Source organism: Pogoniulus pusillus, chromosome 22, assembly GCF_015220805.1.
Source record: "Pogoniulus pusillus isolate bPogPus1 chromosome 22, bPogPus1.pri, whole genome shotgun sequence".
Lineage (NCBI taxonomy): Eukaryota > Metazoa > Chordata > Aves > Piciformes > Lybiidae > Pogoniulus > Pogoniulus pusillus.
Genome location: NC_087285.1, coordinates 19,220,117 through 19,480,595, shown reverse-complemented (window position 1 = coordinate 19,480,595; position 260,479 = coordinate 19,220,117). Strand labels below are relative to the sequence as shown.

Here is a 260,479-nt window from a genome sequence, read left to right as displayed (position 1 = left end):
GATCCGCGGCCCCCAGGGAAGGCTGCTCGGGGCGAGCCGCGCTCCGCCGGCCCTTTCAGAGCGCCACGCTCATGCCGCCCGTCCCGACCGACCGCCGTTGCCCGTCCCGGGCGAAGGGAGGAGAAGAGGTGGGGGCGGCGCCGCAGCCCCCTCCTCGCACAACTCCGCGCCAAGCTTCAAGGGTTCCGCCGGGAGGAACAACCGCTGATGCCGCCGCCTCAGTCACGCTTACACACGGCTGCGGGGCTCGTCTCGGGCTTGCCTCGTCGCACCGCTCCGGTGTTCGCTGCCGCCTTAGTGCGGCGGGTGGCGCATCCCGCTGCCCTGGCCGGTGGCTGCAACCGATGACTGCCACTCCATGCTCGGCTTAGTCCCGGGGGAAATCAGAAGGGCCCCCGGCAGCCGCACCGCACTCACCCAGCGGCTACGCGCCCGGCGCCTCGACTGCAGCCCGGCGCTGCCTGCACTGCGCAGGCGCACCCCGCCCCGCGCCACGAGGGCGAGAGGCGGGGCTGAAACGAAGTCCCGCCCACGGGAGGCGGTGCCAAGCGGCAGGGCGTGTCCCTGCGCTATGACGTCACCAGGGGCGTGGCGGTGAGGAGGAGCAGGTGCTGTGGCGCACTGGTCGCGCTGCATCACCGCGGGCTGCAAGGAAGATTTGGTTCCAGGGACCCTCAGTTCTTCAAGCAACTGGATGTGGGCACACATACCGGCTGCCACAGCGCCTCTGTGTCCTTCACCTAGAGATGGTTTAAAAGCTTGTCTTAAATTCGGGGGGGGGATGTCTGAAAACCATGCATGTCTGAATGTCTGAAAAAGAGGTGGGCTGTGCCCAGTCAATGCCAAAAGGGCTGCTGGGGCAGGACCAGTGCAGCCACCGCGGGATTTTGTCACCTCTATCTAATCTGGAGTTACCTTGAGTGTGCTAGAATGGGAAGTCTTACAAACACTCAAATGCTGTTAATAAATACTAATCCTATCAAATACTGTAACCAGGACTTGGTGAATGACTTTAACATCAGAGTTTTAAGATGTCAGCCTCTCTGTGACCATAATAATAGAAAAATACTGTAATGGCCTTCTGGGGTGTTGAAGGGCAAACTACCTGACGATTATCGATGGCAAAGAAAACAAATACTGCAGGGCTGTGAGTTGGGGCACCTTCTAAATTTGTGAACAAACAGCTGTGCTGCTGTTCTTCTGAGACATAGACTCCCTGAGGACTTCCCCAGCTGCTTGGGAAAACCCTCCATAAACCCTGGTGTTTAACCTAAGCATCTTATTAAACACTTCCCTTTTGGAAAGTTTCATAGTTTGTCTGTTTGTGATGCACCTGGTCACATAATGCATGGAAGGTAACCCCACTGGAGCACAGCCTGGTTGTTGAGATGTTGTGATGGGTCTAATCCTGCCCTTGGGAGAGACCTGTACCATTCTCATGGAAAGCAGCAGGTTTGTAAACCTGCCTCTTGGAGCAGAATGGACCTATGGCCTCTGCTAAAGGCATGGAGTGTGTGGCTCTCTAATATCCTCTGAGAAGCTGTTTATGAAAACCTCTTTAGCTAATACGAGCCAGGAAATGTTAACAAAGCAGCAGGTGAATGTTCTGCTTCCTTTTTTTTTTTTTTAAATTTAATTTTAATTTTCTCAGTAAATGCTGGGTGAGAAGCCAGATGCCATTAACAGTTTCTCAACATTTCTGAACATGAGCCAGCAGTGTGCCCAGGTGGCCAGGAGAGCCAACGGCATCCAGGCCTGGATCAGAAACAGTGTGGCCAGCAGGACAAGGGAGGTTATTCTGCCCCTGTACTCAGCACTGCTCAGGCCACACCTGGAGTGCTGTGTCCAGTTCTGGGCTCCTCAATTCAAGAGAGATGTTGAGGTGCTGGAAGGTGTCCACAGGAGGGCGCCAAAGCTGGTGAGGGGCCTGGAGCACAGCCTGTGAGGAGAGGCTGAGGGAGCTGGGGGTGTGCAGCCTGCAGCAGAGGAGGCTCAGGGCAGAGCTCATTGCTGTCTGCAGCTACCTGAAGGGAGGCTGTAGCCAGGTGGGGTTGGGCTCTTCTCCCAGGCAAGCAGCAAGAGAACAAGGGGCCACAGTCTCAAGCTGTGCCAGGGCAGGTCTAGGCTGGATGTTAGGAGGAAGTTGTTGGCAGAGAGAATGATTGGCATTGGAATGGGCTGCCCAGGGAGGTGGTGGAGTTGCTATGCCTGGAGGTGTTGAAGCAAAGCCTGGCTGAGGCACTTAGTGCCATGGTCTGGTTGACTGGCTAGGGCTGGGTGCTAGGTTGGACTGGATGAGCTTGGAGGTCTCTTCCAACCCGTCTGGTTCTGTGATTCTATGATACTATGTTTCACCCCAGATGGTGGGCAAGAGTCATGGCCGGCACACTGATCCTGCGCCCTGCAGAAGGTTTTGGAGCCGTTACTCCTGCAGTGCAGACAGCAGTTGGAGTTCACAGCACTTACAGCTCTGCATGACTTTGATGCACTTTATTGCTGAAATGTCCTCAGAAAGGACCAAGATGTCCTAGAAGCCTGAAAGATTCTTTGATGTTACTGCATTGACCTTCAGAGGAGAATCTGTTTTGAAGAGCACTGAGAAAATATTTTCTGCCCGCGTCGGGAGCAAAACAAGGCACAGGGCTCAGGCAACGACCTCCCGGCTCCCTTTTCTAACCACGATAAAAAGCTGCTTGTCGTTTTGCCCTGCCTCCTTTCCTGTGGGCTGTGTTTCTGCCAGAGATAGGTGGTTTGCTGTGCTCGGCTCCCTCTGTGAGGGCTGCCAGCTCGGTCACAGGGCTCCTCACACGGCGAGAGCTGGGAGGCTTCCCTGCCACATGCATGGCCATGAGGCAGAAGAGGCTACCTGAGGTCTCGCAGCCTCAGGAGAGAGGCAGCCAAAGCTGCTCCAGCAAGCAGAGCGCCGTCTACCTCCTCCTTCCCCAAGCGGACAGGTCCCTGGATGGGGGGAGGAGAGTTAAAAGGCCTCTTTGCCTGCCTTCATCCGGTGGTGGAGACGAATAAATGGACAGCGGTAGGGAAGCTAGAGCTGAGGGCATGTCTCCAGGTGTCTCCACACTCAGGGCAGCCATGCCCCTGCCCGTGGCGGCTCCTCAGAGGAGCAGCGTTTTGGTAGCCAAATGGCACTGAGGTCTTCCCAGGTCACCACCGTGTGAGGGAGCCGCGCCTCAGGCTTCACCCTGGCTCCTACCGGTTCTTTTGGTGAAACGGTCAGGATTCCGTTTACGTTCCACCTCCAGCGCTCTCCGGGAGCTCAGCCCCGATCCTCGCTACGGTTCGCACCCGCCCTTCGCTTTCCTGTCGGCTTCCAACCGCCAGAGGCCAGCGGCGACACCCACCGCAATGCTCCGGCCCCGGGCCCTGCCCCGGGCCCGCCGACGCCGGGGTGAGGGCGCCACCTGCGGGCGGCGTCGTGCCTCTCGCAGAGGGGTCGCCATGGCGCCTGGAAGGGGGGCTCCGATCGCTGAAGAGAAGGGGGAGTCCGAGGGTCCTCCGTCGCCTTTGGCCCCTCCTGGCGCCCGTCACCACCGTGGTGAAGGAGGACAGAGGGGCCGCGGGTCCCAGGCCCCCGGGCCGAGGCAGGGTGAGGGTCCGGGAGAGATGGCGGCTGTGGAAAGCTGGGTGCTGAACAGCAGGCGCCTGTCAGCAAGCCATGAGCAGCGAGACACTGGCACAGGTTGTCCAGAGAGGTGGCAGAAACCTCATCCTTGGAAATATTCCAGGTCAGGTTGGACGGGGCGCTGAGCAACCTGCTCCAGCTGAAGATGCCCCTGCTCACTGCAGGTGCTTTGAACAAGACGACCTTTAAATATCCCTTCCAACCCAAACCAGTTTACGATTCTAAGCTTAACCAAAGTGTGTATCCGGCTTCATCATGAGAAAAGACCACGTTTCATCCTGGATGGAAATGCCACAAAGACCAGCTGTTTCCTAGAGGATGCAGAGAAATGCAAAGGGACATGAAAGCAAAAAGAATCAAACCAAAACGTGGTAACTGCCTGGGGCAGAGGTGGGCTCGGGAGGTACTGTACGAGGAGCCGGGAGCAGGATGCTGCAGCACCGACCTCCAGGAACCAGAGAGCAGCTGCCAGTTATGACTTTATTCATTTTTGTTTTCACATTTAGATATTACAACAAAACTCTTAATGACAAAAGGATAACAAGTACTATAGGAGGAGAGGAAAGAAAGCAGTGTTCTAAATGGTTTGATATATAACCGTGAACTTCCAGAGACAAGACTCGACGTGAGCTCTAAACACTCACTGGTAGGAAAACTCACGTGCAAACACCCCACACACTCACCCACGAAACACTCACACACACACACACACACACCACCCTTTTGTACTCACACATAACCCATGTTGTAACCTACTTGCGTGGAAGGCAGCCCACCGAAACATTGAGTGCTGCTGTAGCAACAACAGGTACCAGGTTAAAATACTGCAATATAGATGAAGTGTTACTTGATACACAGGGTTTGGTTGTTTGGGGTTGGTGTTTTTTTTCTTCAGAGATACGTGTGTGTTTGCAAGTAGGGGACCCAACACTTAGTTTTCACGAGGGAGGAATGTCCTCTCAACACCCAATGCTCTGTGAGGGGAAATGAGACTGCAGGTAGACTGGGAACAGTTGTTTGGAAGGAGGATGATAAATAGCTTAGCTTCAGTGCTCAGTTCCAGTAAAAGCCCAAACAAAACAAAACAGAGAGTGCATTGTGAATGGAGCAGGGCACAATTCTCCAACCCTGGGCTTTAAGCTGAAACACTCCTTTGTCACTGTGGACAGACAGACAACGCTGCTGCCTCGCATCTTCAATGCAAACCGGAGCAGGTTCATTTTATGCTCACACTTATCTGGAGACTCTAAACCAGAGTGCCAGAAATGACACAAGAGTGTGGGGAAGGGTATCAGCTTTGTACTTTCAAGAGAGCAGAAGTGCAATTGCCTCAACATTTCTTCACTAACCCACACTACAAGAGTTCTTCAGTAACAGGAGTGTCTGAAGAGGAGCCAGAGCTTGCTCGTATCGTGGCTGCATTGTCTTTGTGATGCTGCTGGTGCAGATACAATAGGATCTGATTCCACTTCGCCATCAAGGTGATGTGAAAGAGAGAGAAAATAAACTTCCAGAGGGTAAAATGATTTCTGTGTTCAAAAATCAGATGTCACACCACTGCCTTCCCCAGAGTGAAGGAGTGGATCATTAACAATGGCTCTAATGAAGTAACTCTTCTCCACAAGGATGCTTGTGAACAATTTACAGCTGAACCTAGAGTCAACGTGCAGCTGTCCTGGCTGGCTGGGAGTGCTGACAGCCAGCCAGGGTGCTCAGATGCCTCAGTCCTCTTTCTACTGAGAAACCCTGCCAGTGTCCTGCAAGTGTTGGGCTTTGCTAGTACATTTCTGTCCCTCAGATATAGACAAGGACTTGCAGCTACTTTGGAATTCTGGTTTTAAACTATTATTTTATTTATAGGCCTCTTTCTTGAGCTCTGTCTCTGAAGGGGCTGTGTTTCCAGGCAGACAACTGTCAAGCACTAGAAACAAGAGCCTGGGTCCTGCAGATGGACGTCACCCAGCAAGCAGCCTAAATTTATCACAGCTGTCTGTCATCTTTCACTCATGTGAATGCTGGTGGGGGGACCCCCAGCAGTACAGGGCACATGCAGCCTTCATTTGGTCAAGAGAACAACCAGTGCAAAAACCAGGACAAGGTGAGGGCAGTAGAATTTGGTCTGGCCTGCACCCCATTGGCTGTACTGCTTCCTTGGCCTGGCTCTCCAGCGTCTCCTGCCAGAGGATTCTTACTGACTCACAACAATTACTTAAAGATGCTTAAATTCCTGGCAACTCCAGGGGACACCAGTAGAAATCAGGGAATTCTTTGTCACAGGCAGTATCCAGTTCCTCATTCTGAGCCATTTTGGCTCAAGCTGGTCCAGTTTTGTGCCCCTTTTTTTGCCATGGAAATCCTGCTGACACAAAGAGTGAGTGGAGCATTCAGCACTCTGCACGGGCTTAGAGAATCTGAATGACAGGCATGCTTTTCCCATGTGCTAGATAAATCTCCCCATGACACTTGTGCAGAGAACTATAATTAAGACTTGGGAAAATCATTGGTAAGGAGTCACAGGCTCACATCAGGAAACACATAAAACCCTGTTGGAAAAGGAACTCTGTTTGGGAAAGCAGCACATCTGACAGGAAACACAAGTTAAAACGTCCAAACCAAACCCTTGGCTCTGTGCACAGAGGTGTGGCCAGCAAGCAGAAACTCCCTGCAGCTGAGATGTCCTGGTGCAAGGAGCTCTGCCATCCACAGGTATGTAGGAGAGGAGAGGATGACGAGCTGTTTAGATGAGCCTCTTCACCCAGACCCTTCTGGCAGTGATGTCACCGTGCTCTGTGGCTGAGCTCTTGGATTGTGAGCAGCATGGAAAGAAGTAGGTGGGGGAAGCAGTGAGGCAGCTGCACTGAAATCTGTAAAGAGGGGCTGTGAAGGTTCCCCAGAGCTCTGAATCCACATGTTATCTTTTAGAAACAAAAAGCCCAAGTGATGAGATGTTTTCTCAGCAAATAACTGCTCCTGAGTCTCCAGAGGCAGGTACACTGTTCGAGGCTCTGCAACAGACACTTGAAAGATGCCCACTGGGCAGAGAATGCCTCCTTAGAGCTAGAGACCTAGGGCAACAGGAAAGGTCACAGTGCAGAACTGTCCATCCAGGAGAACTGAGGCTTGAGCCCCGGTCAGGTGCTGTCCTCTATGTGCTCAACGATGCTGAGATACAAGAGGACACAACCCAGGGCACCTCGTGGCTGGAGCTCTGTTCCTTCCATTGTTTCCAAAACCCTTGCAGCAACTTGAACATAAACATTTCACTCCCTACTGCTTTGATCCTTTTCCTCCCAGCAAACAACCCATTTTCACTCTGTGTATAGAAGCCAGCTGAAATTAACACAGCTTTGCTTTAATTTCTCACTCAGGCAACACATGATCTCAGTGCTACCCTGGGAGAAAGGGAAAGCAAGAGCAGCAGACCTGTGAGTAACCTGCTCCCAGCACAGATTGTATAAAGCCCTGTTTTGCACAGGGTCTGCAAAAAGAGTGACTATTTATCTCACTGGGAGGACTCCAGCCATCCGCTGATGACCTGCTCAGCACTAGCTGCGTTGTGATGGCTGAAACAATGCTGGTATAAGGCAGACTGACAGTTCCCCCACCACCACCAGAGATGAGAAGGGTGTGGGTGTTGCTCACGGAGGATATGGAGAGGCTGGTGCCTGCCCAGACTGAGCAACGTGGACGAACGTTTACCAAGATCCCTCAGGAGCTCTCTCTACACCTCTTTAAAATGTCCTGCTCTTGCTGCTAGTCCCACTGGGGATTTCTTCCCTTTGATTCTGCTCCACGGCTCTGCAGCTGACATCATGAGGAGAGGAGGAGGAAGCAATCCAAGGAAAAACATTTGGGCTGCACACCAGGAAGAAACTCGAGACTAAGAGGGATCTATTTATATCTGACCTGAAATGGGCTTTCTGAATGGGAAGCTGCTCTGAGCGGAGGCTGGATGCTAGGCAGAAGGTGCTGTAGTGCTGAACGCAGGCACCCCCTCGCCGGCAGAACGCACCAGGCTGGGCCGCAGGAAGAGAGGAAATGCAAAGGCATCAGTGAGCTGCTTTCTGCAGTCCTGGCACGGGGAAGCTGCAGCTGGAGGCGCTGTCTGGGCCATCGTGCTGCCCTTCCAAGGACATCCACCTTCCCCATCCTCTTGGGGTGGGTTCCCTGCTGGGGCTGCGCATAGGTTGAAGGAGAAGCTCTGAGTGACCCTGATGATGTGCCTGGAGGGTGAGCGGAGATGCTCTGGCAGGCACCTCCAGGGCCTGATGCCGTTAGTACTGCTCGGAGAAGAAGGAAGCGTGGAGAGTGGGGGGAGTGCTCCCCTCTCCTGGCGGGGTGCAGCTGCCGTCCTCTGAGTGTTCTGACAGCTCCCCGTATTCACTGTTGTAAAAAGTCTGCCCCCCGACCTGAGAGCCGTACAGCAGCCGACACCTGCTCCGCAGCTCCGAATGCTCCCCTGGCAGCTCTGCACTTCGGCTGGGCCCTTTACTGCTGTGAGGGAGACACACACAGAGGATCAGTCTGAGCACTCCTGGAAAGTCTCTGTCCTGCTTAGAGAGATCCCAGCTTCGGGAAACATCATCTGCCACATGCACTAGCAGAAGCAGGGGCAGGAATGGACCTACACCTCCATCTGAAGGCACAGCACCAGGTCTTGCTCTAAACGTAAGCACAGCTTGCACATTGCGTGAACAATCTGCACATAACCCAGTGACAGAGTTATTTCAGCTCTTCTAGATACCTTTGGGAAGCCCAGGGAAGGTTTGGGACCTGAAACAGCAGGAAGAGACGAGAAACATTGCCTCGATTGCTCCTGGGGCTGGCAAGGATGACAGCAACTGAGAGAAACCAACAGTCAGGATGAGGGAAAGGAAACAAAGGAAGATGAAGATGTGGGAGGATATCAGCAGCCCCATCTCAGTGCCTGCCAATACCAGGTGACTGGCAAGAATCACAAGAGTGAGGGCAGGGACAGGTTCAAGGAGAGGTTTAAGGTCAGAGTTTCTGGGAGATGGGACACCAGGAAGTCCATGGTGTAGGAGACAACAGGTACATGGCTTAGAGTAAAGAGAAGAAGCAGCAGAAGACAGTTTGATACAACAGCAGAGAGGCCACAGGGCTATGGTGAAGGAAAAAGACAACAATCATTTTGATCTAATGTTGGGAAGCAAAGGAGGTGAGAAAGGGGCGTGGGACTGGCCTTGTTTACACATAATCTGATGTGGCTTGCTCAACACAGAGGCATGGTCCCAGCCTGCTCTGGCACCAAGCAGAGATAAGCTGGACAGATTCTCACCCAGTTTCCAAGCCTGGGGCAAAGGCATAACCATCCATAATGTCCTCAGCCTCAAGAGTGGCAGCTCAACCTGCTGGGTCAGTACTGGCATTTGGAAAGACCTAAGGCCTGCTCCACCCCTGCAATGCCACATCAAGGCCCTGTGCCACATGGTTGGTCTGTCCATCCATCCATCCCATCCCTCCCATCTGTAACTGCTTGAACAAGGCCTAATGCATTTGAGCAGAAAGCTAAGCATTAAGACTCTCACTGACATCATCACTGCACTGTGCCTCATTATCTTTTCAGACATGTTCTCACAGAATGGGCACAGTTTGTGTTCTTACACCCTAGGAAGCAGCAGGCAGGTCTGTTCTACTGTGTTTTGCCTGTCACTAGTGTGTGCATGAACTTAGGTGGCTGAGGGTCAGTAGCCTTGCTGCTGCTGAGAGCCCCAAGAGGGACATAGCCTAAGGGGGGACACCAAGAGCTGCCTCCTGCTCTCACTGCATCTGGTAGCAGGGAGGTCTGACTTAAGGAGTACCTGAATCCACCTTCTTTTCTGTGTCGATTTTCTATCCTCTCAAATTCCTCTGATGCCAGAACCATCCCACTGTCTGTCTGATTGTCCTGGAAGGAAGCAACAGGAGTTATCAGTAACATCCCTGTCGACTGATCAGAGTGGCAAGGGAGGAGGAATCATTCAGAAGATGAGATCATGTGTATCTGTGATGGAAAAAAGGGAGTAGGGGCACTTTACCAGCATGCTCTATTGTTTTGCTGGAACTGATTTTCTTAGGTGCCTTCTTAAAAGCAGCATATACAAAGGCAGGATTTGTGTGTGCAGTGCAGTTGGGGGGAAAAAAGAGTGCTCCCTGCTTTAAGAATTACCATTAAATCTGTGAGAGGTGAGGTTTTCCTCTGAGGCTAAGGCCATGACTTGAGTTTTGCCACTAGAGGAGTCTAGGAGAGGCCAGGAGGATCCCTACTGCACACTGCCATGTGGGTCAAGGTAGGGGAGGTGCAGACAAGCACTGCATGATTTAACTAGTCCTGGCTGGATTTCAGAGTCCTTCACCAGGCCATGTTCACAGATTTGAAAGGAGTGAAGAACAGACTCTTCTCTGAGGTCTTTCATAGTCCTTGCTTGCAGATCTACCCTTGCTATTTCATACTCATGCTGTAAAGAAATCCTTATGTGCCAGGTGGAGAAATGAGTGTGCATAGGACTGGATGGACCAAACAGGAGTGACACAGACAGACTAACATCAGGTAGGAGTGATCTTCATTCCATGATCTTAACAGCAAAGGTGCCAAGAAACAGCTGAACATTTCTTTGCCCCCTGCTCAACCCCACTCAGATGCCACTCACCGGGTGTGCCTTGTACATTGTGTGTGTCATGGGAAACTCTTCGAATGTCTTTATCCTGGATGGACACCTGATCTGATTTCCTCCCGTCAGACAGCCAGGGAACGAGACACAGTTGTAGTATCTGCTGGCAGAAGTGACTGCCTTCAGTAAGAACAACAGAGTCGATGTCCTGACTAAACAAGACCTGAACCCAACCTGCTCTCCATGCAAACAGAGTATGCAGAGAGGCAGATGACCCAAACAGGGGGTGTGGGGAGGGGAACAGCCTCTCACTTTGGGATTCTTAACTCCATACCCCATCTGCAGCAGGGAGCACCCAGACTTCCTGATCACATCAGGCCCTTATTACCTCTCCACTTTGGATAAGTGGAATAAAGTGATATAGATTACAGGTATCATCACACTGTCACAGCTCCCCAGTTGTCTGAGCTAGCTAGGAACAGACAAGATGAAGCTCCTCACTATCAGAGCAGAATCCCAGCTGACACCTTCCTTCCTCATCTACCTGGTGGGTCATGATGCCTTTAGTGGGATGTGACTCAGCTGGAGGCAGGAGAAGGGATGTGACAGACTTCCATGCCAAAGAACTCTTCCTCATAAGCAGAGTAATTGGATTTTGTTAGTGAGATGCTATGGTCTATATGCTTGGATTGTGCCTGATCGCATGGGATTTCTCCAAACTCTTGCTACTGGATTCACCCCATATTTCTCAGGCTCCCTTGCAGCAGGCTCCTGGCTGCCTACTAGGATCTCTCTGCCCTTTTCAGAGGGGATTCACCTTGCTGCTAGGCTGTGGCACCGTATCCTCATGTCAAAGTCCTCTTCATCTGAGTTTTGCTGGGCAGAAGAAGGCACTTGGGAGAAACCATCATCTTCTGAGCTGTGAGAGTCGTTCAGTGGGATGTAATCCTTCCCTTCCTGGTAGGAGGAACAGTGAGTGGCCTTAGAAGAAAGGGAAGGCTTTCCTACAAGAAAAGGCTCTGCAGGTAGAAGCTGTCAAGGCTGGGGAGGAAACTTTGTGGTTTGTCTTTCATTTCTCTGGGACAAACATCTGGCTGGAGATTTTTGTGGCTCCTGTGTTAAGTATCTGCAAGTGTTGCAGGTGCATGGAGGTGCATTTGAGAAGGGAACCAGCAGGAAAACAACCCAGTCCTGCAGCACCTACAGTTCTCCAGCCTACATGGACAGAAGAACACAGTGCTCTGGGGGCACATTATTGTGGTTTAGTCATGCCTGTGCTGGGAAGGTTGCTGAAAGGTTAAAAGCAAAGACGTCAGGATGAGACACTCCTCGTGTTTACGCATTTAGCTGGCATCTCAGCAAATGGAACAGCAAGGAAACGTTAAAATCAGAGCTGGGCACTCATTGCAGCTAGAGGTCCTGGTGAGCTGCTGCGTGGCAGTGATTCCTAAGGCTTTCATGGCAATTTGTGTATCTGACTGCTGCAGTTGTTTACTTCACATGACCCTGACATTTAGTTCTGAGGGTAGAGTTTCAGAAGCCCTGGTGAAGTGCTGGTTTTCATTATGCAGGCTTGTGGGAAGGCAGGAGTGCCAGGGCCTTGACTCAGCTGAAAAACTTCCAATGACCAGCAGGGGATTAGGATGGAAACACTGGAATGACGACTGAGAGGGCACCCACCATGCGAGGAGCAGAGCTATATTAGGATGCAGTGAGAGGACTGCCACAGAAGTGAGCTCTCCAGTAGCCCTGGGAAACAGACCTCTGATCCAGGAAACCCTGTGTTATCCCTTGGCCTACGCAAGAGTGTTGCATTGGCCAGGGAGTCAGAGAAGAGCACAGCAAAGGAGCTAGTGGTGGGAGAAGAAAGAGCTGAGCAGGAAGACAGAGAGGTTTTCACCTGTTGGACATTTTCCTGAAGAAGGTTGCCCAATATCTCCACCAGGTCAGAGAAAGTTGGTCTCTCCTTGGGATCGCCGTGCCAGCAGCTCAGCATTATGCGGTAACTGCCGAGGAGAGATGAGGCTTTCATGCCACAGAAACAGAATCACAGAACACAGAATCACAGAACCTTAGAGGTTGGAAGGGATCTCCACAGATCATCGAGTCCAACCTCCGTGCCAAAGCAGAATCCCTTGCTTTGTGATCCTAGTTCACACAGGAATGCATCCAGGAGGGTTCTGAAAGTCTCCTGAGAGGGAGACTCCACAACCTCTCTGGGCAGCCTGTGCCAGTGCTTGTCACCCTCACTGTAAAGAAGTTTCTCCTCATGTTGAGGTGAAGCCTTCTATGTTCCAGTTTGTAGCTGTTGCTCCTGTCCACAAGATACTCCTGCCCTGTGGGTCCCCTTGCTCATCAGTCAGCCCAGCTTAGTGCTCACTGCAAACAAGCAGCACTTGCACACTTGTCACACAGGCATTCCACAGTTACAGGACCCCCTGAATACTATGGGCCCTCTGCCTCTGGCCTCCTAGCTGATTCTGCAGCTCCCACCCACCTGCTGCCTGCTGGACAGCATGTACCTGCTCAGCACCACCCAGCACGTTGGCCATATGGACCAACTGGAAAGGGGCTGGTTCACTGTGCACTGACTGTAACAGTGCAGAAGGACAATTGGACACCTCTGACACCTTTCAGAATGGGAAAGCACATTGCCCATTTACAGACCCAGCCCAGACTGAAAGTGCAGGGTACATAGGTGGTTTTGTCGGGGGAGGTCCTGGCTGGATGTTAGGAGGAAGTTGTTGGCAGAGAGAATGATTGGCATTGGAATGGGATGCCCAGGGAGGTGGTGGAATCACCGTCCCTGAAGGTGTTCAAGAAAAGACTGGATGAGGCACTTAGTGCCATGGTCTGGTTGACTGAATAGGGTTTGGTGCTAGGTTAGACTGGATGAGCTTGGAAGTCTCTTCCAACCTGGTTGATTCTATGATTCTTATGTGAACTCATCTGGCTTGCCCTCCAGGCAGCTGTCTGGAGTGAAGGATGTGTTGGCTCATCCCCCACCCAGCTGAAAGTTCTTTGCATCCCACAGAGGAGCCTGTCCTGCCCTGTGCTGGGATCTAGGAGGTTTCAACTGTCCCACAGAAAGCACTGCTCTGCCCAGTGCTGGGATCTGTAGGGTTTCTCACTCACATTTCTGCTGTGGCATACTCAGGGGCTCTCATCCTGGTACCATCTTTGAGTCTCTGGCAGAACTCCTCGTTGATCTGGACTCCAGGATATGGAGATGCCCCTAAGGGATGTTCAAAGCGGGGTGAGAACAAGAAATGTGCCATCAGAAACCAGTCCTTCTGAGACTGCTCTTCCTACCAAAACACTTGGAGATGTGATCTGATGCACAGCTCAAGTCCTTGGTGCTGCCTGAGACAGGCCCCAGTCTTTAAGTGAGCTGGTGGCCATCTCTGCATGCCTGTCTCTCCATCACCCTGTTTGTGAGCATCCATATTTTTTTGCCTACACTGATGCCTCTTCACATCGTTCCTTAGACGTGTCAGAACCTCCTGCACAGGCTCACCCACCAAGCTGCTGCATGGGAAGAGAGAAGTCCTGCCTCCCTCAGCAGCATGTGACCCTCATAAGCACTCACCTAGTGAGAAGATTTCCCAGAGGAGCACCCCAAAGGACCAGACATCACTCTGGGTAGTGTAGACCTTGTCAAAGATGCTTTCTGGAGCCATCCACTTCAGCGGGAGTCGGGCCTGCAGGAGAGGGGCAAGGCACAAGTGGTCTGTCAGGGACATGACCCAGGACAGCCCTTCTTGTAGCAACAGCATGAAAGGAAACCAGAGACAATAGCCCTGCTCCTCTCTCCATGGAGGCATGAAAATATGGCCTGAGGAAAGGATGGAGACACTCAAAGGAGGAGGAAAGAGAATAAAGAAAGAAGGCTGAGGAACAGAAGAAAGGAGAGATGGTGGAGGAGAGCCCTTGTATCATCGGGCTGGTGGTTCCTGGTCCCAGCCACACAAGTGGTTCCACTCCTTCTTTTCAATCTTTGCCTCAGTGTATGAACACCTCAGGGGGCCTAATCTGCATAGAGTGTGAGGAGCTGGTACTTACACTGCCTTTCCTGACGTAGTCAGGGTCCTTGTAGATGTCTCGGGCCAGGCCAAAGTCACAGATCTTGACCACGTTGTTCTCTGACAGCAGGATATTGCGAGCTGCCAGGTCTCTGTGGATGCACTGAGGGCACACAAAGAGGAAGGGCAAAATCAGAGTGATAGGAACCAGAGCACCCTCCCCAGTCTTTACCCTGCAAACCTGAGCTGTAATGGGGAAATGGTGGAGGTGAGGAGGAGATAAACATTTCAAAGGGAGGTGGTTAAGGAGAGGACAAAATGCAAGACAACCAAGTTCCCATCTTTGTATCCACAGAGCAGCTTCAGACTTCCTGAGAAGTGTGAGGCAGATCACTGAATCTCTCTGTATGCCACAATTAAAGTGGCTGTAGGGAGGACTTCTCTGGTCAAGCATGGACAAAAGAAGAGAGGAGCAAAAGAAAGGGTGAACTCACCTTTCTGGATGCCAGGAACTCCATGCCACGTGCCACCTGGAAGCTATAGCAGATCAGGTCTTCCATTGTCAAGGGACTTTGCCACAAGTCATCCACTGTCCAGGAGTTCAAGTAAAAGGTGAGACAGTGAGTGGTCTCCTGTCATCCTTGCCCCTCTCCAGGACAGCTGGTCCTCAGTGCCAACCGGAGTAACCAGTTCCCCTCTAGGATTTTCTGCTCAGGTGGTGGATAGTACAAGGCAGGAATGTGCTCAGGTCTGACAATGAGTCCAGCCTTCAGCACATGGTAGTCAGAGTTGTGGGGAACAGGGCTGAAGGGACTTTGAAGTTCAGCTCATTGTTTCTGTCCTAGGGAGGACCCACTGAGATCCCCTTCAATTCTCCTTTATTTAGGCTTAGCATTTCCAAAGTAATTTAATTCTCCCTTTTGGGTTTCAAGAGTCTATTATGAGAGACAGCAGATGACAGTACCAAGCCCTTCCAGGGAACTAACACATGATAGTAGAGGGACCAGCTCCAAGGCTGGGTCCCAGCTTCCCATTGTTATGCCCTACCCCAATCCTCAGGTTAGACAAGTCTGGCAGGTGAGGAGCTGCTGCCAGGACTGGAGTTTTACCTTCCTGGATGGGCTGTGCTGGGTGGCTCTTGTGCAGCAGCAGGCGGTTGAAGATGGCACTGTCACTAATCCCAGAGCGACTCCTCCTGTCTGCTCTCGCTGCCTCCACGATGGACTGGACCTGGATGCGCAGCCTGGGAGACTTCTCCTGGCAAGGAGACCAGAACAAAGCCTCAGTGAGCAGCACATATTGTACCCTCTGCACCCATGAGCTGCACAGACTTGCTCTGTTCTTAGACTGTTGCTCTGGCCTAGAAGCACCTATCTTGCCCTGCAGAAATAAATGACTTCTCTGACATGCACATGAACCAAGCTCACTGTGTAAAGTTGACCTGCTGCTGGCAGAGGGTGTTTGTCCCATTGCCACACACCTTCCTGCCCTAGCTATGGGACAAGTCCCTAGGGGCAAAGGAAGCTACTTACCCTGTAAGGACTGAATCCTTCCCGTTTGGCCCGCAGATAGTTGGAGAGGTTTCCATACTTGCAAAACTCAACAATAACCATAAGTGGACCTGGTGAGAAGACACCAAAAATCAGGGGAGGAAGTAAGATTGGCATGGTCAGAATTTTACCTGGCTCATGTGCAGCCCTGCTGAGCTGTGGCACATACCCTGGGTGCACAGACTCACCAATAACATCCCCACACCCACAAAATCACAGAATTAATCAGCTTGGAAAAGACCTTTAAGATCCTAGAGTCCAAACCATCACCTAGCACCTTCTAATTAACTAAACCATGGCACAAAGTGCCTCATCCAGCCTCATTTTAAACACCCTCCAGGGATGGTGACTCCACCACCTCCTCGGGCAGCCCATTCCAAAGCCAATCACTCTTTCTGTGAGGAACTTCTTCCTACCATCCTGCCTAAACCTGCCCTGGCACAGCTTGAGGCTGTGTCCCTCTAGTCACACATGTGGCCAGCAGAAGTGGTGCAGGGGATGAGCACTGATCTCTGGGAGCAGGACCAGCCTGTTGCCCTGGGATATTTACCGTTGGGTTTGGTGCAGGCACCCAGCAGATTCACCACGTTGAGATGGTTCCCGATGTGAATGAGGATCTTCAGCTCCGACATCAGTGCCTTGTGCTCACTTGCAGTAGCTCCCTCTGGAAACACACACACCATGTAATGATGCCTTCTGGCAGCTTTTCACTCCCCCTCAGCACCTTTCTCCTAGCAGGGTGTTAATGTGAGTCTTGCTGAGGAGGCTGTGACCCCCAAGCCTTTGTATGTTTTGCTGTTGCATGTTTCCATAGGAAATGTCAGAGCCTTGTCTAGAGCTCCCTGGATCCCTTCTACATTGTGTGGAGTGCTCCCTACAGATGCAGGGATGCAGAGCAAAGGACAACACAACCTGTGTTCAACAGCTTTTTCCTTGTGATAGTTATGCAGGGCAAAAGATCACTCGAGGCTTACTTACAGATGCACAGATTTGAATCTCTGCCCTTTTGGCCTCCAGACACAATGAACCACAAAACAATTTGAAAGAAAATCAGAAACAAAAAGTCTCTGAGTCTTTTGATCATGTCTGTCCCAGCTCAAATCCAGAGCATCTTTTGATGATTGCAGACCGACAGCAAACACAGTGTTGTGCCCCTGCCAGCTCCCTGCACTGCATCTTCTCTCCAAATGTCTAATTTACCTCAGCTCCTGTCCCTCTTACCCTCAGGGTTTGTTCTCTGGGTTTGTGTGCCCTTTTCATACTTCTTGGCTTCCCCATACACGTTTTGCTTTACTTGAGAGTTTGCAAATTTAGTCTGAGAGACAGAAATATCCTCCTGAGGTGCAGCTGATGGTCCTCACGAGAGCCATGCCTCAGAAGGACTGTAAAGCAACTGTAAAGCCAGGATTCCCTCTGCAGCTGCCATGCAGATCAAGACATTTGCAGGGCTAAGTACTGCTGAGATGAGTCATGACTTGGTACCTACATTCAGGCCACTGCTGGCCAGATGCTGCCTTGGGTATTTTGTTAGGTGCCGAACTGCGGAATAATGTTTTGGATGCCTGTTTGATAACATGGCTATAAAAGCCTGAAGTCTTAATCTGGATTAACCAGGTTTTGTGTGCAAAGCCAGTTTAGCCCTCAGAGCTGTGTGAGAGCTACAGCCTGCTTCTTTACCCAGCTCTGAACCAGGCCCATAACCACAAAATGCAGGCACATTTGGAAGAAGGCAACTAGGAACAACACTTTCCTTCAGTGACCTACCAAAGATGGGCTCTGGATTCTTGTTTGTCCTTTGAGACAAATCTTGTTCTTTCCTTTTGCAAATAGCTAAAATTCCTTGAAAGCCAAGTTCCCCAAGTCCCAGAACCACAGAATGGTTTGGGTTGTAAGGGACCTTTAAAGGTCATTGCAGGGACAAGTCCTTACTGTTGGTTCAGTCACTTGCCTCCCAGTGTAGATGAATAGGGCTAAAACATCCAAGAGGGAAGCCCAAGAGGATCAACCATTTGAGGCCAAGAAGCCATAAATTCAAAGGTTGTCTCCAGATCCTCTGCCCTAGTTCAGGGCTGGCTGAAGCAGAAGCATCCAGGAGTGCTTGTGGGAGACAAAAACATTTTCCAGTGCCTTAACTGCCTGATGCAAAAGGCAGGCATTTACAGGGGCACATTGCCTGGCAGGTGCCTTGTTCTTTGCTGCTACTGCCCCCATATTTTGCTTCACTGTCCACTTACCTTTCAGCATTTTGACTGCCACAGTCTCACAGCTGTTACTTTTATTGATCCCAAACGCTGATGCTTCCACTACCTTCCCAAAGGCACCATGACCAAGGACTTTACCTATAGACAAGGAGAGAGGCAGTGTGAAGGAAGGCAGGTGTAGCACAGGCAGAATAGAATGGGAAAATAAAAATCCCATCAGGAAACCATAGAAAGAAAGAAAGAAAGAAAGAAAGAAAGAAAGAAAGAAAGAAAGAAAGAAAGAAAGAAAGAAAGAAAGAAAGAAAGAAAGAAAGAAAGAAAGAAAGAAAGAAAGAGAGAAAGAGAGAAAGAGAGGAAGAGAGGAAGAGAGGAAGAGAGGAAGAGAGGAAGAAAGGAAGGAAGGAAGGAAGGAAGGAAGGAAGGAAGGAAGGAAGGAAGGAAGGAAGGAAGGAAGGAAGGAAGGAAGGAAGGAAGGAAGGAAGGAAGGAAGGAAGGAAGGAAGGAAGGAAGGAAGGAAGGAAGGAAGGAAGGAAAGAAACATCATAAAGGAAAAGGAAGGAGTGGAAAGTGTGCCCTTGCCAGGTGGCTGTTTGCTCTGGTGGTGAGAACAAGAGAAAGGGTGGTGGGAGGAATTGAGACAGAGCTGGCATGGACAAAGCAGAGGAAGGAAACAGCCCTGCAGAAGTGAGAGGCTGTTTGTTGCCCTCGACCACAGGGAAGGGTAAATGTGATGCCTTGCAGCAGAGTAGCCCGAGCTAATGTCACTGCTCTGTGCCTCAAAGGTAATCTGCAGCCCTTTTAACCCTCCCAGACAGAGGGAGGAGGCTGCATGTGGGTGTCTCAACATAAGGAGGATAATGGATGCAGTCTTGGTCCTGAACTTGGGGTCCCTGCTGTAGGCTGGGCTGCTCTGTCCAGATTGCCAGTTGGAGAATATGGGGATGTGTTTTAAAGCGTGCCCAGAGGTCTTCTGGTCTCTGTGTGGGTACACTAGGAGAGTCTGGGCTTACAGCTGGCTCAGACCTGTCCACAGTCAGACCTACAGAGATTTCCTAGGCACAGCTGGGATTTAGGACAAACTAGAGAACACGGTTGTAAGCCTGAGGCAGAGAGGAAGCATTAAACACAGAAATGTGTGTAAGAAACCCAGAGAATGAGTTTGAAGGGCTGGGAGGAAGCCCTGGCTGCAGCGCGCAGTGGCAGGGAGGGGCTCTGGCTCACCTAGGCGCAAGCGGTCGCGTGGGAATTCCCACTTGCTGGAATCATAGGGCAGGTACTCGCACTGCTCCTCCAAGGGCACCTCGCCAGGGTCCATGATGATGGAGAGGTAGCCTGTCTTGATGTCTGCGTGGGCAGGCTGCAGGAATCAGCCAACACAAAGGGTGAGGAGATGCCCTCCCTGCACTGGGTGCTGACTCCCAGAGGAGATATGGTTCCTTTGCCTGCTTTGACCTGCTTCCCCCTGGCAAAGGCTGTTCACTGTCACCTCCTTTAGCACAGCCTTTGTGCACCCTGTCCTTGGCAGCGAGAGCACTTGAAGCAATACTCAACGACATCCTTTTCACAGCCCCACATCAGGCTGGGAGGTGATCTGCTGGGGAGCAGCCCTGTGGAGAGGGACCTGGGCGTGCTGGTGGATAACATCTATGGGACAGCAATGTGCCCTTGTGGCCAAGAAGGCCAATGGGATCCCAGGGTGTATTAGGAAGAGTGTGCCCAGCAGATCAAGGGAAGTTCTCCTCCCTCTATACTCTGCCCTGGTGAGACCTCATCTGGAGTACTGCCTTCAGTTTTGGGCTCCCCAGGTTAAGAGGGACCTGCTGGAGAAGGTCTAGCGGAGGGCCACAAAGATGATTAGGGGACTGGAACACTGCCTTATGAGGAGAGTCTGAGAGACCTGGGGCTGTTTAGTTTGGAGAAGGGAAGCCTGAGAGGGGATTCAATAAATGTTTATAAATATCTGAGTGCTGGGGTTCAGGAGTGGGGGGACAGGCTCTGCTCACTGCTCCCTGGGATAGGACAAGGAGCAATGGTGGAAGCTGCAGCACAGGAGGTTCCACCTCAACACAAGGGGGAACTTCTTTACTGTAAGGGTCATAGAGCACTGGCACAGGCTGCCCAGAGAGGTTGTGGAGTCTCCTTCTGTGGGGCCTTTCAAGGCCTGTCTGGATGTGTTCCTGTGTGACCTGAGCTAGATTGTATGTCCCTGCTCTGGCAGAGGGGTTGGACTCGATGATCTCTTTGGGTCCCTTCCAACCCCTGACATCCTGTGAGCCTGTGATCACGGCAATGGTGTTGCCCCAGGCCCTGCTGCACCATCTCCCCTGCCCTGGGACAGACAGTCACATACCCTTTTGATGTTACAGAAGATGAGGATAAGGAGGATCCAGAAGAAAACAGCAATAACCCCAGTCCCAATCAGGATGACAATCTCCACATTGGTCCTGTCATCAGAGCCTGTGGGACAGGAGGGAAATTGAAGTGTCAGAGATTCCCATTCTGTGCCCCTGTTCAGCCATCCCTTGTGACCTGCTGGGCAGGTGCTTGCCTGAGCTAAACATGCTCTGGACTATAGATCCTCCTGTGAAAGACTTAGAGGCTTTCCCTTCCTCCCACTGCCATGAGGGCTTGGCCACTCTCCTACTCCTTGCTTTTATCCCTGGGGATGTCACAGCTCCTGGTACCTTCCACAGAGACACTGGCTGAGGAGTTCACACAGCCCTTAGCGTTGCAGACGCTGCACAGGTAGAGCCCAGCGTCCTCTTCTCTCACCCTCTGAATGCTCAGCCTCTGGTTGAAGTCTGCCAGGTCAATCCCTGTAAGGCACAGAGGGTTGCAGTGATCACCCACATGGAGAGGGGGTTAGCACATTGGACTAGCTCAGGCTCAAAGTAAGGCTTCTAATTTTTGACTGGTTCATTTTAGGTGGCAGAATGAAACCACACCAGGTGCCTGAGACTCTCTTCTGTGGCCTGATGGCCCCAGAAATACTGTGGAAATGTCCTCCCCAGGCAGTGTATAGAGGGGACTAAAACCCTGCAGACAGCACTGGATGGGGAGGGTGCCAAGCAGTCCAGCTGATGCATCAAGCTCTGCTTCATCTCCAGGACCTGTTCCTTCTCCTCTGCAAGGTGCCTCAATCATTCCCATGTCCCTTCATGGGATCTGGGTTGGTCCCTGTATGAGCAGAGATGCCAGGCACTGGGCTGGGAGTAAGATGAATGATTTATCTCTCTGCACACCAGCTGAATGAGCACATGCACAGACAGTGCTGAGCCAGGCCCTAGGGCATAGATTTGGCTGCTGAGGCTGCATCAAACTGGGACAGAACATGACTCAAAGCCCAGATGAGCCAGTGCAGACAGCAGGTGCCTTTGCCTGGGCACAGCAACTCCCAGAACCCAGCAGCTCCAGCTCTCCAGCTGCTGGCTATGGTGCCTTGCCTTTGATCCACCCCCAGCCCACTGTACCTGACACTTCTTCCACCAGTTTCTCATCTTTGTACCAGCTGATTTCAGGGACGTGGCTGCCATCCACCTTGCAGCGCATCTCGATGGAGTCGCTGACGTTCACCCAAATGTCTGTCAGGTTCTGCTTCAGCCGGGGGATCTCCAGGGCTGGAGGGCAGCACAGAGAGGAGGAGGGGGAAATGGGAAACTGATTGATCAAAAGAATAGCTGTGTTTCTGGAGGGCTTTGGGTCTCTGACCCCTGCTGAATGGTGCCTTGAGAACCCAGGTGCCCAGCCTTTGCCACCCTGACTTTAGGCATGGACTGGGAAGCTGATGGCAGCAAGAACACCGGTTCTCCTCTGTTACTCCCACATGCCCTGTAGACCCTCACCCTGCACAGAGATGTATTTCTTGTGGCAGTGCTTCTCCCGGGTCTTCCTGTTCTGCACCTCACAGACATAGTCTCCCTCCTCGCCCAGGGAGATGTTTGGGATGGTGAGCAGCAAGGTCGCATCATTAGAGTCAGGCTTGAAGCGCAGCTCCCCTTGCATCTTGGTGGCATAGTGGTGGACATTCTTGCAGTCCAGCACCAGGGGGTTGCCCTCCTCATCGTGGAGCTTGGAGAGGTTCAGCCGATACCACTGCAGGTTCTCGTAGGTGTAGTTGTCTGCATTGCAGCTCAGCTGTAGGTCCTGCCCTTCTATGGGCTCTTCCGAGGGCTGGGACTCAATCTCAAACCCATCTGGAATGGCTTTCAGGAAGGAAATGAACATGTGAATGAGTTTCCACAGCTGAGCTGCCAGACACAATGAAACTGTCTGCTTGGGCTTAGCTCTCCGAGACTCTGCTGTCCTCAGCCAGGGTAAAGGAAGCCAATCTAGAGCAGACTGTGGCATGTCTACTTCTAGTGATCCACAGCCTAAGTTGTACCCAGTGAAGGGCTAAGGGGTGTGCCAAAGCCCCACAGAGTCGAGTTAAGGTAGAGTCATAAATTAAACAAGCCTGAGAGGTCTGCATTAGGCTGTTCCTGTTCTCAGCTCAGCTGCAGGGTTCTGGATTGCACACACAGCTGCTTTTACACATGCAGGCAGCTACACAGCCAGGCTGGACAATTGCACACACACAGTGTTACTGGGGCAGCAGGTGAAGATGTTCATCTGCCTCCACAGAAGCTGGTGGATCTGATAGCAGAGGTGCTATCTGTAAGGGCCAAAAGCCCAGGCTTCCATCTGTTTAGAGGGGCATGAAGATATCCCTCTCCTGTGCCCTTGCCACCTGGATCCCAACCATCAGTACAGGATGCCGCTGGCAGGAAACTTACGCAGCCCCCCATGGGCCATGACTCCAGCCGACACTACGACTGGGCTCTCAGCTTTCTCCCACCACAAAAATCCCGTGGGGACCCTGCAGGGAGCTCTGGCCAGCAGGATCCTGGCAGGGAGCGGGTCGGGCAGTGCCACTAGAGGATGCTCTTGGACCAGGCACATCCCTAGCCTCGGGAGCTGCCTGGGCTTGAGCCAGCAGGACATCCCCAGCCCGGGACCTGACAGCGCTGCTCCAGGATCTAGGCACATGTCTGTCTGCCAACGTCTGCCTGCGCTGTCTGCTACCAGGGCTCCAGGCTTCTGCCACTCAGCAGAGCTCTCCGGTAGCACTGCTTTCCTGCGGGCTTTCTGGTCGCTGTTTAAGGTGTTAACAGCGAATGACAAGACCCAGCAGGTCTGGGGATCTGCCTGTGTCAAGCAGAGAGCTCTGGTGACGCAGATGGAGGGGCTGCCTGCAGTACTCACTGGTCACGTAGAAGTAGATCAGTCGCTCATCTCGACCCACTTTATTGGAGGCGATGCACTTGTACATGACTGAGACATTGGCCTCCTGGATGGCCAATTTGCTGACTGTCTGATGGGAGCAGAGAGCATAAGGAATTAGAAAGAGCAAGAGGGAAGAGAAGCAGGATCAGTGCTGTTCTCTTGCAGACAGCAAAGCTCACAGCAAGCCTGGCCTGAGGTGGCAGCTGTACCTGGGAAAGGCTTATACAAAGATGTCCTCATTCAGTACCCCTTAGTACATTTCAAGCCTCACCTGCTGGCTGTAGCAAGAGCAACATAGTTTAATTCCTGATCTCTCCTCCTTTTTGCAGAGCCCAGCCAGCACCGTGGAAGCAAACTTAATACTAAGCTCCTTGGATCACTAAGAGGACAGGCCTGTGCCCGGCAAGGGGGACAAACATGATGTACAGCTGAGGGGGGGGGCAAACTCCTGTCAAGCTTTACAAGTCTGTGTCCAGCAAGGGGGACAAACACGATGTAGAGCTGAGAGAGTGGCTAAACTCCTGTGGAGCTTTTCAAAAGTGGGGAGAAAGGGAAGGACATGAAGGCTTTGATTCTCTGAGCCCCCTGCAGTTAAGTGACTACTTAGTGTCCCACAGAGTTCACAGCTGCTTACAGACCTGCTAGCACTCCTTTTGTCCATAAGGGAATATCAAACCTGTGAAGGCATCCCAGCTCTCACCACTTCAGGGAGAGCTGTCATCTTCTCCCTTTAAATTCCAAGTGTACATAGACATGATTCTAAAAGCTTCCTCCTCCCTCCTTCTAGCAAGACATGACTAGGGCTGGGCGAAGAGCCAGGTTGGTGCCCTGGGAGCACAGGCCCAGGAGATGCTGCCTCTGAATAAGCCAGGGGAGGCAGCTGGGGAGTAAGGCTGCTCTCTTCCTCTGGCTCACACTGCACACGTGTGAGCTGCCAAGTGTGTTACAAGCACTCCCCTTAGAGGAGATCTGCAGTGTGAAGCACAGGTTTCTCCTTCCTCCCAGTTTAAACGACAAGGCAATCACATCCCAGAGACCCTCCAGTGAGACAGTGTTTAAAATACAAAACAAATGTGTTCTTTTGCCTTTGCTATTCACCCCACAGACTTTGGGAACCGTGTTGGTTCTAAGTGGCAGTGTGTTAGCTTCTGCTCCTCAGGAGGAGCAGCCATTCCTGCAGTGCCAGCTCAGCACAGCCCAAGTGACCTTATTTCCAGTACTTTCATGCATTGCCTTTTCCGATTCTTGGGGCTATTGAATGCAGCTGCAGTGTCCCCACTGCTGCCACTTCTGTGTGCTGCCTTTCCTGTTTCTTGGGGATTTGCCTTCTAAACACTGCTGTTACGTTTGAGTTGGGCTTTCTGGGTCTGACATCACGCTGCTGCCTGCACATCCTGAGGCTCATTATGGCCTTTCCAGAGAGAATAAAAAACTGTGGAGGTTGTTAAGAGAAGGCAGACAGAAAGGAGAAGGAGAGGGAGAGAAAGCACTTTTGGAAGACGTAGCATCCCACCACAAGTGAAGAGCTCTTTTCTCCCAGAGCTCTTTGCACATCCCAACCTAAGTTGGGCCTCCAGGACATTTACAGCCAAAGAGATGGAATGAGCAGGACACAGCTGAGGAATGGAAGGGAGAAAATGAGGAAAAAAAAGGGGAGATCAAAAAAATACCAAAATGAGAGTCACATCTGGAGGGATGCACAAGGGCTTTGACCCCAGGAGCTCCCACCACCCCTGCTCGCTTCCCTGGAGGGCACCGATCCCTGCCTCTCCTCTCATCTGCTCCGGGAGAGGCAGGATCTGTCCCTGCCACCCTTTTGGCAGAATGACGAACTCCTGGCCAGGCCAAGGGACGGGAAGTGGCTTTGGAGGTGTGTAGGAAAACAGGAAGTGACTTTCGGAAACAGGGGCCCATTTGTTTGTTCTGCATCCCTCTGTGAGCAGCTGATGCCCGACACCAGCGGGAACAGGAACCCCGTCATGGCACAGGCCTGACACTTGTGGCTACCAGAGGGGCAGAAAGAAACAAGCAGCCAGCAGCATCTGTCTGCTTGCAGGTCACAGATCACAGAATCATAGAATCAACCAGGTTGGAAGAGACCTCCAAGATCATCTCCTTCCAGAGAGGAAACACTGTGAGGCAGTGGGCTCTGTGGGGCACATGTGCCCTCACTCACTCACAAACCTGCAGTGGATAGATGCCAGCATCTCCATGCCACCCTCACCTGCATCCCACAGGGATGGGGACAGCTGGGTGAAATGCCATGCCACACACACCTTCTTGAGGGCAGAGATTTCTTGGTCAGCCTGACTCCCTGCTCTCCATTCCCCAGCAGCCCAGGCTGCTCTGTGAGATTTGGCTCTCCCAGGACAGCTGATGCAGGAGTGCTCAGAAAGGGCCGTGGGAGCCTCCAGAGAACACATCCCCCTCATGCTCTCCCTGTTTAGGTGCTCTGTGCTCGCTGGTGGTGGGTGTGATCCCTCCAGAGCCTCTCCAGAGGCAGGGCCATTTCTCAGAGGTGACAGTTCACCCTCACCCTGGGGTCACCTGCAACTGCACAGCCCCACTGGAAATGGCCATTGATGGCTTACTCCAGATGCAGAGGTGTGAAGCCCTTCCCAGATCTGTCTCTGCCAGGCACTTGTGCTGGCTGATCCCAAAGGACCCCTCTGAGAGTGCCTGTCTCCAGCTCCTCGCCCTGGGACGGGTGTGGGGCTACAGCCTCACCTTGTTCCGCCCCTCCACAAACTCCACCCAGGTGTCGATGCTCTCGATGGGGTTGACAGCGTCCTGCTGTGACACATCTTTCCAGTCCTTGCACTCGGGCATCCGGTCCCGCTGGTGGCGCCTCGCTGCCCGGTGCCTGCTGTTGCTAACCCAGCGGCCAGGGAGGAGCAGGAGAGAAAGGAGAGAGATGGAGAGAGGCTCAGCTGGGAAAAAGGCAGCGAAAATAGCACTGTGTTGGAGAAGTGATGCCCTTGTCCTCTGACTATGCAAAATGTCCTGAGTCTCTTGGTTACACAATTCCAGTGTGTTTTACAAGGGTGCTCTGCAATCTCTAGTGAGGCAAACATTATCTCTTGGGGCAGGGAATGGATGCTGGTGTCCCAGGCAGTGTCTTCACACCCAGGCCTGTGGTTTCATCCTTCCCTGCTAGGACTGGAGAAAGGCAGGGGTGAAATCTATTTGTATGTGCCTGGTGCAGTTCTTGATGCCACTTTGCTCAGTGGCAAGGCCTTAAAACCCCTGCTGGGACTGAGAGTCAGAGATTTCAGAGACTGGATGGATGCTGACTGGTTGAGCACCCAAAGGTGCTCCTGTTGCTTTTGATTCAACAGATAGCAGAAAGGAAACATCCTAAGCAGAGATGCTCCTGGTATCTCAGTGGCATGGTGGTACCTCTTTGGGATAAGACAGGTGAACAGGAGAGGAGTGCTCAAATCTGTCATGGACCTGAGGAGCTGCAGGGAGCTTCTGAAATAGAGGTGAGGCAGGGAGATGGGAAGGTCTGCCCAAAATCCAGGGTGGGAGTTGCAGAGGGAGAAGGCTTCTGGCACTATGGAAGCAGTGGGGAGCTGAGCACCTAAGAGCAGTGGCAAGGGTGTGTGCTGGCAGCACAGGTCAGAGCACTCAGCGGGCTGAGCACATTGGTGAGCTGTGTAAACAACAGGAAGCTCAAAAGAAGCCTCCTGCATCCTCCGGAGCTCTGCTAGGCAGAAATATGGTGGCCTTGGGAGACAGTGCTCATAATTCATGGGCCCCTCTGCTTCCTGACAGGGCCACAGAGCACTTGCATGCGATGAAGAGCTCTCTGGTGTCCCTGGCTCAACAACAGCTTTGCATAGGGCTGCAGGATCTGGCTTCCTCCAGGCACCCTGATGTCCTCCACCCTGACATGCTCTGGCTACCACTCCCCAGCATCCCTTTTCCTTCTTCCTGCGAGGCTGCCACTAAAAAAAATGTCATTGCAGCCCTGCCTGGTGCTGTCCCAGCTTCCCAGGGCACAGGCAGTGGGGGCATGCACCCTTCCTGCCTGTCTACTGGTGCTGCCTGCCCAAATGCCCTCCTGGCAAACCACCCTGGCAGCTGGCAGAGATCTGGTGCTTCCCCTGGATCAGCAACTCTCCCCCACATGCAGCAGCTCTGCTCACCTGCCTGTGAGCATTTTTGCTACTATTATTACCTAGCAGCAGAAGAAAACCCAAAGAACCAATCAGCCTGGAGCAGGAATGGGGTGAACCCTCAGGGTCTCACCAAGGGACTGTGATCACTGTTTCCCCATAAGCAGTGTTTTTATTGCAGGTTCTGTGAGATGTGGCCCGGCCAGGGCCATCCTCTGCCAGATGCAGATGGTTGAGGACATAGGAGAAGCTGTAGAAGCCCTTAATGTCTGGGACTAGTGGGCTCCACTCTGCCTCTTATAGGGCAAGTGGGTATACAGTACTTAGAGCTATCAGCTGGTGCTGTCCTTCTCTTGCCATGGTCGGGACATCAAAAGCAAGATGCGGGTGGGAACACATCCACAGTGCCCAGGGAGCCCATAATGCCACACTGGTGGCCTGGTAAGTCACTGGGGTTGGAAGAAATGGCACTTACAGGCTGCGTCGGGAGAACATCCGGCAGGGCATCCAAGGCCTCCACTGCCACTGGATCACCTCGGGTGCTGGGATGCCATAGACCGTGCAGGTGAGGGCCTGGGGGCTCCTCCGGGAGTAGATGCTTGGGGAAGAGGCTTCCTTCTCATGGATGTGTGGAGGAACTGCAAGGATCAGTGATATGAGTGGCCACAGGCTCAGCTGCTGCATCCCCAGTCCAGGCACAGCTGTCTCCAGACCCATCTACAGAGAGCCTGGGCACTGAAGCACAGGGCTCTCTGGGCAGCTCCTGGGGAGCTCAGGCCCACAGGGCAGAGCAGGTCTTACGTGTGCAGGTTCAAGTGACATAATTTCTTCTTCCTCTGCAAACTGTGACTGGATGCTGCAGGGCTCAGAGCTTGCTGGAGGCAAATCTCCAAGCAACAGTGCCCTCCCAGCACTTTTTGTGCTGGCATCTGGTTCCTGCACTACAGGGACCAGGTTCTGCCTGGGAAACTCCCTAGGAGCTTCTCACTCAGAGGAATTGCTTCAGCTCCAGGCTCCACGCATGTTGTAGCTGCCCTGCCCTTAAGTCTGCATCAGTCAGGGTCATCCTCAGCAGCATCTCCAACTGCAGTTGAGATACTGCCCTTGAGCAAGGATGTATTCTGCTCAGAGTGATGAAACCAGGAACAAACCCGTGCTGTATAACCCAGGCCACAAGGAGCCAGAGCATCCCTCAGCAACAGAGGAGAAGATAATGGCGTAGGTACCAATCGCTTTAGGGCAGCACTGGGGACTTAGTCTCTGAGCAGCCCCGAGGCTGGGGCCATGGGCTCAGCACTCCCCTCCCAGCCCTGTCCCTGTCCCTTACCGTTGACAATTAGCTGGAGGCTGATGTGCTTCTCCAGCCCTGCCAGCCTGTTCCGCAGCACCAGTGTGTAAGTCCCGGCGTGCTGCTCCGACACATCCTTGATCTGCATTGAAGATTGAGATTGCTTGGAAATTAGCTTCCCATCCTTGTACCTGCGGGGAGGCAGAGAGAAAATACAGCCATGGGGAGGAAGTGTCCCACTGGCAGCTGGGCAGAGGTTTGCTGGTCCCCACTAAAGCACAGTCAGGGCACACCTTGCTAGCACTGGGGACCTCTCTGGAGAAACTCCTGGGCTTCCCCAGACCTGAGTTGTGGGTCTGTGCATTGCCTTGAGTGGATGTGTGTGAGGCTGGGGATGTTGTAGCTCTGCCCTGAGAAGTGTGCAAGTGCAAAGCCCCCAGCTCCCAGCCAACTCCAGTGGAGGTGCAGCACGATATGGTGCACAATCTGGTCCACTCTCTTGTGCCTCTGTGCAGTCAGCATCCCCACTGCAGATGGACGAGAGGGGCAGCTCCTGTGGGAGCTCCACTTGGCTCATCCAGACAGCACAGACCTGCCAAGTCCTGTGCTGTTTCTCACACGGATCTCACCTCCTCCTGTCCCAGGCTCTACAGCTGAGAGCCAGGGCAGGTGGGAGAAAGAAACCCCCATGGCTGGAAGAAAAGTGACATTTGGGCCACTCTTGCTCAGAGAAGGACCTAGTGAGGAGGTTGGGCTAGGCTTCCTTACTTGGCAAAGGGAAGGGAGAGAGGAGAAGGTGGCTCAGGCTAAGAAAGGTGAGTTACCACTGGAAGTCTGGTGGGGGGTAAGCCATGACTTTCACCGGCAGCTTCACAGCTTCATCTCCTGCCGTAGCTTCTATCACTGGGCCTTTCCTCCACTCCACATTGATGAAGGGCTTTTCTGAAAGGGAAAAGGTGAGCATGGAGGAGAGGACAGCAGAAAGGGACAGGCTGTCACCAAGCTCTGCTGCTTGCCACACAGCAAGGGCCAAGGACAGGCAGGGTCTTGTGGCAGTGCGTTTGAAAATGTCTGCAGCAGAGAAATCAAAATCAGCAAAGTCCACTCTTGTGTCATCTGCCATACAACCCCCAACTCCTCTTCCACATCCCTGTTCCCAGCAGGGCTCCCTCCCTGGAGCAGAGGCTGTAGATGTCAGGCAGGGTTGGGCAGGCCAGCACAGAGATGTGACTCTGCCTTGCTGCTGGCATGCCAGGAGGCTCTGCTGTCCTGTGAATTTCTGCTGTCAGTGGTGCCCTGTGCTCTCACTACTGGGCTCCTCTGAGGCCACGTGTGCCATAGGGGCACCATATGTGCCACAGGGGCATGAGACATGTCCTGCCATCCCACTGCCAATGTAGTGTTTGTGTCTCTCTCTCATTATCTTGGCACCTTGCTGAGTGTGGTTGTGCTCCCAGTGTGGCGCTGGGGTGCAGAAGGGCTGAGGGGCTGGGGGCAGGTTGGGTCTCACTTAAGCAGAGTGGGATGGAGGTGCAGGATGCCCTCAGCTGAGCCTTGGGCCAAGCACTGTCTGAGCTGGGCCCTGCCTGTGGCTCTAGGAGGGAGCGGAAGGTGCCTACCATGCACGATGACGTCAGTGCTCTCCTCCAGCATCTGGGCACCGTTGGTGGCCATGCAGGTGTACTTGCCCAGGTCCTGCTGGCTGACGTTGTGGAGGGTCAGGATGCTGGAGAGCTCCGTGTGTGTCTGCAGGGACCTGCGCTCAGACTCCATCACTGCCCGCTGCGTCTGTCGGAGGTGACAGGGAGAAGGGGATGAAAAACATCGACGGAATGGAACTGTGCAGATGGCATCCTCACACCCAGCCTCTCCCTGGACAGCCATCTCCACTACTGATCATCATCCTCAGCAGTGGAAAGGCTACAAGCCCTCCATGACTGAGCATCTGAGGCTGGGCTTAGGGTTTAGCACATGTTTTGCTCTGATCTGCAGCCCAGAGGCCAGCCTGGGAGCCCTGCAGGTAGGTGAACAGCGATAGCCTCAGGTGACTCATGTGTCTCACTGTTCACAAGAGCCAGAGGCTACAACTGCAGGAGAAAACAGCAGGGAAGGGACTCCCTCAGAGGCTTTTGGTGACCAGGGCTGTGTTACTACAGTATCTCCTTTTTAAACCAAAGATATTTGCTCTGGTGGAAATGAAGCCAGTGTTTGCCCAGGAGAGCCCCAAAGCAATAACCTCTCAGCAAGGACAATGCTTCCAGCCAGGAAAAGAGGTCTTCCCTCTGTCTGCCTTCTGCTGTAGGAGAGAAAAATGGCTAAGTGCTCTGGCCAAGATGTCCAGGGCACAGCATGGTTAGGATCATGAGGTAGAGCCCTGCCAGTGACATGTGGAGAGGAACAATGAGTGGGCAGGAGGGGATGACTCGGAGTGAAGTGGTGCAGCGCGCTGGGAGCAGCTCTGTTTGCTGGTACCTGTTTGCCAGGGTAAGTCCACTGGAAGCGAACCCCAGAGTTGAACTCAGCCCACACTGTGCAGTTCAAGACCAGCTTCTCTCCCACTAGCAGCTCCATGGCTTTCTTGGGATACAGCTGGATGTCGTACAGCTCACTCCCTGGTGCAAAGAGGCAACAAAAAGACTTCTTTGATTTATTCACTCTTTGACTCTGAGTAAGCAGTCACAGGGGGCTTGGGTATGGCCCCCTGCTGCTTGTTGAATCTATCTGGCACAGCACAGAGGAGATAGAAGTGCCTTGCAGAGCCAACATAAAGAGGACCACAACAACCCCGAGAATCACAGTGATGGCCTTCAAAGTCATCCAACCCGCACCCCTGCACCTTCCCAGGTATTCACCTGCTATATGGATGATGAAGAAATTGGATTTGAAGACCTTCTTGTCAATGACAGTCTCACACTGGACAAACAAGGAGTCCCTGATCAAGTGTGTGGGTACCTGCATCCCCTTCTTGTTGTCCCAGAAAGTGCTTTTCCCATCAGGGTGGATGAGGGAATTTTGCTGGAAAAGTCAACATTTTGCCTACTGAAATAAGAGGGAACAACATTCCCACCCCACCCCTTCCAGGCTTTACTCTGCCTAATTCATCTCTTTTGTGGGAATAAGTGCTGCAGCATCACACTGTGCTGGCCTCCCACCGAGGGTTTGCCATCTAGGAATCACAGCCTCCCCTATCCCCTGCATCCTGCACCACGAGCCTCTGTGTCTGCAGAGTGGGCCAGAGACTTCCAGGAATGGAAACATCTAGTGATAGCTAAGGAAACTGATGCTGATGTCCCAAACATCAGTCCCTCTGGGATGAGTGCTGACCTTGAGTAGTGTCCTTCCAGGCAAGGGAAGGCCCCTGGCCCCCAGTGTGTCCCTGGAGGCCTTTGTACAATAGTAACACTCATCTTGGAAGGATGTATTTGCGTTGTAAAAAAGGAAAAAAAGGTTAAAAAAAAAAGAGGGGGAGAAAAAAGGGCAGAAGCAAACTGATAACAGAGTTGTTTTTAGTCACCAGCCCCAGGGCTCCAGCCTCCTCCCTTGTGGGGATGGAGACCACCTAGAGGGTTGGTAGATCACAGAGACCAGAGGAAAACAGGGGATGCTGTGGGGAAATGGGATTGAAACATACTCTTGTTTTGTTTCACAGAGCTCCAGGGAAGAGAAGTGAGGTTGGCAGGAAACCTGTGGGGTCTGCCCAAGGGAACTGGCCAGCGTGGCTTTGACGGGCAAATAAAACAAGGAAGCCAGTGGCTTGTACTTTCCATGGAAAAAGTATCCCCTGCACTTTCCATTCCTGGCAGGGCCTGTCCTGCTTCCACTCAGGCAATTACAAATGCAGAAGAAATGCACTGCCTCTGTGTTCAGAGCGTCCCACTGGCGGAGCTCTTACCGAGATCAGTGTGACGTTAAGATCCGGGATGGACACCAGGCATGGTACCCAAGTGCTCTCCTTCTTGCTAATGAGCAGGGTCTCTGGCTTGTTGATGAATGGCTGTTCAAAATCTGAAGGAGACATAAAGAGAACAACTGAACAGAGGCAAGAATCACAGAATCACAGAATTAACCAGGTTGGAAAAGACCTCTAAGATCATCGAGTCCAACCTATCACCTAACACTTTCTAACTAACTAAACCATGGCACTAAGTGCCTCATCCAGCCTCCTTTTAAACACCTCCAGGGATGGTGACTCCACCACCTCTCCAGGCAGCCCATTCCAATGGACAATCACTCTTTCTATGAAGAACTGGGAAGTGGAAGCAGCAGAAGAAGAGGCTTTCTAGCTCTCTTTTACACAGCACAAGCTTGCCAGAGGGAGTAATGTTGAGCTGCATGGCTCGGTCTGCAAGGTGACAGAGAAGACACCTGGAGCTTGGGAATGCAAAGAGAGCAGCCAAGGGTAGTGCCTGGGCCAGCTGGCTCCTTCACACCAAACACCCAACTGGTGGAGCAGTGCTGGAATGACCTCTGCTTTCCTGGCCCACTCAAGGTCTGCCTGGGTTTAACCTTTGATGAAGGTGGCAGGTCTTGACCTGGGCTCAGTGCCTGCCCAGCTGGTGACTGTGCGTGGCCCTGTGGCAAGGGTTGGTGCAGGCTTGTGCTGCCCTGGTGCAGCAGCAGCAGCGAGACCTTCCAGGGCCAGGAAGTGATCCACAGCAGAATGGTATGCAGATGTCATCCTGCAGCCACCCTGGCTGGCAGATAAACAGATGAGCTGAGCTTTCCAGGGCTGCCACCCCACTGCCTCCAACTGCTGCAAGCACAAATATTGACAGGAAGAGCAAAACCACTCAAAATTAATCAGTGAAATGACTTAGCAAGGCCACAGACATTAGACTGAACTCCACGTGGAGATAGCACTGAGGAACAGAGTATCTGCCCCATCCTGCTCAGCGAAACGACTGAAGCCCAAGTGGGGCATCTATATGCTGATGGCAGCATATAGAGGAGACATGCCATAGCCCTGGCACATCATGACAGGCATCAACCAGTCAGAGTAAAAAGACCAACCTGACCCCAAAGAGATGGCAAGCTAACAACGTCCTTGTCAGGTGATGGTCATGCTGCAAAGACCTCCTCTGGGTGAAGAGCTATTTTCTACACCTTAGGTGAAACAAGTCATGCACAGGAAGCCTTTTGGTCAGCTCTTATGGAAATGCAGAATGCCCAGAAAATCCTTCTCTTGATTTCCTGGGGGTTTGTGCTGCCACAGGACTGCTGTCTTCTGAAATCACAGCTTTGTTTCCGAGCTGTGTTCCTCATTCTTCTCTTGAGCCCTGGGCATGTGAGAAGGAGGAGTTGACAACTGCCAGAGGTGAGAGATTATGAGGCCTCCTCCAATCTCAGATGGCAGCCAAGAACTAACTGATTTACTGGGCTGGTCCTGCTGCCAGTGAGCTCGTGATTCATGCACTAACTCCCCTCTCTGACCACATGACATATTTTCTGTAGGGCTGTCTTAATGGGCCGGATGGGAATAATTTAGCATCTTCCTCATCAGTATATGCTCAGGTTTGTGAGATGGGGGCTGCACATATCCTGTTGTACCTCGCTAAGGCATTCTGTGTGTTGACAGTGCTCTCTGTGGCTATAATCAAATGCACACCTAACCAGACGCATGGGAAATGAGACAGATGGGTGGAGAGTTCATTTGACAACTGAGCTGCAGGTAAAATACAGAAGAAGCCACTTTTGCAGCCAAGCACAGATATTTTCTTCTTGGCAATTCCACCAAGCTCTCAACGTGAGAAATTAGGTTGATGGATAAACCTGTGGTCTGATCGCGCTGTCTCCAAACATCCCCAACACTTACATCAGCCCTTCCATGCTCTCAAGGGACAGTTTCACATTGCAGTCCCATTCAGCAGAAACAGACAGGGCTTTATCTGAATGTTCTGCAATGACTATGATTACTCCATGTCTGAGTTTCTCTGACATGTTGCTTCTCCTGCCTGAAAGCCTGTCTTGCCTGGAAAGGCAGATTCTGAGGTTTCCTGGATGCTTGATAGCCATAACAGGGCACAGCCTGACAAGAGTGAGTATGGATGTGTGCACAGCAACGCTGTGAGGTGTTGCCTGGATCTGCTGCACACACACTGTCCAGAGGCAGGGTGAGACCCCTGGGCCCCAACAGTGTGGGATTTATTGCCCCTAAGCTACACCACACGTGCACACTTGCTGCCGTCTGGTAAAGAGGAAAGGCATTACTGAGCTGCTGCTGAGGCTGAGGTGAGAGAAGGTGGACAAGGGGGCAAAGCAGCATTTTCCGGGTCACAAAAGAAACAGAGGCTCTTGCAAAAGCACTCCCAGCACGGAGCCTTGTGAGGTTGTACTTATTTTCACTGCTAGAAGCTCTCTGCCTCCACTCTGATACAACACTCAGGAGTGTCTGAACATCCCTGTCCATCTCCCAGACAGGTCCATCTCCCGACAGCATGCCTGGGATGCGGAGAAGCTCTGTCCTGTTTTAAGATGGACAGAAGAGCCCACGGGAAGAGGAGGCAATTGCCCAAACAGACCTCAGTTCCTCTCCAGCAGCTGCCCAGTTTTTCTGATTTGCCCCTGCATTTTTCCCTGCATAGCTGCAGAGGCAAATCTGGCTTTGCCCTGGGACTTAACTGAAAAATGCATCTTGTATGTCATGACCTGCCTGGCTTATGACAACTGCACCAACTAATAAATGGGGGCGGAAAGAGAAATAGCTCAGCCAACTGTTTCCAGGGGACAGGGCTCATTTATCTTGCTGGAGCATGTTGCAAGCAGTGGGGGAGATGGGAAAGAAGGAGCCCCTGGAGCATGGAGGAGCCGAGTATTGACCCTGCAGCTACTTGCTGAGCTGAGGTCCTAGCTCGAAGCCTGGTGGACAGCCCTCCTCCCCCAGAACACATCTCATGACCCCGCTCTCTGTGGGCAGTGTGGAGGGGAGTATCTGTGTCTGCCACTGCAGAGCAGCTCCAGCAGCTCAACCCCGGGGAAAGGAGAACAGGAGAAGGTTGCACATGGTGCACTTGTACCGACTCCTTCTCTCCCCCGCTCAGTCCCAGCTTAACGGAACGTTATCGTCCCCAGCCCCTGCGCCGAGGAGAGTCCCCAGCTGCCCAGAAGCGAGCTCTTGTGCTTTTTTTAGCCGCGGAGCATCCTTGAGGCCGGGCTCTCACTCCTTAAATTCCTACATTCCAGCCTGGCTGGAGCGATGCCCCCGGGCCAGGACGTAATTGAATCCCAGGCGCTGCCCAGAAACGGAGGGATATTGATTCCTGCAGGGAGCCAGCCCCAGGTCCCCTCCCCGAGCCGGCAGGAGCCACGCTCTGCCCAGGGAGGCAAGGAGCACGCCGAGGCTTTTCACCTCCGCAATGTTAGACTGGTGCCCAGGCTGCCCCCGAGCTCCCCCAGCCCGGAGGTGCAGCTCTTACCTCTCACGAACACGTAGGTGCTGACTGCTGTGGTGCCCTCGATTTTGGCATCAATGTACTTGTAGTAGCAGCGGTAGTAACCTGTGTGGTTGGCCTGGGTGTCGGTCAGCACCAGGACTTTGCAGTACGGCTTCGTGCCTGTCCCCTCACAGTCTTCTTCTCGAATTGCCTGGCCACTGCTGGGGGTTGCTGAGGCCACCAACTCAGTCTCCTTCTCCTTCCCAGCAGGGTCCACCTTGCCCCCAGGCCACGACCACTCCAAGGGGTGCTGGCCTCTAGACATTGGGCAAAGAGGAGAGTTAGTTGTGAGGATTTAACCTCTCTGCGTGAGTGACTCCACGCACATCTGCAGGTGGGTCAGCTGTGGCACGGAGGAACAGCCACCCTTCAAGGGGCAAAACAGGCCTGAGGAAGTGGTTTCAATCACCAGACATTCGTCCCCTTCCCCAGGGCATCTCTGTGGCCATGCTAAGCTCTAAGTTATCAGCCTACTCACAATCAGGTCTCCCCCTCCCGTGACTTTGTTCTGCTGGTATTGATGCCAGGTCAGGGAACCACACAGGGCCTTGAGGGAAAGGCTCCATCTATTCTCTATTCCCTCTCTTTATTAAAAGGGTCCAAAGCTATTAAGAAAACACAGAGATGTGATGAGTTCCCATGGCTCCGTGTAGCTGCCGGCTGGGGCTTGCAGTGTGATGAATGGAGTGGGAAGCAAAATGAAGGAAGGAAAACAGACTGGAAAGAAAATGAGAAAGAGAAAAGCAAGAGGCAAGCAGAGATAAACGACAGCAAGCAGAAAACAAGAAGAGACTCAGCTCATCAGTTGCCAGCTGTTTCCTTTCTGCTGCCATGAGAGGGGGCTCCCTTGCTCTGCACAGCACTCTGCAGCCCCTCCAAAACCCCCTGGCTGGCCTGAAGCTGCTGTCCCTTTCCACCTCTGCTACAGACACCTCTCCAAAGAGCACAGTCTCAGCGCCTGCTCAACAGCAGCCCAAAGACAAACAGAGAAGTCCAGGAAGAGCAAGACCCCCACAGACAGAGCGTGCAGGTGTGTATTTATGCAGAGCTAAGGATCTCCGGAGCAGGAGGCTTGCATGCCAGATGCACGCACACATGCGTGCCGCCACCGCTTGCTGACATTGCCCTTGTTTACTACGAACAGCACAAGCTTTTATGCCACGCTGGAAGTTTCCTTCTGTGAACTCAGAGCCCCTTTCAGAGGAAGGCCCAGTTCCCACTTGAAACGTTGCCAATGTGGCTGGAAGTCCTTTAAGAATGTGCAGGGAAAAAAAAAAGAAGGGAAAAGACATAGCAAGAGACAGCTGTGGGGGGAGAAATGCCCCTTTGTCAGCACTATTTGCTCTGTCGAGGGAAACTGGGGTCATCTAGGATACAAGTTGGGAATAAGCACGTTGGCAGACACAGCTCCTCTGCCAGGACCCTGCCAGGGCAGCTCTGCGGGCAAAGCAGCCGAACCGTGGCCACCACCAACAGCTGGATGCAGCCAGGCACATCAGGGAGGAGGTGAGATAAGTGCCATTGGAGGGCACAATGGCTCGGGCACAATGAGGAAAGGATTTCTGTGCAAGCGTGGGGGAAAGACCTGCTCCTTTGTGTTTGTCTTCAGCAGCTGATTTATCTTCCTGATGACTTTGCTCTCTTCCAGCTCCCGCTGCCTGGCTTGCTGGGGATGAGTCTGGGGACAGTGTGCTGCCCTGTGTCACCAGGCACGAGGGCTCTGGAGGCAGCATCATGCCCTTAAGGACAGCCACACTCTGACCCAGCCTAAATTGCCTTCACTAAAAATGCCTTCAGTGCCTGAGGTAGGACTGGAAGTGCAGCTCCAGAAGCTTGTGTCCAGGAGTCACAGGCAGTTTTGTCCCAAAGTCTCAGAGGCTCACAAACACTTCCATAAAATAAGGCTTGAATGTTGAGGCTTTCCCGTTCTGTTCATGCAGAGGGAAATCACCAAACAAGCAGCACTCAGGGGCCACTGCCATGCCCTGCTGCACTGGGTGCAAACCTGGGACCGGCCCTACTTTGAACCCACAGCTGAGAGCATCAGGCCCTGCGTGCACAAAGGAGCCCCAGAGTGCTTTGCCTTTGCTGGGGCCTTTTTGGCTGCCCACGGGGAGCAGGGCAGCTGTACAAGGCTCCGGCGTTTCCGCTCTCTGTTTGTTGACCCACTGGGATTTTCACACGTTATCAGATCCCCTTGTTTTATCAGCCAGCGAGGCCAGCAGCAGCTGAGTGACACCTGTTTGTATAAACATGGATGGGCAGAATAAACAGCCAGACCAGCCTGCGGGCAGCTCTCAGCTAAGGCACCCCTTGCATCACGTCTTGCTCCACCAGATTCCGTGGGGATGCAGTAGGTGTAGACATCAGTGTGAGCCTATGTCAGGCAGGCCAGGCTGATTTGGACTTACTTCTTGATCTGCCCTCAGCATCTGTGTCCAGTTCTGGGCCACTCAATTCCAGAGAGATGTTGAGGTGCTGGAAGGTGTCCAGAGAAGGGAGACAAAGCTGGTGAAAGGCCTGGAACACAAACCCTATGAGGAGAGACTGAGGGAGCTGGGATTGTTCAGCCTGGAGAAGAGGAGGCTCAGGAGTGACCTCATTGCTGTCTACAACTACCTGAAGGGACATTGTAGCCAGGTGGGGTTGGTCTCTTCTCCCAGGCAAGCAGCAATAGAACAAGGGGACACAGTCTCAAGTTGTGCCAGGGTAGGTATAGGCTGGATGTTAGGAAGAAGTTCTTCACAGAGAGAGTGATTTGGCATTGGAATGGGCTGGCTGGGGAGGTGGTGGAGGCACTGTCCCTGGAGGTGTTCACGAAAAGGCTGGATGAGGCACTTGGTGCCATGGTCTAGTTGACTGGCTAGGGCTGGGGGATAGGTTGGGCTGGATGATCTTGGAGGTCTCTTCCAGCCTGGTTGATTCTATGATTCTATGATCTGGGGAAAGGACCAAGCATCAGCTTTTGGTTCTCTCCCTCCTACCTACCACCTTTGAAGATTTGTTCCCAAGTTGTTTTCTTCCAGCTCTGTGATAATGTGCCTCTGGGTGATGGAGCCCGCTGGTGCCAGCTGAAAACAAATGCACTGTAGGCTTCTCCACAGCAGCTTTCCTAAATCTGTTCAGGATAGATGCTTGCCAAGGGAGATGTTGCAAGTGGCACCACTTTTCTTCAGTCCTCTTTGAAGCTCCAAGGCGTGATGTGATGGACAAAGCTGGCTGTGGCTTTGTGGCTTAGCTAGGATCAGACAGATCCTCCCTTAGCACCACGGAGGATGTTCACAGCAGTTGCACACATGTAGGAAAGAGGCAGCAGGTGTTGTGTGTCCCTGCATGCTGCTCCAGAGCAGTCATGGTGGGGCACTGCTGTATCCTCAGGTTCCTCAAGTTCTGCCACAGTGCTCATTTCCTCCATAGCAGCCAACAGGGCGCAGAGGTCAAATACTTCCTCTCTGCTAGAGCAGGGTTTGTGCATCTGCCAGTCAGCTCTGTTAACAAGTCACTAGGCAGCAAGGGACAGCCTTGCCCTTCTTTTTCTAAATACCACATCAGGGTGATGTTCCCTCTCCATCAGAGTGGCCAGCACCTGTGGAGTGGAATGGATGTAGCTGGAGGGGCACGACCAGGACCAAGTTGGTCGCTCCGGAGGTTTCTGCTGTTGTGCAGCTGGCTGCTGTGGGCTCTGCTCCAATATTCATGAGCCAGAACAGCACAAGCTCTCTGCTTTCTCCCAGCACAGGCTGCCAGGGGCATGAATGCAGAGATTCACAATATTTCTTCCTTCCTTCTTGGGATGGGAGCTAATAAAGGATGCACTGTCCATGTGGTCATCAGCCCCTTTGCCCTACTCTGCCACATGCTTAGATCAAAACACCACTGGGGCTCTCAGTCAGCCTTAGCATCATCTGTATTTTGGGGAATGCTCCTACACTGGTCCCGTGCTCTGTCTGGACCTCTCAAGGGGGCACTGTGCTGGGTGACCAAGGATCATGCTTGTATGCAATGCCATTTGCAAAAGCACTTGGTGGCTCCTTGTGTGTGTGCTGTGGCTTTGGGTTTCTGTTAAACACACCCAGCTGCAGGGGCAACACTTCACCTACGCTCTGGCACAGACTTTGGTCACCAATGAGGCTAGGCAGGTTGGGGAGCAGGAGGTGGGCTGCAGAGCTGTGAGTGTGTGAGTTCCAGGCTGCTGCAAGGGAGTCTGAGAGCGCGGTTGGCTGCAGGACTCCCACGCTCAGTGGGTGAAGCTTGAAAGTCCTCCAGGGAGTCTCATGTGGGGGGTTTTGAGCTCAGCTTTCTTCTGCAGCACTGCTTCAAGCAGGCCCATACTTCTGGCTCCAGGGCAGCTCGAAGAGCAGCCAGAGGACATTGTTCTCAAGGGAAGACCAGGGTCAAACTGAAGCCACCTCCAGCACGATGCTCAGCAGGAAAACTCTGGATCCTGGATTTGATTTGGCTTTTATTTCTGCCCTACCCTGCCCCACCACCCTCTCCTTTGCCTGTTCTCTTGGTGGTCTGCATGTTTTTCCCTTCAGCTCTCATTAACACAGGCCAGGTCTTCATAGGGTGGGCCATGGTCCAGGGAAGAGGTTGGAGGAGCAGCTGGGTGTAATTAGAGATCCAAGGACCAGAAAAGACTTGCTTTTCATTCAAGTTAAGTAATAGTGTCCCACAGTCGAAATCCTCTCCTCAAGACATTAGATAAACAGAGTTTTGAGAGCTCAGAGGGAGAAGGTGAACCTCTGAGCCACACAGGAGATGCTGAGGCTTATCTACCTGTGAATGGTGTGAAGCAGGACACTGCACAGCCCCCGAGGGGCACATCTGAGACAATAGGATGCAGAGGTTGGAGGCAGCAAGGGATCAATGTGGGCACAGGGTGCATGGGGTTTAGTACTGTTTGCAGATGGCCCTGCTGCTTTTTGGCTGGCCAGCTCAGTCCTGCGCAGCACCTGGGAGCCAGGAGCAGGAATGTTCCTTATCTCAGCTGTGCTACACATCCACAAAAAGTAAGGGGCTGGAAGTGACCTCAAAAGATCATCCAGTCTAACCCCCCTGCCAGAGCAGGATCACCCAGAGTAGGCAGCACATGAACACATCCAGACAGATTTTGGCTGTCTCTAGGGAAGGATACTCCACAACTTCTCTGGGCAGTCCACTCCAGTGTTTTGTCACCTTCACAGTGAAAAAGTTTTTCCTTATGTTCACATGGAACCTCCTCTGCTCCAGCTTGCACCCATTGCCCCTTGTCCTATCCATGCCAGCATGCTGTATGGATGCTGCCCAGCAAATCTAAAAGATGTGCCTTGGCACTGCTGCAGAAAACAAGGAGCTTGTTGCCACATGGAAGGACTCTGTAGCTTGTAAGAATGCTCCCTGCAAGGCCAGGCCTTGCAGAGCCTGCACTGGAAATATGTTTGTCTTTTCCACTCCATGTGCTTTTCCCTTCCCATTAATCAATACCTAGCAAGTGCACAAGGAAAGGGCAATCTTGTCTGCAGTGCAGGAGGGTTACCTGGAAAGAAAAGCTTTCCGCTTCATGGTGCTAAGCAGATATGTTCATGCTTGACTGCAGAAGACACTTTCTTTACCACACCTCTGTGTGTCCTTCAGCCTTGGCTAAATCTGCAAGCAACACAGCCTTGAAATCACTTTCTGTGTCCCTTCCTGGGCCATTGCTGGGAAAGGGTTTGGCCTGATTATAAGGTTGTTCAGGGTAATCTCAATCTTCCTTCTCACAGAGTTTTAACAGAGACTGTCAACTCCCACATCCCTTCGTGGAGAGAATCATAGAATCATAGAATCAACCAGGTTGGAAGAGGCCTCCAAGCTCATCCAGTCCAACCTATCACCCTGCCCCATCCAATCAACTAGACCATGGCACTAAGTGCCTCATCCAGTCTCCTCTTGAAGACCCCCAGGGACGGTGCCTCCACCACCTCCCTGGGCAGCCCATTCCAATGGGAAATCACTCTCTCTGTGAAGAACTTCTTCCTAACATCCAGCCTATACCTACCCTGGCACAACTTGAGACTGTGTCCCCTTGTTCTATTGCTGCTTGCCTGGGAGAAGAGGCCACCCCCCACCTGGCTACAATGCCCTTTCAGGTAGTTGTAGACAGTAATAAGATCACCCCTGAGCCTCCTCTTCTCCAGGCTAAACAGGCCCAGCTCCCTCAACCTCTCCTCATAGGATTTGTGCTCCAGGCCCCTCACCAGCTTCATTGCCCTTCTCTGGACATGTTCCAGCACCTCAACATCCTTCTTGAATTGAGGAGCCCAGAACTACCCATGGCAGAGCACTGGAGTGCCCAGACTCCCTCCTCTTCCTCTCTGCTCCCAACAGCAGCTATATGACTGACCACTGTCTTCCAACTCATGCATTTCCTACAAGCCAGCGCATTCCATGGCTCTTCAGGTGACAGCATGACCAAGCCTACTGCTGCCCACCTTCCCAGACCAAGCAAAGACAGTTCAAGATGCCCATCAAGAACTTTTCCTCTGTCCCTCTCCCCAGCTGGGAGCTCATTTGCGAGGTGAAAGCAATGCCATCTGTTCCAGGAAAAGTTAAACATGTTTGTGACAAGACACGAACACGATGCCAGCCAAGTGCTTGCGGTAATTGCTCCCTGGTTATATATAACACTGAGAAACACCCATCTGAGGCCCAGGCTCAATTTATACCCCCACTGGGCCCTAGCACTCGGATCTCAAGCATGGCTCTGCTTTCAGCTGCTGAAGGGAAACTCCAGCCTTGTGAGGAAAATTGACCTTGGTCAATTGTCCCACTTGTGGTGTGGGGTTTTTTTTTTACCCTTTCCAAGATAGGGGTAGTGCTGAAAACATGTACAGCCAAGTGTCTCAGCACCAGATAAACCAGCTCTGGCACACTGCCCCCTCAGAGCCACAGCCTCCAAAACACCCAGGGGTTCTCCAGCTCCTCGCTCAGTTATTCACCTGGTCTGGATGGGGCTTCTCTTCACTCCCATGTTTACAAAGCAGAGCATTAAATTCCAGCTTCCTAGAGAAGCTGGAAGCCTCTCACAGCTATTACTAAGTGCAGCCTCGGTTTCTCCCGTTGATAGATCTTAACACCCCCCCAAACTGAACTGCCAGATCTAGACACCCAAACTACAGCCCTGCTGTGATGAAGTGAGAATAAGGAATAGCAGTGAAAGAGAAGGAGAGTTAGGAAGGCCAGATTCCCTGAAGATCTTACAAAGGAAGCTATTAGTGCATGCCAACCTTTATCTTCCTTTTGCCTGCAAGACTGCAGCAGAGGTTATCACCTTCCTCTCTGAGACCTCTTCAGCCTTTTTTTTTCATTTCAATTAATTAATTAGGTGGATTTATACTTGGTGAGAGTGGAAGATTTCTAGTCAGTGGTGCAATGGTGTACTGCAGCCAAGGTGTCCCTGAGGGGGTCTCCTTGCCTGGTCTTCCAACACTTACGAGGTAAGCGTGTTCCAGGCAGAGCCATGTTTGCTTGCAGCTTACCTGCAGGTGATGGTCAGCGTGTCCTTGGTGTTGATGATGTGTTCTTCCTCGGTGATGCTAAGGGTAGGGGGGGTCATAGAATAGCTGCTCACCAGATCTGTGGAGAGAGAGAGAGAGAGAGAGAGAGAGAGGGGGAATGATGCAGACATCTGCTAGTCTGGAGCCACTGCTGTGGGCAGCAGCTAGCTCGGCATTATAAACCCAGAGAGGGGCAAAGCTTCTTGAAGGAAAGTTCTCACAGGAGTCTGCCGGCTCACTGGGTCACATGTGAGTCGCTTGCAGCCCTCCTGGCTCCAGAAGCACTTAGTCAACAGCCCTAGGGCCAGGGCCAGACGGCCTCTGGGCACAGACAGACAGACTAGCGCAGCTGGGGGCCAGAAAAAGAATGGAAGACCAGAAACCAGGGAATCCAGGTGTGGTCACTCCTCACCAGGTGACTGAGATTGAGCTCCCTTGGATTAGGGCTCTGACATGATCTTATCTGCTAAGTGGAGGGAGTCTGGCAAGAGATTTTTCTATAGGTGTGTAGCTCTCTCCAATCAGAGGGATAAATCAGGGCTGCCTAGATATCACAAACGCAGAACTCCTGCCTTTGTACACTGAAGCCCTCAGGAGCCAGCAGGCATTCACAGAACGCCTGTCTCCGGCTGGCCACTCTCAGATACAAGCGGTCAGGACCGAACCTTTGGGGAGTACAGCAGCCCCCTTCCCTGCACCACAGCTGGACAGGCATTCCAGCAGTGAAATTACCCAGGCTCGAGGACGGGCAGTTAAACATTACCACTGCTTCTCCCAGCCTTTTTTGGGTTTTTTCGGGGGGAGGCTGGGGTGTGGAGAGTCCCAATTCTTGGGTGCCTGCACCTCTGGCACGCCAGACACGCACCCTAAGCAAGCTCCTCATGGACAAAGCATCTCGAAGTACCGGTTACCTTCAGAGACACAGCCCCCTCGCTTTTCGTTAGCGCGGCGTTGCTGACTGTCATTACTTTGTGATCTTTATCTCACAGCCTCAGCTTCTGGAGACTGCGAGGTAATTCAAAAGAACAGCCTTGGTGACTGCAAAAACAAGCAAGCAAACTAACCAGAAATAGAAGGGAAAAGAAAAAAGAAAAAGGGAAAGAAAAGGTAAAACAAAACAAAACAAAAAAGAAGTTGTGAAATGTGAAGCTGTGAGTCAGGTAGATGCAAAACACCAAGGAAGAGAAGAATGAAAAAAATATGTTGCTAGCTCCACTTTCTGCACAAACGGGAGGGGTTTGCAACACTCTTCTTGTGCCCTTCTCCTTCCCTCCTAACAGCCAAACCCATGCGTCAGAGAGATGGGGCAGGGAGGGAGAGGTCTCAAGGATGTTGTGTTTCCATGGGTCTCACCAGATGCAGGAATGCCATGCGGTGTCTCTCCTCCAAAACTGTGGCCTGAGGACCACTTGTCCTGAAAGCCCTGTGGCAGAGCCACATGACAAATGCTTCTGGAGTACTGCATCCAGTTCTGGAGCCCCTATTGCAAGAGGGATGTGGAGATGCTGGAGCGTGTCCAGAGCAGGACTATGAGGATGATCAGAGGGCTGGAACATCTCTCCTATGAGCACAGACTGAAAGAGTTGAGGCTGTGCAGTCTGGAGCAGAGGAGGCTCTGAGGTGACCTTCTTGTGGCCTTTCAGTATCTGAAGGGGATCTACAAAAAAGCTGGGGAAGAACTTTATAGGCTCTCAGGGAGTGACAGGACTGGGGGGAATGGAGCAAAGCTGGAGGTGGGGAGAGTCAGAGTGGGCGTGAGGAGGAAGTTATTGAGCCTGAGAGTGGTGAAAGCCTGGAATGGGTTGCCCAGGGAGGTGGTTGAGGCCACATCCCTGGAGGTGTTTAAGGCCAGGCTGGATGAGGCTGTGGTCAGCCTGCTCTAGGGTAGGGTGTCCCTGCCCATGGCAGGGGAGTTGGAACTGGATGGTCCTTCCAATTCTGGCTGATTCTATGATTCTCTATGGGCTGCAGCAAGAGCAGTGTGGGCAGCAGGGCAAGGGAGGGGATTCTGCCCCTTGGCTCTGCTCTCCTTAGACCCCACCTGGGGTCCTGTGTGCAGTTCTGGAGCCCCCAGCACAAGAAGGACATGGAACTGTTGGAGCCAGTCCAGAGGAGGCCACCAAGATGCTCAGAGGGCTGCAGCAGCTCTGCTCTGAGGACAGGCTGAGAGAGTTGGGGCTGTGCAGCCTGGAGAAGAGAAGGCTTTGAGGAGACCTTGGAGTGGCCTTCCAGTATCTGAAGGAGGCTACAGGAAGGCTGGAGAGGGACTACTGACAAGGTCTTGTAGTGACAGGATGAGGAGGAGTGGGTTTGAACTGGCAGAGGGGAGATTCAAACTGGATGTTAGGAAGAAGTTCTTTACAGTGAGGATAGTGAGACACTGGCACAGGTTGCCCAGGGAGGCTGTGGAGCACAGAATCACCCAATGTGATCACATTGGGTGATTCTGTGCTCCACAACCTCCCTGGAGGTGCTCGAGGCGACCTGTTCTAGTGGGAGGGTTGGAACTGGATGATCTTTGAGGTCCCTTCCAACCTACACCACTCTATGATTCCATGAAACCTGCCCCATGAGACACCGCATAGCCACCGCCACCTCTGGCACACGTTCTCCGAGGCACGGCATGAGGAGCCAGCGCCGTGCAAGAGCTGGGGCGGTGCCCAGGGTCTGCCCGGGGCAGCAGGAGAGGCAGCCGAGTGGGTACGGTGGCGGAGGGACGTGCTGCGCGGCAGCGGCAGCCCGGGGCCGCCGGCCTTGTTCTCCCTGATTGTTCTCCGCTTCCTTCCCGCCGCTGCCCCCATAGCAACAGCGGGCGCCGGCCATGGCCCCCCGCCGCCTCCCCGCGGCTCTGCCCCTGCCTGCGCGGCCGGCGTCAACCCCGGGGCTGCCCGGGGGCTGCCCCGCAGCAGCAGCCGCAGCAGCAGCCACCCTCCGTCATTCAACGCGTGGGTTGGGTTGGCGTCACCGCGGCCCCCGGGACCGGGTGGTGCTCGGCCCCCATCGAGGACACCCTGCCTCATGCCTTGCCTCCAGCCTTCCCTTCCCCGAGGGAGGGGGACCTTAGATGTCAAACGCAAAAATGTGCCCCGGGGCTGTGAAAATAAATGAGCGCATTTTTGGTGAAATCCCTTCAAAATGTAACGAGGATTATTAAAAAAAAAAAAAAAAAGGGGGGGGGGGGGGGGTTGGGGGAGGGGGGAAGGAATCTCTCCGCTAAGCTGCATTTCCTATTAACGCCGGACACACTTATCCCAGTGCAAACAGTGCTCTCCAGATGGCCACAGCCTGCCAGCCCATCGCCCCAGCAAGCGGCTGGGGGTGCCTGCCACCCCCATGGCACTCAGCCCCAGATCCAAAAGCTGTGGCTTCCACGGGCCAGCTAAGGACAGCAGACCCTCGCAATCACTGCTCCGGGGCAGCCAGCAGAAAGCTCCTGCCAGGGCAATCCCCAGGGCTGGCTGCGCCAGGTGCCAGGCTGGGTCTCAAAAACAGAGTGGTCCTCTTTGCTTGCACCACTAAATAGGCGGACCAAGGTGGCAGGAACCTCTCACCCAATGCCGTGCACTGCACCTGCCCCACTCCAGTGCTCTGAGGGAGCAGGATGGATGCAGAAATACTTCTCTGCCTCCCTTCATGTGCTGCCCAGTGACCTGCTAGCAAACAACACCGGGGGTGGAGGGGAAGAAAGAAGAAGAACGATCTGTGCAGGTTGAGGCTGTGGGATTCCTGCAGATGCATCCTGTCCATGGCCCTCCATGAGTACAACAGGAAAAGGAATCACTGCTCCCTCCGAAAGCGCCATGGCGTAGGGCTGGGGACGCTTGTGCTGGTAGGCCAGCTTTTGCCCATCCATCCCCCCTGCTGGCCCTCAACTGCTTCAGGGGGCTTCAGGGACTCCCCACATCAGGCAAAGGCTCACATGACTCACCTTGACACTGGGGCTGGCATCTTGGGATGCCAATGCCCACAGTCACCTGTGGCATCTAGGACAGGTGAAAAAGGAATGTGCAGAGAGCCATTCTCAGCCTGCCAAAAGCATCTTCAAGACCATCAGCTTTGCCTAAACCAATTCTTCATTCCTCACAGTACTTGCCAGACAGACCCACTCCATCGCTGCCCTTGCCTTGGGCGAACACGCCCTGCCATGGCTCTGCCCTGCCTCTCACTCTCCCCAGTACTGAACTCGGTGCTAAGTTTGACCATGAAACCTCTGCTAACCGACGTACAGATGGTTTGCGTCTCCAGCAGCTCCCAGGGTACGAGGGAGATGTCTCCAGCGCATGGAGCGTGTCCTCTCCCCTCGAGTCCCTCCTTCCCCACCTCCAGCCCCGGCGATGCTTTATCTGCTCAGCCCTGGGCGCCCAGCCGGGTTCTCCCGCGCGCCGGATCGCGCCCTCGCGCAGCAGCGCGCTCGTGTAATTAAAAAGGCATGTGGCAGCCCCGGCCAGCTCTGTTTTTTCAAGATGGTTTCCAAGCAAGTTGGCAGTGGGATGTTAAAATAAACAGAGAGGGATTGATGGGATGCGGGGAGAGGAAGCAGGAGCCTACAGCCACTCACACCTTGTCTATTTTCAGAGAGCTGCGTTTCCCAGCGGTTTTCCTACCCTTGATCTCTCAGCGCTTGGCTCTGAAAGGGGCCAGGCTGCACTGAGGGCCTTCTCCTTATCACTGGCGGCTCCTTCGTTTTTATTCCAGCCCTCTCTGCCTCTTTCTGCACCCTGAAACCACTGCTGCTCTCAGCACAGCAGCAGGGCTGCATCCCAGAGCTCTCGCTGCCTGTCGAAGAAGCCATGCTCACCCAGGAAACCCCTGCTCACCCTAAGGAGGTCTTGCAGAGACCAAGCAGCCCATAGGCTCCAGCCTTGTGCCTGATCTCATCTCTCCACTCCGGAGCACACTGCAGGAAAGCTTTGCATGGGCCTGGTTTACTCCCATGATGGCTGAAGACACCCAGATCACAGAAGCAGTCAGGTTGGAACAGACCTTCAAGATCAGCAAGTCCAACCTATCACCCAGCATTATTTAATCAACTAATCCATGGCACCAAGCGCCACATCCAGTCCCAGGGAAGGTGACACCACCACCTCCCCTGGCAGCCCATTCCAATGCCAATCACTCTTTCTGTGAAGAACTTCTTAACATCCAGCCTGACCCTGCCTTGGCACAGCTTGAGGCTGTGTCCCCTTGTTCTTTCTGTGGGTGCCTGAGAGGAGAGATCAACTTTCACCTGGCCACAACCTCCTTTCAGGTAGTTGTAGACAGCAATGAGGTCTGCCCTGGGCCTCCTCTTCTCCAGGCTGAGCACCCCCAGCTCCCTCAGCCACTCCTCACAGGACTGTGCTCCAGCCCCCTTACCAGAGGGGGCTGTGCCAGAGCCAGCAGCAAGCAAAGGCTTCATAAGCCCACACAAAGGCCATGCATAGTTGAAGGTGCAGGGACAGCATGGCATGGCATGGCATGGCATGATGCAGCTCCTGTGCTCTCTCTGCTTCCACTCACAGGAAGCCCTGCACCAGGTCCTCCCTATGAGCCCATGCTTACCACCTCAGCCCCTCTCCATTTCCCCTTCCCTCCCTCTGTGCTGAGTTGGCCCTGCTGACTGATTAACAGAGTGCCTTTCCGGAGAGGGATTTTGTTCACACTCTGTCCTTCTCGCTGACTTCCTTCCCTGGCACTGGACTGGGTCCACTGCGTGTCCCCAGCTAACCGGCACAGCTCTTGCTCCTGTCACCAGACTTACTGCTTCAGGGTTTTGTGACCAGAGCTGCAAAATGACCTGCACGAAGCAAAGCTGGTCCAGACAAGGCTGTGTGCTCATGCTTGTCTCCCTGCACCTCACCTGGCCACACATGGGCTGTAGCCAGGTGGGGTTGGTCTCTTCTCCCAGGCAACCAGCAACAGAACAAGGGGACAGAGTCCAAAGTTGTGCCAGGGGAGGTCTAGGCTGGATGTTAGGAGGAAGTTGTTGGCAGAAAGAGTGATTGGCATTGGAATGGGCTGCCCAGGGAGGTGGTGGAGTCGCCATCCCTGGAGGTGTTCAAGAAAAGACTGGATGAGGCACTTAGTGCCATGGTCTGGTTGACCAGACAGGGCTTGGTGCTAGGTTGGCCTGGATGAGCTTGGAGGTGTCTTCCAAGCTGGTTGATTCTATGATTCTAAGATAGCCTCTAAGGGAAATAAAGAATGTCCTTTTGCCCAATAAGCTACTGTGAGCCTGCTACTGCCCCATCTCAGCTACATTCAAGCCAAAAGCTCCCAGTCAATGAGCATCCCAACAGAGCAAGGCAGGGAGTTGAGATCTGGATGCTTTCTACCAAAGGGACTTCTGGCAGATTTTTACCAGGTAACTGAATCCCCAGACTGAAGGTCCAGGATGTAACTCCTGAATTTACCCACATTCCCAGTATGCAATACAAATCACCATGGATGATCCTCCTCTGACTCACTGGGCTTGGGCAGCTGTCTCTAACTGAAGCTCAGCAGCACTCTGAACATCCTGGAATTGCTCAAGGTCCAGTGATATCACGAAGCCCAAAGTGGCTCAGCTTGCAAAGCATCTCCTGCTTCCCTTAGCCTGGACATTTGGCTGCCCCAAGCTGGCCCTGCAGGCAGAAAAGCCAGTTATGGGGCTCTGACCTTGCAAGCAGGGCCAGACATGCAGTTAGATGTGCAATCACACACCACAGCTACTATGTGAGCAAAGACCAGCTCCTGTGAAGCTAGCAGTAACATTCAGTACTGCTAACTGGGATAACAGGGACTAAATGACCCTTATTGATGCAGAAGAGCAGCAAGAGAGCTGGGGGAGAGGGAGGAGAATTTTCACAGAATTATAGAATATCAGGTTGGAAGACATCTCAAGGTCCAACCATTCTTGGGAAGAGCATAGCTTAGACAACACGGCCCAGAAATCTGTCCAGGTGAATCTTAAAAGTGTTTGATGCTGGAGGCTCCACCATGGGGGGACTATTCCTACAGCTGACTGTCTAATTGGAATCTCCCTGGGAGTATCTTACACCCATTACCCCTCATCTTTTACACGTGACTCCTTGCTAAAAAAGGACTCTGAAACCTTGCTTTGCAGCCCTCTCATCCAGCTTTCCAGGCTGGGTTTGTCCGAAGCAGCAGCATTTGCTGGTAAGACTGCATGTGCACCATCTCCCCTTGCCCCACAGGCACAGCCTTCCTCCCTCTGCTCCAGTCACCTCTTCCCCACCTGCTCTGGTAGAACTGACTGTCCAGGTGCTGGAGAGCCCATGCCCAACCACAGACACATGTGAAGCCCACGTGCTAGAGGCAGAGTCAGGCCAACTTCCACTCCCATGGAGTGACTCCTCCTTCTACATGGGGCAAGCATCCAGCTGGGAGTTGGAGCAGTAATGCGTGAGTAACACAAGGAGCAGGCAGCTGGCAGAGCAGAAGGGGGAATTTGGACGTAGGGCTGTCAGCTACTCCTCTTCCTCCTTCTGGTGCTCACCAGCACGGAGCAAGGCTTATTTTGCAGAGAGGTGAGATATCACACGAGGCTGAGAAATGAGTGGCAGGCCCCAGCCAATGTGGGGATGAAACAGAAGGCGTTTTGTGTCCAACCTCACAGTGCTCAGAGTGAGCCCCAAACTGTGCTGGGAATTCACACCAAAATGGAGCAGGCTCTGCCCAACAGTCTGTGCCCAGGGACATTGAGGACAGGATGACAGCCACTCAAGCCCATTGTGAGGCTGGGAAACAAACAGGGATGGTGTGCTGAAGGGCTGTGTGGGCAAGATGGAAATGGGCTGAGGTGCAAGCAATGAATAAACTAGAATCAATAGTGATAGAAAAAAGGATGATGCCTCCAAACTGCCTTTGCACAATGGGCAGGTTCCTTATTTCATAGGGTTCATAAAAGCTGTTCCTTTTTCTGCAGCCCAGGGTTGGCTGCTGTCCCTAAAGGGGTTAAATAGAGGGGCTGTGCTCCTCTGTGCACGATCAGCCTCTCTGCAGCCTTCCTTGTGCTACAGCAGCATCACTGTCCCAGCCACACCACTGACCCCTGTGCACCAAGAGCTCATTCAGGCCAGGGCAACAGCTTTTCCCTTCTCACAGTGAGCAATACCAGTGGTGAGACAACACTCTTCTGCTCTAGAGACTTTCATCCATGGACCACAAAGCCCTGAAATGTCAGCAAATCAAAGCGTGGTGGATCTGTGCCCTCATCATTTTGTGAGGCTATTCAGAAAGCATCAGATGTTCCTTTGCTCCAACCAGGGCAGGCTGTCCTCTTTCAAGGGATAAAAAAGGACTGGTAATTACAGAGCTCAGTCAATACTCACACACAGAGGTGATCATCATTACTGAGTTTCTGATCCCTCCTGTCCAACACCAAAAGCATAATGAGACATTAAGCTTGCCCCAAGACACCTGTGGGTAAGTTGGTGTAGGGAGGCAGGAGCCCCCCAAGCAGGATCTGAGGGCTGGTGGAAATGCTTTATTCTTTGTGCCATCCTCAGAGATGCCCCAAGCACAATGGGTCTGTAGCAATGCCAAGTGAGGAGGAAGGATGTATGACCAAACTGACAGGGCATCCAATGCCTCTGGGTCCAGCCAAACAGACCCCCAGTTTCAGCCCAAAAGGCTGCTCTGGCCTCAGCGTACCTACCCCAGTGGGCCCATTTAATGCTTCATCACTCATAAACTTTAGCTCTTTTCTGGCAAGGCACACACACAAAAAAATCTCATAACCACCTGCACTGATGGGGAATGAGACAAAGAAAGCCACAAGCTCCCTGTGATCCTTCAGCTTTTGGACTTCCAAGCTGGCAGTCTCACCAGGGGAAAGAAATAGAGGAGCTTGAAAGCTGAAGCCACTTTCAAGAGAGCTGGGCTCTCCTGAGCAGCAAAGTTACCCTTGTAACCCTCAGTCCTGATCCCTTGGTGCCTCTAGGCAAGGATTTAAATCAGAGTATTTCACAAGCCAGCTACCCCGAGGCAGCAGAGCACAGCTACATCCAACGCCCGACCATGCTGCCACCTGCTTTTGGGACTGGTCTGCAGGGGCACAGCCACCCACGCTCCAGGGACCGGCCACCACATCATCCCAAAGGAGGGTCAAGGAGCGCCTGTCTGGGAGTGTTTATCTGTCTGCCTTTCTCCTCCGCAGGAAGCACTATCTCACCATCGCCCTGCCTCACTCCAGCCCGGTTTCCTGCTCCATCCTGCCAGGTTTACCCTGCTTTTTCCTCCTCCCCTCCTCCCGCCCCATGGCTGTCAGGCCATGTTTGCATTTCTGTCTCCTGCTGTCTTTCCTCTCCCTATCCACCCCCCGCACTCGCTCCCTACTCCATCCTCCCCGGGAGGCTACGTCCTGAGCCAAAGTTAGCCTCTGTCAGGTAGCCACATGTCCGGCCTGGGGCAGTGGGTCAGCCGGGGCCACCCTGCAGACCTCCTCCAGGATCTCTGCTGTCAGCAGCCTGCCCAGGTCCCTGGGGAGCCGGCTGTTTGCTGCTGGCCGGGCTGAGGGATGCTCCGGCACATCAGAGAGCTGCCTTCCCCTGGGCGGGCTGCCCGCCCACCCTTTCTGCTGCTGGCCAGCGGCGGGCCAGACGCCGCTTTGTTTGGGCCCCCCCCCGCCCCCCATTCCCTGAACCTCTCTGGCTTTGTTGGCCGCCTGCTTCTGCCCGGAGAATCCTTTTCCTGCCTTTGAGATAGAGGATGCTTGAGCCATCTGTGCGGTTTATTTCCTTGTAGAAACTAACAAGCCCAGGATTGCTTCCTCTCCCTGACATTTCGGAGGGCAGCTCCGGCTCGGCGGGATGCGCGGGGAGGGGCAGCACAGCACCTTCAGACAGGAACAGGACCTATTCTGTCTACAGGATTCACTCCCCAAGGGACAGACATCCTCAGACCTGCCCATGGCAGCTCCTACTCTGCCACTGCTGCGGCTCTGCAGCAGCCCAAGGCGAGCTGCCTGCTTAGCATACACAGCCAGCCCTCTACCAGCGGCCCCTATTAACTGCATGGCTAAACCCTTGCAAAACTCAATTAAAATTATCCTCCTACATCTTAAGGACTGTCAGGTTGCTTCTCTTCCCGGTTTAATTTACTTCTTTCAAGATCTTGCCCTGCTCACATTCTCTGCCCCCGCAGGATGTGATTAACACTGTGCAGAAAGAGCAGAGGGATCAGATGGCTGTAGGGGACCAGGAACAGAAATTAACATTGTTCATTACATCTCTAACCTGCAGGGATGCAATGGATGGTCCACAGGTCACGTAAAATGAGTGTGGGTCCAAATCTAGTACGTGGCAGACAGGCGTTGCCGGCACAAAGAGATGGCCAGGATGAGCCAGAGGTATTCCCCTGTGGGCTCTGGGATCTTTGGGCAAGTGGCTTGGACAAAGCTTCCACTGTTGCTACTTCCAGTTAACTTCTCTGGGATGACTCAGAAGTTGCCTGACCATTGCAGAATCTAGAGTTTAATGCTACCCCATGTCTATACAGGTGTAATCCCAGGGGCTTTACTGGGCTCAAGTACTTCTGGCAGCAGTGGGTACAAACCCATGGGATCTGAAGAGACATCTTCAGCCACTTAGATGAAGCAACAGACTATAGAGTGACAAAGGGTAAATGACAACAGGAAATTGTTAGCCACTGCCTCTTGTGCCGTACCTGATGGTGTCAGGAGACAGAAGACAAAGCACCTTTTCAGGCAACTCAGCTGAACTGTAGATTTTGCCCCTGTGGGATATCCATAGAGATTCCCCAACAGAGGGCTAAGATCCTGGAGAGAAAGTCATGACCGTCTCTTACACCCAGTACTCTGGGTGAGACACACAGGTCTAGGAGTCTCCAAATTGCCCAGTGCCAAGACAGGGCAGGTGTATCAAGGCAGGATACCCCTGCCCATGTGAGGGCATCATCACCCTTCCTGGAACCCCTGCTGCCCACACTTAATCTGATGGCAGCTCGGGCAGAGCCAGGACCAGCTCCAGTGCCTGGGCAGGGGAGTACACCAACAGCTCCAGGCCTTTGCCGCATGGACACAGAGGAAGGGAAAAGCCTGAGAGGCATTGGAGAGGAGACCCTCAGAGCATTACTGACTACAGCTCCATCTTGAGCCATCTCCAGAGGCTCAGGTGGAGCTCTTGTTGAAGCATGCTACAGATATGCCACTCGGGGAAGATAGAGTTCAAGACCTCAGAATCTGATTCTCAGTGGGAGATGAAGAGGCAGAAGCAGCTGATCTGGAAGTCAGACAGAGCCTGAGGGTTGGCACTGAGCACAGCGAGAAAAGGGCAGCAGCATTTGGAAAGGAAAAAGCAAGTTGCAGGATTGCTTTTTCCTCGATGAGTGAGCACAAGAGTTGGCCTTTTAAAGTTCAGCTCTTCCCAAGACTGTTGGCTTACGGACAGATGAAGCAGGACACAGAAGAAGCTCCTGCAGTCCATTCAGGGCAGGTTTCTCCCCTGTGAGCAAAGCCTCTGGATCCTGCCTGCCTCCTGCCCAGGCTACTGCATCCATGCTGACTGCACTGGGATTTTTCAGGGGTCTGCAAGCCATGCAGCTGAACTGGGAGGCACTGTGCCAGCAGGAAAAGACCTGTTCCTCTGTCTTGATGTCCCTGGTGTTTGCATCCAGATATTTGCTACTTAGCTGTGAATTGAAATCCACTCAGAACCCTCAAATCAAACAGCTGCCTGGAGCAGGCAGTGCCTGTTCTCCTTTGCAGAACAACCCATCCTCAAGTTGATCTCCAGCTGCTGGGTGCAAGAGAAGCAGATGAGCAGGGTAAGTGGGGAAAAAACAGCTTTGCAATTAGATGATTATCTTGGCCTTGGAAAACCTGGAATCAATTCTCCATCTGCTCCAGGCTCTCTGCAAGCCTGCCATGCAGTCTCCTACCTCCATCCATGCCTGAGCCACAGAGCGTAGGGCAGCAGGAACCAGGCTGCTTTGGCCTGGAAAAAAAAAAGATACTGGAGCAAGGAAGGAGGAATTTTTATTCCCCCTAATGAAAGATAACAGGGAAGAAAGAAAAGGGATTTATCCCAGAGCCAGTGCAGCACGAGAAAGCTCCATTAGATGTAGATGAGCCCAGAAAGTAGGAAGCATGAGCAAAGTGCAGGAGGAATTTAAACTTCCTGATTATCAAAGCAGGGTTTCCAAGCATCAAGTATAACCTAAAAATAATAATAATGCAGCAGCAAAGGGAAGAGTGGTCACAGGCATGCCAGAGAGCTGCTGCCTGGGGAGCAGGAGAGCCAAACCCTCCTCCCTGGTGCAGCTTCTCGCATGCACAGCGGCACGTGCACACCCGCGCATCTGCACGGCCCCTTCTGCTGCCTCCGACGGGGTGGGCACCAGAGGAGGCAGGGAGGTCGCAGGCACACGCTCTTCCAAGCAGAGTTACTCATCAGAGGCAGTGGCAGAGGAAGTAAGCCACAGGTAGGAGTCAGACACACACGCAAGCGGAGAAGGCTGCTGGAAGAGCTCCGAGTGCTTGCTGCAGACCTAAGAGGACAGGAGATGCGATTCCCTGAGGTAACTGCTCCTACTGCAACGTAGGAGATAAAAAACCTCAGCTCTCCTGGACAGCACTGCACAACTTGGCTTTCTGCCATCCTTGAGAGCAGCCAGAGCTGGCCAAACCCAGAGCCTTCCCTGATGTGGTTAATAAAAACCTTTCTCTGCTCTCTGCAGGATCCCCAAGAGGGACAGGCTCTAAAAAGCGCAGTAAAGCTCTGCCCTCACACAGGGCTTTGCCGAGTTGCTCCTCACCCCCAGGTCAGTGATCCCATCTGCTCCCCGCTGGGCAAGGAGAAGTGAAGATGACGAAACTCAGGGCTGGGAAGAAAGGCAGCCCCACGGGGCCTGTCCGGGGCACCGATGGCAAGCTGCAGGCGCACGCGCGCTCGGTTTCTCTTGGCATGGAGCTGCGACCGCAAGCCAGGACCCGCTGCAGCAGGAGATGATAATCAGCATCTCCGGGAGCCAAAGTGGATCGGGGCACTCACGTCACTTGAGATCAGCTGGCTGTTTAAACATCTGCACAGATTTCTCTCTCCACCTCCACATAACACCCCTCATGCAGCCACGAAGCTCGTTGGGTTCCCTTCCAAGGAAGGCTGAGCTGGCACTGTCACACTTGGTATATCACAGCGCGGTTCCTCCAGCCAAACGCCCAGCCTAAATGGCACCGTGGGGCCCTGCTGCTATGCGAAGGCAAATAAGCTAAAAAACACCTTCTGCTTACTTTTCAGAGACAACTCAAGAGAAGGTTCCCAAGTTCCCTAAACACCCAGTTACTCTCTTGTTGATACTCAAGAGGCTGCCTGTTGTTTTCCCGTTCAAAGGTGCTTCCCTTGCCACGCAGCTCAGCGGGGAGAGCACGCAAGCGGACGCCACGGGAAGGAAGAGTTTACACATGCTAATGACTTCCACCCAAGCAGCACAAGCACTAAGGGGGAAATTGTGCTAAACAGACAACACGCCGCTTCCTTGGACGTCCCTGTTTGGTCACTGCAAGGTACTTGGTGCTCAGAGCCATGGCAGGAGGCTGAAGTGGCCTTCCCAGCCCTGTGGGAGAGCCGAGGTGTGAGTGAATCATAGAATGGTAGTGTTTGGAAGGGACCTCTGGAGATTATCTAGTCCAAACCCCTGTCCAAGCAGGATCTTCTAGGGCATGCCACACAGGAATGAACCCAGACAGGTCTTAAAAGTCTTTAGAGAAGGAGACTGCACAACCTCTCTGTTCCAGTGCTCCATCACCCTTACAATCATGAATGAAGGGAAGACACATTGGCACGGCCCACAAAGGCAGGAGAAGCTGTTTGGCAGTGGGGCCACGTTGGCACCACGCTGATCACAAGGTGCTGAGAATAGACACGGGCCCCTTCCCATTCCCAGCAACATGGTTCTGGAGACCAAAGCCTTTCCAGGTGCTGCTCAGCCCATTTCACCATGCACACCTCTCTTCATGCCAGCACAGGTTTCCTAAGTTCACGTGGGGCCCTGTTTATTTTCCTTCTCTTATTTAACCTTACCATTGTACTAAGAAGTGTTTTTCTTCTGGCAAAGGTTACTGTGGGGCCAACGCCACGCAGAGTCTCCTGCCTTCCATCACCACTATAACCTCTGAGCAGCAGCTCAGCCTGGCCAACATCTCTTATCTCCACCAAAGGCAGGCTTGTGTTTCCACCACCGTGTAAAAGCAAGCCCAGCGCTCCCCCTCTCCCCCAGTGCATTCTTTAAAATGCCACCCAGGCCTTGTTATTGCTGGGAGGCTGGAGAGCCAGAGATTAACTGCCTCAGGCTGCATTAGGCTTTATTTGTCTAAGCAGCCCAGGGTGAGGAGTGGCCATAAATATTGTGAAATGCCGAGGGTTGTGGAGGGGCAAGGCTGGGCAGCGCAGGCACCGTGGCAGTGAGCATCACTGATGTCATTGGAAAGGCTCCTACCTCCCTGCAGCACAGGTTTGAGGGACACCAAATCCCATCCTCACCTGTTTGAACTGGGGACAAGAAGCTGCTACCCATGCTTTCTGGTTGCTTTGCAAGGAAATGGGGTGGATCTACCTGACCAAGTGGGGAAATTGCACCACAACACTGTCACCCAAGAGGACCCACAGAGTCATAGAATGAATAGGTTGGAAGGGACCTCAAAGCTCATCCAGTTCCAACCTCCCGCCATAGGCACGGAGACCTCTTGCCATAGGCAAGGACACCTCTTGCCATAGGCAAGGACACCTCCCACTAGCAAGGTTGCTCAAGACCTTGTCCAACCTGGCCTTGAATACCTCCAGGGAGGAAGCATCCACAACCTCCCTGGGCAGCCTGTGCCAGTGTTTCACCACCCTTACTGTAAAGAACTTCTTTCTAATGTCCAGTTTCAGTCTTCCCTCTGCCAGTTTAAGCCCATTACCTCTAGTCCTGTCACTGCGAGACCTTGTAAACAGTTCCTCCCCAGCCCTCCTGTAGGTCCCCTTCAGATGTTGGATAGCTACTACAAAGTCTCCTCGAAGCCTTTTCTTCTCCAGGCTGAAGAGCCCCAACTCTCATAGCCTGTCCTCATGGGAGAGGTGCTCCAGCCTCTGATCATCTTACTGATCATCATACTGGCTTGGAGCCTGTCTGCCTAGAATGCAGTACAGGTGTGCTCTGGCTCCTCTTCTCAGTGCTGTGACATCCCAGAGTGCACATGAGGAGATGAAGACCAGGGCATGCCCAGCACCAGCAGTACTGCCAGAGCCAGCACTTAGGGAGAGCAGCTGCGTCTGAGAGCTTGGCACAGCCAGCACCCAGATGAGCAGTCACCAGGCCCAGGTGCACACTACATTAGCTAGATTGCTGCACAGAGGCCTCGCTGGGTAATTCTGCTTGCAGGTGAGGTGGTTGCTTCCCCTGAGCTTCATACCAGCACAAAGACCACACACTGCCTGCCCAGCGGTGTAGGGATTTTCTTGGGGAGAATCTTCAGTGGGAACATCTCACACCGCAAACGTGGGACATAGAATCATAGAACCAACCAGGTTGGAAGAGACCTCCAAGATCATCCAGTCCAACCTAGCACCCAGCCCCATCCAGTCAACCAGACCATGGCACTAAGTGCCTCATCCAGGCTTTGCTTCAAAACCTCCAGGGATGGTGACTCCACCACCTCCCTGGGCAGCCCATTCCAATGCCAATCACTCTCTCTGCCAACAACTTCCTCCTAACATCCAGCCTAGACCTCCCCTGGCACAGCTTGAGACTGTGTCCCCTTGTTCTATTGCTGTTGAACTTCTACCCTTTGCTTCCCAAGGGCCAAGCACTGCAGGATGATGGCCACTTAGACCAAAGCACACCTCACTGGGGACTCTGCTCAGGCTAGGACAACTCACTGCATTACTGATGGGCTTCTGTGGGTGCTGGATGCCACCACCACCCCTGCTGGATTCCTTGCTGCCCTCATTCTGAGCTGGCAGTTTCCAAATCCGAGCACACACCATAATTCATGCCTTGGTAGGTATCAAGCTCTACTGTCATCAATGGAAGTACTGACTTGACCCTCCCTTTCTGCAGTATTCATGTTTTAGGTCATTGTACCTCACACCCCACCTCAGCAGACATCAGCATTTCAGACACAGGGAAAACAAGTCACTGAAGGAGAGCCAAACCTGGAGCTGAACCTCACTGTCAGCCCACCTATGTGTGCCTGCAGACATGTAGATGCTTCTCCCAGCCAACATGGGACCTTCCACACACGTGGAATAAAACTGGAGGCTTTTCCAGGCTCTGCTACACAGCCCTGCACTCTCTGCAGCTCTCCTGTGGGCAGTAAACGTTTTACAGGCTGCCCTGCTGCCTGAAGAGCTCATGTGCCTCTGTAATTTAGAAAGTTGATGGAGGACCCCAAAACCCTTTGTGGGTTTCCTGGACTTGCTGACAGACCTTCACAAACCTGTAAAGCCACTACCAAACTTGGGGCACCTGGCCTGGCCTTGGGGTCTGCTGAACCCCGCTAAGCCTTGCCAATGGCTGGAATGGTGAACCCACTGCAGGATGGGAGCTTTGTGTGCCCCCAGAGGAAGGGCATGATGACCTAGGAGGGAGGCCTGGCTGCCCATGGCTACTTGCTGGCTGCTCAGGAAAGCCATCATGAGCTTGCAAATTCCTTATAAAAGCTTCCCTTGTGACACAATTACCCAGGGGCCAGATCCTGAAGCCATTTCTTCTCTCTTTACTCAGACCAGCCTCCACTGAAGTCATTGAGCCATTGGCCTAAGTACAACAGGAGGACTTCAGGATTTGGCCTAGTAATAAAAACTTCCTTCCTTTGTCTACTGCTCACTCCACATGATCCCCACTACCTCCCAGCCTCCTCCTGACCACGTCTCCTGAGGCTGGGGCCATCAGTTGTTTTGGTTGATGCTGCCCTTTCGTTTTACCCTCTGCTGGACCCATGCCTGCAAGCTGCTGAGGTGGAGGGAGCCAGGGTGGGTGGCAGTGAAGAGGGCAGATCGTGGAGTGAAATGCAACCTGTCAGAGGGGCAATGCCAGACCTGGGGACACACATTTGTGCAGACACCACACAGGTTGGGAGCTCAGCCATCACATCTCCAAAGGCAATTCCTTCCACAGCCCCTTGAGGATAGAGTGTCACCAAAAGGCCTTTCTCCATGCCACTGACTGTAGAGCAAGCTCCTTAGGCTATAAACCAAAGTTTTTGTGTGATGGAGACTGGGTGAGAGGCTCCTGCCCAGGAAGGTGTCACAGGAAGTTAACTCATCTCGACACAGTGGCAACTATGCATCATGCTAGGAAGTGACACCATAAGAAACACAAAACTCTAACCAAGGAACTTGCAGTGTGAGGTTTGGTGCTTTTTCTGCCTCAGGGTAGCCAGCAGGATGCAAAGCCCTGCTATCCCCCTACAGCTCTCTCATCCCCAGCATGGCCATCCAAAATGTGCACTGGGGGTTGAGGCAGGAGCTCCTGCTTCCTTCTCATATTTACCAGCCTTGCCCACACCTGTGGCACTGGCAGAGCAATATGCAAACACAAACGGACTGACACAGCAATTCCCTTCACACCAAGCCCTCTGCCTCTGCTCCTTGATGACAGAAAGCAAACAGAAAAGGAATTTGCACTTAGCTGAAGTGAGAAGCAGTTGAGGTACCAGCATAATTTGAGGACCTAAATCCCAACCTTACAACTCACAGATGCTGAGGTATGTGACCCGGCCACACCAGGGAGAGCAGAGAAACAACTCCTGTTGTCAGTTCCTGCTGAGCTCTTGCAGGGTGGGGTTTAACATTGCACAGCTCAAGCTGAAATGGTAATGGTCAGACATGCACCTCGGAGCACGCAGCTCTAACCACCCCAGGGCACACACAACTCTCTGAGCAGCACGGGCTCGGTAACCTCAGCGTGTGAGGCCAAAACGTGGCTTTGCACAGGCCTGTGTGAGCCCTGTGCGAGCCCTGTGCCACCCCAGCTCACCACATGCCACAGCACAGCGATGCCAATCTGCGTTGCACAGCAGAAGGGCCAACAGCCAGTCCAGCAAGGGCTGTCCTGCTAGGGCTTGCTCTCTCAAAAGCACACTCGCTGTACGTTGTGCCCTTTTAAAAGACATTAATTGCCATGGAAACAATGCTCTTACTGGGATGGGAGCAGGCTGGAGGCCTCCACAGATGCAAGAAAAAAAAATCAATGGATACACTGAAACACAGGCTGCAGTTCTGGACCTTTTGTGGTTTGAGGACTGGTCACAATGGGCACATAGGAGAGAATGGCTCAGACACCAGCAAGATGCCATTTCCTATGGAAAGCAAGCTGGGGACAATAAAACATGCAGTGTTTTTCTGCTCAAAGCTCTCTCATACGGCACCTGGTCCCAATACTGATGCCTGTGCTCAGCTCCCAGAGCTGGACATCACTCCCAGCTCCTCACCAAGCATCCTTTCATGTCCCAGTTACTGGTGAGTGGAAAGACTCACCTGGTCTCAGACCTTGGCAGGGTGGCTTTGCTGCATGCCTCCCCTCTCTCTACCCCTGGTGCTTTCCACCAGCGCAGATGCCTCATCGAAGTGCATCGAGGGATGCCAGTGGATAGCTGTGTGTCAGTGCCATCACTCTGTGGTGTTGAGAGCCGTTTCAATAGCTCTGAGAGGGGTTCTGCACAAAGCAGCACAAAGGGAAGGGCTGCGAGAGCCCTTCCCTCCCTGCCCGCAGCTGCCCCTGCAAACCCAGTGCAAAGGGCAGCCCCGGTGCCCGGCTCTCCCCTCCCGGCGAGGAGGAGCGCTGCCCTGCTCCCTGCCGTGCCGCCCATCATAAAGGGGTCCCTGAGCTGTTATCAGGCAGTGACAGTTTCCGCCATCAGATTCCTCCTGTCCGTCAGGAAAGCTAAATAAGGAACGTGGTTCAGGCGGCTGCAGGAAGAGGGGAAATGCAGGCACATCCGGCCCAGCTGCCAATTTTTCCTTTCCCATGAACCACCGCTGACCTTCGCCAAGGGAGAACCTGGACACCCAGCCTGGCATCGGCACCGCTCGTCTTCGCTTAACCCTTCCCCGGGGGATGCCCTGGCCCCCAGGCCCGCCTGGCTGAGCGGCCTCGCCGTGCCATGCAGCATGGCCCTGGCGGGATGGTGCACGGGTGCTGCGTCACAGCCGCTGGCACAGCAGGCCAAGGCTCGGTGCACCAGCTGGCACTTGCCCAGGCAACTGGAGTCATGGTCAGGAGAAGGCTTAACCCCTCCACATCTGCATAGGGGTGGGTGGTGGCACCTTGTATGGAAGGAAGGGATCCTGAAAGCATCATTGAGCTACTCTGATTGCCTCCTTTAAAGCAAGACCTGGAGCAGGGCTGAGCTTATTCTCTTGCTTGTCCCTGTGCAACTGATCTGGGCTTTTGCAGGCTCTGCTGAGAGCTATAACCAGCTCTGGACTCTCTGCCACAGACAGGTAAAACCTCATCTTCTTTTTCTCTCCACTCATTCCAGGGCTTCTCCCACCATTAACAAGGGATAAAGACCAGGAGGGTCTACAACCTACTCAGTCCTTTCTCGTGGTCTTCCCTGGTAAGGCCCTGGGGTCCTTGCTGCCTTTCACTGCACAGAAGCAGAGCAGGGAAGCAGCAGCCATCTGCTTACTGCATGCTCAGGGAAAGGGAGACCACAGCCCTCGCTTAGAGCATATCCTGCCTTTCCCCACCGCCCCATCCTCAGTGTTTCCCCAGTTTGCAGTCTTTCCCTGACCCCCTACACCCACCCTCCCTCATTAGCACATGACGTCCGTCCCACGGCACCTCCGGGTTTGGCCCACAAAGTGTGTGCTGGAGCTCCTTGCCCTGGAAGGAGGGGGCAGAAACGCAGCAAGGAAAACAATTCGCACGTGGGAGAAGTTGTAAGGTGAAATACAAGTCACTCGCTGAAACCTGGTTCTGCTACCTCAGCAGGGAAACGACTCCAGGAGAGACTCCCTGCTTAATATCCTCAGCTTATAAAACTTAGTGGGAGTTTCAGCAGCGGCTGCGGCGGGGCCAGGTCTTCACCCTCCTTCTGCTGAACTTGCACCTAGAGGCAGGCAGCGATTTGCCCGCAGCTGCTCCCCACCGGCGGTGGTGCTGGGCTGCCAGGCTCCTGCCTCCTGGCCCACTTGACCAGAGGCCACCTCTGCTTCCACCGCTGTGTGCTAACAAAGAGGCACCGCAGATGGGCAATAATGTGTGTGCAGAAAACATCACAACTATTCTGACCAGAGAGAAAAAGCCCCCTCGGGACCCAGCTAACCCTCTCTTTTAACAACGTGAAACAAGAAACAAAGGTCTGGGATAGCCAGAGGCAATAAAAGCCCTGGAATTAATTTAACCAGTCACTAGATGCCAGTGCAGCTGCAGCAGTATTTCTTTTCTTAATGAAGGACAAAAAATAACTTCGGCTCTGGCCCAGGGCAAGGCTTAGCTCTGGTCTCCCCAGAAGACAGTGGCACACACCAGGCATTCCCAGTCTGTCCCATGGCATCCAGCTGGAGAGGGACCGTCTAGGTGCTACATGCCCAGCTCTCTGCTGCTCCTCACCCAGGTGGAAATTGCAGGAACTGCCAACACAGGGGTAGCTGGAGCAGATCAAGGCAAAACACAGCACTGGGCACCTCTGACTCTCAGTTTGGGGTAGGAAAGGAGGCTTTCAATTTTAACTAACCCCCTTGCATGGATTTTCCTATGCACAACTGCCTGTGGACTCAGGCAAACGTTTGCAACACCCACGAGGCCGCATGGTGATGAGCTCCACCGCTGCACAGTGCCATGCAGCAAGCCACCGGCCTACCACCACACTGCATCCTCCCAGCACAGGAACCCACCAGCAACGGCTCTCTTCAGGCAAGCTGTGATTTTGCAGCCCTTAGCTGCAATGCCCCAGCCACTCTTTTCCCAAAGGCAGAGCTCAGTCATGTTTTGCCATTCCTCACAAGGAAACCACCATGACTCCTGCTCCTGCACCAGCAGCACAGCCTATGGGCTCCAGCCATCACAGGGCTTTCTGCCTCTCCCTACACATGTAGGACCCCCCAGGATCCTCATCACTCCTGGCTTATTGGAGCTTTCTCCTACTACTCTATGCAAATACAAAATCCCTCCACAATGAGGGCAAGGAAACATCCCCACCTTGTCCCTGCTGCTTGAGGCTGTTTCACTCCAACAGGCTGAGTGCAAAGGTGCCAGAAAGATGGGGACAGTCTTTTTGGCAGGGCCTGTTGCAGCAGGACTGGGGGGGGGGGGATGGTATTAAACTAAAAGGAGATTTAGACTAGAAAAAAGGAAGGCATTTTTTATACTGAGGGTGGTGAAACACTGACATAGGTTGCCCAGAAAAGTGGTAGATGCTCCATACCTGGAAACATTCAAGGGCAGGTTGGACAGGGCTTTGAGCAACCTGAACTAGTTGAGGATGTCCCTACTCACTGCAGCAGGGTTGAACCCAAACCATTCTATGACTCTGTGATTTAGGAGCATCTCTGCTGTGCCAGCTTGAGTGGCTGGGAAGAAGGTGGGTGAGATGGGTACAGTCTCTAGGGCTCACACTCCTCCCCAGTGCTGCTGAGGGATGGGCAGACCTGGGGACATAGGGAGAGTCCTCTCCTGTTCAACAGCCACACGAAGCAACCTCCTGAGTGCTGCAGATGCTCCGTATGGTAGTGGAGAAAGTGCTGCCTGGCTACGGCTCCCTCCGGCTGCCGTTCCCGTGGGATCTCGCTCTCCCTTTCCCTCCCCAGGAACTGCTCCGGGACGCCGAGAACAGCCTGTTCCCTCCTGGCTGGCTGGGAGCACCTGACCTTCCCACGCCTGCCCTGGAAAACACCACACCAACGTGGGGCCAAGAGACATCCCAGGACGACGATTACATGTGGAGCACACTCACAGGAGAGAGGCAACGGAGTGGGAAACACCAGAGACAGCCCTCTGCTGTCCTGCCAGCACTGACAGGGGACACAGTGCTGCTGGAGAAGTGTCCCTCTGACCAGATGTCAAACTGAGCTCAGCAACAACCACCCCTGGCTGTTTACACAGGCAGCGAGCTGCGTGCTGGGGTGCCCAACCCCAGGGGGGTAGTTGCAGCCCAGTCATCTGGAACTGGAGCGGGGCACAAAGGCTATGGGCTGCCCTCTCCCCAGCAACACCTCAGGGACCATGGGCTGCATACCCCTCATCATCCATCTCCTCCTCCTCCTCGGCCCTGGCTCTGGTTCATCACTAACAAGCGATGGGGTTAAGCCAGAGCAGGGTTTGCTGTGCACTCACAGGCTTTCCACGGAGGAGTGTTGCTGAGATGAGCCATGTTTATTGCCTGCAATAAAAGAAGTGCTTCAGACCCCAGCAGAGAAGGTAAATGTTGCTGCTGGCACTGTCAGCGCGGGGCTGTCCGAGCACCCGGCCAGGGAGGTCCCTGTGATCTTGGAGGGCAGGCAGTGGCAGCCAACGTAATCGGCTCGGGTCCTACACAAGCACAGGCCCTTCCCTCATGCAAAGAGCAGATACTCTTCAAAGCCGCATGCTGGAGTCTCCAGCGGAATGAGCTGGCCATGGGGTGGTCAGCACAGCTCTGTGCCCAGGGCACGGCGACTCAGGGAGTGCGTGTGCTCATTGCCACCCACAGAGGGTTACCCCAAGATACCCTGGGGTGCTGGGGTGGAACCTCAGCTTGCTTCTCCATCTCACTGCCTGCAAAAGGCAGCTCCCCAGCTCCGCTCCATCCTGGAAGCACTGCAGAAGCGGGGTGTAGGGAGAGTCTGTGCTCTTACCCACAACATCCTTTCCTAGTGCTGGCCCATTTCATCAGGTACCAAGGTGAGGAGCAAGTAGGACAGAGCCAGAAGAGACCTTTCAAGACCTTGAGATGAATGTTACACTCTGTTTCTCTTTCACTGGAATAGTATCACACCCTCATTCCTGCTTCCAAGGGGAGCAAGCACTTGCACCCAGCTGGAATTACAGTTAATGAGGAATTTGTGGGTCCTTTACACACTGACAAATTGGTCTCGGGTAGAAAAGAAGAAGAGAAAGCAAAGCCCCAGGGTACAGCCCCGAGTTGAGCCCCACATGGCCCTTCATTGCTGCGCTAATCAGGCAGCACTGGGGAGCTTCAAAGCTCTGTGCAGCTCTGCGCTGACGAGGCCCACACATCACAACCACGCTGGCCACGGCCTCTGGAGCACTGCTCCCTGCACCTCCAGGAGATGAAAGAACCCGAGACAGCTACACGATGCTTTACAAATTGCTAACAAGAGACCTTTGAACAGCTGCGGCTCTCACCGCTACGCCACCAGCAGCAGGTCTCTTTCTGCCTTGCCTCCCAGAGCTCCTGCTGAGCTCCAGCAGCCCGGTAGGTCCTTTGGCCCTCTAACATCATTGTGGGCAGGGCAGGTTGACAGTGCCCCTGATGGTGACCATACCTCTGTGGCTAGACCTGCAGCCTCCCGCGAGCTCACTTCGATGATGGCAGCAAACGCCGTCAGCGACAGTGAGTCACTGGGCTGAGGCTACAGAAAATTCTATTTATGCTCCCAAAATTCATCTCCCTACGTTCAGGCTTCCAGCATTACTAACTTGCTGTCAGTCTTGCTCCAATCTGGGCTGTCAAACCGTGCAGGCAGGAGCTTTCCTGGGTGAAAGATGTTGGGACTGGTGCCCCATCCCCACTGCCCTGGCAACTTCTTTCCACCCAGCTCTGCTCTGCCCCACAGTCTCCGCCCTCTGGAAGGGTGCTGCAGCCGTATCTCTGCTGCGGTCCCACATCCACCTGACTCAAGCCATGGCCAGGGGTTTGCTTCACTGGATGTCCAACAGCCTTCTGCCCCAGAAACACTAGGGCAAGGGAAAATACTCCACCAGGATCTCTACCTTTGGGTGACTTCCCATGCAGACCAGTGACCTCTGGGAGAGGGAGGCTGGGTGACATCGCGTGGACCACCGCCTTGGGGCACTTAGCCTGGCGCTAACAAATTAATGACTCCCAGCGTGAAAACATCAACAATCGAAGCAGGGAGCCGGCCCCGGCGCTGCCCTCCCGGCCGGGAGAAACCGCTCCTGCCAGGCGCCAGGGTCCCATGCAGACTGTTCCTGCTTCCATGCGGGTGCGGAGTGGGGTTGCCCCGTCTCGTCCTCCCGTTGTCTCAGCCGTCCGAGGCACCCGGGAGGGCGCGTCCCCATCAGGGACGGAGACTCCGGGGCGGGCTGTGACGGGCACCGTCCGGGATGAGGACATTGGGACAAATTGTGCCGGGGATAGAAGACTTCGGGTCGGGCTCTGTTGGTCCCTGTTGGGGCTAGGTACAGCAGGGCGAGCTGTACCGGTCCCGGTCAGGGCCGGGGACACCGGGGCAGGCTGTAGCGGTCTCCGTCGGTGATAGGGAACCTCATGATGGGCTGTGTGGGTCCGCTTCGAGGATGGGGACCCCGAGGCAGACTGTGTCGGTGCCCACCGGGGTTGTGTGACTTCGAGGCGGGCAGCGACGGAGCACGGCACATCCCCACCCGCAATCAGGAAGGCGGCAGCAGGCAGTACTGGTCCTTGCGGGGTCCGGGGAACACGCGGGCGGCTGCGCCGAGTCCCGTCCCATCCCACCCCGTCGCACTGAGGCGGCAGCCCCCCATCCCCTCCGCTCACCTGCCTCCGAGACAATGCCGAGCCAGAGCCAGAGGGACAGCGTGCAAACTCTCTTCATCTCCGGGGCTGCGGGCAGGTCCGTGCGGTGCGGGGCGGCGCGGAGCGATGCGGTGCGGAGCGCCCCGCGCCTGAGCTCTGCTCCCGCCGCGCCCCAGCTGCGGCGGCAACGCACGGCGGCGGAGGGGAGAGCACCGAGGCCGTTTCCTTTTCCTCCGCCTGCCCGGGCCGCCCGCCGCCCTCCGCCGAGCTCCGCGGGGCGCCGGGCGGGCGGCGGGGCGGGCCGGGGCGGGGCGGGAGGCAAAGTGGGGGTGGGGGGCGGGGGGGGAGAGGGCACCTGCGGGTCCGGTCACCGGCGGGAGTCTACACTTTCCGCACCTGTGTGCATCATCCCTGCAGCGGAGTCCACGGGTGTCCCACACCTGTGCGCACCATCCCTGCCCCATGTGCACACGAACACCTTCACACCTGTGTGTGTGTATCCATGCGACCACCTACTCTGCAGTCCTGTGCGCACCCCACCCGCACCGGTGCGTGCCTGCATCACCCTGCAAATGCCCGCACGCCTCCCTTGTTGCCGTGTGCCACCTCTCAGAGGTGCACACAAACACCCTCTCACACCGCTGTGCACACACCTCACGTTGGCAGACGCATCGCACATCTGCTTGCACGACCCCCTCCGCGCCTGCAGGCACCCCTCCAAACCCTCGCACCTGTATGCATACCCCACACTCCTTCCTGAGCTCCCACTCTTCCCTGCAGCCTCCAGGGCTCACAGAGACACACATGTGCTTTCTCACACCTGTCTGCACATACCTGAGGCCCTCATTCCCACCAGCCATCCGTGCCAGCAGTGTGGGACAGCAGTGTTGCTCCCAGCACAGTCACATGTGGCACATGAACCCCTCTCTGGCAGGTCTCCATGCACACGACTGTGGCTTTGGCAGCAGAACGGCGCTACCCCCCACACCAGTGCCAGCGTCTCTGGCTCAGTGCAAGTCGACGGCGAATGCAGGTGATGGCAGAGCTTTGGGAGTAGAGTGGCACAGCTGGCACAGCCCTGCCAGCTGCCTGTGCACCCAACAAGTGCTGAATAGATAAAGTAACGCGGCCCCACGCCGCACCCCAGGGGGTTATTAATTATGCACTCTTGCGGGCAGCGAAGAAAGAGGCTGAATGAGAACCATGTGCTCGTGGCACAAAAAGGCATGAACACTTCTGGTGCGCTCAGTTGCTCTCATTGCCAAAGCTATGGAAGAAATCACCTTGTCCCTCTACCCAAGCCCTCGGCGGGACTTCAAGCCACAGGGTTTTACTCAACCCATATAATGAGTTTTTAACCCTGAGAGTGCTGACTGCGATGCTTTTCAGCACACTCATCTTGGACCACCTCCCTCCCTCATCCCAAGGGGGCAGGAAGCAGTGGTGTCCCTCCCTCCCAGGTAGGTGCCCAAGCCTCTGCAAGCTTCTGGAGAGAGATTTTAAAACCTTGCCGTGACGATGGGGTGAAGAGCCAGAGATGGGGACTGCACCAAGGGCTGGCGCTGCCCATCACCGTGGTGTGAAGAGCAGAGACTGTGGGATCAGACCCCTCCCCCGTGCAGCTCTTTGCCATGACAGCCAACCCACGGTGGGGACCACTGCGGGCATGGGGGTCATTGGTCAGAGAGACAAGCGGCGAAGTGGTGAAGTGCGGAAAGTGATGGAGGTATGAATCACGTCACACTGCTGAGATGCTGCATGGAATGCACGGTCCAAGGGCTGCCCGGACAAGCTAAGTGTGAGAAGAAAAGAGACTCTGACCTGGCACCTCAGAAATCAAGGAGTTTTGGCATTCTCCATCCCTCGTAGTCCAAATGCGGCACCGTGCAGGCGGCGGTGGCCGGGACCGGCCCGTCCATGCTGCCATCTAATGGCGGGACACCGGAGAGGGCTCGCCCCGCCAGAACGGGGAATTTTCCATCACAAACACAGGGTGACTGTGGGACCGAAGGGACCTTTCCCTTGTTGGCGCCCTGGGAAACAAAAGGATTTTAAAATCTCGCCCCGCTGCCAGCACGTGGATGGGACCCACGGAAGCGAAGGCTGCCCCAAAGCTCGGGATGAAAACACAGACACGGCACAGAGAGAGGACCGGGGCGGGAGCTGCCAGACACTGCTCAGCTCCAGGTGCAGAGACTGGATGCTGGAGCAGAAGGGTGCAGCCACAGTGCCCACTGCCTCAGGCTCTCCTGTCTGAACCAGGGCCAGGTCCAGCTGCATTAACCCCTGCCTGTTGTTTCCACTCCACGGTGCTCTGTTTTAGCAGGGCAATGTGTTTTTCAGGCACCACCTCAGTATTCTGTCACCAGGCTAATGCTGCACCAGGCTGATGTTGTTCAGTGCAGCAACTTCCCTTCACATAGGAACTGCCGTAGGTGCTGTGGGCAGGGCAGGGGCTCTGCCTGCCCAGACATTCCTGCCAGGGCTATTCGCTGCTGGCAGGGCCAGGTGAAGATACTACACCCCAAAATGCCACCATACACTGCCCAGCAGCAGCAGGAGGAGGAGGAAGCACATGCTTCCTCAAGAGCCTGCTCAACCCAGGGATTTGGGACAGGCAGGTTCCACTTCTCTGCAGCTCTGCCTTTGGCAACGGGAAGGTGTGGGAGGTGGCAGCGATGGCACTGGCACATGTTGCAGCGCACTGCTGGCAGCCTGTGCCACCACGGGGGCCCACGCGGCACACGCCGAAGCCTGGCTGCTCCCTGCCTGCCAGCTCTGCTGCCCCTCACACTTCGGGGATGGCTGCCTGCTGCTGCCTGCTGCTGCCCACCGCTGCCCGGCCTCACTTGCCCCCCAGGTTCAGAGGGATAGGTTTCAGCCCCCCAGCTACAGCTCCCTGCTACCATCAACCCAGCCTCGCCTTCCCACAGAGGCTCACACCCCTTGGCAGGGGGTGACAGCCCTGCACAGAGCAGTATTTCCAAGCCAACAGCTCTTTCTTCTCCATTCTTTTTTCAGCTGAGGCTTTGATAAGGCAGGGCAGGAGCTGGGAAAGGAGGGAGTCCAGCCCAGGGACTCGGCTGAGAAGACGCAGAGTTCAGTCACCAGCTAAAACCCAACTGGGGATGAGGAGGGAGCAGAAACCTCTGGCAGTCCCTCCAAGCACACCTGAGCCCCTAGAAAGGCTGTACAAAAGCAGTGGCTTCCTAATAACCAGGTCCCTTCTGCAACTAGCCTCATCCCCCAAAGCCTGCAGAGCTCCTGCACAGGAGGGCACATCTACCTCTATCTGGCATGGGTCATCCTCCCCTCCTGCCCTGGCACAGAGACACCTCAATCCCAGGCATTACAGCAGAGCCCAGCCATGGCACAATGTAGTGGCAGAGCACAGAAAGGGGGGAACATCCTTCATGGCGCCATGGGAGGAAGGCCCCCTTGTACTGCCCCCTCCTGCCACGGGAATGACCACTGAAGGGCTTGCTCTGATGAGTGTCCCTATGCCCAACTGTGGGAGCGGAAAAGCCCTCAGGCTTGGCCCTTCTCACAGCAAGGCATGCCAAGTGTCTGCAAGGAGACAACAGCAGGGGCTAAGCAGGGTAGCTCTCGCCTCAGCTTTCACCCTGGAGTGGACTTGAGTGCAATAAACATGACAATTCCACCCATCTCAGGTGCTGCCAACCTCCCTCCTACCCATCACTCTCACCAGCCAGACTCACCCATTCCAGCACCTTCTGCCTTGTCAACTCCACAGACTCATGAGAGAGGCAGCACCTCTCATGCATAAACCACATCAGCCAAATCCAGCTTTAACCCACAGGAGCAGAAGGCCACTCTCCTGCAGGACTGGTCCTGCCAGTGAGGCCATGTGGGGCTGAGAAGCTCCCAGCCCCAAAGGCTGCCCAGGCTTTCCTGAAGTTGGCCTGACACAAGACTTTGTAATTTTCATGCATACAAACACTTGAGACAGCCAGGCCACAGGAGGCCAAATCTTAAACTCCAGAAGCCTAAGGTCAGGGCTGGGCTGCCCCACTTTTGTCTCCAGCAGCCTGACACAGGAGGGTGAGCAAAAGACCAAGAGCTGCTGCAGGCTGTGCTGGAAGCAGTCCAAGGGAAGGGCTGAGTGTGAGCAGCGGCTCCTCCATGCCTCCTCTGCTGCAGGCAGAGGGTAGGAGACTGCTGCAGTGGCTGTTCTGTGGCCTCAGGGTGTGCAACACATCCCCCCAGCGTGCAACAAAGAGCAGGTGCAGCAGCCAGAGGTCTTTCTAATGTGCTTTAATAGTGATAGAGTAGAAGGGCGAGAGCAGCAGTCACCAGGCTGTGATGGGTCCCACACTCGTGCACCGAGCTCCCTCTGCCGCCGGCCCTGAGCCCTTCCCCACAGAGCTTTTCAAGCAGAAGAAGGAAGCTCACCCGTGGAAAGCAGCGTCAGGAGGCACCTGAGAGTGCTCCAGAACTGCCACCTGGGTCCACAGGGCTCATAGGTGGGAACATGTAAGAACAGAAGTGCAAGAGCCTGCAGCCACCTTCACTGTGGGCCTATGGCTATTGAACTGTGTTATGCTCTAGCATGGAAGGTCATCTTCAGGGGGTGTGGGGAAGAGAGGGCAGAAAGGAGCTGGGAAGACTCATTCCAATCTTTTCTCTCAGGACCAAAACATCCTCTCCAACACCCACAACACTCTTCCACCATGTCCCCAGGCAAGCAGCCAGCAGTGACATGGAGCCAGGCTGGCATCCCCAGAGCACCCTGCTCCTCCTCGCCCCTCACAGGTTCAGGTGGCAGAGGCGCATGGGCTCCACGTTGTCCCTCCCATCGCTGAAGCAGGTGCTGAAGAAGGGGCAGTATCTCTCTGCAGAGACTTGGTGGAAGGTGAAGAGGTGGGACATGTCCTCAGCATCAAAGAAGCCAACTGTGCCCTTCTGGCAATCCAGAAAGACCCCCACTTTCCGGAGGGGCTGGCAGAGATCCAGGCGCACCCAGGGGGTGGCGGTGGCCCAGTACTCAGTCCTGTTGCGCAGGCGCAGGGTCCAGTAGCCGTTCTCCGGGCACAGCTTGACCTTTGCTGCCCGGTCCACAGCCTCGGCGGCCACCCCCAGATCCCATTTGGTTTTGCTGCCCACCCAGACCTCCCAGTAGTGCTGCCCACTGGTAAAGGTCTGCGAGCTCAGGACGTTGACGCACTGTCGGAAGCGCCGGGGGCTGCTGGGGACAGGCTGGGCTCGATTCCTCTCTGTCACAGCTGTCAAGTGTCTGGAGAAGACCAGGTTGGGGTGGGCTGACTCAGGGTCAAAGGTGAGTGGGGCAGGAGCTGTGGGGACATCAAGCATGGCATTTTACCAGTGGCCCATACCCCATGCAGAGCATCTGCAGGCCTGCCACCACCCAGCATGCCCACCCCTCAGACCAGGCAGCTCACCGGGGCAGAGGGACCGCAGCATCCGCCTCCAGAAGATGTACTGCAAGGGGGCGTTGCAGCTGTCCCTGTAGTGCTCCAGGTCAAAGGCAGTCTGGGTCTTAACACGCACCGAGGGCCTGGGGCAGAGAGAGTGGCACTCAGCCCCTCTGCTGTGCCACTAGCAAGGGGCAGATCTGCAGCAGGCTACCACACACAATGGGTGCATGAGACGAGACATGAACCTCCCTAACAGCTTCTTGCTCCACCTGATGTGGTGCCACCTGCAGCATGGCAAGTGGCTCAGGGCAGAAGCACTGTGGACAAGGTAGGTCTTTAGGGTTCCTTCCAACCCAAACCGATCTATGAATCCTTTCTGGCCTTAAACATGTAGAATTTAAGATGCTGAGGTGCTTGAACGTGTCCAGAGAAGGGCACCAAGTTAGAGGAGGGGGCTGGAGCACAGCCCTGTGCAGAGAGGCTGAGGGAGCTGAGGGTGTTCAGCCTGAAGAGGCTCAGGGCAGACCTCACTGATGTCTACAGCTACCTGAAAGGAGGTTGTAGTCAGGTGGGCTTGGTCTCTTCTCTCAGGCAACCAGTGACAGAACAAGAGGACAAGGCCTCAAGCTGTGCCAAGGCTGTGTCAGGCTGGATGTTAGGAAGAAGTTCTTCACAGCAAGAGTGATTGGCATTGGAATGGGCTGCCCGGGGAGGTGGTGGAGTCACCATTCCTGGAGGTGTTTAAAAGCAGGCTGGATGAGGCACTTATTGCTGTGGTTTAATTAGAAGGGTCAGGTGATAGGTTGGACTCAATGATCCTAGAGTTACCCAGTTTCCAACCTGGTTAATTCTGTGATTCTGTGACTGTTCTGGGAGCAGTGACTCCTGGCAGACCACCACCCAGACACCAAAGCAGGACTCCTGCATGGATGAACAGGCCAGGCCTGTGCAACCAGACTGCAGTGACTGCAGCCCTCAGGGAATGAGGTAGGGAACAGGAACATGCTCACTTATGGCAGTTCTGGCCCTCAGCTGCTCACAGCCTCAGCCCAATCTGCTCCTCTGTTCTGCAGCTACATGAGTTGCAAGAAACTAAGAAAGGAGACGTAAAAGTCAAAGCACCCAAAGTCTGTGGCATAAACCTTACTCGTGCAGCACACATAGCTCTTGCACCCATTCCCAACCAACACATCTCCTTCACCCACTCTTCCAGCCCAGCTCCCTAGGGAGAGCGTCCAACACCTGCTGGGGACCAGCCCCCACCTAGCACAACATCAGCAGCTCACTGAGCAATTCATGATGCTTTTAAAACTTGAGATAAGATGCCTCCCCTGTATGGTTCCAGCCAGGGGTAGAGATAAGCTCCCAGAAAAGCAATCAGCTTCTTTCATGCCAGACACATACCTGATATCCAGACTCTCCACCTGCAGCCAGGAGCAGAAAGAATTAGCAATTACCATCTGTAGTTCACATAGCTGCACAAATAACCTCCCTGTCCTGCCTGCTCTAGGACAGAGAGAAGAAACCAACCTGCCAGGACCCCTGCCCCGAGGGAAAGTGCCTGGGCACCGCAGCCAAGGCAATTTTATAAGGGTGACAGCAGGGAAGGCTTCTGAGAGCCCCCACATCTGAGAGATCACCATACCCATTGTGGCTACAGCCTTCAGACTCCATGATGACCTAGAGAGGTAGCAGCGAGAACAGCTTCCAGGTACAGCCTAGTGCTACCACTTAGGACTCCAACCATGCCAAATTCAGATGCTGAAGCATCCCTCAGCCTCCAACCAGGGTCAGCCAGGCATGCTCACCTCCAGCAATGACACTTCTTCCACCTTGCTCAGGGTCCGCTCTATGTGCTCTATGTCCTTCTGCAGCACCAACATTCCCTCCTCCAGCTGGCACATTTCCTCATGCAGTTGTGCCAGCACCTCCTCCTCCTTTTCACCCAGCTCTGCCAGCACAGCTCTCTCCTCTTCCTCCAGGATCTGATGAAGGCGTGCAAATTCTGCCCGAATCTTGAAGTCCAGCTCCTCAGACAGCTTCTGAGCAGAGAGAAAGGCAGAACATTAGCCTGGCAGCTACAGCACATGAAGAGGCGCCCAGGACGGCTGAGCCTGTTACTTTGCTTACAAGCTCTGGAAATTTCAGTGTCCCAGACATAACCCACGACCTTTTGGATAGAGAACAGGACACAGGGACAAGTCTCAATGTGGCAGAGCCAAGGGGTGGAAAAAACCCTCCAAAACCAACCAGTCAAAAAAAACCCCAAGCTCCACTGGTCACTCTGTCACCCTAACTCGAAATCCTTGCACGCAGCCACAGTGGGAGCCCACAGCCCTCTCCTACACCACCAGGATTTTGCTTGTGTGCAGAACTGGAGCTCTTCTGCTTTTTTGGAGCTGCAGACTCAGCTGTCCAGCTTAGAGAGGATTTATTTCACATCATGCCAGGCCCTGGGCAGGGCTGTCTGACACTGGTACCTTGCTCTTTTTCTCCAATGCTTCCACCTCACAGGGCTCCTCTCTGTATGGGAGAGGTAGGGGAGCTACATAGACTAACCTCTGCAATTAAGGCTGATAAAACCATATTCAACTCCTATCAGAGGGCACTTTTTTTCCAGTTGTTCAGTCTGCCAGCTTCTTGTGCTCTCATTGCCTCCCTGCTTGTTTACAAGAGGCAGCCAATGCCTTTTTGTTTTCCCAGTCTTTAAGCTTTTCACTGCTAAGTGCAACCTTAGCCCTCATTATTCTCTTGAGGAGTGCCTCCTGAAATGTATATACCCTTCCACCAGCAGGAAATTCATCTGCCCCAGGGTACATCTGAGGGTTCACCAGCAGGAACAGCACCCCAGCCTCTCTCTGCTCTAGCAGGTGCTTCTGCTGACACACCAGAACCAGAGGATGTGCTGAACAGGGAGGCCAAGCAGTTTGCTCCTTTACTCTTTAAACAGCTCTTAGCTCTTCCACTGCAAAGGGACATCAGCAGCATGCACTTATTTCCTATCACTTCTCCATTAACCTCAAAGGTCTGTTCCACCCTGGCAGTGGGATGGAGGCATGAAACAGCACAGAGAGGGGATCAGAGACTGGTCAGAAGACAGTCTCCTATCAGTTTTATCTCACTTCCCAGATATTTCTGTTTTCCTACTTCCTTGGCTTTTAATACTTCTATGCCACTCAAGAAGAAAGCACAGTCAGCTTGTTGCTTTTGCTCCACTGATCAGTGACAATTAGGCAGCCTGGTGCAACTTCAGCTCATGGGCTTCCCACATCATCTCAGAGCTTCACATAGCCCCTGTGACAAGGCCACAGCTCTCTGTAGCACCAACACTGCTGCTGACCCAGCTCCTTCAGTTTTGCTGCCACCCCTTCAGACACAACAGAATGTTACTGCTTCCAAGAATTAAGGCCCTCCCAAAATGGAAGGGGTATGGGGCCCAGAACAGGCTGCTCAGCTGACAGCTCCCATCACTCACCATGGTTTGGCTCTGCTGCACTAACACAACCTCTAAACACCACACTAAGTGACCAAAGCCTCTGCTGAACATTCAGTGGCAATGGGCTTTGGTCTACATGCTGGGGGATTTGTACAGTCCCCCACTGTGCTGGTTTGAGGCTAACTGGAATATTTTAACGAGAGAAATTAGATTATAGGATGCGAAAAGGAAATAAATGGCAATGTCTATGTCACTCATAGGTTCACTGAGATGTATAAAAGCAAGGACACAGATAAGACGAGTCTCCATCTGTCAGAGTTGGTGTATGTATTTTCTCCCTGAGCTTTTGCTACTCTGCCTGGGTCTGTGGAACTCAACTCATCATTCTGCTTCTAACTCCCCTTGCAGATCCTCACAGCTTATCTTGCACATAGAGCAGACTCTGGGATAAGGTAGAGGGTTGGAAAGAAGGTGGAAGGGTGGTTGGGAGCCCCTCCTGGGGACTCTGATCTCTGGGAGGGCTGTTATGACTCTGTATGACTCATAACTTGTCTATTTCTGTCTGTAGCTGTATTTGTAATACATTGTAAAGATCTGCTTGCATACTGTGCTGAGCTGTGAATATGAAACTTCACTCCCTAACTTCCTGCCAGCTGAGCCTAGTCTGGGTGCTTTCACTGTGCGTGAGGGGGCAGGTAATTCCCAAACCATCACACCCACATAGCTCCTCATCTAGATTTTTCACAAGAAGCTGAGCCAGATCCTCTGCAGACCCCATTCAGAGGCTGTACAAAGGGCAGGTCCTGCAGGGCATTACCGTCAGCCCGCAGACGACCTCCTGCGCCGCATGCTTCTTCTGCAGGAACTTCTCCAGCTCCTTCTGCCGAGCCTGCAAAGCATTTTCCAGGTGCTTCTGCAGGAATGAGGGAAAGAAGGTGGAAAGACCATGTCAGTACTGTGATTCGGGATCAATCCCAGTTCCCTGAGGCCAGCACCAGAGGAAGGTGCAACAGAACTTCCTACAGAGGCAGTAAGGGGAAGCAAGTACCTGCTGTACAGTCTTAAGAACCATTCACGTGTGCACATAATGAAGCAAACTGATTTTTAAGAGTGGGAGCTCCAGCTTGGGATATTTGCAGAAGTTTTAAACTTAGTGTGCTGTGACCTGACTCACACAGAGATTGACTCTTCAAGCAGCACACCCAGTCCTTAACCCCAGCTGCACGGTCCTTTGCAAGAAACAAGGAGGCTGTGATGGACAGCAAGCACGGCAGTGAGGGAAACAATGATGAAAGCGTCCACCAAACCAGAAAGGGAATGAATCAGAAAGACAGATTAAACTTGGGTCAGGTGGGGCACACACAGGGCTCCCCAGTGGGAGAACCGACTGCAGGAGGGCGGGTGGTGGGCTTGTGGGGGCTGCACAAGGCTCACATGGGGCACCTGCCCCCTGCTCCCCAAACCGGGCAGCAGCCACTCACCTGCATCTTGCGCCGGTGCTCCGCAGAGCCGCAGCGCCGCACCTTCTCCACCAGCCCTGCCAGCAGGTAGTGGGTGCGGAAAGCCCGGCTGGGGAACTCTCGGCGGCACTGCGGGCAGGAGGGGACGCGGCTGCAGCTGTCCCAGTAGCCCTGGATGCAGGCCTTGCAGAAGTGGTGCATGCAGTCCAGCATGACAGGCTCCTGGAAGAGCTCGTAGCAGATGGCACATGTCAGCTCCTCCCGCAGGCTCTGCTCCGGGCTCCTGCCGGCCATCCCTGCTGGCACACAGATCCCACTTTGAGTTTCCTGTCACCAGCCCAAATCTCCCTTCCCTCTGGGCTCGGGCAACCTCCAGCTCCTCTGAGTGCTCTGGGGCAGGGTTTGGTTACCAGGCCTTGGGCAGGAAGCAGAGGAACTGCCCAGGTGCCACACTGGATGTGTCCGGGGCTGAAAAACCCCAAACAGTGGGAATTACAGGGGTCTTGGTAAAGAGCAAACTCTCCCCAAAGTCACAAGTTTTCACCTACCGTTACTTCAGCAGGACGACACACGGGTCCAACAGGCCTGACCCTGCGTGCCTGAGAAGGCCCTGGGAGGCGGCCACCTGGCCCAAGGGCAGCACCCTACCGCCTGACCAACCTCAGACCCCGCCAACAAGAGGGCCCGGGCTCAGCCTAGCAGCAGCGTGCTGCGCACCCCGACCCGTACCGGGCACTCCCGAGCACCCACCGTCCTCGGGTCCGGCCCTGCTGCGCCGCTCCCAACTCGGAGCCTCGAACCCGCCCCGCCCGTGGACCGACCTCCGACTTCACCAATCGCCGTGCGGACCAGCCGCCCCGCCCTTCCCCGCCCGGCTGCTCATTGGATGGAAGCCGGGGAGGGGCGGGGATTAGGCAAGTGACGTAGGTGGGCTGGGGCAGTGGCGGGGCCTCGCGCGCCGCCCGCGGGAGGGAAGGTGAGGCGCAGCTGGGTCCGAGCCGCTCCGCTCGGCTCCATTCGGCTCGGCTCGGCTCGGCTCGGCTCGGCTCGGCTCGGCTCGGCTCCATTCGGCTCGGCTCGGCTCGGCTCCGCTCGGCGCTGTGTGGTGTGCTGCCGCTGTCCCTGCGCTGCCCCGCTGCTGCCTTGAGCAACGAGACCCTAGAAATGGGCCCCGTGGAATACTATTCCCCTCTCTTCCCCAGTTTCTCTTCGCCAGAAGTCTGAAGCTTGCTGGAATTGAACAAACTCTCCTGGTCACAGGAGCCTCAGACAGAACCCCGAGCGATGCTCTGGGACGATGCTAAGGGCTGTGGGCTCGCTAGCAAGAGCAAGGGTTTTCGTTCTTGTGGGGTCACACGGTGGTGGGTCCTGGGATGTTGTGGGAAATGGCAAAGCTGCTGGACACGGGAGAAGAATCACAAAAGCTTACAGCAAATAAAACCGAAAGGAGGGAGGACACAAGAAAAGTAACAGCTGCACGGAGCTTCTGCCTCCTAACTGCTGTTCGAACATCCCTCAGTGAAGCGCAGTGCGCTGGGCACTGTCTGCCTCCTGCCCTCCTCCTGCTGCTCTGTGTTTTCTCACCATTAGAGAAGTGCAACTCAGAAAATGCTTCACCCACCCTCGCTTGCCTGTCTGAGGGATTTTCCCAGGCTTTCTCCTGCGCTGTACTTGCTCACTGGCACATGGCTGCAGCTGCCCTGATTGCAGGTGTTGGCATTCCCCTTGTCTCCCAGCCCCTTGGAATCACACGCTCAACCACACCCCCATGCTGAGATTGGGACTTTGAGCATTGCTGACTACATGAGGAGCAATGGGTCCTGGGGGATGCTGGCTGTGGGCAGGTGGGATATGCCCCAGCCAGCCTCCTGCAGCCACCTGTGCACGAAGCAGTGATGAGCTAAGAGCCCTTTGCTGTCCTCCACTGCCCTTAGTCATATTTAGGCTATACCTAAGTATGCGGCCAGCCGCAGCACAGGACCTGGGGCTGGGGGCTCAGGAGCTGCTCCAGCTCACTGAGTGAGGTAAGGGTTGGTTGGCTGGATCCTCCTGCTCCAGCCCCTGTAGTGGTTGGGTGTTGTGGGACAAGAAGCACTCGCTGGGCAGGAATCATTTCCGACAGACTGAACCTGCTCCCACTGCTGCCCTTTTCCCTTCTCCACTGCACAACTCAGTGGGGTCCGCCTGAGAATGTCTCTATCATGGTGACACTGGGATCTAAGAATGACACAGGGATGTAGGGATGTCCAAGCAATCTCTGCCTAGCTGTGAGTTAGCTGTGACAAGACCTCACTCCTCACATCTATGGAGGTTTGTGTATTCTGTAGGCTGGTTCTCACTGAGTGCACAGGCTGAGACTCACTGGGGGCAGTGCCAGCCCAGTGTGCTGCAGCTGCCGTGTGAGGGGACAGTGTCCACGCAGCAGGAGAGAGGTTGGCATTAGGGGTCATCCTCCTGCCATGCACCAGCAATCTCCAGAAACAGCTGGCTTTGAACTGGTGGGGTTTGGATGGGAGCTGAGTCATCTGCTTCGATGCAACCCCCTGCGAGGGACATGACTTCGTCATCTCTGTCCAGCCTCTGATCTGCTGCCTTTGCCACCGTATCTCCGGGAGACATTACAGCCTCTGCACAGGAACACACACACACAAACCAGCAGACAAGGCAACCAGCCCAGGACACACAGCTTGGGGTGAGCCAGGGTGCTGCTCCCTGACCTCTCACAGATTGCAGCACCATGGTCCATTATTTGTGTGGCTCTGCACAGAGGTAAAAGCATCAGTAATTGCTTCTCAGCGGAGATCTGGAATGTGCTGTGAAAGGTTATGTTTCCCCAGCAGCCTGAGCCATCAGTGCTGGGAGACGTCCCTGTGAATCAGCGTCTGTGCTGCGTTCAGAGAGCTCATCCCTCCCCGCAGGGCTGGTTATAGAGCCCAGCGAGGTGACAACCCCTACCTCGCACCACCACACACGCTGGGGCAGCTGCAGGTCTGTTGCTGGGGGATGAGTCCTTCTGTAGCCCCATAACTGAAAATTCACCCTTAGCAGCAAGTAGCATATTTAAAAGCCATAAAGAGAACCTTTAGGATCAGACTGGACCACAACACCTCAGTAATGGAATAATAGAGACTGGGGTCATTTAGCCTGGCAGAAAGGGTGCTGAGGGGAGACCTTGCTCTCTACAAAGGTCTACACCACCTGAAAGGAGGTACAGGTTGATCTCTTTTCCCAATCAGCAAGTGGTAGAGACAAGAGCAAATGCTCTCAAGTTGTACCAGGGGAGATTTTGTCTGGATATTAGGAAAGATGTCTTCACCAAGAGGGTTGTCAAGCTCTGGAACAGGTTGCCCAGGGCAGTGGCTGACTCACCATCCCTGCAGGGATTTAAAATACGTGCAGACGTGGTGCTTAAGGACATGGTTTGGTTTAGTGGTGGCCTGGCAGTGTTAATTTTACAGGTGGACTTGATGATGTTAAAGGTCTTGCCCAACCTAAACAATCTATGATTCTGCTCAGTGGATTTGGGATAGGTCAGCTGATGATGAGCTTCCCCAGCAGCTTCCCTGTTATCCCCAGAGCTGAAGCCTGGTCCTGCGACACTGTGCAGTGAGCAGCAGCAGCATCCCTTCACTACAGCACTGGGCTGGGACTGTACCCTGCCTCTGGGTTTGGCACGGGGCTGTTGGGTGCTCCTCTCATGGGAGTGATGCTCTGCACCAGGGCATGGCACTGACACCCTGCAGCACCCAAAGAAGTCCTGGACCTCCCAGCCTCTTGACTTGATTTTCCCAAGGAACTCCCATTGCTGCTGACAGGACCAACAGCCCATGTAAAATTGCTCATCTCCATTCTTGCAGGTTCCAGCTGCAAGCACAGGCGTTGGAGCCAGAGGAGGAGTGGCATCATTGTACTATGCACTGAACTACTCCATCAATCCCAGAAGGAAGTTCTAATAAAGGCAGAGATGTTCTCGTCACAGCCATTGCACTTTCTGGGACATCAGCTACGAGGTCTAAAGCTAACAGCGAGTGGCAGTCATTTCCCAGTGAGCACATCTCCCTTCTGGGGATTGAAAACACACACCCAAGCGCCCCCCTGTCTCCAGCAATTCTTTCAGTGCTCCTGGCATCTTCTTCCTTTCAGCACTCGCTTCAGCTGGCACTGTAATGCTTTCTTTTCTTTTTTTAGCATGTTCCTCTTGGGAGGCTTCAAGCTCTGGGCTGGGACCTGAGAATGCTGTGTTTGGAGAGCCTGATTATGCACTGGGGAGATGAAGGATAACATGGACCAGGAGGGATCTGGCTGAAAGCCAAACCTCTTTGTGGATCTCCACTGCGTGCAGTAATCCTGTATTCTTGGAGCTGGTTTCCAGAGGCACTGGCTGGCCTTGCAGAAGGAGGGGATGATGTGGGAAGTGCAGTGGGTCCATATGCCACAGGTCCTCACCAGGCTCCCTGCAATGCCCAAGTGGAAGAAGCTGCTGATCTGCAGTGTCAGTCCCTTGTGTCAGCCTTCCAAACGTGGGCAGGAAAGCTCAACAGGAGTTGAGAAGCTTTGCTTTTTGATTTCCCTGCTGCACTTTGGTTTGAGAACAAATACACACTGAGGGCTTCAGTCCTTCTGGATCCTGCTCTCTGCCTGAGGGGTATCTAGCTGCAGGGTAGAGGAGGGGCAGAGGAGTAAATTGGTCCGACAAAGGTGACTCCTGCCCTCAGGGGGTAACTTCTCTCCTTGCTAGTCTGTGCCCTCTTGCACCCACCAGCCTGCCCTCTGTGGAACAGAAACATGGAGACAGGAGGTTCTCCAGCCAGAGGCACCAGGGTGAGATGGTGCATTTGGTGTGACTGCAGGGAAACAAAGAACAGCAGCACTTGGCACTTCGCAGCTTAGCTGCCTACCGGGATTTGAGAGCCCGCATGTGGGAGTTTGCTGTAAACACAGTCAAAAAACTATCAGCCCTTACCCTAAGATCCTCAACAATTCTGATTTCCACATTTCAGAGGCTGAGCTGAATTGAATCTGTGGTTTTTCCACATATTGATGTGGACAAGTGCCAAGGGAAGGCCTCTATGGGGATAAGGTGAGGCGAGCCAGAGCCAGCCCTTCCTGCTGCCCACAGCATCCCTGTTGAGGAGGATGTGCAGTGCTGCCAATCCCAAAGAAATGCCCAGACTCCTGACATCCCCAAAACCAGGCTGTACCCCAGGACACTCCACTTTGGTGGTCTCTCTCCTGTGCTGACATGAGAAGGGAAGAAGAAATGGAAAGCGGAAGCAACAAACAAAAGGACACAAGTGAAAGGAGAGCTGGGGTGAGCCAAGGTAACAGCTACACTGCTGTTAATGGATATTATGCATCCCACCATGACCTCAGTGTCAGGGATATGATTTAAAGGCCCCAGTTAGAAAAGCAAGCAGGAAATGAAGCAATGGTATCTCTGGAGACATAGCTGGAGGAGGAGGGTGACCAAAGAGGAGGTCATACTTGCCCACATTTTCTTCCCAGGCCCAAGTGACACTGCTGTCTTACCAAGGCCAGAGCCCCATGTTCTGAAGGTGTTTGACTGGCCACAAATACCCCCTTGAGCCAGCCACTGTGGTCCAGATAAAGGCCAGATGGAGATGGTGAGAAGTGTTGAGCAGGTTCAGACCATCCCAAACATGTCACAAAAAGATGCAGGTCAAGTAAGACCAGTGGGATAAAAGTTTGTGCCATTTTGTCCTTCATATGTCCAGGAGCTCATGAAGAAGGGTTGAGGATCAGCTTGGACAAACCATCTCCTACTATATATGGAAGGAGGAAGTTTGCACCACAGGTCTGGGACATTTCTGAATCCTTGGATGCTGCATGGCTCTGGGAGCACTGTGAGGCTTTAACCCACAGACCACTGGTCATAGCATGGAGGAAACAAGTTGTGGAATAGGCACAGGAGGATGAACATTGCTTAATCATGATGGGTTTTTCTGGGGATGCTCAGTTCCTAGGGAGCAAATTCATATGGCTGCTGAAGCTTCAAGTCCACTTTTCTTCCCCAGGCCTTCTCATGTACACCATTACAGCTGGCCTGTGTGATCTGACACACTGGGACGTGAGATTCCACATGCCATGCCTCTGGGCAGCCAGGAATCCACATTCGCATTCCACCACCGTCCTCCAGCTCCCCACACCCAGGTGCCAAACCCAGGAGGTTTCTGTAAATATTAACATTTTTGCCTGCTGCTTGTTTGCCTGTTTATTGTGAGCTATGCATGAAACTCTTCTGACATTCCAAGCACCGCACAGGGCTTGGCCAAAACAGCTTTGTCCTCTCAGTCTTCCTGCAGTGGGTCTCTGGTCTCTAGCTGAAGGATGCTCTGTAACACTCTCCTGCATTTGGTTCATGGGGAGGCTGCTGAGCATTCACAGACCTGCTGAGCTGCCTCTGCAGGGCCTGAAGCATTTGCAATTTTTCATTTTCCTTCTATGTTTCAGCATGGTCCTGGCAACACTGCACACATTTTCTGCCCCATTTATGGTGTCTGAACTGAATCACAGAATCACAGAATGTTAAGAGGTTGGAAGGGACCTCCAGAGATCATTGAGCCCAACCCCTCTGCCAGAGCAGCATCACCTAGGGTAGCCCACACAGGAATGCATCCAGGTGGGGTTTGAAAGTCTCCAGAGAAGGAGACTCCACAACCCCTCTAGGCAGCCTGCTCCAGGGCTCCTACACCTGCTTGGGTGAGATTTGTTAGATCTCAGCAACAAAACTCAGACCTGACTCTGGGAGAGGCAGGGTCAGCTTCACTGGAGTTATTCCACTTGTGTCAGGTTCAAACTTGGGTTCTGTAGTATCTGCCCTAGATACTGGTGAGCTGAGCCAGTGCTTGGTTGGCAGCTCACTGCCATCCTAAGCCATGTGCTGAAGCTGTCCTGAACAGCCCCGGGGCCAGCACAGGAGGCAGCCAGGCTGAAGCTGAGTGGCAAGGAGGCTGCATCATCTGCCTCCAGTATTGACAGCACAGTTAACATTGAAAGCAACAATCCTTCCATGGGGATGAATGGATCTTTTTCAGAGCTCTTTGCTCCCCATTCAGAGTTCACAGAATGATTTATTTGTAATAGGAGCTAGGCAGGCTCCTTACCCCTCCTTTTCGAGGGGAGTAAGCCCAGGACAGCTGTCAAAACAGGGAGTTATCCACCTCGGAGACGTGGCACCAAGGCCTCTGCCATGTCCCTCCTTCCTCTGGCTACTACGACTGCACGCACTCCTCTGCTCTGCTCTGCAAACTGATGATGAAGCACAATGCTCTGCTCCTCAAATGAGGGTGTCATGGGAGGCCACACATCTTCTGCCCAGAGTCAATGTCACCCTGCAGGAACGTGGAGCTGAGCACCACACTTGGAAGGCACTGGCAGAGGTCTTGCTGCGCAAAGCCGTATCGCCTCTGGCACCTTAAATACCTTTCAGGCCCAGGGAGAAATAAGCCTCTCCTCCCTCCAGCAGGAAAAGGCTTTTGAAGAGGCTTTGTAGGCTCCAGATTGTCCTCCCTGGTGTGTCTGGGCTGAGCTCTGTAGCGGAGGCAGGGAGGAAACGCAGCTCATGGAATAATAAATTGCAGGCACGCGCTGCCCTGAGCAGTTGTTTGGAAAGGGTCCCACACGTCTCGTGCCAGATTTGCTGGCCAGGAAAGCTCTCTGGTATTAGCATGTTCCAGTTAATTAGGGTTGTAAGCCCTCCTTTTCATCGCCTGGGAGAGCTGAAGGGAGGACAAACTCAGAGCACTGCCTTTATAAGGCTGTGTGCTTTCCATCACGGTCCCTGCTTGGCTTGGGCTTGCTCTGCTCATACTCTGGGGGTGCTGCTCTCTCTCCCAGGGGACTCGGTGTCAGATCTATCTCTCTGTGTCAGATGGTGGCTTTTGAGTCATATTTCTGGGGAACATGGAGCCAAATGGATTCCCAGCCAAATCCCTGGGTCACTATCAGGAGTGGGCACAGTCTCAAGTTGTGCCAGGGGAGGTCTAGGCTGGATGATAGGAGGAAGTTCTTGTCAGAGAAAGTGATTGGCATTGGAATGGGCTGTCCAGGGAGGTGGTGGAGGCACCCTGGAGGTGTTCCAGCAAAGCCTGGATGAGGCATTTAGTGCCATGGTCTAGATTACTAGATAGGACTAGGTGCTAGGTTGGACTGGATGATCTTTGAGGTCTCTTCCAACCTGGTTGATTCTGTGACCTCCTGTCCTGACATGATGAGCTGCCAGCAGCACCTCTGTGCACCAGATGGCACAGCTGCTGGCCTGGCACTGCAGAGCTGAGCATGGCAGGGATGAGCTGCCCTTGCTGGCAGCTAAAGTGGGTCCCCCTGGGACTGGAAAAGACGGAGCAAGGTTGTGAAGTAGCAAATGTGATCCAGCAGATGTGATCCTGCTGCCTCTACAATAGTGCTGAGCAACCTGATGGCTTTCAGCAGTGCCAACACTGCACTTTTGACCTCAATTTCCCCCCAGGCACTCACATCTCCTTCAGTCTTGACACTTGGTTATAGTTTAGGCTGGGGATGCCACCAGCCTATCCAACTCTGCTTGCTGCCATTGCCACAACCCAGCATTTATTGCAGCATTTGTTATCTTGAGAGTGACAGACTGGCCACAGATTTGTAACTCCACTGGGAGACTATAAAGCAGCAGCATCCAGCCTAGGAGAGCAAGATCCTGGTTGCAGAACATGCTGCCTAAACGAGATAGGCAGTGTAGAAAGAAATCCTACAGGGCAGATGTGTCACCCCTCAGCTGTCCTGGCCAGAATACACCCAAGCACCCTGTCCTCTGGAGTGCAGGTAGTGCTCCAGGGCTGTGGGAAGTACTTTCAACACCTCCTTGGCTTACAGGGAGCTGAGGCACATCATGGGGTTTGCTCTCTCAGGCAGGGAGTCAGTGACAGTCCCAAAACCTCAAGCAAATTCTGGACAACTGCTGGTGTGCAATGCATTGTATTTTTGCAATCCCAGCTCTGAAGAGCTTATCTGTCTGCAATTATCCTCTTCTGCAGAAGCTGTTTTCTAGCTGGCTCAGTACACAAACAACAAGCAACAACCATCTAATAAATTAGCAAAGCTTTGAGTGCAGTGACTTGCAGAAACAGCAGCTAGACAGAGGGGCCAGTTCTGGGCTCAGAGATGCTGGTGGCTGCTTAGAGGAAGCCTGCTGAGCTGCTCAGAGTCTTTCTGCCCTGATGGTGAGGAAGATCAAGGGGATTTTGTGTGTTGGAAGGAGATGCAGAGGTGGGAAGAGGTGGAAAGGGCAAACCTTCCTCAGTGCTAATCAACTTAAATGAGCCCTGTGGGTTTGCCCCAACTGGAGCCCTGTCCCAGGAGCTGCAAAGTGGTGATGTGTGTCTTCTACAGCAGGACACAAACCTCATTGATCCATATGGGGAGGTCCATACAGTCTCCACTTTACTGGCTTGCTGACCCTCACCTTGAAGAGACAAAGTATCCTCATCTTCTCTCTGCTCCCTGAAGGAGAGCAGAGCTGTGGCAGTCCCAGGCCAACACGCACAGCTCATCATCTCTCATCCTGCTTCCCCAGTTCCTCCCACTATGATATCAGACCACTCAGGTATTTTGGCAAAACCTTGTCCCTGATGCTACCTCTGCTCCTCAACTAACTCCAGAAATGCTCATATGGGAACAAAAAAGGAGTTATGAAGTGAGGACCTGCTTTTAAATTCAGAGCGGGTGCTGACAGCTTTCCATCCTCCCCCACCCCTCAGCAGCTTTCAGTAGTCCAGATATATGCTGCATTCAAGGGGGAAGCAGCCTGGAGAGAGAGAGGGATTTGAACTGCAAAGGTAGGGAAGCACACAGCTGAGTTGTCTTTCATTGCAAATCACAGAATCAATCAGGGTTGGAAGGGACCACAAGGATCATCTAGTTCCAGCCCCCCTGTCATGCCCAGGGACACCCTACCCTAGACCAGGTTGGCCAGAGCCTCATCCAGCCTGGCCTTAAACCCCTCCAGGGATGGGGCATCACAGACTCCCAAATGCACTGAACCCATGAACTCTGGGGCTCGAATGGAAAAGGGGCTTCTGTGCTACCACAACGTGCTGGTGCTTCTGAGGCTGCTCAGCAAAACACAGGCTTGACACCACAGGAAGGAGCAGTGGAAATATTTTGGTTACAGGCAGGTGGAACTAAACAGCTGTTAGAAAAATGAAAAGCTGCTTTTTGAAGTGTGTCAGTGTTGCTGCTCCAGATGAAGCAGGATGATCTGGAGCATCTGGAAGCCTTGGTAACGGATTTCTTGGAGTGATCAGATAATGCACCTTCCTTTCATGACACAAGTTGAGCTACAGAGTGCGAATTAGAGCTGCAAGGTGTGCAGACTGAGAAGCTGCCTGCTCTCCGAGGCTATGGATGGGCTGATGAAAAGGTAGCCCTCTCCTCTGCCCCATTTCTCAGCATTTCCACATCATTTTCGCTCCCTGGAGAGTAAAATTCATTGTTGTCTTCTCAGAAGAATGGGTGAGCAGAACTGTGCTTGCCTAAACAAAACCCAGCCACTGGGAAAAGGCTTTTGGGCTGCAAAGATCCTTCAAATGGCTCCTGGGACACCTCTGCAGGGGTTGGTGTGTACCCAGCCTGTGTGTGCAGATACCTCAGGGTCTGAAGTTACAGTGGTGCATGCAGCGGCTCCTGGCAGCTCTGCTCTGGGCTGTGCAGCCTCCCACACCCCAGGAGAAAGCAAGGAGGCATCTTCATATTCCCCCATTCTCATACGTCAGAGTGTAGTTGCTGGTTGAGGCCAAGAAGCCTCTCAGCCGCTTTGAGAGCTGTTAGCTGCCTGGGGAGGTCCTTTTGCACCTTATGTTCAGGCTGTCACAGCCTGTGCCCCTCTGCTACTCTTGACCCACCAAGAGCATGAGGGGCTCTGGCACAACAGCCCCTGGGTGTCCCTTAGCTGCCAAGGAGCTGAGGGCAGGGCAGCAGCAGGGCTGTGCTGGCTGGACTCGCCGCCGGCAGTAATTATGTTGTAGCTGGGTGAGATTAGGCAGGCTGGCAGGCAGCCCATGTGTGCAGTGCCGTGAGAAGAGCCTGGCTCCTGGGGAGAGGACTGGGGAGCTCAGAGGCTGCTCCCTGGACCAAACCCTGGCTTGGTGGCTGCCAGTTGGAGTGATGCCCCAGGCGTGCTGAGAGCCTGACCTTCCTTTGCTGCTCTGCTTCGTGTCACAGGAGGGTGGCTTGCAGAGGGACCATTCATGACTGCATGCACCACCACGGATCACGGGCAGCTCTCTCCCTTCCCGGGCTCTGTCTGCTCTGCTGCCAAGCACACTGAGGCTCTTCAGTTAAGTTAGCTGGTCAGAGAGGTGAGCTGATGCTTGGGAGCTTGCAGGTTCAGGTGCTGACCTCTCCTCTAGACCCCTGAGACCATGAGAGGAGGGTCTTGCAGACTTGTGCTGACTAATCCACTATTTAAGGGTTTGAATTTGCTGTCACCCAGCAAACACCACGTGCCAAAAATGACTGGAATTCAGCCCGTGGTCCTGAGGAAGGTTCACAGCTCCAGGCTGCAGCAAGTTTCTCTCCCGTCAATCACTGTCTTCTCCTCAGGCATGTTACTCCAGCCCCAAGGAGAAGAGTGGGGAGCTGTAGCTGGAGAATAGGCAAAGAAAATCTTGTGCTGAGGAGACAGGAGAAGAAACACTGTCTTTGTGCAGAGTTCAGCCTTTCACTGCTGAGGACCCTGGAGAGGGGTGTTCATCCACTGGGGACACAGGGCATAGCATGCACCACTCGCTTCCCATTAGCTGCTCTTCGCCTCTCCTACAGGCCACTGGAAGACAGGAACAGCTCTTTCCAAGCAGGCTTGTCCTGTCCTGCTCTGCTCTCCTCCACTTTCAGCTTCCCAGAACAGCTAAACCAACAACCTCAGGGGAAAAAAAGGAAGGGGGAGAAGACACAAAGCTCTCATCAAAATCCAGCTGATGCATCTGGTGGATTTGCCTGGCTGTCAGCACCAGTGTGCTGAGCCCTTTCCTTCCTGAAAGGGAGACAGGGAAATAAGGAGGAAGGATGGGACTCATGAGGACCCCTGTCTAAGTTTTGGGTTCAAGTGCTCCTTTCCATGTGACTTACTTCAGGAGTGTTCTCATCCTCCTTTTTCTGTTGAGCCATTGGAGTGCTCTTTTGTCTTGTGTATCACAGCTCTTTGCAGCACAGAAAGTTGGTTGAAAACCTTCTTCATTTCTGTTCTCACAGAGAAAACTAAGCCAGAGTCTGCTGTGGGGGAAAAAAAGAGTGCAAAACTCCTCTGAAACTCCTAGCTGGAGATACTCAAAGCTCAGAAGTATCCTCCTCCCTAACCTCTGGGAACATTTCTTAGCCCAGGTGAGCTGCAAACTCACACATTGCCTGTGGTGGAAATTCTGTGCTGAGAACATAGCTGACTTCTCTCTGAAAGCAGAATGATAGGAAGCTGTGCTTCTCCTGGCTCCCTCTGTTGCCTGCAGGGCACTTGCCTGGTCTCTGGAGAGCTTGGATTTTACAGATTTGGCCATGAGGATGCTGCTTTTGTGCCTCTTCTGTTCTCTTGCTCCAGATATGTGGGCAGTGCTGAGAACCCTAAAATAGAAACTCATTTGGGTTCCTAGATCTGGAACAGGCCAAGCCATTTGCCAAGTGGCTAAAACTTCTCACCATTATGTGTAGTCACTTCCCAAGACTATCCAAAACTCTGGCCCGCAGCAACAACCTGCTGCACAAGCATGGAGGATGCTGTAGAAGCATGGAGGCAGAAGAGGATGGGCTGAGGTCTGTGAAGGCTCTGCTGAGTTGTAGGATCCGCAGACTTCTGGCTGATGGCCACCCCTGGACAAGACCATACCAGATTCTAACAAACTCAAAGCCTGAGCAGATGGCAGAGCTGCAGAGTGAGAGTGGGACACGTCTGGGTCAGCAGCATGGACGGGGAGCCTGCTCCCACCACTTCTCCCTGGAGAGGGATCTGGATGTGGTAGAAAAGCTTCTCTCTCCTTGATGCAAGAAGCCCCTCAGTGGCTGAACACTGTATAAACAGCAGCAGCAGGCTCCCTCCCCCTTTCCATTTCTGTTTGTTAAACACACTCTCCCTGCCTTTCGCTCATTCAGGAGCTAACACAGCATCCAGCTTTGTGAGTCGGGGGCTGTCAGTCACCCTGCCAGAGGCTGCTCTCCAGATGCTCAGGGCCGGGTACCGCAGCTGCCTCCAGCGATGAAGCACCATCCAGCTGCCCAGAGCCTCTCCTGACTTCTCTGCTTTTCTGAGGACAGTTGCAGAAAAGTGCTTTCACCTCTCTGCCACAGGTTGACTTCCACAGAGTGGAGAGGACCAAGTTCTCCGTCCTGGCCAGCAATGAGACGATAACTCAAGGTGAGCAGCTTGGGTCCTGAAGGATGAGGACCCACTTGCCTTTGCAGGTGGGCTGGGGAGGGCTTTTCTGAGTGGAAGGGCTGAGACGGGGCCAGGTTTTGGCCATGGCACACAGTTCAAGCCAAAAAAAAAGGGAAACTGAATGTGGGGTCCTTGAGAGTTGGAATAGAGAGCAAACAAGAAAATACTGCTAGAAGAGTTTCAGCTGGTCCCTGAGCAGAAGCAGGGAGTCTGGGAAGCAGGATGCTGAGTGAGAGCAGCCAGGAGAACAGGTTGTTCCAGGGATCTGCAGGAAGCAGGCACATACAGCTCCGGAGCAGTGTGCTGCAGCTGTGGGGCTGTCTGAGGGATCCTGATCTCTCCGACAATCTGCCTCCTCCTGGCTCGGCACAAACCTGTCAGCTCCTCCGCGCTGGGACTGCACGTGTTGCTGGCACCTGGCTGGCTGCCAGAGAGCAGTGCCCTCAAAGAGAGAGATGCAAAGGGAGATAGGGAGTGCAGGAGAACTGCTGCTGGCTCGCTTGCTGCACTCATTGCATGTTAATTGTTGAACAGACAGAGTCTGCTACAGTCCTGTCGTAGCTTGCATTTCACCTGCAGCTCCTGGCTGTCCCGAAGCAGGATGCTGTGTTTTCTCACTGCTTGCTCTGTTAGTTGGTTATTTCCCTCTCTTCCCTTGTCTCATCTACCCTGGACTCACTGACATTAAGGAGGTAACAAACTCCCCAGGTCAACCAGGATCCTTCTATCAAGCTGCCTCTTCCCTTTGGCAGCCCAAACAACTGGTGTGTCTCCACTGCAGTGTCACTCACTGCGTCCTGTCTCCCAGCCAGCCTTGCTCTGCTCCCATGGAGCAGCCCACAGGGCAGAGGGCACCACACGGTTCCCTCCTGCTTTCTGTAGAGAAATTTCCAGGAGAAAGCATGCATCCTCACCAAATGGATCTCTTCACATCACCTTCTTTTTCATCCTGTCCTCAGCCAAGTGACTAAGACATCCTCCTTGCCTCATCTCCTTCAGAGTTTTCCGTGACTCCAGCTTAGGCTGTGCAAACATTTCAAGTGAGGAGTGACAAGAAATCCCTGGTGTATCTCCTCCTTCTACTTTGTCTTCCAGTGCCAGTTCTATGCTGGGGTCCCCTGGAGTTTGGCAAGGGCAGGAGTGGCACAGCAGGTCCAATGCCATTAGGTTTCTGCACCACTGGGCCTGATCTGGAGAGCATCTGATGATAGTCAGGGCAGAGAGTCTTCCCTTCTGCCATACTGTCCCAGGAAGACAATCACATCTTCACTGGAGATGGAAGGGCCTGGGACAATTTCTGTCTACCCTTTGGCTTCAGGGAGTCACCCCAGAGCTGTTCTTTACTCTGAAGCCAGGCCATTGCACAGAGAAGGCAACCCCCTCTCCCCCTGTTGCTTACATTTTGCATCTTCATGCAGATCCTGAAATCCTTATCCAGGTTTTATCCTGAGAGATGTAGAGTCCTCGCTGGTGGTGAATGCAGGAGCCCAGAGGTAGCAGACTTGGGCTTTGTTCCCAGCTCTGCTGTGGATGTGTTGTGTGGCCTCCGCTGAGCTGGTTAACCTCCGTAGCTCAGTTTATTGTGCTCTCCTCCCTTAAGTGCTGTGGAGTGCAGAGCTGAGCACTGCTGCCTCCGGAGTGCTGTAGGGAAATAGGAAGGTGGTGGAAGCTGACTTGCCCCAGGGTGACAACCACTTGGTGATGAGGGCTGGTCTCAGACCTTGTGCCAGGGACACCTGACTGCTGCCAGATATAGGACAGGGAACGAGATGAGTCAGTGCTCCAGACTGGGCTAGTGGAGATAAGAGGTTTCTGCTGCTTTGAAGTAAGGGTGCAGCTCAGAATAAATCAATGCACATGGAGGCAGCCATCAGCCTCAGCCTTCACACCCCACTGCTGCTGTAGGAAGAGATTGTGGCTGTCATTAGCCAGAGAGCAGAGTCTGGCCCAAGTCCCTGCACTCCCTCCTGCTGAATCAACAATAACTGAGATAGAATTGCAATTTCTGGCCATGCTCTGAGCAATCTTTGTCCTTCCCTCCCTCTTTTCTGCACCCCTTGTCCTCATGCTACGTGCCTGCTGGCTGCAGAAACTCCATTCTCACTGCTTGGGACATAAAGAGGGATTTTAATTAAGGAGTTCTGTTTACTCCAGCTCTCTGCCTGCCCCTCCAGCCCTGCTTTCTGAACTCTGACAGGTTTTGCAGATGGCACTTGCAGGTCTGGATGTGTCCTGACAGATCTAGACCAGGCTGGCTGCATGCCTGGGGTGGTAGTAAGGACACCAGGGTGTTCCTGGGAAGCAGAGGTGCATGTGAGGGCACCTAGTCCTGCCCCTTCACAAGAATAGCTTTTGGAGCTGTCACGGTGGTCATTGTCTCAGTCACCAACAGCAGTGTGCTCAGCAACGGGCTGAGGTTCCACAGCTCTTCTGTGCTTCCTCCTCCTTTTCTCTTCTTCCCAAGGGCTGAAATCTGCTTTCACAGGCAGCAGCTCTCTGCCTCACTGGGAGCCATCCCTGGATCTCAGCCCTGCCTCAGGCTGAACCTCAGAGAGTGAGGACAGGTTCCAGGCAATGCCCTATTTCTGCAGCCCTTCCTGGCTGCCCAGCACAGAGGAAAGGGCTTAGGGCAGCATTTCTGCCTCCTCTGGGTCTGCCCTGACGTTTTGTTCTCCCAAAAGCAGCTGGCTCTCAGCTCCAAGTCTGGGCACAGGACCATGTGCCTGGTAGCAGCCTACACATGTGCCAGCGCTTCCATTACCTGCTGGAACTGACCTCAGCCCACTCCTAGAAACATCCCTGTGACCTCCAGGCAGCCCTCGGGGTGGGGACATTTATTATGGCCATTTTGTCTCTTAATTAAAATGCCTTAATTGATTTTTAATAGCTCCCTTTTGGAAAAAAAAACAACAAAGCAAAGCAAATCAAATAATAACTCCATTAAGGCCATTCTGTCAGGAAGCCAAACAGCTCCAATAACCATCATGTTCCTGGCTCCTCTCAGATGGTGGGCAGCTGCCAGTCTCCAGTAAAAGGAAACAGCCCAAGATGTGAGCATGGGAGCTGGCAGCCAGTTGGTGGGTGAGATGGGGGAAAAGAGAAAGGAGTGCCCACTGTGTTTGTGCCAGGAGTTGGGGATGAAAAAGGCACAGAATAGGGGGTAGCAAATGATAGTGGTAAAGTAATGCTCAGCAGTCTGGAGGTACAGCAAGCCAGGTGGAGAGCAGGCACTGAAAGCATGCCCAGCCCTTACTCTGCCTGCCTCCTTCAGTGACCTTGCTCTTCTGGCTGCAAAGTTTGCTTTGGGGCCATCTGCACTATGGGTGTCTGAGGAGGGGCTCTGGTTGACCTGCTGCTTCATGAGGGTTGGGCTCTGTCAAAGAGGCTGTGACTGTGGCACCCTCCAAGGGCCCTGCCTGCTCCCCTTCTTCATCCCCCACTGTGTCAGCTGTGCAGGGTGGCTTTGAGCTCTTCACTCCTGCCTTAGAGGTTGTGACCTCCTTTTGATCTTTGGGTTACCTTTCCAAAGCTGGGGGTGTAGAGGTCTGAGATCACCCTGAAGCAAACTCAGCACAGTAAATCCACTCATTTCTTCCCTCCTGCTGCTTAAAGCTGCCTCTCTACCCTCTCAGTGACAGCTTTATGGTCTCCATTATTACAGCATTTGAGCCAAACAGCTTCATTTACAGGAATCATTGACATAAATTGACCAGCAGTTAGACAACTTAGCCAAGACAATGGACATGGAAAGGGCAGGAGAAAGCAAGTGTGCAGGCAGGGAAAGTCTACTGCAGGCAGCTCCTTTGCCAGGCCTTTGCAGGGGGCTGGGTTTCCAGCCAGCTGGGCAGATTCCTCGGGAGCAGCTCCCAAAGGGGAATCACAGCCCTTGCTCTGAGGAAGGAAGCAAGAGGAAGCATCCATTTGTTATTCATTGCAATGTAACTGCTGCCACTTTTACCATCTTGCCACCATCACTGTGAGGTATCTGAGGAGCCATCTGAAAGGCAGAGGTTCTGCACAGAAAGCACTGTCCCCTCTCAGGGACAAGCTGTCCTTAAACAATTGGCTTGCACGACATGGAATGTGTGGAGAGCCCACCAGCACCCCACCAGCAGTGCTCCTGTCTCACCTGCTCCAAACCCAGAGCAATCTACACCTCAGGGAGCTTGAGAAGCCTTTCTTTAATTCCCAGCTTTGTTTGAGCCCTCTGCCTCCCTCTCACTTCCAGGACATTGTCCCCCTTGTCTGCAGGTCAGAGAAGAGAGGATGCTCTGCAGACCACCTTGTTTGGGCTGAATAACGACTTTTTTCCACTTCTGATCAAGTGTGTAGTGGGAATGGTGGAGAGGAGATATGCGAGGGGCCATGTCCACCCCTCTCTGCCTAGCCCATCAGCAATGCTGAGGCACAGAGGCTGAGAAGGTGCCAGCAAAAGCTGGCTTTCTCCCGCTGTGTTTGGACTGAGTGAAAACCCTGCCGGCAAAACACTGCTGTTGCAATGGCACCAAACAGCAGCTGTGGGTTCCAGACTGAGTCAGTTCTGGCTCATCAGTTGGGCTCCCTTCTCCCAAAGTCACGTTCACACAGATGTTTGAGCCCCACGTGGCAGGATGCCAGGGCTTTGGCTCTTGGGCCTCTTTGTGCCTGGATGCTCAGCAACAGCTCTGCAGGAGGCTTGTTCACGGCTTCAGGCATTTGCCCCCTGCACATGCACATCCCTGCAGGAGCACTCCTACCATGAGGGCAGTGGGACACTGGAGCAGGTTACCCAGGGAGGTGATTGAGGAGATATCTCATCCCTGGAGATATTCAGTATGAGGCTCCACAGGGCTCTGGGCAACCTGATCTAGTTGAGGATGCCCCTGCTGACTGCAGAGGGGGTTGGACTGGATGACCTTTGGAGGTCACTTCCAACCCAGACCCTTCTATGATATTATGATTCCTCTGCAAAGCCAGCAGGTTCCTGTGTGTCACTGGCACTGAGAGGAGAGGCAGGTTCTTTTAGGGGTCCCTGGCAGCACAGTGACTGTGATTACAATTAAATCTTTATTTCCTTAACAGGATATTATGATTTGTGTAGCACAGACTTGATGATTGGAATGACATCTTCTACAAGCAGGATCCAGGTGGTGCAATCTGCCAGCAGTGTGACACAGGCTTTGTTATTCTTTATAAGATGGGGACAAGCTATTTAGCAGAGCCTCTTGTGGCAGCACATGATTTGATGGTTTTGTAGTAAAAGAAGGGAGAGTTAGACTTGATATAAGTGAAACATTTTTTATGCTAAGGGTGGTGAAACACTGGTGCAGGTTGCTCAGAGAGATGGTAGGTGCCACATCCATTCAACTGATCATAGGCTCTAAGAGGAGATGGAGGAGAGTGGCAGGCCATCCAGTGTGAGGAAGCATGGCAGATGTCACTGCTGCTGTTTGGCCCCATATGCCCTGTGGGACACGCTCTTTAAGTCAGTTCTTGCAGGTACTCTGCTGTCTCACTTCTGCTGTGTCTGTGTTCCAGACCTCCTTCTCCAACTGTCGGAAGTTCTCAGGCCAGACATGGGACTGTTGGAGGGAGCCAACAGCACCCTTACCATGGAGAAGACAGCATTAGATGAGAAGCTGCCACAGGGCTGGCATGCCAAGGACTTTGTCACTCCTGGACAAGACCTTTCTGGTTCTCGCAGTGTTATGATGGACAGCACCAAGATCCTGGGGGTCCAGGTTGTTCTGATCACTGCCTACTCCCTCATCATTCTGCTGGGGCTCATTGGTAACTCCTTGGTCATTTACATCATAGTGAAGTACAAGACCATGAGGACAGTTACCAACTTCTTCATAGCTAACCTGGCCCTGGCAGATCTGATGGTGGACACACTCTGCCTACCTTTCACCCTCGTGTACACGCTGCTGGATGAGTGGAAGTTTGGAGCTGTTCTTTGTCATCTGGTCCCTTACGCTCAAGCTCTAAGTGTCCATGTGTCCACTCTCACCCTAACTGTGATTGCCCTGGACAGGTATCGATGCATTGTTTTCCACCTGGACAGCAGGATTTCCAAGAGGCTCAGCTTCAGCATCATAGCTGTCATGTGGCTAGCAGCAGCTGTCCTTGCCGGTCCTCTGGCCATCTTCAGGGAGTACCGATACGAGGAGATCCCATCCATCAACCTCAAAATGGCTGTGTGCTCTGAGAAATGGCCCTCTGGGAACAACAGAGATGCCACCATCTACAGCCTGTCCATGCTCCTGCTGCAGTATGTTTGTCCTCTTGCCATTATTTGTTATGCCTACACCAGAATCTGGTTCAAGCTGAAAAACCACGTCAGTCCCACTTCTAGGAATGAAAACCAGTGCCGCAGGAAGAAGACAACCAAAATGCTAGTGATGGTAGTTGTGGTGTTTGCAGTCTGCTGGCTCCCCTTCCACATATTCCAGCTTGCCATTGATCTGGATCTGGTCCTTATCTTCCACGAGTACAAGCTGCTGTACACTGTCTTCCACGTGGGAGCTATGTGCTCCACGTTTGTTAACCCCCTGCTCTACGGCTGGATGAACAAGAACTACCGGAACGGCTTCCTCATGTTCTTTCGCTGCCAGAACAAGCCCGAAAGCATCCACACCGAAGGCTCAGTGAGAGGCAGGTCCTACATCTTCAGGGCCAACACCCTAAATGGGAGCATCAAACAGACTCCTGGGAACGAACCGCTGCCCGCGGAGGTGTAGGGATGGGACAGCCACCTCTGGGACTGAGGCTGATGGAACCCAGAGATGTTCTTTGGTGAAGACCTTTTCTTGGTGGGACGTTGTGTTGCAAAAACATTAGAGCTGCTGCAGCCATGTAGAAATAGCCCTGTACTGCTCCAGTCAATAAACCTGGTATTCCTGTCTGACCAAACATGAATGTTGCCTTTCTCTGCATTCACAGTGATGCTTGCAGAAGCATGAAAAATTACACGGAGAGGCTTTCATCTAGCCAACAGAACGCCTCTTTCCTTGCTGTTTTCATCTGCCAAAGTGGGTTGTTCCACCTTTTGCCCCCTGATATATTACACATTAGAAATGGAGAACATTTATTGTGTGTGCTCATTCATCTGTAGGTCTCCTCTCCAAAAGCCTCAGTGATCCATCTGTAGCTATTGCCTCCAAGGGGAGGGAGATCCACAACGTAGGTTGGTTAGCAGCATCGCTCTGCAGGCCTGGGAACGGAGCTGGCTGGTGAAGCTGGGAGCTGGGCAACTCCTGTTCTGCATTTGCAACCCATGGGATGAGCTCTCATCCTCAGAAAGCCCAGGAGGTGGCAGTGACATGTCTTACCATATTTTCCTTTACAGATGCCAAAGCAAAACTTTGGGGACTTTAGCCAGGGAGCTCGTAGGCCAGTACCCTGGATTTAGCAAGAGGAAGAGCAGGCAGAGAGAAAAGCAATTAGGGGAGAGCAGAGCTGGGGCAACTGATCACGAGGACCAAAACTGAACCTGGGAAATTGACAGCAGTGATATTCTCCAGACCCTAAGATGTGGCAGCTGCCACGCAATAACTTGATGGGTGGCAGCATGACCAGAGAGGCTGAATTGCCAACAAGACTCCAAGGCACTCAGAGAGGGTTTTAAAATGTCACTCCTTCTGGGGCTGGGGGTAGTATGGGTCTGTACCTGAGTGCTTCAGTTCAGAAGGCAGAGGTAACTTGCTTGTATGGCTGTCAGAAACGTGGCATCCTCTGGCACATGGGGACATGGAGACAAAGGAAGATCCTTTGAAACCAAACTGTATGTTCTCTTCCCCAAAGCTATGTCAGCTGGAGAGCCTATTTTTAGCTCTGCCATCAAAGGAGTCTTGATTGCTACTGTGATCCAGCTCGTCACTGGTGTTGTCTCTCAAAGTCAGTGTTCATCAGATTGGAAAGTAACTCCTGAACGCAGGAAAGAGACTCAACAGACTTCCTCATTAAAGATGAAAAGAACAGGAAAACTTTGATTTGTAGATTCTCACTGGTGCAAGGACAGGAGGTTAGAGGACTTGGAGTACTGAGTGTGCCAGCGTGGCTCAGACTGCTGAGCTGTCACATCTGGAGCCCTCAAGAGATGGATTGTCAAAGGGTTTATTTCAAAATGCAGTTCTCCTGCCTCCTCCCCATCTTGGCCTGTCTCTGGCCCTTATTCTCCAGCTCACTTTCCAACTGCCACACTAGATCTTGCTCTCTTTGTTTATTTCTTCTTTTAATTCTCAGCTCAATTTTCCTGAATAGGTACAAGAGAGTGGTCTCTGGTTCCTTCCTGAGAGGCATCACTGCCAGGCAGGGGCTGCAGATCACACTCCAAAGTGAGAGACATGGGAATGTTGATGCCTAATCACCTCCCCAGCACCTGATCCTGCAGAGCACAACCTGTTTTCCTTTCCAGGGAGCATCAGGATCTACAAAGATCCTGCCAGGAAGCCACTGATGCTTCAGCAACAGGCTCACCTGCTTCCTGACAGGCCAAGACACAGTGGGAGAACCAAGACACAAATAAACCTTTTTCCCCGTGAAGTGCCTTGATGTGGCAGTGGGAGTTTGCTGTTTCATTCTGATGGAAGGAGGAGGATATTCTCCTCCACAGCTCTGTTAAATTCAGTCCCTACCTAGTGAGCTGGTGTAATTTCTGCAGTCCATCCTCCTGAAGATCTCTACCCATGTTTCCATCAAACTCCAAGATAGGAGGAAATATTTATGTTTCACGAGCAGCTTAACTGAGTGGAAAGAATTCAACTATTACCAATAAACACTTCAGAAAGTGATTTAACACTCAATAATGTATGTCAGAGTAAAAGAACACATCCAGCAATGTGGGCCTGGAAGACAATCATGCTGCCAGCTGAGATGGATGAGGAGCTAAATTGCTCTTCTGAGGGCCTTGCCAAAGGTTTTGTCCTGTGACACCGCACACGGTATCTGCCTGCGGAGCAAGGCAGATAATGACATTATGAATGAGTGTTTAATTCTGAGCCCAGGCTTTTCAACTAAATAAGGATAAATAAATAAATAGATCCCAGCTCTTCACAAATAAATACTGGCAGTGGCATTTATAGAGCAGAGGGATTTTTATGCTGGAGCAAACTGAGAAGGAGAAACTATTTACTTGAAGCGTTAACAGTGAAGCTGTGTTTATTTAATCCACTTGCACAGCTTAGCTGAAGGAAGGATTTTTGCTGCTTTTTGCTTGCCATTGTAAAAAGTTACAACCTTATACACACACCACTGGCAGGAGAAGTGGCTCTCAGTTAGGTATACATGTCTCTGTGGAAAAGCACAATGCCTCTCACAAGGGGAAGCGGCCCTAGTGTCTACTGCCAAACAGAAAGAGAAGGCAGAGAGCAAGGAAGCAAAGCTTCTCACCAAAGCTTGATTTGGGCAGATAATGAATGTGTTACAGACTGCCATGACTGCAAGAAGACAAGAGTGAGTTGGTTTTCCATGAAACAGAAATATCTTGGAGATGAAGGTTCCCCAGATATTAACAGTACCAAAGATGGCTTCACTGCTATGATCACAGTATCACACAGTATCACAGTATCACCAAGGTTGGAAGAGACCTCACAGATCATCAAGTCCAACCCTTTACCACAGAGCTCAAGGCCAGACCATGGCACCAAGTGCCACGTCCAACCTTGCCTTGAACAGCCCCAGGGACGGCGACTCCACCACCTCCCCGGGCAGCCCATTCCAGTGTCCAATGACTCTCTCAGGGAAGAACTTTCTTCTCACCTCCAGCCTAAATTTCCCCTGGCACACCCTGAGGCTGTGTCCTCTCGTTCTGGTGCTGGCCACCTGAGAGAAGAGAGCAACCTCCTCCTGGCCACAACCACCCCTCAGGTAGTTGCAGACAGCAATGAGGTCTCCCCTGAGCCTCCTCTTCTCCAGGCTAACCAATCCCAGCTCCCTCAGCCTCTCCTCGTAGGGCTGTGCTCAAGGCCTCTCACCAGCCTCGTTGCCCTTCTCTGGACACGCTCAAGCATCTCAATGTCCCTCCTAAACTGGGGGGCCCAGAACTGAACACAGCACTCAAGGTGTGGTCTAACCAGTGCAGAGTACAGAAGCAGAATGACCTCCCTGCTCCTGCTGACCACACCATTCCTGATGCAGGCCAGGATGCCACTGGCTCTCTTGGCCACCTGGGCACACTGCTGGCTCATCTTCAGGCGGGTATCAATCAGCACCCCCAGATCCCTCTCTGTCTGGCTGCTCTCCAGCCACTCCGACCCCAGCCTGTATCTCTGCATGGGGTTGTTGTGGCCAAAGTGCAGCACCCTGCACTTCCAGAAGCATTTTAAGGTTTTGAACCACTTAGTGCTCAGAAGAGGGCATGACCCTGCTTTGTTGGTGCCAAGGGCAGATCCTCTAGTAGTCACAGATATTCTTAGAGCCAAAAGCATCTTCCCATTGCTTGCTCCTTGTCAAAAGGACATTGGTGAGTGCCTGCCAAGCTGGGCTCCTCTCTGTAGAGCTGGCCCTAGTGTTACTGACGTGGGCTGGAATGACTCATGTCAGTGCTACAACAGCTGACAGGGATAAGGTGTTTCATTACAGAGTCAGCAACACAGGGACAAAAGTGAAAATGAACAAGTGTTTCATCAAAGCTTGTCTGGAAGACAGTGTTGTTCCTGGTGACCAAATGAATTTCCTGATTCTTGCTGACAGCCTTCTCAAAATGCTGTTTCATCCAACTGACCCCAGCATATTTCACACCTTTCACAGAATACATCTGGTTGGAAGAGACCTCCAAGATCATCCAGTCCACCTGCAACCCAGCACCAAAGGGTCAACACTAAGCCATTTCTCTAAGCACCAAGTCCACAAGACTGCTTGAACACCCCCAGGGATGGTGACTCCAGCACTGCCCTGGGCAAACCATTCCAATGTTTGAGAACCCTTTCAGTGAAGAAATATTTCTAAACACCCATCCTCAACCTCTCCTGGTGCAGCTTGAAACCATTTCCTCTGTTCCTGTTGCTTGACACCAAGGAGAAGAGGCTGCCCCCTCCTTGCTCCAGCCTCCTTTCAGGGACTTCATAGAACCATAAAATCATTCAGGTTGGAAAAGACCCTTGGCATCATCAAGTCCAACTATTGACCCTGCTCTACAAAGCCCACCCCTGAAACATATCCCCAAGCACCACATCTAAATGACTTTCAAACACATCCAGGGTTGGTGACTCCACCACCTCCCTGGGCAGCCCATTCCAATGCCTGACCACTCTTGCCATGAAAAAAAGTTGTGGAGAGCACTGAGGTCTCCCCTCAGCCTCCTCTTCTCTAGGCTGAACAACCCCAGCCTCCTCAGACTCTCCTTGTAGGTCATGTGCTCCAGCTTTAAGAAGGGAGGTAGAGACATCCCTAAGGACCACCCTATTTCTTGGGCTAGGACACTCTTACTGGTCATACAAATCCTGAGTTATGAAAGGTACCACTGCACAGTTCTTAACTTCCAAGTGATCCCTAGCAGATGATTAACTCTGAACAGACACCACAGGTGGGGATGCCTCTGACTGTCCCATCCAACCACTACTGACATACCAGACAAACGCTAGAACAGCTGAGATGTGGCCACATCATCATTTAAAAGCAGCAGTGTCAGTAACAGTCACTCCCTAGGACAGGCTGCTCCAAGAGCTCCTAGTGGACCCAGAGGCTCTCATCACATCTTCAGGCTTGACAAAGCAGACTGAACTTTGCAGAGCACAGGCTGTGCTTTGGGCACAGAAGGCTCTCCGAGCAGTAAGAAATTCTGCATCTAAAATATTTAGCTTGCTCTGGAAATGCCTTCCCATTTGACTTCCAAGGCATACACATCTGTGACAAGCCCATGTGTGTAAAGAGAGCAAAGGTTTGGACTTTTCCACTTTCCCTTGTCCTAAGGCAATACCTGGCACCAGTCTCTAGATCAGTGCAAGGGGAGCTGGGTCCTTTGGTCACGGCTCTGTTAGAACTAAAGATGTGATGCACCCCTGCGTGTGCTTGTGCTTCATCCTGCTCCTGGAAAGGCCAGCCCCAGCCCCTAGTGGCTCTCTGCCCTGCAGTAACAACATGCCCTCACCCTTTGCCCACGGCAGCCCAATTGAGCAATGTCAAAAATGTCTTACTCAAGATGCCTACAAAGGTATCAGCAGAAGCCTTGCTCTGAGCTTTTCACAAAGGCTCTGTAGGGAAATAGAGACCAGAGCAGGAAAGAAGCAGTTCCTCTAACATATGCTAATAGAAGAAGGGCTGGAGTGCTCTTCTGCTGAAGGAGATCACAGACAGCTCAGCAGTTCCCTTGTTGTCAGGTGTTAATCTCATCACTCTCACAGCTAGTATGGTCTGAAACCAAATTAGCCTTTGTTTGGGCATGAGATGTGGAGTTGGTGTTTTCACCCCACGCCTTTGTCTTTTGGCTCTGTTATTGTGTGATTTCAACAGCCTCTGAATGTGCTGTGTTTTAAATAAGGCCTCAGGACCAGTTAACCTGGGTGAAAATCAGGAATGCCTGCCCCAGTCCAGAAAAAGGGAAAGGATTCTGGGTTCCTGTGGGTGTACAAATGTGGTGCCTTGCACTAGAAAACACAGAGCTCTGACTTACTTTCAGTCCTCCCTTATCTAGCTTGAGATTCTTCAGGTGCCAAAAATAATATTGCATATTACTGCCAGAAGATTTATCTTCTCCCCAAGCTCATTCTGGAGAAGGGATTTGTTCGGGAGGGTCTGGGAGGGGAAGAAGGCTGGGGTTTTAAAGCTCATCGTTATCTCCAGTCTCAGTGTTTTGCAAGTTAAAAGACAAATCAGAAAAAGACAAAGTCACACACACACACTGAGGGAGGTACCAATTTATCTTCAGACAACACAACCTCTGCTTAATTTTCTAGTCAGACACCCCAGTACCCCTTGCTGAAGTGCTGCGTGTATATGGGGCTGAATGAGGTGGTAGGAGGAAAGCATTTTTCTGCTGCTAATAGCAATACCTTAGTGTCACTCATGATTTATAGCCACCAAAAAATGCTCTTTCTGGTCTCTGTTCTGCTCAGTGTAATGAGTACAGAAGGAATAGTGCAGATGCTTCATGTTGCTCACAGGAGGAGATATTCATTAGTTCAGTCCTCTCCAGTGTGGTAGCAAAGACTGTGAACATTAGAAGAGAAACTCTTTTGTTTATAACTAGCTTATTGGAGTGCATAAGCATGGAGCTGTCACTGTGACACTCTGCTAACGTGCTAACTTCCAGGCACTGTTTGTCTTCAAGGATGCCCAGGCAGCTCAGCTACAAGGTGTTTCTCCTTGCTGCTGTGTGGAAGGAAGAAGGAAAACAGGTCAAGATTTCAAGTACTCAGTGCAGGAAGGACATGAATCTGATGAAGCTAGTCCAGAGGATGATCGAGGGCTGGAACACCTCCTGCTCAGCCTGGAGAAGAGAAGGCTCCAGGGAGTCCTAATAGGAGCCTTCCAGTACCTGAAGGCAGCCTACAAGAAGGAGAGAGAGACTGTTGCAAAGGCCTTCAGTGACAGGATGAGGGACAATGGCTTCAAACTAGAGAAGAGGGGGTTGGACTTAATGATCTCCTTGGGTCCCTTCCAACCCCTGAAATCCTATGATCCTGTGAAGAGCAGATTGAGATTGGATGTCAGGAACAAGTTCTTTACCATGAGGGCAGTGGGACACTAGAACAGGTTGTCCAGGGAGGTGGTTGAGGTCCCACCTCCCTGGAGATATTCAGGGTGAGGCTCAATAGGACTCTGGGCAACCTGATCTAGTGGAGGATGTCCCTGCTGACTGCAGAGGAGGTTGGACTGGATGAGCTTTGGAGGTCACTTCCAACCCATACCATTCTGTAATTCTATGATAACATACTCAGGTGAGGATGAGGCCTTGGATGAAATCTGGAGGTTAACACAGTTCTTTATGGAAAGTGGGGTAGATTGGGCTATTGGGACTAAGATGGACTAGATTACCCTTGGAGGTCTCTTCCATCACAGACATTCTATGATCCTATGATATGATGACTAACACCAAAAGGGAAATGAATTCTGCCACCACACAGAGCCTCTATCAGACTAAAGACAACTAAGAGTCAATAACAAACCTGGAACTATCATGTCCAATATTCTGTACAGATTAAGGCAATAAAAGATGCTGTTCAGTAAATGCATGCTAATTTGGTGGTCTGTTGCCCTCATATCCCTAGCAGCCACCACAATTGTCATGTTAGAAATGTTAAGGACATCCCTGTCTATTTAGCATCCATTCAGGATTCAGTTCTAGAAGTTCACTCCCCATGGTGCAAAAAAAGTACCTGTTACCTGTTAAAACCAACCCCCTACTGTGTTCAGCAGATGCCCTCTGGTTCCAGTACTGTGGGAGGTTCTGAAGAGCAGCTGAATCAGTGCTTACTCAGTGCTCTCTAAATTCTGTATATCTTGATGATGCCCTCCCTCTCCAGCTCTCTCCTTTCCTAGCTCAAGTCACATCCCCTCTAAGGCAGCTTCTTCATCCCATATAATTTCTGTGGACCTCCTCTAGTTCCACAAAACCCACAGTGGTTGAGTTTTGTTTGTGATTGCTGTGACAGAACGAGATCTACCAGCTTTGTTCCTGCCTTGCTTCAGATCACCCATCTGAGTGTTTTTAAATATGTGTGGGGGAAGGACACCTCTTGATAAAATGCCAGGCTGCAGCACTGCTGTGTTCTGAATGCAGCCTCATTACACAGGTCACTGAGGCAGTTCAGTGAATCATGAAATGCATCCACAGTTTGGTTTCTGAAAACGAGAGCCACAAGGGCACTGAGATCCCCACCTTGAACTCTGCATCCCAGAGATTTATTCAAGGGCAAGACTGGAGTCCAAACAGGCCTGACCCTGGAGTAGTACCCTAAATCACAGCTTCATCTGTCCATTCTACAGAACAGAAAAGCAAGGAGTTGTACATTTCCAGGAACAGAGAGATGAGGTTTTGTTACTTGGCAACTGTGGCTCCCACATATTTTGGAAGGATTTGAGAACATCCTGCACCTCAGAGAAATCAACCAGCTTAGGTGAGGAGGAAGGGAACTGGCAGCAGATGCCCAAAACTTTGAGCTGGTAAGATCTCTTGGGGTTCATGGAAGCAAAGAATGCTTTATGTCTGTATGCTCCTCAGCTTGCCTCCTCAGCGTGACTGTCTGCATCGGTTTCTGGGCTCTTCGTGCTGGGATAATCCCTTGTTCTGCCATTTCTGTCTCGCAGAGGCATTTCGCAGCCATCTCAATGTGCTCTAATTCACCTGCCAGCTGCAATCAGCACACAGCACGGTTGCATTCTTGTTCCCAAAGATTTGAGCACCGGGAAGAAAAAACCTTCAAAAGAGGAATCAGCAGGAGATCTGCATGTGAAAACCGGGAAGGGGGCGGTCAAACCTGAGGGCCTGGTGACTGTGACACTGTGATAGCAAACCTGGCAATGAGGCCAGGCAAATCTGCCTTGCTTTCTGCGGCGGCAGTTCACTTCAGACAGGAATTCAGACAGGATTATTAAAACAATAATTTAGGGCTTCAGTTGCTGGGTGCTATCTCCAAGGTTGAACTCAGCAGATGGTCGGCTAAGTGGACCCCAGCTAATGCATTTATGCAGTGGTTCAGTATTTTTGGTCCAGTTTTGTTACTGACAGCTTTGCTATGTGAAATGCCAATTCTGTTCCCTTGGTTAGATAAAAGAATCTACTGGTTTCAAAGCACAGACCTCAACTCTTTGAGACAACCCTGCAGTACCCAATTAAGTGAAGCCAAGATAGCAAAATGAGCATGGCAAGAACTGATTGAAAGTGTCTGCTGCTTCAAGGAGAGCAGTGACATGAGATTGCTACCGTGGCAAAGACATCTTACCAAAGCATAGGGTTCTTTGGTCTTTGTAAGGTCTTCCTGGCACTGCAGCCCTTTGTTGGGTGAAATTCCAGCTGGCTTCATGCAAAATCAGGGGCAGGGGAGGGTCGTTAATATCCAATAGTTTGTTTGGAATACTTATCTTTGCAATTATGTCATTAAAAGGACATGAGCTAATCTCATTGCAACCCAAGCAGCTAGAACAGCCTGCCAAGAACTTTTCTCCTTCAAATGCAGCTTTAAAGAACCTCTCCCAGATTTCCCAGACAACAGGGAAATGTTCTGGGGTATTTTAATCCTATATATGCTGTAAAAACAGTGTAAGAAAAGATAATCAGAAATAAATGGGAGTTGGAAGTTCTTTGGCTAAACCACTCCTGATCAGAGGCTGTCTCGCATCTTCCAGGGCTCCTGTAAAGGAGCTTTCATCCACTCCGTGCACAGTCTATTCTGAGCCCTTTCTAATGCCTAACCAATCAATCTCTCTTACTGCAGTGTTTTACTTCTTGTCTCCTGGCAGGCACAGAGAATAGTTTATTACCTTCCACACTGTACCTTACATATTTAAAGGGTATTATCATGCACCTCTTCCACTCCCTCCAGACTAAACCAAGCAATATTTTTCTGCCTTTTCTCACAGGGCTCGTTTGCTGTGCCTCTGTTTGTTCTCACTGCTCTCCTCTGGACTTTCTGTGCTCCACAGGCAGTAGTTTCAGAGGTAAACAAAGGGACTGAAGGACGTAAAAAAGTTCTGCAGAAATGTTCTCTGAGCAGTCACTCTGCACACTGGAATGTGTAATTGGGAACTGCTCTTTTCCAAACACACTGACTGCCTCTACACCATGGCAGGAGACCAGGGTCTTTGTTTTGCTGTCAGCAGAGCCATTTCCACGGTCTGACTCACAAGGGCTGTTTCTCCAGGGGTAAAATCAGCAGCACTTTGGAGCATTATTCAAACCCCCACAGGTGAGAAAAACTCTGAGGCAAAACTTTTCCTACACACAGCCACGTGGAGTTTGCACCTTGTGGGTGTTGCCTGGTGTGTGCAGCACTGGGAATGTCCATTGCATGAGGAATGAACGTTGTCTAGTGCCCCAGGACACAGAGACACAAGCAACAGGAGGCCATGGTCATCATGGCCAAACTTGCCTTTCCCAAGGAACTTGGTGCCTTGCAAACTCATCTCTCAGTCAACCTTAGGGCTGTCTCTTGTGCTGCCTGGCAGCTTTCTGCACTCCCCATCCCCACTGTGAGCTCAGCAGTTACTTCCTTACTTCCTTTCTCTCAAGGGATCTTCAGGCTGTGGCTAGACCCCCACTCTTGGGTCCAGTGGCACTGGTCAAAGAGGCTGCAGCCCCTAACCACGCTGAGGTGGCTGTGCAAGTAGCTCTGCCAGTAGACCAGCAACACAGGGGCAGTGCTGACTTCTCACTGTCCCTAGTATAATCTCTTCAAGCGACCTTTAACTGCTCCTTTCTCCATGCTGTCTCAAAGAACAGCATTTATGTTGTATTTCCTTCTATTGTGGATTGAAAGTAACATTCTTTTCAGCTAGCTCTCTCTTCCAGCTTTGTCAAATCCTGGTTGAGCTGATCTTAAACTGCTGAGCCTTGCTTTGTTCTATGAAACAGGACAAGTGCAGCACCCAGAGGCTCATAAAACATGTAGTGTGTGCCAGCTGAACAGTGCCATTGCTGTAAAAAGCATTATAATTGAATACATCTTTACAATGATTATGTTCCCATCAGTCATGTACTAAGGATCCAGAGCTTCCTTGGGAAGTGCCGATAAATACTCAGAGAAAAGCAAGTTTTGAATTCTCAGGGGTAAGTATTTATTCCAGACTCTCACATTTGTGAATCCAGGTGTGGGAGGGCTTTTAATGGTGACAGCGCCTGAAATTTTTTCATCAGCGTCTATCTATGCCTTTCAATGTGGAGTGTGAGCATTGACTGAAGGGGGACTGCAGGCTTTGCTCTGCTGCTTGTAAGCATTGCTGAACTGTTTGGACAAGAGTGATTCAAAGGAAATATCAACACAGTGAGTTTCTGTTCCAAGGAAGGTAATTTTTAAAAAGCATGTTTTAGCCCATTCGTATTGCCTTGTGCTGTCTTGTGCTTCCCTCCCCGATGATTGCTGAGGAGTGCAGTTGGAAGAAGGAGGTTCCTCTGCTGAAAACAGTTTGGAAGATGACAAGCTCTGAGCTGAAGTATTGGCAAACAGCCTGATGAGAAAGACGAGGAACCCTGGCTACAAAACAAATGCACATTTTGTGCAGACCCCTGGAACCGGCAGGACAAAAAATTACATTTAGGGGCAGCAGAGAAATGACCTCCTGAGGCAGAACATTTATCACAGCCAGATTAGCAAGCTAGAAAGCAACCTGCAGCCATGGCTTTCATGATCAGGTCATGCCTTCACTAATCCATGGTCCACATTGCATCAATTGTTAGTAGAGACATTTAGTTATCTTTTTTTCCAAACAGAATAGTTTCACACACACATTTGTGACCCTTGTATTCAAGGGCCTCAAAGCCTCTCATGTTCCCCAGGGGTTTGGAGTCTATCCCAGGAAGCATATGAACTGCTCTCTGAGGAGTTGCAACTCCTGGCAAACATGATTTGCAAGTAGCTCAGTGAGCTACTTGGAAGGAGTACAGCCCCATTTCCTAAAGGCCTTATGGCTGCTGCCCACCTCTCCAGTGTCTAACTCTCTGCCTGCTGTGCTCCTGCACAAATCTGTTCAATTACATTAGGAAACCTTGACCCCTCTGTCACATTTTGTTGAAACTCTTCAAGTGGTTGAAAAGTTCAAAGGGGCTTTCTACCCTTCATGAATTTTAAAGCCAGGGGCATGAGGGTAATTGGCTTTCTAGGGAACTGAATCTAAAAGTCACCCTTCATGACATGACTCCCCAAAAGATGTCACTTGTTATCTGTATGTCAGCAGCCCCTTCTTTCCTTTTTGCTTGGATGCTCTTGTGTGTGTCCCTGGGATTTTTAACCTGCTTCTCCACTATTAAAGACAAACTGCAAGCCTGGCTGAGACTTCTCATTAACAAGCACTAATGAGCATGGCACCAGCTGCATGGGAGTCCTGTCACACGAGAGAGCTGAGGCAGAATCTCCTCGCTCCCTCCAGTGCACTCGTTACTGTTTTGTCTCTTCAAGTTGTTTCAAGTCACAGATTCCTTATAGGGCCATTGTGCAGATGAAGGAATCCTCCTCTGAGAAGCTGCTTTCTGTTTCTCATCATCTATTTCCCCTTTGCTGGTCTTCTCACCAGGGCTGGTCATGCCTCCATGTATTCTGTTATTTCTGATACTCTGCACCATCTTGGGAGGAATAAATGAATAATTCCCCTCCTCACATGCACACCTTTCACTGTGCCCACTGCCAAGCCAGAATGCCAGTTTTCTGGCATTGGTTTCAGGTCATGGTTTCAGGTAACTGGAGATGAAGAAAAGCAAGTTAAAAATGAGCTTCCTCAGCAGAGTTGTACATATCCTTGGTGTTGCAGCGCTTGGTTGTAACTCGGTGCAGAACTGCAAAGATCTGCACTCTTTTAGCAGCCTATTTTGATTTTTAAATGCTTGTCTGTACTGTAGGCCCAAGGTTAGCCCAATCTGCTGTTAATAAAGTGTCTCTTGGATGTTTGTAACTAATTTATAATAGTCAGAACTTCTTGAGCACCATGGTTAGCACAATGCTACATAGAGCTCATCCCTTCTTTTCCCATGTGGTTGTGCTAACAAATTTGAGCCAGATGCCTTTTGGCATTAGCAAACAGGTGCAAACCCTCCAGCAGGACAAAGAAATGATCTTGGTTGGGACTTTACTGCCATATATTATCAGAGGGGATCACATAAACAAGCCAGCACTTGTTAGAAGGAAGCATGGAGATGTGACTTCATTCCTGGATATCATCCCACCTCCTGGAGCTCTGGAGGCAACTTAAGTGTGCCTCTCCACACAAACTGTGCTGCTAAGAATCCGTTCCAGGGATCCTCCAGGGTGATGAACATGCCAAATCACTTCAAGGTATTATATGAAAAGACCCTGGCACCGAATTCTGCTTGCCAGAGACTTGCAGACATTTAGAAGTGCTCTGTCATGCAAGACAAGCCACAGCTCTCAGTTCTTTCAACTCTTGTAATCAACAAGCTGCTGACTGTGATAAGGCAAGGATTTCAGCTCAGAATGGACTAGAGAACAGGGAGGGGAGAGAGACATTAGACAAACACCAGGTAGGTGGTGCAGGTGTTAAAGCTTTGATATTCTCCCCTTCAGTAGAAAAAGCAGAGACAAGATTAACAGTATCACACTCAGTAATGGTCTTGTCCCGCTCAGAGCACCAGGAGATGTAGTTGTTCTGAATGTCGCTGTGAAAACATGAACCCAGGGTATCTGACTCTCCAATCAGTGGCTCTGCTTGAAGCCAGATTAACATCACAGAAACCAGGATTGCACCTTTTGTATTTGCCAGCTGGAGCTGCCTCCTTGCTGGGGTGGCACTTGAGTACTTGTCACAGGGCACCAGTGTGCTGTAAGCCATCAGCTGTTGCTGAAGAGGAGGCTGGAGGACTTCTTTCCCAGACAAGCTATGAAGGTCCAGCAGTGGTGCACACTCACACCACCACATGGGTACATCAAGCATGACATGGGAGAGCAAATCAGAGCCTCCTCGTTTTCATACTCACTGCAGAGCAGGAGAAAGAGCAAGACTTTGGAGGGATTCACATGTACTCCGTATCTCAGATTAGCTGTAGCAGTATCAGAGCTCTTTCCAGTACAGGACGACAGGAGTCACATCAGTCCTGTTCATTCCCCTCTTGTATCCTCAGGGGAAAATGTGAGTGCAAGGAGTGTCTTGTTCTGGTGGCTATCTTTCAAAAAATATGCATTTAATTATCTTCCAGAAGGCAAGATTGAGAAAAAAAACAACAGCCTCACTGCTTTTGGACCAAAAACTACTGAAGATTACTCCTGAGCAAGCTCGTTTTGCAATCCTAGCCCAGCTCCAAGAAGGCTCTGCTATCACCCGCCCAGGCATGCCTTACCCTTTATTACAAGCAACCAGATGTGCCATGCCAGGAGAGGAGATGATAGAATCACAGAATGGACTGGGTTGGAAAGGACCTTTAAAGGTCATCTGGCCCAACCTCCTGCAGTGAGCAGGGACATCTTCAACTAGATAAGGGTGATCTTGAATGGTTCCAGGGATAGGGCTTCTACTACCTCTCTCGGCAACCCATGCCAGCATTTTCACCACCCTATGTGTGAAAAACACCTTCCTTACAGAAGAGCATTGGCTCTTGCTTTCACTCCTGCACTGCTGCCTTTTACTTTATGTCTGTGCTGCAGTGAAAGGTGTGGCCATGCCTTCTGGCAATCTGAGTAAACTCTAATCTAGCAGGGGTGAGGACCAGCACTGCTGTGACAGTGAGGCTCAGACTTTCTGAGTGCTACTTAACTAAACTGCAATGAACTAAAGCAACACATCCTGCCCGAGAGAGCAGCACAGTAAGGACGCTGGAACACAATAACACTTCAGCAGCTAAGAGCAGCTCACCTGCCTTTGGGGAACGTGTTGCCAGGCCCAGCACCCAGCCCTGGGCTGGCCTCTGTCTCATTTACTGCCTTCAAGATAACAAATCACTGTTCTCAACGAGCCTCTGCTCTCATACAGGCGCTGCTGTTGTTGGAGCAAAGAGCCCTGTGCTGGCTGGCACCGCTCTGGAAGGGACTGCCAGGGCTGCCTGCTCTCTTCAAGGCTGGTCCTTCCCAGCTGCCCAGGGCCTAGGTGCTGCCGTGAGTGTGCGCAGACAGAGCATACAGCATCGCAAGGCCACAGTGAGGTTTTACAAGCAAAGAGTGACCACAGCTTACAGAGAGTGGGAGAAACCTCAGAATCTCGAGGCAAGATCATTTTCCTGGCTCTCTGGGGAGAACTCCAGCTAAAACAAGGACCATGGTACATTACTCCTGATGTTCCCAGGGAAAGAAATAAGTAGGACAGAAATGTTTATTTAAAGAAAATACATTCAGGGCCCTATAAAGTGTCAAGACTCTGCCTTAAATAGTCACCAGCAGTCTCCCTGCCCCTTTAAGGTAAACAGTACAGTGGAGAGGGTTTATTCTTTACACATAAAGCTGCTTAGCTCCTGTTTGTTTATCCCAATACAGTTTCATAGATAAGTGAGTTATCCATGTGAAGTTAGAGTGGGATTTGGGTATTTGCAGACCATGCTGCTCTGCAACCAACTAGCAGCAAAGCTGGAGGCATTTCTTCCTGTGAGCTTCGAGAGGTTCAGCTTCAATTTCACTTTCCAAGTCTGAATGAAACGAGAATTTTCAGTTTCAAAAGCTGTTCTCCTTTCCTTTGTTATCAGTAAAGAAGGGAACACTTGCCTAGCTTGCTCCACACTGTTCATTATTTTACACAAATGTATCACCAGCTTTCCCTTCCCTTTCACAAACTCTCCATGGACAGTCTTTTTGACCGTGCCTCTTCTCATGGGTTCATTATTTTTTTCACCTTACACTGTTACACCTCATTCAGTAAAAAAAAAAAGCCTGTAGTGATTCAATTTCAGTTCAAAAAGTGAAGGTCACCTCTAAGCCTTGTTACCAATGTTACTGAAATAACCAGAATGGAGAAGTGATACAACCCACAGCTCCTAATTTTATCTTTTAGGAGGATTTGAATAAGTGTCTTGAAAAGGTTTTATGAAACCTTTTCACAAGAGATGTGCTCCACTGGCTGTAAAACACGTGCTAGTGTGACTGCTGTGGAATAGGTTGGCTGGATGGTGCCTCAGGAACAAAAGCAATATGACAGAAAAGAGGCAGGTTGTTTTACCAGCACAGAAACCCCAAAGTGCCACACGGGTCTACAGCAGCCTCACAGAGAGACTGGAATTTTTATGCTCCTGGATGATTAAATGAGAGGTTGGTACAATAACTCTATTGGTTTATGGCTGCTTTGTTTTGCATAAAGCAACAGGATACCTTTTTCCCTACCTAAATGAAATCTATCACTTGTGGTGCCTTTTCTTCTTGCACAATGTTGTGCTGGGAGTGACCTGCTTGACAAAGACAGCCACTTTTCTAAGAGCCAGTTTTGTTGTTTTGTAACCCCCCCCACCCTCTGACAACCTGCATGTTTAATGTTAACATTTTTGAGAGCTCTGATGTTTGTTCCTGCTCTCAAACGTACCAGAATTCACCAGAAATTTAACAAATCCCTTTTTGGCTTTTCCCCTGGTGCCATTTTAGTAGCACTAACATCTTTACTGCAATGGAAGAGGGGCTTTTTCACCCTTCTGCAGACAGACAGATGCCCCATCTTTGTCTCCAAGTCTTCTGACTCCTGTTCTGTCTTCCTGTTGCAATTACTATCAGCACAAAGCCCAGGGATGGCGTGGTGCAATGGGAGCTGTAGCAGATGTGTACAGAGCTACAGACGAACTAGTTCAGCATGTTCTTACTCTCAAAGGAAAACATGACCCTGTGGTCACCAGTGAAGTGCCACAGCAAATCTCAGGGAGGTTCAAAATTACTTAGAAGGCCTAACAAAAACTGTCTCTGATGACTATAGCTGATAATAGAACTGCTCTTAAATCCACTCACCAAGGATGAGGCTCGGAGTAGGTGCTGCTGGGGTTTTAAGTCCTCCACCTCTCCAAGTCTTTTGCAGTGTCTTCCTCCTCACTACCATGCTGTTGGAATCTCACACAGCACTCTGGTGTCGTGAGAGCCCCTCAGAAAGTGGTGCTGCTTGAGGCCTGAAACAGAGATTATGTCAAATCACACTCAGAGAAGACACCTCAGCCCCACGTTATTTGCATGATGTTGATTGAATAGAACAGTCTGAGCCTCAGAAGGCTTTGCAGATGAGGGAGCTGGAGATGGATGAAACTAACAATAATCTGCTGCAATTTCTTGCCTGTTGGAGCAGACTCTGAAGTCAGCTTTTCAAAAGTAAATGCTGGGACCTGCCCCAGTTCAGCATGCCTGACTGTCCTTTGAACTCTTTCAAAGAGGCCTTTGTACTTTATCAGGGAAATGAAGAGGGGGATCCCTGTGTCATCTCCATCCTTACCTTTCATTTCGTGAAGCAATGATGCATGAAGTGTCCTAGGGGGAGAGAGCCTTTCCCCTCCTGGCACAGCAGGTACTCCTCAACCTTAAAATAGATACCACTATGTAGCAGTTTCCTCTGTTCCACAAAACACTGTTACAGCATAAAATGATTTACGTGGTGTTAATATTTATTTTATCTGACATAAAGTCCATGAGAGTCAAAATGCCCAATTTAGGAGTCATCAGAAACTCCTCCATGAATGACTGAAACATGGAGGCTTCCCTTCAAGTTATTTGTTTTTTCTCTTTATTGCTTTTTTCCAGTTGTTCACTAGTCCTGTAAATGCCTTCTTTTTTTTTTTCCTTCTCCCCAAATATTTGTCTAGGCAATTAATTCCAGCAAAATTCTAGAGGTCACATCTGAATAAAAGGAAGGAGCTTTGGAAAAGTAGAGGGGTTGGATGAAGCTTTGCAGCATTTGAGGTAGCACAGAGTTTGCCACCAAACAAACACCAGAGCAGAGCACATAAAGGGCTGCAGGACTTCAGGAGAATAAATAGCTGCTTGCAGATCTAACACTGGCTGCCACATCACTGCTTTGTGGGGGTTATTAATGACTTACCACTAGACAAGAGGAGTCCTTGTTCTGCTCCTCTGAGATGCGAGAGAAGACACGAGATAGATGTGGTTTACATGTCTCTAAAGTTAGAAGGGATGATGCAAAGCTCAGAAATAGACACAAATGGGAGGAAAAAAAAGGCCAAAAGTGTAATTTGAAAAACATGTTCAAACAATAGCTGCACGACACCCTGAACCAAAAGGTTCAGATGGGAGAGGGTTGTGGATGGAGAGCTCTGCGGGGCTGTGCCTTCCCTGGGGGGAGCAAAACTCTCATGTTCAGTGTTGAGGGAAGCTGTGATAACAAGTTAATTTTGTTGTGCCTGAGGAGTTTTGCTCTTCACAACTCAGACATGTCAATTAAAAATTGCTAGTGTCCAAAGACCCCATGAAAACTTAAGAGGGAGCAGTGTAGCTGGGCTGATGCCACTTTTCCTGCTGGGCAGATCTACGGTGGGTCTGTGCTAGGGTGGTGGCACAGTGCTGACCTTACAAGCACCACCTTCACCGAGTGGCACTGAGCTTTCCCAGAGTTTTGGCTGGATATTAACACTTCACCTGCCTCATTGCCACAAAAAAGGGATGTGGGATTGACTGTGCTGGTTATCAGAGCCAAGGAGCAGAACTTTACCCTGATGCCTACTCATAGAATGGTTTAGGTTGGAAGGGACCTGAAAGCTCATCCAGTTCCAGCCCCTCACCATAGGCAGGGACACCTCCCATTAGAACAGGTCGCTCAAGGCCTCATCCAACCTGGCCTTGAACACCTCCAGGGAGGTTGTGGAGCACAATCACCCAATGTGATCTTTGATCACATTGGGTGATTCTGTGCTCCACAACCTCCCTGGGCAACCTGTGCCAGTGTCTCAACACCCTCACTGTCAAGAACCCTTTCCTAACATCTAGTTTGAATCTCCTCTCTGCCAGTTTAAACCCACTCCTCCTCATCCTGTCGTTACAAGACCTTGTAAATAGTCCCTCTCTATCCCTCCTGTAGGCTCCCATCAGATACTGGAAGGCCGCTATAAGGTCTCCTCGAAGCCTTCTCTTTTCCAGCCCCGACTCCTGTAGCCTGTACTCATAACAGAGGTGCTCCAGCCCTCTGAGCATCTTCAGGTGATGGACCAGACCCGTCCCTGCAGGCGGAGACCAGGAGAGTTCAGGCTCCTGCGGGAAGTCAGACCAAAAGCCTGCCCAGGAGGGGTCAGTCTCCTGGGGGAAGTCAGACCAAAAGCATGCCCAGGAAGGTTCAGTCTCCTGGGGGAAGTCAGACCAAAAGCCTGCCCAGGAGAGTTCAGTCTCCTGTGGAAAAGTCAGACCAAAAGCCTGCCCAGGAGAGTTCAGTCTCCTGTGGGAAGTCAGACCAAAAGCCTGCCCAGGAGAGTTCAGTCTCCTGGGGGAAGTCAGACCAAAAGCCTGCCCAGGAGGGGTCAGGCTCCTGTGGGAAGTCAGACCAAAAGCCTGCCCAGGAGAGTTCAGTCTCCTGCGGGAAGTCAGACCAAAAGCCTGCCCAGGAGAGTTCAGTCTCCTGCGGGAAGTCAGACCAAAAGCATGCCCAGGAAGGTTCAGTCTCCTGAGGGAAGTCAGACCAAAAGCCTGCCCAGGAGAGTTCAGTCTCCTGTGGAAAAGTCAGACCAAAAGCCTGCCCAGGAGGGTTCAGTCTCCTGTGGGAAGTCAGACCAAAAGCCTGCCCAGGAGGGTTCAGTCTCCTGTGGGAAGTCAGACCAAAAGCCTGCCCAGGAGAGTTCAGTCTCCTGCGGGAAGTCAGACCAAAAGCCTGCCCAGGAGGGTTCAGTCTCCTGCGGGAAGTCACAGTAGACCAAAAGCCTGCGCAGCACCACTAAAGAACGCAAGAAAACGCTGCTACTGCGGCAGCAGGCATTCGCCGCTTCTCGCGGCCCGAGCCCTTCCCTAATTACGCCCCAGCTGTGCTGTGCTGTGCTGTGCTGTGCTGCGCTGTGCTGTGCTGCGCTGTGCTGTGCTGCGCTCAGCGCACCAGTCCGCACCGGTCCGCACCGGCTCGCGCCGCCCCGAGGGAGGACAAACGGCGCCACCAGAACCCTCGCGCTCCTTCACGCTACGAACGCCAGGCTGAGCTGCGCGCACACAGAAACCTTGACCCCTCCCGGCCACCGTCCCGCCCGGCAAAAGCTGCCTCTCAGCGCCCCAGCCCCGCCCCACCATCAAGGTGGCTCCGCCCCCTCCGGTCGTCACGCCGCGACCCGGATGCTGTTGCCACAGCACTTCCGGCGGCGGCGAGTGCCGGCCGAGTGGCGGCTGCGGTGCTGTCCGGCCCCGACCCGCGCATCGGACCCGGCCTGGCAGCCGGCCCAGCATGCCGGTGCGGCCCGCCCCGCCTGGCCCGCCCGCCCGCGCTCATCTATGCGGCTGGCCCGTAGCTCCGGCGCTGCCTCCTCCGCGCCGCTGTGCTCCGGCTGGGACGTGACCGCAGCTCGTTGCTCGCCCGACCGCTCGACCCCGGTGCTGCGCGGTGAGTGGCCGAGGCGCCAGCGCGTTTCCTCGGGGGGCACGTGGGAGTGGGCCGAGGGCAAAGTTCCCCGGGGCTGCAGGGGACCCCGCTGCTCCGCTTCGCCTCGGGCGCTGGGGAGGGGGCGGCACTCGGGTTTAACGGGCTTCGGCTCGCCCGGGATTTGTGGCTGCGCCGCGCCACGGTGCGTGGGCAGCACCTGAGCCCGGGCAACAGTGTCCTTTATCTGCTGAGGCTTCTCGTGTCTTTGCTGCCTCTCAGTACCCCGGAGCTGTTCTCAGTGTTAAGCGAGGAGCCTGGAGATCTTCTGGTGGGTAAGAGGATTATGAGGCTCCCAGGCTTATGCAGCCTTTGGCCTTGCTTTTGTGAGCGTGGCCTTGGCGTCTTGTAGCTGGACACCAGCTTGCAGGCCGTAAACCTTGTTCCAGATTACCAAATTTATCTGAGGGGTGCCTGGGGAACTGCACCTTCTAAGTGCAGATGCAAGAAACTTGCACTGAAGTGATGCTATTGAGGTTATAGGAATAAAGGTGTTTTCATCTCAAAATAGATAAATACCTAACATGGAGTTGTCTTGGTTAATGAAAGTCGAATTTACATGTTGATGGTGGTGTTGTTTTCTAGAGGTGATCATAGGCAGCGTTTGCTGGGGGAAATGTTGTATAACATCACAAAATCTGTATTTTTAGCAATGGAGGCTCCATATGATGGTGCTGAAGTAACTGTGGTGATGGAGGAAATAGAGGGCACTTACACTTATGCCTCACCAGTGCCATCTAAGAAGAAAAAGAAGTACAAAAGTGCTGGTGATCATGGAGAAAAAGCTAAAAAGCCCAGGTAAGTGCTTTCTGGCTTCACTTAGCCCCTGTGTGGGGTTCAGTTCTCCTTGCTTCTGATCAGAGTGAGCTTTACTTCATCATGTAAAATATCAAGTGCAAAACATGAGCTTGACACTGGGCCCTCTCTGGCTTGCCCTCTCTGGCTTGCTTGTCTTTTCTGGTGCTGCCACTGTCCTACTTAGAATCAACCAACCAGGTTGGAAGAGACCTCCAAGATCATCCAGTCCAACCTATCCCCCAGCCCTATCCAGTCATCCAGACCATGGCACCGAGTGCCTCATCCAGTCTTCTCTTGAAGACCTCAAGGGACGGTGCCTCCACCACCTCCCTGGACAGCCCATTCCAATGCCAATCACTCTCTCTGCCAACAACTTCCTCCTAACATCCAGCTTATACCTACCCCTGCACAGCTTGAGGCTGTGTCCCCTTGTTCTATTGCTGGTTGCCTGGGAGAACCAGGCAACTTAAAACTTGTGCACGCCAGGATACCTCACCTTAGGCTCTTCCTCACTTCAGGGTTTGTCTTCAAAAGCTTAGTTTTCATTTGCTTTAAAAAAGTAGATTTACAAGCAAAATGGAATGCAACCTGCTTGTCATTTGACCTGGGGACAAACGTTCACCTCGTGGGTTTCTTTTTCTGAAGGAATTTGCGTGGTCTGATGTTGATGTTTCGGTCTCTGGTTTCATTTCAGGTCTGCTTACCTCCTCTACTATTACGATATTTACTTGAAAGTACAGCAAGAGCTCCCCCACCTCCCTCAGTCTGAGATCAACAAAAAGATCAGTGAGAGCTGGAGGTTGCTCAGCGTGGCTGAAAAAAGCTATTACCTGGAGAAAGCCAAGCTAGAGAAAGAGGGACTGGACCCGGTAAGTCATCCTTCTGGCAGTTCTTTGCCATGGGGGCAGAAAGACACTTAGGTAACACAGCACTGTGTGTGGGAGAACCAGTTAACTACACGTCCCAGTTTGTGTTTCTGCTTAGGACAGCTTGTCAGGAGGCAGTGTGTGAGGCTGCTGCCTCTTGCTTTTGCCTTCTGCTCAGTCAAGGGATAATGTTTTGACATCCTAGATAGATGTGTCTAATACCTGCTGACAGGGATGGTGGTTATTTTTGTGTCATGTCATCAGGGTGATTGATGATTGAAGTGGATGATAAAACCAGGGCTCAGAAGATTCTACAGGCTCTGGCGTGTGGAGAAATTCCCAGCAGGATGCTTCAAGAAACCAGTTGAACTTTGGGCACTAAAATAAGCAGGATTAAGAAGTGAATCTCTTCCTTTCTCCTATTAATTTATTCCATCCTCTGTTTTGGTCAGCAGAGCTCCAAGCTGTCCCCTCGAGCTGCAATAGTTCCAGACATTCCAGGCTTCCGCAAGATTCTTCCTCGCTCCGATTATATAATTATTCCCAAAACCACTTTTCAGGAGGACAGGAGCAGGCAGTCACTGGAACTATGCATGACACAGGGCCAGGCAGCATCTGAAGGGTTAACAGCTTCCACCAATGTCACCAGTGTCTCTCGTGATGCTGTGCACAACATCCTTTCTGTGGACTCGAGCCACGTTGGCATTCCCGAGCAGTGCATCGCCATCGAAGGGCTGGCAGAAGAGACAGCTTCCTTTGGCCAGCCAGATGCTGTGGAAGAAGTGGTTGCATCAGAGGTCCTCTCTCACTATGTTGGGCCTGTGACAGAGAAAGTAGCTAGAGACATCCTCGTGGATGAGGCTTCTTTGAAAATAGAAGGGCAACCCTATCAGGCAGCTCAGGTGGTTATTGAAGAGACTCTGGTTAGCAGCTCCACAGACATCTCCAATGGGAACATCGCTGTGGCCCGTCCTCAGGTTTCAGATGGTGTGTCTGTGGTGACCGTGGTGACTGGGAGGGTAAGTTTTTTCAGTGACACTCCAGACTCCTGCCAGAGTCTCACCTGAAATACCTGAGTGCTGTTGAATATTTTCCTTCAGCTCAGTGGTGGCTGCAGGAGGTCCTGTGTTGCTGCGTGAGACTCCTCTCAGTAGTGAGGGGAACTCAGTGTTTAAGGTGTCTCTGCTTGTGGGTGGACTCTGCCACATGCTGCTATCACTTGTGGCTTAAGATGACTGCCTGAGTTTTTTTAACTGTGTCTTACAGCAGTGCTTGGGTTGGGTTCTGCAGTTGCAAGATTTTTGAGAAGGAAAAAATGTCACCTCTGCTCCTGATAGCTGTTTTCTTGGTGGCAGAGAGGTAGAAAAGAGATTTTTTAAGGTGAGGTGTTAGGGGTTGGTCATAGAAGAACTCACTCTCTGAAGATTTGGAGCTGCTGATTTGTTGTTTTAAGTTGAAAATTGTGAAGAGTTAGGCAGTTTCCAGAGCAGACTTGGTAAGGTCTTTGCTTTAGAAGTGATCCTTCTCTTTCCCTACTTTCTGGTCCTGTCAGTCCTTCAGGCATGAGGTCATTGGTAGCATTCATCAGAGGGAGTGACACAGGTCACCATGTCTCTGTTTTCTGCATGTATTTTCCTTTTGACCTCATTTTAGGATACTGAAGAGAGTAGCTCCTCCACACCTGCTGCACAATTCATTATGTTGCCTTTGCCAGCTCATTCTGTTGTGGAGAACCCAGCATCAATTAAATTGGTAAGAAATTCAGAGTCTTCTATGGGGTTTTAGGGTATGAGTAGGTGACAAATAGGCATTTGCAGCAAGTTACATTACAGCACCAGTGAGTACTTGACCACTGCATCCCACAACAAATTCCTGATGAAAACTGCCTCATCATGAATGCTTGACTTCAAGTCTTGTCACCCTTTTGACTCACTTCTTGCCTCAGTGGGGGCCACTGAATCATTTTTATATCTTGAGACTTTTTATATCCTATTGTGACTTTTCATAAGACAGCTGTTACATCACTGTCAGTGCAAGGCTGGGCTCTTCAGTAGGCTGTCATCTCTGTCCAGCTCTGCTCTCAGTTGCAGTGACACTGAAGGCCCCATGAGCATGTAGCCTGGGAGCAGTTATGGTGCTGACTCTCTCTGATCAGACTGTGGTGGTTGTTAGTAAAAGGGATGATAGTGCAGGGCTGGTGGTTTGCTGAATAATGTTTATAAAGTGCTTAGGAGACAAAAGGGAGCAATGACCACAGCTTTATGGGTTTCCAGCTCTGTAGAGAAATTCTTGTCTCTTCTTGTTCCAGACAACCACCTACACTCGCAGGGGACATGGCAACTGCACCAATCCTGGGTGTTCCTTCACTTATGTCACCAGGCATAAGCCACCAAAATGCCCAGCATGTGGGAACTTCCTAGGAGGGAAATGGATCCCAAAGGTAAGTTTGTCTTTCCTTCCTAACTTTCAGAAGGTGCTGAGTTAGTGGATGCCTGACGTGTTTCTAGACTTGTAGGTCAAACACAGGTGGTCAGAGATGCCAGAACTGATCCTGTACTTGTGTTCCAGTCCCCACTGTAGAGGACGCTTGGTCAAGGTGAGATAGGCCTGAAATCATCTCACCTTGGGGTGAAGATGCCACTTACATTGGTGTCAGAGTAGCTGGAGCTGCATTTGGTGACTCCCTCATTGAGAGGAAACTTGTTCTCCTGGCCCTCTGCCTGCACACTCGTTCCTATGACTGAAAGGCATTGCCTGTTCATTCTGCTACAGCCCTAGCTAAGCTCAGGAATTCAGTTGAGCCATTTGTTTTGTGGTAATTTATTGGTGTTTGAACTTATTCTACAAATTGAGGTTTTCTGTGGTCTTTCAAAAAGGATTTTTCCACAGAAACGAGGAGCAGTTCTCAACCGTAGCAGACTTTGGGAGCTGACTTCCAAAGCTGGTTTAGCAGAAGCTGAAGTGGTGTTGGGTATTGTTGCCTCAGGGCCACTTGTCTGGCCACTCATGGTGTTCTGAATGTTTGCTGGAAGCAAATTCCCAGGTGTTGTGAGGTTTGTTTGAATGGGAAAGTCTTTTTCCACATGATATCTCTTCTGCTAGAGTAGCTGAGAGTAGCTAGTACAGCAGAGAACTCACTTCTTAAAGCTTGGCAGCTCTGAAAAGCTCATTAAATTTCTGCCTGAAACAAGGCTCCTCAGCCCTTGGTAAAGGATGTTCCCAATGTCAAAATTTACATTTGACATTCAGTAGCTTTATATGAATCATAGAATGGTCTGGGTTGGAAGGGACCTCCAAAGGTCACAGAACTAACCAGGCTGGAAAAGACCTCTAAGATCATCAAGTCCAACCTGTCACATAACCTTTCTAATTAACTAAGCCATAGCACCAAGTGCCTCATCCAGCCTCCTCTTAAACACCTCCAGGGAGATGACTCCCTCTGCAGTCAGCAGGGACATCCTCAGCTAGATCAGGTTGCTCACAGCCTTGTGGAGCCTCACCTGGAATATCTTCATGAATGGGGCCTCAACTACCTCCCTGGGCAACCTGTTCCAGTGTTCCACTACCGTCATGGTAAAGAACCTGTTCCTTTATGGATTTGAATTTGTTTTGTGTCTAGACTTATAAAACATTTAGGGACAAGAACTTTGGGACAAGAACCTTTTTAGGCAGCTTACAGACTCTGTTGTGTCTGAGCTGATGAACTGTGTGGTTGGTACACAAATGGTGATGATGGCCTCTTAGCTTTTGTTCTGTAAAGCTGCTGAAGTGGACAAATGGCTGACTGCAAACACATGTGTTCTGCCTGGAAATGGTGCACGTGTGCTCCTGTTAAACCTTGCATTGAGCAGGACTGAAAGCCTTTACAGGGACTTTTCTTTCTCTTTTAGTTTCATTCTGCTTTTCTGGGAACATGTTTGCATAAACAGTTCCACTTGGTGTTGTGCTGTCATGCCTTGGGAAAAACAGACACCAGCAGATTAGGCTTTTTGGTTTTGATAAACTGGCAATAACACACAATATTAGGGGCTGGAAGGGACCTGGAAAGATCATCCAGTCTAACCCTCCCTGCCAGAGCAGGATTACCTAGAGTAGGTCACACAGGAATGCATCCAGGCAGGTCTTGAATATCTCCGAAGAAGGAGACTCCACAGCCCCTCTTTGTATTGGTCCCAGTTTCCCTGTCCTTGCTTCCACTCTCTGTAGGCTTTCTTCTTGCATCTAAGTGTGTCCAGGAGCTCTCTATTCATCCGTGCAGGCCTCCTGGTGGTCTTACCTGCCTTCCTCTTTTTTGGGGTGCATTGCTTCTGGCCCTGGAGGAGGTGATCCTTGAACATCGACCAGCTTTCCTGGCTCCCCCCTTCCTTCCATATGTTTTTCCCATGGCACTCTGCCAAGGAGGTCCCTGAAGAGGTTGAGGTCTGCTCTTCTGAAATCTGTGATGTCTGGTTTTAAACACCTAGATTGTCCTTCTGAGTATGAACTATGTGGAGAGCTTGGAATTAATGTGTTCATCCTGCCAGAAGCTCTTGATTCTGTTTCTGGTGTCTTTTGGCACATTACTGATTCCATCAGTTGTTGCTGTAGCCTTAGTCCTCTAGGTCAAAACTCCTTCCTAAGTAGTTTTGTCTTTTCCAACTCACTCAGATGCCTGCTTTTCTGAGTGCCTGGATCGAAAAGATCCAAGTTCTCTATCTAGCTCCCTTTGGTTCCTCAGCAGTGTGGAAGAACACAGAGTGTTGGTGAGCTGAAGCTGTGAAAGGGGAGTGTAGGAGGTTGGTCCTTGCTGGAGAGGGTGGTGGGCGAGTTTGTGGTGCTGATGCTAAAGGTGATATCTGAGGGAGTTTACGGAAGAACGATTCTGCAAAGTAAACAGCCTCTAAAAATACTACATGAAGGGCCAGGAGGGTGGATGAAATGTTAGCAGGGACTTTGCTGGCATAGGAGATGATGCCTTTCAGCAGGAAGTCCTCCATTTCCCACAAGTTGCTGCTTACACACTTAGGATGTTTCTGTTTTGGCCCAGCACTAAATAGGCCATGGCAAACCTGGGATATATGAAGGGAACTCATTTATCCCTGACAGCCTAAAGCTCTGAAATGTGACTGTCTTTCTCTTTCCAGGAGAAGCAACCAAAAAGCAAATCTGAGCCAAGTTCAGGCACCTCTCTTAAAACTCCACCAGCCAAAAGAAGTCAGCAGTCAGCATTCTCAGAACCAGCAGCTGGTAGTGAGGATAGCTCCAAGTCTGCCTTGGAGAGCTCGGAAGCTGTCAGCCAGCTGCTGACTGCTGTGCCTGCTGGAGGACAAGCACAGGACGCAGAGTGGGAGGAAGTGATCATCTCTGAGGCTCACATTCTTGCAAACAACATGCTTGGTGAAGATAAAGGGAGTGCTGCTGGAGTGACACTGGGCCAAGAGAGCCAACAGCAAGGAGAGTCCTTCTCGGAGCAGGCAGAAAGAGACAGCGCGGGGCTGGGGGTGCCGCCAGCTTTGGAGGTGCCTGGTCCAAATGCCTCTGCAAAGAAACCAGTGGGGTGAGTCAGTTTGCCATATGCTGTGGGAGTGAGTGGTGTCTGCTGTGTGCTGATGGGATGAATCCAAGAGAGTGAAGGCTCTTGGCAGTGCTTCCTGTAAGACCTGTTATGTTTGCTCTCTCTTTTCTGCCAGTTCGGGATTGTTCCTTTGAAGTTGTTTTGGCCATCAGAGCTAATTTTGTTCTTTTTCAAGTGACAGTTGAATTGTAGTCACAGGGCAGATGTATCCTCAGCTCTGTGTCTCCTTTCTGCTGCACTAGCTGTGATTATTGTGCTAATAAAGCACAGTTCAGGAAAGAGAAAATTGAGGCCAAGGGGGAAGAATTGGTGGAATTTTCTTCTAATTATATCTCTTATCTTTCAGGATGGATGCTGCAGCTACTATACACAAAGGACAAGAAGTAAAGAGCAAACCAAGACCCAAGCCCTCATTGCTGGCTGCAGCAAGACCCATGCGAGCCATTCTGCCTGCTCCAGCCAGCGTGGGGAGAGAAGCCAGCACTGAGCAGCCTGGCAGCAGACAGGCCTTCACAAACACTGGTAAAAGCAGGGTTCTCTGGTGTGCTTTGGCAGTGGTTGCCTTTTCTCACCACAGTGAAGTGGTCTCTGCCAAATACTGAGATGTGTCTGAAGTGACATAGTGACCTAGGCTAGAAAGAAACATCCTTTGTTTCTGAGAGTGCAGTGAGTGGGCCATGGAACACCTGCTTGGGTCATTTCAGGTTCAGAGGAGAAGTCTTGCTTGGCTGTGGTGACATTTACCAAAGATGTTCAGAATGAAACAGGACCTCTTCTCTCCTATCTAACCTGCTGCATCCTTTTCTTCCCTCAAGACAAACACTCCCCTGTGAGAACATCAGGCTTGAAGCCCAGCACACTGAAGCAGTTGGGTCAGTCCATCCTGCAGCCTCTAAGCACCGAGGAGAAAAAGGTACCTCTGGTTTGGTTTTCAAATGCAGATTAATTTCCTGGGCTGTTCTGGGGGGGGTTTGAGTTGTTTTTTAACCCCTGTGATGGCTGTGATCTGAGTGGTGAGAAACAGAACACAGAAATTTAGCAGCCTCATGATGATGAGACCTGTGACTGACAGGTTTTGTGCTATGGCCCAGAAGCAGCGCAAGTGCTGGATGGCTGAGTGTGGGAGCTGAACTGAGAAATGCTGTTGGACAATTCTTCTGTTGCTTAGTTTGAGAATCTCCCAGCTACTTCCAGAAGATGTTTCAGGGATCTGCTAGTGCTTTGATATGATAATCTGACATGCAATCTTGATTCTCTCACCTGCGAAATGGGACAAGTGGTGGAGTACTTCTGTTTGAATTGTAACGCCTTAGGATGTGAAACAGTGTGTTGTAGTCTTCTGACATGAAATGAGGATGAATTGATTTCTTGAGAGGGAAGAAAAATGCTAATGGTATTGCTTGCAGAAGGTATGTTTACAGTAGTAGGTATCTCACTGGTGGTTTTTTTTTTCTGCTTTCAATCTGTAGCTCCGCAGTACTTTGACGAGCAGAGCTCCTCAGGTTAAAGTCCTGGAGGTCAAACCAGAGATATTCCCTTCCTACAAGTACAGCTGCACTGTAACTTTGGTGAGGATTTTTCACATGCCTCTGACCTGTGCCCTGGGGAGTGTCACCTCTGGGGGGAGACTGTCCTGAGACTTGCGTTGTACTGACCTGCAGAAATGTATCTCACATTCAGTGTCAGACAACCTGTGGTTTGTGTCATCTGCTCACCTAATCCATGGTGACTGTACTCTGCTGCAGTCAGGTTTGAGACCTTGCTAAGAACAGGATTTTCCTTTGTCTTAGCATAATCCCTATGCCCAAATTAAGGTCAGCCCAGAGGATGGGTGCTTCCTGAATGAATTTCATGAGTGCTTATGGTTTCTGAATGTGTTTTGAGTGCCAGTTAAGATGTTCTGTGCCAAGTGACAGACAGGGGCTGCTGTTTGACTTGTAAACAAGGGGTTAGAAAGTTGGGAGAAGGCATACAGTATTCAAGCAGACCTTTCTAGAATATTCTTCTCATTTTAAAAATCAAGGTCAGCAAACATCTTTTTGTTTTGTCCTGTCAGGATTTGGGATTGGCAACATCACGTGGCAGAGGGAAATGCAAGAACCCCTCCTGTAGTTATGTGTATACAAACAGGCATAAGCCACGAGTTTGCCCAAGCTGTGGATACAATCTTGCCAAAGACAGAGCTGAGAAAACAGCAAAATCTCTGGTAAGGCTCAGAAGAGTTTGTCTTATCAAATGGCTGTTGTGGGATGGGCAGGGAAGTACCTTCGTGTGCAGGTGCTTGTGGGAACATGCTCATTTCTTGGCATTACGGTGAGCTTTTCTAAAGGAAGTACTTGTGGTGATGCCACACCTTGAGTGCTGTGGCCAGTTCTGGGCCACTCAGTTCAAGAGAGATGTTGAGGTACTGGAACGTGTCCAGAAAGGAGCAATGAAGCTGGTGAGAGGCCTGGGGCACAGCCCTGTGAGGAGAGGCTGAGGGAGCTGGGGGTGTGCAGCCTGCAGAAGAGGAGGCTCAGGGCAGAGCTCATTGCTGTCTGCAGCTACCTTGAAGGGAGGCTGTAGCCAGGTCGGGTTGGTCTCTTCTGCCAGGCAAGTAGCAACAGAACAAGGGGGGACAGACTCGAGCTGTGCTGGGCAGGTCTAGGCTGGATGTTAGGAGGAAGTTGTTGGCAGAGAGAGTGATTGGCATTGGAATGGGCTGCCCAGGGAGGTGGTGGAGTTGCCATCCCTGGAGGTGTTCAAGCAAAGCCTGTCTGGGGCACTTAGTGCCATGGTCTTGTTGATTGGCTAGGGCTGGGTGCTGGTTTGGCCTGGATGATTTTGAAGGTCTCTTCCAACTTGGTTGACTCTATGGTTCTATGATTTGTACCGTCCAACTCCTGCCACAGGGGTGCGTCAGGCTGGGCAGGAGTCTGAGTGTGCTCAGTTCTACCACTGGATGTCTCTGCAGCTTAGATTTCGCAGCCTGCTCGCAGCCTGCCGGTGCTTGCTGGGGAAGTCACCCTTGAAGTCACATTTGTTGTGTCAAGCTTTGTTGAACGTCAGGCTTCAAGAAACTCCCAGCTGTGCTCAGCTTTGCCACCAGTTTCATAGAATCATAGAATCAACCAGGTTGGAAGACACCTCCAAGATCATCCAGTCCAACCTAAACAACTTGTGGCTATTGTCAATGAAATTATTACATCCTGGATTAGAGCTTGGATTAGGGCCTTATGAGGAGCCTCTGAGGGAGCTGGAGATGGTTAGTTTGGAAAAGAGGAGGGTGAGGGGAGATCTCATTGCTGTCTGCAGCTACCTGGAGGGACACTGTAGAGAGGCTGCTGCTGGGCTCTGCTCACAGGGATTTTGAGACAGAACAAGGGGGAATGGCCTCAAGCTGAGGCTGGTTAGGTTTAGATTAGACACTAGGAAAAAGTTTTTCATGGAGAGAGTGGTCAGGGACTGGAATGAGCTGCCCAGGGAGGTGGTGGAGTCACCAACCCTGGATGTGTTTAAAGGTCGTTTGGATGTGTTGCTTGGGGCTATGGTTTAAGGTGAATCTTGTAGAGCAGGGTTCTAGGTTGGACTTGGTGATCCTGAAGGGCTTTGCCAACCTGCATGATTCTGTCATTCTGTGACTATTTCTATGGGTTTGGAGTGCAGCTTCCAGCCTGAACTGATTTCTGGATGTGGTTGTTGTGTGTGTTTTTCCCAATCTGTGGGTGTAGGTGTTGAATTCTGAGATTTGTTCAGGGTTATTTTGCCTTTGAAGTTTCAAAAGTTAGCTTTGTTCACACTGAGTTGTTTTGCTTTTAAAAAAGGACCTATCCTGTTCTTAGCTGAAATGTCCACTCAGCATAAGAGACAGCCAGCATTTTAGTCCTCTGTGGTAAAATGACTCTTCCAGTTGGTTTTATTTGTTGTTTGGTTTGTTTTTTTTTTTTTCTCTTGAAGAACATAACTTTGTGTAGTGTTTTTAAACAGAGATGGCCTGTGTGAAACTTGCACATAAGCAGCTGTGTAAGGAACAGCAGCATGCTGAGCTCAGCTCACATTTTGAGAGGCATGTGGCTTTGTGTCTTCCTCATTCAGCTGCTTCTTATTTTCTGCCTCTAAATATGTTGAACGTTCCTGACCTGCAGTTTGTTCTTGTCTATGGGCTCTAGACTGATCATTTATCTCACTGCTAGACTAGACAGAAAACCAGGTTGAACTGTTGGCAGAAGAGTTGAAGTGATGAAAAAGATGAGCCTGTTCTCACTGTTCTTCTGAGCCACCTGGAGTTTGGTTCTTCTGTGCTTGTGCATTTGGTCTTGATGGCCTCTGTGTCTTGAGGGTGTGTATCTAAGGACCATAGCTGATCAATTGTAGTTCATTAGTGTAGTCAGTACTTTGCAGCTCCTAGTTCTCCTTTTAGCACTTGTATGCTCTGGCTTCTGGAGAGGTGTGCAGACTGCCATGGCTGCCTGAGAGTTGTACAGGAGAAGGTCCCTGATAGCCTCTGGAGAGAGGCAGTAACTACTGCCAGGCTTATTGGAAGTTTTTACACCTACTGGAGGTTTTCTGTGCCCTCCTGATTCTCAATCCCTGCACTGACTCTCCAGTTCAGGTCAGCAGGAGCAGGGAGGTCATTCTGCCCCTGTACTCTGCACTGGTTAGACCACACCTTGAGTATTGTGTTCAGTTCTGGGCTCCCCAGTTTAAAAGGGACGTTGAGATGCTTGAGCGTGTCCAGAGAAGGGCAACGAGGCTGGTGAGAGGCCTTGAGCACAGCCCTACGAGGAGAGGCTGAGGGAGCTGGGATTGGTTAGCCTGGAGAAGAGGAGGCTCAGGGGTGACCTTATTGTTGTCTACAACTACCTGAGGGGTGGTTGTGGCCAGGGGGAGGTTGCTCTCTTCTCTCAGGTGGCCAGCGCCAGAACGAGAGGACACAGCCTCAGGCTGCGCCAGGGGAGATTTAGACTCGAGGTGAGGAGAAAGTTCTTCACTGAGAGAGTCATTGGACACTGGAATGGGCTGCCCGGGGAGGTGGTGGAGTCGCCGTCCCTGGGGCACTTTAAGGCAAGGTTGGACGTGGCACTTGGTGCCATGGTCTAGCCTTGAGCTGTGTGGTAAAGGGTTGGACTCGATGATCTGTGAGGTCTCTTCCAACCCTGATGATACTATGATACTATGATGATCCAGCAGTGTTCTAGGAGTTGCTGAAGACTGGGATTCAGTAAGGTATTTTTGGTGAACTAACTTAAGCTTGAAGCTACTGCCTGGCATCAGCGGTTGAGCAGTGGAGTAGAAGTCAGCTGTGCTGGGTTTCAGAGGTACCCAGTGTTTCTAGTTTCTCTTCATGGCTTTCTGTTTCCACTCTATTTTATGAGTTCTTTGGCATTTGTCATGTTTCTTTGTGTTCAGTTTTGGGCACTGCAATACAAGAGAGATGTGGAGGCGCTGGAGGAGGTCCAGAGGAGGGCAACAAAGCTGGGGAAAGGCCTAGAAAATAAATCTTATGAGGAGTGACTGAAGAAGCTGGGGCTGGTTAGTTTGAATAAGATGAGGCTGAGGGGAGACCTCATTGCTGTCTATAGCTACCTGGAGGGACGTTGTGGAGAGGCTGCTGCTGGGCTCTGCCCACAGGTAATTGGAGACAGAACAGGGGGGAATGGCCTCAAGCTGAGGCTGGGGAGGTTTAAATTGGACATTAGGAAAAAGTTTTTCATGGAGAGACTGCTCAGGCACTGGAATGAGCTGCCCAGGGTTGAGTCACCAATGCTGGATGTGTTTAAGGGTTGTTTGGATGTGGTGCTTAGGATATGGTTTAAGGTGAACCTTGCAGAGTAGACTTATAGGTTGGACTTGGTGATCCTGAGAGGCTTTGCCAGCCTGGATGTTTCTGTGAGTCTGTGATCTCCATGCTTGGTTAGCTGAGTATGTGATTGTTTGCCTTGCGTTCTAGGAGGTGAGTCCAGGCCAGCCTGATGTGCTGAACACCAGCAAGCCCCTAAGCCCATCCCAGAAGGAGATCCAGCGCCAGTCCACCCTGCAGCTGCTGCGCAAGGTAATGCAGATCCCCGAGAACGAGTCGGAGCTGGCCGAGGTCTTTACGCTCATCCACGAACTCAACAGCTCAAGGCTCATCCTGTCCAACGTGAGTGAGGAGACAGTCACCATAGAGCAGACCTCCTGGTCAAACTACTATGAGTCTCCATCCGCGCAGTGCCTCCTCTGTAGCAGCCCTCTGTTCAAAGGGGGACAGAAGTAAGACTCTGTTTTGGACTTGTGACTCTTTCAACCTTGTGCTGATATTCTCTGTGACAAAAGTGCCTTAAATAATGCTTGGCTTTAGCCCCTGATACTCAGGCTGATGTGACACTGAATGAGCTACCTGTGTCTGGAAGGGCTATAGCTGGTTAGTGACAAGCTGCTCCTGTTTCTCCTGTGCAGTAGTTTGTTGTAGTTAGCACTTCCTCGCAGCAGGAAGTCTTGGGCAAAGAGGGACTGCTAAGTCTAGATGTAGTTGGGTTTTTTTCCTCTTGAAACTGACTCTTTTCACTACTCATCCCTTCTTTGGGGCCCAGTCTGCTGTTTTGAGGCTGACAGAGGCAAACTTGTGGGATTCTAGATGTGTATTATGTGATTTCCCTTTATTCTCTCTTCCTAATCTTATTGTTTCCTGTGTGGATCTTTTTGGTTGGGATGTTTTTGTTCTTTGCATGGCTCAGCGTGGGCTTGAGTAAATCCTTTTTGAGAACAAATAACCAGATCAAAAGCTAGCTGAAGGGCTTTCAGAAACTACCAGTGTACAGGCTAGATTACCTTAACCAGATCTGTGTCAAAGCCTGCAGGGTATCTCCTCACTGGGGCTGCCAAACAGCCTCCTGTTGCTGAAAGCCTGAGCTGAAATGTTTTTTCCACAGCAAGATGTGGGGTGATTTTTTTACTCTTGTGTTTCTTTCTTCAACCAAAAAGATTTTCTTGGTACCAATTAAGGATGTTTGCTTTGGGCAGGCCAGTACTAACTGGGATTTTTCCAGCAGAGCTGTTTTTTATCCTCAGTACTAATTTTGCAGAGAAAGGAGCTGGGGCTATTTAGTTTGAGGAGGAGGCTGCGGGGAGACATCATGGTCTAGTTGAGTGAATAGGGCTGGGTGCTAGGTTGGACTGGATGATCTTGGAGGTCTCTTCCAACCTGGTTGATTCTGTGATTAACTACCTGGAAGGATGTTGTGGAGAGGTTGGTGCTGGTCTCTTCTCACAGGTAATTAATTAGGGGCAGAAGAAGAGAAATGGCCTCAAACTGCAACAGGGGAGGTTTGGGCTGGACATGAGGACATTTTGTTCCTAGCAAGAGTGGTCAGGCATTGGTATGAGCTGCCCAGGGAGGTGGCTGAGTCGCCAACCCTGGGTGTGTTTAAAGGTCATTTGGATATGGTGCTTGGGGATATGGTTTAGGGTGAACTTTGTAGAGTAGGATCAATGGTCAGACTTGATGGTCCCTGGGATCTTATTCAACTTAAATGATTTTATGATCTTGCACCCCTGCCCCTCACCTTGTAACTTGCTTGTGTCTCAGCTTTGTAGTTTTCCTCTTCATTAGAGGAGCATTAGAGGAGCTCCTCTATGGGCTCCTGTTTCTGCAGAGGAGCAGCTCTATCTGAATCTGTGTGTGCAAGGCAGGCTGTCACTGTTTGCTGTCCAACAGCAGTGGGGCTGACAATTCTCCAGGGCTGTAGATTTTCTCCACTTCTCCATACTATGTGTCCAGTGTATGGAGCTGGAGAGATGTGGCAGTGCTGTTAAAAGACTGTGAGCCTGATTCTGCCAGGGGAATCCATTTTAACATGTACCTAGCAGCTTTGTTTCTGGTGTGAACTGGCTTAGACTGACACATTAATGCACTGATCTCAACTGGAGCATCTTAAGTTATTGTAGGACTGGACTGAAAAACCTATTGACTGGGCTCTGATTTGTCGTTTGTTGCCTGTTGCAGTTCCCTTGCTGGTCCTCAGGAGTGCTGGCTGCTGACAGCCAATAGATTGCAGGTGGTTACAGCTCAGGTCAAAGTGTGCATGAACCTGCAGTGTTTGGCCCTCCATAGCTTCACTGATATTTACACAGGTAAGATAAATGTCAGCACTACACCTTGGAGTGTGACTGCACTCTAAATCCTTGAGGTGCCTTGGGAATGGATCAGAGCATTGTCTCTGCACAGAAAAATCTATTCCTTGCCCCAGGGCATTAAACTTGAATTGGGTTTGGCTTGTACTCTTCTGCATCTTCTGCAAGCAAATGGTTGGTGGTTGAGGCCCTATCCCTGGAGGTGTTTAAGGCCAGGCTGGATGAGGCTCTGGCCTGATCTAGGGTAGGGTGTTCCTGCTCACGGGAAGAGGGTTGGAACTGGATGATCCTTTTGGTCCTTTCCAACCCTGACTGATTCTATGATTCTATCAGTGAAGAAAAGCACCTACAGATGCTTCAATGAGGAAGCCAGTGCCTTGCTTCACTGCTGTAGGTCTCCTCTCTGTAGGTGGTAAATGCTGACTTCTGTGAGGTGGCCCCCAAGAGGTCATCATAGTCAAAGGCATCTCTGCAGAGCTCTCAGTGTTGACTGGTGAGACTCAGTGGCAGTCACTGTGGGCCTCCTGCAAGGCAGTGTGGAGCTGAGGAGACCACAGAATCACAGAACTAACCAGGTTGGCTGATCTCTAGGATCATTGGGTCCAGTCTATCACCTAACCCTTCTAATTAACTAAACCATGGCACTGAGTGTCTCATTGAGCCTCCTTTTAAACACCTCAGGGATGAGGACTCCACCACCTCTCCAGGCAGCCCATTCCAATGCCAGTCACTCTTTCCATGAAGAATTTATTCTTATTGTCCCACATAAACCTGCCCTGGTGCAGTCTGAGGCTGTGTCCTCTTGTTCTGTCACTGGGTGCCTGGGAGAAGAGCCCAACCCCTGCCTGGCTGCAACCTCCTTTCAGGTAGTTGTAGACAGCAATGAGGTCTCCCCTGAGATGGTTCCTTACAGCCTTTGGAGTTTAAAGGCACATCTGTGGAAGGAGCTGGTCTTGCTCATGTGTGGAAAGAACAGTCCCAGAAACTCTGTGCAGCTGTTTGCTCTGAACCACACATACCTGAACATGCTGAATGTCAGTAAGGCATCTCTTTGAGGAAGATCTGCAACCCTGCAGACCATAACTGCCTTGTTTTAACTGCAGGCCTTTTCAATGTGGGGAACAAGTTGCTGGTGAGCTTGGATCTTCTGTTTGCAATCCGAAACCACATTAAACTTGGAGAGGATCCCAGGCTGGCTGTTTGCAGCATTCTTGATTCTGTTCAGGAGCAAACTGGTGAGTTTTTCCTTCTTGTTCTTTCCAAGCTGACCTGCTGATGATTGCTGGGTTATAAAAAGGCAAACCTCACCTCTTCTGGTGCGGTTGGTTTCTGTTAAATCACTTCCTGAGCCCTGCAGCACCTCTGTGCCCGGTTCTTCTGTAACAATTCTCTGCAGGACAGGTTTGTTTTTATTCTGCATAGGAGAGTTGTAATCTGCTGGCTTTAGGTAATGGAAGTTGTAACAGTAGCACGTTCTCTCTGCAGAAAAAACCCTGAGCTCTGACGAGCAGGTTCAGCTCCAGGAGCTGCTGTGCAATGGCTACTGGGCCTTTGAGTGCCTCACAGTCAGGGATTACAACGACATGATCTGTGGAATCTGTGGCATAACCCCCAAGGTGGAAATAGCCCAAAGGAACGTGGAAAATGTCCTGGCACTGAAAAATATAGAGGTAGGCTTCTCATCAGCTTCACATCCTGTTCATGTTCAGAGCAGGTCACCATGACTTCTGCTGACTCTGCAATGCACAGTCATTACATGAGACCTTTGTGAGCAGCTTTCTGCTGATGCCTGGCAAGAGGATGTGGCTGGAGTGGTGATGTGTGCATTTCTTCTTGGAGGTGTTGATGTGTGGTCTGGGGAAAAGAAGATCTTCTGTTCCTGGACCACAGCTTTTGTCTGGCGCTTTCTGACAGTAGGGACCATGGACAAAAGTTGCTGGACTTGGCCTCCTTCCTCTGACACAAAGGCATTCTGTTTTGCTCCCAGTGGCAGTTTTCTTGAGATGCTGTCTTCTCTGAAAGGGGAAAGAAAGCCCTGCTCATAGTATGCAGCAAGCCTGCCTGTCATGCCAAATAAATGGTTTTGGCTTCTGCCCAAGAAAAAGTGATTGTGGGGAGCTCTAAGAAGCTGCAGTTGTCTTGTTCCTGGGGCTGACCACTCTCCTGGGTAGTCCTCGTGCCCTGAGTGAGGCTGACACAAACTCTCAAAGGAACTGTGGTGACCTACACCTGACCAATGTGTTTCTTGCTCTTTCTAGTTTACTTGGCCAGAATATTTGCCGTCAAGTGAAGTGAACGTAGAAGACTTCTGGTCCACAATGGAGACGGAGGTGATTGAGCAGGTGGCTTTTCCTTCTAGCATCCCCATCACAAAGTTTGATGCCTCCATTGTTGCTCCTTTCTTCCCTCCACTGATGAGAGGAGCAATGGTGATCAACACTGAGAAAGACAAGAACTTGAATGCACAGCCAGTGCCAGGTAACTGCTGAGGTGATGCATATTAAGGGAACTCTTTATGTGGTGGTGACTTCAGTCTTCTTGGTGATGTTTAGAGCTGAGAATTGATGTCTTCTGAATGCAGGCAGGGACATTGGGATACTTTCAGCTGTCCTCAGGGTACTTATCAGCTCAAGTTTTGGCCTTCCTGGTGCATCTCGAATGCAGTGGTGTGCTCTGATGCACTTGAAACGTGGGGGACATGTGGGCACTGCACCCCAAGGGAGAGGCAGTCTGCAGAAGGAATGCATGCGCAGCACTCAGTGTTTGCTTCATGTTAAGCTGGTACTCTGGAGTGTGAAAGCTGCAGGCAGTGCTTGGTATCAATATTATCATCTTAGTAAAGGGTGAAGAAGCTTTTACAGAGACCAGGAGCTGGATGTGCTTGTCCTAACCAATGCTGTCAGCGTTCAGGATAAGCAAGCATCAACTGTATGTAATAAGAAACCATGAGGCAAGAAAATACAGATGTTTTGAGAGCTAAATTTAGCTAACAGCCATTTCCCTGAACAGTTTAGGTTTATGAGGGAAAACTGGCTTTGGAAGCCCTGCAAGAATAGGAGTTGGTTTGGCAGACAGGGCAGCAGCTGTTTGGGAAAGCTGAGCTTCATGGGCTTCTGTGGAAATTGAGCTCCAGAGGAAGAACCAGAGGGGATGTGAAGGGTAAGCCTTCACAGCAGCCTGAAGCTGCTCGGTCTGAGGTCACGTTTCCTGTCACCTCTTTATTCTCACATCAGTCCAGTTAGTCAATGTAAAGGTTACAAACAGCAGGGTGGACAAGTGCTTGTGGAGTCTGCAGCTCTGCTGGGCTCCGTCTAGTGACCTGGTTTGAAAGAAGCATGGGCTGTGATATTCTTTGGAAATGAGCCTGTTGACAGCTTTCCCTTGCTGGCAGTGGGGTGTGCAGGCACTGCTTCTGTGGAAGAAATTATTTTTGGTGACTTCCTTTCTTGAGAATGAGTGCTTGAGACTTGCTTCCTGCCTTTGCAGGTAATGGGAGTGTCTTGGTGAGGCTCCTTCAGGACGAAGTCTTGAGGCCTGAGCTAATCAGCTCTTACAGTGAGGAAGAGCTGCAGAGCTTTCTGACACAGTGTGAGATCCCCTGGGAGGCTTCACAGACAAAGGTAATGGCTTGTTTGCCCACATACAGCCTGCAGGAGTGGAGCTTCACCAGCTTTTCCCTCATTCACATTTCCCCTCAGAGATAATTAGCTTCTCATCTGACTGTGCTGAGGGCAGGGGTGGGTTAGAAGTGAGAGCCTGCAGATTATAGGATAACTTACACGTGGTGAAATAAATTGAACCTTTGTGGGCTAGAGGAAGGGAAGCCTGTAATTACCTTGTCACAGGCTCAGCATCCTGTAATTGCCTGCCATCCTCATGGTGCTGAGTGTGGGGTTAGGAAGTTACTGGATTAAGTGCAAATTAGGATTTGGGAGACTTGGCCTGCAGCTTTCTCCCTTTCTAAAGGAGTCCCTTCAATTCTAGCCACATACAGACTGTCTCTGGGGTCTGCTTTTGCAGGAACAGCTCTGCTACTCCCTCCTGAGTCTCTATGAGTTTGTGCAGAACGGTTCAAGCATCACACAAGCCTCTCCTCATCACACAGGAGGAAAAATCTACAAAGTGTGTCCCCATCAGGTAAGGAAGGCTTGGAGTCAGCAATGAGATTTTTTTTCTTGCCTTGCAGTTCACTGTCACCTGTATAGAATCATAGAATTAACCAGGTTAGAGGAGACCTCCAAGCTCATCCAGTCCAACCTATCCTCCAGCCCTATCCAGTCAACCAGACCATGGCACCAAGTGCCTCATTCAGTCTTTTCTTGAAGACCTCCAGGGATGGTGCCTCCATCACCTCCCTGGGCAGCCCATTCCAATGCCAATCACTCTCTCTGTGAAGAACTTCCTCCTAACATCCAGCCTATACTTTCCGCAGCACAACTTGAGACTGTGTCCCCTTGTTCTATTGCTGGTTGCCAGGCAGAAGACACCAACCCCCACCTGGCTACAGCCTCCCTTCATGTAGTTGTAGACAGCAATGAGGTTGCCCCTGAGCCTCCTCTTCTGCAGGCTGCACACCCCCAGCTCCCTCAGCCTCTCCTCACAGGGTTTGTGTTCCAGGCTCCTCACCAGCTTTGTCACCCTTCTCTGGACACATTCCAGAAAAGCCTGGATGAGGCACTTAGTGCCATGGTCTGGTTGACTGGATAGGGAAGGGTGATAGGTTGGGCTGGATGATCTTGGAGGTCTCTTCCAAGCTGGCTGATTCTGTGGTTCTATGAAACTCAGCTCTTCCTGAACAAGATGAAGGGAATGTGTGCAGGGACCAAGCAAAGCATCTTTAGGGAAAGCAGCTGCCTGGTGGCTGCGTTGTCTGCAATATGCAGAAGGAAGCTTAGGTGTTCAGAGACTCTTCTTTTTTTTCCCTTAAGTTTTCAGTTTTATTGTGTCATTTGCTGTTAAAATCTTCTTCTTCCCAGGTTGTGTGTGGCTCAAAGTACATAGTGAGGGGAGAAAACGCCCGGGATCACGTGGACTTGTTGGTTTCCTCCCGTCACTGGCCTCCAGTGTACGTTGTTGATGCAGCCTCCTCCGTGGCACTGTGTGCAGACATCTGCTGTCCTGGCCTGACTGCCCAGATGTGGGGCAAAACCCAGGGCTGCTTCTCTGACCCCATGGATCCTCCAACGGTTAGTTCTGTCCACCTTTGCACTCTGCTGTGCCAGTCCTGTGTGGATAAGTTTCAAGTGAGATCTAAATGTGAACCAGAAGTATGTGTAACCTGCACTGTGGCTGAAGACAGTTTGACTTGCTAAGTTCCACATGAACATAAGGGGGAATGGAGCAAGGCTGGAGGTGGGGAGATTCAGACTGGATGTGAGGAGGAAGCTGTTCAGTGTGAGAGTCATGAGAGCCTGGAATGCGTTGCCCAGGGAGGTGGTTGAGGCCTCATCCCTGGAGGTGTTTAAGGCCAGGCTGAATGAGTCTCTGGGCAGCCTGATCTAGGCTAGGGTGTCCCTGCCCATGGCACAGGGGTTGGAACTGTATGATCCTTATGGTCCCTTCCAACCCTGACTGATTCTATGATTCTGTAAGGTTAAACTTTTTCACTGTGAGGGTGATGAAACGCTGAAACAGGCTGCCCAGAGGGGTTGTGGAGTCTTCTCTGGAGACATTCAAAACCCACCTGGATGTGTTCCTGTGTGACCTACTCTAGGTGACCCTGCTCTAGCAATGGGGTTGGACTGGATGAGCTTTTGAGGTCACTACCAAACCCTAATGTTCTGTGCTTCTGCAAAGTGTCTCCTGACTGAGAGCTTTGCCAGTGCACAGCCACTGGGTGTAGCAGAAAGTACTTGGGGCATGGCATTGGGTTCATGATCCTTGGGTTCATGATCCTTAAATAGGAGGAGTTGTGCTGCAGTGCACTGGAACACTTCAGACCATGTTGCTTATTTTGACACAGCTGCTGACTTCCCTTGAACTGCTGCTGGTTCTTGAGAAAGGGAGAGGAAGAGGCTTGCTAGTGCTTGGGATTGTCTCTGAGGGCATACGAGTGAGGAGGGGGTGTACAGATCCACCTTTGTGGCACTCGGGGACAGCCTGAGCCTGCCCTCCCTGTGTGCTGGGTCGCAGGACTGGCTGGAGCTCAGCCAGGCTGCAGGTTTGTCTCGTTCTTTGTAGCTGTGGGAGAGATGCTTCTTGTTCTACCTGTGCCTTGTCTTTCTCTGTCTCTGCCAGTACGTGTCCTGCCCTGAGCTGCTGGACCAGCACTACAGCATGGACGTGAGCGTGGCTGAGCACTCTCTGCAGCACCCCATCACCAGGTCTCTGGCACGCCGAGTTGTCCACACGGGCTCGGCGCAGGGCAGCCAGCGAGACCCGACAGCTGGGCACCGCTGCCTCTCCCTCTGCCGGGAGCTGGAGCCCTACGGTGCCGTCATCGCTGCCATGGGCACCAGCAAAACCAGCAGCATCCGCCAGAGGCCCATCACCTTTGAGAACCCCACGCACTATTACCTCTACAACCGCCTCCTGGACTTCCTCACCAGCAGGGAGATCGTCAACCGGCAGATCCAGGAGGTGGTGCAGAGCTGCCAGCCCGGCGAGGTGGTGATTCGAGATGCTCTCTACCGGCTCGGCGTGGCCCAGATTAAAACAGAGACAGAAGAGGGTGAAGAGGGGAAGCAGGAGGACGATAGAGGTTGCTGAGTAACAGCTCCTTGGTTTCTCTCTGTGGCTGTGTGGTTGGCTAGGCTGGGCCAGCTTCTACAAGGTTCTGGCAGCTGTCTGGCTTGAGATTTTATGTACAGGTTGGAGATGTGGTGCTGGTGGCTTTGACTGCTGTTAATGACCAAAGAGCTGTGTGCTTCCATAGTGTCACCAGAGCTGCTGTTGGTATGGGTCCATCACCCATTTGCAGAAGGTAGCAACTGCTTCCTGAGGTGTGTGTGGGGCCCACTGTTTGGTAGTGTGAAACGCTGCACTCCCCACAGCTGGTGAGAGGAGAAGGGAGAGGTGAGAGGCGGTTTTGGTAGCAGGGAGGGCTCCTGGTCAAGCACACCAAGGGTTCCTATTCTGAATCTTGCTTGCTGACTTCTCTGTGTGAATTGGTGGCAGGGCTGGGGGTGTGGAAGCAAGCATGAAAGGCAGAAAGATTTCCCCAAAACCATTGTGAATAGGTTACTTTAGGGCACTGACTTCTGCTTGGTGATCCTGCAGAGCTCTCATAGGCACTGACTGCAAGGAGCCTTTAATTGAGGAGGAAGAGGAGCAGCAATGCAGTTTTAACATGGAGCCTTCCTAGAGGCTGAATCCTGCACCTAGGATTGTGTGGGTACTGTGGATGCAGGTTTCTAGAATCATTTCCTTCACATGAACACTAATAATTTAGAAGCTGAAACGCAGAGAACACTCAAAAGTGTTCTGTATGTTCAGGTAAGAAGGGACCTGGTGAGCCCCAGGGAAACCAGCCTCACTGGAGGGTTGTGCAAGCACTGTGCAAGGTGGTGGCTGTGGAGGGGGGAAGGACACAAAATTGCTGTGTTGGTCCCTGGAGTAGTTTTTAAAGCTTTGTTCTGTTCAAGGACTTTCTGTTGTCCTGCCCTTGGAACAGAATCACCAAGGCACTCTGTGGGACTGAGGATAAAGGATCCGTGCAGTGTCACCAGAGTGAGCAGGGTTTGGTGTTCCTCCCTCACAGAAGAGATGCATCCATGCATGCAACCTCAGCACTGTTGGGTACCACATTTGCTCTGCCCATGCCCAGGTTGCTTAATCTCAGCTCCTTGGGAAGGTGTTGTGCTGAGACTTCTGCCCCTGCGTCATGTCTGAAGAAGACCTTGGGCTGCAGTGCTAAAGTTACCTGTGTTGTCTGCTGCCAGCAATCTCTTGCTGGTGCTGAAGGTGGTGTTTGATGGACATTTGGTGTGACCTGCAGAGAAGAGGTTGATGCTGGACTGCTGAGTTGCCATCCAGGGCGTTTGTTTTCGTCTGAGTGAGCAGTGGGAAAGATTCAGAGGCTTGTGGTGTGGTTTGAAAACTCCCTTCTGTGAAGGGGAACCTATCGAGTACCATACTGTTAAAGTAAATGTATTGAGTCTGAGCAAATGCAGTAATGACAGCTTGGGTTTTTTTTTCTCTTTAAGAACATTAACTTATTATAAAATAGTGACTTTTTCAGTCAGTGATAAAATTTAATAAATTATCTCCAATTTTGGGGGTGAAACTGTAGCCAAGTGCCTTGTGTTTTGTGTACAGAAGCTGGAGGAAAAGGGCGCAAACACAAAGCCCACAAGTCCAAGTGGTGTGGTGGTCACTGCTGTGGTGATGGGGAACAGCCTGGTGTTCTCAGAAGCAAGATGTTCCAAGAGGAGCAGCTCAAGAAATTACTTGGGCCACCTCACCAGAGTGTGAAAGAAAATTATCCTGCTAAATATAGCTAAGGTATTGAGCATAGAAATGGCAAAAATGCAGCTTCTGTGCTCCTGATGGTTGATGCCTGAGGTGACTTTCAGAGGAGACAGCCTGCAGCAGGTGATGGTTACTTCTCTTCAGGATGTGCTTAGTAGCCTGGGCTGCAGTGCTAGATGCAGCTAAGCCATTGCCAGAGGAGGTTCTGCTGTGGTAAGGTCCAGTCTCTGGTTATCAGGGTGCTTCTGCTTCTTCCCACACAGGCTCCTGTCTCAGGCATGGTGACTGCTGTCAGCTGTGCCCATCAGCACAACTGAAATTGCTCCCCCTTTATATCCATGCCTGAGCACTGCTGTATTTCCCCCCGTTAGAGACAGGCCAGTTGGAGCAAAGTACTTTGGAACCTTGCTTTTAATAAGTCTTTTCATTACACAAGGCTGAAGAGGTCTGAGAACTGTCTGAGGAACTGGAGAAGAGTTGCAGGGTGTGAAGGTGGGCCAGTGCATCACCCATGCTGCGATGTTCCTCACTGAGAGCAGTCCTTAAAGCCCTGGGAAAAGCTGGGTTTTGTTAAACATTTTAATTCTTTATAATGCTGAGAGACAGAAATACAGGAGCTTTGTCTTTAGTAAGGAGGAATGAATCACTTGGGGGTTAGCATAAACCAGGTTTAATGCAATCAGAAGTGGCCCACAGTGCAGTTGCTCAGTGTGACAGAGGCCATCTTGCCACACTCTAGTTCAGCCTCACTGTTTGCCTGAGCCCTGTCAGTGCTTGTACCTGGCATATACTGATCCTCCACCAACTCAGTCTGGTGGAGGCAGGAAAGTTCTTGAGCTCCTCCTGATAGCTGCACAAGACAGGGTGGCTGTGGCATTGGTAGCCCTGCACAAGAGCCACACGAGGAATAAATTTAAGGGCATTAGGCCCTAGCTTATGGGGGGGAAAAAAATTACTTCAGCTGTGCTGTTAAAAATCCACTCAGGGATATGTACAAGAGCAGAGCTCTCACACAGGCAGTGATTGCTACATACTGAGTAACTAACTCAGAGTTTGTAAGGTATGTGTTATGCTGATCCTTTGCAGATCTGTTTAAGCTGCCATTCTTTCCTGGGTTGGGGTTGTGTTCAGTGCTCATGTGAGGAGCACTGCCTACCTCTGCATTTTACCTGAGAAATCAGTGCCCCTCTGTCCTGTTACTGGAGCACAGGTTCACATAACCCTGGGTTTGGCTCCTTGGCTCACTTCATCCAAATGCTCCCTGCAGAAGCGGCAGCTGCAGAGAGGTAGATGGCAGGAGGAAAGGTAGAGGTTAATGCACATTTAATGCTAAGTAGGGGCTTTACCTGTGTCTAAACACTCACTCTGCAACATCCAAGGTCAGACTGACAAAGGGAAGGGGACAGAACACCAAGGAAGAGGCTTGCTTTGGGTGTGGAGAGCAGTTCCAGCTTCAGCACTTAGGTCAAGACGTGCTCATGGAACACAAAGGTTTTCAGCCCCGTGGGTGACACGTGGAGATGTCTCACTTGGCTGCAAGTCACGTTAAAAGAAAACCCTACACACCCCACCCCACAGCCTCTTCTGGGGAAGGGGGAGAGCCTCACTGTACCTTGTTGAGATGGAGCATGGCATCATCCTAACAACTCTATGCTTCAGGCAAGACCTTAGGGACCCCATGGGGAGTCATGGGCTCAAGGCACCCCAGTGCTGTCCCGTCAGTGAGGGAGCTGGTAACACACTTCAGAAAGCACGGAGGAGAGCCAAAGCAGAAGGCATCTGTTCCAGGGCCGAGCAGAACCATGTGCTCTGTAGAGCAGAGTGGGCAGCAATCTACCCTGAGGCTGTGGTGCCAGCTAACAGAACTGGTAGTTGTTGCTCTTGAGAAGGGGCTGGCCGCTGTCCTCTTGCTCGCAGGACTCCTCACAGCAGCCGCTGTCGCAGCCGCTGTCTTCCTCAGCACGGGAGGGCAGGTTGGTGTAGTCCTTGAAGAGAAGGAAACAGCCCAGCCCGAGCGTCTCAGTCCCTTCAGTGATGCACATCTGCTCCTGCGTGGGTTACCAGCTGGGGATGCTAACTCAGCCCTCCCTTGGCTGTGCCCACAGCGGGTCCCTGGCAGCACAGACGTACCTGCGCTTTCATGCTGCTGCAGGGCAGCTGGGCACAAGGCTGCACACCAAACCCTGGGGGCTGGGGCAGGGCTCCAGCTCTGGTAGTCCTGCCACTATCCACGCTGCTGCCCATAGGGGTTGTTGCAAAGCAGCTCTAGTTCTCTGTCCAGCCACTTCAGTTGGCAGGGGCGGTGAGTTAACCCTGCACAGCACGGGGGAAGCTGGGTGCCTCCCTGTGCTTCCCACCCACAGTAAACTGCTCTCATCACTTCAAGGGAAGGGACATCACCAGGAAAGTTTCCCAGGACCTATATTCATGTAGGTGGAAAGCACAGCTTCCTTCTGCTCTGCAAAGGCCCTCACCTGCTCCTTATGCTCCTCAAGTTCTTTCTGAATGAAGCAGCTGATTTGGTCGAAGGTAGGTCTCTGTGTGGGCTCCAGGCTCCAGCATGCCTGCATGATGCTGTACCTGCAGAGCCAAACAAGGACAGAGGGGTTGCACTGTGCTGCTGCAAAGCTTCAATGCCCCCAGGCTCACCCCTGCAGCACTTTGCTTTTGGGGGAGGGCACAGCCCCGAGTAGTGCCTTGTTTTCCTCTCTGTAAAACCTTGGTTAGTGCACATGCAGAGCTCCAGGGAAAGGTGAGCACAGAAATGGATAGGGCAAAGACCTCTATCAGCAAGGGGATTTAGACCTCTAGTACTTATTTTTTCTTGAAGCTTAAACTCATTCCCCTCCTGTAGCCTACTCAGTGATGTCACCTCACAGTCCTGGGGTAAAAAAGCAGCTGACTGATAGCAAGAAAAATTCAAGTTCAGGAATGCAGACATTTAAGAAGAGCTCTCTCCCTATTCTCTCCATAAGCAGGGCAAGTATTGGGTGGAGCATCATAACGGACTGCCCCAGGTCTGGCTTTCCTACAGGAGGAACGAGCAGCCTAGCAGAACCCAGGCTGACCCTCGAGGACAGACGTGCCTGGAAGCAGCAGGCAGATCTGTGACCAGTGTCCCTGTGCCATCTCCCTACCTGCACCTCACGAAGCAGTTCCAGCCACCCTGTCACCTGTAGGGTGCATCTCAGTGCAGCCACTCACATTTCCAAGGGAGCAAAGTCAGGCCTGGCCATCTGGTATCCCTGCTTCACCATGCTGTAGAACTTGCTGTTCACCACCATGCCGGGATAGGGACTTTTACCTGTGACAGCAAGAGGAGCAGAGGTGGCTCTCAGACCACAGGCCTTAACACTCCAGCCCTGTGAGCTGAGAAGAAGCAGCCTTGAGTACGGTCTGAGCCAGTGCTAGCTACTCCCTCTTGGAGACTCTGAGCTGGAGCAAACCATGCAGAATGTAATGGTCACGCTGGAGGCACAACATTGTTCTACCTAGAGAGAAACCTGAAGTTTCATCAACCTTCTTCCTGTCCTGGAAACTGTCCTGCAGGGGTGTCAGGGCATGCAAACCACAAAGAGGCTTGTGAGCTTGTTCCTTTCTTACCGAGGGAGAAGATCTCCCAGAGCAAGATGCCATAAGACCACACATCGCTCTGCACCGTGTAAATGCAGTCGAAGATGCTCTCCGGGGCCATCCATTTGACGGGCAGGCGAGCCTGGAAGAGCAGAGAGCGCTGCAGGCTGGGGCAAGCTGGCAGCTCCTGCTGCCCCCTGTCCTCGCTCTCCGGCCTCACTCCACCCCCGTACCTTCTTCTGTCCCTGTTTCAGTTACTCACATTGCCTTTCACAACGTAGTTGGAGTCGTTCATGATGTCCCGGGCCAGGCCAAAGTCACAGATCTTGGCTACTCTGCCGTCCGAGATGAGCACGTTCCTGGCTGCCAAGTCACGGTGGATGCACTGGGGAGCAGACAGCACACCTGAGACATAGCCAGTGGCCCCCAGCAGGCCCAACCTATTCCCTGTGGCCTGGCTTCTCACTAGAATAACACTTAGCCCTGGAAGTTGATGTACAGCTGGAAAAGCCTCTGTGAGAGGCACTGTACAAGGAACCAACCAGTTCAGAGACACAGAATGGTCAGGGTTGGAAGGGACCTCCAGAGGTCATCCAGTTTAACCCCCTCCCCACTCAGCAGGGACATCCTCAACTAGATTAGGTTGCCCAGAGCCCTGTGAACCTTGAATATCTCCAGGGATGGAGCCCCAGGCACCTCCCTGGGCAACCTGTTCCAGTGTTCCACTACTCTCATGGCAAGGAACTTGTTTGCAATGTTAAGACATCATGACAGTTCATGCCACATCCTTTAACCACTCATGGGGTCATCATCTTCCCCATGGGAGGTAGCTATTAACCCTGTGTCCTCATCTTGAAGTCATATGGCTACTCCCTGATACCCTAAATGCTCTGGCAGACAGCTCGAGGGCCACTTTCAGTTCCTTGTCCCTGGGACAGAAGGGAAGCTGCCAATGCAAGACAGATTTTGCATCCAGGTTCCTGATCTCATAGAATCAAACAGGTTGGAAGAGACCTCCGAGATCATCCAGTCCAACCTAGCACCCAGCCCTAGACAATCAACCAGACCATGGCACTAAGTGCCTCATCCAGGCTTTGCTTCAACACCTCCAGGCACAGTGACTCCACCACCTCCCTGGGCAGCCCATTCCAATGCCAATCACTCTCTCTGCCAACAATTTCCTCCTAACATCCAGCCTAGACCTCCCCTGGCACAACTTGAGACTGTGTCCCCTTGTTCTGTTGCTGGCTGCCTGGCAGAAGAGCCCAACCCCACCTGGCTACAGCCTCCCTTTAGGTAATTGTAGACAGCAATGAGCTCTGCCCTGAGCCTCCTCTTCTGCAGGCTGCACACCCTCAGCTCCCTCAGCCTCTCCTCACAGAGCTGTGCTCCAGGCCCCTCACCAGCTTTGGCGCCCTCCTGTGGACACATTCCAGTACTGCAACATCTCTCTTGAATGGAGGAGCCCAGAACTGGGCACAGCACTCAAGGTGTGGCCTGAGCAGTGCTGAGCACAGGGGCAGAAGAACCTCCCTTGTCCTGCTGGTCACACTGATCCAGGCCAGAATGCCACTGTCTCTCCTACCCACCTGGGCACACTGCTGGCTCATCTTCAGCTACTGTCTACCAGCACCCCCAGGTCCCTCTCTGCCTGTCTGCTCCCAGCCACTCTGTCCTGTCCCCAGCCTGTAGTGCTGCTTGGGGGCACATTAAAAAAGAAAAAGCTGTGGAGAAAACGTTGAGAGCTGCAGGATGCACAGCCTGGGTCTGCCCTGCTGTGAAGGCCAGCATGGTGCTCAAGGCAGACAAAGGCTCTGAAGGCTTCCTTCAGCAGTCACCACAGCCCAGCATGCCTGAACCCAGTCAGTGGAGCAGAGAGGACCATTTCCAGCAGCAGCTTGCTTGAACTTGGCCACCCCATCCAAAAACATCCTGCTGGGGTGGCTGCTGGGTGGCCTGGCCTTTCCCACGCTGGGCAATGAGGGCAGTTGGCTGCTTGGCTCTTACGTTCTTTGATGCAAGGAAGGCCATGCCCTGGGCCACCTGGCTGGAGAAATGTAGCAAGTCAGAGAGACTGAGGGGACGAAGATCCTCCCTGGCTTCATCTTCTTCCTCTGAGCTTTTCCCTGAAATCCAAAACAAAGTGTTAGAGTTGCTGCACACCTGGGGAGGAATCAAGCTGTGCTGTGTCCTGGTTCTCCAGAGCTGAAGCAGACAGGATGGCCAGAGTAAAGAAATCAGGAAAACACAGAAATGAGCTTTAACTCACCCCTGGCTTGTGCAGAATCTGATGATGCTGAAGATGCTGATGACAGTGATGACACTGGCTTCATTTCAACATATGTTTCCAAGCCCTGGCTTGAAAAGCCACTGTCACTGAGTCAGAAACAACAAAGATGGAGGCAGGTTGTTAGCAACTCTCCAGCACTACCTTCTGCCCTCCTCTAAAGCCACTGAGAGAAGAAAATGCATCCCTGCCTGTGGGCAGTGGCTTGGCTAGTGGCTTAAGAGCAAAGGGAGGGTCAACTTCGAGGCTTACTTGGAAAGGGGACTTAGGGTGGACAGGGCTCTGAGCAAGCTGATTATGATCACAGAATCACAAAATGGTCTGGGTTGAAAGGGACCTCCAAAGCTCATCCAGTCCAACCTCCCCCTGCAGTAAGCAGGGGCTTCCTCAACTAGATGAGGTTGCCCAGAGCCCTGTGGAGCCTCACTCTGAAGATCTTCAGGGATGGGGCTTCAACCACCTCCCTGGGTAACTGTTCCAGTGTTCCACTACCCCCATAGTAAAGAACTTGTTCCTAACATCCAATCTAAGTCTACTCTTCTCTGGTTTGAAGCCATTGCCCTCATCCTGTCACTGCAGGCTTTTGCAGTCAGTCTCTCTCCATTCTTCTTGTAGCTCCCTTCAGGTACTGGAAGGCAGCTGTTAGCTCTCTGTGGAGCTTTCTCCTCTCCAGGCTGAACACTCTCAGCCTGTCTTTGTAGCAGAGCTGCTCCAACTCCCTGATCATTCTGGTGGCCCTTCTCTGGACCTGCTCCATCAGGTCCATGCCCTTCCTGTACTGAGAGCTCCAAACCTGGACACAGCAGTCCATGTGAGGTCTCACCAGAGCAGAGGTACATCTGCTTACTGCAGAGTGATTGAACTAGATGTGCTTCAAAGGTCCCTTCCAGCCCAAAACGTTCTAACAGGAGCCCTGTGGCTCCAAGTACTGTTCACCCTTTGTCAAGAGACTGCCCTTGGCTGCTGGAGAGCACTCAGCTTCTTGTCCCTCAAACCCAACAGTGCAAGGAAGATAAAAAGTGCCAGTCCCAGGCCATGGGAGGGCAGGTTGGGTAGAAACCAACATTTATTCTGGGTCATTCGAAGACTTTAGGAAAACCTGGGACTACAATAGAGCCTAAACAGCCCCAGTGGCTTGTACAGCCCTCAGACCTTTGGCCTTCATCTCTGCCACAGCATAGCTCTCTGCACGCTTCTCCCAGCAGGTACCCAGCCAGCCCTTGCTTGGCTCAGCCCCGTGACCACCCAAGCCCTGCTCCTACCTGCGGATGTACTTCTTCTCCACATCAATGTTTTTGTAATCAGCAGTGCTGTCTAAAGAAGTGTCCAGGGCAGAATCCTGGATGATGATGGACTCAGCCTTCCTCCTCAGGAAATTCAGCAGATCTCCATAGCGACAGTACTCGGTGATGACGAGGATTGGGCCTGCCAGAGAGGCAGAAAGGCTTTGGTAAGTGATGCTATGGGGAACTGTCTCACAGAACCACAGAATGTCAGCGTCTGGAAGGGACCTCCAAAGCTCATCCAGCCCAACCCCCCTGCTAGAGTAGGATTATCTAGAGCAGATCACACAGGAACATCTCCAGGAAGGTTTTGATTATCTCCAGAGAGGGAGACTCCACAGCCCCCCTGGGCAGCCTGTTCCAGGGCTCTGTCGCCCTCACAGGGAAAAAAATCCTCCTTATGTTTGAATGAAACTTCCTATGCCTCAACTTCCACCACTGCCCCTTGTGCTGTCATTGGGCATCACCCAGCAGAGCCTGGCTCCAGCCTCCTGGCACTCACCTTTGCATATTGATAACAATTGATGAGGTCACCTCTCAGTCTCTTCCAAGCAGCACAGCCCCAGCTCCCTCAGGCTCTCCTCATAAGAGAGATGCTCCATTTCCTTCAGCATCTTTGTGGCTCTGTTTTGGACTCTCTCAAGCAGTTCTATGTCCCTCTTTAACTGGGGGGCCCAGAACTGGACACAGTACTCTAGATGTGGCCTCATCAGGGCAGAGTTGAGAGACAGGAGAACCTTGCTCCATCTACTAGCCACAGCCCTTCTAATACACCCCAGAATGGCATTGGCCCTCCTGCCCACAAGTGCACATTGCTGTCCTGAGGCTTGCTTCCCCTGGGAGAAGCAGAAGCAGCCATGCTGCACACCAGTGTGTCTGGAGGTGACCACCTCCAGGCCCTCACACAGCTGGAGCTTATCAGCTCATCTCTGCTGTAAGCCTTAAGAGCCTTAGAGGAGCAGGTGGGACTGTAGGGACTCACCTCCAGAGGTGCATGCTCCCAGCAGGTTAACAATGTTCTCATGGTGGCCCAAGTGGCTCATGATCTTCAGCTCAGACATGAGAGCTTCCTGCTCATCTGTGTCTGCTGATGCTGCAAGAGAAGAGGAGAAAGGCTGTGTGAAGGAGTGAGGCAGAGACAAGGAAGAGATGATGGGAGTGGGTAGAAAAAGGTAGAGAGAGAGATGGAACAAGGAGAGGGACTCAGAGAGGAAACTGTGTCCTTTGTCTGTGTTTCTGGCCATGTGTCCACAAAAAGAGACAGCAGCATGATTCCAGCAAGCAACACTTAGAAACAGCTGAGAAAGCAGTGCTGCATGCTGAGGAGCACCAACACCTGGTGGGCACACACTGCACCCTGCCCAAAAGAGCTTGGGGGGATTCCAGCCTTTGCAGGTTGCTCTGGGCTTACACTTTAGCATCTTCACAGCCACTTTGAGGACCGAATCTTCCTTTCCCAGCCCAAAAGCAGTGGCTTCTACTACTTTCCCAAAGGCTCCTGCTCCAAGAGTTTTTCCTGCAGGGGGGGGAAAAGAAATGTGTTCATGAGATGCTTTATAGGAAGAGATTGAGCAGTTGCCCTGCATGCAGCCTTGAGGAAGATGTCTGGTGGGTGGGGGTTCATGTTGGGCACAAACAAGATGACACATCCCTTAGTCAGGAGCTGGTTAATGTCTGAGGGGAACTCTATGGTGAGCTGAGATGGTATAAAAGAAGCTGTGCCCAAAAATGGGCTCACCAGCACTACACATTAGAATGACCCCAGCTGCAAGGGGAGGGACATGATCCTCTCAGCCTCCCTTGGGGCAGCTGGGGGTTGGAGGGAGGTTGTGCCTTGGCATTTGTCAGGAGGGACATGATCCTCTCAGCCTCCCTTGGAGCAGCTGAGGGTTGGAAGGAGGTTTTGCCACCCTGTGTGAAAGACAGCCTCACAGCCTGGTTAAGGATGGTGCACCTGGATGCAGCTTTGGGTGGTGCCCAGTTGCTTTGGCTCTGTCCCTTGGAGTGTTTCAGCTCTGTGGCAAGCTGCAGACAAGCAGGCAGCAGCAAGAAAGGTTTCTTACCAAACTGGAGGTTATTCCTGGGGAATTCCCATTTCTCATTGTATGGCAGCTGAGTGGGATCAATAAAGATGTAGTTATTCCCTTCACAGGCCTCGATGATCTTCCACCGCACCTGGTACTTGGGTTTCTGCAAGGAAGAGACTGCAGTTACTCAGTGCTCCTCAGGCTTCCCCAGAGCCAGCACATACCCTGCAGGCATCGAGGGAAGACTCTGGTTTCAGCCCACCAAATGTCGTTGCTTTGACCCTGAACTGAGAGAGAGAGGCTTTGCCTGGACAGTCTGGTCCCTTTGCAGTTACAAAGTCCCTCCAAGTCATCACCTGGGACTGAGGGAGGCTCTCTTGTCTCTTTCCTTTAAAGCAGCCTGTTATCCTCACTTGGGATTTCAGAGCTGGAGGAGCCAGCATGGTCCACCAGACCAGGGACTAACAGTGCCAGGCTGGGACCAGAGTGAGATGTCCCCACTGTGTCTCCTTCCTCTGTGCCTGGGATTGCTGAGAACAGCAGAACAGTGGAGCTGGCCCAGCCTTGCTTCCCTTAGAGGGTTAAACAAGAAATGGGGAAAGAGAAGTAAGAAATGGCTTCTCTTTTCCACGAATATCATGGCAGAAGTAACCAGGCAAGGCAGAGAGAAGTAGTGCTGGAGCCCATGGGCAGAGGCAATCATCAGCTTGTGCTGGCTGCTGTCACTCACATCGAGAGGGTTGGGGGAGCCAAGCTGGAGGCATAAAGACAGTGAAATGGCCTGAGAGTACTCTGAGAGAGAGCTTTTCTTCTGTGCTAGGAGACAGGCAAGCACCTCCCCCAGCGTGCCAAAGGTGGTCTCAGGCCCATCAAGGCAGACACCAGGAAGCATGGGCACAGTGACCATGGCTGCGATCAATCACCTCACGTCCCAGCTATGGGGGGTGGGCACCAAAATTCTCCCCCTCCCCAATTCCTCATGGTAGTTGAAGAGAATGATGCTGAGTGCAGACAGATGCTCAAAGATGGGTTAGCACAGGCATGAGGGATGAAAACTGAGGCAAACAAATCTGCAGTGTTGATGCTCAGCATCTGTTTTCTCTTCCACAGCTTCTATTTCCTTAGCCTGAGAGCTGAACATCTGTGTCTGTGCAAGCTGTCCAAAAAGGCCCAGACAGGATTCTCCAAGAAGCACAGTTTCTGGTGGAGGTCTCCCATAAAGAATGTCCCAGGCACTGGCAGTGTTTGCAGCCTGTTTTCTGCTCCATGATTCACCAGCACTGCAGCAATCATTCATGACTCAGGAAGCCCATGGCTGAGAGAGATGTTTTACCAGCACATCCTGCTTCTCTTGGGCTTCCAAGGCCTTTCTAACAGCTACTTCTTCAGAGTTATGCTTACACATCCATTGCCCTCCCCCATCCTGGACAACTGAACTGGTCAAAGACAGTTCTGCCTGCAAAGCTGTAGGTGCTTGTTTGGGAGAGGGCTCTTCTGGATCTCCTGGAAACCAGCAGCAGGGCTCTGCTGCGAAACTTGCAGCCTGAATGGGCTGCCAAAGGAAGAGTGCCAAAGGCAGAGCTGAAAACCAGGAGATTTTCACCCACTGATGAAGCAGAGGTGGCTACTGATTGGTGCAGTTTATGGAAACGACTGAGAAGGAATCCAAATGCTGGAACAGGAATCCTGCAGAGAAAATGGAGCCAGTTCTTGGATAAAAATAGTGACCAAGGCTTCCTGGAGACAAGTGCCTTCTAACACCATCCTGTTTCTCCATAAAGACAGCTTTTTATAAAGCAAGGAGGAGAATTAAAAGTAGATGCAAACTCAAACCAATTTTTTTTGCCCTCCTGAGTTCAGTCTGTGGATTCATGGTGACAAACCCAGCTGTAATTAACAGCACAGGATGAGCACCAACATCTACAGCGACCTCCAGATTACAAGACTGAAGAAGCAGGGACAGAGAGGGGGTTGGTGCAAAAACCTTGCCCTGCAGCAGGAAACTCCTATGGAAGCTGGCAGGCAGTGGAGATGAGGGACCTCCAGGCTGAATGCTGCCTCGTTGTGGCTGCCAGCAGAGGCCCTGTGGTCTCTGAAGCTGGGCAGGCCCTTCTACATGTGCTATGCCACAGGGAATTCAGGCACTGGAATGAGCTGCCCAGGGAGGTGAGGGAAACATCCAGCCTGGATGTGTTTAAGGGTCATTTGGATGTGGTGCTTAGGGATATGGTTTAAGGTGAATCATGCAGAGTATGGTTATAGGTTGGATTTAGTGATCCTGAAGGGCTTTGCCAACCTGGATGTTTCTGTGACTCTGACCTGGTTGTACTTGTAGAGGAGGAAGAGGAGTAGGAGGAGCAGCAGGACCGATGTGCCTATGCAGGTGGAGAGAATGGGGCTGAAGAGCTTGTTTGGAGGGGCTATGACACTTCCTGGAGGAGGAAAAAAAAACACACCAGGGATGAGTAAAACACTCCTGTTTCAATGCCACCTTTGGGAACATTTTACCCAGTTGGTCACTTAGGCTTGCTCTGTATGCAACACAGCCTCAGAGACACACAAAGTACTGCTGAGGGAAGCTCTCGATGCCAAACTCAAGGCTGCAGTGGCTCCCCTCATGCACCCCATTTTCCACACCAACAGCAGCAAGTGCAGGTCAGATTAACAGAGGACCAAGATCCGTGCAGCAAGAGCAAAGCCATCAAAAGATGCAGAGGGCTGAGCAGCAGCAGTGAGCTGTGCTGTTCCTGAAGCTAGGTCCTGCAGTTATAAGGTATCCATGGCATGGCTCAGCCTTTGGCACCAGGCTATGCCCAGTCAGCCATTCCCTTGTCTCTTAGGACTGCCAAATGCCAAAGCCCCTCTCCCACCTCCTGTGAGGACAGAGGTCTTGTGGAATCTATTCCACCACTGCTGCAACACAATAGGGATATGTGCATAGGAAAATGAGCCCCCCAAAGCCCCCAGATCCTCCCCAGCTCTGCCAAGCTACCAGTTTGTTTCTTACTGGTGATGGTGAGTGAGTGGAACACGTCAGAAGCATTCCCCTCTTTGTTAATGGCCACACAGCAGAAGGTGAAATTAGCACCCAGCTCTTGGAATGGGACAATGCTCTCCACCTCCACCTCTTGGAAGGGCAACATGTTTACCACCTGGGGACTTGAGTCATTCAGTAACAAGCTGTAGTCCTTGTTGTACCTGCAGAGAAACGGAGCAGGAAAGAATGAGGGTTCCTCTGCAGCACAGTTGCCTGTGTCTGACTGGAGAGGAGATGCAGGCAATCTGGTTTGCAGCTCTATGAGACATGTTACTTGCTGACCAGCTGAAAGACCTCTCCACAGACACCAAAGCTCTGTAGAGAAAGAGCCTTAACTGCCCTTTTTGTGCCTGCAACTGCGGCAGCAGTTCCCTCCTTGAATGGGGCTGGTACTGAGACACAACAGCTCCTGTTCAAGCAGATGCAGTTGCCTCCCATCACGCTGTAGCTTGCTAAGCTTGTGTTCAGCAGAGCCCCTGACCTGTGGAGGTCCCAGGAAGGGGACAAGGACCACCTAGGATGTAGCTCTTCAGCAGCTTACATCAGGGCACTTCTCCAAAGGATTCTCACATTCCTTGGAAAAGCACTGGGAGAACAAGTGGTCGAACTCTTCAAGGTCACAACAGAACCTGTTCCCTCTCCTCAAACAGTCCCCAAGAACCCCCTTGGCTAGCACGACAACATTCCCACTGCTGCTACTGACAGGCACTGCTGCGTTGCCGTCAGGAAGCTCACATGCTGCTGCCCAGTGAGCACCAGCAGAGCAAGGGCAAGGGCACACCCTGGAGGCGCTCGTCCTGCCGGGCACTTCTCACCTGTCAGAGTGAATGGGGCAGTGGTACCACTCAATGCGTGGGGCAGGGTAGCCAATGGCCATGCACTGAAGGATGCTGGAGTCGTTGGCTGGCACCTTGATTTTGCAGACCCTTGGAGGGGCTGTCGGGGAAGGCAGATAAGCAGTGAGTGCTGTGGCCAGAGAGAGAGCACCTTCCCTCTGCTCTGCTCTGCTGCCCATGTGAGCAACAACAAAACACCAGGACCCCTGTGCTACACAGGTTTGGGCTGGCTCCTAGACCAGTCTGACTGTATGTCCTGTGGGCACAGGACTGGAAGCACCCTGGCACCCCACCCTACCTGCTGCCAGCTGGGCGAGCAGGGTGAAAGAGCAGGCAATGCCAAGCACTTACATTTCACAGAGACACTGAAGGTAACTGATGCATTGGTCTCATTGTTGAGGGCATAAAACGTATAGAGGCCTCCCTCTCCTTCCTGCAGGCGGTTCAGGAGGAGTGTGTTGTTGTACCTGCTCACACAGAGAGAGCAAACACCATCGAGGACACCTTGCTGAGGAAACTCAAGCACTCACACAGTCTTTGCTGAACTAGGTGCAGCTGATTCCCATGCCTGGGAGCAGGTGAACACTTCCCAGCAGTAATCCCAGCCCAGGAAAGGAATCTGCTCCCTGCTTCTTCCAGGGAAGGAGAGAAGGAGAGAAGAAGGAGAGAAGGACTCTAATACCTAAATCACTGCCTTTGAAGGGCCAGAGGATGGTCCTCTGACAGCTCCTTGCAGATGTAGCCCATCAAGACACCGACTCTAGTGCTCAGCCCCTCTCTGTCCCTCAGACCCCATCACATGAAACAGCTTGCCCTAAAGCCATCATCATGCTTGTTGAGGGCCACAGTTCCTCTTGTGGATCCTTTTGAGTTTCTAAGAAAATGAAAGGGGAATTGCTAAAGCTCCCCAAATGATTCCATTTGGCCCTTGGCCTCACTTGCCTGCAGGCTTTGGAGGAGCAAAGCTGTGCCCTCCTTTAGGTCTTACACACATAAAGATGTTTCTGGCTCCTCTTGGCGTGGGGCATACAGTACCCACACACCCTCCAGACCTCAGAGCATGGCAGAGGTCTGAGGAGCAGCAAGGCAGTCCAGGCTTTTTTACTGTACATCCACCCCTGCAACCCCTTCCTGCAAGGAGAGTGAAGAACCAAACCACAGATGTGACAGTGGCTTCCACAAGGTGTTCTACAGAGAAAGCTGCCAAGACAGGCAGAGGTGGTATCCTCTTTGACCTGACCAGACCTGCTCACTGTGCTTGGCTAATACTGAAAAGAGAAGACAGAAAAGGCAGAACAGTTCCCTTCCCTAAAACCAGAGAGTTTTCTGTCAGCCAGCAGCATGGGGTCTGCTGCCTCCCAAGGAAGGCACTGCTGGAAACATGCCATGGCCAGTATGGAAGAAAGAGAGCACATACCAGTTGTTTCCAGAGGTCATTTGGCCTTTGCAAGGAGTGTCTCCAGAGTTCTTCAGGGGGTTTGTGTGCTTCCAGCCCCAGTGGAGAAGTTTTGGGTAAGCCTCGATGTGAACCTGCAACTTCAGACTCTCTCCCAGAGCAACCTCCTGGCTGGTGGCTTGCATGGGGGTCAGGAGCACATAGCCTCTCTCTGCAGGGTGGAGGACAGCATGACCATCAGCAGGCATGCCCAGAAACCTGAAACAAGCTTAAACTGGCTTCATAAATGGGCCACTGTTGGAGAGAGCTGCCTCAACTTGGAGGCTGCAGCAGGCAATGATTATGTTACCAAAGGAGTGCTTTATAATTGCTTCCTTGTCATGGCTGCTTGGATTACACTGCCTGAGGAGAGCTAGAAAACCTTGGTGAACCCTCCTGGGGACAGAGGTTTTACATTCTGTGTCCTAGTAAGTGATGAGGGTAAAGCTGCATGTCCTGATAGTCCACAGCAGACCAGTCCCTTAGCTTCTCACTTGGAAATGCCTTGGACCAAACCCTCTTTCCAAGCCAAGGCTTTAGCAAATCCCAGCCTACAAGCTGTGAGGATGCATTTTCCATCCAACAAGTATAGAATAGACCCAAATCCTCTTATGTGGAGCTGTTACTGGAAGAGATAAGATTGGAGGAGACAAGATCCATACTCTGCTCGTGCTCTTTCCTGGTCTTTGGCATAACCTTGCTCTATTCTTCCATCTGTCTGGTTTAAAGCTGTTTCTGAACACACAGAGACTGAGAAGAGCTCTGTGGTTTTTCATCCAGCACTAAAAGATAAAATGCCCTCCTGCTCCTCAAGCAAATGAAGGGAGCAGCAACTCCTTTCCTAGCAGCTCCACAGTTCTCCTGGGAACCTTCAGAACGAGGTTTCCAACAACGGAGCTAAGCAGGAACGGAGGCAGATGCAGCAAAATCTCTGGGCTAGGTGTGCTTCAGCCCCCAGCTGCCTGCTCTTTTGGGGAAGCACTCACCTACCACCTGAAGCATTGTTGAGGCATTCCTGAAGCCTGCAGAGTTGTTGGCTACACAAGTGTACCTCCCACTGTCTGCCATGGTCACCGCTGGAACGGACAGGCTGTCGTTGATGAAGTAGTTCTCATTTTCAAAGCTGGGCTTTCTCCTTCTGCTGACCTGTCAGGCAAGGAGGGAACATCAGGGCTGGAGCACCTCTCCTATGGAGACAGGCTGAGACAGCTGGGACTGTGCAGTCTGGAGAAGAGAAGGCTCAGAGGAATCACAGAATTAACCAGGTTGAAAAAGACTTCTGAGATCATCGAGTCCAACCTATCACCTAACCCTTCTCATTAACTAAACCACAGCACTAAGTGCCTCATCCAGCCTCCTTTTAAACACACCCAGGGATGGTGACTCCATCACCTCCCTGGGCAGCCCATTCCAATGACCAATCGCTCTTTCTGTGAAGGAGACCTTATTGTGACCTTCCAGTATCTGAAGGGGGCTACAAGAAAGCTGGGGAGAGACTATTAAGGGTATTGGGCAGTGATAGGACTGGGGGCAACAAAGCAAAACTAGAAGTGGGCAGATTCAGACTGGATGTTAAGAAGTTCTTCACTATGAGGGTGGTGAGACACTGCAACAGGTTGCCCAGGGAGGTTGTAGAAGTCTCATCCCTGGAGATTCTTAAGGTCCAGCTGGATGTGGCTCTGAGCAACCTGATCTAGTGTGAGATGTCCCTGCCCATGGCAGGGGAGTTGGAACAGGATTGTCTTTGAGGTCCCTTTCAACCTTGACAATTCTGTAGTGCTGTGCTTTTCTTGGAAGAGAAATGGAACTGAATCTTTACGGTGAACAGACCCACCCCCTCTGGGCCACTGAGTTTTGATAGAGCCTCTGGCCCTGAAAATCATCTGCATGAAGACCAAGAGGCTCTTACAAAGCCTAAGTATGCCAGGCAGATGTTCCACAGCAGCTTGGGTTATAGCTATCGTCAGCCTTCTGACTGCAAGTTGGCCTCGTGCTGTGTCACCCAAACATACTTTGTGCTGGTTTGAGTCCTTCATAAAGGCACCAGATGTAATAAGGACTTCTAGCAAACCTTATCTAACCATTGAGCAGCTAAAGGTCAGCACAGCAGAGGTTTCAAAATGCATTCCCCTCCTTCACCCAGATCTTTGTGTCCTGAGGATGTTTGCTGGTAGAGCTGGGTGGAGACACGTTGCCTTGGTAGGTCCTGTGGCTGGTGCTCAAGGAGCTTTCCTTCTCTCCTCAGGAATCATAGAATCAACCAGGTTGGAAGAGACCTCCAAGATCATCCAGGCCAACCTAGCACCCAGCCCTGTCCAATCAACCAGACCATGGCACTAAGTGCCTCATCCAGGCTTTACTTCAACACATCCAGGGACGGAAACTCCACCACCTCCCTGGGCAGCCCATTCCAATGCCAATCTCTCTGTGAAGAACTTCCTCCTAACATCCAGCCTAGACCTCCCCTGGCACAACTTGAGACTGTGTCCCCTTGTTCTATTGGTGGTTGCCTGGGAGTAGAGGCCACCCCCACCTGGCTACAACCTCCCTTCAGGTAGCTGCAGACAGCAATGAGCTCTGCCCTGAGCCTCCTCTTCTCTAGGCTGCACACCCCCAGCTCCCTCAGCCTCTCCTCACAGGGCTGTGCCCCAGGCCCCTCACCAGCTTTGGCGCCCTCCTGTGGACACCTTCCAGCACCTCAACATCTCTCTTGAATTGAGGAGCCCAGACCTGGCCACAGGTGTGGCCTGAGCAGTGCTGAGCACAGAGGCAGAATAACCTCCCTTGTCCTGCTGGCCACACTGGTCCTGATGCAGGCCAGGATGCCACTGGATCTCTTGGCCACCTGGGCACACTGCTGGCTCACCTTCAGCCTACTATCTATTAGTACCCCCAAGGTCCCTTTCTTCCTGGCTGCTTTCCATCCACTCTGTCCCCAGCCTGTAGTGCTGCTTGGGGTTGTTGTGGCTAAAGTGCAGAACCCTGCAGCCAGAACCTGACAATAGCTGGGTGTTCCTTAACCCTGTGTCCCCTCAAGGAAAGGGTGACCATACTCAGATGTCTACAGCTTGTTTGGGCAGCTGCTTTGGTTGGGGGGTTCAAGGCTTTGCTGCAGGTGACTCGGGTCTGGGCAGTTCTTACCACCCTATGGCTGCCAGTTTCCAGAAAGGCCCCCTGGAGGCTGCACAACTCACATTCTTTGCTGCTGTCACCCATCTGATGTCATACTTGTGGGAAGGAGCAATCACTCTGCAGGTGACTGTGAAAGGCTCACCCACGATCCTCACGTGGTCGATGGGGTCCATCGTCACTGACAGAGGCTTCTCCAGTCCTACACAAAGGCAAGCAGGGAAAGAGTCAATGGCAGCTGGCCCAGGGACTCTGTGCACTTTGGAGACTCTTCAAGGCCAGGCTACTTTCTCCTTTCCATCCTCTGCCTTCTCCTTTCCTGGGAATCATCACTCCTTTCTGTGCACGTAGCTATGGGAAGCAGTAGAGGTCAAGGAGACCACAGCAGCCAGCACTGCTGGAAGGGGAATCTTCTGCCACGGTTACATCCCAAGCACTGGGGCATGAGGACTTGCAGAACATCAAGGGGACAGGTGGACTTTTTCCTGTGTTCTGTGTTAGTGCCTCAAAGATCTGAACACTGCTGAGTCCAGAGACCCACCTCAAAGAGCCATCTAGCCAGAAGCTGATGGAACTTCCCCTCTAGCAAATATCCTTTAACGATTGCAGGTTCAGAAGATGTTTTCTACCACCAGTGAGGAACTTTTCTTTAACTATCTCCTGTGGCCAGCTTAGCTGTTGCCACCTCTGTGAGGACAGCAGCAACCCCAATCCTTTACCTTCTTGAACAATCAGTCTCATCCTTGGTGACTTCTCTGTCTTTCCATTGATGACTGCTTGGCACTGGTAAGAGCCCTTCTGCTGGCTTTGCACGTTGTGCAGCGTTATTCCTTTCTCGGGGCTGAAAGAATAGTTGGTCCCAGGGGAGAGCTGAGAGTTGTCATCCCTTGTCAGAGTCACCCTGGAGCCGTACTCGGGAGCTGTGATGAGGCAGGGGAGCTCAGCATCACTGCCTCTAGTGGCTACGATGCGGTAGGCTGAGGTGTACCACACGTTGTTGGGATCTGCGGAGGAGACAAAGCAGGACAGAGATCAGGAGCAGAAAATGCATCAGAGCTGAGAAACACATTCCAGCAAAGGCAAGTCTGCAGCACTGCTGCCCGGGGGGAGTTCGCTGCTGGGGCAGCTCTGTTCAATGCCTGCCTGACTCAGCTCCCAAACACTCACACGACAAACCCAATTCCAGCGAAGGCGTTGGAGGGGACCACAGCAATCCACTCACCACTCTGCACAGGCAGAAGGACTGAGCACTATGCTTATCCCTATTTAAACTTTGAACCATGGTGTTCACTTTATTTCCCAGACCTTCAGCTTCCCTGACCACCTGAAAGAGCCAAATACCTAAAATCTGACAGAATTTCCCCTCTATTAAATATCCTTTAAGGGTTGCAGGTTCAGAAGATGTTTTCTACCACTAGTGAGGACCTTTTACTACCTCCCGTGGCCAGCTTAGCTGTTGCCACCTCTGTGAGGACAGCAGCAACCCCAATCCTTTACCTTCTTGAGTGATTAGGATGCTGCATCTGGTACAAAGGAAGGAGTGAGCTGAGCTGGCAGAGCAACTACAGCATTACTACTTCTGAGGTAAAAGAATATGTGTGGTTCAGATCTTGTTATGAGGATATGATTCATGGGCCTCTCCCTCTTATGTGGGGTACTGGCAACATGGCTCTCTTATTTCCAGACCTCACTGCTCATTACAACACCCAACAGACTTTCATCCCTGCTTCTTGAGGAAGGGAAGCCAGGAGGGAGAGGTCTGGGCCAGTGGCAGACATGCACGGTATATAGATGCTCTTAACTCCACCTCAATGCTTCAACCATGGGCCCCATTTTATGTGGCCTTACATGGTTGTGGGTAAGGCATTGCCCCCCCTGAAGCCTGCACTGCTCCTCAAACACACAGCCACAGCCAGAGAGAGGAGCTGTGTGCAGTGGCCTTGCTCCCCAGAAGGAGGTAGTGGTGCCAGCAGACACAGAAGGGTGGAGATGGTTACCTCTCACAAACAGATGCACAGCTGCAATGCCCTTGTCACTGCTGTTGACATAAGCACACTTGTAGGTGCCAGTGTCCTTGTAAGTGGCCTTGGGGATGCTGAGTGTGCTGCTGGTGTGGTTGCTGACCGTAGCCTTTTGGCTTTTCCATTTGACTTGGGACTCTCCTGAGCAGTGCAAGCTGACTGGGTCGCCTGTGTCGACGACTAGAGCTGGCAGGTCAGGGCTGATCACTGGGGATGCTGAGCCTGCAAAGCAAAGAGAAAGAGTGAGGCTGCAAAACCATAATCCCTAAAGATGCTCTGTTGGAGTTCATGCTGCTGAGGAATGAAGTAGATCAGCATCAGGAAGAGGCTGGGCTTGGGATCCAAGCTGGCTTCTTGGCTCACGTGGCTCCAGCCATTCCCCATCCCCACCAGACCGATACAGAATCAGTTCACTTGGAAAAGATCTTTCAGAGCATTGAGTCCAACTGTTAACTCAGCACTGCCAAGCCCACCACTAGACCATGTCCTGAAGCACCACATCTCCCAAATACCTTCATGGATGGTGAGTCAACCACTTCCCTTGGCAGCCTGTTCCAGGGCTGGACAACCCTTTTGTGAAGAAATCTTTCCTAATATCCAGCCTAAGCCTCCCCTGGCACAACTCAAGGCCATTTCCTCTTGCCCTGTTGCTTGCTACTTCTGCTGACATGGCCTGACACTCCAAGGAGTGAATTTCAGGGACAAGAAAAAAATCCCACACGTGTCCATTCACTGCACTGGGACACAAAAAACCAATCATCTGGAGTTGATTAGGTCAGATGCTAGCTTCCAAAGTGTTTCTCTTGGGGTTTGCCTCTGCTTGGATCAGGCAAGAGTTTTGCCTCTTCTTTTCCTTTTGTGGTAGAGCTGGAGCTGCTGTCTGACCTTAGTTAGCCCATAACACCATCTGGTGAACTTTAAGTCCAACCTAGTGGATGAGGCTCTCTTTGGTGCTGTTTTGAGCTAGATCAGACCCGGAGAGCTTTTGTAGAGTGGGAGGTCAGTGCACACCCTGCAGCCAGGCTGGACTTCTGATGCCATCTCTCCTTTGAAGATGGCTTCTCTGCTGGCTGAACAAAAGGGAACCAGGGTCCCACTCCAGCCCTTAGTATCAGAAGGAAATATTTTTCCCCTGTTTTGCCACATCAGCAAGTCCTTTGAGTCACCACCTATATTTAGGGTGGGGGGAAGTGAGAAATGAATCAGTGCTATGGGGCCAGGGAAGAAGTGGTGCCACCACCCCCACGTCAGGCCTTTGGGGAGGACAGGAAACACATTGCAAAGGGCTATCTGTGCTGGGGGGCTCTGCACCACCCCCCCTCCAGCCTCTATCCAGGGCTATTTCCCCACTTCTGCTTTCTTTCCCGGCTGCTAACCCATCCTCACATCTTAAAGGGGCACACAGCAGATTCAGATATAGGAAACATAGCTCCCAATTTATCAGTTGGTTGCTCTTTGTAGAGGAGGTCACTTCAGGCAGGGAGGTGGCAGCAGAAACAAGGGCAGAGTTTGGTCCTGTGAAGCCTCAAACTCTGCAGCAGACTGCTCTGGACTGCCAGGAGTCCTTTAGCTGAAGGATTTCATGTCCAAACGAACATGGAAGAGGTGGCAGAGAGCAAGGCACCCTGTAATGGCATCATGAGGCCAGCTGCCCTTGCATGTCCTTCATGGGAAAGGGAAGCAGTGAACAAATGTTGGAGCCCCTTTTTGTGCAGGGATAGGAAAAGAGAAGGCTGCTTGTGGTCATGGGTAGCAAAGACAGTTTGAAGTGAATCCATTTCCAGATGCTGCCCTGGACACTGTCCCTGTAACAGGCAGTAGAAGCAGCATGTGCCCATCCTCACCCAGTCCTGCTCACAGGTCATTTGGTGAGGAAGACTATGTTCAAAGCAGCAATGTGTCCTGTGCCATCAGCTATGCTCATGATTGTAGCACCAGAGCTCACTCAAAGAGCATCATTTAAGCAGCCTTGGGCTCATGCCTCCCTCTCTTCAATAATGGGTAGAGACTCCAGGCCCTGGGGGGCATCACTGCTGCATGGCAGCCATGAAGGTGCCCAGGGAAAACCCAGACAAGGCCTGCTTCAAATTTACTGGCCCTGGGGGGATGAAGCAGAGGACAGGGAGCTTCAGAGCATGGAATGTTTGACATTTTATCTCCCTGGGGTTTGGGTGTTTTTAGTGACACTTCTATCTTTCCATGGAAAGAGGAAAAGCCAGAACAGAGGAAAAACATATCCCAGAATCCTGAGCAAAGCCACATTTTCCACATGCCTGAGGTGTGACAATCTCCCCCTTCTGCTAAGCTGTCTTTTCTAGCAGGGCTGGGCACTTTTCTTTCTTTCACTCTGTCACTGGACACTTTTGCCTCACCTTGCTTTAGCCACCCCTCCACATCCAAGGCTCCAGCACCATTTGATGGGGGAGCCAAGCTCTTCTTCTGGAAGGTGTCCAGAGAAGGGAGACAAAGCTGGTGAGGGGCCTGGAGCACAGCCCTGTGAGGAGAGGCTGAGGGAGCTGGGGGTGGGCAGCCTGCAGAAGAGGAGGCTCAGGGCAGACCTCACTGCTGTCTACTACTACCTGAAGGGAGGCTGTAGCCAGGTGGGGTTGGGCTCTTCTCCCAGGCAAGCAGCAACAGAACAAGGGGATACAGTCTCAAGTTGTGCCAGGGAAGGTCTAGGCTGGATGTTAGGAGGAAGTTGTTGGCAGAGAGAGTGATTGGCATTGGAATGGGCTGCCCAGGGAGGTGGTGGAGTCACTGTCCCTAGAGGTGTCCAAGCAACGTCTGGCTGAGGCACTTAGTGCCATGGTCTGGTTGATTGTACAGGGCTGTGTGCTAGGTTGGCCTGGATGATCTTGGAGGTCTCTTCCAATCTGTTTGATTCTATGATTCTCCTAGCTGCACTCTGACTGGCTCAGGAAAGGACTATGATGCAACTGTCCTTAGTTTGTCTCCAGCTTAAGAGGACAAGAGAGATATGAGTTGTCACCCTGTTCTTGTCATCATCCTGGAGTTAATCCCAAGATGTCCTGGCCAGAGGAGGCTCAGGGTAGCTGCTCCCCATGAGTGAAGCAGCAGCCCCCAGACTGTCACTAGAGACTCCTATCAATGGCAGAACTAGCACACAAGTGAGGAGAGGCAAAGCAGAGACACTAAATGTAGGACAATGCCAGGTGCAGGCCACCCAAGCACCCACTCCTTTGTGTGTGCTCAGACATGAGTCAGACCAGCAGGTCCTCTTCCAGAATAGCCTCCTCCAGCAGCCCTGCTTTCCTTTCTCCCTGCTGACCAGCAGGCAGCCTTGCACGAAGCCCAAGGATGTCTCTCCACAGCACTCCAGCAGCTTCCTCAGCACTGCCAGTAACTGCTGGCCAAAGGTTTAACCACACTGGGATTGTGCAACCATGACCTCTAGTTGCAGCTGCAGATTCTGTCTCTGCCTCTTCCACACCAGCCAAAACATTACTTTCTTCTGATAATGGTTTGGAAATGGTGTGGGAGAAGTGAAGGCTGCTAAGGCAGAGGCTCAAGAGCCTTGCTGCAGAAGACAGTCATCAGGATTTGACTTGTCCCTGGTGGGGTAACAAGGCTAATGTCTGAGTGAGACCCATATCAGGTGCAGGCTCCTACTGCTCCCCCAGCAATGATGGGGAAGAAAAGCCTTGGATTTTGAGGACATCTTCCTCAGTCACCTACAGTACCTGGAGAGGGGGGGGGGGGGGGGGGCAGAGGATCACAGGCTCACAGGATGTCAGGGGTTGGAAGGGACTCAAAGAGATCATTGAGTCCAACGCCCCTGCCAGAGCAGGACCAGACAATCTAGCTCAGGTCACACAGGAACACATCCAGACAGGCCTTGAAAGGCTCCAGAGCAGGAGACTCCACAACCTCTCTGGGCAGCCTGTGCCAGGGCTCTGTGACCCTTACAGTTAAGTTTCCCCTTGTGTTGAGCTGGAACCTCCTGTGCTGCAGCTTCCATCCATTGCTCCTTGTCCTTTCACAGGGGATGGGGGAAAAGGTGGCTCATCACATCTGACATAGAAGCCCCAAGCAGAGAAGTTTAGGTTCATCTGTAACAATAAAACCCCCCACAATGACCTCCCTCCCAAAAAAATGAACAAGGCTAGGAGGGCCTCTCAAAGTGGCCAAGAACAGGTCTGAGCTGATGTGGTTTTAAACCTTCCTCTCCTTGTTCCAAGGCTGTCATTTGAGCCCCTGACAGTCTCAGATCACAGCGGTCACACATCAGCACTGGGCCTTCTCAGAAGACACATTTGCAGTTCAAGAGGCAGCAGGAAGTCAGGCTCTGGCTCCAGCTTTGGACAACCTTGGCAATGCAGTTCACCTTGCAGCATGCCTGGTGCCTCAAGGATCTTTTTGGTGAGGTCTTACCATGATCCCTCACAAATCAACATCATATCTGTTTAGTCCCTATTGTCTTAAATAAAACAAAGAGTTTAAAAAGAATAAATTAGCCCCCTGCAGCCTTTACAACCCAAGCCCAGCACAGAAAAGCTGGAAGAAGCCTGCTCCTCACGTGAAAGCCACAACTTGAAGTGAAGCACCATGCACTGCCACAGCAAGAGGCACACAGATTTCCTGGGATGAAAATACTAACACAGCAGTGCCTCAAGAGCTGCACCACCTCCCTGTTACACGCTGAATGCTTTCCCTCCCAAGACTGCCCTATCCCAGGGAGGACTTTAGACCAGAGCTTCGTTCTGTGGGAAGCAAAGCTCAAGGGGAAAGTGAGGGAAAACACCAGCACAAGACCTGAGAGGCTGCCAGCTCTGAAAACACCAGATTAATCCTGCTGGTTTCTGTCTGTTTGGTTAAAAACCTCAAGAGAGGCTCAGTGATGCTTTGAGGCTGATGGGTTATCACCTCTTGGCCATCTCTGCAGCCTCAGAAGCCAGGTGTAGCCACCTCTCCTTTCCTGGCTGCTTTTTGTTTCCACCTTGGCTCTGCAGTGGTGCTGTGCATGCCAAGCACCAGCAGAAAACAGCAAACCTCTGACACCTCCAGCCAGACATGAGGTGCACTGGGAGGTGCAATGCAGCTGGCTTTCTCCACTCTCACCTGCAGGCCAAGCACCTCCAGCTCTTGCCCCGTTTGGGCACAACACTATTTCAGGACTGGCTTCCCTCAGGACACACTTTCTGACAAACATCTTTTTCCTCCTAAACTTCTGCTCAGATCCAAACAGTGGTAAGTTTCCCTTTCCCACCTCTCCACTTTCTGAGACTCTTTTTACACTATGTGCACCTTTCTGTACCCCTCAGCCTTAACCCAGCAGTGCTGCAGGCAACCAGGAGCAAGCCCTCAGCACAGCCACACTCCAGAGCCAATGCAGACCAGAAGCACACCTTGTCTTTCCACCACTCTCCTCCACAGCATCACAGGATGTCAGGGGTTGGAAGGGACCCAGGGACATCATCGAGTTCAACCCCCTGACAGAGCAGGACCATACAATCTAACACAGACCACAGAGGAACACATCCAGACAGGCCTTGAAAGTCTCCAGAGAAGGAGACCCCACAACCTCTCTGGGGAGCCTGTTCCAGGGCTCTGTGACACCTGCTCCAGTGCTCTGTGACCCTTACAGTGTACCCTCTACAATGATCTGGAGTTCTGGATGCCCTTCAGGAAGCTGCTACAGCCAAGTCTGCATTCAGCGTTACACTGGTGCCTCTTCCCTGCTGTGCCATGGGGCAGACAGGTTGCACTGGTGCCTCTTCCCTGCTGTGCCATGGGGCAGACAGGTTCCACTGGTGCCTCTTCCCTGCTGTGCCATGGGGCAGACAGGTTCCACTGGTGCCTCTTCCCTGCTGTGCCATGGGGCAGCCTCTTCCCTGCTGTGCCATGGGGCAGCCAGGTTGCACTGGTGCCTCTTCCCTGCTGTGCCATGGGGCAGACAGGTTGCACTGGTGCCTCTTCCCTGCTGTGCCATGGGGCAGACAGGTTGCACTGGTGCCTCTTCCCTGCTGTGCCATGGGGCAGACAGGTTGCACTGGTGCCTCTTCCCTGCTGTGCCATGGGGCAGACAGGTCGCACTGGTGCCTCTTCCCTGCTGTGCCATGGGGCAGACAGGTCACACTGGTGCCTCTTCCCTGCTGTGCCATGGGGCAGACAGGTTCCACTGGTGCCTCTTCCCTGCTGTGCCATGGGGCAGACAGGTTGCACTGGTGCCTCTTCCCTGCCGTGCCATGGGGCAGACATGTCGCACTGGTGCCTCTTCCCTGCTGTGCCATGGGGCAGACAGGTTGCACTGGTGCCTCTTCCCTGCCGTGCCATGGGGCAGACAGGTCGCACTGGTGCCTCTTCCCTGCCGTGCCATGGGGCAGACAGGTCGCACTGGTGCCTCTTCCCTGCTGTGCCATGGGGCAGACAGGTTGCACTGGTGCCTCTTCCCTGCTGTGCCATGGGGCAGCCAGGTTGCACTGGTGCCTCTTCCCTGCTGTGCCATGGGGCAGACAGGTTGCACTGGTGCCTCTTCCCTGCTGTGCCATGGGGCAGCCAGGTTGCACTGGTGCCTCTTCCCTGCTGTGCCATGGGGCAGCCAGGTTGCACTGGTGCCTCTTCCCTGCTGTGCCATGGGGCAGACAGGTTGCACTGGTGCCTCTTCCCTGCTGTGCCATGGGGCAGACAGGTTGCACTGGTGCCTCTTCCCTGCTGTGCCATGGGGCAGACAGGTTGCACTGGTGCCTCTTCCCTGCTGTGCCATGGGGCAGCCAGGTTGCACTGGTGCTTCTTCCCTGCTGTGCCATGGGGCAGACAGGTTGCACGGGTGCCTCTTCCCTGCTGTGCCATGGGGCAGCCAGGCTCCCTTGCCTACTCCCTGCCTGTACAAGAGCTGCTTGAACTTGCCCCCAGCGGCGGTGGCTGCCTCACGGAGCAGTCTCCAGCAGCAGGGACAGTCCCAGGCCACAGCAGGCTTTGGGTAGACATAACAGCGCTCAGCTTCACTGTCTGTCGCTGGGAGCCAAGTGACCCTTAGTCCACCTTCAGCATTTCCCCGTCCCCCCCGAGGCTGTGGCTCCTCAGCTGAGGAGGGATGGAGCCCTGGCACCAAACACCCACGAAACCCTCACTACATCCCCAAACGGCCCAGGAGCCACACGAAGACACCGGAGGGCTTTGTGGGAGCAGTGCACCTACCGTGCCAGACACCAGCCGTGGCGAGCAGCAGGAGGAGAGCAGGACCCATGTCCCCAGGACCCACGGTGCGGCCAGCGTGGAGCAGGGACCCAGCTGAAGGATCCTTCGCAGCAGCGAGCGCCTCTCCCCCGGGCGCCGTCCCCGGCGCTCCTCGGCAGGAGCTTCTCCTTTCTGCGTCGACCACAAGTTAAGAAATTCCTTTTTTTTTTTTCCTTTCTGTTGTTGTTGTTTGGTTTTGAAATGCGAGGGGGAAAAGCACCCAGAAGGCAGGCGATGCCCTCGGACGTCACCGGTGACAACCCCCGGGGCAGAGGTGGGGCCAGCACACACCGCAGCGCAGGGACCCTCTGCCGCCGCCGCCGCTCTCCTGCCCCGGACCCCAGGGCGGGCAGGGGACACTGCAATGGCTAAGGGCAATCCCAACCCGCCCTGGCTACTGCCGCCCCAAAGCCCAGGGCATCATAGAATCAACCAGGTTGGGAGAGAGCTCCAAGATCATCCAGGCCAACCTAGCACCCAGCCCTGTCCAGTCAACCAGACCATGGCACTAAGTGCCTCATCCAGGCTTTGCTTCAACACCTCCAGGCACAGTGACTCCACCACCTCCCTGGGCAGCCCATTCCAATGCCAATCACTCTCTCTGCCAACAACTTCCTAACAACATCCAGCCTAGACCTCCCCTGGCACAGCTTGAGACTGTGTCCCCTTGTTCTGTTGCTGCTTGCCTGGGAGAAGAGACCAACCCCACCTGGCTACAGCCTCCCTTCAGGTAGCTGCAGACAGCAATGAGCTCTGCCCTGAGCCTCCTCTTCTGCAGGCTGCACACCCCCAGCTCCCTCAGCCTCTCCTCACAGGGCTGTGCTCCAGGCCCCTCACCAGCTTTGGCGCCCTCCTGTGGACACATTGCAGTACTTCAACATCTCTCTTGAATGGAGGAGCCCAGAACTGGACACAGCACTCAAGGTGTGGCCTGAGCAGTGCTGAGCACAGGGGCAGAATAACCTCCCTTGTCCTGCTGGTCACACTGATCCAGGCCAGGATGCCATTGGCTCTCCTGGCCCCCTGGGCACACTGCTGGCTCATGTTCAGCTACTATCTACCAGCACCCCCAGGTCCCTCTCTGCCTGTCTGCTCCCAGCCACTCTGTCCTGTCCCCAGCCTGTAGTGCTGCTTGGGGGCACATTAAAAAAGAAAAAGCTGTGGAGAAAACATTGAGAGTTGCAGGATGCACAGCCTGGGTCTGCCCTGAGCCTCCTCTTTACTGTTGCTTGAGGGCTTGCTGGGACCTGCCTTGATGACAGAGGACTCCATCTTACCTCAACAGCGCAGGTTTTGTCTCAGACTTGGTGGCTCTTGACGGCTTGGGGACCTGGGGGCCCACACAGCAACATGGCAACTCCCCCACAACAGGCTCACAAAGGTAGTTCAGCCCAGGGCAGCTTTCCAGATGGCAAAAGGTCTGTGAAGATTATAGAGGGAGCAGAAGCCTCGGTCCAGAAAGTAGTGCTGTGGCCACTCAGGATCACCTCCTGAGTGCTCCACCCCAGCACCAAGCAAAAGGTAGGGCTGATCCCAGCCAGCCTCAGGCTCACCTTTACCACCATCCCCTGCAGGAAGACACACTGGGGTCCAGCCTGCAGACCCTTCCCTGCCCAGATCCCAGAATTTCTCCTCTCCCAGAGCCTCCAAGCCTGAGGCTCACAGCAACCATGTCACCATCAGACAGCCACAGAACTCAAGCAAGGACCCCTCCTCCCCAGGACCCTGCCTCACCCAGTCCTTCTGCCTTGATAGTGGAAGGCTTTTTGAAGCTGCTTTCTAACTGGCAACCTGCAGGCACCTGGGAGCAGTAATTAGGCACTTGGTTAATCCTGCAAAACAGGGCCTGAGGGAATGGTTTGAAGCAAAGCAGCTCTCCCAGGGATGCTCAAATCAGCCAGGTATTAGGAGGTCGAGTCTGGCACAGGCTGCCTCTTGCTCTCTATCTCTGGATGACCTCCTGCAGCAGCAGAAGTTCACAACAGTTCACAGCAGCACTGGGGTGGGAAGTTATGGCCAGCACCTGACAGCAGTGGGAAGCACGGGGGAGGAAGGTTTTGTCTTTGGTGAACTGCAGAGCTCTGCCTTGGCTGCACCCCTCTGCAGTGGAGAGGTGACAGAGACATCAGCTGCCAAACCTGGGCAGAAGAGAGGAGCTTCACCAAAGCGTCTGCTCAGGCTGCTGAGGGATCTGCACCTGCAGAGCAAAGGTGCCAGGCAGAGGAGGGTCACACAAGCTGGCAGGGAGTGGGCTTCTTCAAAAGGGGGCAGGTAGCAGAGCACCAGCAGGGCAGGGTCCCGGGGCCAAGAGATGAGAGCGCGGCTGACTGCTGGAGATGAGTAAGAGTCATGAGAATGAGGAGAGAGCTCTTGGTTTTGGCCAGAAGGATGGCTGGAGAGCATGAGGGAGGCCAGAGAGAAGAAAAGCAGCTTTTGGCTGGAGCAGATTTCCTCTCAGCAGTTTTTCCTGGCAGCAGGCAGGGGAGAAGAACATTGAGCAGATGCAGTGGGGGGCTCCTGCCCAGAGCCAGGGGGCTGTCGAGTGGCTGGGCCACAGGAGATGTTTGCCTGATTATTCTTTCCTCCTTTTGAGCCAAAGGGGCTTTTTAAAGGATGTTTCTTTCCCTCCTTCTTCTTTTTAACTGTGTGTTTTTTCCAGGAACAAATGGCAGCTCTGAGAGAACTGACTCACCAGGGTGAACAAGCACTAAACCAGACATGTTTAAGACAGAGAAGGAAACAGTCCCCCAGCCTGCCTTCTCTTTGAGGACACCCCTTGCAGAGTGTCTCTGATAGCAGTAGTCCACAGGTGACATGTCACAGCCCTCATACATGGGTCACCAAGCTGGGCTGGGCACACTTGGGCATGCTCATCTGCTAGTGTTCCTCCCTCATATGTGGCTACCTTCTCCTGCCTGTGTTCTGCACCTCAAATCCGAGGGTTGTGAGCAGCAGCTCAACCACAGGCATGCTGCTGGGGCTCATGTGCCCGAGCAGCTCTGAGCAAGGGGCAGGGATGCTCTCAGAGGAGTTCTGGCCTTACACTGAGCCTCTTGAAGGCCAGAGATATCTGTGGAGGCCCCAATGGGCTGGAAGGAGTGCTGGAAGGTGGCACAAAAGCTGCTTTGTACATGGCTAGCCACAGGCTGGATCTGGAGGGGAGATTGCAGGCTGCTGTGACCCCTGACTGAAAACAACTGGGGTTGAAGCTCATTTCCCACACTGGGAATGGGGCTAAGCCATTCCAGCCTTACACTGGTGGCCATGGTGTCCTGCCTGCCTGCAGCAGTTGAGCCATACATGAAACACTCACGTGCCCAGCGAGCTCTTGGTTCCCAAAGAGCTAAAACCTATGCAGTCTGAGTTTCTCTCTCTCACTGAGCTCTCCCACAGAGCGCCTGTCCTATCAGTCAGAAGACTCGTTCTGGAGTTCTGCTGAGAGTCCCCATGTCTCCATACCCATTCCCAACCACACGACCCCTCCTCAGTGCCTTCCAACATGCAAAAATCCTTCCAGGCAGGGATTAGGCAGTGGGATCCAGCTGGGTTCAGAGCTGAGCTCTGACAATTCCCCCTCTCTGCTTTCCCTCAACCCAAGGTGATGTTTTTATGCCCTGCTGATTCAGCTTCTGGAGAAAAATGTCATGTGCCTGTCGTGGCTGAGCTGTGCCAGGTGACTCAGCCTGAGCTGGTCAAGGAGCCTGCAAATCTCCTCTCTGGCAAACTGCAGTGCCAGGAGCCCAGGACAGGCTGTGCTGAAAAGCAGAGCCTTGCTGGGACTCGGACCTGTGTCCTGCTGTAGCTGATGCCTTGGACCACTGGATACACAGGGGGTTTCCAGGAGGTGAGAAAGTGAGGACTGCACCATGCAGCCTGAAAACAGGATCAGCACCAATATAGTTGAACCTCAGTTCAAACCCACCTGTTCACAGCAACAGGAGTGGTGGTGTGGGCAGCTGTATTCTGGGACTACATCTTTAAAAGGAATCAGTGAATCCCTCATCCCAGAAGGAGAGGAGGAGAGCCCAGCTGGAAGGAGAGCTGGACACGGGTTGCTCTGCGCACTGCTGTGCCTCTGTCTCCTGCTGGTGCCCTGCCCCATTGCTCCCTCCAGACTCTCCCACCCACCACCCTGAGTTATTAAACTGTGTAGAAAGACCAACAAGGCTGTGGTGCCTCTCAGCTCCTTCAGCCCAGCAGTGTTTAGTCTGGCATCTCCCACATCTCTGGTCTGAGCAGAGACCAAACAATACTCTTAAGGAGTACATCAAGCCCTTCTTTGGGGTTGCTGCCCCAAACTTTCAGCTCTGGGCATGCACACAGGAACTTTTCCCAGCGTCCTTCCCTCTACTCACCTCCTCCTAGTGCAACACGACTCACAAGCTGGGCAGCTACCAGAGAGCCAGGGCAGATCCTGCCCTGTTAGCAGCCTCTGCTCCTTACCACATCCCTGAGCTCAGCTGTTTCCTCGCTGTGCTTCTCCCTGCCTGGCTCGCAGCTTGGCTTTCACTAAGCACTGGGGTCATGCACAGGGTATTAAGGTGCTTAGCCTTCACCCACAACGTGGTTAAGCTGTATCCCCAAGCCCATCTGAGGGGGAGCAACCAAACCCAGGCAAAGAAAGGAAGAGCTAGAGCTTTGCAAAAAAGAAGAACACCTTTATTTTTTTAAACTCTGTCTTTAAAAATGCACTTGCAAAAGTTTACAGCATAAAAAATAGTACCTCGTGGCTACAGAAGTGACACAGGACAAATGCTACAAAGACATCTGTACACCTAGGGAAATGTTAACTCTTTGGTACCTTGGTCTGAACTCCGTTTTTCCTTTGCCCTCGGGATGGTTTCTGGCAGGCAGCACGGGAGCAGGTGCTGCTTGTGGGCAGAGATGCTGCAGAGTGGCAGCGTGATGCCAGCAAGCCAGCACAGCAGGAGGAGGAGAGGGCAAAAGGCAGTTCTGATGCAATCCATGAAGGAGGAAAGGATAGGAAAGATGGGACCCTGCAGGCTTCCAAGCATGAGCTGGCTTCCCTGCCTCCTGCCACCCCTGCAAGGATCATCTCTTCAAAGGGCTACTTAAGCTACGCTGGAGCAGTTCCCCTGCCTTCGCCAGAGCCGACTGGATCCGCCTTGGCATGTGCCAGAGGCTTCAGGCCCCTGGGTGACACATGGGAATTATGCTTGGAGTCCAGCAATACTGGCCCATGAAATTTGGTTTTTAACACTCCTTGGCCTGCCATGAGCAAGTCCTGCAGACAGCTTGGTGCCTCCATAGTCACAGGCAGTGCTGCTCACTCAGCAGCCAGACAGGGCTGAGGTCTGCTGCAGGAAGGACCTGTGCATGGCCCGGGAGCTGCCCAGGGCCCAGCCAGGACCTGCAGCTGCCTTGGCTGCTCTCTGCCTGTGCAACCATCCTGGGGCAAAGGCTGCCAAAGGCCAAACTTCATGTTCTCCAAGTGAGCCAGGCTGGGCAGCCCACTGCTCTCCTGTCCATGGGAGACCCGGCAGGGAGAGCTGGCCACAGCAGTCCTGGGAGCTAAGCTAAGCTCTGAGCCCAAGCAGAGCCCTTCCTCACCTTGAAGCATGGAGTCTGCCTCCTTAGCATGTTAGCTGACATCTTGTTTTAGAAAGAGCCCCCAGGAGGAGACATCTGTGAAATCCCCTTCTCCACATCTGCCCAGCTTTACCCAGCCAGCCCTTGGGCTTCCTCACAGCCAAAAGCTAACCCTCTGCCCAGTGACCTGTGCTTCTGGTGCTGTCTCTCAGCCCAGTGCCCTGACTGGGAAGAAGAAGAACTGTTTCTCTCTTCTGGCTGACTTCCTTCTGGCTGCACATCTGCAACTGCACTTCTGCCTCCCATCCCCGTGGGAACTTCACCGTGGTCCTCTCTTTGTCAGGCAAACAGAGACAGCCTGGTTAGGAGTAAAGTCCACTTCTGAACAAGACACAAACAGACACTAAAGGAGATACTCTCAAACCAAGAAGGACAGAAGGATGAAAACCTGTGCACACATCAGTCTGAGGAGCATCTTAATGCATGGAAAGAGACACCAGAGTGTCCCATTAGTTTCAGGGATACACTTAGGCAGGTATGGACTAGTGACTGGCAGTAGGATTATGCTTATAGTGGTGCTGATAACCGTGTAACAGCTGCAGAGTAAAATATCATCTACAAATAAAAGATATTGCACTAGAGATGGGCCCAAGCTGTAGCCTTCTTTGCAGGGGGGTGGGGGGGCTCAGTTTGGGTCCACCTCTAAACATAAGAACACACTCAAACAAAAATGCTGATCATCAAAACTAAAATAAAACCCAGAGGGACTGGTTCCTTCAGAGCCTCACAGGAGAATTTATAGTTCCAAGCCTGATTGGCCCTGCTGACCATTTCTCCTGGCCCTCACCTGCTGGGCCACCCAGGGACTGGAACAACAGCAGCAGAGAGGGAGAGGAGGCTGGAGCTGGCTCCCTGAGCAGACAGAGCTTGTCTGGGTGCTGTTGTAAGCCTTTGCCCTGCCAAGCCCTCTCTGGGAAGAGAGTTTCAGGGCTGCTTAGCAAAACTTGTTGGCTATGCCCAGCTGCCAACTCATCCCTGGCTGGGAAGTCCTGGTCTCTGCAGCAGGTCTGCACACCCTCACTAGGTGGTGATGGGAACAGTTGAGTAGGGACAGGAAAATACCACAAAGTGCAAGACTTGACCCTTGCAGTCACAGGGCCAAAGGCAAGTATTTGGTCATATCTCTCTGGAGGGGAGAACAGTACCACTTTGCAAAGAGCCTGGAGTACCTACTTGAAGAAGGAAGAGGGAGGTGGGGATAGCACCCTGCCAGTAGGCACAAGAGGTGCTGATGCACAGAATAACTGCAATAAATCTACAAGTGAGGCAAAATGCCACAGGCATGCAAGGCTAATGCCCAGCTAATAGGACACCTGAGCTCCACCAGCAGGGAGGAGAAACAGATCTCCCCTTTCAGGACTGTGGAAACAATTTAATAGTGGTAAATGATCAATTTAGTGAGCAATTAATCTGTGCAAGATGGAGTTTAGTGCTGAATTTGTGCTGCAAATAAGTGGCCAAAGGGAAGGTGAGAAAAAGTGAATTGCTGGGGAAGTCTTTGGGCTGGATGGAGGTAGCAGAAGGAGCTCTCCAGAGCTGCTCTTGATTCTAGCATTAGTTCATCTTTTTATTAGTTGGTCCAGCCCAAAAATAACAGCTTGTTGATGAAATGTGCTGATGACCCAATGTCTGGAACAGCAGGGAGTATCTCAGTTAGAAATGCTGGAAGGGTAGCAAGACACAAGTGCATGGATTGGTCAGAGGATGACTCGAAACTACCAGCATGTTGTGGCTGGGGCAAAGCCAACACTACCCAAAGCTACAGCAGGCAAGTCAAATCCAGAACAGAGCAGAGCTATCAGTGCCATCTATGAGGTCTAGATTCTACCTTACACAAAGTGCTGAGTATTTCTGGTCACCTTTGATAGAGAAGGACAAGTCAGAAATGGAGCTGGTGCAGACAGAGGATGTTAGGGTCAGACTGACAGAGACATCCAGGTTGGAAAAGCCCCTCAGGATCACCAACAACTCTATTCTACAAGGTTCACCCTAAACCATGTCCCCAAGCACCACATCCAAATGACTTCTAAACACACCCAGGGTTAGTGACTCAACCACCTCCCTGGGTAGTCCATTCCAATGCAGTGGAATTCTATGGTCTCAAGCTGCAGTAACATGGATCCTACCAAGCACCTTACATGTAACAAAAATAAAGACATCTGATCCCATGGATCTCAAGAAGACAAGAGGAGGCTCAGGGCAGACCTCATTGCTGTCTACTACTACCTGAAGCTGTATCCAGGTGGGGTTGGGCTCTTCTCCCAGGCAACCAGCCACAGAACAAGAGGATACAGCCTCAAGTTGTACCAGGGGAGGTCTAGGCTGGATGTTAGGAGGAAGTTGTTGGCAGAGAGAGTGATTGGCATTGGAATGGGCTGCCCAGGGAGGTGGTGGAGTTGCTGTGCCTGGAGGTGCTCAGGCAAAGCCTGGATGTGGCACTTAGTGCCATGGTCTGGTTGATTATCTAGGGCTGGGTGCTAGGTTGGCCTGGATGATCTTGGAGGTCTCTTCCAACCTGGTTGATTCTATGATTCAAAAGTTACTGCTTCCCCATGGATTTCATCAACTGTGGCCACAGAAAATGGCTTCTTCACTGCAAGCAGGAGGAAAAGAGCATGGAAAAATAGTTGCCATTCACAGTGTGCTCCCTCTGGATGCTGGGGAATCTGACCATGGGCTGAAAATACACTCCCCTAGCTGCCAATAAAAGTGCTATTTCTTATGTTCACATTTTACCAAGGACATCAGCCCACGAAACACCTACTCCTCTTTCAGCAGCAGAAATGGCAGCACTGCAATGATAGACAACTTCAAACAGAAGCTGTTTTGCTGGGGATTTCTGGCAGAACTTTCAGAATTTGGGGAAAAAAATGATGCAAAAAAAAAACCAACAAACCCAACAAAGTCTCAGTGGCTCTCAGATGGCAGAAGCCCAGCAAGAAACTGCTTGAATTTCTGACTTGGCAAAGCTTCCTATGCAGTGTTTGTGAGATGCAGAGAGAGATGTGCATGAGTATGGCAAGGAAGGGGTTAAAGGGAGTAGGGGCATGCAGTGAACAGAGCTCTGTGCAAGGAGAAACTTCTCCTTTCAGGAGGGTAAGAGCACAGCAAGATGCTGCTTGAATTTCTGACTTGGTAAAGCTTCCTATGCAGTGTTTGTGAGATGCAGAGAGAGATGTGCATGAGTATGGCAAGGAAGGGGTTAAAGGGAGTAGGGGCATGCAGTGAACAGAGCTCTGTGCAAGGAGAAACTTCTCCTTTCAGGAGGGTAAGAGCAGAGCAAGATGCTGCTTGAATTTCTGAATTGGACAACCTGCCTGTGCAGAGTTTGTAGGATGCAGAGAGAGATGTGTGTGTGAGTAGGGCAAGGAAGGGGTTAATGGGAGTGGGGGCATGCAGTGAAAGGAGCTGGGTGGAAGAAGAAACCTCTCCTTTCAGAAACACACCCTGCCGGTTTCTGTGGTGGCAGGCCTGCAGGTTTTGCAGCTTCCACCTCTGCAGAGGTGGGTTCACAACTGGCTTCCAAAGCCTGGTGTTGCTCCTGCCTTCAGTCTCCTCATTCAAGTGCCAAACGAGAGCATGAGAAGTCCCAGGCCTGACTGTGAGAAATGAGGAAGGAGGTGGGAAGCAGGAGGATTGTCTCTGCCCTTTTATTCTTCACAACATTTTCCAAGAGGGAGGAATCCTCTCTGGTTCCTCTTGCTTTGCTTGGAACCTCAGGACACCTCATCCCCAGCCCTCACAGGCTGCAAGTGGCTATGCCTGGCCCCGAGAATTGGTAAGGTGTGAGATACAGTTCAGCTGTGACCAAACTGCTTCCCAGCTTCTCTCCCTCTCTTTCTTTTGAGATGTCCCTGGGTTGGTGGTTCGAAATCCTTATAGAACCCTTAGTTTTGCTGTGACTCAGGAGGGGAATTGGGGAGACCTTCCATCCTGAAAAAGGGTGGTTGGGAGCCCTTGCTTCCCAGAGGGAAGGCAGCTGGTGGGGTTATGTGTGTGATCTCCCAGCAAATGAGCTGGGCTTAGTGGCAGTGGATTAATGAACAGCTTCCATATACTGGCCCTGGCTAGTGGATTAATATATTTGTTCCCTTTAAATCTGCAATGGAGAATAATTAGCTTAGTGTCCACACAAACGACACAAACAACACTGCACTGCCCTCTTTGCTACTACAGCAGAGTCATTGTGAGAGCATTTTGAGTTCCTGGCATGCCCTTGGGGCTCCTGGTGCCCTGCTTGGCATAAAAGGGTTCAGGGCGTGACAGCCCCTCTAGGTGGGTGCAGAGCTGTGCCCCAGAGCCATGGGTACCTGTAGTGCTTATGATGCTCTGTCCACCAGAGAAGAGCTGTCCAGGAGAGGAAAAGGGTGGTTTGGTGTCTCTGGGCTCTCCAGGGCTTGGCTGTGCTTGGAGAACCTTCCCAACGTGCTCTTGGCCTCCAGCAGCTGAAGGTTGGTGTTGCAGTCTCTCTGCACCCCAGCAATGGGCTCCAAGTAAACCACCTGTCCTGGTGGGATTTCACAGAACCACGGTGATGCTGTGACCATCAGAGAAGTGCTGGTGCAGAGGAGATGAAACTCATTGCCCTGGGGAGGGAAGAGCCTGGAGGATCACCTTAGCCACGCAGAAAGCGGTGTCCCCTGCGGAGGCGCAGCCCACGTCTTCCACTTGGAAAGAAGATGTTGGTCTGTGAGATGTCTCCCTCCTGCAGTGGTTTGATCACTGAGGAGGATGTGGCAGTGATCTGGAAGGTTGCTGGCACTGAGCCACCTCTTTGTAAGGAGACAGGGGATGGCAGTGGGGAGAAGTCTTTGATTCCCCAGCCAGCACTGGGACACAGGAGGGAAGGCGGAGTGCTGGGCCAGGTGAGGATGTCCTGATGTAGGAGTGCAAAGCATGGCTCTCTCTGATGTCTGGGTCAGGCCCTCAGCTGGCCTCTCCGTGGGGAGATGCAGAGTCAGCCCATCTCTGACTACAGGAAACTCTCCTCCACCTCTTGGTGCCCTGTGGTTGGCTCCTGGCAGCCTGGCTGTGGGTCGGATTCCTGCTCCTCGTCCTGCTGGAGGCCCAGAGGGCTGTCACAGGATATGGTAGATGATGTGTTGGCTTCATTCAGCACAGAGCTGAAAGGGAGAGAAGAGGGAGAGAAATGAGTGCCTTGTCCCAAGTCTCCTGTTGGAAGAGGGTTCCCAAGAGCTGAGAAGTGAATTGAGTTCCCACAGTATCCCCACCCTGAGTAGCTTTCCACAAGGAAACAGACAATAGCAGTTGGGTCTACTCAGCCCTGAAACTACACAACTTACTGCCAGCTGGGTGCTGCAGGCTGTGGGCCTCTGTATGCCCTCCTCCTTGTGAATAGGGTCACTTGTCCCCAGCTGTACTGACTGATCTATGGGGATGTGACATGGCACCCCCTCTTAGCTCATGTACCAGCTCCTCTGGTTCATCTGAGCGGGGCTGAGCACTGGAACAGGTTGCCCAGAGAAGTAGTTGGAGCCCCATCCCTGGAATATTCAAGGTGAGGCTTGACAAGGCTCTGGGCAGCCTGATCTAGCTGAGGATGTCCTTGCTCACTGCAGGGATGTTGGACTAGAGGGCCTTTGGAGGTCCCTTCCAACCCAGGCCATTCTATGATTCTATGATCTCTATCCCTGCAGGCTCATGCAAGGTCACAGCACCTCAGGTAGGGGTGACTCTGCTGTCGTCTTCTCCTGGTACACTCAGCCCTGGCCTATCCCTCAGCACAGCATCCCCATTTGCTCTCTGAGGCTCTGCTTTCAGCTTTGGCCACGGAGGGGAGGGAGGACACTCAGCAGCAATGCTTTCACCTGGTGCGGCTGATGGAGGGCTCCTGCGGGAGGTCGCAGCTTGCCTCGGGTTTGGGGTCGGGCAGAGGGATGATGTAGTCGTTCTCGCCCCCGTCTTGGTGCACAGCTGTGTAGAGGATGCTGCTGCTGGGGGAGCTGGCATTGAGCCTGGCATTGTTCAGCCCGGGGACGATGGGTCTTGTGCGGACAACGGCAGGGTGGTCGCTCTTCATGAACTCTTCATCCACCTGCTGGTACCTCTGCTCTCGCAGGGCAGGTTACCAAGGGAACAGGAAGGGCTCATGAGTGCAGAGAATCATTGACTCACAGAATCAACCAGGTTGGAAGAGACCTCCATGATCATCCAGGCCAACCTAGCACCCAGCCCTATCCAGTCAACCAGACCATGGCACTAAGTGCCTCATCCAGGCTTTGCCTCAACACCTCCAGGGATGGCAACTCCACCACCTCCCTGGGCAGCCCATTCCAATGCCAATCACTCTCTGCCAACAACTTCCTCCTAACATCCAGCCTAGACCTCCCCTGGCACAACTTGAGACTGTGTCCCCTTGTTCTGCTGCTGGTTGCCTGGGGCTGGGGGTTGCATTTGCTTTCCCTGGCTGCTGGGCTTTTCATAGAGGGGCTGGCACCTTCTGGCTGGGCTCAGCTACTCTGCCTCCACCAAAACCAGGTCACAAATGTTTATAAGGGAGACATCACAGGCACAGCTTGGCAGGTCCAAAGTACCAAACAGCTGGAGGCAGGTTTTTGATCTCCTGCCTGTTCTGATTCCTCTAGTTGCTGAGGTACCAGCTGCCTGCCTGGTGATGCCAGTGGTCTCAGCAATGTCCCCAGGGTGCCTAAAGCACCTTTACTGTTCAAAATAACACAGCCATAGTCACAGCAACATCCTCTGGCACAGCAGCACCAAGTGCTGGTCTCCAGACCCTGCCTGAGGGCCCTGACCAAGCACCCTCCACAGGGCACAGACTCTCTTCTGTCCCTCCAGCACAGGATCCTTGCAACATACCTTTCTGTAGCAATCCACCAGAAGGTTTCCCATCAGCACCACCAGCTGTGAGAAGGATGGCCTGATCTCAAACTTCTCCTCCCAGCACTTCTGCATGATATCATAGCTGACAAGAGGGGAGAGAGAGCACTCTGGTGAGTTAACAGGTGGAGAGAAGAGAGGCAGAAACGCTCCTGTAGCTTGTGTAGGGCAGCACTCACATTTCCTCAGAGGCATGGGTGGGTTTGGACATCCGATAGCCACGTTTGATGGCGTTGTAGAACTGTTCATTCATGGGCAGTTCAGGGTATGGAGTCCCCCCTGGGCGTAAAGGGAGAGCAGGACATCAGATTGGTAGGCTGCCTGCCACCCCCTTGCCAACACGCTTTTCACACCAAGGTTCCCTCCTTGTTCTTTACCTTTCCTGTTCCATCTCATTTCCAGATGGTAATGTCAGCATGGGAAAGAAGGAGATAGGGAGTGAAGTGCTGCTCTGACTGGTTAAGACTGGGACTTGGGAATTAGAGAGGGATTTCTATTGTCCTTGGGAACGGATCCTGCTAACAGACACCTACAGGCGCCATTGTGATCTCCAGGGTACTTACCTAGAGTGAATATCTCCCAGAGGAGAATCCCAAAGGACCACACATCGCTCAGGGTGGTGTAGAGGTTGTTGAAGATGCTCTCTGGAGCCATCCACTTAAGGGGCAAGAAGGTCTAAGAGGGAAAAAAGTGAAGAAAGAGAGTCAGCTGCATCAACATCACTTGTTTCAAAGGGTGAGACCAACACATCTACTGACATCTGCTGTCAGCCACTTTTGGAGGGCCCAGCTTGCTCTTCCCTGTGTGGCATGAACTCAGCAGGCAGGAGGGGAGATGGGTGTGCCACAGCCACTTCCATCACAGCCTGCCATGCTGAGCTCTCATGGTGGACATTCTTTGCTCTGTAGTCCTGGGCGAGTCCACCGACTCACACAATCTGACCATAGCACTCCTGAAGAGACTCCAGGCCTACCTGAACTTTGGAAACTGCAATCAGACTGGAGAGGGTTATGGGATGACCAGAAAAGAGCCACAGGACACATCCTCCTCTTGCCCAGTGTGATACACAGAGAGAAGCCTCACTTGACCATCCTGGATGCAGCACTGCTTGTGCTGCTCCTGGGAATTGCTTACACAACAAATACCAAAATAACCTCCAGGAAGGGTTGCAGAGGGACTCAGTTTCATTTCCCATTTTGGAAGGGAAGGAGGCTATGGCAAGTCTGGAGTGAAACCCTCCAGCCCCTTCTGCAGGAGTGTCTACCTGCCCAGGCACTGGGCGCCTGCCTGCCGCCATGTGTGAACAGGACAAAGCACCAGAGAAGTTCAGGAGTTCATAGAGTAGCTCACAGTGGGGTTTGAGAGGCCTGGCTCCACCCTCAGCTCCCCCAGCCTCAGTTTCTCTGGGAATTGCTTTGCTAGGGGTTGCATGTTCCCAAATGCCCCAGGGGTGGACGTGCCGTTGAAGTCACAGAGGAGGTTCTGGGGAAAACCCAGCTATGGCCTCATCCTCTCCTGTCTCAAAAGGGTGGAGAGGTCTTTTTGGAAAGCAGCTGCTTGCAGGAAAACACTTCCCTTAACTGGTGGTCTAGTGGTTAGAGCAGAAGTCTGTGACCCTCTTCCCAGAGTGGCCACTGCCTCACTGCAGCACTGGCAAGCTGCCTGACCTGACACCCACCCTGATGCAGCTCAGGACCAGGCTCGGTGGCATGCAGAGAAGGCATGCAGCAGTGCTGACAGAGATGGGCTGTGCAAGGCACAACCTTTAGTTTTACTGCTGCTGCCAAGGCTCTCCTGTAAGAGCCTGGAGATGTGGGTATGCAGCCCTGCCACTCTGCAACACACACGGGCACAACACGGGCAGGGCAGCTGGCTGTTGAGACTGGCTCCTGGAAGCGTTACCCTGGCACCGCTCCTGGGCACAAAGATGGACAAGGGACTTGCTGCAGGAGAATGCAGAGCCAAGAGCCCCAGGAAGAAGGGGCTTGCACAGCTCCTGTACTCACGCTGCCTTTGGAGATGTAGTTGGAGTCCCTCATGATGTCCCTCGCCAGGCCAAAGTCACAGATCTTCACCAGCTTCCCCTCACAGATGAGGACATTCCTGGCAGCCAGGTCACGATGCACACACTGTAGCGGGGAGGCAGGGGATTGTCACTTTGAGGGGCCTGCAGATAGCCCAGGGAGCATCCCAGCTTCAGCACTAGCCCCTGTCTGCAGCTGCAGGGACAGGAGCCAGCTTATTTGAGGCATCTCTTCCACCTCTAGGGACAGCCATGGCTCAAAGCCACTAGCAGAGCTACCTTATTTCCACCTCTCCCCTGCACTCCTATCCTGCTGACATACAGGCAAACACATCTGTCCAGGGCAATTTGGACAAGCCAGCAGAGAGGGGATTGCCAGGGCCTGACCAAGCAAGGGGGCTGGTGGGCTGGCAAGGAGGGGATGTCTCCATCTCTGCTTGGACAGTCCAACCCAATGATCTGAAGAGGCAGTTACACCAGCCTAGATTGTGCCTGCTGGATGTTTTGCATAGGTGCAGCTGCAAGTTTTGGCCCAGACCCTACTACATACTGCTAGAGAGCAGGCTGATATCACAGCACTGTAAAGAGTGGCTATGGGAAGCTGCAAGAAGCTGCAAGCTCCTCTTCTATGCAACATGGGGGAGCCCTGACCATGAACTTTGAGGATGAGTCTGTCTGGCTGGAGGCAGAGAGGCAGCAACTTCTCTCTGCATGTCATTGACACCATCACTACCCCTTCTTTTAGCTCCACCCTGTGTGATGTTTCACACAGTCCAACTGTGTCACTGCCTGCCTTGGGCTAAGTCAGACCTTAGGAAATTCCAGAGTCTACTTCTCTGTGCTGACTTAATTTCTACTAAACAAGCACTTCTGGTGAGGTCTGGGGGGGCTCAGGTCTTGTGGTGCAGTAGGGATGTCCATGGAAAGTAATAGCCCTGCTGTGGAGAGCCTTCTGCTTCAGCACAGAGAGGTCACCCTGGTAACTAAGGATGATAAAACACCACAGCTGTGCTGCACAAGGCCTGGGAGGAGCTCAGAGTCAGGGAATTTGAGGTCTGGAGCTCAATCCATGCCAGGGTTAGCTGTCACGTGCAGATTACAGTCCTGCTGATCCTCAGGGCTGCGTGTCCAAAGAGCAGTGGTCAGCAGCTCTTCAGTTGCGTGGCCACTTCTCCCCTGAGGAGCTTGGCAGGGACAGAGGGACAGCGAGTAGAAGGTGACCACAGGACACAGCAGAGCACTGCTGGAGGCAGCATACATACATTTTTGGAAGCCAGGAACTCCATCCCATTGGCCACCTGGAAGCTGAAGCCCACCAAGTCCATGTAGCTGAGGAGTGGAGACTCGTTTATCAGCGTCATCCTGTCTGTTCTGTCAGGAGCTGGAGGGCAAGCAGAGGTGGGTGTTGCTGTGAGCACACCTGTGGGCTGCCTGCTGGTGGAAGGACCCACTAGGGATTGTTCCACCTCTGCCAACAAAGGGACACTGCTGGAAGCTGCCTTGCTGAGGGCATCTGCCACCACTGCTGGCCTCACCCCAGAAGTGACCCTTGCAATATGAACCATCCCTCTCTGCATGCAAAAGCATCCAAGCCTGGAAGTTACCTGGAGGGGCATAGGTGTCCAGCTCGTAGGGGGTGCCGTAGTTGGAGGAGTCGATGTCGGCGTACCTGACTTCTCCCTTCATGTCAGACATGGGCACGTAATCCAGGGAGTCATCCTTGCTCATGTCCATGTAGCCCCCATCGCTCTCGACAGACAAGGAGAGGTGGCTGTGAGGGGGAGCAAAGAGGGATGAGGGCAGTGATTCGTGGGACTGCAGTTCTGAGCCCTCAGCCCTGGCACTGAAATGTCCCACACAGCAGGGAAAGAAGCCTGGCATCATGTGTGCAGAGACGTGCAAATGGCACTGGAGACCTTCTTCCACCAACTAGCATCTCAGGTCTCCTCAGCAGTAACTTTTAAACAGCAAGACCATACCAGCAACACCTCCAGCTGTCTCTGCCTGCAGAATGAAGATTCTCATGCTCCCCTTGCCTAGCAGAGCACCAGGCTTGGTACAGCACACAGTATTGGCACAGGGGGAGGCAAGAAGGGAAGCCAGGGCAGGAGAGTGTGAGACTCAAGCTAGATTGGGCAGGTGAAATCCTCCATCTTGGCTGTGCACATTATCAGACTTGGCAGGACCAGCCTGGAGGGGACTAACCTGAGCAAGCAGGACATAACCCTCGGCCCACAGGTAAACCTTCCCAAGCAGGAGCAGCAAACATCTGCACCCTTGGGCAGTTCTCCTTTGAGTGAGCAACAGCTGTGTCTGGGAATCATCAAATCGTGGAAGGGTCTGGGTTGGAAGGGACCTCCAAATGTCATCTAGTCCAACCCCATCTGCACTCAGCAGAGACATCCTCAACTAGATTAGGTTGCCCAGAACCCTGTGAAGCCTCACCCTGAATATCTCCAGGGATGGGGCTTCAACCATCTCCCTCAGCAACCTGTTCCTGTGTTCCTCCTGGTAAAGCCTTGAGCCAGCAATGGGAAACCTGCTCTGCATGGCCAGAGCTGAGAGACTTGGGAGACTGCACTCAGTACTTCAGTGGGACCTCAGCTGCCTTCAAGCAGGAAGCACAGGGGGCAGCTGTGCTGATGTCCCAACACTGTTCTAAAATACACCAGTGCTGTTTTGCTGTGCTGGAAGGAAATGCTGCTTTCTAACTTCCCATGGGAGCATTTGCTCTGAAGTGCTCTTACAGCTGGCAAGCAGATGAAGGACCATTTCCCTTTCCTTGTAGCACCTCTTGTGCAACTGCACACCTTCTAGCACTTCTGCTTCAGGCTTGGCAGCAGCACAACCTGCCCTGAAAACACAGCCCCTGAGGGCTCCAAGGGTTAAGACATGCTGGGAAATCCTTTATCTCCGTACTTGATGTGGTTGTGCCAATGAAGTTAACAAAGACAGGAAATTCTCCCACCTGGCACGAAGCAGCTGATGGTGCTAGCAGATTCAGCCTCCAGGACATACAGAGTGCCTCTGGAACTCCCTGTCTGCCCGGAGCTGTTTGGAAGTGGCTAGTTGGCACTTGAGCTGGTCTCACAAGGTAACAGAACATCCAACTCTGTCTAAGAGTTTGCTGTACTGGTCTGGAGGAAATGCAGGCATTCCTCCTCACAGTGCCAGCCTCCCTCACTACAGAATCACAGAAACATTCAGGTTGGAAAAGACTCCCAGGATCAGCAAGTCCAGCCAAGACCCCTACTCTACAAGGTTCACCCTTAAAGCATATCCCCAAGCAACATTTAAACACATCTGGGGTTGGTGACTCAACCACCTCCCTGGGCAGCCTGTTCCATTTTCCTGATGTCCAGCCTAAACCTGTCCTCTTGCAGCTTGAGGCCATTCCCTCTTGCTCTATCACTAAGTACCGGTGAGAAGAGTCTAGCACCAACCTCTCCACAACATCTACAGGTAGCTGCAGAGAACAACGAGGTCTCCCCTCAGCCTCCTCTTTCCAAACCAAACAGCCCCAGCTCCTTCAGTCACTCCTGTTTAAGAAGCAGGCTGCATTGTTGAGCTTAAACACTATGTACTCTTCCCTCAATGCACAGAGTGTGTGAACAACTCTGGGACATGTGCACACCTCTCATTTGATTCCAAACCTTTACCTTTACTATGGCCAGGAACTTGAAAATGAAGCATATTCATAATACACACAAGTGGGCTGACTTGAGCTAAATAATGGTCTCAGTTTGTCTTCCTATAAGTCATATTTAAATCAAAATCCATCCATAGCAGAGCCACATCAGAGCTAGATGTGACCAGAAAGGATTTCCAAAGGGAGGACCGATCCTTCAAAGGTCAATTGAGATAACCTCTTCAGCCAGTTTTGACATCCTTGCCATTCATTTTAGGACAATGACATGGCATCAGTTGGCTATTGCAGAGTATAGCATAGATCTGAATATCCAAAAACTAAATGACAGCACATACTTACTCTCTGGAGACATTTCAAACCTTCCTGGATGCATTCCTGTGTGATCTGGTATAGGCAATCCTGCTCTGGCAGAGGGGTTGGACTAGATGATCTTTTTAGATCACTTCTGACTCCTAACATTCTGTGTTTCCTCTCAAGCTTTATTCTCCTGCCCCTCCACCAGCTTTGCCACCCTCCTCTGCGCTCGCTCCAGCATCCCCACATCCCTCTTGTATTGAAGTGCCCAAAACTGAACAGGATTACTCGGGGCGGGGTGAGGATGGGGTAGGCACCGTGGAGGAGGAGAGTGCTGCTTTGCAGGTACCTCTGCCCGTGGTCCTGCTTGGGGGCGTTGCCGTAGAGCTGGGTGTCCGTGCGAGCCTTGTCCCCGCAGGACTGCAGGAAGGTGTGCTTGTTGCGGTGCAGGTAGTCCACCAGGTCCCCGTAGCGGCAGTACTCCGTGATGATGTAGATGGGCCCTGGTGGGACAGAGCACCCATCTCAGACCTGCCCTGACCCAGCCTGCTCCTCGGGGCAGGCTGTTTCAGCCCCGGGGAACACGACCAGCTGACAGGTTTTCTATGCAGGGCCAGGGGGAAAAGCCACTTTTGTGCTACTGAGCGTCTTGGCACCTGATGGCTGTGTTTGAGGAGGGGGGTGAGGGTTAACAGAAATGTGCCACCTCAGCTTCGACCAGCTTGGGAAGAAAGAGCCACACAAGGCTTTCCTAGGGCAAGGGTGAATCATTCCAAACCAGGAAATGGGAAATCATAGAATCAACCAGGTTGGAAGAGACCTCCAAGCTCATCCAGGCCAACCTAGCACCCAGCCCTAGCCAGTCACTAGACCATGGCACTAAGTGCCTCATCCAGGCATTTCTTGAACACCTCCAGGGACGGTGCCTCCACCACCTCCCTGGGCAGCCCATTCCAATGCCAATCACTCTCTCTGTGAAGAACTTCCTCCTAGCATCCAGCCTATACTTTCCCTGGCACAACTTGAGACTGTGTCCCCTTGTTCAATTGCTGGTTGCCTGGGAGAAGAGGCCACCCCCCACCTGGCTACAATATCCCTTCAGGTAGTTGTAGACAGCACTGAGGATCGTTCTCCTTAGCACAGCCCAAGGCAGAAGGGAGAGGAGAAAGGGCACACACAGCTCAGTTACCTCCTTTGGTGCAGGCCCCCAGCAAGTTGACAATGTTGAGGTGAGGTCCTAGGTGGCTCATGATCTTCAGCTCGGACATGAGGGCTTGCTTCTCACTGCTTCGGGCAGTGGCTGTTGGGAAGAGCCAGTATAAATGGCAGGGAAGGAGCAGGGAGAGCATGGGCACCGTCTGGCCTCACAGCCTTGGGATGGAAGATAGGCAAGGTGTGGAGACAACTCACACTTGAGCATTTTGACTGCCACTTTCATGGTGGACTGTGAATGACTCAGACCATGAGCTGTTGCCTCCACCACGCGTCCAAAGGCACCAGAGCCAAGAGTGCGTCCTGCAAAGAAACAGGGAGAAGACAAAGTCGGTGACAGTCCTTGAGGAGAGCTGAGGAAAAGAGCTTGGAAAAGACAAGTCCCCTGCCTGAGACCACACCAGCCTGCTGCAGCCATCCTGGTGGGCATGGAGGTGGTCATGATGTCTGGGATTGGGGCTGATTTCCATCTGGCTGTGAAGGGAAGGTGCTGCCGGTTGCAGGCAAGGGGCACCAGGGGTAACCTGGTGCTTTGTGCCAAAAGTGCAGCTGGCCTCCTGTTGTGGTCCCCAGTGGTCTCCTTGGCCCAGGACAACATCATAGCATAGAATCATAGAATGGCTTAGTTTGGAAGGGACCTTAAAGATCATCTGGTTCCAACCCCCTGCCATAGGTAGGGACACCTCCCACTGGAACAGGTTGCTCAAGGCCTCATCCAACCTGGCCTTGAACACCTCCAGGGAGGGAGCATCCACAGCCTCCCTGGGCATCATGTGCCAGTGTCTCACCACCCTCACTGCAAAGAACTTCTTCCTAACATCCAGTTTAAATCTCTCCTCTGCCAGTTTAAACCCATTACTCCTTGTCCTGTTATTTCAGGACCTTGTCAACAGTCCCTCCCCAGCCCTCCTGTAGCCCCCTTCAGATACTGGAAGGCCACTCCAAGGTCTGCTCAAAGCCTTCTCTTCTCCAGGCTGCACAGCCCTAACTCTCTCAGCCTGTCCTCATAGCAGAGCTGCTGCAGCCCTCTGAGCATCTTCATGGCCTCCTTTGCACTTGCTCCAACAGCTCCATGTCCTCCTTGTGTTGTGATCCTCAAGGATCTTTGTGTCTTTTCTGGATTTAAGTTGTCTGGAGACCTCAAACCTATCACCTCCACACAGCCAGAACCCCAGGGGTCCATCAGTAGGACGTGCAGAGCCTTTACCTAGCACCAGCTTGTCCCTGGGCACCTCCCAGGTGGAGTCGTAGGGGAGCTGCATGGGATCCACGTAGATGTACTCGTGCCCGTCGGAGCTGACCGACTCGATCACCTTCCAGCGGATTTCATAGCGAGGCTTCTGGGAGCAGAGGGAAGAGAGATCTGAGGGGCTGACGGCCAGAGAGGTCAGAACGATGGGGGTAGGCTTTTAGGATGATGCAGATGGGCTTTCTTAGGGAGTCTGGTCCCTGCAGCTCCATTCCCCCTCTAGCCTACAGGTGCCCAGGGCACGCAGAGACTGATGGAAGCCAACCTCAGGGTCCCTGGTAGAGGTGGGAGATCATCAAGCCTGTGCCAATAGGAGCTCACAGAGCTTTGCCCTTCCCAGCAGCCCTAACATGAGGGTACTGCTGTGGCAGCCTGGGAACACTCTCCTCTTTTACCTTCTGCCACAAGACGATCAGGATGATCAAGGAGATGACAGTGAGGACCAGCAAGGCCAGGATGACGGAGATGATGACCACCTTGAATGGCAAGGCTACAACAGTAACAGGGACAGCAGTCAGACCCCTCCACCTCTGCATGGCCTGTGTACCTTGGGGGAAGGAGGGGATGGCAGTGCAGAGGGGAACCTGCACCCTTTCACTCTCACCTCTAGTCACTGTCCTCCTCCTGCTAGACACTTCCCTCCCCAAACATCTACCTTGTTCTCCCTTTAGGTGGGGTCAGCCCAAGTCCTCTCCTTCTGGGCAGACCTGCCCAGCCCTTGCAGAGCCAAGACCCCACGGCTAATGTCGTGATGGGTAGTTACAACCTGGTGAAAGCTTTCTGCTCTGGGAGAGGCTTGACCACGGGAGGCTGTAAGGAGCTGGTTTGCTTGGGGGCAGGCAGGGGCTGAGCCCCTCATATCTGAGATGTTCAGCGTGTGGATGTTCAAGTGCGTGGCACCATCTAGTGACCCGAGGGCTAATAACAGGACACCAGGGACCTGCTCAGGCACTTTAATCTTTCCTCCCTGGAGGGACGACCCTGCCAGTGGCCGGAAGATGTCCATGGCCAGGGGACATAGAATCATAGAATGGTCTGGGTTGGAAGGGACCTCTAAAGGTTATCTAGCCCAACTCCCTCTGCAGAATGCAGGGGCATCCTCGACTAGATCAGGACATAAGGACTCAAGATACCTCTTGGAGCAGCCTTGCTTGCTCAGCCCGAAGGAGGCTCCTCTTTGGGCAGTAACACCCGAGTTTCCTGCCTGTGAGAACTACCCTGGCTCTCAGCACCTTCAGGCTGGGGACATGGGGAGGGAAGCGCAGCTGCCTGTCAGCGGCTGAGACGCTGCCCTCCGCGCTCACCGTGCGGGACCAGAGTGATGTCCTGCGAGCTGGTGCCCAGGAAGTTGCGCACGGTGCACCTGAGGAGCAGGGGCTCGTCCAGCCTGTGCAGCTGCAGGGTGCTGTTGACGCGGTACAGCTGCCGCTCGGCGTGGTAGGAGGCGTTGGTCTGCAGAGCGACCTCGGCGGACTCGTTCCCCAGCAGCAGGCTGGGCTGCCCCGCGGCGCCGCACCTGCGCCCGGCGGGGGGAAGGAAAGCTGAGGGGCAGCCGAGGCCGAGCGCCGTGCCCTGGGCTCACACCAGCGCTCTAGCCCTGGCTCCTCGCTCTGAACAAGAGCTGGCAAAGTCCAGAGACTTGCAGCAGAAAACAGTAAAAAAGATAAATAAAAGAGGGCATTGGAAACAAACAAAATAATTACAGGTCTGTGTTCCATTTGCTTGCTGGTTAGGATAAAGTTTGCTGCATAAACTATTCTTTTTTTCTTCTCCTTTTAGCTGCTTCTCTGAGATTCTGCTTTGCATTACTGCCTTATCTCTTTCCTGACCTTCCGCTGGCATAGTGTGTCCCTGAGGTTCTGGGAAGGGAAAGAGGGAAGAGAGAAGAGGGGGAAGAGAGAAGGGGGGGAAGAGAGAAGAGGGGGAAGAGAGAAGAGGGGGAAGAGAGAAGAGGGGGAAGAGAGAAGAGGGGGAAGAGAGAAGGGGGGGAAGAGAGAAGAGGGGGAAGAGAGAAGGGGGGAGAGAGAAGTGGGATGGTAGCTTCCTCTGGGCTTGTCCAGAGAAGTGGGGAACAATTCAAGGGGGTCCTTTTGTTGTGTCTGAACTGTAAATATATGTGTATATATATATATATGTTGTACATATTAATTGCATTTTATGCTTCTAGATTCTTAGCTTGCTCTGGTAAATGTAGCTTGATTTTGCTTCCAGACCTTCTGAACCAGTCTGGTGATTTGTTTTGGGGGTAAATCCACCCCATCACACACCACCACAGGATGCTCAGCAGAATACTACAAAATCATAGCCTGTTATTGTAATAAACGGGAGAGCACAGGCATTGCCATGGACTCCATCACCCCACTCACCATTTGATGTCGCTGCAAGTAGACCAGCTGATCTCTGGCTGGGGCATGCCTTCCGCAGAACATGTCACTGTCTGCTCCCCGCTGCTGGCACTGCTGTTCTCCTTGAGATCCACCACTTTGGCTGGCACTGAAACCGACAGTGACAGGAATTAATCTTCCTTTCTAGCAGCAGGATGGAAGAGGAAGGTGGTTCCACTGCACCCCTACCATGGCTTTGGGGTTAGGAAGGACTCATCACATCTCCTTGATGAGGAAAGGCTGAGGGAGTTGGGTCTCTTTAGCTTGGAGAGGAGGAGATTGAGAGGTGACCTCATTGATGTTTATAAGTATGTGAAGGGCAAGTGTCAGGAGGACAGAGCCAGGCTCTTCTCTGAGATGTCCAGTCAAGGGGCAATGGGTGCAAGCTGGAGCATAGGAGGTTCACATAGAATCAGACAGGTTGGAAGAGACCTGCAAGCTCATCCAGTCCAGCCTAGCACCCAGCCCTATCCAATCAACCAGACCATGGCACTAAGTGCCTCATCCAGGCTTTTCTTGAACACCTCCAGAGATGATGACTTCACCACCTCCCTGAACATAAGGAAAAACTTTTCCACTGTGAGGGTGGCAAAACACTGGAACAGGCTGCCCAGAGGGGCTGTGAAGTCTTCTTCTCTGGAGACATTCAAAACTTGCCTGGATGCATTCCTGTGAGATCTTGCTCCAGCAAGGAAGGTTGGACTGGATGACCTTCAGAGATCCCTTCCAACTCCTCATGTTCTGTGATTCTGTGCTCACACTAATTGTGTTTATCTCTGAAAGCTACCAGCAAAAAGAGAGAAGTTTGAGGGAGGTATGTAGGTGAGCTGCACCCATCTACTTTGCTTGGAAAGCACAGGGAAAAGTCCAGGCAAGAAGAGTTGCACAATCATCTCCACATCTACTACTTTGGAGTAGAGCACAAAGGACAAGCTGCTGGTGTCTGTGCTGCTTCCTGTCACCTTTGCTCTGAGACCAAGTGTGAGGAATCAAGTAAGTATTGTTTGAATGCTCTTCCTTTAGCTGAAACCACTCTGAAGCTGTAGCTGGAGGAGTAAGATCTGTGTGTCCTGCAACAAAAGCTGGAGCCATCCCTGAAATTGCCTCCCCAGCCCCCTGCCTTCATGTCCACTCTCACCATTTATCTGCAGCTGGAAAGAGAGTTCCTGTTCATCATCCTCATTGGAAGCTCGAATGGTATAAAATCCTCCTTCTTCCTGCTTCACCCGCACCAGCACCAGAGCTGTTTGGTACCTGGAGGAGGCATAGTCCCACAGTGATGGGTGTAGGGAGATACCTGGCAGCTGGCAGTGCTCAGCGGCAACCAGCTCCCAGCTACCTGAGGCATGCTCAAAATCAACTCATGGAAAGGCATCCAACCACCAACCATGTCCCATCTGGAGTTTGCTTTGTGCATTGTTCCCTCCCTGCACCCTGGTGATGAATGAGGGGACCTCACCTAGTTTCAGACAGGTTCCTGCTGGTGATGGTGAACTCACTGCTGCTCTCCATGGTCAACGTCTTGTTGTTCTTCAGCCACACAATGCTGGGTTGTGGGTATGCCTCCATCTCCACCTGGATGGTGTGGCTCTTGTGGATCTCAGCGTAGACTGTGCTGGGCAGGTTGGTGTGGAAGCGCACAAAGCCACGCTCTGAGAGTGGGCAGGAGGAAGACAGAGGGGTCAGAGAGAGAAACAACCCATTCTCCAGCCCTTCGGAATAACATGGATCTGGAATGAAACACTCTGAACACCAGAAAGTGGTAGGTAGCTCCAGATCTATCCCTCAAGGCTTCTGCCTTGGGGAGTGCAGGTACAGAGCCACACTGGAGCTCCCGTCACCTTGGCACCGCACAGTGTGGAAGAGCCCTCACCCATACCTCAAGGGTCTTAAACAGTCACAAAAGCCATGGTGGGAGATTGGGGATGTTTTGATGCCACGAAGTGGGCAAGGGTGACAGAGGGTGAGGGCTGCCTTTTTGCCATAGTTGCCCAGGGCAGAGGCAAGAAGGGAAGAGAGCTGCAGGCTGTGCAGAGAGAAGAGGGTGACAGCCTTGGACATCCTGCCTGGACACCCAGGTGGTTTGCTGGCAGCAGCTCACCAATCACATGGACTGTGATGTCCTTCCGGTCTGTTTTCTCATGGTAGCCCTCAGAGACATTGCAGACATAGGTCCCACTGTCCTCCAGCTCTGCGTTCTGGATGATGAGGATGGAGCGGATCTCATGGGTAGATCCAGGCAGGAAGTCAGTCACTGGCTCCACAGTCTTCCCTGCCTGCACAGTGGGGACAGGAGATATGGTCTGAGAAGTCAGGAGCATGTTCAGGAACCCAGGCTGGCTGCCAGAGGGACGGGCAACATCCATCAGAGGCTGTAGAGACAGCCTCAATCCAAGGATCTCCCCATCAGTCTGGAGAGAAGGCTCCCAAGTGACCTTATTGTGGCCTTTCAGTGTCTTAAGGGGGCCTACAAGAAAGCTGGGGAGGGACTCTTTAGGCTGTCAGGTAGTGATAGGACTGAGGGGTGTGGAACAAAGCTGGAAATGGGGAGATTCAGACTGGATGTTAGGAAGAAGTTCTTCACCATGGGAGTGGTGAGACCCTGGAATGGGTTGCCCAGGGAGGTGGTGGAAGCTCCATCCTTGGAGGTGTTTAAGGCCAGGCTGGATGAGGCTCTGGACAGCCTGCTCTAGTGTGAGATGTCCCTGCCCATGGTAGGGGGGCTGGAACTAGGTGATCCTTGTGGTCCCTTCCAACCCTGACTGGTTCTGGGACTCTATAAGCATCCTTGTGTGGCAGCTGTAGCATCCTAAAGCTTCTGCCATGGTTCAAAGCTTCCTAAGAAGCTTCATCTCGAATAGTGATAGCCTGAGCCTTGTGGAGAAAGGTTGGAGCTGCTGCCTGGAGCCTGAGGAGCTGTGGCACTCACCTGCTTGCGAGGGTAATCCCAGTTGAAGTTGACCAGCTCGTTGCCGCTCACGGTGCACATCAGGGTGACGTTTTCTCCCTGGCGCACCATGGTCTGCACCGCGCTGATGGAGACGTTCACAGATGAGACTGGGGAAAGGGTGAAAGAATAATGAAGAAAGGGATGAGTGGGCACCAATCCCATTTGTCCTGGGTGGACTGGTCCACTGGAAAGTCTCTTTTCTGAGGAGTGAAGTTGACACTTTGGTAGAACACATTCTCTGATGGGGACAGGACTACATTCAGCCTCCAAGCTGGTCAGGAGATCAGAGCTTTGCTGTCACCTGCCATAGGGCTGAAGAACAGCCACAGGACATGCACAGGCACGCTAGGACAACAACAGCTCACCCTGGATCCTGTAGACATAGAAGGTGTCTGAATCCACCTCCTGGTCATCCACAATTGTCCGGCAGAAATAGGTCTTGTCCTCAAAGAAGCCTTTGAATCCCTGTTGCGGGTCGTAAGCAGCTGGGATGGGAGTTTCCACCTTTTTCTCATAGAGGGTCACCTGCATCTCTGGGTTGGTCACACGGCACGGGATGATGGCCTCTGTGTAGCCCGTGATGAAGATGAAGAGCTCTTCAGAAGTGGTTGTGGGGAGGAAGACTAGGGAGGGATCTGTGGGAGAGCAGGAACACTGATTACAGAAAGCTGCCTGAAGGTGAACCAGAGCTGCTCTGTGCTCCTCCAGGACTGCTCCAACACAGAGCTCGGTCTCTAGACTGGGGAGATGCTTCTTGCCTCACTGTATAGCAAAGTAGAGCTGCCATGTTTTGGTCTTACCAAACCTCTCCCAGGAGAGTAAGAGAGACCAAGACACTTCCACCTAACACTACTGCCTCCCCCACCACTTGTCCCAACACACCACACATGGGCCTCTTCCATGACCTGACACACAAGAGACAGGGCAGAGCCATCTGACCTGTCTAGAGGGCTCCCTGCAAGGAAGGAAGAATGGCACATGCGTGGAGAGAGAAGGAACATTCAGAGTCCTCCTTCTCCTGCTAAAATCCATGCAAACGCACGGGCAAGGCCATGCTGTCCCCTACCTGGGACGTAGATGTAGAGGGCTCTCCTCTCCCCAGGCTCTGCAGCCTGCTCGGGGCTGTAGGTGCAGGCGTACTCGCCCGTGTGCCGGCCTGTCACGTTCCTCAGGGTGACGTTGCTGATGAAGACACCATCCCTCTTCTCCAGGGAGGCAGCCAGGGGCTGACCCTCCCGTTCCCAGACCAGCTCCCTGTCCCCATAGCACAGGAGGGAGAAGCTGCTGTGAAGGTCGAGGACAAGCTCGGTGTCTCCAGGTTCTACACGCAGCCCGCTGCCCCCAGACGTTACTTGCAGCAGACCTGGAGAGAACCAGATTGGAGTCTTCTGAAGTCCAAGGTGAAGCACGTTGGAGCAGGACCTCCTGCCAATGTAGTGTCAGCCCTGGCACTGGAAAATAACCTTCCTGGGTTTGTCCTCCTTGGTGTAGCCATCGCATGCTTTATGGGGAGAGGCTGAGGGACCTGGGGCTGCTTAGTCTGGAGAGGAGAAGACTGAGAGAGGATCTAATAAATGTTTATAAGTATCTAAGGGCTGGGGGTCAGGAGGAGGGGACAGGCTCTGCTCAGTGCTCCCTGGGATAGGACAAGGAGCAATGGATGGAAGCTGCAGCACAGGAGGTTCCACCTCAACACAAAGGGGAACTTCTTTACTGTAAGGGTCCCAGAGCACTGGCACAGGCTGCCCAGAGAGGCTGTGGAGTCTCCTTCCTTGGAGACTTTCAAGGCCTGTCTGGATGTGTTCCTGTGTGACCTGAGCTAGATTGTCTGGTCCTGCTCTGGCAGAGGGGTTGGACTTGATCTCTTTGAGTCCCTTCTTAGCCCTAACATCCTGTGATCCCTGACAAACACGACCTCTCCTCAGAAATGATTCCCAAGCTAGACTCTGGTATGCCACCCCCCCTTCCTTGAACCTCCTGAAACCCTTACACGGGAGAGGAAATAAGACATCACAGGGTTTAGCAGTGTTCAAAGTTGTCCACGTTTATAGTGGCAATGCTGAGTGGAAAACCTCTCATTGTATCCTTTATGTCTGCTCCCATCCAACCTTTCTGCAAGGTAGCTGCACCCTCGGTACCACCCAGTGCTGCCCAGTGTCCTTGGGTAGTGAGGAGCAGAAGGCTGGCTCAGGAAGGATTTAGGGCAGCCTTTGAAACTGTGAGTGTGAACAGAGCTGTGCTGGGAGGCAGCCAAGCTGTGATGCTGTTGCACCAGCCCAAGGGACATCCTTGGTGAGGATGGGGCTGGTAATGGGGGTGAGCTGAGCCTTCTCCACACACTTGCTCACGTTCTTGGCTTGTATGAGCTGCTCTAGCTGGCCCAGGGAGCTGACAGGACAAATAAGACTGCTGAGCCCAAAGAGAGCCTGTCTCTGTAAAGGTGGAGGTAGGTCTCAGATGCACCTTCTGAGAGGCCAAGCATTATCAGACAAGGAGGAAAGAAGGCCATGAAGCAGTTCTTTGCTCTGCTGGCTGCCTCTCCACAGGCACAGTGTCAGACAGGACACAGACTAGGCTGAAATGAAGTCGGGTTAGAACAAAGTGAAAAAAGGAATGAAAGCAAAAGCCTGCAGGAAATCCTTTGGAAGCAATCGAGCAGGCAAGGTCTGTCTGAACGGCTCCCTGTGTCCCTCACAGCTTCCTTGCTTCACCCCTTCTCAGATGTCCTAGTGGGGCTGGGACATGTCCTCCTCCCCAGTGCCCAGACTGGTGAGCAGGGCAGCTGGGGCCAGCCCCCAGGGACCTGCAGCAATGCAGCCAGGCGCCTGTCACCTTGCAGGGGAAGGGTTGTTGGATATGTGGGGTCTGACTGAAGCCTTCCTGCTGTGGAAGTGCCCACAATGTCCAGCTAATGGAGGTTCAGCTGAAGGGCTGAACATACCTGGCAGTGCTCCTTCAGCAAAGGTCTCCTCTTTCCACCCACTGGCATGAAGAGGGTGAGGACTTTACATTCACCCTGCCACAGGACCAGGTTGGCATAAGCCCACGAACCAGAGTCATTAGGAGATGTGCACCCCTGGGTCTCCCCATGCAGCACCTTATCCTGCACCCATCTCCCCAGCCAAAACACTCACTGGTGAGGATGAGAAGCCAGAGAGATGTCTTCAAACAAGGGTGCAGCATGATGGACTCCGTGGACTGAGGGCCAAATCCTGCCAGAAACAAAGTAGGACACAGCGCTGTCATTGGAGGAGGGGTCCCTGGCCCACCCTGCTCCAGGGGTGTCCCCAAGCCCTGGACTCCCTTCTCCACTTCAGAAACCTCCCATCTCTTTCCCTGTCCCAGCCTTTCCCTCCTGGTGGGATGGTTGTTTTCCCCTCATGCTGGCTCTGCAGAAGGAGCTGTTGCTAAGGCATGTCCCAGTGGTGAAGAGGGATTTAGCTGGAGGCTCCAGCAGTTGTGTCAGCTCTTGCTGATCTCTGCTGGAAATGCCACTCCCGGCGCTGCAGAGCCTGGCCTCTCTCCCTCCCTCTGCTCTGCTGCTTGCCTTTTTCCCTTTAGTTTTTGCTTCCCTCAGTCCCAGCGAGATCAAACTTGCTAGAAAACAGATCCCCCCTCCAACCCTCCCACGTTTTCTGCTCCTTCAATAGAATCAGAAGAAACCCCATCAGAAATGGAGTTTCTTGTATTTAACTTTTAAATCATCTATGTTCAGGGAATATTGAAGAGCACTTTTCAGCTTTCAATCCCTTTTATCTAACGTCTCTCAATAAATCTCTTTCATTTCAGCCCTTCCTAGAGCAAAGCAGAGTTCTCCAAGAGCAGTGGGGTCCATCCCCCGTGTAAGAGACAAACAGGGATGGGGATGAGTATTTTGGAAAAGCAAAATGAAGATGCTAATGAGGGGAAGAGTACGGAGAAAAGACTTGCTCTGTGCTTGGGTGAAGCTGGAGGGGGGGGAAATAAGATCCTCATCCTGAGCTTGGGGACCTTCCTGCACAGAGCTGCACTTCAACAGCTCCTCCGCTGCCACTGGGCCACCTTCCTTCTCCCGGTGCCAGAGGCACTTTGAACCTCCTCCCAAGGCAGACCTTGAGGAGAAGCCTCTGTGATGTTGGCACAGTGCTCTGGGGAGCTGCTCACCAGGCATGAGGACGGTGAGTGGCAACCTGGACTTGCTGACCCGGCCCCAGGCACTGTCTCTTACTGGGCAGCTCTGCTGCCTCTTGGCCCTGGCGTGGCCTCCTGGCCTGCCTGATGTTAGGGAGGAAATGGTTTGTAAGTGACGTGTGCTTGTCAGATGTTTTTATTATTCTCTTGCTTTGGCTCAATGGAAGTCTGATCTACCAGCGAATCCTTCCAGCTCTCCAGCTTATTCAGCAGCTTCCCTCTCCCCTTTTCCAGACCCCCCCCTCCTACCCTCCTTCTCTCTTTTGCATTTGCCAGAGGGGATGACAGCACCTACAGGGAAGAGCTGGGGGTGGGTAGGATGAAAGGGCCGAGGTGAAATTCAGGCTGTAAATGAATGTGACCTCACTGACCCACCCTCGGAGAGCACCAACCTGCAGGAGAGAGAAGGATGGACAACCTAATCTCGCTGCTGCCCCAGGCACTGCCATGAGAACAATTAGCTCCGTTTCCCAATTCTCCTTTTACAGAGGTGTGTGATTCATCCATTATTCAACGTTCAAGGTTGTAAGGAGCACTGAGATCCTCTCCTTTCACCTCTCTGTGCCTGCATGCAAGCCAGGCTCTTTTTGCCACCACACCTCAAAAAAACCACAACTCACAACAAAAAAAAACCCAAACCCCCCAAACTGCCTGACAAGAGTTAAGGTCTTCCCAAGCTCATGCTCAGCTTTTGGCTGCCTGTCCAGCTCCATGATTGCTACATGTTAGTCCTGCTTGAATTCCTGTACCCATACACACAGGACCACTGATGGGGCAAACCACTGCTCTGGTGGAGCCACGGAGTGAGAGGTAGGTCCTGTGGATGCTGGGCTTGCATGGGTGTTGCTTCAGCGACCAGTGAGAGCCCTGCAGCCTCCTCCTCCCACCTCCAGCTGCCTCCTCTGTGTTCATAACCGATCTTAATAAGGCTTCTGGTCTTGCAGAAAGGCATTTCTCTTGGAGATGCTTCCCAAGCAGAGTGGGAGGGTGGCAAAGTCTTGCGAAGAGTGGTGACCTCTCCCTCGTTTGCCTGCTCTGGCTGGGGGAGAGGCATGCTTGGAGATGCTGAGGTCTGCCCATCCTGCAGGATGTGTCCAGAGCCTGGCTAGCTGAAGGACAAACTTTTCTCCCCCATCGCAAGGACACGTGTGCTTGCACATGAGGGTGCACACAGGCATTTCACAAGGGATGCAAATGTGCCCAGCTCACTGCCAGCCTTGAGAGCGCTTGTTGTTTCCCTCCTCAATCTCAGCCTTTGTTCCCAACAAAGCAGTAAGATTCATGCTATGAGCACCACTGAGGTGGGTGCAGCCCCACTCAGCGATCTGAAAGCAGACACTCAGATGTTAACCCACCCAGAGACCCAAACACAGGCACTAGATGTTCAGCCACCTTGGATTGTCTCCTTCCAGCTTTATGGGTCAGCAAGGTGCCACAAACCCCTTAGACTCCTACATGCTTCCAAAAAGCCAGGACCTGAGCATTTTCAAGCCATGAGACCATTTGCCTCCACTCATCCTGGCACAGGGAGGCCAGGGAGGTCATCCCACACCCTTTGCTCAGCCCTGCAGCTCTGCAATGGCTTCCTACCTTGCAGCTGTGGAGGTGAAGTCCCAGCTCTCCGTCCCTGAGTTACACCCTTCACCATCCTCTCCTCCCCGTCAGCACGGCTACAGACTCTGCCCCTCTCCATCACCACGCTGCGAGGGCCAGCTGTCCCCGGCCGGCAGGGCAGGGAGCTTTTTCTCTTGAGCTGCTGTTTATTATTCTAAAAGAGGAATTTGGCTGGGAGAGGAGACGGGAGGTCAGCTGGCTCACAAGGAGGCCAGGCAGGCTGGGCCATGCAGCCCCGCGCCCACACTCGGCTCCACATGCTGCTGGGGTTGGCTGCGCTCTCCTGGGGAGCTCAGGTCCCTGGGGCCATGCCGGGGCAGCGCCGAGCGCCGCGGGGGAGGAGCGCTGCAGACGGCTCCCGACGGCTCGCCCCGTGCGGCTCCGCTCGCCTCCGCGCTGCCGGGCACCGCCGGGCTGTGCATGTCTGGGAGGGTTTTGAATCCAAACAAGACAGGGATAGAGGTGGCTGCCCCTGCCCAGTGACACATTATCTGTCCTTATCTCCACCCCCTGCAATCGCAGCGGCCCGGCCGGCGCGCTGGACGCATGGCCGCAGGAATGCAGCAGTGGCCGCTCCTCCTCCGGCCGCCGAGGGCAGCCAGCGACGCTTGCAGGCAGCATGGGGAGAGTTGAGCCAGCCCTAGGGCTGTCACATTGCCCAGCCCAGTGCCGTGCTGGTGAGAGGAAAGCGCCCTATAGCTAGCTGGCTGGGGTCGGGCACCGCCCAAAGCCTGTTTGAGCATCTCCAGCCTTGTGCTTTTGCAGCACGTTGCGCGGGATAAATGGGGCACCTCCACATCAGTCAGTGGCAGCAGTGCTGTACAGAGGGTGTTTAGGCTCAGGTGGCCCGTGGGGCAGTCACAGACAGGACACAGGCAAGAGGGAAAGAGCAGAGAAGTCAAATGGCATAGACAAACCTGTGCAGCAGGACTATGGCTGTGCTAGGTCTGGGTCTCAAGTATCGTGATTCCCCATCTCATGACTTTGCAGCTTCTCCAGAGCAGCTCACTCCTATTTCTCCTGCATCCCAAATCTGATGGCAGCTGAGCTTTCTCCTCCACCTCCTCTCCCGCTCCCCTGTTTGCTGCCACAAGTGAGGCTGGGGCCTGATATCTCTGTGGCTGATAAACAGGAAGCTTTGCAGTGGGAGCAGGGCTATGCCTAGGGTTTAGGGTGCAAAGAAGAGCCACGTCCAGCCTCTGCTGGGAATGGCCTCAGCTCTATTTAGGGAGGACCATTCCTTTAGCCATCTCTGCCACTCCGCCCTACCTTGCGCTGCCTTGTTAAGGAGCTCAAGCATCACCAAACCTTATTGATTTATCACTCCAGATGATGTTCAGCTACTCCAGGTCTACCTCTTGTTTAAGGATGCTAGTAAGCCAAAAATGCCTTTGCTAATGCCCAAAATATGTTGTGTGAGCTCAGCCTTGACTATTCTTGGGTAACAAGGCAAGAATTTCCTTTGATTTGGCTTGATGTGCTCTGCCACACTTCTGAGCCTCCTTTCCTCTGCACAAGCAGCATGTGCCACTGCCCAGACCCAAGCATGGATCATGTGGTATGATGCCATTTCTAGCCCTGCCTTAAACCATGGGAGATCTACACAGACCACACCAATCAGACCCTCCTGATCCACTGCCCCCATCCCCAGCAGCCTAGACCACATTTCTCACCTCCATAACTGCTAATGCTCTCTGGAGAGCTAATATGGGGGGGTCCTTCAAGCTCCCCCAGAGCTGTGGGATCCCACAAGCAGCCCCAGTTTGCAAAGCTGGTGCACGGGGAAGGGCATGGCTCAATGTACTGGGGATGGGGAGAGCATCCACGTCTGCTTGACAGCCACCCTAGAAGGAGCTCTTGTGTCTTCACAGATCATCAATCACCAACAAGTGGAAGCGCTGCCTGCTGGAAATCAGGGCACACAACCCCCTCTAATCAAACTCCATTTGCATTTCCAAGGGTAATTCCTGCATCCATTGTCCCAAGCCGTGCTCCCTTTGCCTTCCTGCTCTGGTGATGCTGGGCAGAGGTACTGCCCACTGCCCCGTCCCACAGGCTGGCAGCAGCACAACCTCAGTGAAGGAAGGAGCGAGCGGAGAAGTGAAGCCAGGCCACTCACACAGCTGCTGGTCTTTTCTCTTGCTCTGGCTTTCTATTTCTAGTCCCTTGTCTTGCTGGGGCTGCTCTTCCAGGCACTCCCACAATGCTCGCTGTCCCCACCGTCCTGCCAAGCAGGCCAGGGACATCTGGTGCAAATTAGTGGGAAGTAAACTATACTTCATTTCTTCTTTGTCTGAGTCATTAAGTGAGCTCATGGGTGCCCCTCTGCAACTGACAAAGCCCCGTATGGATCCCATGATGGAGGCTGCTCACAGTCAACCAGGCTCCTCCTGGTCGGGGGGGGCACTGTCCCCTGCTTTTGAAGGCAAAGACTCCTTGACCAAAGGCTGGCAACTTCTGAAACCCAAGACTTGCTTGTCCGGCAGCGAAAGTCCTTGGCTTGCCTTGTTTTCCTCTGCCACCCTCCCCCCGGCCTCTGCGCCTGCTTCTTTCCCACCCTTTAATCTAAATAAAACTGAGAGGGTTGTGTTTTTTTTTTCCTTTCCCCTTGGCTGGAACCATCCGGAGTTGCAACATCTCTCCTCTGGGGTCCCTCGGCTCCCATGACACCGCGTTTACTCACAGGCCAGATTATCATCACAGAGCCCTTTTTCTGTTTCCCAGCACATGGCTAGAATTAGGCAGGGCACACACATGGCCAGCCTGTCCTCCCCAGGCCCCTCAACAGCTGCTGATAAAACGCAGAGGTAGGAAATCTGAAACCAGCCTGAGGGCTGGGGAGTCCCCAGAGTCCAACAGCTATCCTTGCACAGACCTGCCTCGCCCTGATGCCTGCTAGCACTAAGAGTGTCCTGAAGCCTTAACCCAGGTGCTAATGAGACCAATGGATGCTGAGCGCCCTGGGTGCCAGTCTGCAGCGTGCCAGGGTTTGGGGGTTCTTTCTGTCACACAGAGATGAGGTTTTACAAGCTCTCCCAGGCAGCCCCACATATCCTCAAATGCTCCGAGTCATTTTGCCAGAGCTCCTTGGTCTGTGCTGACGTGATTAAAGCCACAACCCTAATGTGGACCAGCTTCTCTAGGAGATGGTCAAAACAGGGGCAGGTGCCATCTCCAGGCCAGCAGGAGCTCTGGACCACCGTGCCTGCAGGCAGGCACATCTCTCCTGCCTGTCTGCTGCAGAGAGTGGAGCTGATGTGACCACGACCCCTTCCCAGAACTCCAGATACTGGTCCCTAGCTTTGGTGGCACCTGGAGGAGGTGGCTGTGTGATCGTGAGGACACTGGTCCTGCAGCAGACAGCAGGACACGAGCCAGCACAACCAGCCTCCTCCGGGCCAGCCTGCCACAGCCAGCTGGGGGCTTTGACAGCATCTGTCAGAAAGCAGAAAACGAGGCCTGTGACTGAAAAGCAGGGGGAAGGCTGCTGGGAAGCATGACGAGTCCACACTGAGCCCCAGCAGCATGATTCAGCAGCTCTGGGGCCAGGAGTGCGAGGAGTGGGGTGGTGCGGTGAGCACAGCCCCCTTTCAGCTGCAGCCATCCCTCCCTCTCCGAGCACGGCAGGACTGCCACAGCCACCCACGGCACCTCCAGCCACAGGCTCTCCACTGCGCACTGCCCCGAGGAGCTGGCACAGAGGGACGTGGGACTATGGCGAGCCCTGCACTCTCACCCCTAAACCCCCGCTTTTCCCCTCCATTTCAAGCCCCTGGGAGACAGAGGAAACGAGTGACCTATTTAGTTTGAGTTCAGAATAAAACGAAACATCTGTTTGGAGAGGTGCCAGCGATATAAATAATCCCCCAGCCCCTGCTGCTGGCATTCCTGGGCTGTGCGGCTGCGCATGGTCCCCCGCTTCCGCTGGCGCAGGAAAGGCTCCGCTCCGCCACCGCTGGGGCTGCTCCCCGCCGCCTGCGAGCTTGGCTCGGGCTGTGGGAAAGCCCTGGGTGAGCACCAAGGCTCACCTGGGCCTGGAAGGATGGCAGTGTTGGGAGGAACGGCTGCCACATGCCGGGCAAGGTTGATGCGGTGCCTGGTTGTGCTTTGCTGCATACCCTGCTCCTTGCCCTGGCCAAATCCTGGCCCCTTCAGTTTCCTTAGGTGCCACAGCCATGGTGGTGCTGCAGCTGGGCTGGGGTTGTACCAGGGGCTGGGCAGAGTTTTGGTGTCGTGCGTGACTGGGGATGCTCCTGCTGGCTGCGAGGAGCAGGGCTCGGCTCAGCTGTGAGGCTCAGCCCTTGCAGTGCAGTGACCTCCAAGGGAGGCACAGATATGCCCCTTGGGAGCATTTCAGCCTTTCCCAGCGCCTTTCTCCAGCAGGATGCTTGCTCTAAAGAGCACAGCTGGGGCTGCCCATGAGTGGCCCTCAGCTTCTCCATGAGCCCTGACAGCAAAGACCCTGTCGAGGGAGTACACCACACTGCTTCCCAAGCATGTGAGCAATGTCAGTTATGCACATGGCTGCAGGGCTCCCACCCAAATCATGGGCCAGGACCAATACATGGGCAGCTCCTTGTATTGCTTCACTGCTGACCCCTCCAATTAGGCAGAAAAGCCTCGGGGCTGGCCAGCAGCAGTGACCCAAAGAACTCTCTGGACCTTCCACCCCTAAACTGGCATATTTGTGAGTCCCAGCTCCCAGGCTGGGTGGGGCTTGCATCTCTGAGCAGAGCCCATCTGGTCGCCCATTGCTCCTTCCAGTGCTGACAGAGTGGAGAAGGGAAACAGGGAGTGTGGAACTGAGGGTTGGAGACCATCCTGGCAGCTTATCCCACATCTTGGCATCTCCAGTCTTGGCTTTCCTTGTTCTCAAGCCATGAATGCCAGAAAGCCATGCCTTCCTTCCTGCAGCGATTCAAGGGGAGCAACCTACATACACGTGAGGAGTAAACCAGTTCCCAGCACATCAGCTTCTCTATTACCTGCTTATGGTCACTGCTCAAGGGTGGCTGCTGTGGTGGGGCCAGGGCTGGAGCCAAAGATCCCAGCTGGCTCTAACCACTTCCCATCAATGAGGGGAGGGCGATGGAGGCAGGAGGAGAAAAAGTGCCATCCTGAGCCTTGATAGGCTATAGAGGCTCTGAAAAGCCCCAGGAGCCATCAGTGTTGTGTTCATAGCAGCCCCATATCACCCTGAAGGATGAGCAACCTGATCCCTCTCTGAATATCTCCCGAGACATGGATCTGCCAGGGTGAGGCATAATCTGCGTGGATGCTTCGGCTCTTCTCAGCTGCCTGCAAGGGACCCGAGCTTAATTGCTTGGTTCTGGGGTTTTAGGCTCTCGTGGCCAGGATTAGGCACTCATCAGCTCTGTGGTCAGGGCACCCTTTGCAGTGCCTGGCACCAAGGCCAGAGTAGGAGAGGATGGTGCCAAATAGTGCCAGGTTGCAAAAGGCAGAGGCTGGTTTCAAAGAGGGGCTGGGTTTGACCTGGCCCTGCTGCTTGTGAGTTCCTGAGAGGAGCCAATATGTGGCTGTTAGTGCAGATTTTGGTGCCAGCTGCTGATCCTGCCCTCTCGTCTATACCCTCATCCACAGGGCAGGAAGACCAATGTGGTGGCACCCAGCACCAGTACTGCAGAGACAAACTGCAGTACCGGGGGCAGCCTCCCTCATTCTGTGCTTTCCCTCCTGCAACCACAGAGATGCGGATCCGATCCTCACCTCTGTATGACTCTGGGACCTGGGGTCAGCGATGGAGCTTTCTGGAGCAGGGCGTGCAGAGAGCCAACATTACCAGGTTGCACAAGGGATATCCCTTCCTAGGGTTGCCTCTTTCTATGTGCTCTGTGAGCTGGGATTGCCATCCTGTATGCAGAGTCTTTATAACCTCCAGCAGTTCCTCTCTCCTCAGTCATAAAGCATAAAACATCTCTTCCTAGGGCTGCCTCTTTCTATGTGCTCTGTGAGCTGGGATTGCCATCCTGTATGCAGGGTTTATAACCTCCAGCAGTTCCTCTCTCCTCAGTCATGAAGCAAAAAACATCTCCTCATCTCCCCACTCTCCAAACAGTCCCCGTCTCCTAGACCCAGAGGAAAAGCCGAGGCAGGACCCAGCGTTGGGGCTGGCAGCTGCCAGAACTCCTTGTCCAACCCTGAGAACAGCTTTGAAACGGGCACCAAGTCCTCTCCCCGCACCAGGAATTCCTGAATCAGACCATACTCTCCCAAACAGCTCACAGGCTGGAGAGGGAAACTTGGCAGCTGCCTGCACAGAGAGAGGAGGGGACCCTTCTGGCAGTGCCAGCAGCGCTGGGCCCCGAGGAAAGCAGGGCTCCTGTCCTGCCACCCCACGCCAGGCAAAGGCTGAGACTGAGGTGACCTCCAGCCGGGGAGCAGAGAAGGCTCTGTCAGGGCGAGAGGCTCGAAATGGTGCCTGTTCTGCTGGCCCTGGCCCAGCCAAAGCCACAAGCAAACATATTTTTTGTATAAATAAGACAGTGTGTCTCGCCAGTTAAAGCAATTCAAACATGAATGTAGCAATTTAATTGGTGCCAATTACTGCGGCTCGGTAGCATTAAGATTTCAGTCACAGACTCCTTCGTATGGCAGACAGGCCAGAGGGGGAAGGCAGCAGGGCTGGCAGGATGGGGCCTCACCCTGAGAGGCAGGCTTGCCTGCTTTGGCACCCTTGTCCTCCTGAGCAGCCCTGCTGCTGAGAATCATGGAGCCATAGAATGGTTTGGGTTGGCAGGGAGCTTTAAATGCCATCTGCTCCAACTCCTCCTTCGGGGAGCAGCAAACATCTTTAACCGGAGCAGGTTGCTCAGAGCCCTGTCCAACCTCACCCTGGGCAACCTCTCTGGGGAACCTAGGCCAGTGTAAAACATTTCTTCCTTCTAGCCAGTCTTAATCTCCCTCTTTTAGTTTAAAACCCTCACCCTTTGTCCTGTCCCAACAGGCTCTTTCCCTATCTTTCTTAAAGGTGCCTGTCCCTATCTTTCTTAAAGGCCCCTTTAAGTACTGAAAAGTTACCATAAGGTCCCCCTCACCCAGATCCTACAGCCCCAACACTCTCAGCATTTCTTCACAGCAGAGATGTTCAGCCTTCTGATCATTTTTGTGGCCTCTTCTGAATCTGCTCTAACAAATTCATGTCCTTATTGCTGAGGATTCCAGAGCTGGACACTACTCCAGTCCCCTTCCACAGGGGACAGAAGATACCTCCTTCTCTATTTGTCTGCTGGTTTTCCAGCCCAGGATTTGACATCCAGCACAGAGCCTTCATGACATCCCTGAACTCTCCAACTCTGCCCTGCTTCTGCACCCCACAGCCTCCTATAAGCACACATCTGCTCCCACTGATCCCAAGGAAGAGCACAGCATGGGTGTTAGTGGAGACCTGAACAGGTGAGCAGGGTCCCTGAAGGCATACCCTGGAGAGGATGAATCCACCCATGGGTGCAGGGCATATGCCACTCACAATACACCAAGCTGGCAGCAGCCCTTCCGTGGGAGCTTTTATGAGCTCCCCGCACAGGCTCTCCATGCCATTATCCTCTGGCTCTGTGGTTTGGCAGCTGCAGAACAGTACAAACACAGACCAGAGACATGTTACAGCCTGTGTCCCAGGTGTGTGCCCAGGGACAAGGGAAAAGCAGGGTGTGAGAGGCAGTGTGCATCACCGTACAGGCTGGGAGCAGGGGGCACTGGACCTGTGGGATCTCCTTGCTGATCCATCCCAGTACCCTTCTGTGCATCCCTGACACGTGCCCCTGTCCTGGCTTGATCTGCTCCATGTCCTCTGTGGTGCCAGGAAAAGGGCTGAACTTCCAGGAGGAGATGTCCCAGTGGGATTGGAGGAGGGTAGAGGTGTGCTTGGCTTGGGGAACCTAATTAGGCAACCGGACAGAGGAGGAGGGGAAAAAGCCACCCCTAAAACAAGCCTCGTTATGTCCCATTTGCCTGGCGGAGCGGAAGGAGCCTCCTGGAGCCACTCCAGCTGCTCAGGAAACAATACCCAGCCTATACCTCCCCTTGCAACTCCTCTCCAGGGGATTTCTTTCCCTTGGTTAAAGTACAAACAAACAAACTCCACAAAGTGTTCAGCTCCCATCCTCCCTCGCAGGGATGGGATCCGTCCAGCCGGCCCCGAGCGCGCAGTCCCCAGCTCCCTCCAGCTCTGGGCCAAAGGCAGCCCTTGCTGCCAGCACCATCGCCTGTGCTCCCATGGGGCCATAGAATCACAGACTGGGTTGGGAAGGACCTTTAAAGATTCTCTATTCCAACCCCCTGCAGTGAGCAGGGACATTTTCAACTAGACTGGGTTGTGCAGAGCTCCATCCAGGCTCACCTTGAGCCCAGGGATGGGGCATCTCCCCCACGTCTTTGGACAGCCTGTGCCAGTGTTTCACCACCCTCATCATAAAGAACATTTTCTTTCTATTAGTCTATGTTCTCCTCATTTAGTTTTAAACCACCACCCTTTGTCCTGCTCACAACATGGCCAGTCAGCATAGTCTCTTCTTGCACTGCATGGCTCTCACAGCTAGAGAGCATTTCTTAACTTCAGCTTTCCTCTGGTACTCACTGAGACAACTCTGTCTTGTCCTAGTCCTAGAGAAGGGCTTGATGCTCTCCTCTTCCTAGCACTGCTGTCTTGAACACTTTGGAAACCCAGTCACAGGCCTATCAAAAACAAGTCTGAAAGAGACCATGGGGTCATTGAGCTGCTGCAGTACCTACATCTCCCCAGCCAGAGGTTTGCCCATGGGGCTGAAGCCACCCAGCCTCATGTCTTCAAACCTGCAGATGTTTCCCACAGAAGCTAACATTTCTCTTTGCAGTGACCCTTCTTGTGCATGAAGACTCTGTGCTGTTTCCACCCAACTCCCAGCGACCAACAAGCTGTTGTCAAACCCTCTCCCAGTCCTCTGTAGCTTCTTCTGGGCTTATGATCACTCTTTCTGCTCTACTCAAGCCTTTGCACTTCATGTGCTTGCCTGCTGAAGCACTTGCTGGGGAGGACTCTCTGCCTCCACTCTGCCTATTCAGGCTGTCTCCAGCACATCCCACAGGAAGAGCTGTGGCTTTCCCCACAACACGCTGCAAGCTGGTATGTGTCCACTGCAGCCCTCAGATCCTTGCCCACTGTACAAGCTGCCTGGGCTGCTAGCTCCTAAGATCACACTCAGCCTCGTGGCAGCATGCCGTCATGGCTTGCTGTAGCCTGGTTAGTGCCAGCTCCTCCTGGAGCCCTTGGAGCCCTGCTCAGCTCTCATCAGCCCACACATTGGCTGCCCACCCAAGCTTGGTGCCCGCCCACAGTTTGGTGCATCCACTCATCCAGCACTCAGATAGTTAATGTAGAGATTACAGAAGACCAAACTCAAGCCAGAGCCCTGAGGGACCCCACTAGATCCCCCTAGGACTTTAGACAGCAAGCCATGGCCAACTTCTCCCTGGCTACAGCACTACAGCTGCCCGTGCTTGTCTTCAGACTGTGCTCTCTGCTCAGACCACAGGCACCCTTAACCCCCAGCCCTGTGCAGGGATGCAGGAGGTGAGCTGAGGGCAGATTATTCAGGTGACTGTAGTCCTCTCACTTGTTCCTTCAGCGAGGACCTTCTGTGCTGCTGAGCTGGAGAAAGGCCAGAGAGAAAAGCCCTTTGCCAGCTGCAAATGGATCTCTGGGACTGGATGCTTCCCTGAAACATGGACCCTTCTTGCAGCACTGATTGGCTTGGAGCTGTTTCCTGGACCAGGGACACTGCTTGGGGTTGGCAACTGCCACTGGGACCACAGTACACCCCACGCTGGGTGACATCAATGTCAAAAAGTGACTTAGAATCATAGAATCAAACAGGTTGGAAGAGACCTCCAAGCTCATCCAGTCCAGCCTAGCACCAGCCCTGTCCAATCAACCAGACCATGGCACTAAGTGCCTCATCCAGGCTTTGCTTCAACACCTCAAGGGACAGCGACTCCACCACCTCCCTGGGCAGCCCATTCCAATGCCAATCACTCTCTCTGTGAAGACCTTCAAGTCTCGTGTCAGGCTGTGCCCAGGGCAGGCTGCCAACCAGGGTGGCTATCCGGCATATGCCCCCCTGAGCCAGCCTGGCACATATCCACTGCCAGGCAGAGCCGCATCTTTGCTGCTGACTCTGGCTGCCTGAACAAAGTGTGTTGAGAGCATCAGTTGCACAGAGACCTTGTCCTGCAGGGTGTGGAAGGAAAAATGACCCTTCCAGTGACCCCTCAGTGCCCCCTGGGGAACACCGGGGCTCAACATTGCTGATCCCCATCACTGACAGCAGACCTTCTGGAAAGACTTGGGACCATCGAGCCCCCTCAAACAGAGTTTTCAAGCCAAGCCAACTATTTTTAGCTATTTGCCCCCTGCTTTAGGAGAAGCTCCAGGTGCTCTGGGGCAGGGATGGAGCAGAGCAATATCCCTTTTCACCACAAGGCCTGCTTTGAAAATCTCCCTGTTGGCAGGTGAGTGCAGGAGCTGAATGTTCTGAGCCTGCCATGGCCCCAGTATGACCATCAAAGCCTTGCAGGTGATGCAGTCCCCTGTCCCCAGGCTGTCAGGGTTGCCTGAGCCAGCACACCACTTCAGACCAGCACCAGTCTGTCAGAAGTCCTCAGCTGCTGGGCTCTTGGAGTAGCAGAGTGGTTGCCCACATCCATGCCTAGAAGGATTTTACCACTCTCTTTCCTCCAGTCCCCATCATGCCCAGGCACAGGCCTTGATTAGGGCTTACAGATGTCCCTCTTCACCTTATTCTGACCCATGGGGACAGAAGTCCCACCAAGGGACTGAAGGTCCTAGGAGCATCCTGCATTTAGAAACACACCATGGATGTGTTTGCACAGACTAAAGCTGCTGTGATGCTGCTCTGCAGTGGGGCACAGTCATGCTTCTGATATCTTGGTGGGGACTGTGAGAAGTCTCTTCCCCATGCACACCCCAGTCCTCCCACCACTGCCAAGCTGAGAAAGCTGAGGTAACCTCCTGATACAACGAGGAACTGAAAGCTCCCCAAGGAGAAGCAGAGATCCCCTGGGGCATGCTCCTGCTGCAGTGGAGTTCTCTCTCCTGCTCTACAGCCACATCATCCCTCTGGCTCCCCACAGCCACCCCAGCCCGGGAACTGTCAAGAGCTGATGGGGTGGCTTCTCTTGCTGGTGCTGAGAGTTTGGCCACCTTCCACCCAGAATCACCTCCCCGAAGTCTGGTGGGGCGTTTTGGGGTGCCAGTGCCTTGCAGGGGAGCAAAACCCCTTCCAGGGGAGCAAAGCCCGTTCCAGAGCAACAGCGCTGGCTCAGGGGGAGGGTCCTTAGCGTCTGCAGCACCTCCAGAGAGAAGTTTCCTGGCCAGAGAGACGGAGCAGAGCGGGCGGGCAAGCTGGCACCAGGGTGGGCGACGCGAGGTCTTACCTTGGGCAGGGTCCCAGCGGGTGGGTGCCTGTGCCGCACGTCTCACGGACGCTGGCCGCCCTGAAATTCCTTCTTCTCCTCCTCCGCACTCTTTATCTGCTGCCTTGCCGAGGCTCTCTCTGCCCTCCCAGCCTTCCCCAGCTGGCAAGGCTTTTCCACTTAAAGGAGAAAGAGAGAGAAGCAAAGAAATGAAGTGGAGGGGAGGAGGGGGGGGGGAAGTCAAATCAAATCAAAAGGAGAGGCAAGGCTGTGCCAGGGCTGGGCTGCAGCCAAGCCCTCTTTTTGCTTCCCTAGTGCGTCTCAGCGGGGCCCTACGCAGCCCCCAGCCCACCTGGGAGGGGGTCCGGCCAAGCTGGACCCCAGCGTGGAGCAAAGCCCCGGCCGAGGGATGTGCAGGCTGTGTGTGCACCCTGTATAAATAAAAGCGACCTCGGGAGGAGGAGAAGGAGCGAGGCTGCCTCGCCAATGAGCTGCGGAGTCCCTCCGACTTCCTCCCTCCACCCTCTGCGGGGTCCCTCTGCAGAGCAAAACTTGGGATTAAAGCCCAGCAGAGGAGTGCGATGGGGGGGGTGAGGGGGTGTGGAAATTGGGAAAAGGAGGAGAAGCCGAAGTGGCAGCAGGGAGAGGGGGCTGGGGGTGTCACCCCAGGCTGCCGATGACGGGGAGCGGTGAGGGCCCCACTAACGGGAAACAAAAGGAGCCCTGACCAGCCCGGTTCTCGCCTCCTTAAACCGGAGGGCAGGAGCTGCTTTCTCCCTGTGTCTGCTTTTAATTCTGGCCTTTCCCCCTGTTTTCTTTTTCTTTCCTATTTTCTTCTTTCCCCTCAGACCCCCTCCCCCCCCCCCCCCCCCCCCTCCCGTTTTTCTCTCTTTTTTTTTTTTCTTTCTCTCTCTTTTTTTTTCCCCCTTCCCTTTCTCAGGATATGAGGGGATGTTTAGAAAATCCTCTGCCCACGCCAGCAGCTGACTCATGTTTTCATTAAAGAAGGCCTGTGCTGAACCAGCTCGGCGTATTCCCCACGGATGCCTTGCTGGGCTGAGCCGTGCCGGCGCTGAGCCTCCCCCCGCGCTGACCCCCAGCCGGCCACCGCCGCTCAGGGACTGCCAATGCGCCCTCCCTGTCCTCCGGCTCTTTGGAAAGGGGGATAAAAGGTCTTGTGTGACTGGGATGCTGCAGCAGAGAGTGGGTTTGAGTGGGGGCTCGGGGCTGCTGTGGCTGCTAAGGGGCAGAGAGGCAGTAGGAGTTTCCACCGTGGCTGTGCCATCGAGTGAGAGCTACAAGGGTGGTTAAGGATCTTGGACTTCTGTGAAGGAAGACTGAGAGAACTGGGACTGATTAGCCTGGAGAAGAGAAGGCTGAGAAGGGATCTTATTCATGTCTACAGATATCTGAGGAGTGGGTATGAAGAGGAAGGGGACAGGCTCTTTTCAATGGCACCCAGTGATAGGACAAAGGGATAATGGCTACAACACAGGAAGCTCCATCTTGACATGAGGAGAAAACTCTTTACCGTGAGGGTGATGGAACACTGGCACAGGCTGCCCAGAGAGGTTGTGGAGTCTCCTTCTCTAGAGACTTTCAAAGCCAGCCTGGATGTGTTCCTGTGTGGCCTGCCCTAGGCGATCCTGCTTTGGCAGCAGGGCTGCACCCGATGATCTCTGGAGCTCCTTTCCAACCCCTAATATTCTGTGACTCTGTGATTCTTTCTCTGAGTGGATGGAAACCAGCTAATGAACCTGCTTTAATTCCTCCCCACACCTTAATGAGTTGAAATAAATTATCTGAGAATCTCTCAATGGGCAAAATGTTATCCTTTGTCCAAAAATGGTTTGTTGGGTTTGTTTTCTGCAACATGTTTCAGCACTACAGCAATGTTCAGAGAAGCTCTTTTGGTCAAAACAATCTTGGACCCACCACCAATTCACAGAATCATAGAATCAACCAGGTTGGAAGAGAGCTCCAAGCTCACCCAGTCCAACCTAGCACCCAGCCCTGGCCAATCAACCAGACCATGGCACTAAGTGCCCCATCCAGGCTTTTCTTCAACACCTCCGGGGACACTGACTCCACCACCTCCCTGAGCAGCCCATTCCAATGCCAATCACTCTCTCTGACAACAACTTCCTCCTAACATCCAGCCTAGACCTCCCCTGGCACAACTTGAGACTGTGTCCCCTTGTTCTGTTGCTGGGTGCCTGGCAGAAGAGCCCAACGCCACCTGGCTACAGCCTCCCTTCAGGTAGTTGTAGACAGCAATGAGCTCTGCCCTGAGCCTCCTCTTCTTCAGGCTGCACACCCCCAGCTCCCTGAGCCTCTCCTCACAGGGCTGTGCTCCAGGCCCCTCACCAGCCTTGCTGCCCTTCTCTGGACACCTTCCAGTACCTCAACATCTCTTGAATTGAGGGGCCCAGAACTGGACACACTACTGGGCTGTTGCCACCACTTTCCTCTTGGAGATGTGCTTTTGCCTGATCCATGTAAGAAAGACTGAAAATTTACTGTCTGTCCTGAAAAAGAGCATCCACTGCAACAATACCTTTCTGTCTTTCTTCTTCCTCCTTTCCAAGAACAAAAAAATCCTTCCCTGCAAAGACACCACCACTGAAATCTGTGTCCCTGGCTTGTTTGCAAGGCAGACTCATGTCCTCCTGCCTCGCTAACAAATGCCTGCACAATGAGCACAGCTGATGACTCCCTGGCTGGATGGGCCCAAGAGATTGTCACTTAGCACCCTTTATCTCAGTGGGTTTTTCATTTGCACTGGTGAAAACCCAAAGGGGAAGAGCTTTATTCTGTGCAGCCACAGAGGGTGAGGGGAGCTGGGCTGCAGCACACCCAATTGTAGAGTTATGGGATCATTAAATTGTTTTGGTTGGAAAAGACCTCAAAGGTCACCAGGTCTAACAACCAACCCAACACCACCATGGCCACTAAAGCATGTCCCAGAGTGCCATGTTTGCAGGTTTTGGGAGCACCACCAGGGATGGTGACCCCACCACTTCCCTGGGCAGCCTGTCCCTATAGCTGATCACTCTTTCAGTCACGAAATGCTTCCAGCATCTAATCTGTTTGTCACAGACAATGAGATAGCCTTTGCATGTGGCTTATTGTGGAAGGATTTCTTGCTAACAGGACATGAATTGATAAGCAATGAGCAACCACACTGCAAAGTGTCCTTCTCGGAGGCAGGAAACCAGGCGGTGGATGGCACCATTGTAGCCAGGTGGGGGGTGGCCTCTTCTCCCAGGCAACCAGCAATAGAACAAGGGGACACAGTCTCAAGTTGTGCCAGGGGAGGTATAGGCTGGATGTTAGGAGGAAGTTGTCAGCAGAGAGAGTGATTGGCATTGGAATGGGCTGCCCAGGGAGGTGGTGGAGTCACTGTCCCTTGAGGTGTTGAAGAAAAGCCTGGATGAGGCACTTAGTGCCATGGTCTGGTTGACTGGCTAGGGCTGGGTGCTAGGTTGGCCTGGATGATCCTGGAGGTCTCTTCCAACCTGGTTGATTCTATGATTCTATGTGGGCAGAGTCAGCCAGCCGCAGGGGGCTGACTCTGCAGGTGTTGACGTGAGCTGGCCTATCTGTACCACACACATAACCTTGAGCCAATCTGTCCTTTCCACATGTGCCAATCTCAAACTCAGTTAGTTGTGCACACCTCTTCCAAGTAGCATATAAGCTGCTGTACTGCCTCAATGAAGCGCACTGCTCGTAGCTAACTCAGACTGAGTCGTCTCAGCAGTACCCCGATCCTGCCTCCACAACTTATGTGCTGCTTCTGTGCCTGGCAGGGATTGGCAGCCAGGCAGGTACAGCTGTGAGCAGGGCAGGAGAGAAGTGGATCTGACCAAGCCCGGGCAGAAGAGGAAAAGAAGGATGCTGGAGAGGTGACCACCAGGAGCTAGAGGAGCTCTTACACTGGACTGCATAGGGGCTGAAGCAATAATGGCTGGGAGAGACCCTGCTGCTACCCTGTGCTGTGCTGGCTGGATTCCCTGACTCCAGATGTGGTGATGGTCACATGCTGGGGGGCTTCAGCAGCCCCCCCAGAGCTGAGATGGTCTGTCATGCAGAAGAGGAGCCTCTGAGCGTGAGAGCAGCACATGTTGGGAGCAGGTGGCAGAGGGGACGTGCTGCACACATGGCTTTTCCCAAGGGGTAAAGACATGTCTGACAGGTCTCTGCACAGGGACATTTGGGATGCTGGGAATAACTCCGTGGAGCTATTTCCTGGCAGTATCCCCACTCCAAGGACAGCATCAACACAGCAGGAGAGGAAGGAACTCACGAGTACAATCCTACTAGGCCCTTCGCACCAGGGACAGGCTACCCGGGATGAGCAGGGTGTGGAAAGGCTGGGATAGACCACACTTGGGGGCAGAGCATCCTGATCCCCATGTGGAATATATTTTCCTCTGCCTCCTGCAAATGGGTGGCTCATTGGCCACCCCTGGGTTGGGAGCAGGGACAACCTGGGCAAACAAAACCCTCTCCTAGGATAATCACAAACTGATGGGGGCTGGAAGTGACCTCTGAAGGTCATCTAGTCCCATCCCTTCCTAGAGCAGGATCACCTAGAGTAAATAGCCCAGGAACACCTCCAGGTGGGTTTTGAATGCCTCCCTCCGGACACAGACTCTACAACCTCTCTGGGCAGCCTATTCCAGTGCTCTGCCACCTTCAAAGCAGAGACTTTTTTCCTCTTCTGTTTATGTGGAACCTCCTGTGTACCACCTGCCAAAGCCAGGGTTCATTGAAAACCCTCTCCTAAGAGAATCACAGAGTGATAGAGATTGGAAGCAACCTCTGAAGACCATCTAGCCCAACCCCTTCCTAGAGCAGGATCACCTAGAGTAAATAGCCCAGGAACACCTCCAGGTGGGTTTTGAATGCCTCCCTCCAGACACAGACTCTATAACTGCTCTGGGCAGCCTATTCCAGTGCTCTGCCACCTTCAAAGCAAAGACTTTTTTCCTCTTCTGTTTACGTGGAACCTCCTGTGTCCATCTGCCGAGGCCAGGGTTCATTGTTTTGGGATGCCAGAAGAGCCCTGGAGAGCCCACAGCATCCCAGCAAGCACACGATGGCCCACGATGCTTGTCCTCGGGGAGCATCCAGGGCCAAGCACTTTGTTTAGGAACAGCACATCGGGGTTAGGGCAGCTCATGGGAAAGGGCAGCCTGAAGGAAGCAGCAAAGCCAGCGGGAGTCGCCTGTGCGGGCGCGTGGGCGGAGTGGAGCAGCTCAGTGACTTCTGCCTCCTTGCCCCCTTCATCACTCACCTCTATTTTCAGTGCCTGCACCCCCGTTTGTGGTGCTTGCAGGACTTAGTGGGTCCCCTGGGCCTGGGACAGCTGTGGTGTGGGCTGCCAGAGCTGCTCTCAGCTGAGATTTCCAGCTTCCATAAACAGTTAGGCGCTAGAGGAGGCTTGGGGTCGTGTGGTGCACTGCTGCTGATATAGGGACACTCCAGGGTATTTGGACTGCTTCGGCATCACCTGCATCAAAGCATCTCTCTGACCTCCTGCCCCATCCCAGGCAGAGCTGGGACCACAGCTAAATAATCCATTTCCATCCTCTGATGCGGAGAATACACCAGAGCCAGACAACCCAACAGGATGCAGGGAATGGCCGTGCTGGAGTCAGTGACAGGTCCCTCATGCCAGCAGGTGAGAGGCACGTAAGGAAAATGAAGCAGCTGATGGCCTTTCCCACTTCACTGAAGGTTTAGTGAGGCCCAGACCAGCTCCTGGGTTTGGTTTCTTCAAACCTCTATCAACTTTAAGTTAACTCAGGAGTTCTAGCGTTGCTGTGGTGTGGTGTTGAGTGGCAGACCACAGGAGAGGAGCATTGGGTACCGTGCAGCATGGTTCCGTATCTGGGCAACACATCCAGCATAGCAACTGCCAGCATTTGCTCATGCCTGGATCCAGCTCTTGGGCTCTGTGGGATAGCTGCACAGAGGCTTCACCAAGTTCTTCTCTGGCCTGGAACAGGCTGCCTGGGTGGGGTTGTGGAGTCTCCCTCTCTGAAGATAGCCAAGATCCTCATGGATGTGATCCAGTATGATCTGCTAGAGGTGATCCTGCTCTGTCAGGGAGGGGTGGACTGGATGAACTTTTGAAGTCCCCTCCAGCCCCTAACATTCTGTGATCCCGTGAGGAATCACTAACCTCTGCATGGTGGCAGTGGGTGAGAGCAGAGAGGAAAGGGAGGCAGAAGGTGTTCCAAAGTCACCACATGGCCAAGCACAACACGCTGGGGAGCATCCCAGGCTGGAAGGTATCCTGCAGAACTGTGAATGCTGGCCACGGACACCGCAGGGTGACAACGATGTCAGGAGGTAGCACTGAGCACCATGCCAAGCTATGTCCTCACAGGTGCTGGCTCATCCTCTGCATCCCGCGGGTTTGAGTGCTTGGAGGAGGCACTAACCAGAGGCAGAGGATGCTAGCCCACTGCCTTTCCTCCTGTTCGGGGCCATCTCACCCCCGTCCCGCATCCCACGCACTCTTCCCAACCCCACGCAAAGCGCTGGTATTAGACGCGCTCCGCGGAGCCCCTGGAGGCAGCGGCAGGCTCCTGGGTGCATACTAATAGCGCTGCCGGCCGCTCGCCCCGGCCTTTCCCACACATCTGCAGTCACTTAACGTGGGAACTGTTAACCCTCTGCTTACGCAGTGCCTGAGACGCCGTGAAGGGGCAAAGCGTGGCCAGGACACTCCCCGTCAGGCCCTGACCACCTTGGGGACCCTGTGTCTCCTGTCGCGGGTCGGATGAGTGAGCAGTGCCCTGCACCCACCAGCTGGGCAGCCAGCTCTGTGCCAGCGCAGAGGGCATCCCACCACCAGCCCAGCGAGAGCAAGGGAACCACATCCGCTGGGAAGAGATGCTGGATGTCAGCGTGAGTCCCTGTCCCCAGTGCCGTCTTGAGGATGGTCCCAAGATCTGTGGCATTTGCATTTTGCCAGGAAAGCTGATTCCCTGAGGGAAGGGAGTGGGGCTGTCCAGAACGGCTGGCAGCACACCGACCCGGGCTAGCCTGTTCCAGCACCCATCTCTCTGGGTCCCACTCTGCTGAGGGACACAAGTGCCAACAGAGATGTGACACAAATCTGGGAAAAGCCAAAGAACAGGCAGGATTCTGCAGCAGGGCTGATGGGGCAGGAGCTGGGGCTTGTCCTCTGCAAGAGAGCTGCATTAATATCTCTGTTGCCAGAGAGGAGGGGATGCTCCCAGGGAATGCCATGAGTTGGCTGCTTTGCTCAAACCCTCCCTTGCTCTTTGGGATGCTCTTCCAAATGTGTATGGTAGGAATGATGTATAGGGAACATGCATTGCTGTCCCTTTCCTCCTGCTGCAGGAGTGTGGCAGGAAAAGCTGAGGAACAGGAGGAAGGTGCTGGCTGGGCTGGAGCATGCATGGAACCATGCAGTTCTGGGTTGTGCTGGTCTGCAGCCACAGGTTTGGTCTGGGAGTAGCATCAGGGGCTGAGAGAATTGGGAAGCCATATGCCCAGTGAGCTGCCAAAGAGGTGGTGGGACAGGAGACTCTGGGAGGAAAGGGGAGTGAGGAGAGGCTCCTACTGCACCCTCTGTGGGAATCTCCCTGTCCTGCTGCAGTCACGGTGAAAGTTCAGAGTAAGCTGAAGGTTTGGTTTCCCTGGGTGGGTGCTTCCTCCATGGGAGATAGGAGGTGGTGGAGTGGTCTCTCCTGCGAGCCTGCTCCCTCTGTGATAGCTGCTCACAGCCTGGCCCTGGAGACCTCCCGGCCCTTCGTTCTCCAGCCCTCAGGCTTCCAGGAGATGGCATCACTTGATCACGGATAGCAGCATGAAGTCCAGAGGCACCCTGGACGCTCTCCCTCTCCACTGAATCCACCTGGTTTCCACCAGGAATCTCAGGTCTGGAAAGCTAACAGGAGCTCCCCAGGCTGGGTTTGGTGCTGAGCGTCTCTGGAGTAGATGGAGAAAGTACTGCCACCCCCTTTCATCTAGATGGGGACCTCTTCGGGGCTGTGGCAGCCCCATATCTGCTAATGCATGAGACCTTGTGGTGTGGATAGCATCCTGGATCACCAAGAGCTCCCAGCAGTCCCTGGCTAGCAGCTGGGATGTTCTTCAGGGAGCCTACGGAGGAGAACCCTTGCAGGGCTCCTCCTCTCTTTGCTCCTCCTCAGCATAAACTTTGCAGACCATAATCCCCACCAGCAACACACAGGCCAAAGAAAGTAGAAAGAGGCAAGTTATTGCCAGAGGATCTTTATGACACAATTGTCATCCCATGCCCACTTCACCCTGTGCCAAGGGAGATTGTGGCAAAGCTGCTTGCAGGCACCTGGCAATGCTGCTGCTTGCTGAGCCCTTCACCTGCTGAGGGGAGGATGCAGGTGTGGGATGCCCTTCCTGGACTCCTGAACCCCCTGTCCTTAGCAGCTGCCTGAGCCTTTGGCCTCACTTCCATGGGATGGGAAAAGGGAAAGGGGAGTCCAGGTCACCTGTCCCTGGCTGTGGGAAACAGCCAGCAGCAGGAGTAACCCCAACATCACCCAGCCCTGAAGCACAACTGCCCCTGGGGAGGGGCACAGCAGCCGCCTGTGTTCCTCTGTGCCTCCCACCATCTGCTCAGGAGATGTTTTCTTGCTCTGGCTTTTTTTTTAACCCACTCCCTGAGCCAGCCTCTCTCTGCTGCTGAGAGGAGGAAGCTGAGGAAGAAGGCCTTGGCTCTCTTGCACAAACAAAGCCATGGCTGTGCTGAGACCTTGGGAGAAGCCCGGGATAGACGGGGTTACTCAGCGCATCAATTATCTGTGCCGCGTCACCAGTGAGGATTATCACCAGCTGGGACGGTTGTGACAGTCACCTTTGTCACCAGGGAGGGAGCCAGGCCACGGCTGGGACTGGGGACCCTGGGGGAGCACGGCCAGGATGCTGCCAATTGCTCCCCTCTGCCAACTCTCAAGAGGCAAAGCCTGGGCAATGCCAGCTCTGGGGATGATTTCCCACTGCTGGGGTTTTACTCTGCTCCTTTCTTGCAAACCAGGCCCCTTATCTCTTACCCTTTCTCCCTCTGATCTCATCCTGGCTCCCACCTCCTTGCAGGGAGTGGGTATGGCACGGGGGCATCCGTGTAATGTTTTCACCCAGTTTCAGCTGTAACTGAGGCTGGAACAATAGGACAAGGAGTCCAGGACTGATGCAGAGCTGTTATGGGTCCAGTGCTCCAGGGTTGCCCCACCATGGTTTCAGTGCAGGGTAGAAACAGCAGCAGGCTGCTCTGCTGAGGCTGGGAGGGCTGGGAGGTGGCTCCACAGAGCTCTCACAAAGTCCACTCTGAGCAAACAGATGACAGCAGAGCTGCAAGGGGCTCAGGGGCACACTGGTCCCTCCACGAACATGGGGGGCTCAGGAGGAAGGGTTGGCACAGGAGTGAGCAGGAAGCAGTGGTGTCTGGGTGCCAGTCCCAACCCTTCTGCTAAGGCTGGGGACATCTGCCACCAGCTGCATCATGGCCACGCATCAAATGCACTGAGCTCCTCAGGTCAGAGGGGCTCTGATGGGTTTGTTATCACTTTCCTTTTAGCTCCACAAAACTAGGAGGCAATCCCACACTGGAAACACTTCCCAGGTTCATCTATGCAATGAGAAAACTCTGGTGGTCTCTGGTTCTATCCCTTTCTTTCCATTTCATTCTGAACCTCTTTTTCCTCTATCTTTCTTTTCTTTTGGTTTCTGTTTCTTACAGCCAAATTCCAGGCTGTTTCTCTCCCGGGAGGGTGAGGACTGATCAGTCCTTGTCCCGCTCACATTTCCAGCCTGGGAAGGGGCTGGAGAGGGGAAAAAGGCAGAGGTGGCCTTGGGGTGGTGACGTAAAGCAGCCTCCTGGAGCCTCTACAGGGCCGTGCTCTGGTCTGGGTTGGGAAAGGCAGCCTGCAAATGATGGCCGTGACTACGTGGTGGTGACCAGTGCAGCCGGAGTGACACTGGCAGGGAGGGGCACATGAAAGGGAGGAGGCTTCTGGCTGCAGCCGAAGGGGGTTTCTCGGGGGTTCTGGGCAGTCTGGCACAATGCTGGTCCTCAGTCTCTCCTTCTGTGAGGAGCAGAGGTGTGTCTAGCCTGATGGGTGGCAATCTCTGCTGGGGGCTGTTTCTGGCCAGTGGCCACCTCCCAGCTTGCCAGCAGGCATGGCTTCATGAGGGTCCTGGGTTTGGATGGTTTTTCCTATCAGAAGATCTGGAGTGGTTCACTTCTTTAAAAGGGAAAACAGGCAAGAAACTGCTGCTGCTGCTGCTGCAGGGTCCTGAGCCTCTCAAAGCCACGTTGGAGCCCAGTGACTCCCCGATGGGTCCATAGTGGACCATTGGGTCCCCCTGAACAGAACAGTCTGTCTGTCTGTCCTGCTCTCTGAGGCCAGTTTCAGCTTTGCTGTCAGGGTTGGAGGGCTGTTTGCCCCCAGATGGAGAAGTGCAGGACCCAGAGCCTTCCTACCAGCCCTCTTCTTCCAAATGAGGGAGATGCTGGCAACAGGCACAGCAAAGAAACACCCTAGAGGAAGGGTTTGGTGTCCCCAGTGTGGGGACAGAGCTGATGTCAGGCATAGCTTTTCCCTGCCTACAGCCACGCTTTAACACGAGGGCTCTGCCCACCCTGCTCCTGCGTTGGGGATGGTCTCAGGGTCGGGGTGAGCTCCTCACGGGTGACACTCGATGGCCAAAACTGCCTGCTGCAACGAGACCACGGCTGATGGCACGGGCACAGCTGTGGGGTGGTGACAGCAGAGAAGAGACGGGGTCCTCAGTGAGCCCCGAGGTCACCCACTGCCACAGCCCCCCTGCAGCTGGGGTGGGAGGTTTGAACTCGCCCCCCACACCCGCCAAGGTTCCTGCACTTTGAAATGCAAACCTGCCTTTCAATGCAAATGCTGCCGAGAGGTTGGGCCCAATAAAAGCCTGTGGGCAGGGAGGTGCCTGGCCCCAGGACACAGCTCCCCAAGGCGCCCAGGTGAGCGGCAGCGAAGGAGGGGCAGGGGCGGCCACTTCCCCGCCAGCCCGAGCGGGCCCGCAGCCGGCAGCAGGGCGGCACAGCATGTGCCCGGAGCTGCCCAGGGAAGATGTATGTGGGTTATCTTCTGGATAAGGACACCAACATGTATCCCAGCCCCGTCCGGCACCCCAGCCTCAACCTCAGCCCCCAGAACTACATGCCGGGGCCGCCCCAGTACTCGGACTTCGCCAGCTACCACCATGTGCCAGGGATTAACAACGACCCGCACCACGGGCAGCCGGCGGCAGCCTGGGGCTCTCCCTATACCCCTGCCAAGGAGGACTGGCATTCCTATGGGACCGCTGCTGCACCTTCCACCGCCAGCCCGGGACAGTTTGGATTCAGCCCCCCAGATTTTAACCCCATCCAGCCCCCGGGCTCTGGACTCCTGCCTCCACCCATCAGCAGCTCTGTTCCCCAGCTCTCCCCTAACCCCCAGAGACGCACCCCCTACGAGTGGATGAGGCGCAGCATTCCCAGCACCAGCAACAGCGGTAAGGAAACCCTCCAGCCCTGCACCTTCCCCACTGCACAGGATCCCTGGGCTTGAAGTCCTGAGGGGCCAGATCCTGCTCTGTGGTTCTCTCTGCATGGAAACGAACTCCCGAGAGGGACAGTGTGCTTGGGCTGCCCCCAGTGTGGCGCCTGGTCCCCAAAGAACAGGGAGACCCTAGTGCCGAGGTGGCAGGGGCTGAGAATGGGCAGCGAGGGCACCGTCCTTCCACGTTGCTGGCAGCCAGAGTTAGATGGTTGAAAAGCCTTAGCCAGTCTCTGCCCCTGTAGCCCTGCCCTTGCCTGCCACTGCTGGGTAGGATGGGCAGAGCCAGAGACCCCATGGGTCCTGCGGGGGTGTTGGATGGGGTACTCCATACGTGCAAGGGTGAGTGCACAGAGCTGAAGCCCTAAGCTGATGTGCAGCTGTGTGAGAGTCTGAGTATAGGGGCGTGCAAATGTGTGTGCAAGCTGCATGCCGTGGTGTGCGTGTACCTGTGTGCAGGGAAGGTGCCAGACAGAGCTGTGCAGAGGCAGGCTGCTGCGTGTGCATGAGAGGTGTTACACAGCGTGTGTGTGTGTGTGCCAGGCACCGTGAACTCCAAGTGTGTGCGTGGGGCTTGCTCCACAGATGTGCCAGCCAAGTGTCCCAGGGGATGCTGCTGCATGCCAGGGTGACTGTGCAAGGTGCAGGGTGCGTGCACACAGTGCATGTGCCAGATGCGGTGCGCAGGCACACACGGGGGGGGATGTGTGCACGCACTGTGTGTGCACCGAGATGTGGTGTGTGTGCACACAGAGTGTGTGTGAGCGGCAGGGTGTGCACACACCTGGGGTGAGTGTAAAATGTGGTGCTTTGGGTGCCTCTGCCACGTGGAGGGTGCATCTGAGTGCTCTGGGTGCAGCACACCACACGTGTGTGCATGCAGCGTGTGGGTGCCATGCACCTCCTGCGTGGCTGCTCCTCTCTCCTGTGCCTACTGTCATGCTGTTCCCAGGGTCCTGTCCCCGCTGAACTCCTGACCTGGAGGCAGAGGGGGAAGCGTCTGGGTGACCCCAGCCCCCTGCCCGCAATGGGTGAGGGGCCCTGCTGCCCACTTCAAAGGCACTGAGCAGATCCCCCCTTGGGGCCAGCCCAAATTGACATGGCTTTTGCTTTGTCATGGAGATGGTGGCTGGCTCCTTTGGCGGTGAGGTGAGGTGCGGGGTTCCTTTGTCCTGTCCTGCCCGTGCTCTTTCATCTTCCCCTACAGGCTTTGACCGCCACTGCCAGCCCAGCCTGGACCTTCTGCCTGCCAGGTTTGCCTGGACCTCCCACCTCCCTCCCTCTCTTTTGCTGGCCTTGAGCTCTAGGGAGCCCTGCTGGAGCCAAACTCACTACCGGGCATCTCTTGAGGGCAGTTTTGCTTTTGATTGTCCGTATCTGCAGGATCAGGACCAGGGCTCCCTGTTTGCAGAGTGTCTCCGATGTTAGGCTTGTTTCTGGCTCCCTGCTGACCGAGTCCTGTGTAGAGAACTCATGCAGAGGTACTTGTGGAAAACAGCTCCTGATGTCTACTAGGTTTGCATGGTGGGGATGGAGTTGTCCCAGCAGGACTAGTAGCTGTGGTGGAGCAGGCAGAGCATCCTGACAAATGGAAAAGCCCAGCCCCAGTCTGGAAAGAGGAGGGGAGAGGCAGGGTGGTATTTCCTGGCCCGTGCTAAGCACTCAGTATACATATTTAGGAAAAATGCCTCCCTTATACCCAGTGATGGAAGCCCACAGGCAGGCTGGGGCTCAGGCATGGAAAGAGGATGTGCTCCAGCAGCCCAGCCTCCCCCACCCCGTGCAGCCAGGACCCACTGCTTCTGCAGGTTTTGCATGTCCACATACCTTGGTTTCTTCTGAGGAGGGAGGCAGGAGGGCAAATTAATGAGGGGAGAAAGGTATCAGCACATGCCTCCTCGGGATCAAGGGCACGGCTTTACACCCAGCAGTGGGGCTGAGATAAAACAGGGGCTTGAAAGTGCCTCTGATTGAGTTAAATGACAATTGAGTTGATTGAATTCTGGAAAAATATCATTAGCTGCTTAGTTTGTATCTCTTAGATTAAATCCACACAAAGGGAAACATAATCAGCCTTGGTCCCCTTGCACACAGGGATGCTGCCCCAGCCCAGCCCCAGCTGTGCAGGGATGGGTGCCAGGGTGAAAGGCCCTTTCTTGTGGCATTTCCTCAGGACAGGTGGCCAGTGAGATCCCTTTTTAAGGCACTTGTGGGTTAAAGCCCTTTCCTTGTGTCTCTTCTGGGTCCAAGCCCAGCGCTGCTGGTGCTAAATTGCTGCTGGGATCATGTGCTGGGAGCTGGTTTTCTAGGGCTGCCTTTGAAATTAAAACAGAGCCTAAAAAAGAGAACCATTCTCCATTAAGCTTGAAAGAGAGCAGGGCAGAGTTGGATTTGGCATAGATAAGGATGAAATTCTTAGATGAGCTGTTTTATTGAAATCAATAAGCTGGACTTGAATCAGCTCCATTAGCCTGCCCATCTCACCCCAGTGGGAATAGGAAATGAGTAGATGGACTTCTTCTTTTTGGCTATAAATATCAACAGTTTCATTGTGAATGCAATCAATCATAATACTTCAGAGGGCTGTAAATGAAGGTTCCCTCTCTGTCATGCCTTGTACAAACAGCTCTTGGCTGTAGTTTGAAAGCTTTTGGGAGAGAGCTGGGTGGTGCTAAGAGAAAAATGTTACACAGGGAATATGAGTGTGTGTGGGGGGGGGGGGGATACACACACCACACTCCTACAAATGCAAGCCAGAGCTCCCCCCTAAAAATGATCAGTGAGACATCTCCCAGTGACTCATCAGAGAGTCAGGCTTCACAGGGGGATGATTCTATGTACCTGTTGCTAAATGCAGGCGTGCTTCACCCAGCTGAGCCAAGATAACCCCGCGGCAGGAGAGATTGTGATGCCTGAGGGCTGGCTGCTGGAAACTGGGAGTTAAAGGAAACCAAGCTGGAAGACGTCCCCAAGGCCTCCTTTCTCCTTCCAGTGTCACCTCTTTTTCTGCTTGTAAAATCTTCACGAGCAGCGTGTCAGAGCCTCATGCTTCCTCCTTATTCACAATTATTTGCCAGCTTCCCTGTGAATTGCACCCTGGCTCTATAAAAAGCTCGGGAAGGTGGCTGGAAGCAGCCGCTGGCTGAACTTTGAAATTCACCCTCTGCTCCTTAGCTATGCAAATCCTCAGATACTGCCTAGGGTCTGGCTTATAGGTCACTAATCCAGCCAGGGCCACAGTGCTAAATATTGCAAGTGAAAGTGCAATTGGGGCGTCCCTTGGGGAGGTGAATGTGCTGGGAGCTTTGTGTGGCGCCAGGGTAGGTTTTGGGGTGATGGGGAGCAAGCTGTGGTGCTCTGAGAAGGGAGCATCCCAGGAGGGGCTTACAAGTCTCAGAGATGTGGTGCTGAGGGATGTGGCTTAGCACCAGACTTGGCAGAGTTCGATAATGGCTGGATTCAATGATCTTAAAGGTCTTTTCCAACTGAAACCATTCAGATGGACTCTGATTCTGAGAGCAAGTGTGCAGCTCCCATCTGGGTGTTCACTACTTCCAGCACAGTTTTCCAGCTCAGTTTGTTGCCCTAGTGAGGCCCATGAAAGCTGGAGGAAAGAGTGAAAACCTCCCACATAAGACAGAAACATTTCCCTTGGACAGGTGAGGTTCCTGCTGTGCATGGTATGTTTTGGGGTGGGGGCTGGAGGACAGAACTGGTCAGTTCCTCCATGGAGGACTCTTCTTTAGGACATAGGTGCTGGATGAGGCTCTAGGCAGCCTGATCTAGCGTGAGGTGTCCCTGCCCATGGCAGGGGGGTTGGAACTAGATGGTCTTAGTGATTCCTTCAAACCCTGACTGATTGTATGATTCTATGCTCACTGTGAGACCCTTCCTCCAGGTTGCTTGGTGTGTGCATGCTTTGGGCACATCAATCCTCACCCCTTGAATTATTAACCCATAACCTGCTCCTGGCCCCAGCTGGGATTTGTTGACCACTGAGTCTGCTGGCCAAGGTGCAGGCCGTCCAAACTTTCCTAGGATTGACTTTCCTTGCACAAAAATGGGCTTCCCATACCTACGTGAGGGGCTTGGCTGGCTAATACCCCAGGATTAGCAGAGGGACACTTTAAACCCCTGGCCAATGGCAGATGTTTCCTCCAGGGGACCCTTCAAGGACACCCACTCCATCGCTGTTAGCTTTGTGATCACCTGGATAAGGAGCTGCATCCTTCCCCCTGCTCTGCCGTGCTAAGGACAGGCTGAGCCCGATGGGGCTGCCAAGGGAGAGAGGAGTCCTAGTGCCCAGCTGGCACCATCACCTTGCTGTCCTCCTTCTCCTGATGCAGCTGGGCCAAATCCAACCAGGTGGCAGGTCTGAATGAGCTGGATCTGGGCTCGGTGCCCCAGGGCTGATGCAAAGGTGATGCCCTGGAGTGGGTTGTTTCCAGCCCGCACGTGCTGGCCAGCCCTCGTGCAACCCAGTGCTCCTCACCCTCCCGTGCTCATGTGGTCTTTGACCTGGCACTGAAGCCTGGCTGGTGGTGCTTGGCTCAGCACTCATAAAACCATGGGAGCAACGGAAGGAATCTGCCAGTTGCCAAAATAAAGGGTTGAATCACTGCAGGGCTGGGAAATTCCTGTCTTGTACTAGAAACAGCATGGCCATCAGGAGTAAGGAAGTGATAGTTCCCCTGCACTCAGCAGCACTGGTGAGGCCACACCTTGAGTAGTGCCTTCAGGTTTGGGCCCCTTCACTTCATGAAGGACATTGAGGTGCTGGAGCATGTCCAAAGAAGATCAGTGCAGCTGCTGGAAGATATGACCTGGAGCAGAGTGGGGAGCAGCTGAGGGAACTGGGCTGCTTTAATCTGGAGAAACTGAGGCTGAAGGGAGACCTTTTTGCTCTCTACAACTGCTTGAAAGGAGGTTGTAGTGTGGTGAGAGTGAGTCTCTTCTCTGGGGTGACAAGCAATAGAATGAGAGAAAATGGCCTTGAGTTGCACAGGGGGAGGTTTATATTGGATGTTAGGAAAAGTTTCTTCACTGAAAGGGTTTCCAAGCCCTGGAACAGGCTGCCCAGGGAAGTGGTGGAGTCACCATCCCTGGAGGGATTTCAAAGATGTGCAGATGTGGTGCTGAAGGACATGGTTTTGTGGTGACCTGACAGTGCTGAGGCAACATTTGGACTTGACCCTGAGGGTCATTCCCAGCTGAAACGATCCCATGATTCTATGAAACGCTTGCCCAGTGCCCAGTCCCTGGGGTTGTGCCTTGTCCAAGAACACACTGCGGCCACTGGCAACCTTCTCCTCACGCCCCTGGGGGGACCTCCTGCAAGCAAGATGAAGCTTGCAGTGGGGGTGCTTCTACACACGTGTGTGGGTGCAGGTCTGGCTCCATCCCACTGTGCCAGCAGGGCCAGCCTGTGCTCCTGCACACCGGTCTGCACTCCCCAGATCCAGCACTTTGCCCGGCTGTTTCTGCCCCTTCCCAGCAGCCAGGCTGCTCTGCTTGGCTCAGCTCTGTGCCAAGCCTTGATATCTGCCTCCTGGCTTTGTCATGCCGTAACTTCCAGGTGAGCCACCACCAGCCACACACTCCCACTTACAGCAAAGGCTTTTTTGGGAGCACAGAGCTCAGTCTTCTATGTGCAGGAGAAGCTCAGTCCTCTATGTGCAGGAGATTGCAGACACCAGGACAGGTGACATGGTGAAGCATTTGTACCAAGCTGAAACAGGTTTTACTGCTAGTGGGTGCCCACAGGAGCATTGCTGTCTGCTCTGAAGGCTGGCACCAGGAAGAAATCCTCTGTTTGGGTCAAGGTCAGGTGAACAGCTGGCAAGGAGCTGCCATGAGGGCAGGAGAGACACTCATTGGGGGGACCCCAAGCACCCTCAGACACAGATGAGTCCTGCCTTCAACTCTGATGACTGAAATGTCCATTTCCCCGAGCTGGAGCAGAGGTGGGAGAGCCTTGGTGGGGTCCAGGGGTGAGAATTCATTCAGCATTCCCTCCCTCTGCAGTACAGAGCCATTAAGGATGTACGGGGGCGGTGGGAGGTGTGAGGAGTGTGGTTCCTCTCACACAGTTTGTGACACCCAGCAGTTGTCTAAATCCAACAGCCTTTGGCAGGGGAAAGATCTCAGGCAGGGATCTGGGGAAGGATTGCCCTCAGGAGGGACTGGTTTCTTACTGGTGGTGATGAAGCAAGCCACATGGCTGTGGCCCTTTGCCTCACGTGGGCTGTCCCATCCATCACTCCTCTGCTTCCTGCAGCAGAGGAGAAAGAGCTGATGATAGTGCAGCATGCACGGGGAGGGCTAGCTTGTGAAAACCCTGACCTGCTGGTTCCCAGAACTCAGGGAAAGGTGGGGGGCTCTGGTTTACCCCCTCTCTGAAGCCACAGAGGAAGGGCTAAGGAGTGGTGCAAATGAGTGTGCAGCAATTGGAAGCAGAGGGAGAGTGTCAGGGGGCTCAGCCCCTGCTGCTGTGGGGTTCCCATGTCCAGTAGGTTTAGGGACAATGAAATGAGCTGGGCTGCCTATCCTGAGCACCAGCATCACGGCTGCCATTGCTGCTGCTCAGTGAGGGAGAGTCAACCCCCTCACACACAGAGGCATCTGGAGCACATCTGGCTGCCATATGAGAGTGGCTCCAGTCAGCCTGGAGGCTCCTGAGTTTTAGGAGCAAACCTCAGCCCTTTTCTGGGCCTGGGGTCCCTGTCATGGGACTGTTGCTCTGCCAACTGTCCTTGTCTTTGAAGTGTGTGTGTGTTTTCCCCCATGTTGCTGCAGAAGGAGCAGGGGTTAAGGTGGTTAGAGAGTCCCACCAGAGGTCAGAACCCATGACTCTGGCCTGGGTCTCCACTCTGGTTTGGAGCTGCATCTGCACCTCAATTTCTTCACCTGTAGCATTGCCAAAGCTATGCCTGGAATGGGGGAAGTTGTCCCTAGTTCCTCCCTGGGGGAGAATGGCAAATCCTAACAAGAGCTCTGATCCTTCTGGGAGGGGAGGATTCTATCCTCTTTGCAAGCAGATGCTGCTCATTTAGAATGAGCCAGTTTCATCATGGAGAGAGAGCACCCACCCAGAGGCAGGTGGCCTTGCACCTTGTCTTGCTGCACCTGGACTCCAGTGTGGACAAGTGATTGCCCTGGTGCTCAGGAATTTCACACTTGCTGCTTTTCAGTGTTAAAATCACAGAATCATGCAGTGGTTTGAGTTGGAAAGGACCTTAAAGGTGATCTAGTTCAAACCCCCTGCCACGGACAGGGACACCTTCCACTAGACCAGGTTGCTCAAAGCCCTGTCCAACCTGGCCTTGAACACCTCCAGGGAGGGAACATCAGCAGCTTCCCTGCTCTGGTGTCTCACCACCCTCACTGTAAAGAATTCCTTCCTAATATCCAGTCTCAATCTACCTTTTTCCAGCTTAAATCCATTCCCTTTCATCCTACCACTATAAGCCCTTGTAAAAAGTCCCTCCCCAGCTCTCTTGTAGACCTTCAGGTAGTGGAAGGCTGCTGTAAGGTCTCCCTGGAGCCTTCCCTTCTCCAGGCTGCACAGCCCCAACTCTCACAGCTGGCACTACGAAACTCTGTGGTGCCATCAGAGAGAGTGGAACCAGACCCTCGGCGCAGGGGCAGACGTAGGCAGGATGGAGCCTTTCCAGGAGGGTGAGGCCATGCAAGGCAGCTCCAGAAGCACTTTGCCCAGGCTTTTCATGCCAGCCAGGCAAGGAGACGCTGGGCAGCAGGGCATGCAGAGCTGCTGAGCCCCGGGGCCAGCCAGCCTGGCAGCGACACCTCCATCCCCCACGCCAGCACCTCCTGTGCAAAGCACCATGACACATGCCCAGGTCCCCGAGCCTCAGGGACCTCTGCGGTGGGGCGTGACAGCCACCGTGGCACTCGGCTCTCATCTCAGCAGCTCTGGTGAGTGGGTCAGGACTGCCCTACCCCAGCCGCCCTGATCAGAGCCCTGATGGCTGCGTTGCAGCTCCCCGTGGAGCCAGTTTGCTGCTGCTGCTGCAATTTGGAGCTGCTTTGACCTGTGAAATGGAGACCTCTGGGGAAGTGTGTGGGTTTCTACACCTTGCTGCTGGCAGCCAAGCTGCTCCTGCAGTGGCTGGAAGAGTTGTGTGGATAAGGATCCTCTGTCTGGGGCTGATCTGATCCTCTTTTAGCTGTGCTGGGCACACGGGGCTGGGTGCATCACTCTGTGGGAGCAGGGAAAAGATGATGGCCAATTAACACTCACAGCTCTTGCTCCTTTGCCGTTTTCTACTCCCTCCCAGGGTGCCACTGCTACTCCACAGCCTCTTGTGTGTCTGGTTTGAACAGGTTCCTTCCCAGTTGTTCAACACCAGCCTCAAAACACTCCTCACTGTGTGCTTGGGGCTGAGTTCCTTACTGAAAGCCATGCTCTGGGCAGGCCAGGGCTGGAGAGGGTGAACTGCCATCTCCCTGGCAGCCTTTACTGTGGCCATGAGCCTGCAGGGCTGGGGATGGTTGGATTTTCCTTCCCCCTGCCAAGCTCCTGGTCCAGGGCAGGAGCTCAAACATCTTTTGTCCAGGGCAGGAGCTCCAGCATCTTTTGCCCAAGGCAGAGCTGGTGTGGGGAGTGGATCCATGCTGGGGGTCGGGACCCTGTCCCCCTGTGTGTGTGCAAGTGCCTGTGGCTGCACACTCGGGAGCATGTCCCTTGGGGTTTGCACAGCACATTAAAGCTATTCCCTTATCTAATCGTGGCTCAGGTGAGTGCTATTAGGGTTACACATTAACAGGAGTAACGATGCCCTCTCCCCACGCAGCCACTGGCCCTGCCTTGATCCCAAAGCCGAAACCATTCCCACTGGCCCCACAAATGGCTCCATTTGGCTGCCTGAGTAGTTTCTTTGCCTGGTCTTCTGGGGACAAGCAGAAGGGAGTTTAAACACATAGCAGGGCTGGAAGAGACTGGCAACTGTGCTAGGAGGCATCACCAGCAAGCCCTTTGCACCCCGTGTGCCGAATCCATGCTCGCTTCCAGTGCAGCAGCCACAGCTCTGGGCTATCCTGGCCATGGGACATCTCCATCCACCTCTGCCAGGCTTTGCTGCAAGCATCCCTCTGCTCAGCCATGCTCCTTGCTGCAGTGCTGGGGTTTTCCCACAGGTACAAGGGTTCCCCCTAAGGAGGCAGGCTGGCTCATCCCAAATTTCCTTTTTCCTTTAACACAGCCATAAAAAAAGCCTGCAGGAGAGAGTTAAGTGCAACCCAGCATTCATATTCAAGGTAGTTGAATTATTCATTGTCAATAGTATTTCTTGCAAGTCTTGTTGGGTTTTCTTTTTCTCCCCCCTCTGATGAATCACCCACAACACATCCTCAAATTCAGCAAACATCTCTGAAACCAGCAATTAGTTGAGATGCAGAACTTCCCACCCCTGGCTTGGTTCTAAGCCCTCTGCTTGGAGTCTTTGCTACCTGAATCTTGAGCAGCAAGAAACTGGTGCCCAGCGATGGGGCAAGCGAGATCCTGGGGCACATTTGGGTATCTGCCAGACCTGAGGCCAAGCCCAGGCTCCATCAAGGATGAGCCATGAGGAGGGAATAACAAAGAACGAGCTGTGATGGATCTATTTACAGCTGCAGCAGGAAATAATAATTCCTGCTGAAATCCATGGCATGTGTGGCATTCACAATCCGCCTTCTTCCTTTATTCTTTAATTCAGCTTTTTTCACTTCATCTGTCAATTCCTTTGCTTTCCAGCTGCTAAGTTTTTTTTTCCCCCCCTCCTCCAAGCAGTGCCATTCAAACAGCAATATTGCATGCAAGATCCTTTCAAAGTCATTATTACTTCAGAAAGGGTTTTCCTTTCAAATGAAAGAGAATAAGGGGGGGGAAGAAAGATAAATTAATATGAGAAAGAAAATAACTTGTAGGAATCCCTGAGCCTGGAACAGACAGAGGGAGCCTGGTTCCTCACTGAGCTCTGCTAAACCTGGTGTAAATCTCTGCTGGTACATCTGGTTTATTCTGTAACTCCCTGGGAATCGCTGTGTTTGCACATTCAGCGCAGGTCCCTCCTGGGCTGGGATGCAGAAGTCCTTCTTCTGAAGATGAACTCTTCACCTGCAGGGCAGTGAGAGGCAGCAGAGACCCCTGGGAAGGACAGAGGCCCCCCTCTGGGAGAGCAAGGGAACAGTGTGGGGCCCTGCAGGACTGGCTGCCCTTGGCATCACTCCAAACTAACACTGGGCTGTGGTCAGTTTTGCCCCAAGCTGCCACAGCCCACATGCGCCAGAGAGAAGGCAAATTCCCAGTGGTGCTGCCCTAGACCCTTCCATACTAATCACTGTGTCTCAGCCCTGTGCCTGCAGACATCTCCACACACATCTTGCTCAATCAAATTGCTTTTTTCACCCTGTTTTGACCTGCAGTCACCCAGCGTGGCCAGGGGCAGGTTTGTGAGGAGGGATTAGGTGTTCGCTTCCAAAGAGCCCTGGGTGGGCTGGCTTGGAGCAGTGACTGAATTCATAACATCCCTCACACATGACTTAGTGGCTAAAGCCCAGTCCTGCTGCAGGGAGCTCTGGTTTCTAGTCTTGGCTGCCTTGCAGCCTTGCTGTGCTCCTGCCCTCCTCTACGCATCACTAGGGAGCTTTGGTCCTTCTTGGGGGCTGTTCTGAGATCCTCATGTTGTGCTGAGACCCTGCCAGCACTTACAGGAGCAATGGCAGGAGGACACAGAGAATGACATAGCCATGAAAACCAGGTCCTGACTTGAATCATGGAGCTGCTGCTTTTGTGCCTGGGAGCACTGTGGTCAAGTCTCAGCAGAATGAGAAGTCTCCTGTGCCCACCCCTGCTCCCACCCTTGCCCAGTGATGTGTCCACTCTTGCTTCCACACATGGTTTGCTTGGTAGCCAACTGCAGAAGCTGGGCCTGTGCTGGCTCTTGCTTATTTTGTAGGAATCCAGCTATCTTTTTGCACCCCTTGAGATGCTGCAAGAGAAAGGATCCTGCAGCATCCCCTTTCCCACTCACAGTAGACTGGGACCACGGGTTGCCTTGGCTCCAGCACTTTTAGATGTAGCCTTCAGCATAAATGGCTTAAGAAAGTCCCCATCTGCTTGCAACAGGAAAGCAGAGGAGAGACAACCTTGAAAATAAAACTGAGTTAGTTGAGAAAGAGATTTTCAGCCTGGGGCTTGAGGGTTTGCTCTGTGCAGACTCTCTGATGTCTGATTAGGTTTGAGTCTGGAATTTCTGGAATCTCTGAAGTAGAGTTTTGCTCTGTGCCACCCAAACCACTAGGACGAGCAGGATTGAATAACAGTGCTGGGACTTCTCAGTGTCCATCTGATTTGGCCCAAACTGACTGCTAAGGACTCGGTAAGTGGAATGAATGAGCAAGGTGGCAGGCACACAAAGATCCCTTTTCCTGGGTGAAGCAGCTGCAGGTGAGGTTCTACAAGTTGTTGGGTCACTCAGAATCCCTCCCTGAACACCTGCAGCAGTGATGGGCAATATCTTGTCCACACTGGTTCACCCAGGGCAGCCCCAGGGAAATCCCTGGCTTGCTCCTGCTCCTTCCTATGGCAGCATTGCTCTTAGAAGCAGAAATTCAGGAGAAGATGGGTGAATGTCTGCCAGAGAAACAAATGGCCAAGTTCCCAGTCATAAGGACCATTGGCTGCTTGGCTGAAAGCAAGGGTCTGTCCTTCTTGACACTCTGCAGCAGGATTTTGTCATTTTGGGTGGAGAAACAAATAGTCCAAAACAAATATCTCCAGCTGTGTTTATTCCCTGTCCATGGGCTCTTCTGCAAAGGAAAAGCATCAGCAAACTGCTGGGAATGAGTGTCCCTCCTCAAAGTGCCACCCTTGCTCCCCACAGCCCCCAGCCCAGGCAGCATTTGAGGCATTGGCTTAGCCTGTCCACAAGTGGAGTAATGAAGGAGCTAACTGGGAGAGTTTCTAGGCTGTGTTTGGCTCTGGTTTTCTGCTAGAAAGCAGCAGGTGCTGTTGGCAGCCCCATGGGACATGCATCTCTGTGCCCATAGGTGTGCTGCTCTGTCTGTGTCTGGGGTGATCCAAAGTGAGATTTGGGCTAGTTTGGGTCAAATCCCACTGGCCTGTCGAGCCACTCCCCAGGAGTGCTTGGGCATCATGTGGGCTTTCCTCAGTGCATGTGTAAGGACTGTACCAAGTGAATAAGCACTGCCCTCTGGCTTAGCTGAGTAGAGGGAGAAGGAAAATAACCCTCCTGGTGGCAGACAAATGCTGTCGTCCCTGGGCTTTCCATCTTTCCTTGTGCCTCCAAGTACTGACACCTTGTGTTTGGCCTCCCTGGCAAAGAGCTGGGATTCTTCCAGCCCTCCCAGGCTGTGTTTGTGCAGGCAGCTTGCCCTTGGCCCCACAGCAGGGTCTGCAGTTCTGCTCCTCTTGGGGTCAGTGTGTCATGGCACATGGGATTTATGGTCCACCTTCTCAGAATGCCCCTGAATCCCTCCCACTCCTTCCACCAAGCAGTTTCCCCAAAGGCCAGGTACTTTCCAACACAGAGAAGCACCCTGGCCACCCAGGATGGGCGTTCAATCCAGAGGGAGCCTGACGATGCTCTTCTCTACTGGTCCCCAGAGCATCGCCATGCTTCTCCTGGGCTCTCCGCAGGTGCTTGTGCATCTTCTCCACATCCTTAAGGGATGCTTCTGCTCCTCCACTGCTGCCTTTCGTCACCTCTTGGCTCACTCCTGCTCTGCTCTCTCTGCCAGGCAAGACCAGGACGAAAGACAAGTACCGGGTGGTGTACACGGACCACCAGCGCCTGGAGCTGGAGAAGGAGTTTCACTACAGCCGCTACATCACCATCCGCCGCAAGACCGAGCTGGCTGCCGCCCTGGGGCTCACTGAACGGCAGGTCAGTGCTGCAGTGTCCCTGCAAACCGTGTCCCAGCTGGAGGAGGGGCTGGAGGAGGGAAAGGCAAGGTGGTGGTCCCACCTCCCTCCACACATCTCCCATCTCTTTCAAACTCTGGAGTGCTCTCCCTGCCCCGGGGGTTCACAGGATCATAGGATCACACAGGCTCACAGGATGTTAGGGGTTGGAAGGGACCCAAAGAGAGCCTAAGCCTCCTGACAGAGCAGGGCCATACAATCTAGCTCAGGTCACACAGGAACACATCCAGACAGGCCTTGAAAGCCTCCAAGGAAGGAGACTCCACAACCTCTCTGGGGAGCCTGTGCCAGTGCTCTGGGACCCTTACACTAAAGAAGTTCCCCCTTGTGTTGAGCTGGAACCTCCTGTGCTGCAGCTTCCACCCATTGCTCCTTGTCCTACCCCAGGGGGCAAGTGAGCAGAGCCTGTCCCCTCCCCTCCTGACCCTCAGCCCTCAGATATTTACAAACATTTGTTAGATCCCCTCTCAGTCTTCTCTTCTCCAGACTAAGCAGCCCCAGGTCCCTCAGCCTCTCCTCATCAGGCAGTGCTCCAGTCCCCTAATCATCCTCGTAGCCTTCCATTGGACTCTCTCCAGCAGATCCCTGTCCCTCTTAAACTGGGCAGCCCAAAACTGAAGGCAGTACTCAAGATGGGATCTCACCAGGGCAGTTGTCATCTGCATCACCATCTTCATCTTTCTGTAGGTGAAAATCTGGTTTCAAAATCGGAGAGCAAAGGAGAGGAAGGTGAACAAAAAGAAGATGCAGCAGCAGAGCCAGCCCACCAGCACCACCACGCCAACCCCACCAGCTGCTGGCACACTGGGACCCATTGGAGGCCTCTGCAGCAGCAGTGCCCCAAACCTTGTCTCTTCGTCTCCTCTGACGATCAAGGAAGAATTCATGCCTTAATCCCCCCTCACCAGCCACAGACACCAAGAAAGAAGCACTACACAGCAGAGCCCAGCCGGGCCTTGGGTGCTGGAGGGTGACAGCCCCTTCCCAAAGACACAACGGTCCCTTGCTGAACCAATGGGGTGACCAGTGAGGCTGGGCCAGGTGGCACCAGGACCTTCCCAAGGGAGTGCTGGGTTCTTTCCTACGTAAAAAGCATAGGTTAGGTAGTGTTGGTCTCCTGCAAGAAGCAGGCACTGGTCTGGTCTCTAGTATTTGCAGCCCAAAGCAAGGTCCTAATGTCAGCAGAAGGAAAGAGGTTGGTGGTGGAGGATGACTTCCCAATGGTGCTTCCAGTGGAGCTGGTAAGATGCCTCCTTTGGTCCTCCTGGTGATGTAGCTGCCTGGTGCTCTTGGGGCAGTTTGAACAAGTCTGAACTAGAAAAAAGATCTGACTGGACTCGAGGCAAAGCAAATTCTTGCTGAGCTGAACTCCTGGATCTGCCGCGCTGGGAAGGGGAGTGCCAAGGCAAAGGTTGGACTGTGGGAGCCAGTAGACACAAGGTGGGACTCTAAACCATGGCAGTGGTGGTGAGCTGGAGCACATCCTTGCAAAGAGTCCCCACAGGCCTTTACCCATGTCCCCTTGCCACTCTGGCAGCACCCCCTCCTGTGCCCTCATCTCTGCCTCTGCAGCCATAGAGCCACATCATGTGTCCAGCAGCCCTGGTGTGCCTACCTGTGCCATGGCAATGTGGCACTGCAGCCATCCTCCACCTGAAGGATAGGGAGGGGAAGGAAAGGGGCCAGGAACAGGCATACTGGAGTCAGACCATGCTGCTGAGCCATGAGACCACCTTCCCTTGGGGGAAGGAGGAGAAGAAGATCTGCCATCAGGACGGGTCCAGAAGGACCAATGCTTTGGCTTGCTGCTTTCAGGGATGGAAGCTGCCGTGGGCACCAGGAGCTGCTTTCAGGGTGGGCAGGGGGTGTCTCAGGCAGAGGCAGGGCTTGTGTGCATGGTGGTAATGAAGAGGTTTCTTTTCCACAGAGAATGGCTTGTTCCTATTTTCTTCAAAACCCAAAGGACTCCAGGATTTTGCTTTCTATGCCCTCCCTCCTCCAAGCCCTGCACCTCCTCTTGCTCACTGTGTGTCCTAGGCCAGTAACTGATATCCCTCTTTTCCTGCTGGTGACCTGTAGCTGAAGTGTCCTTTCTCCCTGCTTAGTCTGATACCCCAAACACCAGTGGGGCACAGCTGGGCCACAGGGGAGTCTGTGGTTCCTGCTCAGGGCTGTGCCAGGTACTCCTGGGCTGCAGCTTCCCGAGGTCAAGACAGGGCTGAGGGACTTCAAGTCTGCATAGCAGCTCTCATGGCCTTTCCCAGCGCTGTCCCTCCAGCCTCCAGAGAGGTGGAGCAGCAGACATTCCCTGCCCGCTGCTGAGTGCCCAGCTGAGCCCTCACTGCACACACGGCACTGCTTGTGCATCGCCTTGTCCAGCACCAGCCTTGCACCTCTCCCAGCTCCTCCTGGCTCAGAAAAGAAGGTACCCAGGCTCACTGTGGCTTTTACAAGTGAGTTCCTGCCATCCCACCTTGCTCCAGCTCTCACAGGATTTGAATCTCCCTCCCATGGAGAGATCTCTGTCTTGGCCACCACTGCCAGCTGTGCTTGGTGGTGAGGATGAATGTTTGCATTGGCTCAGGGCTCTGGCTCAGTTTTTGTGTATATAAGGCAGAACTGGTTTTCCTTTTTGTTTTTTAGGCATCAGTGAAAATAAAACCGAGCAGGAATCCCTCGTGCCACGGGTTCATTGCTGTCTCTTCCCCTCCAGGGATGCCAGCTCCGAAGTCGCACCAACACTGATGCCCCTGAGCACAGCTGGGGTCGGGAGCAAGGGGTTCTGCCCAGTCCTACTCCAAAGGGTGCAGAGGGATCATAGAATCATTGAATCAACCAGTTTGGAAGAGGCCTCCAAGCTCAACCAGCCCAACCTAGCACCCAGCCCTGTCCAAATCCACCAGACCATGGCACTAAGTGCCTCATCCAGTCTTTTTTTGAACACCTCCAGGGACAACGACTCCACCACCTCCCTGGGCAGCCCATTCCAATGCCAATCGCTCTCTCTGGGAAGAACTGGATGTCTGGATCCAGCAGGGACATTGCCGGTGGTGGCATGGCCCACACCACTGCATGGCAAGGCTACATCCCATCCCTTTGCCACAAAGCTGGCCATGCCAGGCGACCTGGTGGCGGCAATCTCACAGCCCCAAGGCCAGCCAGGAAAAGGGTGAGGCCAGGCTTGGGCTGATGGAGGCCAAAGAACAAGGCCAGCTGCCCACAGACGTGGCCTCCTCCCATTGGCGCCTCCTGGCCTCTAATCTCATTTTATGGCTGTTGACAGGCTGAATATCCTCCTTGTCCAAGAAGAGCAAACAGAGAATGAGGATGTGAGATAGTGCCTGGGACAGCTGGCATCGCTGCCAGACGCTATCCTCTCTCCATCCTAGTCACATCCCCCTGGTCCTACAAGGCACTAAGCAAGGGGCTGTACCCCAGATCTTTGTCCAGAATGACTCCTCCAGCCCCCAGAAATGTTCCAAACGTTGCCCAGGAAGAGCTGGGGACTTTTGCATTGAGATGCACAGGTAGGGCAAGTGGCTGTGGAGAGACACCTGGTGCAGGATAAAGTCCTCATGGGTGGAGGAGATGCAGCTGCAGAAGCAGGATGATGTGGCATTGCAGAGGGCCAGAGCAAAGGGTTTGTTCTTGATCTTGCAATAGAGGCTGCACCTAGTGCTGCACCCACCGCTGCACCCCGGTGACACCATGCTCACCAGCACGGCGCCAGGGCTGCCCATGACATGGACCATTGCCTCTCTCCACCCCTGCAAGGGGATGTGGAGCATCAGGAGATAAAACAGGCTGGAGGAGGTAAAGAACACAGGGCTGGTACCATATGATAATAGGGATGGGACTGAATGGTCCAAAGAGCTGAAATGGAGTGGGGCAACTGGGGTCACTTCTGTGTGGAGACTCTAGAGTGGTGCCCAGGCCCAGAGTTGGCTTCTCCACACGCACCCTGCTCCTTCACCTGGTTTCAGCTGCCTTTGACAGCCAGCTTTACCACCACCACATGGGGACTGCTTGGTGGAGTCCTGCCCTGGTAGCAGATGGGGTGGTGGCAGCTCAGCTCCAGGCCTCGCCATCACTGTCAAGGGGGATGCCTAAAGGACAGTGGAGTCCTAGGGGAGGAAGGATGAAATGTCCATCCCCAAACCACCTGCCGCATTGGGGTGCCCGTGGTCTGGCGAGGGGCTGGGCCAGAGGGAAGATGCTCCACGCCCGCCCAGAGAGGCTGCGGGTGCCGTTGACAGGATGAAATTCCAACTGATACCCTAATCTGGCGCCTGCCTGTTTGCACAGCAGGGTAAAAGTCCAGCGAGCTGTGGGTTGTGCCCTTGGGTCCCTGCCGCTCGTGTGTGCACAGGGAGCCGGTGCCGGCGGGTAGAGGCAATAAATGCACCCACACACCCAGGCGTCCCTTCCCCCAACACACACACATGTCCCGTGGCCGGGTGACGAAATGCATCTGCTGCGTCCCCGCTCCCATGTCCTCCCCTGCCTCCTTCCAGCCGCAGGGTCCTCCCTGTGCCAGGAATGGGGCTGATCGACCCCATGTCCCCATCAGCGCTGGGACCTTTGGTCCAAGCCTGGCGGACACGTGTCTCCTTGGCGGTTGCAGCCCCGGCAGGTGACAGGCTCTTGGCTTTAGCACCTGCGGCAGCTGTCCTCCGAGCCTCGCAGCCCCGGACTCGGCGGCCAGGGGCCCTGGCGATTAGCCCCAGCAAGCTCCCACAGTTTCTTCCTGGTCCTCCCTCTGCACGTCCCACCAGCTCCCGCTGCCGGGCTGCCCCCCTCCTCGGAGCCATCTCCAAATCATCACCGAAACGAGGCCAGGCACAGCAGGTGGCCCAAAGCCCCCCCGGGCTGCAGCAGCCTCCGGCGTGGCACAGCTCCCGGCGCTGACTAACCGCAGCGCCGCTGCCGTTCTCACCTTCCTCGCGTCCTGCGGGGCGGCTCTGGGCTCACTCCCATCTTGCCCTCAGCCACTTTCTCACCCCTTCGCCTGTGGCTGCTGCCTGGGCACGGGTGGGCTGCCCCAGTAGAGTGGGCAAGAAGGGGCTTTCCCCCAGCCGTGTGCTGCCCTCTCGTCTCCCACCGAGGGCAGGTGGTGTGGGTGGTGTTGGTGCCCGGCGGGTGCTGTGACAGGAGCAGAGACACAGCTGCTTCCCTGCTGCACTCATACTTCAGCCCACGGGTGAGGAAAGGTTTCCTTGATGTCCCAGGGGTAGCTCAGGGGTAGGAGAAGGCAAAGATTGCTAGAAAGTGCTTCCAGGTCCCATGTGTGCTTCTTGGTGCTCAGGGATTTGGGCACAGGGACAGCTGTGCAACACCACAGTCTTCTGCCTGACCTCTTCTGGGGTTTGGGGGTGCACTGCTCCCCACAGGAACACCTCTCTGTCTCCTACTGCTGCCACTGGGTGCTGTTCCATGAGAGGGATCTCTCATGAGCTTTGGGGTGATACCAGACTCAAGACAGCTCTGCAATGAGATGCTGGAGCACTTTGGATTCCCAAGGTGGGGAGTCTGCTCCTGGACATCCCCAAATGATGGTGAGCTGCTAGAGCAGCACCAACTACACCAGAAAAAGAAGGTCCAGACACTGCTATCCCCATGGACATTTCAGGGTAATGTCAGCCCTGCTGGTAAGTCCTGCTCTGGAGACAAGAAGACAGGGCTTGAAGTCCACCTGGGGAAGGCTGGGTGGTTTGTGCAGGGGTCAATCCATGTTGGCAATGAGGGGCTGGGGCAGCTGTAACAAGGTGACACCAGCTGCTCTGCTCCCATGCCAGGGAGTTGGGCATGGAGCACTTCTCTTTAGGTGGATCCCAAGGGAAAAAACCGAAGGGGTGATGCAGATCACACAAGCACAAAAGCATGCCAGTGCTGAGCAGGAAGGGTGAGGCTGGGATAGTGTCTAACGTCCCTGGTCACCAGCCTGGCCAGCTCCAGGTTCAGCACTACCCACCAGGACGGCAGGAGAGGGAGAAGTGATGGATAAGCCCAAGGGAGGTGAAATCTAGATTGAGGTGAATTCCCAAAGACTTGTTTTGTGGTTGGGTTTTTTTTTCAGGAAGCTGAGTGTGCTAAAAAAGATATTTGTTGGGTTATGTAGTTTGCTCCTTCCTCCTTTCCCACTGGGAAATCTGAGTAAATGTTAGCTCTGGCTGACCCCCTGTGCAAATGCTGAGCCACTCGCTCATGTAGGAGTCTGCAGAAACCTGTCTTTATGCTCAGGATCTGCTTCCTTTTGGGTGCAAACTTGCAGCAGTGCTTGGGGAGCTGGAGGAACACCACTACCACTGTCATTAGATGGCAGGGACGTCTGCTCTCACACCTAGCATGCTGGGTCTGACCAGTTCCAGCCTTGACATTGTCCTCCACATGCCCAGGTCTGCCTGCTCAGCCTTAAACCTGAGCAAAGCAGCTGGGGACAGGTCTGGGGCAGGCTGTAGGGCAGTTGGAAGGAAAAGAGATGCACATGCCCTGAAGGGCATAGTCTAGGAAGAAAATGAAGGACAAGAGGACATTATAAAGGGAAAGAAGCATTACTAAGGGTCCTGAGGCAGACAGCAGCTCTCCTAGTACCACACTCACCCTGCAGCATGTGTGGCTGTCCCCCAGAGAGGACATTTTCCTCAGTAGAAGTGGGAGAAGCCACAGATCAGCTCTCTGACACCTCACTGGGGATTTAACAGAGCACGGTGGGGAAAAGCTGTTGTCTCCCTGGGCTTTGGGGCTGTTGGGTCACACTGCTGACTCAACAGGTGTATCTGAAGCCTGGAGACATGACCTGTGCTCCAGCATTGGATCCATGATATGCTGGACTCACCCTGGGCCTGCCTGACAACTGCTCTTGTCCCCAGCATGGTGGGACACACTGGTCTGACCCAAAGGGACTGGGGATTGTTGAATACCTCCTTGCCCTGGGCTAGGAACTGGGCTCAGGCAGCACAGCCAGAAGTCACTTCTGACCTGATAGGCTCCAGCTGCACCCTGCAATAAGAAAATTAACTCAGAGCCAGAAAGGTGCTGGGAGCTTCTGATTTCTGCACCTGCACAGTTGCTGCTGCCTGCAGCGTGTGGAAGCCCCTGGGGTGACCAGCGGCAGGGTGCCTGCCAACTCGGGCCCATCCCTATGGAGACCTGATGCATTCATGGCATGAGTAAGGCAGCAGCCGTTCCCCCTCGCTGCCCGGGCGCGGGGGCTGAGGTCCCGGACCCCAGGCTCAGCAGGGGTGAGTTCGACAGACAGCCCTTCCCCAGCCTGCTGAGAGCCCTCCCTCCTCCCTCGCTGCTCAGCACGCAGCCATCCTCAACTCCAGGCAACCTTTCTCTCCAGCCTTGCTCCCCCCCGTCCCCCTACCTCCCTCCGCCCCGGAAAGCGGCACCCCCTCCTTGTCTGTTATCGCTTCAGCGGCTCCCCCTTCTCCCTCCCTATCGCCGGAGAAAGCGAGAGGGGAAAGTGCCGGAGCGGAGAGCGCATAGCAACAGGATTCTGGGATGAAGAAGATTCGGCAGCAGCATCTTCGGAAGGTGAGAGCCGGGGACTGGGGGTGCCACCTTGCAGGGATGGGAGCTAGGGAGTGGGATGATGCCCATCGTCCTGCAGTCCCCTGCCTGGCCAGCCTCCGTGTGCCACCAGCAGACTTTTCCCTGGCCAGGATTGCAAACGGAGATGGGGGTGGGGATGGGGGCAGCGAAGCAGGATGTGGGGAGAAAGGTGGGGGGAGTTTCATAACCATCATCCCGCACCTTACTGCAATTATCAGTCTAGGGAGACTCAGGTTGTGGGCAGAACGGTTTGCTGCCCACTCTGGCTGGCATCTCCCATCCCTTCCCTGCAAACAGGTGCTGGTGTTGATGATTCATGTTTTATCTGTCTGGGCAGTTGTGTGTGGGCACCCAGGGGCAGAGCTGGCTGCCCACAGCACGGTACCTTGGGAATGCTGCTCCTGCCAAGCCCCAGGGACTGCCTGGTCAGGGGGGATGATGAGGGACTCCCCCTGTGCTGGGCTTTCCCACCTGTATCTGGGCTTGAATGCTCCTTTGTCGGATTTAAATGTGCTGGACCCTGAACTCCCCTGATGCCCTTTGTCATCTGGCAGAACTAGAAACCTGGTTTATATCTGAATGGAAAGCTGTTCAAGCTCAGCTTTCAGGCTTCCCTATCCTACACTCCCCACCACTCCTGCTTTGCTCTCACCAGCTGAGTCCTGTTGCCCTTCACATTTGGAACTGATCCTCTTCTCTTGCCTGTCTCACATGGAAACATGGTGGAGCAGAGTGGCAGAGGTTGGCAGCCACAACTATCTCATAGGGGCATGGTGTAGCAGGGTGGCAGAGGCTGGCAGGCACCAGTCCCTTGTGGGGATGTACTGCTGGTGCCAGTGATCCTTTCCCAGAGGATCCTGGGCAGTGACCCAGAGCCCCTTTGGCTCTGTCCTGTGCCCACTAAGCACAGGTCAGGGTGAATCCAACCTGTGCCAACCTTCAGATGAATTGAAAACCCAGGAAGTTTTCATCCTTGCCAGGAAATTCCTAGGATATTGGAATATGATGTGAAAAACAAGGCAGCAGTGGCCTGGTGAAAGGCAGCAGCTATCTGCTGGCTCTGGCAGCCTCAGGGATACTTGCCTTCCTCCACTGTTGTTTGGAGGCATCATCTGGCTCTTCCTCTTTCCTACAAATTGCTTTCCCAGATGACTTGGTGACTGCAAGACACATTAAAAGTTGTCTTTGTCCCTTCCAAAGGCTTTCTGAGACATTCAAATTCCTCTGCTGCTGGGGATCCTGTTTAACATTTATCCAGGAATTCATTTAGTCCCACAGACATCAGTTGGAATGGAAAGCAGATGTCTCCGGAGTGATTTCCTCCATTCCCAGTGCTGCTCAGGGCCCTGCTGTCCTTCGTTACCCCAAACTACTCTTTCCCAGCTCCAGATGGAGAACCTCCTGCTCACAGCCACCCAGCACCTTGCAGCCACCATCCCCAGTGCTGGCACTGGGCTGGCCTGGAGCTGGTAGTGGCTAACAGAGGAGTTTGCACAGCCAGCACTCAGCCCCGGGTGGGTGCCTCCTCTCCCTCTCGTTATGATCCACATCCCATAGGTGAGCTGAGGGGTTTCAGTCTTCTCACCAAACATCCTTCAGATGTATGGAAATTCCTCTTTAATAGAGAAGATCTTTCTCAGGCTGTAAGGATTTCTGGTTGCCCTTTGCGTGATAGCATTTCCAGAAGAGCTGAGTGGATGGTTTTTATTTGTGTCTTTGTTTGCTTTGGGGGTTACTTGGTAGAAATGGACTAAAGCCCACAGAAGGCAGAGGTAGGAGCCAGCTTTCAGGCTGCTCCTCCTCGTATCCAGTCAGGCTGCTGAGTAGCATCCTCCTGCCTGACTTGCTGTTCTCCTCAGCTTGCCACAAACAGCCTCTGACCTTCCCCACTCCTTCCTTGGGGGTTTCAGATGAAGCAGCATAACCCTTTGCAGCTCTGCACGCTTCCTGCGCTCTGAACATCACTGTAATGAGTTTCCTTCAGCCTCAACAATCCCCAGCCCCAGCTCTAACGTCGCTTGCTCCCTCTCCTGGCACGTCCTGGGGGAGCCCGGGGTTAGCACAGCTCTTCAAAGGGGCTCTTCCCACACCACAGAGATGCTTTCAGTACTTCACTTGCTAAGTGATATTCCATCCAAATTAATTTTTCTGCTGTTTGCTGTTGGGTTTTTTTTTTTTTGGTTGGTTCTTCTTTTTCCCTCTGGAGGAGCTTACCCAAGCGATTCAAACTAACCCAAAGTGACTCACACTTTACAGACGCGCTGTGCTCGCACACGGCTCGGCTCCACGGGGAGAAATCTGGCATCCCGTGGCATTCCTCCCAGTCCATGGTGTAAAATCCATGCACACAACCAGGGCAAAACAACCCCAGAATGCCAGTTCGGATGGAGGGCAAAACAGGATGAAAAAAAAAGGAACTTTAATTCGGCTGGGGTTTCGTGGTGGTGGCTGAGGTTTGGGCTGGTTTAAGGGAATTGGTTCACAGACAACAATTAGCATCAGGGTAATTTGCTTAGAGAAGGCAGCTCCCTTCTTGGCAGAGCCTGAAGTGCTGCCTCTTCTCTGTGACCTTTGCTTTGCTGACTTCTTGGGAAGGATCTTCTGGTGAATAATGGAAAGGGATGCTGTGTTCAAAGAGGATGTGGTTGCCAAGGAGCTGTTAGTCCCTGTCTGTGTGTAACCACAAGGCGGGAGCCGGGGTTGAACGATGCCAGTTGACAGTGGAAAGCACTAGAGCAGAAGCACAGCACTAGAGCACTTCAGCTGCTGCTGCAAGAGAAAATGCCTGTTATGATAAAGGCTGAAAGGGAGCATTAATCCTGAAAAAGGGCTGGAATAGAGCCGCTATGTGAGGTTTCCAGCAGCCTGAAGCACGGAGCTGTGTGCCTCTCTGCTATTTGGGACATGTTGGAGCTGGAATCCTCAAAGGCTGCACTTTGCAATTCATTTTAAGGCAGGCAAGCAGGCCAGGCTTTCTGTGATTTCCATGGAAAAGATGTAATTTGGGGCATTTGGTGGGCACTGCAGTCATGGAGTGTGTGTTTTCTAGCAACATGCCCAGTCTGTGCCTCCCCAGCCTACCTGTTGGGGACCACAATGTCACCGTTCTTGTGTCTGTCCAACTTCAGAGCAGCCTCTGCTTTCCTCCCTGGGGTCCCAGTTTTAAACTGCAGACCTTCAGATAAAGTTGTCAGTGAGGGAGCTGGCCATCAGTGTGACACAGGTGACAAACTGCACCCCATGACCTTCGAAAAGGGTGACTGAGATGGGGACCAGGCCACATACACTTTGGAAAAGCTCTTGCTTGTCCCTTCTGTTTTGTGCTGATTCCTGTGCTACATCTGATGGATGAGCACCTGCATTGAGTAAGTTCACACAAGCTCCACAGGTGACCTCTTGCAGCTCTTTAGGATTCCAGCAGAGGTGCAGGAATTAGGTGAGAGGATTTCATGACCTCCCAAGCATCCCTGCTTGCACTTAGAAAGTGCAAAGCTCCCATGCAGTGTGAGGGACTGGGAAGCATTGCTGCAGGGAAAACCAAACTGCGATGGCCCCATAGCTGCTGTCCCCACCTGGCAGGGACCTTCATGAACACAGGTTTTAAGCTGATTAACTTTTTTTTGGGGGGGATGTTGCAGAGCAGTCTGTTCACCACTCACAAACGTAGGTTGCTGTGGGTCATACCCACTGCATGCACTGGGTTAATTAGCAAGCATGGCCATGGTTTGGAGAGGTTGCTGAGCTGGAGAGCTGTGTTAGACAGCTGCAGGAGGGCTGCCAGGCAGCAAAGGTTTTACAGCAACAGTGTGATATTTGGGTCACTTTTTGGCTTTTCAGAATGTGCTTCTGAACCTTTTTCTTCTTGCCCTTGCATTGTGATGGTGGCATCCAGCAGGGATGGCTCTGAATAGTGAGGTTTAGAGCAATGCCTTTGCTTGGGCTGCACATTCCAGGTTGGCTTTGGGAAGAGCTTGCCCCAGCTCATCCTGTCCCTCAAAGGGTTTGCAAACCGTGTGGATTGGCTCAGTTGTGGTTTGTGTCCATGTTTGGTGCCTCTGGGCTGTGAGCAGCACATGTGTCGTTCTGGTAGCTGGCCGAGCAGGGAGCACCATGAGAAGGTTGGGAGGCTGCAGCCATCACCATCACCAACACGGCTCCTCGTCTCCATGGGAACCAGCAGTAAGAGCATTCTGTGGTCCAGCCAGAGAGGACAAAGAGGAGAGAAAGGAGAGGAGGTGGCTGACACCTTCCTCAGGGGCTGTGGCAAGGCAGTGCTGGGCTTTGCTCACCAGCAAGATTGGATTTCCTGGGGGATGGAGATTTGCTGCAGGCTCTGAGCACATGTGCACACTGGTGCAGGGACACACACAATTCCTTGGCTGATCCTCCAAATCCAGGCTCCTCTCTCTCAACCACTTCCCAGGTGTTGTTCCCTATGAATTGTGAACTCAGGGACATGGAGATGGCTGCTTTTTTGCTTTTGAGAGCCCAAGAAGAAGAGGCCATCCTGTAGCTCTGGCCATGTGGGATCATAGAATAAGTCAGGGTTGGAAGGGACCACAAGGATCATCTAGTTCCAACCCCCCTGCCATGGGCAAGGACACCTCACACTAGATCAGGCTGTCTAGAGCCTCATCCAGCCTGGTCTTAAACACCTCCAGGGATGGGGCTTCCACCACCACCCTGGGCAATCCATTCCAGGGTCTCACCACCCTCATGCTGAAGATCTTCTTCCTAATATCCAGTCTGAATCTCCCCATTTCCAGCTTGTTCCACTCCCCTCAGTCCAATCACTACCTGACAGCCTAAAGAGTCCCTCCCCATCTTTCTTGTAGGCCCCCCCTTAAAAAACTGAAAGGCCACAACAAGGTCACCTTGGAGCCTTCTTCTCTCCAGACTGAACATCCCCATTCCTTGCTCAGAAAAGGAGCAGGGCAACGCACAGAGAGATGCTGGGATGGGATGTCTCTAAGGAATAAAGGTTTTAAGTGTTACAAACTGATACCCAAGCTCTGGATGCTCCTTCCCTCTCTCCTGCTCTTCGTTCCCTCTTTTTATTCTCTCCTTGACCCCTATCTGCCCTCTCCCATCTCCTGCTCCCTCCCTCAGCCGGTGACGCCAGAGCTCCTGGTGAGCCCCAGCAGCCAGGACGGGGACCTGGGCTCCGAGTGCCCAGAGGACAGAGGGAACTGGACGGGCCGGCTGGATTTCCTCCTCTCCTGCATTGGATACTGTGTGGGCCTTGGAAACGTCTGGAGGTTCCCCTACAGGGCTTACACCAATGGAGGAGGTACTTGAGCTCCCTTCGGAGGGGCCATGTCTCACCCTCACTGAGCTGGGCCGGTGGGAAGTGTCTCTGATGAGATGTCCCTTGCCCTTCTTAGAGCTAGGAAGCAGCGTTTGCTCCTGGGGGGTGGAGCCTTCTCCTTGCTTGTCGTAGGGCATTAACCACCTGTGCCCACCTGTGGGAGGGACTCATCAGTTCATCTCTGCACTCATAGCCTTGGAGACATCTCCAGCTCCATGCTGGGCTGAATACCACCCGTGTCCTCCAGGACTTAGAGAGGTCAGCAAATGCTTCCCAGGTATCGAAGGAGATGAGCAAGCCTTTTGCAGCGTGAAGCCTGTTGTGAGGGTGCCAAGTGCCCAGCTTGTTCAACAGCTCCCAGAGCAATTGCTTGCCACTTGCAGCAGTAATAGGAGGATTTCATTGTGTTTGTGAAAGATTTCAGGAGAAAAGAGAGTTGAGAGTGGAGGGGAAACACAGCACCAGGTGAATCCCAGCCCTTTCCTCCTGTGCTAATGGTGAGCTGCTGCCTCTTGCTGCCTTCAGACTGCAGTGTAGAACCCTCAGAGCTGCAGGTGTTGAGTGAGCTTTATCCCTACTCTTTGCTCTGGGTATTTTGGGGATTTGTTTTCTTTTCTTGCTTTTCACAGGGGCCTTCTTGGTTCCTTACTTCATCATGCTGGCTATCTGTGGCATCCCCATCTTCTTCATGGAGCTGTCTCTTGGTCAGTTCTCCAGCCTCGGGCCACTGGCTGTCTGGAAGATAAGCCCTCTCTTTAAAGGTGAGTGAGTGAAGTTCAGAGCCTCTGCAGGACGTCTGGAACAGCTGCTCGATGAGGGCATGGACCAGAAGTAGCATCCCATGATCCTCAAAGCTCTCATTAGAATCAAAGGTTAAATCCTGGGGGAAAGTGGGGCAGGATGGACTTTTGGGTTAGCTGCTTTAGTAACTGCAAGACAGGTATGAGATCTGCCAGCCTTTGGAGGCTCTGGATGTCATGACCAGCTCTAGAAACTGTATGAAAATCATTAAGCAGAGCATCAAAGCTAAGCAGTGGCTGATGAAGACAAAGGTGAGAGTAAAGTGCTCCAGGAAAGGTCACATCAAACACTTATAGCAAAGTCATCTGTGAGATGCAGTAGATCATCAATCCAGAGAAGGCATGGCCAGAGAGTGACAATAAGAGGCTCTCTGCCACCAGGTGAACTTCTGCCTGGTTAAACAGGTGGCTGCTGAGACCACAGTGTCTGACTGTGGCTTTGGAGGTGCTCCACCAGAGAGATGGCTCACTCCTTCTTTACCCTCTCCTTCCTCCAGGTGTTGGCATGGGCACCATCCTCATCGTCTCCCTGGTGGCCATTTACTACAATATGATCATTGCTTACGTTCTCTTCTACCTCTTTGCATCCCTCACAAGTGACTTGCCCTGGCAGCACTGTGGCAACTGGTGGAACACTGAGCTGTGCCTGGACCACCACGTCCTCAAGGCAGGCAACACCACCTTCCCTGTCAATGTCACCAACACTGTCAGCCCCAGTGAGGAGTACTGGAGGTAAAGAGGTCAGCCTGAACCAGCTGTGGGGACGTGGTTGCCATCCAACCAGAGATAACATGGGGATGGGATGAGGGTCTGTGCTGGGCAGACTGCAGAGCTGGGCACAGAGGAACCTAATGAGGTTCAATGAGGATAAGTGCAGAGTCCTGCACCAGTACAGTCTGGGAGGTGATCTGCTGGAGAGCAGCCCTGTGCAGAGGGTCCTGGCAGTGCTGGTGGGTAACATCCATGGGACAGCAATGTGCCATTATGGCCAAGAAGGCCAATGGGATCTTGGGGTGTATTAGGAAGAGTGTGTCCAGCAGATCAAGGGAGGTTCTCCTTTACCTCTACTCTACCCTGCTGAGACCTCATCTTGAGTGCCTTCAGTTTTGGACTCCCCAGTTTACAAGGGACAGGGATCTGCTGGAGAGAGTCCAGCAGAGGGCTACGAGGATGATTAGGGGACTGGAACACTGCCTTATGAGGAGAAGCTGAGGGACCTGGGGCTGTCTAGGCTGGAGAAGAGAAGACTGAGAGGGGATTTAATGAATGTTTATAAATATCTGAGGGCTGGGGGTCAGGAGTGGGGGGGACAGGCTCTCTGCTCACTGCTCCCTGGGGTAGGACAAGGAGCAATGGATGGAAGCTGCAGCACAGGAGGTTCCAGCTCAACACAAGGGGGAACTTCTTTAGTGTAAGGGTCCCAGAGCCCTGGCACAGGCTGCCCAGAGAGGTTGTGGAGTCTCCTTCTGTGGGGCCTTTCAAGGCCTGTCTGGGTGTGTTCCTGTGTGACCTGAGCTAGGTTGTATGGCCCTGCTCTGTCACGGGGGTTGGACTTGATGATCTCTTTGGGTCTCTTCCGACCCCTAACATCCTGTGAGCCTGTGGTCTCATGGCATGGTGGACATCCATGGTGCATGTTGTGGGTGCAGTGACAGGCTTCTGGGGTCAACTGTGAAGGATACCTCAGCTTAGCTATTGAGATCATGTACCTGGGATGCGGGAGGTGTCCATGACCTAATGTGTTGCTTTGCTGGCCTGGGGAGGTTAGACTAAAATGCATCCCACAACTGAACTGGTTGGTCTCTGCTTTGGGCTCATTCGTGCATGGTGGACCTGCTCCCCTCTCCCTAGCAAATTGCTGCCAGTGCCTTGTTGCTCTCTCATTGCTGAGGTTTTCAACAAGGTTTTTTGGAGCTGAGAGGTCTCAGGACCAAGGTGGGAGGCACCATGGCTGCTCACTGGTGGTTCTCCTCACACTCTAGCCGGTATGTCCTACACATCCAAGGGAGCTCTGGGATTGGAGATCCTGGGAGAATCCGCTGGAACCTGTGTCTGTGCCTGCTCCTTTCTTGGACCATTGTCTATCTGTGCATCCTAAAGGGAGTCAAATCCTCTGGCAAGGTAAGGGCTGGACAGAAGAGGCTTGGGCAGGGGGAAGGCTTCAGCAATGCCCACCCAGTGCCTGGGATTCTCTGCACACCTGGGAAGTCTGACCTGTAAACAACATCAGCAGCACAGGCTGCTCCGGGGCTGGCTTGGACACCACAGGGCTGACACCACCCAGCCCTGCAGGGTGATGCTGGGTGATGTGGTGTCCCACCCTGGGGAGAGGGCTGTGGGGGAGCACTCGTGCTGTGCTCTTGCTCCCAGCTCTCCCAGCTGGCTCTGCCCTCCTGCAGGTTGTATACTTCACTGCCACCTTCCCATACCTCATCCTGATGATGCTGCTCATTCGTGGGGTGACTCTGGACGGGGCCTGGAAGGGGATCCGCTTTTACCTCACCCCTCAGTTTGATCACTTGCTGTCTTCCAAGGTGAGCAGGACCTTGTGCAGTTCATCCAAGTCACAAAAATGAACCTTCTGCCTCCTCCAGCTTGCAACAGAGGTGTTTCCTTTACTCAAGTGCCTGTTCTGGCCACCCTCTGACCCAAAGTGCTCTCTCTTGAGTGCTGCTAAACTGAAAGTATTTGCTTTTCAGCAAATACTTTGCTCCACACTTTGTCTGTGCTGCTCTTCCCACCTGGCCCAGCCCATGGTGCTGCTTTTCTATGCAGGAGGTGGAGGTCACACCACCTCTCCTGGGTACCAGGACCATGGGCAGGTTGGCCCATCCCCTGTTATGGGCTAGGAGGTGGCGATGGATGCCCATTTGGTTGCTTTATTTTTCATGATGTGCAGAACAGGGAGTTTCCTTGGGTCAGCAGTGTTGGTAGCAGAAACCACTTAGTTTTAGGAGAGGATTTAATGTCATGATGGGCTGGTTCTAAAACACCCCCATTAGCCCTTCCACTGAGCCACTACGGGTGGGGAGCATGTTGGCAAGGAAAGGCAAAGGCCTCATGGGCTGTGCATGCCTGGAGGGCTGGAGAAGAAGTCCTGGGGGCTCTGGGTAAGCACATTCTGACTCAGTCTTCCTCAGGGAGACATTTCCAAACCCCTGCTCTTCTCAGACCTGTTTCCTTCCTCCAGGTGTGGATTGAGGCAGCCCTGCAGATATTTTACTCCCTTGGAGTAGGCTTTGGAGGCCTCCTCACCTTCGCCTCGTACAACACTTTCCATCAGAATATCTACAGGTAGGAACCAGCTGCTGCCTTGTGAGAATTGTGGGTTGAGAGGAGCCATGAAAACTTCAGCTGCTGGGCTCAGAGCCGGCAGAGCAGTGAGAGCTGCAGCATGCAGTCATCCAGCGCTGCTCCTTGCTCAGGTACCTGGCAGCTTGCACAGGCTCGAGAGGGACAGAGCCATCTGTGGAAGAAAGTTCTTCTAAGCATGAAGACACAGCAACAGACTCAGACATATTGGGCTGCAGATGCTGAAGACTTGAGGATACTTGAGGCTAGAGTTACACTTGTTTGCACTGTCCCCATCACCTGTTGCAGGTCACTAGCAGAAAAGGGGGCCTAGGTCTTGGGCATCTGGGCTGACGCCCTCCAAAGGGGAAAGTGAGCTTGGGAGGAACTTCCAAATGAGCTGTGTCACTAGATACACACTCCTTTTACACTGGTCATGCACACACCAAGAGAGGCCCTGGAGGAGAAATGCACTTTACTGTGGCACCCAGGGCTGGCAAAGCCACCATGCGCTGCTGTGGGTGCTAAGGAGTAGGCACACTCAGAGCATCTTCTTTCTCCTCTGCAGGGACACCTTCATAGTGACCCTGGGCAATGCCATCACCAGTATCCTGGCAGGGTTTGCCATCTTCTCCGTTCTGGGGTACATGTCCCAGGAGCTTGGGGTCCCTGTTAACCAGGTGGCAAAAGCAGGTGAGGCCAAACAAAGATCCTTTCTCCTTCGCCCCCTGCTCTGTACACTGAGGACCACTGCTTCCAGATGCAAGGCACCTGAGGGTGTCAGCATGAGGGATGAAGGTGTATGCTTAGCTGGCCAGGGAGAGGGAAGGGAGGGGACTGATTCCTGCCATGCAAACATCAACCAGTGCTAAGTGACATCTAACAGAGGCCTGAGCAAGGAGCAGGCTGTTTCTCCTGTATCTCTCCGCTTCCTGCTGCAGGAATTCTCCTGTTCATCTTGCAAGAGCCTTGGCCAGACCCTACTGCAGTGTCACTCCTCTGGGCTCTCCTCTCTTCCATCCCCCCACACCCATCACTGTCCCCTCCTTTTCACCCTGCTTGTCCTTTGCTTCTCCTAGGTCCTGGCCTGGCTTTTGTGGTGTACCCCCAGGCCATGACAATGCTTCCTCTTTCTCCATTCTGGTCTTTCTTGTTCTTCTTCATGCTGTTAACCTTGGGCCTGGACAGCCAGGTAAGGACAGAGTCCAGCGAGCCAGCCCTGGTGCCCAGGCAGCCCGGGGGGCTCAGAGGACCCTCTCCTCCTTTGTGTGCAGTTTGCCTTTATGGAGACCATCGTTACAGCAGTGACAGATGAGTTTCCCTACTACCTGCGGCCAAAGAAAGCCTCCTTTTCGGCTGCCATCTGCATTGTGCTCTTCCTGATGGGGCTCATCCTCACAACTGAGGTAGGGCTGTGGGGCTGAATGCACCATGGGCACCTACTGGGGCCTCGTTTCAGGGAGGGGCTGAGCCTGCAGAGCCAAGTGTGTTCGTGTCAGCTAGCGAGGTGGAAGAGAGATGAGCTTGGGCTTCTCAGGGAAGTGAGGTCCAAGGGCACTATTCCTGTGCCTGCACCAACTCCAGAAGCAGAGTGATGCCTCCTGACAGCTCTCTTCTTTGGTGCCCCCAAAGAGGCTAGGGAGAACCCAAAAGTGGGAGGGCATGGGCAGGGATGTATTGGGATGCTGGTCCCAGGGATGTTGGCCGTTGTGCTTTGCCTCTTCAGGGTGGAATGTACTGGCTGGTCCTACTGGATGACTACAGTGCTGGGTTTGGTCTCATGGTGGTGGTGATCACGACCTGCCTCGTGGTGACACGTGTCTATGGTAAGGGGCACGGTGGGTCTGGGCTGTCTGTGTGAAGAAAGGGATTTAGGGGAGCCAGCAGCCTCACACTGGAGCATGAAACACCTCTGCTCCAACCTCCTGCTTGTTCTTGGCCATCACTGGATTTACTTCTCCACAAGTACTTGGGGTGTCCAGCCTGTGGACCACCAGCTGGGCTCCACTTGCTGCATCTCCTAGCTGGAGGAGATGTCTGATGTAGAGGATGCAAACCACTGGTCAGTGCAAGGAAACCTGGTACAGGCACCTGGCTCTAGGGGAGGGATCACACCTACTGAGTCCATGTCCCTCTCCTTCCTCCAGGCATGAAGAGGTTCTGCAGAGATATCCACATGATGCTGGGCTTCAAACCAGGGCCCTACTTCAGAGCCTGCTGGATGCTCCTATCCCCAGCAACAATGATGGTAACTGCTCAGCTTGAGGTGCTGGGTGGCGATGGAGAGCTGCAGTGGTGCCAGCATCCCTGGATGACCTCCCCTTGCTAGAAGTTACTCTGCTAGTGTCTCCTGCTCCAGAGGCCATCCTAATTCTGCTGGGTGGTCCCCAGGTATTTTTTTTTGAGCAGGAGACCTTGGGAGAGCTCTGGGCTGACCTCACTTCCTTCCCACCCCACAGGCTTTGCTGGTGTACAACATTGTCAAGTATCAGCCCTCTGAGTACGGCAGCTACCGCTTCCCTGCCTGGGCTGAGGTCTTGGGCATCCTCATGGGAGTCCTCTCCTGCCTGATGATTCCTGTGGGCATGCTGGTGGCTGTGCTCCAAGAAGAAGGGACCCTGTGGGAGGTAGGATGTGTTGGGGCCCAGTGTTTCTGGGGAACACCTCATAAACATGAAAGAGTGGCCACAAGCTCCTGCCCAGCCTGCAGACTCTCTGTAGGGCTCCCCAAGTTAAGAGGGACAGGGATGTGCTGGAGAGAGTCCAGTGGAGGGCTACGAGGATGATTAGGGGGCTGGAACACTGCCTGATGAGGAGAGGCTGAGTGATCTGGGGCTGTCTAGGCTGGAGAAGAGAAGACTGAGAGGGGATTCAATAAATGTTTGTAAATATCTGAGGGCTGGGGGGACAGGCTCTGCTCACTGCTCCCTGGGATAGGACAAGGAGCAATGGATGGAAGCTGCAGCACAGGAGGTTCCAGCTCAACACAAGGGGGAACTTCTTTAGTGTAAGGGTCCCAGAGCCCTGGCACAGGCTGCCCAGAGGGGTTGTGGAGTCTCCTTCTCTGGAGCCTTTCCAGGCCTGTCTGGATGTGTTCCTGTGTGACCTGAGCTAGACTGTATGGTCCTGCTCTGGCAGGGGGGTTGGACTTGATGATCTCTTTGGTCCTTTCCAAGTTCTGACACCTGTGATCCTGTATGTCCCTGTGCCTCCATGCTGCAAATGGCCTGTCCCAGAGCATTTCCAGCAGTATTCCCCTCTGTGATGCCAGGCATCAGCCCTGTGGGTATCCCCCTTCCAAATCAGGCTAGCTACACCTTGCCCTATGAGGAAGTGCAGTTGTCCCTCCTGTGGGGCGGGCAAGGGCACATGGGACTTTGTACCCACTTGCAGGAGCAAGGACAGAGCAGGGAGGGCAGCTGCAGGCAGCACAGATGGGATCCCTCCTCTGGAAAGTTTCACCTAGGAGCACATTGTGGAGCTGCTGGCTGCTCACAGCCCACCCAACCCCAGCTGAGCTCTGCTGCTTGCCACAGGCTGTTAAAAGCAGAGGCAGTAGAGCTTGCTGCCCTCCCCAGGCACCAAACCTCCACCTGGAGCACTTGCTGGCTGTGACCTGGCTTGGCACAGCTGTGGGCACACTGGCACAGCCAGGAGTCCCCATGGAGGAGATTATCTCCTTGCCTAGGTAAATCTAACTCGCCACCACAGTAGCCTCTGAAAACTCCCTCACCAGGGCCCAGGTTGGATGGGTCTCTGAGCAACTTCATCTGGTTGAAGGCAGCCCTGCTCACTGCACAGAGGGTTGATCTTTAGATGATCTGTAAAGGTCCCCTCCAATCCAACTGAGTTCATGATTCCATGATAGCAGTTCCCCAACCCACAGCAGGGCTCTTAAAGCAGCACAGAAGCAGTTCTGCTGGGAAAGACCTTGAAGACCATTGAGTCCAACCCTACCGAGCCTGGTGTTAAAGCATGTCCCTCAGCACCACATCTCTGCATCTTTTAAACACCTCCAGGGATAGGGATTCAACTCCCTCCTTAGGGAGCCTGTTTCACTGTTGGAGAACGCTTTCAGTGAAGCTTCTTCTAATATCCAACCCAAACCTCCCCTGGAACAGCCTGAGGCCATTTCCTCTCCTCCTATCCCTTGTTACTACAGAGCTGCCTTCCCAAAGACATTCAGGACAAGCTTTTGCCCTCATCTCCTCCTCAGCAGGGGCTCTGCCAGTCCTTCGGGGCTGGCAGAGCACACCACTCCCCTCCAGAAGGGATGGGTGAGCTGAAGGGTGGGGGGGGTTGCTGGTGCAGGGTGCCCACACTCCCTCCATCTGCCTCCTCCCAGCGAGTGCAGCAAGCCAGCAGGCCCACCCTGGACTGGGGTCCATCGCAGCAGGAGAACCGCACCGGCATGTACGTGGCCAGCCTGGCTGGCAGCCAGTCCCCCAAGCCACTGATGGTCCACATGAGGAGGTATGGGGGCATCACCAGCTACGAGAACACGGCCATCGAGGTGGACCGGGAGATCGAGGAGGAAGAGGAGTCTATGATGTGATCTGACCCAGCGCCTTGTGGACTGGGGGAGGTGAGGGGGAGGTCACCCTCTCAATTTGCACAGGTTGCACTGTGGCACTTCAGGACAGTTCAGAGGGTCCTTTGGGGAGCAGTCGTGAGCTGCTGACCCTGCTGGTCTCCTTGCCACCACCCTGGCCCCACCAGGATGGAGCTGCTGCCCATCTCAGTGCCCCTGAGATGTTTCTGTTCAGTGTGACCAGTCTGTGCGTTCGTGTGACGGTGTCTGGTGTATGTGTCCAGGCAGTCCTGCTCCTGCCACCAGCCCTGCTTTCCCTGTGCAGGGATGCTCAGGCTGCAGGAGCTGAGGAGAAGGTTCTCTGCATTCCTCTGTTCTCTGTTCCTGTACATTTAACTCCAGTGACCACACACACGTGTGGGACAGACTGTGTTATCCTCCATGCCCTGAGGATGCTGTGTGCTGCCCTGCACTGCTCACAGGGAGGTGCTCCAGGCAAACCCAGCACTAATCAGTGTCCTGCTGAAGGAACCTGACCTAATAAATGAGCAGATAAAAGCAATTAGCAGAAGATGGGGGTGGAAAAAAGGAAAGAAAACAGCAACAAAAAAAAAGGCTTTTTTAATGAATCAGATTGGGCCTTCCAAAGCTTGCAGATCCTCCAGGATCTTCCACCCTCCCTGTGGCTGGCACTTCCTCAGGTTGGGGTGAGCTGAGGGAAAGGAAGAAGTTGGGTGACCTGTTCTCCATGTGTGTAGGAGGTCAGGGACAGAGCTTAGCTGGACCCAATGCCAAGGAGGACCCATGTCCATCCCTGAGGAGGATCTGAAAGTTGTCCCTAACGCTGGGTGATGCTTTTCCCAGGAAAAGGTGGAAGATTTGGGTTCAGTTCCTGTGTTTGATTTTGGGGTAGTCTGCCCAGAGCCCATGTCTCCAGTCTCCTGCTGATGCTGCTGGCCTGGGGATGCTGGTGAGCTCCTGGACAGGGCTGTTTGGACCTGACACTGCCACTCCCCGTTGCCCTGGTGTTGTGTGCCCCTTCTCCCATGTGCCACCAGCTCACCATTAAAAAAGCAGCAGTGTGTGGGTGTGTGACATGGCCTCTGTGTGGGTTATTTGGGGCAGGGGAGGGGGAGGTCCTCAGCATGCAAGTAGGCCACATCCAGGGGTGGCTTTCAGGGATGGAGGACATAGTCCTGCTGATCTTTGTCCTGCAAATCTCTGTCCTGGTCAAGAAAACAAACCCCCCAGCATAGACAGAAAACACAGGGCCTAGGTTTGGACTCTACATGTGGCCCTTGGACCACACAGCTCTGGATCCAGCACCATGGGCTGAGCATCCAGGGTAGGTCTTGAGGCTGTGTGTTTTCTTAATGACTGTTCCCTGCACTGGAGGAGATTTAGCCATTGCATTTGACCCTCTT

General features: G+C 53.0%; 8 protein-coding genes and 1 long non-coding RNA gene across 19 annotated transcripts; 4 read left to right on the top strand and 5 right to left on the bottom strand.

Moving 5' to 3' along the window:
• Positions 1-4,106: 4,106 nt before the first annotated feature.
• Positions 4,107-68,498, bottom strand: FLT4 (fms related receptor tyrosine kinase 4). 3 transcript variants are annotated; one of them, XM_064162084.1, is made up of 30 exons: positions 68,268-68,498; positions 43,625-43,721; positions 36,108-36,382; positions 32,588-32,700; positions 31,548-31,710; positions 31,168-31,307; positions 30,315-30,483; positions 29,520-29,637; positions 28,735-28,886; positions 27,883-28,045; positions 26,014-26,158; positions 23,266-23,374; positions 21,867-22,226; positions 21,495-21,641; positions 20,709-20,840; positions 20,375-20,481; positions 19,246-19,381; positions 18,058-18,162; positions 16,374-16,487; positions 15,806-15,894; positions 15,383-15,530; positions 14,768-14,862; positions 14,314-14,436; positions 13,841-13,952; positions 13,387-13,486; positions 12,152-12,257; positions 11,069-11,208; positions 10,291-10,411; positions 9,463-9,548; positions 4,107-8,134 (listed from the first exon to the last, which is right to left on the bottom strand). In XM_064162084.1, exons 1-30 carry the CDS (start codon positions 68,323-68,325, stop codon positions 7,915-7,917), a joined length of 4,143 nt encoding a protein of 1,380 aa, XP_064018154.1. In that variant the 5' UTR covers positions 68,326-68,498; the 3' UTR covers positions 4,107-7,914. The 3 variants fall into 3 exon arrangements, with proteins under 3 accessions (XP_064018154.1, XP_064018155.1, XP_064018156.1); XM_064162085.1 differs by having other exon boundaries at positions 4,107-8,131; XM_064162086.1 differs by lacking the exon at positions 9,463-9,548 and having other exon boundaries at positions 8,054-8,134.
• A 4,008-nt stretch (positions 68,499-72,506) lies between these two features.
• Positions 72,507-79,366, bottom strand: LOC135185377 (zinc-binding protein A33-like). Of its 4 annotated transcripts, none has more exons than XM_064162080.1 (7): positions 79,289-79,366; positions 78,560-78,834; positions 77,896-77,991; positions 75,451-75,684; positions 75,047-75,066; positions 73,667-73,782; positions 72,507-73,558 (listed from the first exon to the last, which is right to left on the bottom strand). In XM_064162080.1, the coding sequence occupies exons 2-7, from the start codon at positions 78,830-78,832 to the stop codon at positions 73,014-73,016; spliced, it is 1,284 nt and encodes a 427-aa protein (XP_064018150.1). In that variant the 5' UTR covers positions 78,833-78,834; positions 79,289-79,366; the 3' UTR covers positions 72,507-73,013. The 4 variants fall into 4 exon arrangements, with proteins under 4 accessions (XP_064018150.1, XP_064018151.1, XP_064018149.1 ...); XM_064162081.1 differs by lacking the exon at positions 79,289-79,366 and adding an exon at positions 79,087-79,282 and having other exon boundaries at positions 78,560-78,837; XM_064162079.1 differs by lacking the exon at positions 79,289-79,366 and adding an exon at positions 79,087-79,282.
• Positions 79,367-91,676: 12,310 nt separating this feature from the next.
• LOC135185029 (neuropeptide Y receptor type 2-like) lies at positions 91,677-98,843 on the top strand. Its single transcript, XM_064161322.1, has 2 exons — positions 91,677-91,931; positions 97,470-98,843. The coding sequence occupies exon 2, from the start codon at positions 97,508-97,510 to the stop codon at positions 98,669-98,671; it is 1,164 nt and encodes a 387-aa protein (XP_064017392.1). The 5' UTR covers positions 91,677-91,931; positions 97,470-97,507; the 3' UTR covers positions 98,672-98,843.
• A 14,928-nt stretch (positions 98,844-113,771) lies between these two features.
• LOC135185028 (uncharacterized) lies at positions 113,772-118,628 on the bottom strand. Of its 2 annotated transcripts, none has more exons than XR_010306333.1 (5): positions 118,509-118,628; positions 116,517-116,593; positions 115,914-115,997; positions 115,442-115,596; positions 113,772-114,144 (listed from the first exon to the last, which is right to left on the bottom strand). It is a non-coding gene; the product is annotated as an uncharacterized LOC135185028 (long non-coding RNA). The 2 variants fall into 2 exon arrangements; XR_010306332.1 differs by having other exon boundaries at positions 118,529-118,628.
• Positions 118,629-118,774: 146 nt separating this feature from the next.
• HMGXB3 (HMG-box containing 3) lies at positions 118,775-142,577 on the top strand. Of its 2 annotated transcripts, none has more exons than XM_064162075.1 (20): positions 118,775-119,003; positions 119,690-119,837; positions 120,532-120,706; positions 121,159-121,722; positions 122,357-122,455; positions 123,012-123,143; positions 125,827-126,239; positions 126,604-126,779; positions 127,073-127,170; positions 127,727-127,825; positions 128,314-128,463; positions 132,187-132,488; positions 134,221-134,348; positions 135,452-135,583; positions 135,834-136,018; positions 136,607-136,826; positions 137,835-137,968; positions 138,369-138,485; positions 139,325-139,534; positions 140,586-142,577. In XM_064162075.1, exons 1-20 carry the CDS (start codon positions 118,895-118,897, stop codon positions 141,054-141,056), a joined length of 4,062 nt encoding a protein of 1,353 aa, XP_064018145.1. In that variant the 5' UTR covers positions 118,775-118,894; the 3' UTR covers positions 141,057-142,577. The 2 variants fall into 2 exon arrangements, with proteins under 2 accessions (XP_064018145.1, XP_064018144.1); XM_064162074.1 differs by having other exon boundaries at positions 121,156-121,722.
• A 573-nt stretch (positions 142,578-143,150) lies between these two features.
• On the bottom strand, positions 143,151-171,437 carry CSF1R (colony stimulating factor 1 receptor). 3 transcript variants are annotated; one of them, XM_064162077.1, is made up of 23 exons: positions 171,317-171,437; positions 170,860-171,002; positions 169,544-169,714; positions 162,362-162,607; positions 161,084-161,368; positions 160,430-160,566; positions 158,222-158,381; positions 157,218-157,407; positions 156,152-156,267; positions 155,780-155,900; positions 154,935-155,125; positions 154,247-154,359; positions 151,964-152,090; positions 151,312-151,416; positions 150,883-150,993; positions 149,880-150,042; positions 148,600-148,706; positions 148,338-148,456; positions 146,593-146,715; positions 146,361-146,472; positions 145,962-146,061; positions 145,232-145,337; positions 143,151-144,742 (listed from the first exon to the last, which is right to left on the bottom strand). In XM_064162077.1, exons 3-23 carry the CDS (start codon positions 169,590-169,592, stop codon positions 144,614-144,616), a joined length of 2,910 nt encoding a protein of 969 aa, XP_064018147.1. In that variant the 5' UTR covers positions 169,593-169,714; positions 170,860-171,002; positions 171,317-171,437; the 3' UTR covers positions 143,151-144,613. The 3 variants fall into 3 exon arrangements, with proteins under 3 accessions (XP_064018147.1, XP_064018146.1, XP_064018148.1); XM_064162076.1 differs by having other exon boundaries at positions 171,136-171,348; XM_064162078.1 differs by having other exon boundaries at positions 170,860-170,982; positions 171,136-171,348.
• Positions 171,438-174,219: 2,782 nt separating this feature from the next.
• PDGFRB (platelet derived growth factor receptor beta) lies at positions 174,220-213,442 on the bottom strand. Of its 2 annotated transcripts, XM_064162072.1 has the most exons (24): positions 213,375-213,442; positions 213,044-213,201; positions 198,946-199,023; positions 196,878-197,174; positions 196,177-196,446; positions 195,791-195,918; positions 194,963-195,137; positions 194,321-194,513; positions 194,000-194,115; positions 192,844-192,970; positions 191,782-191,993; positions 190,873-190,967; positions 190,436-190,568; positions 189,427-189,531; positions 189,206-189,316; positions 188,366-188,519; positions 185,678-185,844; positions 185,336-185,454; positions 184,057-184,179; positions 182,614-182,725; positions 182,230-182,329; positions 182,030-182,135; positions 181,021-181,259; positions 174,220-180,315 (listed from the first exon to the last, which is right to left on the bottom strand). In XM_064162072.1, the coding sequence occupies exons 3-24, from the start codon at positions 198,992-198,994 to the stop codon at positions 180,165-180,167; spliced, it is 3,282 nt and encodes a 1,093-aa protein (XP_064018142.1). In that variant the 5' UTR covers positions 198,995-199,023; positions 213,044-213,201; positions 213,375-213,442; the 3' UTR covers positions 174,220-180,164. The 2 variants fall into 2 exon arrangements, with proteins under 2 accessions (XP_064018142.1, XP_064018143.1); XM_064162073.1 differs by lacking the exon at positions 181,021-181,259 and having other exon boundaries at positions 180,217-180,315.
• Positions 213,443-224,151: 10,709 nt separating this feature from the next.
• CDX1 (caudal type homeobox 1) lies at positions 224,152-238,462 on the top strand. The gene is made up of 3 exons (XM_064161321.1): positions 224,152-224,578; positions 237,385-237,530; positions 238,256-238,462. Exons 1-3 carry the CDS (start codon positions 224,152-224,154, stop codon positions 238,460-238,462), a joined length of 780 nt encoding a protein of 259 aa, XP_064017391.1.
• Positions 238,463-244,646: 6,184 nt separating this feature from the next.
• SLC6A7 (solute carrier family 6 member 7) lies at positions 244,647-260,150 on the top strand. Its single transcript, XM_064162071.1, has 14 exons — positions 244,647-245,107; positions 250,235-250,415; positions 251,063-251,194; positions 251,731-251,965; positions 253,216-253,354; positions 253,633-253,767; positions 254,424-254,527; positions 255,093-255,217; positions 255,604-255,716; positions 255,799-255,930; positions 256,251-256,350; positions 256,672-256,772; positions 256,984-257,151; positions 258,870-260,150. The coding sequence occupies exons 1-14, from the start codon at positions 245,075-245,077 to the stop codon at positions 259,077-259,079; spliced, it is 1,908 nt and encodes a 635-aa protein (XP_064018141.1). The 5' UTR covers positions 244,647-245,074; the 3' UTR covers positions 259,080-260,150.
• Positions 260,151-260,479: the final 329 nt, after the last annotated feature.

Bases quoted from the DNA above. Each gene is read 5' to 3' on its own strand.
- LOC135185029 (XM_064161322.1), top strand. From the start codon at position 97,508: ATGGGACTGTTGGAGGGAGCCAACAGCACCCTTACCATGGAGAAGACA.
- PDGFRB (XM_064162072.1), bottom strand. From the start codon at position 198,994: ATGCTGCACCCTTGTTTGAAGACATCTCTCTGGCTTCTCATCCTCACC. The intron at 191,994-192,843 runs GTGAGTGGGGTG...CGCCGGGCGCAG, and splicing joins ACTTGCAGCGACATCAAATG to GTGCGGCGCCGCGGGGCAGC. The intron at 188,520-189,205 runs GTAACTGAGCTG...CTGTCCCACCAG, and splicing joins GGGGGCCTGCACCAAAGGAG to GGCCCATCTACATCATCACG.
- FLT4 (XM_064162084.1), bottom strand. From the start codon at position 68,325: ATGAAGAGAGTTTGCACGCTGTCCCTCTGGCTCTGGCTCGGCATTGTC. The intron at 14,437-14,767 runs GTGAGTTCACCC...GTGTGCCCTCAG, and splicing joins AGTTCCTGGCATCCAGAAAG to TGCATCCACAGAGACCTGGC. The intron at 13,487-13,840 runs GTGAGTGCTTAT...AACATCCCTTAG, and splicing joins CTGGGAAATCTTCTCACTAG to GGGCATCTCCATATCCTGGA.
- LOC135185377 (XM_064162080.1), bottom strand. From the start codon at position 78,832: ATGGCCGGCAGGAGCCCGGAGCAGAGCCTGCGGGAGGAGCTGACATGT. The intron at 77,992-78,559 runs GTGAGTGGCTGC...TCATTCCTGCAG, and splicing joins AGCACCGGCGCAAGATGCAG to AAGCACCTGGAAAATGCTTT. The intron at 75,685-77,895 runs GTAATGCCCTGC...CTCTCTGCTCAG, and splicing joins AGGTCGTCTGCGGGCTGACG to AAGCTGTCTGAGGAGCTGGA.
- CSF1R (XM_064162077.1), bottom strand. From the start codon at position 169,592: ATGGGTCCTGCTCTCCTCCTGCTGCTCGCCACGGCTGGTGTCTGGCAC. The intron at 160,567-161,083 runs GTAAAGGATTGG...GCCTTTGTGTAG, and splicing joins GAGACTGATTGTTCAAGAAG to GACTGGAGAAGCCTCTGTCA. The intron at 155,126-155,779 runs GTGAGAAGTGCC...GTTTCTCTGCAG, and splicing joins TGCCCCATTCACTCTGACAG to GTACAACAAGGACTACAGCT.
- SLC6A7 (XM_064162071.1), top strand. From the start codon at position 245,075: ATGAAGAAGATTCGGCAGCAGCATCTTCGGAAG. The intron at 251,966-253,215 runs GTAAAGAGGTCA...CTCACACTCTAG, and splicing joins CCCAGTGAGGAGTACTGGAG to CCGGTATGTCCTACACATCC. The intron at 254,528-255,092 runs GTAGGAACCAGC...TCTCCTCTGCAG, and splicing joins TTCCATCAGAATATCTACAG to GGACACCTTCATAGTGACCC.
- CDX1 (XM_064161321.1), top strand. From the start codon at position 224,152: ATGTATGTGGGTTATCTTCTGGATAAGGACACCAACATGTATCCCAGC. The intron at 224,579-237,384 runs GTAAGGAAACCC...TCTCTCTGCCAG, and splicing joins TCCCAGCACCAGCAACAGCG to GCAAGACCAGGACGAAAGAC. The intron at 237,531-238,255 runs GTCAGTGCTGCA...ATCTTTCTGTAG, and splicing joins TGGGGCTCACTGAACGGCAG to GTGAAAATCTGGTTTCAAAA.
- HMGXB3 (XM_064162074.1), top strand. From the start codon at position 118,895: ATGCGGCTGGCCCGTAGCTCCGGCGCTGCCTCCTCCGCGCCGCTGTGC. The intron at 128,464-132,186 runs GTAAGGCTCAGA...CTTGCGTTCTAG, and splicing joins AGAAAACAGCAAAATCTCTG to GAGGTGAGTCCAGGCCAGCC. The intron at 136,827-137,834 runs GTAACTGCTGAG...CTGCCTTTGCAG, and splicing joins GAATGCACAGCCAGTGCCAG to GTAATGGGAGTGTCTTGGTG.